The following is a 288358-nucleotide window of genomic DNA, read 5'->3' as shown; positions in this document are numbered from 1 at the left end:
ATGTTTTGTTGCTCTGTTGGCTCTGAATGAATGTGACAGACAAAACAATCGTCCAAACACCATGTATGGGGTGTTGCCCAAATGGATGTGAAATATATCCCATGTCATGGATATGGGGAACAGTCAGTCTGTGAGGTTATGTCGGACCGATAGCAGTATGATAGGGTTGGGTGGCTGTGGCTCAGTGTCAGTCATGTGTCGACGTGTCTTCAAGTCCCACATTGCTCTCACAACTATATGTGACTGTGTGTGAATGTTGAGTAAAAAATGATGGACTTTTCCATGGAAGCCTCTGATGGATGGAAACTAACTTTCCATTAGTTTCAGTTGGAAAGTCAGGCAGGGTTTCAGTAGCGTTTGACATTTCTCTCACTTTTTTATAATCTCCTCTCTTCCAGAGATTATATCTATTCACAGACATCCGTATATGGATGCAGAGTCTAACAGCACATTGCAAAAAGTTGGTGTTGTAATTGTTTTTTGAGTAGTTACATGCTTTTACATTATGGAAGACTTTTGTTAGGTGCAGGAAAACCATTCATTTAAAGGGCAAAAGAGGTGGAACAAACTGTCGACAATGCAATACAATGCAACAGATCTCTTATAAATGCAGCAAGAATCAGGCCAAAGATGCCTCTTGAAATCAATTCTGACATCTCAAGTTGCTAGTTGGACCATAAATAATGGCCAGCGCTGAGAAAAGGAGCCCCTGGCTCAATATCCATATCCTTAATGCTTATCTAAATAACCATTTGTTAAAAGCCTTGTTATATGGACATCATGTAGGTGCAAAGGGGTTCAAGAAGAGCAAGAAAAGGAAGAAGATATTCTCGGAAGCTTGCTCAGTGCTACATATTTTTGCATGTTTTGCATAGTCAATCATCAGACTAATGCTGGAGATGTGACGCATCCCTGTCCACATTTTTAATAGCGGGTATATCTCCAGTTTATATGCCTGCCTTAGCTCTACCTCTTTGTTTCTAAATTTGACTGCAGGTTGGTGAGTTAGTTAGTTAGAGACGCTGACTTAAATATGGCTGCAACCTATTGGCTTCAAAAGACTTCTTCAAGAACCAAATGAGTGATGCCACTCCAACATTCTCCAATACTTTCTACAGTTTATGATCCAAACACAAACTCAGAGAGATTTTACATAAGCTGATGTTTCCCCCTAACATATAAACATGTGAACTGTTTTCTTTTGCCAAAGCACGACTGATGTAAGCTCTGACTTTAATAAACAGGCCACGTTTGCTGCTGCGCCAATCACAGCATTCAGTCATGAAGGTCTGAATTGATTTAAGAGGCTCTTTAGATCAGCATATAAGGAGGCTGATACACATGTAAACACACTCTCATTTACTCACTGAAAAGGTGTCAGATTACACGCAGGTACACAGCCACAAATGCACACATGAGCTGGAAGCCGCACTGATAATCTGCTCACTCAGTAACACACTTGTAAGCATTCACGGGTTTAACATGTTCAGTTTCTGACACCTCCTCATGCAAATAGTCACTTGTTTGAACATGACACTCGCTCACACACATGAGTGCAGTTAGTGGAAAACACCTGCTTATACAAGCGCACAGGTGTTCACTGATACAGTGGGAACACAAATATTCAGACACAAACACACAAAAACAGGCTCCATGCCCTGTCTTAAAACTGCAAACTAGAGCTGGATGATATGAACCAAATGTCATACTGCAGTAGCTGAATGGCAATCCTGTTATATATCGATTTCTATAGAGACACAACAAATAACTGTCACATTACCAGACTCATAATCTTTGATATGATTCTAGGAAAAATCAAACAGTATTGATTTCTGTTTGATATTTAAACAAGAAAATGTATCAATATTTTATAATACCATGTGTTTCAAAATGATAACATTTAAAATCATTTAAAAATCAGTGGTATCAACAAGCACAGAAATGTAATAATCTTCAGTGATTTATCTAAGCCAAAAAAGAGATGAAGGACTTAATCAGTCTGGAAAGGGTTACAAAGCCATTTCTAAAGCTTTGGGACTCCAGAGAACCATAGTGAGAGCCATTACCCACAAATGGGGAAAATCTGGAACAGTAGTTACCTTCCCAGGAGTGGCCAGCCCACAAAAATTACCCCATTGCAGACTGACTTAATTCTAGAAATCACTGGCAACATTTCCATATGTCGAGGTTGCCAACATTTTTGATACTCCTTAATACCACAGATTATTAAAATGATCAAATCTCCATTATTTTAATAATCCATTGTATCAAAAGGGACAGAAATGTAATAATCTTCAGTAATTTATTTAAACCAAAAAAGAGATATAGCTCTTTATTATTTGGAAAGGGTGACAAAACCATTTTGAAAGCTTTGGGATTCCAGCAAAACATAGTAAGAGCCATTACCCACAAATGGGGAAATCTGGAACAGTAATTACTTTCCCAGGAGTGGCCAGCCCACAAAAGTTACTCAATTGCAGACTGTCTAAACTCTAGTAAACTACTGGCAACATTTCCATATACTGAGGTTGCCAACATTTCTTATACTCCTTAATACCATGTGTTCCATGTCTTTCAAAATGATCAAATCTCAAATTTTACAATGATCAACTGTATCAACAAGCACAGAAATATAATAATCTTCAGTTATTTATCTGAAACACAAGATAGATAGAGGACTAAATTAGTCTGGAAAGGATTACTGAGCCATTTTCAAGGCTGTAGGACTCACCATAGTGACAGCCATTACCCACAAATGGGGAAAATTTTGAACAGTCTTGAACCTTCCCAGGGGTGTTTGGCCCACTAAAATAAACCCAAGATGTCATCAAAGAGCTCACAAAAGAACCCAGAACATCTAAAGACCTGCAGGCCTCACTTGGCTCAGTTCAGGACCGTGTTCATGATTCAACAACAAAAAATTGGGCAAAAATTTCTCCAGAGAGACAGAGAGACTCATTGCTAGTTATTACAAATGCCTGCTTATAGTTATTGCCACCATTGCCACAACCAGAAAATGGGTTTAGGGAGCAATTACTTTTTCACATAGGGCCAGGTAGGTTTGGATGGCCTTGTTTACCTTAATAAATGAAATCATCTTTTAAAATGGAATTTTTTATTTCCTTGGGGTATCTTTGTCTAATATTAGAATCTTGTTGATGATCTGAAACATTTAAGTGTGACAAACATACAAAACTAAGAAATCAGTACTGCATTACAGTCAGTGGGCCTCTTTGTTCTAGAATCGTCATCAGCATATCGAAAAAATGATATTTTCTTTCTCTAGATCTCATTTGAAAACAAGTCGATAAATCTTAAAACTCAATATATTACCCAGCCCCTCTGCCAACACAAATACACTCTTCCCCCGCTCTCTCTGCATTATAGATGAACCTCCAGCCAACCAGAGTTATCGATCCACTCCTTCCACCTCCTCCTCCCCCTCTCTCCCTGCCTCCCTCCATCATCAGGTATCTCTCCGCCGCCGTGTCACTCACGGCTCGTTCTCCCCTCTCCGTATTTGTCACCCTCCTCCCTCCTCGCCTCCCTCGTCCTTCCCTATTACTCTCCTCTATCTCTGCTCACACCTTTTCGCTCTTACCCCCCACCTCCCCCCTCTGTCAGCTCATCACAAGAAGCCGCCAGGAATAAGACTAGCCGCTTAATTTGATTGGCACTTGGACAGATAGGGGGCGGGGTAGGAGGAGGTGACTGTCATGGTATGAGCGTGCGTTTACAGGCGGAGAGGGAGTCGATAAACTGTCGACAGGAGAAACGCCAGGCGTGAAGAGTGTGCTGGGGTCACGGGTTCAGCTCCCGCCGGGACCACCTAGGCTACAAATCTATTTATTTGTGATACAATTAGAACGGATGAAAGCATCCATTAAATGAAGCATGTCCTATATTAAAACAGTCTTGTTCTATAATAATAAAAGACTCTGTGTGGTTTAAAATTGCCCTGACAGTACAAGGTTCAAGGTTTAGCTCCCAGTGGGATCTCCTATTCTAAAAATGTACTTAACTCATAGCACACAGGGAGGCTGTGGATAAAAGCGTCTGCTGAGTGGCAGAAGCTGTATGTAAAAAAGAAAGCGCTGGTATAGAAGAAGAGAAGAGCAGAAGAAAAACTGACAAGGAAAGGAGAGGTAGAGAGGAAAGGAAAACAAACCGACAGGAGAGGGAGAGGTGGAGGGGAGCGGAGAAGAGCGTGGGTGGAGAGGAGACAGAAAGATTTGGTGACAAGCAGCGAATGACTAAGACAGAGACAGGGAGCGCAAACAAGAGAGAGGAAGTGTGTCTGTCCGCGTGTGCGCGAGCCAGATAGAAAGAGCATACACGGTTATGTGCACCGTCGCTTTTGGATGAGCCGGTGTCCAATCAAATCAGATACAGGTTGCCCCCGCAGCTGTCAGTCAAAACCCAATCACTGCAACGACACCTTTCCTCCGAGTGAGCGCAGCCACTCAGATCACTCCTCCTCCTCTTTCGCTCCATCTGCCCTCCCTAGTCAAACTCCATGAACGCCACACCCCCGTCCGTGACACACACTTTTCTCTGCGTGGTCACATCCTGTCAGGTTCAAAAGAAAACTTAGCGAATCAAATTCTATACCGTGTTTCCTCAACGCCCGGCGGCAGGAGCTTTCTAATAGACCAGAGAGGAATCGGTGCTCTACATTCTATTATATTTCCCATCTATTCGATCAGCACGGCCCTAGAGTGCTCGCAATTGCATCACATTTCAGAGTTTAAAGTCGTTTAACCGAGTTAGACTCCCTAAGAGCGTTCACTTAACACATATCTGTCTGAAATGCCTTGCATAACTTCGACTCTGTTGCATGCAAGCTTCGTCATCTGTGCAAGGTCGTGACCGCTGTAAGGAAACAGCAGGTGACATGTAACAGGATTACAGTAATCTGTAACCTGTGATTGGATAAGGTCTGACATATATACAGGGTATCTTTCTTTAACAAATCCCCTGAAAAGACCAAAACAAACATGTATCAATACATCCTAACAGGTATTAGCGGTGTGACTAAAGCTCGGTGTCATTTATTCTGCTCCAGTTTTAATAGAAATGCGAAAATCTCCAGTCATCCAGTGTCCCTCTAAGATGAAATTACACAGAAGTCAAGGCTAAAATATGGAATATAAATAAAGACAGGTAAGCACTTTGGTTTATTTTGAGCCTAATTTGCATAATTTGTCATGCATGCTGCCATTAAAACTTTCTAATGCAGCTAATGTGTGTTAATCCACAGCTGAAAATAGTCCCAAACAAAATCCAGCTCCTGTCTGGGCTTCTTTCCTCTAATAGTAATGCCCAAGAGTTTAAGGAGTCACTTTGTATAAACACAATATGGTATGGCACACATTATTATCTCTATGAGGTCATTCATAGGGTCCAGTCATTTATTTTCTGCTTACAAGACCTAAACAAGGATGTATCAATACTCCTAACAGGTACTGGGTGTATTTGCACATCTCCATATTCTTTATCCTACTCTAGTTTAAATAGGAATGTTAAAAGATGCTAAAACCTTGGTTTATTTTTTCAGCAACAGACTTCAAAGGCATGTTTTAGGGACCTCTGAGACCAACATAAACTTGTCTTAAAAGGGTAAAATATGTCCCCTTTAACACAAAAATCATCACTGGTTATGAAGTGTGTAAAATAAGGGCTGTCAGGGTTAAGGAAGTAGAGATTAAGGCCCAAAATCATTTTTATTGCATGCCTTTTTGTTGGAGAAGCTGCTGCAGCTCTAACGTTTTCCTGCTGTAATCATCCTTTGATTGTCTTATTACACTGTGAAAACTCACTGCACATCACAGTCTCCATTCCTTTTAGCAGCTCATATTCATTTTTCCATGTAGTTCTTTTTAAAGTATACCAGAAGTAATCCATGTTCTTTCAAAATAAAAACAGTTTATTATCCAAACAGAAAGTAAGACAGCACAAATTTAAAAGTAAGAGCACAAAAACAATGTCTTGGCTTATTTGTTAACCTGAAATGCACCACAGGGGGGCTCTCAACCAAATCCATCCATTTTCTTTACCCCTTATCCCATTGGAGGTCTCAGGGGCTGGAGCCCATCCCAGCTGTAAGTGGACAAGAAGCGGGGTACACCCTGGACTGGTCACCAGTCAATAACAGGGCTGACACTCACACCTATGGCTAATTTAGAGTGATCAGTTAACCTAACGAGCACGCTTTTGTTGTACCAGTACCAGGAGAGAACCCACACTTGCACAGGGAGAGCATTAGACTCTGCATGACCAGGAAGTGATCCAGGAACCTTCTTGATGTAAGGCAACAGCACTAACCTCTGCGCCGCTGTGCAGCCCTCAACACAAACCAAACACAATATGACAAGTATAAAGCAGCACTGCCCAGCTCTGCAGTTTACTTCTTGATTTGAACTGAGGACTCTGCTATTTAAAAAATGAATTGAAAAGTGCCTTTAGAAAAAAGAACATCTTAAAATACATCTTTTTGCATGTATGTGAGTCACAAATTAATACAAAGTTAATTTCTTCACAGATAAAATCAATTTTTGTAAAATCGAAAAAAAAAAAAAATCTTTTAAATGCTTAGTAATCAAGTAATTGAGTCATGCTAAGTAATTTTAAACATGTAATTAAAACTTGATGGCTTTCTGCTCTGTGATTTAGGACTGGTTAATCTGTGTTTGTAGTATTTTTATGTTTTAACTCTGTCAAATCTCGGCCAGGACACTCTTGTAAAAGAGATTCTTGATCTCAATGAGGTTTTTCTGGTTAAACAAATTTAAAAAAACTGAAATAAATGAGAATAAAAGTGAGGATTATAGAGGTAAGCACTTGGAGATAACTATTGTTTCTGCATGCTGCCCTTTAAAGTCAGTAATGTGACTTATGTGTTAATCCACAGCTTAAAATAGTCCCAAATAAAAGTCCAGCTCCTGTCTGTGTTTGTTTTTTTTTCTTTCAGTAGTCCCAACAGTTTAAAGAATTACTTTCTGTAAATTAAACCATATATTTCTGACCCATCTTCAAGCCTCCCCATTGATTTTTTGTCCTCTTAAGGGCAGAGCAATAAGTTGTAAACAAAACATTTTAGCTCTTTTAAGAACTGTTCTGGCTGACCAGTTAGCAAATGGCGGCTTATTTACACATCGAGCCGCTGCAGAGCAACACGGGCGTTCAGCTGGAGTCAGTGTAAAACCAATACTCACTCTTCTTTTGGCTTTGTTTTGGCCCCCACAAACTCCTGAGGGGAATAAATGTTGCTTAAGGAGATAAATGCTCTATCTTCACCAGCTAGCTGCTGACTGTGTCTGCGTGCCGTCTGGCGTTTGGTGGGGAGGGACAGACGGCTCATCAGAGCTTTTAAAGCTGTAAACAGCTGTCTGATGTGTCTTAGATTCACTCTTGGTTTGATTGAATAAAACAATCAAAATGTGAGCTACCAAACTGGCAGCGTGAGCTGAGAAAAGAGTGGAACATCTCAGGGGAATTCCACTCGCTGTTCATATTAAAAGTATGATTAGAGCATTTTAAATATGTTCATCTTCTGCAGGAACAAGCGCCAAATTATCACCAGACTTATCCTTTTAAACACCAGACGACTGTTATTTTACTAGAATTACATCTTGGATTATAAAGATTGAAAACATTAACATAACTTAGCAAATTTCATATTAATTATTAAGGAAAAAAAACACCCTTGGGTGTACATGTTACAGGGATAATGATTATAGATGCAGGAGGGAGGAAAATCCAGCACCATAATTGCTATAAAATAATGTCTTCAAGCATGTTATGATTTTTGTGCAGTGGTTATTAATGCATGCATGCTCATGGAAAGTTTCCTGCTGTAGAAGCTCACAGCTAAGATAGATTTTAGACATGCATGATCAGATTTATCAGCCTCGTCTAACCAGTCCCTTAACAGGGATTGACTTTTAAGCTTTTTATTTAATAACACTGCACCAGTTACAGCCTGTAAATGTGGAGTTAATTGTTCAGTTAATTGCACATTATCTATTATTCGAGGCAGTGTAGTACAACAGCTGATTACATTTTATTGAAGGTAGCAAAACAAGGTTCAGACAGTTGAATGTGCATTTTTAGAAGTGCCTCTGTAAACACTGGAGCTATTTTTTTCTGCATTGTAAGGATTTATATTCCTCAAATGACACATATTCACATCTTTGAACTTCTACCGTCTCCCTCGTGTTTGCACAGCAGCAGGTGTCAAGGGAGCAAACCATGTTTCTCATTAGCTTCCTCTCTGAATTTTGCCCGGCAGCAAAAACAGATAGAGCCATTGCAGGTTCTTCCTTCTCTGAGACATCAAACCGGATTAAAATATAGTGGTCTGAACAAGGTGTGTCTGCGAGATATATTGTTCCAGGCTTTATCAGCGACCGCACAAGCACCGACAACCACCTGGCCTCTGCAGTGAATTTACGGATTAAACCTTTAGGTGTCGCGGGGAATTTTTCACTTTTTTTGAAGAGCGATTAATCAGTCCAGCCCGTTCAGGTCTGTCCCCGATTCAGGCTCCCCGTCATTGTAATTACTGTACAGCGCTTAAGGACCCGCACATTTACATAATTGATTCTTTTATCAAGGCCCGTCCCGCTATCTCCCTCATACACAATCTGTTATGCAAAATGGATTTTTTAACGCAGCCTGATTTGAAATGCTGATCTCTGTTCTGTTGTCTTCTTCTCTCTCCATCTCTTTTAATCTCTTCTTTTTTTTAATCTGCGACACTTCTCTGAACCCCATCCTTCTTTCTGTCTTTTTTTCTTCTTTTCTTTTTATCACTTTTACGGCTGCAAAAACTTTCAGTGCACTCCCTCTCTCACTCGTTCATGTGGAGGGACTAATGAGGGGCCTACTGGGCTCCAGGCCAGGGGTCTTAAGGGTCAAGGAGCTGTCAACCTCATATTAGAGGGGCTGTTAACATTTAATATTTGGAAAGTCAATAATATGACACAAATTGACCACAAATAAAGTAAAGCAACTGCAGAGGGCAACAAAACAATAACAAAGAGAATGAGATGCAAGGCTGATACAAATCTACCTAAAAGGACATAGCATGACTGAAAAGACAGGGAAATATACTTTATTAATCCCCACAGGGAAATCTTATGAAACATGTGATGCCCACATGTATTAACAGGATCATGTGGACTATCAGAGTGCTCAAAGAAGAGTAAGGAACCAGCTGGAAGATTCGCACTGTCTTGTTTAAGGGCTCTTCAGCAATGCTCAGTGGACTGGCACCTCTTAAGTCTTAAAGATGCAAGACTTTAACAAATGTACCTGAAAAGACAACAAGAAGACACAAACTGACTAAAAGATACAGAAACAAGATGTCAAACAACTCCAAAGAGACATTAAACTACTAAATGTAGAGCACGTTTTTAAGAAACTAGGGCTGCCTACAAGCATATGGAAGGGCCCTCTCAACCCAGCGCATGTTGGGGTGTGTTGCAGCAATGGGAGTGTGGGAATAAGGGGGTGCTGTGACAAAGTAATTATATTGATCTATGAATGTTGTCAGGATTAATGTGTGATCATCCCTGTGAAGTTTGGTAATGACTGACATGAGCATTAAAGAGTTTAAAGGCATTATTGGTGTAGTTTCACTGCAATAAAAAAAAAAATAAAGTACAAAAAAGTAATTTAAATTGGGGCTCTGGTCCCAGCCCCGCCCCACGGTGAAAACTCACAGTTTGCACAACTTTAGATCTCCAGGTTGTCGACGGTTATGGACATAGCTCTTACCCAGTCCCCTATCTCAAGTTTGGGGCCTGAGCTTTCACAATTCCAACAAAATATCAAAATTTCCACTGGGGGGCCAAACTCTGTAAAGTATTTGAGCATGTTAAAGCCCCCAAATTAGTGTCTCTTCTGACTGAAAAATGACACATACAGATACAATAGGGTCCTAGCAGACTAGCAGGTCGGTGCTAGGGCCCTAATAATTCTTCAAAGACAGACAGAAGGGTCACAAAGTGGTCAGAAGTAAAAACAAGACACAAAAAAGCTACAAAGAGACAGAAAGTAACTACAAAGAGATTAAAAACTACAACAAAACAATTCAAACAACTTCAAAGATTAGTGATAGTACTTTAAAGAGACAAACAGAACTCTAATGATGGGGAAAACTACTTAAAACAACCATCAAAACAGCCAGAATGAGATGAAACCTTCGGAGACGTTAACTTCAAAGAGACTAAAACCACCAAAAGTGAAGCAAAACTCCCACAGAAAAAAAGAATTCCACAAAGATGGGTAAAACCACTTGAAAAAAATGGTCCAAAATGAAAAGAAATACAGTGAGGATGAATGTATTTAAAAAGAAATGCACAACTACCACAAAATACACAACTTCAAAAGATTTATGACAGAAAACTGCATGATAAAACCATAGGTTTGAAAGAAAAAAAGACATCAAACTACAACTAAAAATGACAGAAAAACATGAGAACACCTAAATATGAGATGCAAGGCAAGAAAAATGACCTAAAAAGACTCTAAAGACACAAAACAATCAAAAGATGGAGAAAGTGACCACAAAAACACAAAAAGCAATAAAAACATGCACACAGGTAAATCAGCTTTAAAGAGGAGAGACAAAAACTACAAAAACTAAAGTGAAACTTATACAAAAGCAAACTAATGTTGTATCTCTGAAGACATACAAAAATAGACCAAATGGACCAAAATTAACCTTGCAAAGCAGATGGATTTGCCTGTTCCTGTGTTTCTCACTGGCGAATCCATCTTACAAGCTCCCATCTGAACCGTTTGGGCCCGGTTAGAAAGTGACAGGACCAATCAGCGACGAGGGGCAGTGCTTTTGGGCACTGGAGAGTCGTGACATAAGCAAGCAGCAACAAGAGGCCGGTGCTATTATGGTGGAAGAGATTAGCATGAATGCTGCTAAAGCACCAGTTTTATCAGAACTTGACGACATTTCTTCATTAGAAGAAGAACAAAGAACAGCAGTGAGTTGTTTTCTTTTCAAAAATGACAAAAGTCGTGTACTGACGTCTGTAGTTACCATAGTTTGCATTATGTAGTTCTCTATATAGTTTATTCCTCTGTAGTGGTGCACGCGCACCTCGGTAGTGGTTATGATGTCATGTGATTTGTTGCGCTGGTTAGCCTGTAAAGTTGTGACAGACAGAACGTTTATCCAATCACCCTCTGAGTTTTTTTTTTTTTCAAAGGCTCTGCCCTTTCCCTAATGCCGTCTATCAGAGGTTAGACCAAAATAGAAACAGCTTTTTAAATAAATAGAACCGCTTCACAGAGGGACAACGCAGCTACAAAGAGATGCAAAACTAAGAAGTCAAACAATGTAAAAGATTAGAAAACTTATATGAACTATTTAGACTTAGAAAACTAATATAATAGAGAAAACTACACAAAAAAAGCCAGAGGTTTAAAAATTGGGCATAAAATCACAACTATAAAAGATATAAGAACCACAAAATATCAGCTAAACTACATCAGAGATTCTGAATACAGCCAGAATCAGATGAAATGTAAAATCACCTTCAAAGACGTGAATTTTAAAGAGACAAATGGAAAGGGAAATTCTTGTGGCAGAAAACAAAAAACAGAGATACCTCAACTATAAAGGGGAGAGACAAAACTACGAAGAGCACACAACCACTCCTTTAAAAGAAAATAAAACAGCTAAACTAATTAAAAAAGCAGCTACAGAGAACAGAACTACAATAAAACAAGTTGAAGAACTTACAGGAGTTGTGAAATGACTTCAAAGACATAAAAAAGAGTTGCAAAAAGAGAAATAAAACTAAATGAAACAACTAGAGATGTGAAACAGTCACAATTTTAATAGCAGTTAATCTTCCCATTTGAAATTTGACTTGTCTGTTTTTAAAAGTCGTTTTAGATTGTTGTACTGTCTTAAAACTAAGAGTGACTGACTTCCTGTTTGGAAACAGACCACCTTTTATTTTGAAAGAATAGAAGGAACTTTGAAAAGACTGAATATTGTGGCATTTACTGAACTATGGAAAAAGGAACTTGTCGTGGAGTGAAAAGGAAATAAGGGAATATTAACTTCTGACTCATCTGCTGAGCATTGAGGAGCAGTGGTGGACTTCTCTTACATCACTGTGGCTGCAGAGACACTGCTGCAGCTTTACCTAAGCCTAATCAAAGCATGCAGTTAATGGTTATAAAAAAATGAATGCCCTAATTATGGACCTTAACTAATTGCAATTAATGCAGTAATGCTGACAGCCCTACTCCTTAACATTAGTTGAAAAAGCAACATAAAGTCAGAACAAAAGAAACACTCATCTACATTACCACCCAGAAGAACGACCTAACTGAAAAGTTGTATAAAATACTTAAAATGAGGCACAAACAAGCTTCAAAAGACTACAAAACAACAACAAAGAGTCAAGAAAAACAACTGTAAAGATTTCTAAAGGAGCAGAAGGATAAGCAAAGGAACGACAAAAAGACAAAGTGCTTATGAATGAAACCAGTGTGAGTCTTTCTCTGATGTCGGAGAGTTTGGGGGCCTTTTACATGTCCGTGCCCAGAGGCCCATTGTCTTCTAATCCACCCAAACTTGTTAATTCTCCCTCAGCGGCTTCTCTATTTTCTTGCTTTTACATCCATCTCTTTTTGTTATTTGCTCTCTCTCTCTCTCTCCTCTTTTGCTTTTATCTTCCCTTTTTTCATCATCGTCCCTCCCAGCCTCTCCTCTCCTCTTCTTTTTCTCTTCCATCTTTACTTTCCCCTTGATCATTTGGTGTTTTTTCTCTCTCTCTCCTGCAGCACTTGTCACAGCTCCCCTTCTCCTCTCATCACTCTGGCCCTCTTTTGATTTTTACTTTTACTTACTTTAGCAGAGCCCGTTCAGTTCACCTCGGGACTCTTATTCTCTCTCTCTGTCTGTCTCCCCTGTCTCAGGCCTGCCTCGTTCATGTGGGAGAAGAAGGATGGAGAGCTCCCCCCACTGGCCAAGGCTGATGGAGCTTTCCTGCGCTTCGAGATGCTCAACAAATCCGACAATGGCGTCTATCTCTGCAACGCTGACAACGGCATCGGAAACAGCCAGGGGGAGTACACACTTCTGGTGCAAGGTAAAAGGAAAAGTGAAAAGATGAAGGAATGTTATACTGAAAGGGAGGTGTAGAAAAAGTCTTCTTTTACTTTTCTTCATCAGCTTTTTTTATCTCTGTCTGCTTTTGCTTGTACTTCCATCTTTTTTCTCTTCTGATTTTCTTTCGTTTCTTTCCTCCTTTTCATTTTTTGATTTTTGTCATCCAACCGCGCCACCATAACCACAACGCTTACCATCCAACTGCTTTCGCTCTTAATTGCGCTTCTTTCCCTTCGCTTTTATGTGTCGTTGAATCTTTGGGCCATTTTTTCACTCGGCTTGCTCACACCTACACCTTCCACTCCATTTTCCCCTCCTCCTCCTCCTCCTTCCTTCCCCAAAGACCCCATGGACCCAGACGCCCCAGACGCCACCTCCCCAAGCGATCCTTCTTCCCCCTCTACCGCCACTGTTTCCTCCTCTACCCCTTTCACTGACGTCTTGTCTGGCTCCGGCTCTGACCCCACCTCCTCCCCTGAATCCTCCCCTTCCTCCGTCCCGACCACTTCTGACGGGTTGACAGCCAACCCTGAAATCTCCACCACCACCCGCTCCAACGCCCTCTTCCCCGACCTGACATTTTCCCCCGACTCTTCCTCTGCAAGCATTGCTCCCTCCGCTGCCACTGGCTCTGACTTCCCCCTCACCTCCTCCCTTACTCCCTCAGTTTCCGTCCAGCTGAATGGAGTTTACACTTTCACAGGTAAACCCACCTGAGTTACACTCTTGCACACACACTTGCAAACAAAGGCTTAGTTCACTCATGTATTCACATGGCGGCCATTTCTCTCTGATATAGAAATTGGGATGGAAGTTTCAAGTGCTGTTATAATGTTAGACAGCTTCTTGACACCAAAAATAATGTGTAGATGTCAGAGCTGTCAGGATAATTGCATTCATTTTGATTACAAAGGGCCACAATAAATGCATTTTTATAATTGCAATTTATAAAAGGATGCTCTCAGGCAGTTATTTCCCTGTTTGGCTAAATGTGCTTATAAATTGTCCTAACCGACTAAAGTGGAGATAATTTCCACAAAACAGTCAAATTCATTCCAGGGTCTTTGTGTCAGTTTATATATGATGTGAGGCTGGTATGCTGAGTAGAGTGGGGCTAAAGTTATCGCTTCCCCCCCAGCTCTGTCAGGAAGTCAACGACCATTAACTGAAGCTACTGTGACTAGTAGAAGCACCAGGCTTCATTCCAGTTTAAAAGAGCATTCAGGCCTGTATTTATCAAAAATGATAGATAATGGTTTCACCAACCAGTAAATTTGGCACTGGCTAATTGGATACCAGAATTTAGCCGGTTAGCCAGTTAATCACATGCATCCCTAAATTTTATTTTCACTTATGTATATGTCAAGGGAAATCACCAATTGCTGATTAAAAAAATCAACAGCTAGAAATCAAAATGAAGAGGTTTTCCACATCTCATAACAGCTGTTGCATTTCATTTTATTGTTATGGTGTGTCTTTACCTGAGCAACCTGGTAGGTGATTTATATTCTCATGTTGTTATTGCTAAAAAGGAAAGATCATAGTATACTGTGCAGCTCCAGTGGCTACTTAGTACTCAGCAATTGATGCAAACTTTAAATGAAATACTTTTCCTTGACTAGATTTTTAAGCCAATAATTTTCTTTGACCAATGCTCCCTAATGTCTTATTCTACTCTGTGGACCAATCAAAGATCACCTCAACCTTATTTTAGCTTGCTTAGTGTTCCCTTAGTTCCTTTTCAATCCATAACAATTTTTTTTCAATGGTTAATTCATGTTAAATTTTCAATCTACCCTTTAGAGTAGGTCTGTATCCAAGTAGGAGGTCAATTAACCCTGGTTCAAGACAGTAGAAAAATGGAAAATGACACAAAAACAGATTAAAACGCAAAATCATGTCATTTTAAAATGCAATGAAAGGCTGTGATTTATCACAATATCTGCAGAAATTCGGAAATTAATTAACTGCACTTAAAATTCTGGTCTTTTGACAGCTGTAATGGAAATATAAACTGACAAAAAATATTGTTCACCACTTCAAAATTCGGTTACTAAAAAGTAAGAAAATTACAGTTTAAAAATATCAATAAGCAAATAACAAATTACTCTGATTTTCTTTTATGAATGATGTTACTAAAATAGAGAATTTTGGTTGGAAAAAAAAATGCTGTTTTATAAAAAAAACAAACAAAAAAAAAAAAATATCATAGATCACATATATGTCTGTCAATTTGTGACCAAACAAATAACTTGAAAATAACTTCTCATTTCAGTTAAATATGAACATTCATAATGGATAGTAGACTTAACATCATTGGTATGTACAGCTCCCCCTCACCAAGATGGCTGCCATGTAGCCCCAGGCATGACCTGCTTGATTGGCTGTTTATTTTTTATTCAAAATATATTTTTATTTCTTTATTTATACATTGAATTGAGTATATTTAGATTAAATCTGTTTATTTAGATATAAATAGATTCAAAGCAACAGTATGCAACCTCTACTTTTACATTCCCAACTCAAAATGGTGTCAAAGGTGACCTGAACAATCACATTAAACAAGGATAACAGCAACTATCTGATTTAAATAGAGCAGCATGGTTTCGTGTTTTCAGCACTAGATAACTTTGACTGTGGGCTGCCATTCTTTCACAAGGAGAGTGCACAACTTTATGGCACCAGTTCACACACCAGCTGTTTGCTTAAAGGAGCCAGTTAGCCCAGTCTTTGAACTATCTGATACAGAGAATAAAGCAAAGTGGACAGTGACAGATTAAGCAAAGATGACAAGAATGAGTGGACACCAAACTGCACCAAACAGAATTCTTGTTGTTTTAGTATTAATAGTTTTTAGTATTAATCTGTATTTGTATAAGGCAAATTCATAGCCAGTGCTTTCTCAAAACACTTTCTAAAGAGGGCAAGGCTAGATTGTTCTTATTGTGTATTAGTCATGAAGACCCAACTTCAGAACCAGAGAGGGGAGGGAGCAACAGCAATGAATGAGACAAGTCCATGGCTGTCCAGGCCATTCATCTGTCTTTAACTTATTCTTATGGATATGATGTCAGTAATAATGTTAACAGTATGTACCATCAAAAATGAAAACAGTTATTCCTTGGTGCTGCTAGAAGAGTGTTTTGGCTATCTGACTGAGCCCCTTCTTGAGTGCCACTCATGTCAAGTGTTATTTTTTAACCCAAAATATATCTAATGTACTCTAAAATGTTCCACATATCTGTGGTTTTACTTGTGCTTATTAATTTGTAAGTAGAAAAAGATAAAAAGTGTGTCAGGTTTGATAATTTTTGTAGCCTTGAACATGGCAGTACAAGAGTATAATAGCATTTTAGCTTCCAGCCCTGACATCAGAGAAAATGGCTGCTCTGCGAGAAAGGAATGGAAGGCCAAACACCTTTCAAGCAACTACTTTGATATTTTCTCATTACACAAGAAAAATATCAAAGTAGAGGAGTGTAAAAGCAGTCTTTTACACTGTGTTTCTATTCTGAAGCAGCAAAACACTGGGAGTTAGATTCACATTCACGCTCTCATGCTAACACTTCAGGGAACAAACAATGAAGGAAAAAATGGCATTCGTGTGGCCGTTGCGCATCTGTTGATGTCCTTTTTTCTTCTTTTCTGTTTTCCTTTTCTTATACACCCTCCCCCCACCCAACATGCACTCATTCAACCAATCATCCCTCCGTCCTTCCACTCATCCATCCATCCAAAAATCACCAACTATCAATCATCTACTCATCCACTTGAGAAGATGCTGCAGACAACATTCCAGGTATAACTTTTTCCACCAATCACCTTTCGTTCTGACTTGCTGTCGTTCTTACTTTGTTTGTTTGTCTGTAGGTCTGGCTGTCTGTTGTTCTGTCTGTTTTTGTCTGTCACTGGGAAATAATAAAAAAAAAACTCTGGGGACACTTTGAACTTCAGAGCGCAGGGATGAATATTTCAGTCTCCTGCCAATGTAATCCTTTGTTGTTGCTCATACATGCACAAGCAGACTCTGAAACACAACACATACTCTCACAACAAGGATGGGTAGAATCCATTTCTAATGCCATTAAACCATCCCAAAACGTTCCTGTGCTTTACAGTATTACCACCAGGTGTTAAAGAACTACATTAAACAAGAAGCAGGACAGACCAAGCACTTGTGAAAGCTTAGCGAGCATCGCTACAGTCGTTTCATTCAATCCTTTAACAAACTCTTCAAGTCGTACAAAAAAAGCATTGTGGGGGTATTACAGAGATACTGGAGGTGATTTATAGTTGAAGCATTGTTTTCACAGTTCACAGGTAAACTGAGTTCTATCAGGAGATCAGATACAGTTTTGTCTCATTGCCCCCCTTTCTTTCTGTGCATAATGGGCCTATGTTACTGCTTTTCCTCCCCGCTCTGAGCTAATATGAGAAATAATAATCCAAGACTGTTGTCAGACAGTTCAGCCATGATTTCACTTTGAGCTTGTAATGTTGCAGGCCACTTTAGTGCCAAAAAACCCCAACAACTACCGATTATCAGTTATCTTAAACCTTTTTTCAAAAAAAGTTGGGGCGTTATGTAAAATTTTAATAAAACATAATGCAATGATTTGCAAATCTTATGAACCCATATTTTATTTTATTGTCTTCCATTAAAACATAAACAACATATCAGATGTTGAAACTCAGACATTTTACCATTTCATAGAAAATATTAGCTTATTTTGATGCAGCAACACATCTTAAAAAGTAGGGAAAAAGCCATATTTACCATTGTGTAGCATCCCCTCTTCTCTCAACAACAGTCTGTGAACATCAAGGAAGTGAAGAGACCAGTTGCTTGAGAGGAATTTTTCCCATTCTTGTCATTTTTGATGTAGGATTCTGGCTACTCAACAGTCCTGGGTTTTCTTTGCTGGATTTTCCTTTTATGATGTGGCAAATGTTTTGTGTTGGTGAAAGGTCTGGACTGCAGACAGGCCAGACTTTTAAACTGTAAAGTCATGCTGCTGTGGATGTGGTATGTGGTGTAGCACTGTCTTGCTGACAGAGACGTCATCTGTATGAGGGCATATGTTTATCTAAAACCTCTGTCTACTTTCCAGCATTGATAGTGCTGTCCACACCACAGGCCCTAATGTAACCCCATACCATCAGAGATGCAGGCCTTTGAACTATGTGCTGATAATAAGCTGGATGGTCCCTCTTCTATTAGTCCACAGGACATGGTGTCTGTGATCTGACCACAGAACAGTTATCCATATCCCCTCGATCCAATTTAAATGAGCTTTGGCCCAGAGAAGACAGCGGTATTTCCAAGTCATGTTCACATATGGCTTCTTCTTTGCACGCTACAGCTTTAACCTGCATTTGTGGATGGAAGCAAACTGTGTAGACAGACAATGATTACTGGAAATGTTACTGAGCCCATGCAGTGATTTTCCAGAACAGAATCATGCTTGTTTTTAATGCAGTGATGCCTGAGGGCCTTAAAATCACGAGCATCAAATGTAGACCTTTGGCTTTGTCTCTTGTACATAGAGGTTTCTCCAGATTCATTGAATCTTTTCATTATATTATGAACTGGAGTTGACTTCCTGGAGGTTTACGAACATTTTTCTACCTTTTTTTCCACAATTATTAGATGCAGTCTTTTTAAAGAACATCTGCCCATCTTTATTTCCAAGAGACTCTGCCTCTCTAAAATGCTCCTTTAATACACCACCATTTAACTGACCTGTTGCCAATTAAATTAATTACTTAAAAAATGCTCCTCCAGCTGTTATTTATACATACCACTTACTTTTCTAGCCTTTTGTTGCCCCATCTGTACTTTTTTGAGATGTGGTTCATCTGTCAGTTTCAAAACTAGCTAATCTTTCCATAAAACAGTAAAATGGCTCTATTTTAACATCTGATATATCTTTATGTTCTGTTGAGAATAAAATATGGGTTATTAGATTTGAAAGTGATTGTTTTTGTTTACATTTTACACAGCGTCACAACTTTTTTGGAATTGGTTTGTACATATCACATGTAAAGTGCAATTTTAATGTTTTTACAAACATTTCATGGTTTGAATGTGCCTGATGTTGCTGCTGAAGCGTGCAGCATGTAGGGTTATTGAACTTTGCATCATTTCTTTCCACTAAATTACCCCAGAAAGACGAATTAAAGGATTTTAAACTCATATTAAAGCCAGCAGTGCACGTTCTATAGTTAAACTATAGAAAGGACCACAGTGAAGTGTCATGCCGTTACACACAGGCATGAGCAAGTTGGTAAGGATCGTTTTTAAAATAGCTTGGCATCATTAGCAGTAGTTCTGTTGTCACTTAGCATCTTCACACAGATGGCGGTGCTGCTGTTGGAAACTGACACATATTTTTAAGGCATTTATTATAAACATGCACTCATGGCAGTAATGGAAGTCACACCATGGCTGTTTTTAAATAACCCAGGTTATGGTATTACCGCCCATCCCTACCAGTCACACCAGGGCCACACACATCCATCTATAAAAAAAACAACACAACCACACACACAACCGTGACCCCTTAAGTGGTACAAGTCCTTTTACACCGTGTTCCACTTCCTCTCTGTGTGTTTTTATATATGTGTGTGTAATGTTTCTGTGTGTGTTGGGATGGGGTAGGGTGGGGTGGGGAGGGTCAGGCTTCGAGGTGTTCCTGGGTCTTGTCTGCTTTCCTTTGATGCTGACAGCAGGATTTATGGGCTCATTCTCAGTCTCGCCTCGTCAGCATGCCCCTCTCACCTCCACGCCGTCCAGCTGGAGTGTGCGCTCCTCTCTCTGTGTGTTTGTGTGTCATTCTGACTGGTGCTGAGAGTAACTCCCACCACCCCTTCCTCCCCCTTCTTCTCACTGTTCTCTGTTGGGCTGTTGTCATGCCCTTTCACTTGTCCCTGAAATGTGACTTTTTCCCGAAAAATATTGGCCAAACAACCCAGAGTCTGTGGTCCCAGCTGGTTGAAATGTGTCCTTTCCTTCTCTCTGTACTTTCTCTGGTGTAAATTTTCAGTTTTGTGCCTCTTGTCTGTGTTTCTGTTCTCTAATTTGGTGTACAAGTCAGCTCTTTTCATATGATGTGCTTTATCCTCAGTTTGACCCCGTTTTTTGTTCCCCATCTAAGAAGTGAAAGCCAGCTTTTTATTTACATCATCCTTCCCTCTTCTGTCACTCCATTAAGAGTGTTATCGTAGTCATTTTATGCTTTTGCGACGTGAGAAGTGCTGCTTCTGTGTTGTGCCTATCTGAGTGACTTTTAAATTGACACCCAGCATCAGATCCGTTTAGAAAAGTCTGGCGAAATAAATGATGTATTAAATTATTTCTGCGTAGGTTGCTTTCTTCTCTAAGGGGCACATAGCTGAAGTGGTTGAAGTGAGGAGAAAAATAACAAATGTGCTGTTGGGTGAAAATCTTGCATCTCAGAAAATCCTACATGAAATGCGAACTTTATCCTCAAGCTTCCCCCCTATGAACTCTTAATGTATGAACATACACTTTCAGATTTATACCAATAGAAGGCCTGTTTATCTTCTTAGAAATGGTGCCACATTTGTAAGGAACATGCATTTATGGGATGAGCAGCAGGGCTGAGTACTTTGGTTGCACCCATGAAAAACAGCTGATTCTCCCATTGTTTGGTGAATTTGATGATTGAGGTCTGAAGAAACAATACATATTGGTATTTTTTACCAACAGGAGCCTCAGTAGTGTGTGGAAGAACCATACACAGCCACAACAGCCTGGTACTTCCTGCTGATTCTTGTTATCAGAATTTGGGAGTGTAGAGGATGGCAGCAGTCCTGACCTCTACCCCATTGAACATTTGTGGGATCAGCTTAGACGTGCAGTTCATGCCAGACTCACCAACACAACCACGTTGGCTGACTTGTAACAAATGCTGATTGAAGAATGGGATGCCCTCCCGCAGCAGCGTGTGACCGGGCTGGTGACCAGCATGAGGAGGAGGTGCCAGGCTGTTGTGGCTGTGTATATTATACAGTGCACATTTAGATCTGTATTTTGTCTTGAGTGAAAAGCAGACAAACGTGTCTCACACAAGTGGGATGCTGCAAAAGGAAGGGGTGAAACCAGGGCTTCCCTGCCCAGCATGGGTTCTCATTTTCCAGTCCTATTTAAAATGCAGACAATGTCTTGGACTTGAACTGCAATGACTTTGTAGAACTTTATGTAACTCCATTGAACTGCTCCTCCTCTGAAGTCATCAGCTGGTGTTGCTTAACCTTGCCTTGGGGGCACACAATCCAGTTGAGAACCACTGGGGTAATGAATGCTTCACTGATGTTTACTTATGAACCAACAAAGCATTCATAGCTGTGTTTTTAAATTACATAAATTTATAAAATTATTTTATAGCTGATGATTTCCCAATGCTTTGCTAATACATTAAGAATTAGTAAAGTGGTATATCTAAGGTTAGGTTAGGGTAAAAGCACGGCACTCTGATAGGAGTGCTGTGAGGGGAATGGGTTCTCAGGGTGAGTGAGTATAATAAAACCTAGAAAACTCTTCCTAAAAAACAGGATGGTTGGTTAAAGCTCTTTTAAAATATCATTTAAAGGTACCTTGCATGATCAGACAAGCTCATCTTGTTGGATAGATATTTGTATCTCTCATGTGTATATTGAACTTAAAAAGTCACTAGATATATTTGCATTTTGAGTAATTTTATAAACTTCTGGTACTGTGACGTCACTTAGCCAGAGTGCTCCTCGCCAGCTGCAGAAACCACTGTTTCAGACTGGCAGCCAGTGTTAGGGCTGCATCTCAGAGGCGCAGCATGTCTCACACACAGAGAATTTAAGATTTGAGGTCCCTTCTATTTTTTATTTGCACCATGAGAGGTTATTGGTCAAACCAGGCAAGAAAATGATAAATACAGAGCCATATTTACCTTGTTGCAGCAATTATTTACGTCCACATCAGTAGAATATGTTTGAAATCTGTTTCTTGATGAACCTGATGAAGGCCACGAGCTAAAGTGTGTCTGTTTGATAAAGTTGTTCCCTGAACTTCTACTATTTATGAAGCCTTGTTTACACACAAAATGTTGCAGGTAAAGATAAACACAGTAAGCGAACACTTCCAGTTTGTGCTTTTCAAAGTGAAAGCCCACTTTAGCATTTCTTTGGAGAAACTCTTTTCATTTATTCATAATCTTTTATTCTGAAAAGCTACCCACACGCTTCCACTCTACACTGAATCCAGTCACTTGTAGGGAGTGTTATTGAGGTAAAACTCAGAAGAAATGACAGAGCTTTGACAGCAGGGAGACAAAGCCAACACGCAGCAAACTCATGCCTGGTATGAAAGCTTTTATGGCAGCAACAGCAGCAAGCAGCAAAACACACTGCCAGTCTGGATCAACGGTTACTGCATAGCAACGTCAAAACATGGCGGTCTCTTGGTGAGTTCATAAGCTCAGATTTACTCAAAATGCAGATATCTAGTGAGTTTTTTAGTCCAATATACATACGACAGATACAAATATCTATCCAACAAGATGAACTTATCTGATCATGCAGGGCTCCTTTTAAAATTTGGTTTGAAAATAGGGATTACCTGTAACTTTATTCTATTATCAAAATAGTCCAGTCACCTAGGGTCTCTGAAGAAGTGATCTAAGCAGTGATAATTTTCTCTGCTAAAACTATTTATCAACAGCCTTTTTCTCCATGACGAAAACTAGACTAAGACTAACAAAAATAGATCTGTGAAGACTAAAACTGACAAAAAGTAAACTACGTTTTTGTCAAGATGACTAAAACTAGACAAAAATGTAATTTAGTTTTACTCTGCTATTAAAAATCCATGATATTTTTCCACCGTAGGTAAATCTGTCAAAATACGAACCATCTGTAGCTATTCTGCCTCTCAGCTGTAGAAAGCAGGGACCCCAGGTTTGGCAGAGTGCAGGGAACACAATAGCATGATTTGGTACCAGATTTATGCAAGAGAATAAATGCTTGGACTAAAAGTAAAGACTAAAATGTGAGGACTTTTTATGGACTAAAACTAGACTAAAAGGACCATTAGCATACCATTTTAGAAACAAATAAATACATTAATAAAAAAGTAGTTTAGATAATAGATATATGTTAATAGATAGGTTAGGTTAAGGGCAACAACAGCTTCACTAATGTTTCACTAATTTGCCAACAAGCATTTATAACATTATTGTTTACATGACAAACACATTTATTGAAATGTTTCTCTATCTGATGACTCTAGCTTTACTCATGCTTCACTTATGTTTACAAATGCACTTAAAAAGCATTTGTAGCTGTTTATAAATGACATAAATTCATGTGTGTTTCTAGGTGATGACTTAACCTTTACTAATATTTTACTCAAACATCTATAAAACATTTATATCTCAGTTTATACATTAAATATTATAAATATTAGTGCTTACTAGATTATCAGATAAGTGTGATCTGATGCTTTACTAATGATTAACCAGTGTGAAGTTATTACATCATGTCACCAACTAACCTATAATTCATTAAAATGGTACTAATGAGCTCATCATCAGTCTTGATTGATACTTGGGGGATTATTGAAGGGCAGCCCTCATTTACAACAACATTAAGTTAGTACAGAGTCAACTAAAGATTGATAAAAAATGTGCTAGAAGAATCAGGAGATGGTTTAAAAGCCATTAAATCAACAAAACTTGATATAAAGTAAGACACTTGTAAGGAATATTAAGATCAGAGAGTAAGAAAAGGCCCAAAATGTGCTAATAAGTTAGCTCAGTGATCCAAAGTGTCTTCAAAAAAACACCTACATTAAACAATAAGAGAGAAAAGAGAGAAATGAAGAAATTCTGTTAGTTTGATGGTGATTTTCCAACAAGCATAGGCATTAATTTGTGTTTATGCTGGTGGGCGCTAAATCCCCTAACATGTCAAGGTGCTATTTTGATACAACAGCAAATGTATGCATTTTAGCACCTCAGATAATTACCAGCTGTAAGTGAGATGAATGTACACACACATAAGCACTCTCTAATGATAAACACCAGACTGAAAGTAATAATGAATGTCACCTAGTCAGTGTCAAAAGCTCAAATTAACTAACGGCATGGACAAAATATACAATTCAGCACTGCAGACACTGGATAAACCCAGGCTGGAGAGAGGACTGCAGGCCTGTATGAGCTCCAGGTTGTGGAGCTGTCCGTGGTGCTGAAAGTGAATGAATCATGACATGTACTCCTCAGCCCCTGCTCTGCTTCTTCATTAATCACCATCTGATATTGTACTGTCAGGGATCGGCACAAAACTTTTAATGAGACCGATATGATTGCAAATCAGAAGTTAATGAATGACTCACAGCAAAGACATAACCATAGCCACCAAAATAAGACAGAGGAATAAGAAGAAGGCTCACATGAACATGAATTGTCAGTCAAATCCATAATCTGTAACAAAGCTGTAATAAATAAGAGCATGCCAAAGCCTCTCACATCTTTCTTTGAGATGCGTGGGACCGCCCTGCCTTATTATACCAAACAAAATGATCTGTATCAACGGCATCAGCGCTCATAAATCTTAATAAACTCAGAGTGATAGATGGAATGATGCAACACTTTTTCAAAGTAATCCAATCACGTCTGCACGGAGCAGACCGACCGTTTTAAGGATATGTTTGTTCTGTGCTTTGTGTTTGCTGAAATCTTTGATGTTATATTTTTGCTCTTTTGCTATATTCCTATTTCTACCTTTGATCAAAGTATTTAGGATACATTAAAGGACAGTGCTATTTTAGTAGATCAAAGTAGTGAAATTATCTTTGTCTGAAGGGCTGCCTTTGATATACAAACTTTTACTTACATAGATTCAGTCAGATAGGCTATATTTTCTGTCATCTGTATGAAGAAAAGAAATAAAGAATAACATAATGTTTTCAGTTAATATACTCAAGGATACTTTTACCATGTTAAGCATAATTTAAAGTGTGAATGACTAAAATGTATTGAAATGCTCCAACACTTTAATTTCATGGTGAATCTTAGTGCATTTTTTGATTCTCAGATATATCAAACTTAAGGATGTGCAATTCAAAGAAAACTACTAATTGACAGTCACTGGACATTATTCTAGGAAAACTCATTGATGCCTTGTAAAAAAAAAGTTATTAAAGTTATTGAAAATTCTTTATTTGAGAAGAGATAACTTCACTCTTCTAAATACAACAGATCATTTGATTGATCATCTACAGTCAGGGTCTGACACTGTCCAACAGTAGTACCAAGTGGCAAAATGGGAGCAAAACAGGCCTTAGCTTTTGCAGCAGACTTTCTGTTTTCTCTGTTGCTTGCAGATGATGTGCAGATAACTCCTGGTAGGGGGCAAGGGTCTTTTTGTGCATAAAGAAACGCTACCAAAACGGCCACATTTTATGCTGTTAAGCCAAGCATTGAAAGTGCAAAAACAAAAACATTCTTTATTCTTAACCTGCTTTTTTGTCTTCAAAGTGGTTTTAAATTCAGGCAAAAAATGTTTAAAAACTGACAGAGAAACAACAGCGGGCAGGAATTAAAAAGCCTCCATCTAAAGCCTAGACTAGTGGTGGCACACAACGCTCATATATGGTCCGGTTTGGTTCAGTACAGTGTCACCATGTTTGCTCTGCTGATGTCTGTCCAGCCTTTCTCATTGTGGAAAATCGGTCTCTTTTAGGAGATCCGGATCATTTGGCTCAGCTCAGTAGAGCTGATTGTTTGGCTCCCAAAGGGCTCTTTATTTGGCACCAGTTTGTTTTTTTAAATGTGGATTAAATAACAACAAAGGATGGAGGAAATGACACTGGCACTCAGATGGGAGCTAGCTACCATGGCTAACATAAAAGAGCCGTTTCGTAGCACAGGCTTGTTTATGACCAGCACATACTCGATCACTCACCCAGTATATCGCCATTTCAATTAAAACCATGTTTGTGACAAAATTAGGATTTTTTATATGTTAAAGGGGCTTAGCTAGGCTCTTCGATCAGTACTCCTCCAGCCTCCTATCTCCCTATATTCTGAGTAAATTGTAATACTGATCAACTCCACACCCAGTAGACTGGTTAAACTGTGTCAAAAATTACTTTTCTGTAAAGTGTAGAGATCCTACTCAATATATGCAGGAACTTTCAGGTGGTAATTGCAACGTACGGGTCCATTTAGAGCTGTAAAGCTCTAACTTTCCTCTGTTCCCATTGATTCCAAATGGCTGTCCCAACTTCCTGACTCCTATGGCGCATTCAGGATCACGTGAATGCAAACAACCTAGTGAAAACCAACACATCAGTACAGACATTATAAGTTTTAGAAGCATTCCTGTACTAAGAGTAGCAGGTTTATAAATGTCTTGCTTGGATATATTTAAAAAACTAAAAAGAGTTGGCTTGAACATTCAGATTAAGCTAACAGAACTAGCCTTCAGAGGGTAAATTGTGAACTTAATGACTCAGAGCTTTTGGCCAATTCTAAAATTGATTTAAGTGCTTTTACTTTGAAAAGTAACACACGATTATCCATTTCTAACTCAACATCCATTTCAGGATATTATAAAAATGGCTTTTATCTTCTCTGTCCTCTAGTTGTTTTGATTTTTTTAAAGGTGACATAATTTAGAGCTTTTGCTCATTGTTGTTTTGACTTTGAAAAAGAAAATCCCCTTGTTTTTCCTATTTTGAGCATTAAAAAAAAAAAAAATATGTGTCCTTCATTTTCTAATATCAAGAGAACTGAATATACAATGATTTCATCAGTAACCATTTCTAATCACAATCATTGATCAGAAAACAAGTATTAAATTATTATTTTTTACAACTGGTCACAATGAAAATAACTCATATGTGACTAAAACTAGAGGACACTTTTAATCTAAAGACTAAACTCAAAAAATCTGCCAAAACTAAGGCTGGCCTCTCAGGCCTGGTGGGTCTGGTAAAAGACTGGGGGGTTTATTACATTTCTTAACTGATGGGAAATTCTTTAGTGCAGACATTGCTGCTGTAGAAGGCAAGACTTCACCCAGCATCACTCTGACGGGGGTCTTAGCAGTGATCAGGAGCGTGGTGGGTAAACAGCACAGTCCCGTGGCGTGTTAGTCATGAAGGATTATTAAAGCAGGGTGATGCGGTGGTCCCTTGTCTTCGCCTGGCTTTTTTCATATCCTTGTCTTTGTCTTGTGATGGTTTGTCGCTGTGCCCGGGTATTATATATTGACAAGTCTTCTCCACTCCTCTCTTCTTCTCCCCTCTTTCTGCCTTCTCTCTGTCACTCTCCCCATTATTCTCCCTCTCTTCCTCTATTTCTGCTGCCTTTCATCATCCATCTTCAACTATATTCACCTGTCACCCCCCCTCCTCTCCCCCTCTCTGCTCTCAATCTCTGTCCCCTTATTTTTTACTCTCTGCCTTATTTTCTGTCACTCTTTGTCTTTCTCTCTCATTGATTCTCCCCTTCCCTTTATCTCATTATGACTCCTGTTTTCTTATCTTTACAACATCACGTCTTCTTCTCCTCTCTCCTCCCACCGCTCTCTTTGTGAAGACCCCACAGCCATGTCGACCTCTTCGGGTGTGGACCACGCCGTGATCGGAGGGGTGGTGGCTGTAATCGTCTTCATCCTGCTCTGCCTGCTCATCGTCCTCGGCAGATACCTCATCAGACACAAAGGTCAACTGCTCACACAGACAAAAGCATCCTCATGCATGCATGCATGGCCACACACCCAGATACACTTACATAAATATGGAAACATGCGTCCAGGACATGATCTCACACGTACAAGCATGCATATGCATACAGATGCAGGGGCATGCACACAGCTTCATATGTATTCTAAGCATACAGCGCACTTACTTCACTCTCAAAGCTCAATAAGAGAATGAAAGAATGACAAAGGTGAGTGTTTATTCATCACCTTTTAATACATTTCCACATCACCTTCTATGAAAATAGATTTCCTGACGTCAGCAGCACATTTTCAATTTGATGCTCAATACGGGGTTTAAATTAAAGTGGTTGAAGCATAATTGCTTTCTGTCCTTGATGTTTGTTGCTTTCTCTCATGTTTGTGTGCTCTGAGAGTGGAAGACAACAAAAAATCTGTATATTTCTACTCCATTCAGGTCTCAATAAAACCTTTCAACACAAACAAAACAAGCAAATTCAGATGCTCCATGAGTAAAGGTGAAGTTTAAAAGACATTCAACATTTTTCATCATCAAAGTGCTCCAGATTTAATCCCTGCCTGTCGTTCTCTCCAGCTGGTCTGCAGTATTGAACACAGCTGCTAGGTGATCAGTGTTCTGTGAGGGATTATTTACGTGTTGCTGCAGACGTGATGACTGTCATTGGTGAAAAAAAAACCTGTGCAGAGAAGTGTGGAGTGATGGATTGATGGACCTTGATGTCTGTGTGGAAAAAAACAATTCACTCAATAAAAACTTTCAAAACTTTGGTGAAGTGACAAAACAACAGCCAGAGGATGTACAGAGTTTTCCTAAGATTGAATATTAAGTCAGTGGAGACTGAGACATGATCTAAATTTAAGTTGCTCTTTAGTTTTCTAACCAGACATGCAAAATAAACTAAGGGGAAACTAAAGGGAAATTTCAGTATTTTTGAAGATGGGCCTAGTGAGGTAAGTAGCAGTAGTAGTGGCTTTTGCCTCCAGTGATTTCAGCATTGCTCCTTTAACGGAGACATATTTTACCCCTTTAAGAAAAGTTTATATTGGTCTCAGAGGTCCCAAAAAACATGCCCGTGAAGTCTGTTGCTGAAAAAAACCCACTTAGTATTGGAGTTTTGCATGTCTAAAAAGCCCCTCTGTTTCAACCCTGATCAGAACGAGCTTTTTCTGTGTCTGTAGCTTTAAATGTTAATGAGCTGTCTGACTCCGCCCCTGACCACACCCCTTTTAGGACATGGTTGTGGCTTAATGGATGTGGCTCCCCAGATCAGATCAGGAGAGGAGGCCGGAACTTTCTTCCAAGTGGGGAGGTCCAACTGAACCTGGGGGCGGGTCAAACTCCCCACATGACATCATGAGGGGAAAATCTGAGAGCAGCTTGTTTCAGCACACATTTTCTGAAAGGGGGGGGGGGTTGTCTTGTACTTAAGGGGATTGTAGACAGGCCAGAGGCACATATTTTTGTTAGAAAAGCCTGACAAAGTGATTTTTGCATAATATGTCCTCTTTAAAAAGGACTTACTGGTTGTAATAGCCAGGAAGCTTGGCCATACAGTGTAACAGATAGGTACAGTGTCTCTGTGAAATTTAAGTGAGTTTTGGGTAAAAATGAGCCAAAAAAAAATGTTTGCAGAAACATATACTTTTGAAAATTGTTTAAGCAGTTAAGTTTTTTTTATCCAGAAGCCTTTGTGCAGGCTTTGGCTACTGGTTACATACACTTGCATTGCACAATTGGCTTTAAATAGGAAAATGGTGCCCTCTGGTCTAGTGCAGTAAAAAGAATAACACTCTGTAATGGTATTAAAAAGTAAAAGAACAATGATATAAAGGGTCTTAAGGGGAAATCCATTGGAAATCCTGTATTAGGGAAGTAAATTTAAAAGCTGACCCTTCAAAAAAGTAACATTGTGTTATCAGAACAGCATTTTAGGGTCAAAATTCTGGAAATATTAAATATTTGGTAGATTTGACAATTGATGTCGCTTGGAGGATTTTACTGATAAAAAGTTGGTTAGAAAATATGGATAAAAATTGTATTTAATTTTTTAAGAGGAGACATTTTAATCCTTTAAAGCCATAACATGTAAATTTGTACACAGTTATTTGTATCAGTTTGTCAGATGTAGAACATTTTAGCAGGGACAAACATCTTAAAAAAAAACAACTACAAAAAATAAACATGTCATTTGCCGTCACACATCCAAAATTACTGCAATACGAAGTGAAAGATGGTAACCTGACACACCAGATGGTAAACCTCTCATAGACAGGGTTTGGGAAAGTGCAGAGGGTGATTGGATGAATGTTCTGTCACATCTTTACGGGCCAATCAGAGCAACAAAACACGTGACGTCGTAGCTGCTACCATGTGGTAGCTGCATAACGTGAACAGTGGTAACTGTAGACATGCCAGTACACGACTTTTGCCGTTTTTTAAAGGAGACAATTCACTGCAGTTCTTTGTTCTTCTTTTAATGAAGAAATGTTGTCAAGTACTGATAAAAGTGATGCTTTAGCAGCATCCACGCTAAATTCTTTCACCATAATTGCACCGGCCTCTTGTTGCTGCTTGCTTACATCGCGACTCTGTCGCACCTGAAAGTACCGCCCCTTGTCGTCGATTGGTCCTGTCACTTTCTCTAACCAGGCCCAAACTGTTCAGATGGGAGCTTTGCAAGATGGATTTGCCAGCGAGAAACACGGAAATGGGCGAATCCATCTGCTTTGCAAGGTTAGAAAGATGGCCCATTTGGACAAAAATGTCTCCAGTGATACCAGAGGGTTGAGTCTGTTATCACTGGTTTAGATCTGTGGTTTTTAAAGTGTACAAAAGTGAGCCCCACCCCCATTAAAAAGTAGGATTTAAAAGTTTTAAACAAGCATATTTTCAAACATTTATGTCTCATCTTTATGGATTTTTATTTCAATATTTTGATATTTTTTATATTTTAGTCTGCATGTCTTTAAACATCCATCTTTACCAGGAAATCAGTTTGTAATGAACTTTTTACCAATACTACCTGATTATTTAGCTCTATGCTCTGATTTAGTGGGATCTATGAATTTAGATCAATGCAGTTGACGCAGGATTGCATAACACCAATTCATCTGTCACTCTCAGCCTTGCCTGGTACTCACTTTTGATCATTGTCATTGCCAAAAACCTGCACCTACAGAGGCTCTCTCAATGTTTACAGCAACAAATGTCTCAGTTGCCTTCAGTGACAAAAATTTCTGTTACTTTCTGTCAAAAATTCTCTGGTTTGGTCACTAGACTTGGTGCTTTTGTCTCAATATGACCCCAGGGTTTACACAGCCTCATGCTGTTGTAATCGTACATCATTGCTATTTAAAAAACTGTGGCTGTTGAGCATCATCAGGACCAATGCAGAAAAATCTTAACTTTAATAGTAGACTCTGTATTGTAGCCTATAAATCTGTCGATGTTGCCCCCCCACACAGCAGAAGTTAGCAGAGCAAACCACCTTTTCCTGGTTTATGGTTCTGTGCCTCCCCTGAAGTCCTGTGGCACCCCCAGGAGAAGCCCGCCTCACACTTTGAAAACCACTGGTTTAGTTAATATGAGTAAATCTAACGCTGACGACCTCAGAGCAGGCGGAGCCTCTCTACTGCCCCCGATATCTACAACGCCCCCTATACGAGAGGTCATCCCCAATGCCTGCGACCTTTGCTTTTAAAAGTGACTGAGTTCTTACCTGGATGTCCAGACTTTTCTGGTAGCCGCAGACCAATTAATTCTCAGAGAGAGTAAAAACAGATTTTCCTGCTGAGCCGACTCAGTGTCTTAGTCTAGACCAATTATAACCAAAAAAAAAAAAATCTTTTCACCTAAAAACTTCCTAAAGAAAAACAGATATTTTACCAACATAAAAACATTTTTAGTAGCTGCTCTTTTTGTGGTTCAGGTCCACTAGCATCCCCAAAGGGAAATAAAACACTTCAGAAAGTTATTCAACCACATACAAGGCCAAAACAACAGCACAAGCTGCCAAAAACATCTTTAGTGATCATTTAGACAATATTTTGGAGCATCTTCCTCTCTGTTGTCCCTGCCCTGCTGGCCTTTTGTCATTTCACAGTTCCACTGTTTGGTTTTTACTGCCTCAGCAGTCTTATTTCTTCTCCATGTCTTTCTCAATGTGTTTTTCCCTCTCTTCCTCCTTCTACAGGCACGTATCTGACCCACGAGGCCAAGGGCTCAGACGATGCTCCCGATGCGGACACGGCCATCATCAACGCGGAGGGAGGCCACTCTGGAGCAGAGGACAAGAAGGAGTACTTCATCTAGGCAGAGGACGGAGCGGTGGAGGAATCAAAGGAGGAGGGAAAAGATGGAGGACGTGGCGTGGAGGAGAAGGGAGGGGGAAGGAGCGAAGGGAAATAAAAAAAACCTCCATTTGTTTTCACGACGCTTCAGTTCTTCACTCGGTTGGAGGGGCGACGGGACGGGGAAGGGGAGGGGAGGGAAGGAACTGTGGGCAGGATCGAGCGACGAGTCAACTGGTACTACCCTCTTTGCATTGATACAGGGAAGTGAGATTTGCACTGACATACGGACGAACTGAAGTCAAACATACACACATAAACGAGTCATTTGTGGGGGAGAATCTTCTCACACTGACTCGAACGAACACGAGCCTCCTACTAACATGTCTGAATGAATCATTAACACATTTTTACACATCTCTAACTGTCAGCGCCTCGAAAAAGCAAAATTGTAACTCACATTCCGGTTTCCTTAAGCTGATATTTCACTTTCCATGCCACCTCTTCAACATTTAAACCCCAAACCAGCTCTGTCTTTTCACATTTGTGTACTCATTCCCTCCATCTAACAAGGCAGTATCCCTCTGTAAACATCCCAGTGGCAGAGAAATCCATCCAAAGCATATTATGACTGACAAACATAATCTCCCTCCCTCTCGCGGTTTAATCTTTTTATACCATCAAACCTCTTCCCCGCGTCCTCGCAAACCCCGCCGAATTTCCCACAGCGCAGCAACCATACAACATGCAACACGAAAATAGCATTCCCGCCTTGCGCTACCAAGCTGAGGGGCTCCAGTATACATATATAAATATATATATATAGAATTATATAGCATTCTTTTTACTTGACAGAAAATGTTTGGTGTGCTGTAAATACACTCTCTCTCTTTCTGTTTTCTCCCTTTCCCTCTCTCCTCTATCTCTCACAGTCTGTTACTGCATTACAGTAACTTATATACTCGAAAAAGAACAAAAAAATAAAAGCCTGCCTGTTTTTATTACATGCGTGGAAATGCAGAGTCGATACTATCAATATCTGGGGTAAAAAATATTCAAGTAACAACGATGACGTTGAAAACTAACCTTAACTGCAAATATTTGTATGAGGAACATTTTCCTTTCTGTTTCTTTATTTCTTTTATTGGGACTTCTAGGAGAGATTTCCTCTCCTCAGTGTCTCGCTGTGTTACCGTCAGTGTTACAGTTTACAGTGTCCGTCTCTTTGTCAGTCTAGGAGTCCATAAATCTAATTTCTGACTTGAATTCTTGGTTTCTTTTGCGCAACCTCCAGTGCCGCCATCCCCTCCTTTGCATCAGCTCCCAAACACTGAACCGTAGCAAAGCCTCTTTCGAGTAAAAAGGTGTCACAAGTGTTTGGAGTTTCCACTGCCCTGTTCATGTTACCCTTCCTTTATTGGCCTTTTTTACTCCCCGTGGCAGACTCTGTGTCTTGGCGAGGCCACCTGGCGCTAAATTCATCGAGCTGTGACATCATGACTTCCTCCTAAAAAGCTGGCGCAGACCCTGCTCCGGGGAGGTGAAAACGCTAACTTACTTTCTAATCAGAGCCAAATCGGACTGCCTTCTTGTATTACGGTAAAACCTCCTGGCATAAAAAAAAATCCCTCTCTGTTTGCTTCTTTCACCATGAGGAAGGATCATTTGCCACCTTAGTTAAAGGTGCCCATAAAGAAAGGGTGTTTTATTAAGGGTGGGAGTCACTCTGGCACTGGCGAGCTCCACTTGGCCAGCTCTTGGAAATTGATTGCAATCTAACTAAGAGGCTCTGGGCTCCAGACGGTACACATGCCAAGGTTTGGCTTGGTGGGCAGGGAGCCGAGCCGGAGTCTGGGCTGTACTAACACTGAACAAAGTCATTTAGGAACTTAAACGTCCTCTTCTTTGTTCTTCCCCCTCCTCCCTCCTCCGCTCCACTCGTCCACTTCTTCTCATTCTTTAATCAATCATCCTGTCTGCGTCCTGATCCACCTTCACCCTGCCTCTCCCCTCCTCATCACTCCTCACCCCCCCTCCTCGTCTCTCTCCCTGCGTCTCTGATCGATGTCTGATTCTCATGCTGGTCTCATTCAGGAGTAAGCGTACAGTAGAAGTAGAAGCTTTAGGTTTGTTCGATGGCTCTCTGGCACTTTTTTTCCAAAGTGTTTCAGACCATTTGCTGTTGTCAGTCGACCCGTAGACAGTTACGTCTGTGATAGTTTTTGTACCTTATTTGGGAATGTTCAGGGATTGTGCTTTTCCGTACCTTTCCCCGCATTTGCTAACCTAGCTAGCTTGGCAAACAAGTAGCGTGGCTAGTGTGTCGATAAGCTAGCTATACTTCAAAGGGTAACGTGACCTGAAGCAGGGTCCGCTGTTGTGTTCTTTTCTTTACAGTGGAGAATTTGGGTTGGCTGTGATATGGAGTCATTATGGTTATAAAGCTCAGATTTCTATCCAAACTTTCCTTTTGTGCTCAAAACTGCCTCCATGTGCTTGAATTTTCTGTGAGTGTCTCCTTCTCTCAAATCTGTTCTGAACTCATGCTCAAAACATTCTTTTCTGATTTGATTTTCTTACAAAACTTTCTCTGCAAACTCACAATTACTTCTGCTCTTGTTTTTTTGTGAACACACCCCTAAGAAATAAGAACAGGATCAACCAATCATGTTTGCTCTGCCTGTTGTTGCTATGCAGTTCTATGGGATACGTTTGCTTTGATCTTACTAAGAGAGTCCCAACATTCTATCACATACACACACATTATAAAAGTCTGGGAGTAAAAAAATAATATAGAACTTTGACGGTCCAGCATAAACAGCTGAATAATTTGACTCCTTTTTAAAGCAAAAATTAAGTCCATAGGGGGAACTGAGTCTGATGGTGTTTTCACACCTGAAAGCCCGAACCAAGGTGTGTGTTTTTGTTACACTGGTTTGATTTGTTTTGGTTTTCACACTGATTATAACAAACTGACAAACAGACTTTTACATGACAAACCTACGTGATATCATCAACTACCTAGGTTGCGTCTATAGTTTTTGTCTTGTATGTAAAAAAAAAAAATGAATGAAACTAATTTCCACCATCATGTTATTGTTGATTTACTACTACCAACAGCGCTAACTCAAAATGCAGTACGCATGGCTAGCTTGAGTTCACCTTATGAGCTTCCTCATTCGACAACAACTTTATCGTCATAGACGGGAAAGGAGAAGACCGTATGCAATCCTGCGATCACTGCTGCCACCGTTTCTTTGTCTTGAGGTGGCGCTGTTCTCCTATCCCCTATACCTTCACCTCTCATACTCTCATCTCTTTTATCCTCTCGGAAAATACCTGGAAAGTTTCTAAATTTTTATGTTTTTCCAGGAGGCCCTGGATAACATGGCCAGACCAAGCTGCTATGACTCATTTGGTGCTGATGTTGGATTTATTTTTTCTGGTTCTCATGCTGTAATTTCATTGGGCATGAACCATAGCTCAGATTAGCCTGTACTGAGACCCCCTCTTTTGGTCTGACAAGGTCAGGCCATTTGGTCTGGACGATCATCTTGGGCAGGTTTCATATCTATAATTTAGGTTCAGATCAAACTAAAAAAAAATTCAGAAAATCTGGATCTAAAGATGTGGGTGTAAACACACTCTTAGACAGTCCCAACATTCTACTACATACACACACTGTAAAAGTCTAATAGTCAAAAATCATCATAAAACTTCAACAATATTCATAAAAAATATGGAATACGTAGCAAAAAAGTGAACCAAGTATAAATATCTAAACAGTTGACTACTTTTTAAAGTAAAAATGAAGTCTGTCAGAGGAATTGAGTCTGATTATAAAGACTGAAAGTTGACTGAGTTGGTTGTGTATGTGAGAGAATCTCCCTAGAGATTTGCATGGCAATAATGGGCAAAGCGAACACGATTGGTCGATCCTGTACTTGCTTCCTACTGATTGGTTCATCAAAAAATCCAAGAGGAAATAAGTTTCGAGCTCGTAGAGAAAGCCTTGAGTGCTCAGAGGAAGTTTTGTACGCAGGCAGGGAAAGTTTCGTACGCACATTGTGTAAAATCGGAGTGGCATTTTCCAAAATAAGCAGGAGCAACCTGAATGACGGGCGTCTGGTTTGAGCGTGAGCACAGAAAATATTAACACATAACTAAAGATTTGAGAACAATCAGACGTTTTGAGCCCAAACAGGGAATATCCAAGAGCAAGGAGCAAGTTTTAATCGCACAGGCTGGTTTTAAAGGATGGTTTTAGAAAAATCTGAGCCCCAAGTCCAAAGTCTTGCTTTTTTAAAGGTTAAAATGCACTCTTGAGTTTGGCAGCAATAATGACTCCATACTGTGTCAGCTGACGCTGGTGTATTCTTGGCTAAAACAGTGTTTGAATTCAGTTGCAGGCTGTTTGGACGTGAACCAGACAGCTTTAAACAAACTCAGATGAAAATTTGGCTGAAAAACGAGCAGTGCTGACCCTTTGTTTGTGCTGCGACAGCTTTAACAAGCGTTCATGTCTGCAGACCAGAGGACAGGCTTTGTCTCACCGGGTTTCTTGTCCTCTTTGAAGAGAGACCTTTGATTTGTATTTAACCCCAGTCTAATCCTGCGAATGGAGAAAAAGGAATACCTGCCTCATACTCAACAAAGTGTAGTGTCTTTTTAAAAACTAATGGACCTGTATTTGCCTGTAACTTATCGTCCTGTCCTTCGTCTTAGTTAATGTGCTAGCATGTAGCTTGCATGAGAAACAGTTGGAAATGTAGATAGTGTTGGAAGAAGAGAAGTGCCGACAAGCTCCCTCTCTTGAGACGAGAGTGGCGGTCAGCCCGGCTGACCTCCCTGCTGTTCTCTGATCTGCAAACATTAGGGCCATGACCCAGTTTGGGCCGCGTGTACAGCACAGCACAGCACAGCAGCGCTCGGAATAACACGGAGAAAAGTGGCGAAGAAGTAGGACTGCTTTTTCCCTGCCACTGCTACATTAAAGCTAAAGCGGCGTTAAATTGGGACATGTAGTCAGTCTGATTCATATTTCATTGCATCAGTGCGGTATTGACGAGCTGTCACCAGGCGCTAGCAAACAGCGGCGTGTTTTTTCCCCCCATAATTCAGTCAGTCTGAGCTGTCCTGCCCCAACACTTAACCTTCACCACCTCCTCTACAGGCAGTCGCACACCACCTGCCGCTCATCTCTTCTCTTTGTAGAAAACAAATTGATTTTAAATTATGTTTGTTTTTAAAGGTGTGCATAATCCTTTCAGTTCAATTAATAGTCTTTGTTTTTCCTTTTTTTTTTAAATTAGATTCCCAAAACTTGAAGTTAGCGATTTATTTTGGCATATTTGATTGTTTCAACAACCATTTTTATATAATTTCATGTATATAGTGTTGCCTTTACTGGATACAAGCGCACCCATACACACTTTGGGTACATACACATCCACACACATATCTGGATATGCACGCAGGCATGACGTCTGTGACTTTAGTGTATTTGTACATATGTGTGTGTGTGTGTTCGTGTATGAGTGTGAGGTGTGTATTAAATTGACCCAAACAGACTCCGGAGACACTCTACGTGTGCTACATTTACTATTGTTTTTATTTGGATGACTAAAACCGGCGTCTTTGTTTTTAGGATGATTATTTTGGATGAAAAGTCTTCCTTTTGAATAAATATCCATATCACATGAGAATAGTGCTGTCATCAATGTTAATTTGTACTATGGCTGATGATGTCATCAAGGCGAGACTCGACCGCATGCCGTGGTGGGTTCACGTCTGTTGGCTGTTACGTTCATACAGAATTTGTTTGATTTTATTTTATTTTTTGTTCAAAAACCAGTTCAGTTGTTGACTTCAATAAAACATGCATTTGGGTTAATTTCACCCGTGTTGTTGTTGGTTCTTCCTCTTCAGAAACTTCCAGAATAAGAGCTCATTTAAGACCTCAAACTTCACTCAGACAGTGATCTCTACCTGTGGATTGTTGTGTTTTTATGCAAGTGCTGCAACTCAGTTATTCTACACAGCTTCAAGAAAATGTGTTATATGTTCTGTAAAGTTCTGCCACCAGGGGGCTCTCAATCAAAACAATAACTCAGTGTGACAAGTCCACAAGCCCACCTCTGTTGTTTACTTCTAGTTTTGAATTGAGGACTGTTCAATAAAGACGGCACCTCATATGGGATACTGATGTAAGCTTTTTGGTTGTAGAGCAGCGTAAAGCTAGGGAACTTTTAGTGGCAGTCTGGTGAACAGTTTGGTTTCTGGAAGACTTTTATTTTGAAGGTTAAAAACAAGGTGCTACGTTCTTGTGAATTTATAGCTGTGCTGAATAAAATTTGGACCATCTCATGTGGATAACTCTAGATTGTTGCTTATGACAGAGATGGTCCAAACTTTATTCTGCACAGCAGGTGTATTATAGCTAACAAAAAATAACTAAATAACTTATAATAACAACAGAAATTAAATACATACTAAGCTTCACCACAATTAAAATAAAATAAAATAAAATAAAATAAAAAATAAATAAAATAAAAACTAACTAAAGCTTAATCCTGTGCCTACAAAACTAAGATTAAAAAATAGGGACAAAATCTCTTAGTGTTAGTCTTTGACAGCAGCAGACTGACTGACATGAACACCCAAACCTGGAGAGAGTAAAGCCACCTGATATGAGTAAAGAACACTTAACATAATGGTAATTTTAGATCTTGAGTTTTATACAAACATCAAAATTGTTAAATTAAATTAAAAGTGAATCGCCCTTTCAGGTCTCACCCCTGACAAGTTTCCCATATTGCTGAAAAAACCTAAACAATAAAACTAATAAAAACTAAACTAAAAACAAGTATTTTGCAAAATAAAACTAAACTAAAAAAAACAACAGTATAAACTTATTAAAAATAAACTGAAATTAATTTTAAAAAAGAGAAAAACTAATAAAAAAAATCACAGGCTATTATAATGTTGCTGCAGCCATCAACAGTATGGTTTCTGGAGGACTCTTATTTTGAAGGGTACAAAACAGAATGCCATGCTCTATGCGTTTTTGTGAGTTAACAACTGTGATGAATAAAGTTTCAGACTTTTCGGTCATATATTTCAACTCTAGTTTTTTGTGTACAACCAAACTTTATTCAGCACAGTCTTCAACAGTATGGTATCCGATAGACTTTTATTTTGAAGGGTGACAAAACAGAAGTGCTATGCTTTTTATATTATTAGTAAACAACTGAGAGGAATAAAAGTAAGGACCATCTCAGTTGTATACTTCAACTTCATATTGTTGTATACAACTGAGATGATCCAGACTTTATTCCGCACATTCATCAACAATATGGTTTCCAGGAGACTTTTATTTTGAAGGGTCAAAAACTCCTGCTTTGCTTTTGTTTTCTTATGAGTTTACAACTTGACGGTATAATGTTTAGACCAAATCAATTGTATACCACAACTCAAGATTGCAGAGCGCTTCAATTTTTCCCCTTCAAAATAAAAGTCTCCCTAAAACTATACTGTTTACGACTAAGACAGTGAAAGCTCCTTAGCTTTATGCTGCCCTTCAAAAAATATCTTTCAATTACTAAACAGAAAACTGACATCCAGTTATCTTAATGAGGGAGAAGTACACTTAAAAGTGCACTTCCACATTCACACTGGAAGCAGTCCCAGAATGCTCATGTGCTCTGAAATCCAGGAATGCACAAGTGTTCCTGTGTTGCTTCCAGCATAAATGCAAAAGTGCACTTTAAATGCATTTCTCCCTCATTATGATAAATTTATGAATGGAAACAAACATTGGTCTTCTGTTCAGTAAATACACCATCGGTGCCAAAACAGGTAGAAGTACTGTGGAGGCTGCTGAGGTTGATGGTACTGTGCAGTGCTGGTCTCAAACAGCTGGAAATGCTCCTGTTATTATTGTAAGAACTAAGAACTGATCTGTCTTTGAAATCTTTAGGAAATATTCCAGATACTGAGAGACTTTGGTCTGAAAAAATAAATATAACATAGATACTGAATTAACATAGATTTATTTAAAAATTCTAATATTGTCTCTTTAAACACAAAATCCATCACACAAATTTGCATGTAAAGGAGGACAAAAATACCAGTATTTGTCTTTTTCATTAAGTTTTAAAGATTTTTTTTTTTTAAGTACTTTCCATACTCACCATGTGATTTTACACTCACTGACCACTTCATTAGGTATACCTGTTCAGTTAACCGCAATATCCTATCAGCCAATCACATGACTGCAACAAATGCATTTAGGCATGTAGACATGATCAGGATGATGTTCTCACAAGCTATATGTTCCTGGAAAAAAAAAAACTGTGGAAAAGGTCTATGATGTTCTTTTATTTTGAAGGATGCATCTCCATCTCTGCCCTATCACATCTTTTGTTCTTAAGCCCAACTGTCCCATTGGTTATGATTGAAAAATGTTTTTCACTGATTCAAGGGACTTTATACGTGCAATGGTTGTTGGTATTACCCCAAATTCTGACCCTACCATGCAACTGCTCCAGCATAAATTGAGACTCATCAGATCAGGCCATATTTTCCAGTCTCCGCTTGTCCAATTATGTTGAGCCTGTGTGAACTGTAGCCTCAGGTTTCTGCTCTTAGCAGACAGGAGTGCCATCCTGTCCGCTCTTTTCCTGCTCTAGCCAATTTGCTTCCAAACTGCTCTTCTGCATACCTCAGTTGTAAAGAGTGAGCCTGATTGTTGCTTTTCTTTCAGCTTGAACCAGTCATTCAGGTCTGCCATTGTTGGTGTACTCAGGCGCTTCATCTATAAAGCCAATCAGGACCAAATTACAGACTAATTTCCCCCCTTTGTTGTAGTATAGAATCTAAGACTTAACATTTTGCTTTTTATAATTTCCAGATTCCAAACTCAGTTGTGAAGGAAGACTTGCAGGTGAATGTCATGGAACAATTTGCAGACTAGATGGCTTAATTGCAAAACTTCATTACCCAGGATGTTTAGAAATAAACTGAAAATCTCTCTCTTTCTGTTCAGATGCTAGCGCTGATTATTTAACCATGTTTTAATCCTTTTCATATGAGTCTGATAGTATTACAACTAGTATATTAATACTGGCCAGGTCTCCCTTAAAAGGAGATTTGTTAATTCAGTGGGACAAATCTGCCAAAATATATGTTGAATAATGAATAGCAGGCCAAGTTTAGTCAGGGAGCTTCATTTGAGGGTGGAAAAGGCCAAATTAACAAAAGAAGGATGAGTATTTTTATTAAGAGGAGCTTTCTTTTCAGAGTTATTGACTGCATTTCCTCACCACTGTTGAAAATCAATCATCTCTTTAAAACAACCAAACAACCAACATCCACAAGTCTGTAAAGTATCACATATAACAACAATAGTCTCATAAATCTGTCTGTAAAGCTTCTGTTTCATAAAGAACTGATTCCATGTGGATCTTGTACACAAATTCCAATCATTGTATTCTCAATAACCATCACATGCAATGAAATATCTGTTGAATCCAACATGTAAAGCAGGAGTTATCAACAGGTACCACCAGGAGGGCTTCTCCGCCTCCATGCAGTTAAAGCTAACGGCCAACAGAGGGCAGTACAATGCAATAATTCAGAGTCTGCTGATGAAGACAAAAGACTTCATCTGTGACTGACTTTATCTCTGGATTCAATTACATAACAAGCTGATAAAAATCTTGATGTCTTCTTTACTAAACCAGATGATTTGATAAGACTGTTTTATCTTTCACACATAAATAATCATCTGCTTTAGAGTTCAGGGATCTTTTTCTTTTCCTCTCTTTTCTTCTGTCTCTCCTTGTTTGTGGACTGTGGTTTTGGGTAATATTGTTCCCACATGTTGATACCAGAACACGGGTTTATCATCCGTACACACTGTACACATGCTACCAGTTAATCACACAGTAAGTGGTCACAGTCCTCACACAGACGGATCATAGTGCTGCAGCTTTTTGATGATAAAGGACTGTTGAATGTGAATCTGACTCAGTTTAAGTCCTAAAATATCCTGTCACCAGACATTATTTTTTGAAAATACATTTTATCATTAAAAATACAGATTGTATGAAATGTACTCGCTGCAATCACTGCCATATTATCAGTCTTAGTCATGCAACCGTGAAGATCTATAATAACTTTTTGATCTTCAAATATTTGAAAAATGATGTGTCAACCTTTTTGATTAATATAAATCACTATAAATTAATGATGACATTTTTAAATCACAATTAATCTCAGAATTTCTGTTGTTAATCACAGCTTGAAATTCCACCCCTTCACACTTAAATCTTATTTGGATGTCTGTCCTGTCATAAACCATAGATAATTGATTTCCTGATTGGATACAGACCTGCTTTTACTGTGAAAGAAAATGAGGAACTTTGGGCAGATTGAAGATAGTTATATAAATTTAACCACAGAAAAAGGAACTTTAAATACAGTATTTGGGTGCATGAACAGGCTTTCTGATAAAAGATGTTGGGAAAAAACTTTATTTTGACAAAATGTAATTAAAATTACTCTAAAGATCAGTGGATTAACTTTTTCTTGCTCAAGGCACACCATATCCATTTCCATACAAAATTCATGTTAGATTATTTTCAGTTCAGTAAGGCCAACTTAATCAAGAAACACACGTAGTTAGCAAATGTAATAATTTCAGTTTATTACCAGCTATTGTTATGCTTTTATTGCCATTATTTTGGTGATATGGCTTGGATCCCCCTTCTATGAGCCTACGTTGAAAGTGTCAAGCTTCAACAGCACACATTCCTGCCATCCCTGTGCCTGCATGGAAAGCCTGAAGAGCAAACCCAGAGCACAGCAGGCATCAGTGACACCAGAATGACACTGATTCAGTCAGATGCAGCATAATGGAGGAGCTGGGGTGGAGGAGGGTTGCAAAAGCAGCTTGCAGAGGGAGCAGCTAGAGCAGTTTGAACATGGCAGCATGAGTGGGTGCATTTGCCAAAAGGATCCTTAGCGTAAATCAGCTTGCCATCAGCTGATGAGGAGATCAGCTGATCTCAGGGAAATGGCGGCACTTGACATCGTTTTTTGTCAGATGTCATGCCCTATGCTCAGTTTGTTGTCTAGTTTTAGTAATTACAAATTCCCACCATTTAAGAATCAGGGCTATAGATCAGGGGTTCTCAACCTTTTCAGCCTGGGACCCCAAAAATAAAGGTGCTAGAGACCAGGGAGCCCCACTGTACCTGAAGATGGTTGAACACGGCCATGCACATTCGAGAATTGTTATGTGCAGACAAGGCCGTCCATAAGGAGGGATAAAGGGGAAGGTTTCTGGGATCCAGCCAAACTGGGGGCACATGGAGGTCAGCAAAATCATTGTCCAAGTTAAGCTTAATATGAAATAAGTTTATTACAACATATTTAAAATGAGTAAAAAAAAAAAAAAAAAATTAAATTAGTGAATAATGGCCAAAAAAAGAAAAAAAAATGGTGGAAAGGTGTTGAAATTGGACTTTTAAAGAACATAAATAGGTTAAAAGTGGTAAAAATTAGATAAAGTTGTCCAAAAAATAACCAAAAATGGATTGAACTGGCAAGAATTGGTACAAAAAGTGGTAAAAGTACTTTAAAAAGTGGCTGAAATGGCCTTTAAGTGCAAAAAATGAGGGAAATTAGGTGGACAGGGATTAAAAAAAATTGATATAAACTGGCAAAAGTGGGATGACTGTGGTTTAAATGGGCCAAAAGGGGTGATAAAAAGTGGTTAATAGAGGCAATAATGAGGCAACAACAAGCAGAAAGTGGCAAGAATTGGTTTAGAAGTGACGAAAACAGGCAGAAAAAAAGAGGTGGAAAGGGTATAAAATTGACACAAATGGGTTTTATGTGGCAAGAATGTGCTCAAATTGGCAATTTTGGTGATAAAAAGAGATTAAAAAAAGGGATAAAATTATTAATATAATTTTTTTTTTTAAGGCATCTGGTGACCCCCTCTCAGTGTCTCGCAACCCCCCAATGGGGTCCCGACCCCAAGGTTGAGAACTACTGCTATAGATCCCAGGGTAAGGCGCTAAATCTTGCAAGAAAATGATGCATGTCCAGGGTTCAGCTACAGGAGCATTTCAGAAATTAGAATATCATGACAAAGTTCATTTAATTCAAAAAAATAAAACGTCCAATATTCTAGATTCATCTCACACAAAGTGAAATGATTGAAGACTTTTAAAAAAACCTTGATTATTTCAGCTTACAGCAGATGAAAATTAAAAATCCATTATCTCAACATACTAGAATATTACAAAACAACAATTTTAAAAGTTATTTTCGATACAGAGGTGTCGACTCTCTGGAAAATTCTGCTCAGTGATTGGTTGGAGCTCCTTTTGCATATATTATGGCGTCTATGCAACGTGTGGAGGCAATCGGTCCGCGGCACTGCTGGGGTGTTTTGAAGCCCAGGTTGCTCTAATAGCAGCCTTCAGCTCGTCTGTATTGTTGAGTCTGGTGCCTCTCAGAGATTCTCTACGAGGTTCAGGTCAGACCAGTTGGCTGGCCAATCAAATACAGCAATATCACGGTCAGCAAAACCAGTTTCTGGTAGTTTTGGCTTCACTGTGGGCAGGTGCCAAGTCTTGCTGGAGAAGGAAATCAGGATCTCCATAAATCTTCTCAGCAGATGGAAGCATGAAGGTCTCTGAAGTGACTTGATAGACCGCTGACAGCGTTGGCTCTGGACTTGATAAAGCACAGTGGACCAACAGCAGCAGATGGCGTGGTACCCAGAACCAACCAGAACCATCCTTTTCTTACCACACTTTTCCCTTCCAGTCAACTTTCCATCACTCTGCTTTGATTCAGGCTCTGAGAACAGCCTGCCTTTTCAGCAGTGACCTTCTGTGGCTTACCCTCCTTATGGAGGGTGTCTGTGATTGTCCTCTAGATCAGTGGTTCTCAACCTTGGGGTCGGGACCCCCCTGAGAGGGGGTCTCCAGTTGCCCTTAAAAAACTAAGAATTTTTTTTAATACACTGTTGCCACTTTACACCAATTTTGTCAAATCTTTTACCCCTTTTCATCCTTTTGCCATTTGGCACCTATTTCTGTCAGTTGTAAACCCTTTCCACCACTTTATTTTCTGCCTGTTTTTGCCACTTCTAAACCAATTCTTGCCACTCAAGCTTAATTTTGCTTCTGTTGACCCATTATTGCTTCAATTAACCCCTTTTAACCACTTTTTACACCCATTTTAACCCCATTTCACCATTTAATATGCCAATTGTAGCGAGTTTAACTACTTTCTGCCAATGTTTTCCTATTTTTCCTCTCTCGGTGATCCCATTTTTGCCAATCTAAAGCTATTTCAGTCACTTTTTAACTTCCTTTTACCACTATTTATGCCAATTTTCACCACTTAAACCTATTTTTGCCTTTGTTTTTGCGATTTGTGTCTAATTTTCACCACTTAAACCCATTTTTGCCTTTCTTTTTGCCATTTTTGTCTAATTTTCACCACTTAAACCCATTCTTGCCTTTCTTTTTTGCCATTTTTGTCTAATTTTTGCCACTTTCAACCCATTTGTGCTACTTTTAAAATCCAATTTCACTATCCTTTCCACCATTTGCCAACAATAACCCATTGTAGCAATTTAAACCATTTAAATTATTTTTTTTAGTAAATGAGATTTACATTTTTAAGAAGGCTATTTACTTCAGGTACAGTGGAGGTCCCCATCTTCTGGCACCTTTATTTTGGGGGTTGCGGCCTGAAAAGGTTGAGAACCACAGCTCTAGACATTGGTCAAGTCGGCAGTCTTCCCCATGATTATGGTTGTGTGTTACTGAACCAGAGTGAGAGAATAAAGGCTCATAACTGACAAGAAATCAGACTTTTCCACAAATACTCTAATATTTTGTGAGGTATAAGCCATGATCATCAACATTCACATGAAAAGACTTAAAATATTACAATTTGTATTCTATCTACCCAGAATATATGTAAGCTTTACCTTTTGAATTGAATTACAAGATAAAAGATAACTTTTGCATGATATTCTAATATTTTTAACATGAACCTGTATATTAATCATCTTCATAAATATTTTACAATGCAAAATAAGAGATTTAGGCCTACTATCATTTTACATTCACTAAAATGCACTTAAATAAAGGGCATATATATTTAATGCAGTGTTATTTACATTTTTCTCTAAAATAAAGGTATGCACAGCTGACACACAGGTGCAAAAATGACCGCAACCACAAAAGAGACAGAAAGTCCATGCCGAGAGCACAGACAGCACACTTTCTGAATCAGAAATGTAGGCGTAATGTCTCTGATTACACTGACTGACAGTCATTTTGCTAAAAGGAATAATGGCTGATGATAAGATCTGAATTTTTCATGTTTGCTGATGATCAGGAACAAGAGTCAAGGATATCTCTGTTATCTCTGAGGGGCAATTTGTTTCTCAGCAGCACAGGCAGTTCCACACAGACCCTCTTACAAACCTCAGGAAGAAAGGAAAGAAAATCCTTGGAACATCAAAAAGCAGGTAAGTAAATATAATATCACTCTGAGCTCTTTAAAAGGCTAATGGCAGGCAGGGCTAAAGAGTTCTTCACTCTGATTCTGCATGTCTGAAAGATGAATCTGCAGCCAGACGGAGCAGAAAGACTTCAGAGTCACTTCAAAAATTCGCATGAAAGTAAATTTGGCATTTCATTTGGAAATCAAGGTCCAGGATTCTGGAGAGGAACACAGTCTAAGCAGCTCTGAGTCTAGTGAAAATTGTTTACATTCAGTCACCATTTATGGTGCTGTGCCTCCTGCTGGAGTCACTGCAGCCGTCCACCAGGAGGTTTTAGAGCGCTTTATGCTTCCATCTACTGACAAGCTTCGTGGAGATTTCTTTGCCCAGCTAGACTTGTCACCTGCCCACAGGGAGGAGAAAACTACTAGTAACACGTCTGCTGATCGAGGTAGTGCTGTGACGGATTGGCCAGCCAACAGGCCTGAGCACAAGTCCGTAGAGAGTCAGTGTGAGGAATTGTCCAGAGGAGGATGAGAGACAGCGGATCAACAATACAGACGAGCTGAAAGCTGCTACAGCGACCTAACACTTCTTAGCAGTGCCACAGGCTGATTGCCTCCATGGAACAACCCACTGAATATTCCAGAAGGTTGATAATTCTGTACTAAAACTCCTTTTGTGTGTGTTTTGTAATATTCTACAATTTTGTAGCTGATTTTTTTATGAGCTGTAAGCCATAATCATAAAGATTCAAACAATAAAAGGCTTGAAATATTTCTCTGGATGTGTTCTGGGTCTAGAACAGTGGTAATCAACTCCATTTGTTCTTGACAGATGCTGTGGGGGCTGACATTGAAGTTAACTACTATTCTTATGAAAATATCATGTCCTTTAATGGCACTTTTAGCCTTTTGAGATCAGCCCTTATTACCTATACTGCAGCCAGCCACAAGGGGGTGATTGAAATATTTTAGCTACATATTTCTGGACCCCTCATGATGTCTGTTACTGAGTTTGATAATAAAATGATCATGACTGACCAAAATCACATGGAGGAACCAGATCTTCTGTGTAGATTCTCAGAGAGGGAAATTGCATGCACTGGAAAACTGATGTGAAAAACCACAGCTTTAATACAGATAAGACTGTTAAGTATGTTTACCACGCCAACTGAAAAAAGTGAAAAGTTACTGGGTTAAAGGTTTGGTTTAAACTCTAAAGAAAAAGTTATACAATGGCATGCTCCAGGTTCATGTCAGCGGCTCCTTTCCTGAATGCCCCCCACTATCTCATTCCAGTTTTTTATTCCATCTTCATTCCTCCTCTATCAATAAAGGCATAAAAGCCCAAAAATACATCTTTAAAAATATTGCATACTACATTTTATCTTTCTCAAATTTTCTGAATTTAATGATCTACTGAGGGCCTGATGGGAAGCTGTTGGGGGCCTGATGTGGCCCCCGGGCCGCCGGTTGATGATCACTGGTCTAGAATATATGAATGTTTCACTTTTGAGTGAGGATGAAAAAATTTTTTCCCAGTATTTGAATCAGTTGGATATGATTTCTATTTTGAGTTTGAAAAATTAGAGGGGTAGAAACTTCAGTCTTAAAAACTACACTGGAGATCAAAATTAGAGAACAATTTATGAACATTTGATTTATTCTGGAATCATGTAATCCTCGTTGTTCAACATTTGAAGGATTTTTTTGTTGTGGCAATACCATGCTACTAAAACAGTGTTTTACAACAAAACATGGAACTTCAACTTTATTTTGTGAAAAACATGATGATCAAAATTAAAGAACAGCAATGCCTGTAGCGCAAAGAAAGATTACAACAATTTTCTGAAGGTGACGACAATCAAAAATTAGTAGGAAGTGTACAGGCCTTTGCTTTGAATGATTTCATCACGTCTACTGTCACGGGACATAACCAGTCTCTCACGCTGCTCTGGTGTGATTTTGGTCCACTCTTCTTCCAGTCTCTACCACAGTTCGGTGACAGTAGTGGTTTCTTGGCCATAACTTTGTCGCCAAGGATTTTCCAGAGGTTTTCTATTGGGTTTAGATCAGGACTCTGGGCTTGCCATTTCATTATTTCAATGTTTTCAGTTTCAAGGAACTGCTTTACTCATTTTGCTGTGTGGCAGAGGTCATTGTCCTGCATGAAAATTGCTGGCTGATTGGGTGATGAACGCAGGGAATCATATGTTGTCGAATAAGGTTCTTATACACATTTGCATTCACTCTGCCATGTAGCTGTATAAGAGGCCCAACTCCCGCTGCAGAAAACAATCCCCACTCTGTGACACTTCCTCCTCCACCTTTCAATGACTTTCACTAAAAATACACTAAGTCACTGCATCTACAAACAGCTGCCATTGGGCCTAAACTTCCCATCTCCAAAATCCCCCTGCCAAGTGTCTTTTGAAAACTTTTTACTGGTTTAAAATTTGTAAAACCCATTGACAGATGTGAAAGGTAGCAAAAGCACTGATTTATAAAAAACACAATTAAACCATGAAAAATAGAAATATGAGGCTGTGGCCTGATGCCAGTGAAACTGTACTACTATGTGGAGAAAACGCCAGATATTAACAAAATCTTGAAGCACCGCTGACTTCTCTAAGCTCATGTGAGAAAGTGTGCAGTGGTCTGATGAGTCTGCATTTCACATTGTAAGGAAATAATGACTTTCATGTCTGGGCTAAAGAGAAAAAGGAGCATCCAACAGCTGGCATCTGTGATGGTGTGGGGTGTTTTAGTGCCAATGACATGGGTCACTCACACATCTGTGAAGAAACCACTAACACTAAGAGGTGCATGCAGGTTATGGTTCCACCTGTTTCCATCCAGACGACATCTTTTTCAGGGACATCCCATTTTTTTTTCGGGAAGATGAGCAAGGCCACATCCTCCATGAGTCACAACAGCATGGCTTCACAGCAAAAGAGTGAGGGAACTGGACTGGCCTTCATGCCGTCCAGACCCAACCTGAAACTCCAGATATCTGTTGCATGGATATATTTCACCTTCATCTGGGAAGTATTTGGGAATGGCAGGACTTTTCAAAAACCTCTCGGATGGTGATCTTTCTGTCACAGTTATTACGGACCAATCAGAGTGACAAGGTTGCACAAATGTGCAGCTCCTGTAGTGACCGTGACCTCAGTTTGACAGGGAAATGCTGCCATAGTTTTAAACAGTGGAGCTACTTTGTGGATAGATCTCATGCCGAGGCCAGTCAGGTAAAGTGCAAAAACATCTTCGTCTCCAAGATAGTCCATTTCTGAAAAATGCTGCTATACTAGCTAATGCTAATTGCTACACCAGCGGCAGCCATTGCTATTGGCTTCCAGTACAACTAAACCTTACCCATATCTACCATCTTGTTCACCTGAAATGACACTGATAGGTCAGATGTGTTTTCAGACCTGTTTTCAGACCTGGCACATACTCTGTTTGGAGCTCTGTGAGATGGATTTACCTGATGACAGACATGGAATCTTGCCAATCCATCTGCTCTTCAAGGTTAGTCCAGACCTGTCGTCCAGTGAAAATGTACGGTGCTTTATGTAAAACAAAACAGAAACCATGTTGTGATGAGCAGCTCTTGCACATCAGGCAAGAATGGGAAAATGTTTTATTGCAATACTGCAGCAATTAGGCTCTTCAGTCTCCAGATGCTTACAGAGGGTTGTCAGAAGAAAATGTGATGTAACACAGCGGCAAACATGCTCCTGTCCCAGTGTTAATTTTGGCAGCTATTTTTAATTTTTAGTCTTAGTTTTAGTCTTTAAATGAAATGCATTTTAGTTTTAGTCACATTTTAGTCATTTCTACCCTTTTTAGTTTTAATCTAGTTTTAGTCGAGGAAAACTCTAAACATTTTAGTCTAGTTTTAGTCCATAAAAAACAGAGGTGTCAAAAGTATTCACATTCATTACTCAGGTAGAAATATATATACTAGGGTTTAAAAGACTTCTGTAGAAGTTGAAGTATCAACTCAAGCTTTTTACTCATGTAAAAGTGTAAAAGTACTGGTTTCAAAACTACTTAAAGTATTAAAGTAAAAGTAATGTAAAGGGGAAAAAATACCATTAAGGACAAAAGCTTAAGCCATGCCACAGGGGCCTATAGAGCACTACTCCAGCTCCCCAAAAAACATTTTTCTAAAGGCCATAATGACTATAATGTTATATTAAAATGTTAATGTTAAAAAATTTGAGATGCACCTGTTTCAGCCGCATATGCCCATTGAAAATGAAAACATTTTAGTACAATGCAAATACATTCAAGAACCACATATGTACTACTGAGCATTAACATGTGTTTCATGGAGCTGAAGATATGATGACTAGTTGCCTGTAAGTGCTGGTCTTCCTGGCTACGAACCTCCTCACTGGTGCTTGGTTGGAACATTTCGCTCAAGTTCTCTTGAGTCTCTGCCACGGATACCTTCGTACTAGGTGACATACGTCTGCTATTTCCTTGCTGGAGTGTGACGTGATTTGTGTCATGCGCGCAGGTGCGATGGGCCGTGTACAAACCAATAGGGTGTCGGAATGGTATCATGTTTATACTTCTCATCCAATCACAATCAAATTCACTCTATCCGATTTTTGTGTTTTTTTGAACGATGACAAGCTGGAATGAAAACAAGCTGAGAGTCCTCACATATTAGTCTTTACTTTTAGTCCAAGCATTTATTCTCTTCCCTAAATCTGGTACCAAATCATGGCAGTGTGTTCTCTGCACTCTGCCAAACCTGGGGTCCCTGCTTTCTACAGCTGAGGGGCAGGAGGGATACAGATGCATTGCATTTTGACAGATTGACCCACAGTGGAGAAATATCACAGATTTTGAATGTCTGACAAAACTAAAGTACAGTTCCATCTAGTTTTAGTCATTTTGACAAAAACTAAACTTAGTTTTTGTCAGTTTTAGTCATCACAGATCTATTTTTGTTAGTCTTAGTCTAGTTTTTGTCATGGTAAAAAAAAACTGTCGACGAATGGTTTTAGTCATAGTTTTAGTTGATGAAATTAACACAGTCCTGTCCCAACTTTTTTGGAACACAAAGTGTATGTGTATTTAAAAACAAATTTTTTAAATTCAAACATCTTGTTTTATTTTTTGTTTAAAGGGTTTTTGCAACTCATTGCATTCTGATCATTTGCTTTTTATACAACATCCCAACTTTTTTGGGAATTGGGGTTTTTAATCATAAAGGGAGGCATATATATGTAAAAATCATTGTAAATTACAGCCATCTTTTTTGTATTTCAGCAAAAAGGCTACTTGACCAGATATTTTAAAATCAGAGACAGAGAAACTTGTCAAATTGACACAGACACATCCTTCATTTACTCTAATTAGCCTCCAATCTTCATTCCACTTAGCTGTACTTCAGATATAATCATAAAGATCTTAGATAGCTTACACACATGCAGCCTGTTTTCTTGTTTTTTTACGTCTTCTTTCCTGTGATCTTAAAGCTCTGAATGGTTCAAGTTTTCATGTTCAAAGCGCAGTTCTCGCTGCGTCCGCTGGAGCGCCCTCCACCTCCTCTCTTTGGAGTCCAAAACGGAGATTTTGGAGCGGGGAGGCGGTGGAGGAGATGGTGGAGGAGAGATGGAGGGAGGGAGGGGGTGTGTGCTACTGATTGTATGAAAGGAGGGGAGGAAGAGAGGGGTAGAGAGCGACAGAGAGGAAAAGAGGGAGAGAGGAATTCAGTCCTGGTTAAATGGGAATCTGGAGCGCAGAGAGGAAAAGAGACGCAGACTGAGAGGAGCAGGCAAACAAAAAAAAGTGGAGACAGATTTGTTTTACGCACGGGAAAAACAAGGAAACGAGTAGAAAGGGGAAAGGAAGAGAGAGGAAAAGAGGCATTTGGATTTTTTTCTTCTCTGAATGTGGCTTTTTTCACTCTCATGACTCAAAGAGGATTCCGGTTAAAGTCACCCGCTCTGGAGGAATTGATGGTGTCTTTTCGGGGAAGCAGAGCCGAGGGGAGGAATCTGAATGCGCTCGGCTGAACCATGCCAGCCCTGTGGATCCTAACTTTGGCGATCACTTTGAACCAAGGTAAGAGACCTTCAAACAGTCCGAAAGTTTCTTTTTAAAGCCTTTTCTGTCTCCTCTACCCTTCCTCGTCACCCTGCTCTGTGCGGGCGTCTGTGCGCTTTGTGGGTGTCTTTCTGTCTGCTCCGGCTCTGCATGTGTTTGTGCTTCTGGATGTCTGGCAATGTGCGCGCGCGTGATTGTGTGAGCGCGTGCGCGTGTGAATGTGTTATGTTGTTATAGATTTGTGCTGCCCTGGACATCATCATTATAGCCCGCAGGCGCTGAAGGGAGAAGAGTCATGGGGTGTTCAGGGTCTGCGCTCTGCTGGGGGAAAAATGAGATTTAGAGTGCTGACACAAACGTTGCGTTCATTTTTCTTCAATTACACGTTCATGAGAGAGATGTGCAGCATCTGCACGCGACATTGCTTTGACGTGACCTTTGCAACGCATGAACGGATAGATTCGTTTGACACAAACAAACGCAGCGTGGGTCAGCAGAAGATGTGCTGCGAGCACGCGCGCACGCACGGTGCGCATAGCTGCCAACTGGAGATGATTGATGAGGCGAGGATCCAGTGCACAGTCTGGCTTTAACATGAGTCACACAAGATCAATTTCCAGCACACGCGCTCACACACGCAGGCTGCACGCACGCGCAGAGCATGTGCATTCCTCCGAGCTCAGTGAGCGTGTTTCTAAGAAAAAGAGTAAAGAGCAGCGCAAGTGTCCCCCGAGACACAAAGTCAGTGTTTGTGTGAGGGAGATAATAGAGACCCGTGCATCTTCTTAGCATGCAGGTAGAGTCTGGCGTGCTCGTGCCTGTGCGCGCGGCCCCGCTGCGAACGTGCAGGTGCCAAGAAAAATTCACATTTTACTGTAAAGACGGAGACATATTCAGTGGACTGAAGGAGAGCCCCCATTACTAATATTAATGTCCCTCTTTATCGATCACCTTGATAGATTACCCCTCTCTGTCTCCTTCTACACACACACACACACACACATCCCTACACGTTTACCCCACCAACAGCAGACTGCTTCTGACACTGACCAAGTGAGGACTTCTGTTTCTGGTCATTTTGAACAAACAGGAATGGAAAGGGAAAATTTGATTGAATGTCCAAGTCGCCTATGTAGATGTTTTCCCTAAACCTGCATTAACAACATCTGTAAAGCCAGTAAACCTCCTGAAGAGGATCTTTCTGTCGTTTTAATGTTGGGTTGTATAAGGTATCGGCTATGGTGACGGCATAAGCCTTCACATGCTGGGGGCAAGAAAGGAAGGCTATAAAGTGCTACTGATGGGTACAGTTTTTCCATTTAATTTAGTGAATTTGAGGTAAAATGGGCCAAAATAACAACGTTGGCTCAAATTAACACTACATCCAAAAATTGGAAGCATTTTAACATTCCCCCAGGACCCTCAGAGTTTGGCACTTTTTATGATGCAACTTTTAGCTACGTGGTCTTCTGCCTCAGTGTATCTCTTTCTTTTCTGATTAGCTGTTTCAGACAGCAGGCTTCAACTGAGACAACCTTTCTCTAGGGAACCTTTTTTATGTGCAAGTTGGGAAAAAAAAAATCTGTATTCACAAATTTTGGTAGTCTTGCTAGATTCTATGATCATCGGGCAGATCCCTCTGAAACAACTGTGCCTGTCCTGAGAGCAGGCCGGACTCTTTAGTGCCATTAGAGGAAGATGGGGCGGCAGCTTCAATTAGGATTTAGTAGCAATGGTTGCTGCCATTAGGCCATGGTCCTCTGCCGGAAAACGATGGACTGCTCTCTCCGGATGGGGAGTGAGTATTTGCCCCAAGTGAAGGAGTTCAAATATCTCAGGGTCTTGTTGACGAGTGATGGTAGAATGGACTGTGAGATTGAAAGGTGGATTGGTGCCACGTCCGCAGTTTTGCAGGTGCTGTACCGTATTGTTGTGGTGAAAAGGGAGCTGGGCCGAAAGGCAAAACTTTCGATTTACTGGTCAATCGATGTCCCAACCCTCACCTATGGTCATGAACTCTGGGTAATGACTGAAAGAATGGGATCGCGCGCACAAGCAGCTGAAATGAGATTCCTGAGGAGGGTGTCTGGGCTATGCCTTAAAGGTAAGGTGAGGAGCTCAGACATTCAGAAGGATCTCGAAGTACAGCCACTGCTCCTTCACGTCAAAAGGAGCTGGATGAGGTGGTTCGGGGCATCTGATCAGGATGCCTCTTGGGCATTAGCTCACAGTTTGTACACCTACAGGTAACTTTAGGATCTCTCCTGCTCACAAGTTTTATAGCTTTGCTCCCTTTCAAGAAAATATTCTCATTGGACACTTCCAGCATTTTGCCAATTTCCCTCGTTCCTCATTCATGTCAACGTGATAACCTTGCAAAGCAGATGGATCGTCCAGATTCCATGTCAGTCATTAAGCAAATCCATCTTTCAAACTCTAATTTGAGATGATTATTCCAGGTCTGACAACGGACTTGATCAATCAGCATCATTTGAGGAGAATGAGGTTGGTGGTTATGGGCAGGGTTTAGTTGAGCTGCAAGCCAGTAGCATTGGCTGCTGCTAGTGAAGCAATTTGCTGGCTGTATGGTGTAGCAGCAGTCCTTATCAGAACCGGATCACATTTCTTTATTACCTGAAGAGCAAAGAACAGCACTGAAAGCTTCGCTTGACGGAGAAGATGTTTTTGCACTTCTCCTGACCAGCCTCAGCTTTATCTACAAATTAGCTTCACTGTTTAAAAACTAAAGCAGCATTTGCTTACTGCCTTTTGTTGCTGCACATGTGTACAACCTCAATGATTGGCCTGTAATGAATGTGACAGAGGGATCACCTTTCAAGAATGTTTTTTTTTTGGCCCAGTCTTTTCCCAAACACCTTGTATGGGAATTTTCCCAGATGAATGTGAAATTTATCAATTCAGTGGATTGGATGGATTGTGTCAGGTTAGGTCTGGATTGCATACAGGCCAGTCTAGTACCCACACTTCTTTTTGAAGCCATGCTGTTGTAACTCGTGCAGAATAGGGCTTAGCATTGTTAAGGAACTCCCTGAAGTTAGTGTTTTTGGATGGAAGCTTGTTGCTCTGCAACCTGTATATACCTCTTGGCATAATGGTGCCTTTGCAGATGTGCAAGTTACCCATGCCATGGGCACTAACACACCCTGCATCATCACTCAGGCTGATCCATCTTGCAAAGCTCCAGTCTGAAACAATTGTGCTCGGCCTGAGAACAGACCTGACCAATCAGCATCATTTGAGGAGAACAAGGCGATGGCTACAGGTGAGGTTTAGTTGAACTGCAAGAAGCTAGCAATTGCTGCCAGTGTAGCAGTTAGCTGGCTGTAGCTACAGTAGCAATTTTTATCAGAAGTGGAGCAAATTTCTTTGTAACAAGAAGAACAAGGAATCACACTGAAAGCAATATTCTTGTAGGCAACAGAGAGAGGGTTGAACTCATTATTTGACAGCTTTGAACCTTGCTCTGTCACTGCCATCATGGCTGTGGTCATGTCATTATAGCGCTCAGCCTGCTCAGCAAGCTTGGCCCGCTCTACCAGGCCGTTCTTATCTAGTAATTGTGGTGGCTTTTATTCCTGCTTTTTTATCTTTATCTGGATGATTCTGCCTCCATCTCGCTTAGCATTGGTTAGGGTTAGGCAGAAAATATGTTTTTGCTCTCCTTCCGACATGATTTTGGGATAGTTACAGTTGGGATTTAGTTCTACTGCAGCGTTTAGCTCAGACAAAACCACAGCGGCAATTTATCAGAGCTGGAACACATTTCTTTATTTAAAGAAGAGCATAGAATTGCACAGAAAGATTTTGAGAGGATTTTTCTCATTTCTTGACTGGCCTTGGCACAAGTTTGATTTAATAGCAGCTACTGTGGCTAGTTCACTCCAGAGCGGCTCATGCCTACAATGTCATATGCTTTGTTCTGATTGGTCTATAATGAGCGAGAACATCCACAGAACGTTTGTCCAATTATCCTCTGTGATTTTTCTCTCAAGGTTCTGCTCTTCCCAAACACTTTCAGTGAGCAGTTGCCCAGATGGATGTAGGACATATCCTGTGCAATTGATTTGGGAAACAGTCCAACTGTCAGGTTACAGTTTTGGGTGTCATATTTGCTGCTTTGGAATCAAAATAGGTATTGTGACATCTGTAGTTAGGACATGCTATTTTGCACTGCTAACGTGTAGTCCTTCCAGTGAATGTCACTCAAACCGTGTTAGTCGGTATTGTGACGGGTCCCCTTTTAGTGGAGGTGTAATGACGGAAAAGTCGTCAGTGACAGGGTAGAGGAGTGCAGATGAGAGTGTTAGTGTTTGAGGGCAGTCACAGCTCCAAAGGCAGAGGTGATTAATTGAGGTGGCCTGATGTGAGCAGTTCAACCCTGTGCATGTGTGCGTACCTGCCTCAGCACCTGGGTCCCCGGTGCCGCAGGCCGCCGGTGTGATGAACCACAGACGGTGATGTGTGCAGACAGACAGTCAGAGGAGCTCCCAGGCTGCAGCAGAGCCGCGCGCCTCGGTGGAGAATAGACGGTTATTATTCCTCTTTACAATGAGGAGAACAGAGGCGAACATAGGGGGAAAAAAGTCTGAGCGTGTTGCACTGAAGAATGGAGGCATTCATCTTTTGATGGGTTTATAATAGAATGTATCAGATCATATCTGCTGATAAATCTGTGACAATCAATAATCCGAGGAGCTCAGATTAATTAGGGCTAAAGATACAGAGAGCTTTGGCTCCAGTGGATGAAAGAGGAGAGAAAAGAGAGTTAATCAGATCAGGAAGGTTTGATTATTGGAGAGAATCAAACAGAACAAAGAAAGGCCGAGAGAAGAGAAAGAGAAGGAAAAGAGCAAAACAGAACAAAGCAGAGAAGAAGAAAAACAGATTATAAAGAAGCAAAGAGTAGAGAGAGAGAACTGAAAAGAGCAAAAGAGAGAGAAAAGAGCCAAAGGAGGAATTCAGACATGGCAAACAATACAGTACACATCAGAACAAAGGCAAAAAAAGGGCTGAACGGAACTGGAAAGAACCAAACAGAACACAGGGGAAAATACGAAAGATGCTAAACAGAACCAACAGGAATGCAGCTTCAACAGAACTGCAGAGAACAGAATAATATGAAAGAAACCTGAAAAGATCAGAACATTTGAAAAGAGCAGCAAAAGGAGAAACAGCAGAGATAGAAAAGAACAGCTGAGAGCAGCAGAACAGAGAACGAACAAGATACAGAACTGAACCGAAACAGAGGAATAGACAGCAGAAACATGAATAAGCCAGTGAGTGAACTTACATGGACTTCAGTGTCCTGGTTTTGCTCTGTTAAGTATCTGGTTTGGTGTTCAGGCATGTAAAACTCTGACAGCTGCTGACTACCTGCACAGGTACAGTCTGAGCTAAATGTTGCATCAGCTAAATGAACATGGAGGAGAAACAACAGGGGCTGCTGGAGTGATGAAGGAGCTAAGCTTTGAATTAAATAAAGTTGAGATGCTGGTGGTTACTAACAGAGTCATCACCCAGGGCGTTGACGCTAACACCAGTCTTATTTGAGGACATGATGGCAATGTTGGTATTTAATAGAGCTAGTAAGTCTGCAATAAGCTACAGTGAACAAATTTTTCTGAGAGTTCATGATTGCTTTGGTTTGTGTTGTAGAAATTAGACACCACAGGTGTCTGCACAGATAAGATGTACAGTAGCAATCAGAAACTGGGACACTCATACTTATCATCAGGGAGATAAATTATCTGTTTCATCACCATATGATGTAATTTTCGATATTTTGGACAAAAATGCGATATTTTCCCATATCCCAAACTCCACCACAAAACAATTCTGACATGTTTTGTTATGAAAACCTATGACTGATATCGGGATTTTATGCACACATTTTACACAGTTGCTAAAAAAAAGTAAACCTTGCAAAGCAGATGGATATGCCCGTTAACGTGTTTCTCACTGGTGAATCCATCTTGCAAAGCTCCCACAGCACAGATTGGGCCCTGTAAGAAAGTGACAGAACCAATCAAGAGTAAATGGCAGTACTGTCAGGTGCGTCAGAGTCGTGATGTAACCAAGCAGCAACAAGAGGTGAAATTATGGCTGAAGAGATTAACATGTATGCTGCTAAAGCATCAGTTTTATCAGAGCTTGATGACATTTCTTTATGAAGGAAGAACAAAGAACAGCAGTGAGTTGTTTTCTTTTCAAAAACGACAAAAGTCATGTACCGACATGTCTACAGTCGCCATTGTTCACGTTATGCTGCCCTCTATGGAGTTTATTCCTTGTTAGTGGCGCACACCTACGACATCATGTGTTATGTTGGCAGCTGCCTTCCTGTCCGAGCTTTCCCCCGGCACTTCACCGGACATAAATATGAGCTCAGCAGTAGCTTAGCAGTTAGCATGTAGTAGGAAGAATGCATAATGGCAGTTTTTTAAGTAGTACATGTAAATACAGTGGTATCTAGGCTGTTGAAGGTTGAGCTCATGTATAACTACTCAGAGGCCACATATCAAAGCATGATATTAATCTACAAAGAGGAATGAAGGCTGCTGGAGCTAGCTGCTAATGTTAGCCATGCTGCAAAGAGTATATTAGACTTCATGAAGCATTAAGAAGGCATAAAACAGCAGACCTTTGCCTCTCTGTTTCTTCAGCCATGGGTAGATAAAGCAGTGGTTTAAGGATAGAAAATGTGGACTTAGTCTCCAAAATAAGGCGAGAAACCTGCCCTGTTTATCCTCTGTCTGAAATCTGTCCACACAGCCAAGAGATGAGTAGATATCCTCTTCAACTTGGCTGCTAACTAACTGCTGCTACTACCAGCTTGCTGAGAACGTATTCACTGTCAACCAGCATGCGGGAGGGATTTCAAAATAAAAGCGCAGCCAAAAGGTGACGTACAGATCTATGTTTTGATCTGATTGGATAATTAATCAACCAATCAATGTAACAATATGCATATTTATTGAGCATTGCACCCTACTTATCATGTATGCAGGGATCTGAATAACCAGGGCTCTCTCTGAACATCACATCCCTATGATCAAAACTGGGATAAGGTTCATAGCCCAAACAGTCAAGTCCATGTACTCATCTAAGAGCATATAACGGGCAGAGAACAGATGAGAAAAGGCCATGAACAGAGTATAAACTGAACAGCAGGTTAATGACAGAACCAAAACAGAACCATAGAGAAAACACCAGACTCAGAAGAGACAAAGAACCGTAGAGAACAGGACAAAAACAGACCGGGGGAGAAACCAAACGAACAAGAACAGAGAACAGAAGGAGGCAAAAACAGAACATAGAAAGGGAGAGAGTAGAAGCATATCAGTAAAAATGAGAGCCAAAAAGAACCAGACAGCAGTGTTAATTTTGTCAACTAAAACTTTGACAAAAAATGTTCATTGACAGCATTTCTTTCCATGACAAAAACTAGACCAAAACTAACCAAAATAGATCTGTGCTAAAACTGACAAAAACTAATTTTAGTGTTCATCAGGAAGACTAAAAGTTGACTAAAATGTTTAGCGTTTCCGTCAACTAAAATTAGACTAAAACTAAAAAGGATAGAAATGACTAAAATGTGAGTAAAACTAAAATGCATTTCATATAAAGACTAATACAAAGACTAACATTAAAAATAGCTACCAAAATCAACATTGCCATACAGAAACAAAATCTGTATAATAAAAGAAATAGAAGATAAAAGAGAAAGAAAACACAAGTGGATAGAACAGAGAACACAGAGCAGAAAGAGAGCAGTGATCTTTGCACAATGACATTTTTTGGATGAGTTTTCAGGCCTGAAATCTGATTTTAAATGAAAGAAATGTTTTTCTATTCATTGCAAAATTCCCATTATGAGACAAAACAAATTCATCAAGCAGTGAGGATAATTCTGTGGTTCTTCAGTCCTCGGGAAAGGAAAAGATAAACACTGGGTCCATCCACTTCTGATAAAGCCTCTCATACATTTGATTATTTGCTCAAGCTTGTGTATCCTGGCACTGTGCCAAAAGCTAACTAAAGCCACCACTGGGTGGATTTATTCCTCTGTGAGGTATACGAGGCTGGACTGGGGAAGGACAGAGGTGGGCGAAGAGGAACTGTGGTGCTTTCTGAGTAATGGGAATTGTACAAGCAAGGGATGAGCATGAGGTCAAATGATAAAGACCTTTTATGTCTGAAAATCTAATCAGTTCAATCTTTGAGTCAGAGTGAACATGAGGCCTAATGAGCCTAACCTTTTACCCCCGAAAATCTAACTCTTTCATCCTTGAATCAGAGTTGACTTTTGTGGAAGGCATGAAGAAAATCCCTTGAAGCAATCTTGAGTTTTTTGTCTCTTAAGCAAGATAAAGTGTTTTCAAGTGAGGGGTGGACATGAGGGAAAAATAGCCTTTATCTTTGACCTCCAAATCTAATAAAATCATCCATGAGTCAGAGGACACTTTTGCTCATTTTGAAGGGAATCTCTCGTAATAGTCTTGAGATACTGTGATATAAGGCTAAGGATGAACGTGAGACGTTCTGACCTGAACCCTTTTCCACCCAAAATGGAACTAATCAGATCTGAATGAGAGTGGGCATTTGTGGAATGCATGAAGAGAATCCCTCAAAGAATTCTTGAGATATTGTGTTTTCAGACAAAAGATGAACATGAGGGATAAGGGTCTTGACCTTTGTTGTCCGAAGTAGTTATACCTTGAGTAAGAGTGGACAGTAGTACAAGAAAATTCCTCACAGCTGTCTTGAGATATTGCAGCCACAAGAATGGGATTAACATAAGGTCCAAGGACTTTGTAACCTTGCAAAGCAGATGGATTCACCCGTTTCCTTGTTTCTCACAGGCAAATCCATCTTGCAAAGCTCCCATCTGTACTGTGTGGGCACGGTCAGAAAGTGACAGGACCAATCAGTGTCGAGGGGCAGTGCTTTCAGGGTACTTTCAGAGTTGTGATGTTTGCAAGCATCGAGGAGAGGCCGGTGCAATTTTGGCGGAAGACATTAGCGTGGATGCTGCTTTAGCGTCAGTTTTCCTCTGTAGCTATGTAGCAGCGACAGTTTATGGTTCAATGTTGACCCTGATAGGCCCTCAGGTTCGATCTCAATTCAGAATCTGGCCCCTGCTGTGATTGAGTTTGATTTAGGCCCTGTCCATACTGAGGCGAATTCAGGAGTATACACAAAAGTTTTTGTCGCATCAGCGTTTCATCCTCACGGAAATGGTGTTTTTGGAGGCCATAAACGCTATTTTTTAAAACCGGGTCCCAGAGTGAACAAATCTATAAACACTTACTGTTTCATCTCGGTGTGGATAGCCAACCGCATCTATCTTGAAATGATTACATCACAAATAATGTAGCAAACCTGGCCGCATCTGCATGTAGAGCCAAAGCAACAATGGCAGATTACAGGGTTGTGTTCGTACTGCAGAAGTTTTTGAGCTTTTGAGCTTTTACAGCAAAATCTAATGCTCCTTTATCATCACTGAGAACAGCAGACACCATATGTTCTTAAATCCAACGCCGAGAACAACCAGAAGGGCAACTAGGAGAAAGTTTGTGGTAGTTTTCTGTGATCATCTTCTCTCTTCTGGTGCATTTCCATGGCAGTGTTACAGCACCACTTACAGGCTTAAAACTACTTGAACTACTTGACAGAAACTACTGCATTTTCTGTCGTTTCCAGTAGTTCCATGCCTACGCAGACATTTCCTGAAACAATCCCGTATTAATGGAAAACTTTTTCAAAACAAAACGGAAATATAACATTTTTGTCTCCGAGTGGACAAGGCCTTAGATCATTGTTTAGTCAGAGAGGACATTCTTGTAAAGTTTGAGGAGATTCCTTTCAAAGAAGTCTTAAGATGTTGAGTTTTAAAGCTTGAGGATGAACATGAAGCTAAAAGACCTTCACTTTTGACTACCTTGTTAGTGCATCTTTGAGTCAGAGTGGACATTTGTGCAAAGTTTGGAGATAGGTGTATAATGATGTAAGGACAGATGGAGAACCTGAAAACGTAATGCCTCTGGCTCCCTGGAGGGCATTAAAAGCCTTAAGTCTTTCTTTTGGTTTTAATATATGTGGTTGTTAATACAAATCTTGACCATAATCTTACAAAATCAGAAACTGTCCAAATGATGTTTTAAGTTTCAGTGTGATGGAGAACACCTGCAACAACCATCTAAAAACTGATCAAACCTGCTGTAAAAAAAAGAGTGGTGGAAGTGTTGTAGTCACTGTGCAAGCATGATTGACACAAAGTGACACTGTATTTCCTTTTAGATGCGCAGCGTTCACTGCCAAATAAGATGGACTCAGTGTGCAAAGACCATAGGACAACACAGAGCAGAAGCAAATGGAAACAGAAATTTTGAAAACAGAACAGTAAAAGGAAAGAAGAAGAAGAGATCAGAAGAGAAAGAGCACAGCGGAGAACAGAGACAAACACGGAGCGGAGCAGCAGCTCTTGGTCTCCAGCTGAGCCGGTGTAAGCCTGTAAATGTGATCAGAGTGAATCCGTCCCCTACATGCAGCAGCTGCAGTCTAATGTGTGTTCAGCCTGTTTGGACTCTTCCAGGTGTCTCCTGCCTGCTGACAGCTCGGACCAGGAGCGGCCCGGTTTATTCTTCAGTCCAGTGGTGCTGCTCCTGGCTTCATAACACGGGCCAACTACATCTCTGTGTGGTTGACCGCTTGTCTGCGGGCCTCTGTAATTACACCGCTTGGCCTTGTTTGTGTAAATGTGTGTGTGGGTCGGGCGTAGCGTGTTGTGGCTGTGATCCGACACTGGGCTGCCAGTGCCGGTCTGGCCACAGGCGTGGAAAGCCTGTTTCTCTGAGTCGATTCTTGAACAGCACTTTTTGCTAGAGCTGAACATTTGTGCAGCCTGATCATGCAAGCAAAGCAAGTAAAGCAATTCTCGCACTGCAAGCACCTGTCCCATCTCACTCCCTTCCCTCTCCCACACACACATACACAGACTTTCTTTTTCTCCCTCCTCTCCCCCCTCCTCCTCCTCCCACTCTTCTCTCCCGTCACAAGAATAGAGCTGAGGCGCAGATGTAAAGAGACAGGCCAAAAGACAGAGAGATGGAGGCAGAGAGAGACGAAGAGAGGAAGAGACAGCGGGGTTCAGTCCTAATCTGTTGACAAGAGGGGATGTTTGAGGATAAACAGAGGCTGAGCATGACTGCTCAGAGAGGCGACACAGAGAGGAAGAGACGGCCCCATTGGCTTGAGTTTCTTCATCAACAGAAACCGGCTGAAACTCCAATGTTTGATGAATTACATTGGCACAGGTTCACACCATGGAGGGCTCCAAGGGCATCAGGAGACCATCACAAAAGTTACTAAAACAGTATACATGTTGATCTTATGCACACTCCCTTACATCCAGAAGTAAACCTCCCTTTTGGCACCATCATGCCATTTATTCTGATAACAACAGAAGCATGTTAGGTCCCAACGACTCATGTAGTAAAAAGCTCAGAAACTGCTGACACACAAACAAATAATAATGATCCTTAGCTAGCAAAGTATAACAGCGCTGTGAGCCTTAATTGCAAACTGATGAATCAGTATCGTCACAAAAAAAAGTTTGTAACATATCAGAAATCCTTAAAACATATAATATGGATAACCAGTACTTTTAAGAATAATAAGAAACTTGTGTTTTAAGGTTTTTTTTTGCATTAGTGCTTGGTGCAATTTCATTAACCACAGGGACAGCATAGTGCAGACTAACTAAGGTGCATGGGCTAAACCGCTCAAATCTGCAGGGATGCAAGCAGGGGGCATTTGAGTTTTACAAAGTACGAGGCCCAGTGGAAACTTAAAAGAACACAACAAAAAGTAAATAAGTGCAAATCATCCCAAATGTTGGCAAGTGATGGAAAATGGAATCATAAATACCACTACATCAAGAAATGTCCTCAAGTGAGCTCTTCCTGTGAACAAAATGTGATAAAGTGCCCTCAAGGGTGGCATGTACGTGGACAAAATGTGATAAATTGCACTCTATGGTAGACTTTAAGTGGATAAAATGTGATAAAGTGCACCCTATGGGAGACTTTAAGTGGACAAAATGTGAAAAGGGGCGTTTGTCCAGTGGTGGAAAAACTGAAACAAGAAAGTGCTATAGGCTTCTCTGTTTTAAATAGTTTCATCAACATCCTCCTGCATCATGATAAAGTAGCCTACATGGTTGAGCAGTTAACAAATCCTCATCTGTTTAGATGCAGTCTATTTAATAAGAATAAATACAGTTAAACCTATCCAGGGTTTTAAATGTATGAAACCTTTTGTTTGCTTGTACCACAATACATATAGCACATGCCCATTTTAGTATTTTTTGCCCTGCCCCTCAAATATCCTACGTCCACCTGTGGTAAAATGTATATGGACCAGGCCAGTCACGTTTCATTCAATTAGCATTTAACATGGTACTTGGATGCTGATAGCCAGGAGTCCTCCCATACCCCCAAAATAGTTTCTTCCACTAGCTGTGCCTCTGCAGTGATGGACTATGTGTGATCATCTCTGATCATTAGTTTCAAGCTCTCCACTGTTCCGCCCTCAAAGAGTTGTATAATTCTTTTCTGAATCATCAACAACAAAAATACTCTCAGATGGGGTTTGTGGGTTAAATAAGAACTATTTTGGCATTTATAGCGTGCAAAGATTTTAGAAAAATGCAACCCAGCTCACTGCTGTGTTTTTGATATCTGTTATGAAGCATGACTATATATCATTTCACAAAGATGTGAGCATGACGCCACAATGGAGAGCTTTTATTCTGAATAATGGAACATAAGTGTAAATGAAGATCGTTATATAAGCTCTGACTAATTTTACAATTATGCAGGACAAGCCTACTGGATGTATCAAGCTGGAACTGACCAGGTCCATTAAAGTGTACTAAATGTTTTGTATAGTAGTGTTTTTAATGAACTATTTTAAGGCCTGTTGGCTTTTATTGGAGGGACAGAACAATGGAGTTGGAAATTAGGGAGAAAGAGAGGGGAATGGCATACAGGAGAGGGCAGAGTAGGGCTGTTGCTTCAGATCCCAAATAAACTGTTTTTCTTAAAACTAGGCCTGTAAGATAAATAATTGTTTCCAAGTTTAAGGGTCTTTTGGAAAAAGAAAATTCAGGTGAAATGTATTGGTACTAGAAGAACGCAGGGGTTTTGCAGTGATGGGGGACTCAACCAATCAGAGATGTTGCTCTAGAATTGTGGGTAATGTACTGCTGTTGAGCAAGATCACAAAAAAACATGTTTTTTTTAAACAAAGTGAAAAACGTATAGCTTCAAATTGGGCATATATCATTGTTTCAGACTCAGGCAGCTCTTTGTAAGTCTACCTTGTAAAATTATGACATTTTGGATAATAATCAGCATGGGCTGAATGGTGTGGCTGATTAGGGACAGCAGGTTGAAGAGCGTGGGCACGTTTTCTCTCCCCTTCCTTTCAGGCCTTTCCATGATGTTCTCAAGCCTTCTTTCTTTGTTTTTTTTTTTTTTTTTTTTTTTAAATTCCAGGGTATACAATTAAGCTGGAACTCTGTGGTTTAGGTACTCTTTAATGTTTCTATTCTAGGCCCTCTGAAAGTCTTCTTTTTTTAAATGCATTTACTCAACTGTTTTTATCAGTAGAGCATATGTGAAGCAGCTAAAAAAAATCCAAAAAATTAGGAGCTCTAGGGGTAAAATATAATCACCAAGGTACTGAACATGTTCTCCTTCTCGGTGGATTTTATCATCTGAAACGATGCTGATGAGCATGCCTTGTGAGAGCGCTGCGAGTATGAGTCATACACCCAACCTTGTATTAGTGCCATACCGTACTGATCGTGCCATACGAGCAAACATGAAAGGTTGACTGACTCTGTCACTCTAATTGGATGGTAAAGAAAATCCGCTTCAATCCAAACTGCCGTTCTCTCAAATGAAGATAATTAAAAATGACATGACAAGCCTTGTTTAAAAGCAGAGCGTAGGTTCAAACAACATGGTGGCGTATTCAAGTGTGTGGGCCTTCTCATTTTACAGCCCTGCAGTACCTGACACATCTGATCTCCTTATGGCCCAGGAAGTGTAATCTGAGGTGACAAGTAACAGCAATTAAAATAAATAAATAAAATAACCGCCACAATTAGCCAGCGCTTAATTCGCCATGATGCCTCGATAATCTAGTAATCTGCTAAAACGACATCCACAAAACTCCCTCCTTCCCTCCTCTGATGTGTGTGGGAGTTAGATACTGAGGAGTACATAGCTCTTAACAGAGCGCCGACTGGTATTAGGAGTGACACCCATCAATCTGGCTGATATGTCTGTCAAACGAGGGAGGAGTAGGAGACTGGGAGGAGAAAGAGGAGGAGGAGGAGGATGCTGAGGGCAAGAATAGAAAAAGGAAATGGCAGCAAAAGGAGAAGAAAATAAAGCTAAAGATAAAAAACAAAGAAAAGAGGATGAAGGCAGGAGAGGAAATCAGGTGAGAGGAGGAGGAGGAAGGCAGGGGAAAAGGGGGCGGTGAACACCAGGAGCGAAGGTGGAGGAGGGAAACAAGAATGGAAAGAGGGCAGAAGAAGAAAGAAAAGAAGAGTGAAGGGAGACCAGCAGGCCACAGGGGGGCAAGAGAGAAAAGAAGAAGAGTAAAAGGAGACAAATTCATGTTGTTGGAGGTAAAGGAGCATGAAGAAGGAGGACAATGAGAAGGAAAATGGATAATATGGTTCGGGAGCAGAGGTTTGAAGGAGGGCACTTGTAAGATTAAAGAGGGAGGAAGAAAATGTTTGGATGGCGAGAGCAGAAGGAAAAGAAAGAAAGACGAAGGATTCAGAGTTGTAGATAAAGCAAGAGAGGTTTAAAAAGAAGAATATGGAGTCAATATTGTCGCAAAAGCTCTTTCTCTGTTTGTGCTGGAAAATCTGCTTGTTCTCAAATCTTTAGTTGATAGCTCAAATTTCATGCAGTGTTAGCTCAAACCCTTCTCATCTCATTCAGGTTGCTTCCACTCATTTTAAGAAACTGCCACTCTCTGATTGTCCCTATGCCAGAAGTCGAAAAAACGTTCTCTGTATGCCTATGAAACTTTCTCTGAACACTCAAAGAGTCTACGCTTGTGTATGAAACTTTCTCTGAACGCTCAGAGAGTCTATGCTTGTGTATGAAACTTTCTCTGAACGCTCAGAGAGTCTACGCTTGTGTACGAGACTTTATCTGAACACTCAAGGAGTCTATGCTTGTGTACGAAACTTTATCTGAACGCTCAAGGAGTCTATGCTTGTGTACGAAACTTTCTCTGAACGCTCAAAGAGTCTACGCTTGTGTACGAAACTTTCTCTGAACGCTCAAGGAGTCTACGCTTGTGTACGAAACTTTCTCTGAACGCTCAAGGAGTCTACGCTTGTGTACGAAACTTTCTCTGAATGCTCAGAGTCTACACTTGTGTACGAAACTTTCTCTGAACGCTCAAGGAGTCTACGCTTGTGTGCAAACTTTCTATGAACGCTGAAAGAGTCTATGCTTGTGTACGAAACTTACTCTTCATGCTCAAAGAGTCTTCACTTGTGTACGAACTTTCTCTTAATGCTCAAATAGTCTACTCTTGTGTACAAACTCTCTCTGAACGCTCAAAGAGACTACGCTTGTGTACTAAACTTTCTCTGAACGTTTAAAGCGAGTGTGTAAAAAACAAGCAGCAACCTCTGATCCTCAAAAATGAAGCCAATGCGGAAGTACAAAAAATTGCAAAACCATGAGTGTCCACTTGAGGGCGGCTGCAGAAACACTGGAAGTCATGTACACATGTTAAAAAGTGTGTTTTTACACTAGAAATAAACTAGTTTACAGCCTGGTTCAAAAAACAAACGTGTCTCATTTGCTAATGCCTTCATGTGCTCTCACTGTACAGGGGATGACATTTTTTTGCAGCACAATTGTTTCGGTTGTGTTAGTGCACACTGATTGGCACGTCTCATTGGATTGACAGATAGCTTCACAGGCAGAGGCTACGTTTCTGTCAACCAGAATGCGAGCTAGCTAGCTGACAGGAAGTCGAGTTAGTGGGCAAGCCGTTAGGCAGATCCAAAGTTCGGTTGAGACGGTGAGTTAGATATGGAAGCCGCTGCGGATTGGCTTCAAAAGCTGTTTGAGTCCGCCCATTGTAAGCAGCTGGCTTTGTAGTTCTTTGTAGTTCTTTTTACAGTCAATGGGCAGAAGTGAGAATGATGGATCCTCAACATGTTGTATTGTGATCTTAAATGACTGAGAAAATTAGATTTTTAAAATGATTCTGGCTCTTGATAATTCTTCTTTTATGTTGGAGATTCATCTTTTTTGCCCAAACAATTTATAGATTTGATAACATGGTAGATCTAAATTTGCATCTAAAATTGCTTGCCCTCTTTTGCCTCTATCTCTTTTTTCTGCTTCTCTTTGTTCCACTCCTTTTTAATGTTATCTTCCTTTTCCCTTCTTGCTTCTTCCTCTTCTTCCGTCCATTTTCTTTGATTTCATTCTCTCTATATTCACCCTCTAGTCCTTGCAAAATAACAAATCTGAGCTCCTCAACCCTGTCCACTCCTTTGTAATTTCTTCCTCTATTTTTTCCTTCATCCTCCCTTTTCTACTGCTCTGCTCTCTTTCTCCCCAACATCTTGCATCCTCTCATCTTTTGTTTTCTCCCATTGTGTCCTGATATCTAAACATTCATCTCCTCTTTGCTGCCCTCCTTTGCTCCTCTAAGCCTTTCTCCCTTCATCCTCGTTTTTCCTCTCTGTGCACCTTTTCCTCTCACCTTCTGTGCTTTCAGTGTTGCAGCCTCTCTCTCCTTCTCTCCCTCAATTAATTTCCCTCCATCCCCCCTCTCTGCTGTCTTCCCTCACTCCTTTACCTCCTTCCTCCCTCCCTGTTCTATAATCTCCATCTCTTACCTCCTGCTCCTTAACTTCAACCCTTTGCCTTCTAATAAATCAGAGCTCTACTCTTCTGCCTTTGCTCTGTCTTTACCTTCTCTTTTCGCCATCCTCTCCTTCATTCTCCTCTTCTTGCACTCTGCTTTTATTGAAAAATCTTCTCACCTGGTTGATTTCTCTCCCTCTTTTGCCTTCCTTCCACCTGTTTTCTCCATCTGTCTCAACCTCTGAAAATCATCTTCTTTTCACTGACTTTCTCCTCCTCTACTTTTCTCTCATCTCTCCTGTTTTTTTCCTTCTTTTCTCTCCCTTCATTATTTCCTTGCCTCTTCTTCCCTTACATTTCCCTCCCTTTGTCCCCTTCTTCTAAACCCCCCTCACCACTTTCCTCTTGTCTTATATTTTTCTTCTCAATCCATCTGGCTTACTCCTCTTCTGTGGAGTCAATATTTAACTCTACTTGTCTGGGCTTGCTGTGTAAATATGTGAAGGGGCCCCATGCTTGTGTCTGCCTTGGGCCCCAAAAGTGCTAGGTCTGCCATGAAATTCTGCTGCTACAATAGGATGATGAACAGGAATCGTATAGCCTGATGTTACGCATTAAGATGATAAAGATGCACAGAAAATAACTGTGAATGTGCAATATTGTCCCTCTTGCAGAAGCTGCGTTTCCATTGATACTTATAAAATTTTGACTAAGTACAAGTGTGATTTGAATATGTTCCTGCCGAAGGGTTTTTTGGGCACGAACCTTATAATTCTCGTAAAATCTAATCTCGCGAGACTCCGCTGCAAGAAAGATGGACGCTTAAAACGCGATATATGTTGGTGCAGTTATAAATACATCCACAGTGGTTGCCTTGATAATTTTGAACAAAAGACGAAGGCAACGGATGATAGTTCAGAGGCAAAGTCTGTATGCATGGCAAAAGCCACGTATGAAGCCAAGTTCAGACCAAAGATTCACGACAGAAGGTTTTAGAATGTCACTGGTGTGAGTTGCAGCAGTCTGAGCCGAGCGTTGCAGCTCGAATCAAGCCGTCTGATGTAGTCACCAGTGGGATTTAGAACGCTGCAAGCAGAGAAACGTGAAAAGGAAAATATAAATCTCATTTTGAAAGGCTGTACTAGTATATGCCAATTCTGTCAGGCTACTCATGCTATTAAAGGGATACTTCAACTTTTAGCAAATTCACCCATTACCATAATTCCTATAGTCTTAGTAATAGGTTTGTTTCCTTTAGTTGTTGGTGCAAGCTGTTTCTAGATCTGGGGGGACCGTTAAACCAGCTGCACCGCAAATGCTACTTTAGCAGATGGTATTTTTGCTTTCCCTTATCAAACTCATCAAATACACAATCCAACAACTCCAAAACGCTCTCGTGGACAAGTTTTGACCTGCACATTCACCACGCTATGAAATAATAACATATAATTATGTAACATTACGACACATGAAGCAAATACTCGGAATTGTTTCTTGTGTAAACCACTGGGCGGAGTAACACAGTGCCGCAGCCATGTCTGGAGTGTAGTTCCGGCTTTGCATTTAACTTTAACACATCTCCGTCTCGTTAATCATGTTCCATGATTGTTTTGTGCAAAATAATTCACTCTTCTACTGCTCTATAATGTCCATGTTTCATTGCAAAGTTATGATTATGCATGTTTTGTTTATTGGTTCATGTTTTTAGGGGAAAATGTTTTTCCAAGTATGACACCATGAGTGAGGGGGTTAATGCTGCAGACTACCCTGCCTGTATGTGTCTGTATTTGTGTTCTTAATTAAAGATGGCTGCTTGTGCTTATTGTAGGAGGGCTTGATAAGCTCGTTCAGCTTGTCATGAACCATTCCTTATCACAGTCTGCCACAACATCATACTTTTTTAAATTTCTTTATTTTTTTTGCCACATAGGTTATACATACAAGGTTAAATGGCTCAAGAAAATTACATCAGTGTGTTACATTTACCCTTACAAATCTACTTGGCCTGAACTATGGTAATTAAGTAACAGTAACGCAAATACATCATGTTATTACATTCACTGAGCAACTTATTTTTTTGAGTGCAGCTTGCACTGACAACTAACAGAAACAAACCTATTACTAAGACTATAGGAATTATGGCAATGGGCGAATTTGCCAAAATGTTGAAGTATCCCTTTAATTTTAGAAATATCTCTTTTCTCATTGATCCTTCTGATAATGACTTGGCATCACCATCGCAGCATGGCAGCAAAATTTGCAAAAATGCTTTGCTAGATCAGTCTTGTTATAACAAAGATATCTGCTGAGAACTATTAATTTCCTACAGTCTTGAATTTTTAATGGATTATCCCATAAAGCGCAGCGCATCCTACCTATGAGCGCAGCCAAATAAAGTAAGGGCTTAAGAGTGTAAGTATGATGTTAGGAAAAGTCTCAGTCTCCCCTTCTGTCTCAGAGTAAACTGGTCATGTGACCCTGTACATCCTGTGACGTGTAAATGTGGAAAAAGTATTTCCATTGCACTTTCGCGATATATTTCTATATCGAAACATCTGAAAAAACCTCTTCATGAGTGTGTAAAAACTTTTTAGCGACATTTGAGAGGACTTTGAAATTCAGCTGTTTCCATTACCAGTCTTTTTATCACGCTAATTCGATTTTGCGCATATCTAAGGGTAATGGAAGCACAGCTAGAGATAGAGTTATTGCACTTTCAAGAAATAAATCACTTTAGCTTAAGAGATTATACTAGTCCATACCATAGAAATGATGCCTTGTCTTCTCCAGTTGCAGGGGTGTGAACTGGTAGGCCTTAGGAACGTCATAATAGTGGCGAATTTCAACTCATCTTGTTGTGAATTTTTGGTCCGAGCAAGGCTTAAGAAAGCTCAAGTTTGTCATTCAGCAAAGGACTGACGTAAAGAAGCAGAAAAACAGAGCAAACAGATCCGAAAAGAAGAGAGGGGAAGGTTGAAAATAAGGACAGTCTGAAGGAAGAAGCGGGTAGAGTGGCGAACGACAGCTACAGAGCAGCTGAATGGAAGAAGTGGAGGAGGAAAGCAGGTTTGCTGTGCTTTGATTTACTGTTCAGCGAGGACTGGAACAGGGAAAATGAGAGGCTGGGAGAGGAGAAAAGAGAGCAAGAACATAGAGAAATTTGAAGGATGGGGAGAGAATAAGAAGGAAAGAGGAGGATAGAAAAAGAAGGGGCAAAAAGAAAGGAATGGAGGAGAAGAACAGAATTATTAGATGGAGTGCAGGAGCAGGAAAATAGAGAGGGAGATCGCAGTGACAATGAGGAAAATTTTGGCAATTGAGAAAAGGAGAGTTAAGGAGCAGTTGGATGGATGAAGTGGAGAAGAAAGAAAAAGGGAGAGATGGAGGAGCGACGGAGGAGGAGGAGGGTAGGAGAGCAGAGATTTATGTGTAGAGAGGGTTGCAGCCATGGAGCAGAGGGAAACAGCCAGGCCTATTATAGATGGGACTCTCCTGGGAGAGCAGGGCCTGGAGTTTTCCAGGCATTTCCAGCATATTTCACCGCTGTTCCAGGCGGCACGCTGCACTGCACAAAGCTCCGCCTCCACCGGCGTCCTCAGCCCTCTGAGGATAAATAAAGTGGGTCTCCGTTCGCTGCGTGAGTATTCAATAAAAGTGATAAAAGGCTGGAAGTAACCCTTCTTTGCCTTTTTGGAAAGGAAAGTGAGAACCTGAACTACCCCCCTTCCATCCTCAGAGGAGACGCTTTCAAAGAAACGCGGACATCAAGCATAAAAGCAGCAAAAGCATAAAAGTGCTTCCTTTTATATGAAGAAAAAATGTCAACAGAAAGGGCCGTGAGATCAAATAAGCTTAGTGTGGAGGTAGTTTATGTTTCTGCCTCCATCCCTCTCTCTGTGTTTCTTTGTCTGCCTGTGTTTTCTCTGCCTCGCTCGCTCGCCCGCTGTCTGAGAGTCGGCTGTGCGGAGGTGAGAGAGAACAATTGAATGGGCCTCCCACATAAAATCCATTCAGAGACATCTTGAGGATTAAGAATGAGAAATTGTCCAGCGCTGTGAATTAAATCAATCTGATCCATTACAAGATCGCAATCACAAGGTTTTCCCTTTTGTCTTTGCCCTGGATTATACATGCGGATGGATAAATGGGTGTGCGTCAGTTGCTCTCATTCTATCCACCAACCACTGTAGCGCTCCCTGCTGCGCCATCCACGAAACAATTAAGTCATTACTTGACTAACAGATTATCCAATTCATCTATTATAAAGGCTGCTCATTGGATTCAAGTCTTTTCCACTAAAATGTGTAACCAAAGCCCTTCTAGGAGAGATGGATCATAGCTGCAGCAGTTTGAATCTGACTACAGATTTTTTCTGTTGAATGCAGTCCTCTTTTTCTAGTCCGCACCAGTTGTATCCTTTCGTTTACCAGGCACAGTCAAAATATTTTCAGCATCAAACACAAAAAACATGTCAAGGGCGAACGTTAGTTTCATTGCCAGGTCACATTTCTATCGTTTGCTCATTTTTAATCCAAAAATGTCCTCTTTTATTCATTTTGTTTCACATTTTTGTGCCAGTTTGTACTGAAAAATCTCTCATATGACTGCTAGAGTAGAGTATTTATCATTGTATTATTGAAGCCATCATTTAACCCTTTATACGACACTCATCAAAATACTTGGCAATTCAAAATTTTAGGCCTAGAAAAGGGATGTGAAACTTTATCACAGCAGGGGAAGAATTGTAAATTTGGGTCCAACCTGAGGACCGAACAGGGTCCACATTTAACCATAAACTGTCAACCTCATTTTCACAGCAATGAATTATGGGGGGAAACACCTTAACACTGATGATAAATGATTCTGAGATTGAAAAAAAGTCAAATGATAAGTTTAAAGACTCAAAATCTAAGATAAATCAAAACTTATTAGCTCAAAATGTCAAAACATGCCATTTAAAGTAAAACAAAAATGTTTAAAAGGCAAATATATGAGATGAAAATTTTTAATGATGAGTTTTCAAAGATCAAAAAATGAGATAAACTTCAAAATCTTTGGTTCAAACTGTCAAAGCCTGAGAAAAAATAAATACATTTTGAGTTTTAAAGTTCAAAATATTTTTCCAAATTTAAAGCTGAGGATCTAAAAGGTCAAATTATGAGATAAAAATCAAAGTAGGGGGTGAAAAAAGGTCAAAACGTGAGGAAAGAATTTTAAAACATCAGTTCAAGAGGTCAAAATATTACCTTAAAAATTAAGAATAAGCATCTAAAAGGTAAAATAATAAGGGAGGAAACTCATTTCAGCTGCCTGTATCCATGATCTCGTTTCTTTCGGTCACAACCCACAGTTCATGGCCAAAGGTGAGGGCAGGAATGTAGATTGACCGGTAAATTGAGAGCTTCGCCTTTCGACTCAGCTCTTTTTTCACCATGACAGACCGATGCAGAGACCACATCACTGCTGACACCGCACCGATCCAGTGGGCCACTTACAATAAAAATATGATCCGATCTGGTGGGCTGGGTATAACTGTACCACGGGCCGGATTTGGACCCCCGGGCCTTGGGTTTGACACCCTTGCCCTAGAATGTGAATGGTGGACATTCCAAGACTTTTTCACTTTGTCACTTAGTTTATTATTTTTTTCATTATTGCGGTGAAAATCAAGGTCATCAAAGTGACCATATATGGTTCCTTGCCCATTTATGGTAATAATATTTTTAAAAAATCTATAATGTATGCAGATTAAAATGTTAATAATGGAAAAATAAACACATTTAAAATCAATTGATTATTTACTTGCACTTGAGATATTTATTCAAATCAAAAAATATTTATTTTCTAATCAATTTTTAGTTACTTAATATAAAGAGGAATCAACATGCTGCTTCTTGATAAAATATAAGACACTTGGCAGAAACAGAGACAGGTCAAACTTTACATCTGAGATGGCTGCAGTGTCTTCTACCAGGCTCATCAACATTATTCAGGTTGTCTTTAGATTTTGAATTCTTTTGAAGGCAAGATATGATAGAATAGGTTGTTCCTGAGAGAAACCCACATCAGATTCTTCCCAGGACTACCTGAGCTTTAAGAATACGTGTGCAGCAGGAATGTCACTTAAATTTAAATAAAAGCTATCGGATTATAAAGACAGAAGAAAAAAACTAAACACAAATTAAAACTGAAGGATTTAAGTGTGGGACACACATTAAATAGTAATAACTGAGACTTGGTTTTGCACACAATTGTTCTTCCATCACTTTGGGACTAAAAAGATGAAAAATAATAATTACCCAGCAATAAAAAGTTCCTAAAATATTCACATATTTACACAAAAAGTCCCTGTACTTGTTTGTGTTAGCTTTATTTGAGCCATTGTTCAAAGTAGTTCCTGTCTGCAGAGACAAAGGAGGACACGTCACGGGCTCTCTGTTTCTCTTTCTCTCCATTATGAGCTATTCAGGCATTTTCCTGCATGATCTGCATGCATAGTGACAACAGAACAGCCTGCCATTGGTTGTCACAGCCCACCACAATGCATTGTCACATTGCATAGACAATGTGGAGGATAGCATTAGCTGCTAGCAGCAGAAACGATCAAAAAAATGATTAAAAAAATTGATTCAAAGGTGTTCGCCATTGGAGTTGCTGGTGTGGATTTAATCTTTAAAGACCCCAGAAAGTCATCCAAGTTCAAGCCTGGCTGGAAAATCTTCCATGAGGGTTTCAAAAGCATGGATGGCATCATTAGAACAGTAAAATGGAAGTCTTCCAGAGTAAATAAACCAAGTAAGGTCTACGATTCATGGTTCAAAAGTTACTTAACTTTTTATAACCTGTGTCTCTTGTCCTATACAATGTTGGTCCCAGTAGGTTGATCACTGAACGTGATTTTAGAGTGATTTTAGTGATTGACTAGTAGAAACACATTTTAAAAATATTAATGTTGTTACTATTAAGTAGTGACAAATATTTAGGTTCTGCAAAAAAATTTGGTTAGCATTGCTTAAATTTAGGATGGTCCATGTTATAATAGCCTCTAACCCCCCAGCCATGGATGACCCTGCACACATCTTTAGGCCCCTTGGAGCATGAGACTCTAGGTTGTCTACCTTTGCCAAATGGTAAACTGTCTGTACTACAGATGAAAACAGAAACATTTCCAACATCAAACTCAGTTTTACACCAACAGATGTAGCTTCTTTAAATACAGAAAAAGTAAATAGAAATATAAATCCTCCAACAAAAACTTTGCTAACGCCACAAAGGATTATTTTGTTTAAGAGCATCTCCAGCTGAAGGAAAGGAAGATAACACACACGGCAAAGTTTGAGATGTCTGCACCACAGCGGGTTTTATATTGAATATAGGCTACTGTATGTGCATTACCATATCTTTATGTTTCAAGTCATTCCTTTTAACTTCCTCTAACCAGGCATTTACTAATTCTATTAAGACAGCGTATCTTATTCAAAGTCAAGCCGCTGCTTAAGGAAAAGTTTGTAATATTTAATACTTTTCATAAATCCAGTGTGTGACGATCTCAATCCTGATTTTATACACCCCACAGACCCAATATCCTCTGGCTCCTCTTTCACTTAATTTAACATTTTAGCGCCTTCCAATCTCCCCCACAGAGGCTTTTCCAAACTTATTTCCTCTTATCACAAACCCGACTTGTGTAACCAAATGATTTTATTGCGTGGGCACTACGACCAGGATTTTTTTTTTCTTTTTTGAAGTCTCAATATATCCTCCATCCCTTTTCTTCCTGTTCCTTTGGTGGATTTTAAACGGTGATAAAGAAGAAGCGGCTACGATTTAAAGATGGAGATGGACAACATGATTATGGATGATGAAAGCCGGTATCCATCACCACCCACTCTGTTTGTGTTTCCATCCCCCCATCCCCCCGTCTATCAGCCCGTTCCTCCTCTCTCCCCTCTTATGTTTTAATGTAAGTCGATAACTATCAGGAACTGATAACACCCAGGGCTGAGCTCGGCTAGGCGAGACTCGATGAGGCGAGGAGAGGAGAAGGCGAGAGCACGGGGTGGCTGAGGTGGTTAGGATGGTGTGGGGGGAGAAGGGGAAGGGGGTTGGGGTGACACTATCTCTCCTCAGTGAAGCCTGATATGCTCGGGTGCATGCGAGATAAGCGAGCAGCTCTCAGAGGTGGCGGTGAAGGGGGAGTGCTGACGTCACACCGCTTGTCTCGCTCTCCTGTGGCGGTAAATTACCTCGCAGCGTCACAGGTGAAGATTATGTCAGAGCCAGATTTGTCATTGTTCTGGAGAAGAGATTACACCGTGTCTGTGTGTTGCTCAGTGTGACTACACTTTTATTTGTGACGGCTGCACCTTGAAGTGAGCACGCTCCTTGTTTGTTATAAAACTTCTTTTATGGCAGACGTTTTGACCTGTCGTTGTAAATAAAAGCAAAGGTGTAAGAGATAACATTATTAAGAGCTTTGTTGTATTTAAACATCACACGGAGCTATGACACTGTGACACCATCTAAAGCACACAATAAAGAAGGTGCATTCAGCTGTAATGAATTTTCTATCACTTCTAACTCATACTCCTCAGCTGTGGCATGTCAGAAATGTCTTCAAGGCCTATTGAAATGTTATGAGGAATGTTTCATTATCTGAAGTTAATCTCTGATATGAATTCTTCCTTTACAAAGCTGACAGTTTGCCAGTTTTGTTTGGAACAAGTAGAAAGATATTTTTTCTAGACAAGGTTGTCTATAAGGGGGGATAAAGGGGCGAGCTGAGACCCAGCCAAATGGAGGGCCCATGGAGGTCTAAAAAAATCACGGTCCATTTTAAAGATCATCTGTGATAACCATATTTATATCCACTTTATAGCTACTATGATGCGCACATATCAGGATGCCAGTGAATAAAGTAGGGAACTGAAATAACTAAGAAAAAAAATGATAAAAAGATGAAAACTGGGAAATATTGGGCCAAAAGAGGGAAAATTTCAAAGAAACAAAAAGGCAAACAGTAGTTACAGTGGCAAAACAGTAAAAACTGACAAAAATGGGTTCAAAGAAGCAAAAAGGGTTCAAAAGAGAAAAAAATTGTAAAAATGGCAAAAAAAAAATGGTGAAAACTGGATTAAATGGGCAAAATGGGTTAAAGGTGTCATAAATCCAACAAAAACTTGAGAAAAGTTTGTCAAAGAGGCAAAAATATGAAAAAAAAGTGGCGAAAGTGGTTACAGACTGGCAAAGATTGGTAAAAAAGGATAAAAATGGGTTAAAAGAAACAAATGCAGGAATAAAGTGGCAAAAATGGGTGAAGCAAGGCAAAATGGGTAAAAAATAAATGGGCGTAAAATGGTGAAAAGCAGTTTAAAATAACCAACAATTTGTTAAATTTGTCATAAATGGACGAAAAGTGTCAAAAAGTGATTAAAAGTTGCAACAATAGGTCAAAAGAGGCAAAAACATACGGAAGAGTGGTTACGGAGTGGCAGAAATGGATAAAAAGTGTCAAAAGAGGCAAACATCTGTAGAAAGAAGTGGTTACATATTGGCAAAGATTTTATAAAATGACAAAAATGGGTTCAAAGAAGAAAAAATAGAGAATACAGTGGCAAAAAAGTGGGTGAAGAAAGGCAAAGAATTGGTAAAAAGGTGTAAAAATGGTGAAAAGCGACTTAAATGGGCAAAATGGGTTAAAGGTGTGATAAATGGGCAAAACTTGTGGGTTAAAGTGAGTCAAAGAGACAAAAAAAATTGCAGAATCAAAGTGGCTTAAAGTGATTACAGATTGGCAAAGATTGGTAAAAATAATAGATTTGGGTTCAAACAGGCAAAATGGGTTCAAAGCGGAAAAAAGTGGGTAAAGAAAGGCAAAAAATGGGTAAAAATGGCAAAAAAAAAAATGGTGATAAGCCAATCAAATGGGCAAAATGGGTTAAAGGTATTTCAAATGGGCAAAACTTGAGAAAAGTGGGGCAAAGAGGCAAAAATATGAAAAACAAAGTGGCGAAAGTGGTTACAGATTGCAAAGATTGGTAAAAAAGAATTACAATGGGTTAAAAGAAGCAAAAATAGGAATAAAGTGGCAAAAATGGATGGCGCAAGCCAAAAAAAAAAAAGGTGAAAAATGGTTGGAAAATGGTGAAAAGCAGCTTAAAATGACCAACAATGTATTAAAGTTGTCATAAATGGGCAAAAAGTATCAAAAAATGAAGTTGCAACAATGGGTCAAAACAGGCAAGTGGTGACAATAGGAATAGAGGAAAAAGAAATAGAGTGTCCTTTAACTGGGCAAAGTGCGATAAAATGCTCTCAAGAGTGTCCATTAATTGGACAAATTTTTTAAAAAGTGCCCTCTAGTGTCCTAAAATTAGACAAAATATGACTAAGTGCCCTCTTTTGGCCTTTTAAGTAGACAAAATATGACAAAGGGCCCTCTTTTGGCCCTTTTAAGTGGACAAATGTTACAAAGTATCTTCTGGAGTGTCATTTAAGTAGACAAATGACAAAGTGCCCTTTTTGGGGCACTTTTAGAGTAAGAACTACTACAAAGTGCCCTATTCAGTGCCTCCAAAGTGGACAAAATTTTATTAAGTGCCCTCTCATGTGTCCTTTAAGTGGACTTTGTGACAAAGTGCACTCTACATTTCTGTCTTAGTGGGCAAAACATGATAAATTGGTTTGTAGGATGATGTCTCAGTGTATAAAACCTGTTAAAGGGTACCAGAGGATCCATGTACTGTATCAGAAAAAATGTGACAAATTGACTTTTCCTGAGTCCTCAGGTCCTCAAGTCCTCAGGATAAAGTTTGTTTTAAACTGACATCCTGCTTTGTCTATCATTGTGAAATAAATAGCTGAATGGTACATGTTTCATCTGTTTTTATTACAGAGTTGTAGTCCGTATATTAAATATGACGAGTAATCTTAACCAGTATTTGTTATTATTTCACCATAATTGTATTGCATCATTTAGTGCAATAGTTTCTCTAGTGCCTTTTTTATTGTTTCTCTCCTGTCTCTTAAATATTCTGAGTCTGCCACTGCCTGTAAAGTGGATCAAAAAGCTCGGTGTGTATGTATAAGTGAGAGAGAGAAAGTGTTTGGCCTTTTTTAGATGTTCCTGAAGAAAAAGTGCTCTGTCGCTGGTGTGTGTTTGTGTGTAGCAGTCAGAGAAAGACCATTGAAAAAAGTGTGTGCTGTGCAGCTACGAAAGACGGAGAAAGAGAGAGAGCTGGCAGGTTTGTGTGTCCCTGTGTGTGCGCAAATCCACAATATATGGCGAGGGCCAAAGGAAAATAAAAGAGTAGGTCTGGCTGCTCCAGATTGAGGCAGAGCGAGAAAGAGAGAGAGACGGAGAGGAAGAGGGGGAGGGCGATCGAGATGGGGCCGGTGAAAGCGAGAGGAAGCAAGGGAGCGAAAGAGAGTGCGCTGGGGAGAGCGAGAGAAAAAGATAATTTCTTAGCTCTTCTTTTAAATAAGTCTGTTTCTATAGCAACCATTCCAACCAGCCGCTGGAAAGAGAGAGAGAGCGTGCGAGAGAGAGGGGAAAGTGGGGGTGCACCAGAGAGAAAGAGTTACCATAGCAACGGAGGAAGAGGGAGAAAAGGGACTTGGAGAAACTTTAAAAAAAAACCTATATGGTGAAAAAGTGAAACGATAAGAAAAGGAAGAGTGAATTCACGGGACTGCAGTGAAGGGTAATCGGGTGGCTGGAAAGTTAATTAAAAAATTTAATTAAAGGCTCATTAGTCATTGAAAAAGTGATTACATGACTTTACTTATAGACTCAGAGAGGTGGGAGGATTCGCTTCACATAACCAGGGATCTTTGTCATTAAAACATTCCTTCTTTCTGCTAAAACAATGAAGCAGTGAGATTATGAGAACATAGAAGGCTAAAACTCCGGGTTCAGCACAAAAGATGAAGATCTAAGGAAGAAAACGTCCTTTTCCTTCATAATAAAAGTTTACCTTTTTAAAATTTTTGCACGAAACTATCCATATCTTCATATGTTCAAACTTTTATACACATTTTAACTTTCACTTTAAAAGTATTGAGGAGAGCTTTGAATCTTTAAGTATCTTACAATTTGATAAAGAATTGATTGTCATTCAAACACACTCCTGATTCACAACACATCCCCGATTTCTTCTAAAGGTGATTTCAGCATCTGCTGTGCAATAAGGGACTGTTAAGTATTATTTGACATTTAAAAACCCAATAAAATGTGCTCAAAATAATGCTTTAATAGCATATTTGTTGTGTTTTTTTTATCAGCTAATTACAATAATAAAGAAAACATTTTTTTTAATAACAATAAAATGTGGGCTTAAGCAGGAATCAATGTATCAGATCATAAATCTAAAGCCTTCACTGTTGACCATGCTGTAGGAAAGCAGGTGTTATATTTTAAAAAGCAACCATGTTAACTGGTGATATTCGGCTGAATGTAGCTGGGTTTCCCTTACAGTTTTCGCAAAGTAAAAGCAATATTTCTAAAATTTCCACTAAGTACGATTGCGCTTTGAATGGGTTTCCATTGAAGGGAGTTTTGAGCTTTGCAATACTTGTAAATCTCATCTTGTGTGAATCCGCTGCAAGGAAGCTGGGCGCTTAAAACCTGTTGCGTGTTGCTACGGTTATGGTTACATCTACAGCGGTTGCCTTGATAGTTTTGAACAAAAGACAAAAGCAACAGATGATAGTTCAGAGGCAAAGTCTGTATGTATGGCAAAAGCCATGTATAAGGGTATATGTATGATGTCAAGAAAAGTCCCGTCTCTACTTCTGTCCACACGTACCGCGCCATGTTGTCACAGAGTGACTGGTCATGTGACATCGTAAGTCATGTCCTGTGACTTGTAAATGCGGAAAAGTGTTTCCATTACACTTTTGCGATATATTTCTATAACAATATATGAATAACCTCCTCATGAGAAACTTTTTAGCGATCTTTGAGAGGTTTTCCGAATTTAAGGTGTTTCCATTATCAGTTTTTTATTGCGTTGTTTAGATTTTGCACATTTCTAAGGGTAATGGAAATGACGCTACTGCCAGTGGTTGTCGTAGTTACAACTTTGTTATGTCATGTCTAAGATATGCTCTGGAGATACAAGTTTAATGAAAACTAAGAAGAGTGGCTTAGATTTTTTGATGTTATTAACCCAGAACCCACAACGCTGAGGGAGAGTAAGTCGAAACGCGTCCGTTGTGCCTTGCTGCCTTGAATAAAACTACTAAAAAGGACATTTTGAGTGCTGACACTTCTCTAACTCCAGTAAGTCTTTTTGTCTGGCACCTTTAAAAAGTTTTTGTGCTTGGAGGGTGCTCCTTTTTTTGCTTTTTTTTTTATTAACCCAGAACCATTCATATAGTCACCAGTTAACACGGTCACTCATTCACCCATAATACTGACGTGACGGATCCTGTTATTTTCTTTGTCTGTCCCGCTCAGCAGTTGTTGGCTGATATTCTGCTTATTTTTTACTCCAGGTGAATGTGTCTGTATGATTGTGAACTCAGACAGATGAGAGATTACTCATGCATCAAATCCTGTGTATGCAAGTGCCTGAAAGTCGCAAGAAGTGAGGGGGTTTCTTCTCCCACAACAGGCATCTCAGTCAGTTGTCAACAAACCTGGCTGAGTTTGACTATATTGAGAGGATTGCTGCTTTATCTGCTGTGACAAAGTGACAAACGTTTTCAGAACTTACCAGGCAATCTGACCGCCTCAATCTCCTTTCTCCAAGCGAGCTCCTTTTTATTCCTTTGCTGGTAGAACAGGCATGTTGTGTTATATAGCTTAGGGTAGCCACAGACAGACTGCACAAGTATCTCCTCCATTTTCCAGTTGAATGAACCTCTTCCCCAGGCTGGTCCTTGGGGCATCCTCTGGTCACCAGGAGATCTCCATAAGGTTGCAACCATGCCGAGAGGGATTTGCATGAGTTCAGATGTTTTCAACTCTCGCGAATAAGCAAATGAAGTGAACTGTGCATTGAACTCCGTGCAAATTCTCCTCATTTGTGCGATTGACTCGCTCAATCCACGTGATTTGCATCACACATTTGCAGCGTTCATGCTGGCCAACTGTGAAGTTTGGTGGAGGAAGGATAATGGTATGGGGTTGTTTTTCAGGGTTTAACAAGATATTTTCGACAATGCTATGCTTCCAACTTTGTGGTAACAGTTTGGGGAAGACCCTTTTCTAGTCCAACATGACTGCACAAAGACAGGAATATGAAGACATGGTTTGATGAATTTGTTGTGAAAGAACTTGACTGGCCTGCACAGAGCCCTGACCTCAACACCACTAAGCACCTTTGGGATGAACTGGAACAGAGTTTGCAAGTCAGGTCTTCTCCTCCAACAGCAGAGCCTGATCTCATAAATGTTCTACAGAGTGAATGGGCACAGAAACACTCTGGTGGAAAGCCTTTCAAGAATAGTGGAGGCTGTTATAGCTGCAAAACTGGGACTAACTCCATATTAAAGTACATGCTTTTGAATACACTGTCACTACAGTCCCTGTTCAGGCAGCCAAATACTTTTGTCCATATAGTGGAGCTCGCCTTTGGTGCATCAAAGTTAGTAAACATGATCCAGTGTAGGGTTTAGATATGTTTGAACATGCTTTAAGGCAAACAGCCAATCACTGTAATGAATTTGGTGGTGGCCAGGCAGTTTTTAGGGGGGGCCTGGTTTGCCAAAGCCACCGTTGGATCCACCCCTGGTCAGGATTAGAATGATGCTTTGTGCAGCTGAGAGGGAAGAGGTTGATGCCTCATCTCCACATTCAGACAGAAAATAGAGGAAACTGCAAATGCAAATGATGCTTGAAGAAGATTAGCATGATACGCTTTGTAAATCAGACCTCAAGACAGATAGTTGACTGAGGCTCAATCATAACCCCTTGAACTACTTGATAGTTTAAAAAAAGGCGGTCGGTTTCCTGCGCTGCTCCATCCCAGCAGAGGTCCAGACAGAGAGCAGGACAGTAAAGCTGCAGTGTATAGAGGCGGCACACACACAGCGATATGAGCTGCAGTGATAATAGAGGCTACGGCTGCTGCCTGATTGTCCATTCTCAGCTCTTGACCACACATGACCTCCATCACTGTGTGGAGAGGGCGAGCGAGCAATGAGAAACACAGGGGGTAGGAGAGAGGAGAGAGAGAGGGAGAGGATTGATTGGGAGTCCCAGAGTTCAGACAGCTCCGACCACAGAGGCCTCCATCTGTTTCCACCTGAGAACACTGGAGCTACACGTTGATCCAAAATAAGAGCAGACAGGGTCAGGAGGGGGAGAGAGTCACAAATTCTTCATCCTCCACACAATAATACACAAACAGGAGAGTGTGGCAGGGATATTCAATATGTAAATGTAGTAGGACTCATACATTTCAAATAACAGCGGACAAAGAAGAGGCAGCATTAACAGATTAACATTTCAATGAGTTTTTTTGATAAGATATGTTTCGGCAAAGCAGATGGTTTAAGCAGGAGTTCATGTTTAGTTTAGGAGACACATTGTGATGTTTGTTAATGATTTACATATCAAGGTGACATCTGAAATCAAGCAAAACATACACTTGTAGCAATCTGCCATCATAATGACAAGGTAGTATAGGTTTATTTATAAAGCACCATTCATTAGAGCTACAGAAGCCACATCCATAATGTATTTCACTTTATCTTCTGTTTTGGAGCCTATGGTAATGAGCGGATTCACGAAATCTGAAGAAATGACTGAAATTAATTTACCTTTTTTCATATTTATTCCATATTTACTGAAGCAGTGCAGGTGAAGGCAGGAGAGGATGGGAGTGGTCTCTGAATGGTAAAGTTGGTTAGAGGTGGTAACGTTCTACCTTTTATAGCCTATAGGTTATTTAGGTTTCTGCATCACATAAGCACCACCTTCTCAGAAAAGATTTTTCAAAGCAGATGTCCGTTTGAGCTAATTAAAAGATGTAAAATGCAGATTTTTATCAGTTGTTGCAAATGTCAGAAATAACAGCAGCATTGATGTGTTTTATCTTAATTCAGTCAGATATCTCAGTGTTCAGCTGAAAAAAAAAGTTAAAGTGTTCACTACTTCTTTAATATATACAGTATGAGTCTAGATTGTAATGTATTCTACGGACTACCCATAACAACCAGTGAGTGACCAGTCCAACCAGATGTTACATGCTTTTGTGGCTCGCGGACATAAACACAACTTTACCTTCATATCAGCCATCCATATTCTTTTCTTCCTTTTTGATATTTGCTGCAGAGCAAACATGATGGGTCAATCCTATTCCTGTTTCCTATTGGTTGGTTCATCAAAAAGTGCAAAAATATGTTTTGACACAGATTAAGTTTTGTACAAGCACACAGAGAAAATTCGTATGCCAACACAGGGAAAGTCTTGTACGCCAACATTCTTGGTGCACACAGAGAAAGTTTCGTACATGCACACTGAGAACTTTTCCTAGTCAAACTGTGAAAGTTTTTTTGTGCACATAGTGAAAGTTTCATACGTGCACACATACGTGTTAAAGTTTCTGGCATGCACACAAAGCTTTTTTCGTGCACACTGAGAACATTTCCCAGTGCAAACAATGAAAGTTTTATACACATGCACAGAAAGTTTCGTACACCAACACAGGGGAAAATCTGGGAAAGGCAATTTCACAAACAAGCAGATGCGGCCTTAAAGGGATATTTCAGGATTTTTGAAGTGGGGTCGTATGAGCTACTTGGTTAAAGTAGTGGCGTTAGCCTCCAGTGATTTCTGTGAAAACTGATCCTGGTGTTATTACGAGCTCAGAGAGATCTGCGACATAATGGCTGTAGATGGGAATGTTTTATCCATGTAGTTTGATGGTTTTTACGTAAAAACTGGCTCACCTGAATGCTGTCAAAAAATGCACAAAAGCTTCATTTCTCCCAAAAAATCTTCTATGTCAGGCACTAGTTTACAATGCAGCTTTCGCCATTTTGTCTACTTCCACCAAAACATATGAGCAATTTCAACTTACCTGGTGGTGTGGGTGTGGAAGATGGGCACCCATGCTTGGAATCTCTCCTGCTCAGAACTTTCAAATGAAGTTTCTCTCCTCTCCATTTGTATTGCTCTTCTTCAGTGTACTCAGGGTCATAAAAATATCCTCTTGTATCCACAGTAAACGGCACATCATCATCACTCGAGTCATAAGCGCTTATATTATCTTTGTTTTACCTTGGTGTGGTGTTATTATCCCTGTAGAAGCCCGCATACCCACACAGCTGACCAGAGAATCAGTACGCGGCGGAAGGAGACAAAATGCCAAAAGCTGCATCGTAAATTAGTGCCCGACACAGAGGGGTTTCTTGGGAGAAATGCAGTGCTTTGTATTTGCATTTTTAATTAAAACTTGTTAAACTACAGCCATTATGCCGCAGATCTCTCTGAGCATGTAATAACCACGGGATCAACTTTCACAGACATTACTGGAGGCTAATGCCACTACTATAGCCAAGTACCTCATACACCCCAACTTCAAAAATCCCGAAATATCCCTTTAATGAAAAGAGAATGGTTTGATCACGGGAAATTTGGCCAAGTATCTAAATATTGAACAGTAATTTTAAAGTTTTAAATAGAAACATTAAAATGTACTCTTGCGTTCTGCATCAATAATGACTCCATAAATGTATGTTTGTGCACCAGATTTTAAGGTTTTGAGTAAAAGTGTGAGTTCTGGGATGAATTGTGATAGGATGATTTATACAGCGGTTAGAAATCTCTGCAGAAAATATTTCTTCTTTGTAAATATTTGTTAGGTTTTTTGGTTGATACCTAAAAGAGCCACAACTAGTCACTTAAGGGCCACAGGTTGAGTATCCTAGGTCTTTGGCATTCATACAGGCTAACTGCTCAGTCTTCTTAGTAAGTTAGAAACATGCTAATAGTAACAAGGCACAGTGCAGATACAGCACCACCTATGGTTGTGGGGTAAACACCAGATAAGCCAAACAGACAAATCAGTCAAGGTACAGTAGCCTGGATGGGTAAATATGAAAAAAAAAAATGTGGTTGGATTGGCTGTTATCAGTGCTGGGAAACAGTACGAGCTTCTCTAAATGAGGTGAGAAGTGTCAGTCCATGAAGACGTGGGTGTTGATGCTACAGGCATGTCGGCGTACATTAAGAAACAGGAAAACAGAATCAGGTGTTGTGATGTGCATCATGTGCCATCGATTTGTGTTGCACGTCATTCGTTAAATGATGTGAAATGTGAGTGACAGCTCTGAGTAGAATCAGCGCTTTCATCTCATCACTTGACTCTGATTTTCTGTGGTTTTCTGTGCACGTCCACACTCCAAACATGATGCTGGAGTCGCATTCAGAACATATTATTCTGTAAAGTATTAAATCACTCCCTCTCTGCTTTTCCTTCAGTGAGTAACAGTTTGTGTACTGTAGAGGGGTCAGAGATCCTCCTTCTTCTCCTGCAGCTTGTGCTTGAACCATCTTTTCTGGCTTCTGTCAGAACAAAAACAGATTCCCGTGTTTGTAAATCCTGATTCATTTCAGTCTCACTCACTCCAGTGAACAGTACATTAAGAGCTTTGCTTTATCACCCTACAAATGGATGTAAAAGATTAAAAAGAACATTTGGGAATGAGAATGTTTCGCTGCTTTTGTAGAACAAAAATGTTCATCATCACCATAGTCATGCAATTTTATATGCATATTGGATTTAAGATTAAGATTCAGATTCAGATTTACTTATCATAAATGTACACAATTACAGTTTTTGCATATTCCCCTGTAGTTATACATAAAATCAGGCCCCCACACACATCAGAGAGCTTGGAGCACAGGTTGCCTGCAGTGCTGAGGCCCTAGAGCTGTTTGGATTTTAAGGCCCTGCTTAAGGGTAATAAGGCAAAAGTGGAAGGAACCGTTGAGGAGATACCATTCAATCTTTCATACCTTATTTAATCTTTCACTCTATTCAAGTGCAAATTCTCCAATGCCTCCCCTCTACAGTCATCAAACACTGACGTCTTCTCAGTGCTCTTTGCATTCCATACAGTTGCATAGGCGGCTTTTAGAGGCTGCTTTAAACTCCAAGGTAAAATCATCAGCATCAATAGGTTGTTTCAGATGACTCCACATCACCCACAGAACTCCAGATGAGGGCTGGAAGTCATTTCTGCATAGAATGCCCGTTTTGTGCAGTTCAGAGACAAATTGGAAAGAGACAAGCTCTTTTTCAGTCCTGAAAGTACAAAAGTAAAAGGTTTAAAGAGTAACTAAACCACAGATTGTCAGCTGAGTTGCATCTGCTCTGAAACAGAATAATGGCCATTAGCTGGTGGGAAGTCTGCCTTAAATGGTTTTGAATTTATACTTTATAATCAAATCTAAAAAGCAGCATGGACTTAATAATGTTGTGTCTGATAGAGACATTAGGCCTTTCCTTAGAATCAATGCAATATGATATTATGGAATCTGATACATATGAGACAATACAATATGATATGGTACAACACATACGACACAATACATATGATACAGTACAATATGGCCCGATTCAACACAGTAAATAAGACATATATGATATGATACATGCTATAAGATATTTCATGATATAAGTCATATGATACAATACAAATTAGCAATGTGAAACAAATGATTATACAATACATCATACAGCATAATGCAGAAAGATGTGATTAATTAGGTATGATACAATACGATACAATTAATGCAATAAAAAACATAGGTGAAATCTGGCTATGTAGCCTAGCTATATAATACAATACGACATGATAAAATTCATGTGCTAAGAAACATTTGATATGATACACATGATACAAAACAGGCTGTACGTCACAATAAGATATGATTCAGTGTACACAAAAGGTCACCATACAACACAATATGATACAATAGCATAGAATATGGTAAACTATGAAACTATATATGATGTGATTTCAAACATTAAATGTGATCTACGCTATATTGCCAAAAGTATTCACTCACCCATCCAAATAATTGAAATCAGGTGTTCCAGTCACTTCCATGGCCACAGGTGCATAAAATCAAGCACCTAGGCATGCAGACTGTTTCTACAAACATTTATGAAAGAATGGGTCGCTCCCAGGAGCTCAGTGAATTCCAGCGTGGTACTGTGATAGGATGCCACCTGTGCAACAAGTCCAGTGGTGAAATTTCCTCGCTCCTAAATATTCCACAGTCAACTGTCAGTGGTATTATAACAAAGTGGAAGTGAATGGGAATGACAGCAACGTAAAATGATGGCGAGGGGTCAGCGGATGCTGAGGCGCATAGTGGGCAGAGGTCGCCAACTTTCTGCAGAGTGAGTCGCTACAGACCTCCAAACTTAATGTGGTGTTCAGATTAGCTCAAGAACAGTGTGTAGGGAGCTTCATGGAATGGGTTTCCATGGCCGAGCAGCTGCATCCAAGCCATACATCACCAAGTGCAATGCAAAGCGTAAGATGCAGTGGTGTAAAGCACGCTGCCACTGGACTCTAGAGCAGTGGAGACATGTTCTCTGGAATGACGAATCTTGCTTCTCTATCTGGAAATCTGATGGATGAGTCTGGGTTTGGTGATTGCCAGGAGAACGGTACTCGTCTGACTGCATTTTCTGAAGTGTAAAGTTTGGTGGAGGGGGGATTATGGTGTGGGGTGGTTTTTCAGGAGCTGGGCTCGGCCCCTTAGTTCCAGTGAAAGGAACTCTGAATGCTGTATACCAAGAGATTTTGGACAATTCCATGCTCCCAACTTTGTGGGAACAGTTTGGGGATGGCCCCTTCCTGTTCCAACATGACTGTGCACCAGTGCACAAAGCCAGGTCCATAAAGACATGGATGAGAGAGTTTGGTGTGGATGAACTTGACTGGCCTGCACAGAGTCCTGACCTCAACCCAGTAGAACACCTTTGGGATGAATTAGAGCGGAGACTGAGAGCCAGGAATTCTTGTCTAATATCAGTGTGTGATCTCACAACAGCGCTTCTTGAAGAAATTCCCATAAACACACGCCTAAACCTTGTGGAAAGCCTTCCCAGAAGAGATGAAGCTGTTATAGCTGCAAAGGGTGGACCGATGTCATATTAAACCCTATGGATTAAGAATGGGATGTCACTTAAGTGCATATCTGAGTCAAGACAGGTAAGCGAGTACTTTTGGCTATGTTTGGATATATATGCAAGGATACATATATGATACAAGAGAAGAAACATGATATGATATACAGTATATGATATGATAAACATATGCTATATGATATGATACATCTATGATACAATATCATGTATCATGTATCATGTACATATGAAATGGAAAAATACAGAGATATGATAAAATATGTGTGAATTTGATACAACACGATATGATGCATGTAATAAGATACATTTGATACCATACATATGATACGATAAAAAACAATATGATTCAATACAATACCGAACACATAACATCAAATCGCAAAGCATCACATCAGATTGCATGGTATCAGATGTATCATAATGTATTGTAACTTGTCCTGTTGTATCTTATTGTATTGAACAGTGGGATATTGGATATGATGTAACAAATCTCTTTTCCACCTATCACACAGTCCCCTGTGATCTAAATGAAACATCTTTGCTGGGCCTTGTCCTAAAGGTAATGGGACTCGAGTGCTAGAGAAGGTCATACACAGTTCCAAACAGTTGCAGATAATCTCCCTATGAACATGCCCCTCTCTAATCGAGAGCACAGTTGTGTGCATCATGGCTGTAGGTGGAGATCTACAGGTAGAGATGCCAGGTGAGGGTCAGATATAACGACTCAATGTGAGGTCACAATTAGTGCTGATTCTAAACTGACTGTTAGATTTCATGTTTTCAGACATAGGCAGGCCACAGAAAAGGACTATGTTGATTTATTTCACATCATGTATACTCATACATACAAGAATACTAAAAACTGGCTTTTTTAATATAAACGCCACAAATGTTGGTACTTCAGTTATTTCTTGAGTATTAAAGCCAACAGTTTACAATAGCTCGCCCTTGCCCTTGGACCATTGTGTTATGTGGTGTTTGTCACTCTACTTTTTTTCCAGACCTTGACACAAATGAAAAAAAAAAACACAAGTCTTTTATGCAGAAGTTCTTTTACTCCCACTTATTAAACATAACTTTAAAAAGAGTTTTTGCAAAGGCACACCAGCAGCCTAAGAATTATTTTGTTCTAAATTATTCAAAAGGTAGCGCACTTTCATCAAACGTCTTCTCCAACATTAAATAAAAACACTTCCTCTGTAAAGTTAGAGTGTGGGTGCATGACTTTTCAGCCTCAATTGAATCTTCAGTCTCTCACAAAGAAGCCTTCTGTGCCTCCGCCTTCATGATGTGCTGTTTTTCTTTTGCAGCACAGAACTAACTCGCAGATTTGTCCTTTGAAACAGCTCGCATAAAGTCAAGCCGGTATGCACTAGACGGAGCAGGGTGAAATTAATGGGGTTTGGAACAAAAGGTTTTGAGAAAGATTTCCTGACTATTCCCCATGCAATTACTTAATCCCTTGTAATTAGTCTTCTTGTTTGAAAAGGAATATACATTCTTCGTCTCCCCCTCGTTTTCCCTCTCGAGATGGAAGATGAAATTGCAGAGAAAAACAGCATGAATGTCTTTAGTGCAGCACAGTGCTTATAAACATGCACACAGCCTGCCTTTGAACAGCAGTTATGCTATATGCAGTCATTAATGATTTACATTTGTTATACTCAAATTCACAAGGATAATTATTTTCAGAGCGGACTGGCCCTTTATAATTAGACATAAACAGGGGCCACTTTTTCTGCATAAATTAACCTTTTTGAATTTCAGCTCCAGCGCACTCAGACATCAGACAGGGGGGAAAAATGTTGATCTCTTCTTCTTCTCCTGCATTTTATGGTTAATCATTGTGTGGTGAATTCACGGCAGCAGATAATGAGGAGCACATAGTCATTTCAATCCTGGCTGAGCCCACACAGGACAGCTGTCTATTTTAAGCTATAGCTGCTGGCCAGCGAACCATTAGCCTGTTTTACACCGATAGCAAATAGCCATTAGGCGTAACTGCAAGCCAGTTAGCCAACAGCCATCTGCCGCACACTGCAATTATGCTGCCTTAAAGTGCTGCTGGAAATATAGTAATTATGAGTAGAGCATGCATTAATGACCCAACACAATGGTAAATATGTCTGGGGAGCGGGGAATTTTCAATGATACCTGCGGTAACAATCTGGGTTCTGAAGAGCCGGAAAGCTCCATGAATACTGATGGAGTTTGTTAAGATGGATTGTTTTGTTCTGCTGCTCATGAAACAAATTAACTTTTAAAGCTTCTAGAAGTTTGGCTACGGAGAAAAAGCAGATATGATCTCAAAGTTGAGGGCCTCATTAAGCATCAAGTAAAATCAGAGTAAAAATAAATATTAAAAAGCAGCACATTTTGCTGTTTTAAGCATTTCTCAACACGGTGTAGGCTTGATTTTGACTGACGTCTGCCCAGGGTCACACAAGGCAGTGGGCACATGACAATCATCGTTTCACAGCTCAAAACAGTGAGTTTGAGCCATCTGAGTCATGACCAGTGGCTGTATATATAGAGAGCCATGACGTGTCTCCACCTCCTCTCGCTGTAGAAGCGAAGCAAAAATGTTCTGGATGTGATTTGGTGTCAGAGCCTGGGCAGTCAGGATCGGGGGTGTCAAAGCCGTTTAACTTTCTGATAAAATCTCACAGGCCCCTCGGGTCAGTACAGTCCTCAGCAGAACAGATTCTTCTGATGGTTCTGGAAAGTTCAGTGATTCTTGTGACTGTGGTTGCACACAGAGTAATAGGAGCAATACTCGTCAACAAAGCTGTCAGTCACGGTCTTATACTTTCACCTTTTTAGTGACAAATAAGTCATATAAACTGTATCCAAATGCATGTACTTTGATATGGAGTTGGCCCCCTTTTTGTAGCTATAACAGCTTACACTCTTCTTGAAAGACCATAAGTGTTTCTGTTAAAAATTTGTGCCCATTAACTCTGTTTATGATGTCAGGCACTGATGTTGGATGAGATGGCCTGGCTCACAGTTTCCAATCCATTCCATTCCAAAGGTGCTCGATGGGGTTGAGGTCATGGCTCTGTGTCGGCCAGTCAAGTTCTTTCACACCAAACTCTTCAAACCATGCCTTTGTGCACTGGGACACAGTCATGTTGGAATAGAAAAGGGCCTCCCTCAAATTATTGCCACATAGTTGGAAGCATAGCATTGTTCAAAATGTCTTGGTATACTGACACATTAAGATTTGCCTACTTTAGAGATAAGGGGCCCCAAAACAGCACCATACCTTTGTCCCTCCTCCACCAAACTTCACAGTTGGCACAATGCAGTGCCGTACACTATTCCATCCGACACTTTGCATTGGACTTGGTGATGTGAGGCTTGCATGCAACTGCTCAGGAATGGAAACCCATTCAATGAAGCTCCTGCTGCACAGTTTTTGTGCTTACATTAATGCCAGTGGAAGTTTAGAACTCTTCAGCTTTAGAATAAGCAGAGTGTTGGTGACTTTTACGCACCTTAGCAGGCTTGGACCCTACTCTTTGATTTTGCATGGTTGCTGTTGTTCCTAAACGCTTCCACTTTCTGATAATATCACTGACAGTTGACGGTGGAATAACTAGCAGAAATGCAATCACACAAACCGTCTTATTGTAAAGGTTGCATTGCAGTACCACACTTGAAGTCACTGAGCTCTTCAGAATGACCCATTTTGTATCGTAAATGTTTGCATATGTAGACTGCATGGCTAAATGGTTGATTTGGCCAAATTCTTTTGTCCTTATAATGTAGCTGCAAGACAGACTTTTTGTCCTCATTCCCAAGAAAACATCCGCAGCCCTCCAAACAAAGACTCTGACCCATCAAGATCCACCAGTTGAGAACTATGGCCTTAGACCAGTGGTTCTCAACTGCTGGGTTGGGACCCAAAAGTGGGTCGCAAAGCCCTTTTCAGTGGGTTGTAGATGTGTGCCTGGGAAAAAAATTGTGCCAAATTGTTTATGAAATTCAATAAAACATACATATTTTTTCCTATTTCATTGTTCTTGATTGACTTTTTGTACTGTTTTCGGCCCAACCTCTTCTATTCTTTATTAAATACATCAGATTGACCAAAAAAGTCCCCAAAATATGGGTTGCAACTCTCCTTAGTGTGTTTAAAGTGGGTCCTGTGACTCAATTAGTTGAGAACCACTGCCTTAGACTACCTAAAACCTGGTTAGCACTCTTTGCCATAGTGTTTCTGATATTTAGAAATACATGCCAATTGATCGATTAAGCTCCAGGTTGCATACTTTCTCCAATCACCATCAGTTCATTCACTCTAAAGTTTCAATGTGTCAAAGAGTTCAGAGATAGAAACCTTTTTTCCATTGGTTTACAAGCTGTCCTTCTGGCATGCTTGTTCCAATGCACATTCTTTGTAATATGTGCAGAAGTGCATGCACTGCCATGCTTCCATGCAACAAGGAGGTAGCAGTAGGAGCAAATTTCAGTTTGCTTCCTCAAGGACACAACAACTTGTGACTGTAGGGGCTGGGGATTGAACTCCTGACCTTCCACTTAAGGGATGACCACTACTGACCCAACGTCACCCCAGCACAGGAGCCCAGTAAAGAGCATTAACATTACCATTATCTCAGTTTATGTGGCTCACCCTTAATACCCTGAGTAAGTAAAGATATACAGAATCAACTTAAGTGACACTCTTTGTTGTTGTACAGTAGTAACTGTCTAAACTCCTCTTAATGCTTCATAAAGTTGTATTTGTGTCTGAGCTCAGCTGCACTAGCTCTGGATGAGCTCTGAAAGCAGCAGGCGCCAAATGGAGTAGCTGGTTAGCCCTTAGCTGCCAGGTCTCTTTGCCGTTTCCCATGATGCTCTCTGCTCTGTTCAATGACAGTGGGCTCATTGATGCTGCCACTACTAGCTCTCGGTGTAAATCCGCGGGCTGTGTTTGGTGACTCTTTTCCTGGCAATGACAGCCGCTGTAGTCAGCAGCACATTCAGGTCAAGCAACTTGACTCATTTCGTCACATTCTGCCACGAGCCTTTCTGCTCCCACAATGCTCTGATTAAGCGGTACAATAGTTGCAAATCTGCTGGCGTGTTTGCTGAAGAGTAATTACTAGCGTCTGATAAGCGTTCTGGGGAAGTTTCCCAGCTACATGATTTCCACCGAGGCTTTATCTCAAATGAATGTGATTGTCTTTTGCCGAATTGGCTCGGCCATGATCCTGGAAACTGGCCTCGTCTCACACATGATAAGACAACAGATTGCCTTGTACGCCATCCAACCAAGAATAATGCTGCAAGCTGTAATAATTTACACCATCCGTCAGGGTTTGTTCCACAACTACATGCCTTCTTCATCACAGAGAGGAAACTGCTGCCTGTCTGGCAATGTCTGAGAATCATAAATGGCATGTTGGAGGCACTAATTGGCCACATAGAAGCAGGCTCACAAACACATCATACAACATGAACACTGATGCAAATCAAGCTGGGAGACTGAGGGAGGGATGCTGGGATGTGAAGAGCGAGGTTTCCCTACTTTCTTAATGTGCCTTTTGTGTTGTGTTAGAGGCTTGTATGGGTGTCTGTGTAAAGGCCCCGCTTCCTCTCTCAGGAGCCCTCCGTTTGTGTTACCATAGGGACGGCATGCTTCCTATACCTCTCCCTCTTAACCCCCCCTAACCACCAACACCATCCCCTCTCCTTTACTCACTGGTTTCAGTGTTACCATGGCGACACATGTCTGTCTCCTCTCTACCTGTTTCTCATGCTGCCCCGTCTCACTGGGTCAGTCTCACCGTGCGTCTGTCTGTCGCTGTCTTTGTGACTGCTTGTCTACCTGTCAGCCTGTTTGCCTCTCTTTTTTTACTCCTCTTTGTTTATTTAGCATCTTTCACACCTGCCCCAGACAGGGCACATGTCTGAATGTAAAATTTGATTTTATTAAAGATCAACAAGAGGGATGAATGAAACATGGTTACATGACAGGATAACACAGGGAGATGATGATCGATTACCAGAGCTACAGGAACAACAAAGAAAACTGTATTTATGAAAGAAGTAAATATGAATATCTTTACCAAACCTTGAATTAATGAGAGATAGTATGGGGCACAAATGAAACCTTGCATTAGTTCATGCAGGACACGGTAATCATACGACTGTTTGCTTTGCTGCTGGCAAAGCTTAACCTCCTCCGCCCCAGCCTCCTCCTTTATCGCATAAAGCTTGTTGCACCCTCATACAGATTCATGCAACTATGGGTTGTTTTTTTACAAATTTTATTGTATTCAATACACATTGTCATTAATGTATCTATTTGGAGGTTTCTCGCAATGCGCTCCCTGGAAAGTCAAAGCATGCTGCTTGACTAACCCTGGGAGCATCTTTTAAACAGAGCCTTCTCTGGTTAGTAAAACTGTACATCTATTTTGCAATAAAATGGTTAAACGTTTCTGACTGAAGTAAGAAACTGGTGCGCCATGAGTGATATTACTCATGTACATAGGGTTAGCAAGGAAGTTGTGTTCAAACAGAGAAGAGAAACACTTTTTCATTGTTTTGTCATTATTTTTAAGCACAGATTTGCACTGTCAAATTATTCAAGTTTCTACTTCTGATTAAACTCAGAGTTTTTTTTAGTTATCTACGGTCCATCACACTTTTTGTACATTTTAATATTCCTCTAATTTGCATTTAAATGCATAGAGTGTAAAAATCCACCACCAGGGGGCTCTAAACCAAAATAACAATATGGCAAGTACAGACTAGCGCTGCCTAGCTCCGCTCTTATTTGAAATGAAGAATTCTGCTCTATAAAAATGGCACCTTTAAAGACATATTTACTAAATGCAAAACTGATGATTTGTTTTCATTCATAAAATTCTCATAACTACTCTTGGAACTCATTTTTAATCCAGCTCTTACTGGATTTCTGACCTTTATAGCCCGTTCCTGCAATGCGGGCCTTCCACTCCAGCCCTCCACCATATCAGGTGTGTAAAATCCCACTTCCAACCCACGCCGATTCTGTGGGTGTGTGTGTCAATAAGGCCAATTTGCATGGAAGTATTTTTCACTCAAAATAACTGCATAATGGCTCAGCATCTCTGTGCTCCAGTGCGTATGTGTGATGATAGACCAACAACACAATAAGGGAAGCATTGAAGCTAGGGCTGAAAATTTTGCAAAAATAATCTAATTGCATTTTTTTCCCCAAATATTGTGATTGCAATTTATTATGAGATAATTCTTGGGTTAATCTTGTGTATTTTTTGACTAATTCAAGCAGTAAAGAATTCCATAAATAAGACCATGTGTATTGAGAACAATGAAATTATTTCCAAAGCAATGAATCCATAGTAGCATGAATCTAAATGGGAGGATGCGACAAGCTGTAAGCTATAAAGGAGGCGGCTGGGGTGGAGGAGGTGAGGCTGGCTACCAGCTGATCACAGCTGGGGTATGACTTTCTTGAAGTAATGCTAGGCTTCATCGGTTTTAGATAGAATGAGCTAACTATATTTTCCCGTATTGCAAATGTGATGTCATTTGCTTTGTTTAAGGGCATTATTATTTTTATGCCACTCATTTTGATTAAGAAAAAAAAAGATAATTGAATGTTTGCATAATGTGCGAAAAATCTCTTTATTAAACTGGTATTTTGACACATTTCAACATTGCAACTTCTGCGATCTGAAGATTGCTGCACACCATATTGCGATTTAATCTAATTTGTGATTAATTGCCCAATCCTAATTAAAGCTGTGCCTTTTGACTTATTCAAAAACTGCATGTTGACTATTTGTCTAAATAAACCTTAAGTGTTGGGTGTTAAAGTGATAATTTTACTGCTCCTTACCGTTTCTGAGCCTCCCTGATGTCAACCCCTAACTATCATAAACGTTTTAATACAAAGTTTTGTTTTTCTTCTGGTGTGTGGTCTCATGGTCTGTCCAAGTCTTTACATCTCTGGTCTCCCATGTTTTTAAGGTTGCTTAAGATTTGTAAAATGCTGAGAGTGTGACCAGCCTATCAGAGTATTTTAACTTCTGCATAAGAAACAAATGATATCCAACTGTAAACTGTAAGGTGCATTTTAAAAGCCAACTCCTGTAAATATCAGGGCCTAAATCTCCTTGAATTCTTTAGAAAATATCAGGTCTGCACATGCACAAAGGTCTCTTTGTTTTGTTTCATATCTCTGCATGATTGTCTGCCTGGTTGTTTTTCCAGCGTCCATCCCAGTGTCTGTGTTTGCTTTCCGTCTCTCTTTCTCTCTCTGGCTGACTGGCTGCCTGTCTGGCCACCACCTCTAATCCCTCCTCTCTCCTCTTTCTGCTCTGCTGCTCTGCTCTGTTGTCCCTCTAACATCCACCTCTCTCCCCTCTTCTTCTCCCTCTCTCCTCTTTTTTTCCCCCTCTCTGACTCGATTGTGTGTTCTCACATCAAAACAGTATCCATTGAATGTCACCGGTAACACACGGTGGAAAAAAAAAAAAAGAAAAGAAAAGGGAGGGATTTAGGTAATTTTCGCAGACGGCAGCTGTTGCTATGGTGACACAACTTTTGGATTTGCTGGGGAGAGCAAGGGATGAATAAAGGGATGGATAGAAAAAAGGAAAGAGAAAAGGAGAGTGGAGTGAAAGAAGAAGGGGAGGAGGGAGGGAGCAAGCCATGTGTTTGGGTCTGGAGTTATTTAAAACCAAATATGAACGTTTTCTGAGGAAGACATGTATTTGTCAAACTTAAATGTTTTAGATCATCAAACAAATTTTCATATTAGACAAAGAGACAAGTAAATACAAAATACAGTTTTAAATGATGATTCCATTTATTAAGGGGAAAAAACATCCAAACTTTCCTGGCCCTATGTGAAAAGTAATTACCCCTTTGTTAAATCATGAGTTAATTGTGATTAACCACATTATTTGAAAGGTTTAGTTCAATTTCATTGGCCACACCCAGGCCTGATTACTGCCAGACCTGTTGAATCAAGAAAATCCCCTAAATAGAACCTGTCTGACAAGTACAGTGCATTAAAAGATCTCAAAACTGTACATCTTGCTACAAACCACAGTGAGCACCATTATCCACAAATGGAGAAAATTTGGAACAGGAGTGAACCCCCCTAAAGTGGTGGGTCTGCCAAAATGACTTCAAGAGCACACCTGCAGGCCTCACCTGACTCTGTCAAGGCCCAATGTGAAAGAAAAAATACGTCCCCTTATTTAATCACACTTCAACTGAGATAACCACATTTTTTGGAAAACACATCATGGTGCCGCCTCAAGAAATACAATCATTGTAATCTATCAGCCTGGAATTGTCACAAAGCTATTTCTAAGGCTTTTGAGCCATGGTGAGAGCGGTTATCCACAAATGGGGAAAACTTGAAACAGTGAGGAACTTTCCCAGGAGTGGCTAGCCTACCAAAATGACTCCAAGAGTGCATTTATTTTTATTTTTGCAAAATGGAGATTAGTCTTCATGTTCTTTTTGGTTTTGTCCTTGGAACTCTCCCATGGATGCCATTTTTGCCCAGTCTCTTTCTTATTATTTAATAATAGACACCAAACTTTACTGAGTCAAGTGAGGCCTGCAGGTCTTTAGCTGTTGTTCTGGGATATTTTGTGACCTCTTAGATGAGTCTTTGATGATCTCTTGGAGTCATTCTGGTAGGCCAGCCACTTCTGGAAGGTTCATCCCTGTTCCAAGTTTTCCCCATTTGTGGGCAATGACTCTTGGCATGGGTCACTGGAGTGCCAAAGCTTTGAAATGGCTTTGTAACACTTTAGGCATATTTCACTTTGTCAGACAGGTTCTATCGGAGGGATTTCTTGATTCAGCAGGTCTGGTGATAATCAGGCCTGGGTGTGGCTAGGTAAACTGAACTTAGCTTTCCAAAAAATGTGGTTGATCACATTTAGTTCATGATTTAACGAGGGGGGGGGCAATTACTTTTTTCCCATAAGGCCAGTTTGGATGCTTTATCCCCTTTAGAAATGGAATCTTCATTTAAAAACTGCATTCTTGATTCACTCTGCTTTTCTTTGTCTCATTGTAAAATGTTTGATGATCTGAAACACTCAAGTGTGACAAATATGCAAAACAGCAAGGAAACATGAAGGGGACAGATACTTTTTCACAGCACTGTACCTAAAGACATTTGTCTAACCGCCCTTAAGTGGTTTGAATGATTTCCCTTAGAGAAACTGAACCAGTATTTTACTATTGCTGCTCAAAGTAAGCTTATTTGTCCAAAATATTATGCTGTCAATCACTTTGTAAGTGCGTGCCAGTTTTTGCAATCCGCACTATTAAAGATGAAACCCGTCTCTGCGTGCTAATGCATGTAGAAAACCACTTCATTAAACTCTCAGCGGTACACTCTGGCCTTGCTTTGTTCTGCCTCTGCTGCAGTTTTAAAGCCAGATCATCATGTTAGGGAGAAAAAAATCATTTTGAAAAATAAAGAGCATTCAAATGGAGCCAAACTGAGCCATCATCCTGAATAAAGCATCTTCTTTTTCTGTGTTTCTGGGTTGTTATTGCTTCACTCAAAATTCCATTTCAGATGGAACCCCTCTTTTCTCCCTCCCCTCTGCGTGCTAATGCATTTAGGAAAACCACTTTATTATAATACGCATTTGAATATTCATAGTAGGCAGGCAGGCAGGGGGGTGATGGAGGAGACGGGAGCCTTTGGGTATTGATGTAGAGCTGTGGAATTAGCCGCGAAACTGCTATTGATTCAAGCTGTGAGGACTGGAATATGAAATACGAACGACATAGGGGGAGCGGGGGAAAAAGGGCAAAAGACCTTATCAGTGAACTTGGGGAGTGAAAGGAAGAGTGGAAAAGGAAAAAAAAGGCTCAGTGGACGAAGAAAAAACAGATTATCAGTCAGCAGAGAATTGAATTAAAGGGAGACAGAAGGAGAGAGTGGTTGAAGGAGGAAAAGGAGATTATCGACACAGAAGGGGGACGAAAGAGACAAAAGTGAAGGAGAGAGGGGAAGAATGCATGAAAGACAGAAAAGAATCATGATTAAGGGGCTGTAAGAAGACTGAAAGAAAGAGGGAGAGGACAGAGGCGAAGGGTCAGGGCTTGCCGCGAGTGGCGCCTGAGCCTGGAGCCGCCACGCTACAGCAAACCTGCCACCCCCGGATGCTGCAAATTGTTGATGGGAGGACGAAGTTGACAAATGTCAAAGTTTACGTTTCATTACAGAAGGCGGGGGCTGTGTGGGGAGAGGATGGAGAGAGGGATGGAGGAGATGAAGATGAAGAGAAGGGGGAGGGAGGAGGGGAGGAAATGCCATGCATTCCATTAAGTGGCCAGAGAAAACCACAGAGAGGGAGAGAGAAAGGAGAAATACAGGAAACGGAGGAGAGGTAGAGGAAGAGGGATGTGGGCAGGGATTAGGCCATTGAACATAAAGACAGAGAGAGATTAAAAAAGAAGAAGAAGGGGGTGGTTATAAGCGAAGGAATGAAGAGCTTGATTCATCACCGCCTCATCTGAGCTCCTGACCTTTACAAAATGGACTTAATGTTAGACAAGGCAGTGCTGAGTGTGCTGACGGCCTCCGTGTTTGTTCTCCGGTTGTCAAGGAAGACGCTAACATTACGCTCAGCCTTGAAATGTTAACAATCAAACAGCAATGATCAATAGCCCTTATTTATAAAGCACTTTCAACAGCCAAGCAACCAAGACAGCAATGTCAGGCAGGCAGGTCATGTAGATGAGAAAGGTGATGAATATGAAGAGGCTAACAGACAGAATTCATCTGTAAAATGAAGAAAACTTTTCATAATAGTCATATTTAATTAAAAATAAAAAGTCAAGTAAAATTAGCAATGGCAGAATTAACATGGATGCAAATAATCAGGATAAACACCTGATTTGAATAAAAACATGTCATGTAAACATGAAAAATGGAAGATTGTGATCTGAAACATCCTGAAGGAATTTGGTGCCATCTTTTGATTGAGGTGTAGACTAAGTGGGAGGCCTTGGCTGCTGGTGAAATTCCACTACTCCTGTCATTTTTACTTACCTGATGATGTGAGGGTGGGCCCCGAGCGAGCTCTCAGCTCTTGTACCAAGCACCTGGCTGGGGGGGAGTCTGACCATTGATGTGCTGCTGTTGGTGTGTGCTAAAGACGACAATTGAGGCACATCATATGATGTTATAAGTTGAAGAATTGAGCTTTAAAGGGGACATATTATGCAAAAATCACCTTTTCAGGTTTTTTTTTTTTTTATATAAGATTTATTTTGGGGCTTTTCATTTATTCGGCAGAGGAGAGTGGATAGTCTCGGAAACGGGACAAGAGTGGGGAGAGACGTGGGAAAGGGCCACTGGGCAGATTCGAACCCGAGCCACATGCGTACACGAGTCGGGTCTAAAGGCCCGAACATACTTGAGGGAACTGTGAGCTGACTGGACTCTGCGCGGAACGTCCACAGTCATCAGAGCTTCCACAGTTGAGCGCACTGCCGCGTAGTACTTTCCTGTGAAATTTCCATGAAATCCTACATTTCCCACAATCTTTGCGCGTAGTTTACATTTTTTTGTCATGGCGTTCTACACTGACAAAACCTGCTGGCTTTGCAAAGCAATAAAATTAAGAGACAGTAGTATGTACAGCCATTAAATGCCAGAGACGAGGAAGAGGAGTATGCCATGTTGGTGAGCGACATGTGAAGTACTGACGTGGAAAAACATTTTCAATACTTCCGATTGATGATCTAGTTGAGCGCCTAGCCCCACTCCTTCTCCACTCTGGGAGTCACCGCTCACCCGTCAACACTGCACAGAGGAAGAAAATGCAGGTCGGTGTCACATTTATGTGGGATGATGTGAAAATACATGCCAAGCAGTGTTTTGTGTGACACCAGTACACGGAGCGGAGTCCGTGCAGTCATAAAATTTGAGCTTTGCGCGCACGGGCCTTGCGGACCTCCGCGGAGTCCATTCTGCGTACATTCCGCCAGAGTATGTTAGGGCCTTTAGACCGCAAGGCCATCTGCGCACCCCTTTATAGGCTTTTCTAATAAAAATATGTACCCCTGGCCTGTCCACAATCCCCTTAAGTACCAGAAAAATCCATTCCCTCCCTCCCTCTCTTCCTCCCGCTTTCAGAAAATGTGTGCTAAAACAAGCCATTCTCAGATTTTCCTCTCATGATGTCATGTGGCGAGTTAGCCCACCCCCAGGTTCGGTTGGTACTCCCCTCTTGGAAGAAAGTTCCGCCACATCCATTATGTTGAGAAGGTACTAGCTGCAGCTACAGCCGCAACAAACCACGCCCCCTACAGAACACACCCCATTAATCCAAACAATGAATTAATTCTAACCCTAATCTGTAGAATTTAAATGCTAAACCTAACCCTAGGAAGCTAATTAATTAAAATACCCCAATGAGCTACCCCTAAATCTAACCAGTGGAAATTAAAATGCTAAACCTAACCTAAAGCTAATTAAGGCCTATCTAAACTAATCTAAGTTAACCTTAAACTAAGCAAATAGCACAAGTGGGCGTGTTTTGTAGGGAGCGTGTTTCGTAGGGAGTGTGTTTTGTAGGGGGCGTGGTTTGTACGGTACCTGCGGCTGCAGTTGGGTATCATTGATTAAGTCCGATACATTTCCTGAGAGGGGTGTGGTCAGGGCGGAGTCAGACAGTTCAGTAAGATTTAAAGCCACAGACACAGAAATGGCTTGTTCTGAGCAGGGCTGAAACAGAGGGGGTTTAGACATGCAAAAATCATCCAATACTGGAATGTTTTTTCAGCAACAGACTTCACAGGCATGCTTTGGGGACCTCTGAGACCTATATAAACTTGTCTTAAAAGGGTAAAATATGTCCCCTTTAATTCAGGGACTAAGGAGGCTTGAAGCACACCTTAGCTCCACCTTTCTCCATGTTGATAAGTTGACTGAAAAAATGTTTGAAACAGCAAATAAGGCAGCCACCATTGAAGAACTCGGTTCAATATATGGATGTAGTCTCAATTATATAACTATTGGTTATGAAAAAATAACTTTAAATCAAGTTTATTCAACTTTGAATAGACAATAACTTATCACCTCTTTATCTCTAAATTATTTTTTCATTTTTCAAGCTAGAAAATATCAATGAATATATGTAAGAAGAGCAATACTCTGGTGTTTTATTTTTTAATTTTTTTAAGACTTTACAGTAGTGAAGCATTGAAAAAGCAACTTTAAAGCATGGTTGATAAGTTGTAATTCAACAGAGCTTTAATGCTTTATTGATGCATTAGTGAAGCATTTATGACCCTAACCCCTCACTTCTAAGGCTTTGAGAATGTTCAAATGAAGCATGTATAGTTTTGTTTACAATGTATGTCATTTTGTTAAAAAAAAAACTTTATAAATGATGACTTACATGTTTACCAATGTTTAATAAATAACTCATTAATGTACCAATAAAGCATTTGTAATTGTCTTTAAAATTGCTTTATATAATGAGGGTTGTAATTAGCTAATTATTTACTTATGCTTGACTTTTTCTTTTTTAAGTTTTCAAAGTCTGTTGTTCTTTTAAAGTGTTTCAGATTTTTTTGAAGTTCAATATAAAAACCAATGAGTTTTTTTTCCATTACACATCCAATCAGATGAAACCAGCCTCTGCTGCTTTAGCAAAGCCCGTCCTTGTAGTTAAACATCAGATATGATTAATTCACTTTATCTGAACCATGACTGATATCATCTATTACTTTTCAAGCTGAGGGCTTTTATTTACATATGGTTTGATTTATCCTCATACTGTTTTATGATAATTTGAAGTTTTAATTTTGACCTTTTTGACTTAAACATATAAGAATTTACAACCTTTATTTTGAAATTCTTGGAGCTTTTAATTTGGTATACTTTTGCTGTCATTAGGACAGAGTTTCAAGCCAGGGAATAGATTGCAAAAAATATGGCAAACAAAAAGATATTTTTTTTGTCTGCATCAAACTCTGACAGACCATGTTGAGGGCAGGATTAGCCTGGTTTTCAACAACAGTGACCAGCATTTTAACTTTCCTCTTTCATTCATTTCAGACAGTCAGAGAAAAAGCCAGAGGGACAAATGACTCTGCATGTCATTTTTTTTTTTCATCTTAAAAAGAGCAGGCTGTTCTCTCTGCTCCCTGCCCCCTCTTGTCAAAGAAAATTGCATAACTTTTGACTTGATTAAATCTTTCAGGAAATCAAATTCTTGACCTCAAATATACCACGCTGGGCTCAAGACAAGACTGCTTTTATTAAAGGATCTGTTCAGACGATCGGGGCAGTTTTCACGTGGCTGTGTGATATGATTGTGCCAGATACACAAGTACTATATCTTACTATAAACAAAAAGAACTATTAGTTTCAAAATAGTAGGATCAGCCAACACAGTGGTTCTATACTGGTGGGTTGGGATCCTTGCAGACCTGTTTTCAGTGGGTTGTAAAGTGTGATTGGGAAAAAACAATGTGACAGTGACTTTTTGAAATATGGAAGCCCTAAGTGGACATTTTAGTTTAATTCAACTTTATTGTATTCTATATTCTTTATTAATCTTTAAGGGGATGTTCAGAATTTATTCTCTGTTACAGCTACACTCACATAAGTCAGGAATTTATGCACATGACTTGCATCATTAAAGGGATGTCAGAGTGAAGGAGGACACATTTTTGTTGTTTTCTCAAGATCTGGACTTTTTCATTTCACTATCTTGGGATTAAAAAGGGGCGTTTTTCCTTCAAAAGGAGATAATTCAAAATGAAATAAATTGGAAAGATACAAATTTTTTGGAATTTTGTAGCTACATAAGCTCCATTAGTTGCGCAAACTATGTAGATAATGGTGCTATGTAGCTTATGGAGCTGATGTAGCTATAGCTAAGCTCACAAAGCAGCTACACGTCTACATTATCTAGATAGCAAAGTTAGCTTTGGCTACATTTGCTAAAATTCAAGTTGTTAAAGCTTACATAGTTACAGATAACAGAGCTACATGGCTAGCATAGCTACATAGCTAAAGCTAAGCCCACCAAGCAGCTATGTAAACTACGTCGATGCATCATCTTTATATCTGCACGTTTGCTAAAGCTAACTTAGCTACATTTGCCTATGTAGTAACTTCAATTACGTTGCTAGCATAGCTACGTAAGTTTTGGCCAAAGCTAATGAAGCTAATGAAGCTAAAGTGATCTATCATTTTGCGACTACTTCTAAAATGGATCCAAACATAATTGAATCCAAAATTAGACCTCTGATCTTTTTCTCTGTTATATTTATGAAACGTTGCTTAGTCTAGCATGTCTTTAATGTGGTTCTTTTATGAATGTACCCGCCAGACTTTGTTTATAAATAAAGCTGAATTTAAGAAAAAAACTAAAAACCCGAAATACCTCATACCGGCAAATTACGACACTTCCTTTCTGAGGTATGCGGCATCTCAGATGAACGGCCTGTGAGAGTGGCCGTCAGAGATGAGCGGTATTCTATACCCCTCTCTCTCAATGAGGAAGTGTTTGTGGGTCCTGAGGCCACACCAGTGGAGAACCATGGATCTAAAGGCAAGCTCTTACATAACTTGTCATCTTAAATCGAGTTGTCACTTTAATATGACCAGTACCCTACAAGATTTATTTGCTGTGTACAATATAACCATGTCCTTTTAAAGCATGTTCATAACTCCATGAAAGAGAAAAGCTGTTAAAGATAACCTGACACACCGATCAACTGCATGGATATATTTCACATTTATCTGGGAAACCTCCAGTATGAAGCGTTTGGGACTTTTCAGAAACTTCTTGTATGATGATTGGGTAAATGTTCTGTCTGTCACATCTATCATGCACCAATCAGAGCGACAAGATAAAATGAGGCAGCAGGCAAGCTCTGGTAGTAACGTGAGCTCAACAGTCTGTTCTCAGACATGGGTTTCAGATTGGAAGATGGATTTGCCTGATAACAGTCTGGCAAATCCATCTACTTTGCAAGGTTATGTTAAAGAGGCTCAGCTAGCCTCTTCGCTTGTGACTAATTCACCCCCATTCATTCTCATTGTCAGCAGCCTTACTGCACACAGCATGTGGGGATACCTCACCACAATGAGAGAGCCACAGACATGATGTATGGGCTGTTGTTTGCATAAGAGGCGGGCAAGCGAACCCTGATATCAGGTCGTCAATGAGGACATAATGATAATGCATAGTTTTGATGCATGTGCTAAAGTGCAGTCACTTGGTGTCTGAATGCTTAAAATGAATCAATGCAAAATGCAAACAGGGCAACTGTCAGTTGGATTACTACTTCAGTTCTTTAGGAGTTATGGTCTTTAAATGTGGCATGTAACCAAACCCTTAGGCCTTCTGGTAGCCCCTGAAACAGGGCCCCGAATTCCCAAATGCAAATGCTCATTAAAATACAAACAAGCTACCATCAGGCTCCAACTTCGCTTCATTCATAAAATGTGTTTCAGAGAAAACTGCCTTGACTGTAATTCAAAGATTTTATATTTTTCAGCCTCTGCAAAAGATCAAACCCAAATGAACAGACACACAACCACAGTTTAGTCTAAAGCATGAACCTAAAAGAGCTCATGCTGTTGGATTATTGGCGTTGTGAGCAGATGCAGCCCTTGCAAACTGAGCTGCTGCAATAATGAAGATAAGAGCTGATGCTGCATTCACTGTCCTCTGTGTCCACATGGATATGGCCTCCCTCTTTGTAATTAGCTGCTTCTAAATCTTTTTAGACCATGCAGCTCCTCCAAGTTCTCCATTAAGAACACTGAATCATCTTCTAAGTCATGCTGCTTTTAAAGCTTCGTTAGGCATGCAATGTTTCACAAAAGTACTCTGTATGTGCAGCATGCAGATCTAAGCTGCATCAATTTTAACAAGTCTGTTTTCATGGTAAAGGAGGCTCTGCTGACATAAAATGTGCTTATTGCACACTTTATGCATGCTATCCACACAAAAACTGCACTGGGTATAGTTTGGTTGTTTGACTTGTGGTAAATCCACTTTAAAAGGTCGGTGTCCATTAGTAAGTCCTCAAAAGCACCATGATGTGAAATAAGAAAAGAGTCTGCATAGGAAGAAAGTCTGAAAACAAACAGGACTTATTTGTATGTGATGAATGACTCAACATGGAAGAAAATCTATGAAACAGTTCAAATCAAAGACTTTCTCTGCTGAGGTCATTTCACTGTTTTCTTATCCAGGATATCAAGGTGAGTCATTTTGCTCGTTTTATTTCCCTGTTCCAAACTAAGAAACATTTTAGCCTCATATAAATTCATATGTGTCCACCAGTGTTCTAACCTTGACTCAAAAAGCAGCGTTCCAGCAAAGCCTTGTCGCCGCTCTGATACTGTATCTGTTCCCGCTCAGGAGAAACGCAGGAGAGAGAGAGAGAGAGAGAGACAGTGGATGTTTTCTCATCGCTGCAGCCCAGTAACAATTTCCGAGTAGGATTCGGGCCAAGATGAGTCAGAGTGAGACTTCACTTGGGCAAGCCTTGAACAAATGCCACGGACGCACTGTGATCCTGGTTGTAACAGATTGTTTGCATTCAGAGATATCTGGTCCAGGCAGAGTCTGAGGGAAGGGGCCTGTTGTGCCCATGTTGGCTCTGTTTTCCAATATTAAACTCACTCTGTGTAATATAGCTGCCCACTTATTTACTGTCTAGCTTCAGGACATTTGCCAGCTCTGCAGCTTTGTTTTATCTGCTTCTTATGAATTCTTTAACTTGTTGGATTGGCAAGTATTTGTACATGTGCAGCACATGAAGTCAGAGACAGATTTCACCAAGAGGACAATGTAGTACATCGTTTCATATCAGGTTGTATGGTATGGTACGGTATGGTGTGGTACGGTACTGTACTATACAGCGCGGCACGGGATGGCACAGCACGGCACGGTACCGTACGGTACTGTGTGGTATGTTATGGTATGGTACAGTACTGTACTTTACAGTACTTTATGGGACAGCACGGTATGGTATGGTACGGTATGGTACTGTATGGTATGGCTTCCAGTTGCAGCTCGCATCAAATTCAAAACTCTAATTATTGCTTTCAAAGCACCAGTAACTAAGGTCCTATTCACACAGAGATGAATTTAGTAGTATACGCCAAAGTTTTTTGTCGTATCGGCGTTCCATCCAAATGGAAACGGCATTTTCGGAGGTGGTAAATGCTACTTTTTTAAACCAGGCCCCAGAGTGGACAAACCTGTAATCGGTAACCATTTCATCTCTGTGTGGACAGCCAACCTCATCTTTCTTGAAACAGTTATGTCATACATAGCATAGCCAACTTAAGCCGCGTGCGTGTGCCAAACCAAAACAACTCTGGCTCTCGAATGTACGTCGCTTTGGATAAAAGCATCTGCTAAATGACATTGTAACATTGTAACATATTGTGTCGTGCTGTTAGGTATTGCATTAGATCCAATCATGGTGTAATGTATCTGAATGTATTTTATCGGTTATGGTGGTGCAGTTATTGTCTCATATTGTATTGTAGTTTATCTGATTGCGTTGCATCGTATCAGATCCTACCATTATAGCATCATTGGCATCATAATGTATTGTATCCCATTTTTGTTGTAAAGTATCTGATCAAAGTGTGTCATATCATTTTGTTTCCTAAGATATTGCCATATTGTATCATATTGTTTTATATTGTATTGTAGAGTATCGTACTATATCTTATCACGTTGTATCGTATCATGTCATATTGTATCGTTGTAATGGGGAGAGAGAGTGGGCAAAGACATGCATCAAACAGCACAGACACTGGGAATCAATCATGTGGCCATTGGACTTTAGCCTCTGCTGTCCTCACTGAGGTCAAAGGTCATTGTCATTGGACCTTTACTATTGCTTACAAACATAACTAGACAACCTTGCAAACAGATGGATTCGTTTGTGTGTTTCTCACTGGCAAACCCAGCTTGCAAAGTTCTCATCTGAACAGTTTGGGCCCAGTTAGAAAGTGACAGGACCAATCAGGAGTAAGCGTCAGTACTTTCGGGCATGGCAGAGTCGTGACGTAAGCAAGCAGCGACAAGAGGTCGGTGTAATTATGGCGGAAGAGATTAGCGTGGACGCTGCTAAAGCACCAGTTTTATCAGAACCTGATGACATTTCTTCGTTAAAAGAAGAACAAAGAACAGCAGTGAGTTGTTTTCTTTGCGGAAACAATGTTTTTACCTTTCTCCCGTCCGGATTCGGCAAGAGTCTAATCATCACTTATTTTGTTGCTCTGATTGTCCAGTAAAGGTGTGACAGACAGCACCCTTGAGTTTTTTTCAAAGGCTCTGCTCTTTCCCAAACACCATCTATGGGAGGCTTTCCAGAGAGGTCGGGTTGATAACTACAGAAGTCTTTTGTAAAAGTTTGTCCACCCTGACTCAAGGATAAACCAAATGCATTTGCTGATATAAGGTCAGAGGTCAAGATCAGGAGGAATTATGTTCATCCCTTTCTTTTGCTTTTTTTATCCCAAGAATGCTTTGAGGTTTTTTTTTTTTTTTTACTTTTCCAAACTTCCACTCTGATCCAGGAATGAACTAAATGCAGATTGATGGTCCAAGGTCAAAGTCATGACCTCAGATCTTAGCTCAATATCTTAAGAAAGCATCAAAGGATTTTTGTCAACTTTGGCACAGACCTTCTCATGGACTTGAAGATGACCTAAATGTATCTAGAAAGTCAGATTTGGTGAGGTCATAGTGACCTTGTGACATATTGTCACCTGACCCGCCACTGTGCTTTCGCTGTTGAGCGATTGTATATTTTAGACTGTGTTATGATAGAATAGTGCAGCCAAGAAAACACCACATTAGTTCAGATATTTCTTATGACTAGAGCAGTAACACCTCTGCCTAAATAAAAAATACAATGTGGAGAAGATTTGTTATCATTAAAGAAAGAATTGGCTGATATGAAGTGCTAAAAGAGGTTAAATGATCTTAAATCCACCTCCAGGCAGAGTTTAAAAAGGTTTAGAAAAGTAATGTGAAATCCGCGGATAGCACCAGGAGGTAGAAAAGACACGTCTGTCAAAATGTATACTGAAAGGAGCTATATCACTGTAAATGATACACAAGCACATCTCATTGTTATCTCTCCAGAGAAAGTAAACAGTGGGGCTTGTGAGTGTGTTTTTGTTGGAGGAGAAAAGGAACAAAACTCGCCTTTTATTCTGATGTTTGTGATAGAAGCGTGACGCTCATTCAGGCCACGAGAGGAAGCGAGCTATTTGTGATTCATATCTTTGACTGTTTGATATCTAAGGGTGTGTGAGAGTGTGTTCTGTATGTGAAAGGGTTTGTGGGTAAACACAGGAACAGGTTTGTTTGAGACTTGAAATGAGATAAAGAGATGAAGCAAACTTGCTGTCAATATGCAGGCGACACTAAACTAACTCGTATGAAGAGGTTCTTCTTTGTGCTGAGATTTATAACTCACCATTTTACTTTCTCAAGGGTAAATGTCTTTTATTCTTTACTGAACTTTGAGTCTTTTCACACAGCTTTAAAGAGTGACAAGTGCAGAATGAGCATGCACAGAGACATGATCATGTCAAAGAATTTCAAAGAAATCCACTCATTAAATACGAGTGCATTTCTAATTTAAACCTGAACTTTTTGCACTGCTTTTCAAGGTTTCCTTTTTTCTCCCTATTAGCTTCTTACAGCCACAAACAAGAGAAATACCATCAACACACAAAAGGTGATGGTGGCACTACAAGCCCCTGAAGAGAGGCTGAATCGCTTCTCACCAAAGAGCTGCAAAGTTTTGAAGGTGTTCCATTTTCACTGTATGCTAGAAGTGGGAATAGCATGGTAAGTTAAGGTGTGGTATGCAAAACATGACCCATGATACAGATATTTAGCGCTAAGTTTCCAGTGGCTGGATGGGTCAAGAAGAGGGGCTGGGGTGCTTTCTGTGGTACAGATGCTACCAGCAAGGTGTGACCATGAGGCTTTGACTGTTTACCTCCAAAATCTAGTCAATTAATCCTTGGGTCTTAGTGGACTGTTTTTTTGGTCATATTTTTCCACTTTTTTTTTTTTTTGGTCAATTTTTCCCAGGATTTTTTTATTCTATTTTTTTTCATAATTTTTTTGGTCGATTTTTTGTCAATTTTTTTATAAACTTTTTTTTGTAATTTTTTAAAATCATTTTTCCATGATTTTTTTGGTCAATTTTTTCATCATTTTCTGTCTTTTTTTTTCTTCATTTTATTCCATGATTTTTTAAAATCATTTTTCCATGATTTTTTTTTGTTTTTTTTTTGCCATTTTTAAAATCATTTTTTCCATGTTTTTTTTTTCTGTCATTTTTTTCCATGATCATTTATACTTATGTCAGGACAATCACTTGTGCAAAACAAGTAAGTCCCCGATGGTGGTCTAATTATGTTTTCATTCTAGCATGGGGGATAATGAGGCACAATGACTTTGCCCATTGACCCTTTGGTCTCCAAATTCCAATCATCCTTACACTAACTAAGGTAAGTGGTGTATGCTTTAGTCCACTAGTTCTCAACTGGTGGGTTGGGACCCAAAAGTGGGTTGCGAAGCTCTTTCTTGTGGGTCGTAAATGTATGCCAGGGATTTTTCCATGATTCCAAGTAAATTCTTTATTTTTCTCAAGATTTCATTTGGTAAATGAAGCTGGTTCATCCAAGATAACAAGGATGTTCTTTGAGAAATTGCTAAACTTCCATGCTATCTAGGGAAAATGGGGTAAAATAAGATGTATGCATCCTTCTGTAATGATGTGCTTCCCTAATGTGTTAGTTTTGTCCTGTCTCTTTGTTTTTTTTTTATTTGGAGTTCAAACAACATTTTTTTGGAGTGTTCTGATGTCTTTATGATGTAATGGTAGCCAAGAATACTGATTAGCCAGTGACTACAGATTCACCAACATTCATAGACTAAATGAAGAATATTTTAAAAACTTTTTGCGTTGTGATTTCTCTCAAGGAGGAGGTGGTGGGTGCTGGTGCCTGACCAGTTGAGAACCACTGTTTTAGTCAACAGCTGCATATTATTTTTTTACATATTGTTTTAGAAATTATCTCACTGTTTGTCCCTTAAAACTTGTTAGCAAAAGTTATTTTCAGCCTTTGGTCTATTTCCAGACACAAAGGCTCCATTAAAAATGTTCTTCACTGGTTAAATGAAGTTAAAACGTCATATCTGTATGAATATTGTGGCTAGTTTGGCTGTTACACTCTGAGTTAAGATGAACCTTGTGTCTCCTCAGTTACAGCTTAGCTAGTTTCAGTGTTGATCTCACACCATATCCTCAGACTTTACCATAGTTGGTGCAAACAGGACCCACCTGCACTCTAGTAATCAAAGTAGAACTTCATATGATCATGACTCTAAAAGGTTTATTCTTAGTTATGATACCTGAGTACAAAGGGCTGTTATAGTTTAGTGAAATAATTTGGCTTAACTTAATAATCTCATAATCTAATAAAGAACAAAGACTGATTTGTTAATGAATATATTTTTACATCAGCTTCTATGATAATGTGATTTAATCAACATTAAGAACCAAACGTGTTGTCTTGTGCTACTTTTCTGCTTTTAAAGATAACTGTGAAGGCAACACGAGACTATGAGTTATATTTTTATTTGATCTCAAACAGCCAGGAACGGTAGATTCCTAAACAAAAGCATCACTGTATTAGTGCCCTTTTTCTCTGCTCCATGTGCATCTTTGCAGTCACAGAGCTTCTTTTAGGCCCTTCTCTTATCAGTGAATTGTTTGTGTGGGTCGAGTTTGAGTCCGTGTGTGTGTGAGTGGTCTAAGGCGCTGCTTCCCTGCTGATAGTCCTGTGACTGGGATCTCCTCCCTCCAGCCTCCTCCGCATCATCCTCCACCTCCTTCATACTTTGTCTAATGAAAAACCTTCTGCTCCGTCTCTGCTCTACACAAACACACACTCAGTTACACACACATTTAAACACAGAGAACCTTGCACACACACTGACAGAGATGCATGAACTCGTATGTGGACAGAAAAAGCAACGGTAAAGTCTGAGTGCACTAACAAAGGAGCACATGAGCAGGCTGTGGTGCTGCCAGCCTTAAGCCACGGTTACCCACGGTACACAATGCGGGGACAATTTAACACAGGTGTGTTTTTTTGTCTTTAAAAACTAAACTGTGACAAACTAGATCATGTGTTTGATTCTTTTCATTTCTCTCTGCTTTTGTGTTCTTCAGTCTGACTGCCACTGAGAATGATGCAGATCTATCTGAGGGAACATGGTTGGTGTAACGTCATTAATAACATAATGGTTAAAGAAAAAAATAGGTGTTAAAGGCAAAAATTGGCAGAAAAGCAAGAGAAGTGACAAAAAGTGACCAAATAGCAAACAAGGAATTAAAATAATAGGTTAAAAGTGACTGAAGAAGTGGAAAATTAGGCAAAAGTTGCAAAAATTAGTAAAAGTTGCATAAAGAAGTGGCAAAAAATGTCCAAAAAGGGCAAAAAGTAGGTTAAGTTTGACAAAAAGTTGTGGCAAATGGGAAAAATGGCAACAATGAATCAAAAGAGGCAAATTTATTGAGCAAAAATTGTACCAAAGGGGCGAAAATAGGTTAAATTTGGCAAAAAAGAAGTGGCATATTGGAAAAAGTGGCAAATATGTTACAGTGACAAAAAATGTTGCAAAAATTGACCAAAAGGGGTGATATATGTGTTAAATTTGGCAAAAAGAAGTGGCAAATAGGCAAAAAAAAGGATTAAAAATAGGCTGAAAGCAACTAAAAAAGTGGCAAATTGGGAAAAAGTTGCACAAATGAGTTAAATTTGCATAAAGCAGTGGCAAAAATTGTCCTAAAAGTGCCAAATATTGGTTAAAATGGGCAAAATGAAGTGGTGAAGTGTGCATAAGTTGCAAAATTTGGTTACAGTTGCATAAATAAGTAACAAAAATTGCCAATAAAGTAGCAAAAAATGGGTTGAATTTGGCAAAAAAAAAAGTTTTGGCAAATGGGAAAAAGTGGCAAACATTTTTTATTTTTTTTTTTAATCTGGCAAAAAAATAAGTGGCGAAGTGGCAAAAGTTGCAAAAATTGATTAAAAGTAGGAAAGTAGGAAAAAGTTTCAAAACTGTGTTAAAGTGGCATAAATAAGTAGCAAAAATTGACCAAAAGGGGCAAAAAAATGGTTAAATTAGGCAAAGAAGTGGCAAAGAGTTGAAAGTGGCTAAGATGGATTAAAAATGGCAAAATTCAGCAAAGTGGCAAAAATGAGTTAAAGTGACAAAAGGTAGAAGAACAAGGGGCAAAAATTGGTTAAAAGTAGCAAAAAATAAGTGGCAAAAAATGTTGAAAAGTGGCTAAAAAGACGGTAAAATGGCTGAAAGTGGCCAAAACTGTTCGAAACTGTGGTGAAAGCACAAATAAATCATTACAACATCAGAACCCAATAACAGCTTAACATACTTTTAAGCTCCAAAATGAGGTAACTGTTAGCACCAATGCTTCTGATCTAAAACACAATCACTGACACTATCAAGAAATCACAGCTGAGGCAGGCCCTTTCTCTGGGTCTGTTAGAGGCCCAGCTTATTCTGTCAGCAGCCTTGTCAGCACAGTCTGTAAGAGAGCAAGCACTCTTTGGGTGTCCATGTTGCCATGGCTCATCAGTGTAGCTCCCATATGGTTTCAAAAGTGAAACATTTTCACAGTTTTACCTGATGACAGCTTATGAAAACCACAGAGGGATTAGGCTGAAAGTCACCAGTTAGCATGATCACTCTTTGCACCATAACACCAGCTCGATTCAAGCTCTATACTTCCTTTTCTTCAGGCTCCTTTGGAATAGCTTTAATCATACATAATACTGAAGTACATCACTGAATAATTACTTGACAGCTGGTGACTGTTTTAAGACCAAATATCTGACTGCTTGTGGTGAATCCAAGTTTTGGTGTTGCATGTGTTGCATCAGTACGCTGGCTTTCTCTCCCTCTCTTTTTTTATCTTGCTCATTTTATCACCGTGATCGTGGATGTGCACATGGAAACCTCGAAAATAAAGGTGTCCTACATGCACTGGAAGGGTTCTCGTTCATACTATGAAATTTAATCCTGGTGGCTCCAGATAGCGGAGCAGAGTTCCTGCTGACACAAACATATGCACACACACTCGTCCCACGGCTCCACGTCTGGGAGCAAAGAGCTGCCTTAAAGAAAGAGCCTCCTCTGGTCCAACTCCACAGAGATCGCTTTCATTTTTCCTCCTCCCTGCAGCAGTCGGTCACAAAGACATGATTTCTCTTACTGATGATTTTAGCGTAAAAATCCAAATGAAAAATTCATCAAATTGGAAGAAAAGTCCAGGATTTTTTTCTTTTTTTTTTTGCAAAGGTGCTGGTGGAATTGAGTGCATCTGTGTGTTCATGAGTGTGTGTGCAATAAGAAATGGAACTAATGCATCTTTTCTGTGTCACTGCTAATGTCGCATGTCGCAGGAACCTCCAGGGGCTGCAGCCTACACACCAGACAGGACTGCATGCACTCAAAAGTAATTAGAAACATGGTTCATGCACACACGTGCACTTTACACACAAACACTAACACACATGCAGTTCACACCCAAAGACACAGAAAGCTTTAAAATCTTAATGTTTGCACACTCACACAGACAAAAAAACACACTGAACACTAGACTGTCATCTCTGATGATAGAGACCCAGTACAGACAGAAATGCAGTTATTATACTGGGATATTTTAAAAAAAAACGATGTTTTCAGGTGGTTGAATCAATTGCTGGCTTAGTCCCAACTTTTATTCCACATTCTTCTGGAATAGCTTTATAATCGGCTAGTACGCTTTCCAAATTTAGCAGCTGTCTGTTGTTTTAACGGGCTTTTGTCAAGCTATGTGCAGTTTTGGTGCAGTACATGCAGCATTTCTTTCTCTCTGGTATAAAAAAACAAGTCTCTTTCAGAGGCTGTAATGGTAATTGTGTGCGTTGGATTGTCATCCTGAATGCGCCACTGACAAGTATGCTGTTTTTTTTTTTAGCTTTCTTAGTATTACTAGCCAGCCTTAAATGTTTTCCAGCATTACTAGTCAGAGAAAAAAATGTCCACAAGTACTACTAGTAGTACTTAGTAGTTCTACCATTAGGTGCAAAAATGTCAGCTGGTATTACTAGTGGTGTTACTTGCCTTCAGTCTCCCATTGCAGATTCAAAAATGTTCAAGACAGTCTGGCTGCAGTCCGTTCATCTCTGACAACCCCTCTCACCGACTGTTCATATGGGATGTTGTGTATCTCAGAACAGAAGTACACGCCAAAACTTTCAAAATAAAATCAGATTTCACCTCCTTTTAGGGTTAGCGTAAAGGTTAAGGTTAGGATATCAAAAGTTCAAGTAAAATAATCTTACATTCAAAACCTGTTTACAAAAGGTTCAATAAAGCTGAGTCTGTTTACATGGAAAGAGCTACGTAGATCACGTAGCTTACGCTGCTAACAGGGCTAAAGCTAAACTCACAAAACACCTTTGTAAGCTACATATCTATGTTATCTGCATAGCTAAAGCTAAGCTAGCTAAAGCTAAAGTTGCTAAAGTTGACTTAGCTACATTGTCTTATGAAGTAATATTAACTGCATAGCTAGCGTAGCTTTGTTAGCTTAAAGCTAGAGCGAGCCACTGTTTGTGTAACTACTTCTAAAACAGTTCCATGTTTAATTTAATCCTGGGTTGACCTCTGTTTTTTCTGTTGTATTCATGGAATTTTTCTTCTTCAGTCTCTTGAGTTCTGAGCAGACATTCAGGAGCTCTAGATTAATCTACGCTCACATTCATGTTTTGAAAAATGAAGTGATTTAACCGTCAGCAAATCGCTCCCTCTCTAGTCTATCAGCGCGTTCTTGGAGCTCCACTCCATTCAAGATACGCTGCAGGTCTGTTTTCTGCCCTGGCCCCTGCCAAACCTCCAAAGCTCCAAACAGGAAGTCACTACGTAGAATATCCGGTTCTTTCAAAATACAACTCAATGCACAGACTCAGGATCGTCACTATATCACTCAAACATCACTATATCAACACTGCGTCTCACCCTGCAGCAAGAGCAAAGGGTCATCGAGAGGTCAGTGGGTCATACAGCTACAACAGCGCCATTGACGAGGAAAAGTTCACTTTTGAGGGCATTAAGCCAAAGAATTTTACTAAAACCACAGATCCTTAAAGCAAACATTAACCTTTTAACTTCCTAATGTACTCACCCTATGGTGGAAGCAATAATATCATGGACTTATACCAGATTGCATAATAAATTAACCCCAAAAGTTATAATCATACGCTGTTGACATACTATTCCTGTGTGAATTCACAGTTTTCCTGTAATCTCTGCCTGCTGATCAGGGCTGCATGCCGCCACGCCCAGTGGGCTTGCCGTCAGACCAAGCAAACCTGGGGCACTTCTGTGCGTGGCACAGTGGTATGTGGAAATTGTAGGTTAATGTGCTTATACACAACACTGGCTCCCGTTGCTTGTGGATGACGGTTGCTTCACTGAAAAACACTATTTACATACGACCAGACTAAAGACTTAGGACGATACCAAACACATTTATAATTATTATAACGCTAAGACTGAAGAAAGACCGCCTTAAACTGCTCAGACTGAGTCTTATGACCAAGTTACACTTAACAGCTGAAATCACAGGAGCGAGCTGAAGCTTTAGCAAAACTCTCATGATTTTACTCAGACTTTGGAATTTGGAAGGAAAAGTTGTTAGGTGTAAGGCCACCTTAAAATGAGTCCAATAGGCAGCTTAAGCTGTGTCCTAACAGCATGTGAGCATCAAGCTTCACGTCGGCATTGTCTAGCATCGCATGCTGGCTGTCCACACTGGGCTCAATTTGAATTTTTCCGTGTAAAGAATACGGCACCTCGTACCTTTATGTTGAAAGCAGAGAAATGGATATTTGTATTGACGAGCAGTTTTAAATCGAACAGTTTTGTCTCGGTGTCGACACAAGTCAGAGCATTTTAAACACAGATGTGGATATAATTAATGCCCGGCTATCTCCGCTTTGTAAAACAAGAGTGAGGAAAGTGAAAGAAAAGCAGGAAAATCTTCTGTTTGATATTGTTTGCCTCTCTATCTACCTGTTTCCTTTGTTCTTTAACCATCTCAACAAGCAAAACGAGAAAAATTGGAGAAGCAATGGAGAAAAAAAATGTTGCTCCACATCACTACTATATGAATAAATGGTACCAAGCTGATTTTTTCACTGATGCTCGCTCATGTCGGGTCCAGTTGGGACACGGTTTTACTGTGTGAGAAACAATGAACACCACCAAGCATTCAAGGTACAGATATGTTTGTAGTGCAGCAAAATCAGTGCAGTCATCTGTGTTTTTTCTAGGTAGCAGATTTCTTTTGCAGACTTTTTGAGGCATCAGGGACCAGCAGCAGTGTAATTCAGCTAAGTTTCTACAAATGTGAAACCAGTCAAAATGCTGCCATGGTCTTTTTAGTGTTAATGCATCCGCCTTCTTGGCATCACGGGAGTGCAGACTCTGAATATTGGAAGAGGAGGCAGTGTTTGTTTCCTCTGTTGGAAAATAGTAGAAAGGATCAATTCTGCTTGTCATAACACACACATATACCAACACACACACACACACACACAGGGTATGTATATATGTGAGAGTGTTTGTGTGTGTGCTAATGCAGAGGAGCAGAGGTTGACCTGAGGCTACCAGCTAATTAAAGCCGTTCCAGAGAAATGAGGAAGGGAGGGAGAGAATGAGTGAGGGAGGAGAGGAAAACAGAGAAAAAGAGGAGAGATTGAAAAGAGGGGAGACAGGGGTGGGAGGAGGAGGAGGAGGAGGAGGAGGTGAGATAATACGACTGGAAGGCAGAGCGGGTGAGAGTGAGAGACTTTTCCGGGGGTGTTTTGAGATATTTGGTGGCATTTTCCTAAATTTAGTGAGGGCTTGTTGTCTGCTGTGCAGGTTTAACACAGCTGTGCAAGTGAAATAAAAATCAGGACACATTTTACCAAGTAGGTCTCTCAGTTTAATCATTAAATAGGGGAGAAATAAAGGAACAACATGGCTGATTGTGTTGTAATGTGAAAATCAGCTAAGAAGACAGAAAAATGTGTCGACTTTTTTTTTTGGTTTGATACATAAAAAACTGTCAGTAAATGTTCCACTTTCAGCAACCAAAGCACTGTATAACAGTATTTGGCTGTATCTAAAACTGCAGACTAAATACTCACACTACTACATACTCAACCAGTAAATACTGCTAAGAAGCCTCTGGTTAGTATGTTAAATGATAGATGGACTTGAGCTTGAGCTTGACTTTGAGGTCAAGTCTTTTTCCCAGGGACTGCAGGAGCTGGGGGTTGAACTCCTGACCCAGCAGTTGAGAAACGCCCAACGCTACCAGCTGAGCCATGGCTGATTCGTCATTAATCCACATTTAAAAGCCTCATCTGCACATCATAGGGCAGTAATGTCTACATAACTAGTCCAAGCTTCCTTGGCCAAGGGCAGTTAGAGAGAGAGTTCAACCTCAACATACGTAAGGTCTTTATTAAAGGTATAGTATGTGAAACGTATGCTTTGAAATATTTAGCCCTGCCCACTAAGCCCACTGCAATTGTCTTATTACTTCTGCTTTTGCATCTTTTCCTTCAGTTATTGTGAAATCCTCTCACAGAATAATTAATAATTGACAGAATAAATTAATACAAATAGAAAACTTGATGAGCTGCAAGTGTGCATCAGCCCATAAGAGACCCATATAGGCCGTATCTAGAGATCCAAGATAGATCCTACTAGTAGTAAACAAGGCAACCACCTGTATGGGTGGGTCCACATTTGCAACTCACATGGGCAATCACAGGTGAGGTCACCATGGAACCATGGACAAACCTACATGGGACCTATATTGTAGCTTATAACCCATATGACCAGACATTTCCTGGCCAAGTGGAGACCAGATGTGCACAGCTCCGCCCACCTTGGGTGTATTTACTAAAGAGTAAACTAACATTTTGGTTTCTTTGAGGAATTTTGCATAATGAGGAGGTAAAGCTGTTAATAGTGGCCCTTCTGGTCCATGCTGCAAGCTTCTTGCAAGGCATTCTGGGTTTGCCAGCAGCACAAACCAGGAAGGCCAACTTTAACAGCTTTTCTCCCTCATTATGAGAAATTAATTATGAAACAAAAACAGTGGTTTACTTTTAAGCATACTTTTAATTTTCTTTTTATTATCTCGTGGAGTGTTTTTTTTTTTATTAATCTTTCATTCAAAACAGGAAAAAGGCAGCAAAGCTGGGCAGTTCCTCTCATCAAGTTTTACTGTTTTGATACAGCTACAAAGCCATTTAAATGCCATGTAACAACATATGAAATATACAACCCCAATTCCAAAAATGTTGGGGCACTGTGTAAAATATAAACAAAAATAGAATGCAATGATTTACAAATCTCATAAACTCATATTTTATCCATCATAGACCATAAACAACATATCAGATGTTTGAAATGAGACATTTCAACATTTCATGAAAATATGAGCTCATTTTGAATTTGATGGCAGCAACACATCTCAAAAAAGTAGGGACAGGGCCATGATTACCATTATGTAGCTATCCCTCTTCTTTTAACAACAGTCTTGGAAATGGGGAGACTGGTTGCTGGAGAGGAATGAAAATAGAGCCTAAAATAGCTTATTATAAAAACCCATTTGCTGATGGATTTAACCAACAGCAAGTAAAACCCCCATTAAAGCCACATTTATTGTCTGCTGCTATCTATTTTGACACTTACCATCACACCATCCTGTTATTAACACAAACAGCAGAATAGAATTGCACGCTTTTAGCCAGTATGATAACCTCTGACTTTTTTGAGAATGCTCTCAACAAGATTTGATAACCTAGTTGCAGGGATTTGCTCTTATTGAGTCACTGGAACATGGGTGAGGTCAAGCAAATTTCAAGCTCAACCTTAAGGGTGTTTGAACGGGCTGAGGCCAGGGCGAGTCAAGTTCTCTGACACCAGACTGGAAGAGGATTTTGAAGCTGAACCAGGAAAAGGTCATCCCCAAACTGTGGGTTTAATTGGAAGAGCAGTATAACCAAGATGTTTAACATGTGTTGTCGAAGCCTCGGTCAGTTTTTATTCTCCAGGCATCAAATATAAAGTCTTGTCTAAACACAGGCTAGATTTATTCCCAGATGCTGTATTACTGTGTAAAAAGAGCTGTCACTAGTTCATTGGAAGGCAAAGAAGGGGTGCATTCATAAAGTCTAAAAGGCATCAGTTTGGCTCCATGGACCCCCTGTGCACTGGTCACAGGGCTGAGTCCCAGTCCTGGCACTTTCTACTCTTCCTACTTCCTTCCTTCCTACACTACACTTCCTTGACTGAGATGAAAGAGGTGGTCACGTGACTTACTGTCAATTTCAAGTAACAGATGAGAAACAAAGTCATGGGCATCTATCAGTCTGTAAAGAGTTACAAAGCCAGTCTCTAAGGCTTGAGATTCCATCAAACCACCATGAGAGCCATCGTCCACAACTGGGGAAAACTTGGAACAGTGGTGAACCTTCCCAGGAGAGGCTGGCCAATCAAAATGACTCCAAGAGCGTATCAACAACCCATCCATGAGGTTACAAAAAAACCCCAGAACATCTAAAGACCTGCAGGTCTCCCTTAATTCCATTAAGGTCAGTGTTCATGATTCAACAGTAAGAAAAAGGGTGGGCAAAAATGGCATCCGTGGGAGATCTCCAAGGCCAAAACCACTGTTGCATTTGGATTTCATTAAAAGAACATCACGCCAACAGTCAAACATGGTGGCAGTGTGATGGTCTGGGGCTGTAATTGATGGAAACATGAATTCTGCTCTCTACCTGAAGGAGAATATCTGACCAGCAGTTCATGACCTCAAACTCAAGCACACTTGGGTTATGCAGCAGGACAATAATCAAAAACACACCAGCAAGTCCACCTCTGACTGGCTTAAAAACAACATTAAGGCTTTGAGTGGCCTAGTCAAAGTCTGGACTTAAATCTGGTTGAGATGCTGTGACATGACTTTAAACAGACCATTCATGCTCAAAAACCTCCAGTGTACTTGAATTAAAACAATTCTGCAAAAAGAGTGAGCCAAAATTCCTCCACAGTGACGTGAAAAGCTCGTTGCCATATATCTCAAATGCTTGCATGCAGTTGTTGCTGCAAAGCGTGGCACAACCAGTTATCAAATTTAGGGGGACATTTCTTTTTCACATAGAGCGTAAACAGAGCCAAGAAAGACCTGAAGGTCTTTAGATGTTCTGGGTTCTTTTGTGACCTCCTGGATGAGCCGTCAATAAATCTTGGAGGTATTTTGCCAGACTGGCTACTCCTGGAAAGGCTCACCACTGTTTCAAGTTTTCTCCATTTGTGGATAATGGTGCTCACTGCGGTTTGCGACAAGATGTGTGATCTTGTATCTTATTTCACTTTTTCTGACAGGTTCTATTTAAGGGATTTCTTGATTCAACAGGTCTGGCACTAATTGGGCCTGGATGTGGATAGTGAAATTGAACTCAGTTTTCCAGAAAAATGTGGTTAATCACAGTTAATTCATGATTTAACAGTTAATTTTTCACATAGGGGCAGGTAGGTTTAGATGGCTTTTAACCTTAGTGAATGAACTTATCATTTAAAAACTGTGTTATGTATTCACTCTGGTTATCTTTGTCCAATACTAGAATTTATTTGGTGATCTCAAACATTAAAGTGTGAAAAATATGCAAAAATTAAGAAACCAGGAAGGGGGTAAATCTACCAAGCTTTGGCACCAACTCTGCTTGGAGAGGTACACAGCAGGTGGGAGTGGATTTACTGTAGGGGAAGGAAGGGAAATTTCAGAATAAAATAATTCATTTCAAAAGAAGGGAGTTTCTCTAAAGACATACTTAACCAGGCTTTAAAAAGCAAAAACCACAAGTGCAATCATACTTTGCTGACTTTGTGTTGGACATACAAGAAAACAGAGGAAGCCTCACTTATAGTTGAAGTTTAAAGAACATTTTTAGACAGATGCATGTTGGTTTATGGCCTTCATCAGGGCCATCAGGAATAATTTTCCTGTCTATTTTGGCTGAACGATTCACACATCTCGTGGAAAAAACAGGGGCACTGAAAGCCCTGATTTGTTACATGCAAACCAAAAAGAAAATGAAGCCATGTCAAATCTGGAATAATCTGCCCTCTGATATGTGTGTTATCTCTGACTTGGGCCTCCTTAAATCAAAACTTCAGGCTTTTTCATTCAGGATGGCTTTTAATACCTGGTAGTGTGGTGACTGTTTTATCCTTTTAGTTTGTATTTATAAATGCTGTTATTTATATCGTTATGGATGTGTCTTGTGCTGTGTTTTAATGCTATCTGATTTTTGTAAAGCACTTTGGTCCCCTGTGGGGTGTTGTAAAGGGCTATATAAATAAAGAACATTTACATTTACAAGATGTACATCCCACATGTCCAGTCTGAAACAGGCTTTAGTCAGGAACATCCCTATAACAATTATATAAAAAAAACACTCTAGACACCTGCTAGGCTGCCGACAGGAGAGCGATAAATAGAGCAAAAGAGGAAACAAGAAAATGATGTGAGAAAAACAGAGAGAGAAGGAGAGCGACTCAGCAGGAGTGAGGTCAGTAAACGTGTGAAAGTGTGAACAGATGGAGACACAATGACCTGGATGTGTGGAGAGAAACAAGGAGCTAAGAGACAGAGAGAGAGAGCGTGTACTGTATATCATGACTATTTAAAGTGTGTGTTGTGTGTTTACTTCGCTCCGAATACGCCTGCTGTCTGCACAGCTTTATTAAACGGAGCTGAATTTGATTGAGAGGCAGCGAGCGGGGGGAAGAAAGAGCCTGAGAGAGAGAAGAAACACGGGACGCTCATGTTTTATTCACGCAGCAAATATACAATCGATGTCTCCTTATATAATTCATGCTTCATTTTAAATATTTCACTGTCAACAAGCCAATTAGTGATTTTAGACGGCTGTGTATTCATGTGTTTGAAACTTTCATCATGTGTTCCCATCCTGGTGTGTGCTTTCTCTCTGTTTATGTGTGGATGTTTGAGCACATGTATGAAAGAAGTGATGGAGGAGGACTGTGGGGTGCTGTTTGAGCATTTGTATGATACTTAGCATAGATATTTTATGAGCTTCATTGGCTGGAGCTTTAACTATTTTAGCTTCCTAGCTATGTTATCTATGTAGTTTATATATTTAAAAAAGCTTGGTAGCTTTGTTAGTATAGATATTTATGAGTTTCATGAGCCTGAGCTTCCGCTATGCAAGCTAACATATGTAGTTAGATTAGCTTGGTAGCTTTGGTAGTATAGATATTTGTGCACTTCATGAGCTAGGACTTTAGCTATTTTAGCTTGCTAGCTATGTTATCTATGGAGCTTATGTAGTTAAATTAGCTTCATACTAGCTTTTGTTAGTATAGATATTCATGAACATCATAAGCTTGAGCTTTAGATATGTTAGCAAACGTTGCTATGTTATCTACATAGTTTATGTAGGTAGCTTCAGCTTGGTAGCTTTGTTAGTATAGCTATTCATGAGCTTTAGCTTTAGCTATGTTAGCTATGCTATCTACATAGTTCATGTAGATAACTGAAGCTTGGTAGCTTTGTAAGTATAGGCATACAGAGCTTCATGAGCTTGAGCTTTAGATATGTTAGCATACTTTGCTATGGTATATACATAGCTAATGTACTTATAGAGCTACTTAAGAATGTTTTCTTGGAGGATAAGCTTTCTTTTCTTCTACGTGGACTTTTTATTCAGCTTTATTAAGCATTTTGTGATCAGGTTTTGCAGGTCAGATTTTTGACTTTTGACTTTAACTAAATGTATTTCCGTCTCTGATAGATTTGCCCACTCACAGTAATGGGCTGCAAAAGGGGCCATCTGAGATCTACAGTCTGTAGCCAGACCCCTCTCCTAATTTCTGCAATCTCATGTCAGAATTCAAGCCTTGTTTACCAGTCTTGGACTTGGGTCTGTGCAGTTCTGAACATGAAGTTGCCAAGTAAAGCAGAAAACCGAGACGTAATTTATGTTGTTTACCATCACAAAATAATTCCACTATGTTACCTTTTTTGTCTGCTCTTGTGGCTGGTAAATTGAGCAAATTCACCTGTCATTGCTCAAAAATACCAGTATTTGGCTGGTGGCGGGTGCTAATTTTCCACCCTGGTCTCTAGTCCTGTCTGCTTTCATCTGGGGTACCACAGGGCTCTGTCCCGGGGCCTTTTCTTTTCCCCCCTTATTTGCTGCCCCTTGAAAAAAAAATATACAGAGCTTTAACATTACATATGATCCATACATAGATGGAGGATATGGACAACCTCTTATCTCATTTAAGTCCAGTGAAGACTCAAAGTTTTCCAATCTGCTTGAGTGAATAAACGCTGTAAGCTCAGAAAAAAAAACAAAAAAAACAAAACTGATTTTAGTTGTTACACAGAAGTTTGTTCCCTTAATCCTTCAGAACTTGGGATGCCTCTTTGTAACTTAGGCGCTATTTTTGATCAGTCTTTTACATTTGACATTAAATAAATCCTCCATAGAGACCTAAACGAGTGGAGTCTGCCAAACAAGCTGTCCACACTGGGTAAAAAAAAGAGAGAGAGAGTAAATGGAGTAGGAGAAGGAGGAAAAGTGGAGAAGAAGGGTGTGCGTGTGGTGTGTTTCAGGGGTTGTTGGTGTTGTGGGGGTTCATGGAAAAAAGGAGGAAAGAGTGAAAAGCCTAGATTGAAGTTTGATCTGTTTGTTCTCTCCCCCTCGTCCCACTTACATGTCCCCGTGGAGCCCACAGAAGGCAGGCAGGGCTGGGGTGTGTTTGTGCGAGTGCGTACATGAGAAACGGGCCGACACAACCTCATAGAGAGAGTAAAAAAAGAGCCCAAACAGATCGAGATAAACAGATAAATAGACGGATAGAAATAGACAGACTGACAGCGAGTCAGGGAGAGATGAGAGAGAGGAGACACGAGCTGGAGAGGGCACAGAGATGGAGAGATGAAGACGGTGGGAGATGGGTTTTAAAAAAATCATGCACACACGTGCAAACACAGACACAGAAATACATGCAGAAGCGGCAGCAGGGAGTGATTGACAGAGACCGACAGACACGCCTACAGACTGAAAAAAGGATGAGCGGAAAGAGAGTGACAGAGAGAAAAGGAAAGACAGAGAGAGACGCAGTGATCCGAAGCCGTATACAAATCGAAACAGACAGCAGAGAGACAAACAAAAAAGACAGACTCACAGACAGACAGAGCCAGTGACAGTCACTAGCTGTATTTGTCTGTTTGTGTCCTCAGATGCTCCTTTAAACACCTTCTGACCCGCACATAAACATTTTGCCTACAGTATGCCTCGACAGCAGTGATTCATGTGAAAATCCCCGTTATCAGGGCTGCTCATATCTGCTGTTTTTAACTCTCAGTCTTTGGCAATGCCTCTCTTTTACAGGGAAATCATCTGCAGCGCAGGAAATGATGCATTTCATGCTATTTTGTTTTAAATAAATTGCTGGGGAAGTCAAGTATCAGCCATCAGTGCTTAATGTTGCAGCCGATGCAGATTTAAAAGGAGAAGTGTTTAGATGTTTGCTGGATGTGGGGATTAAGGAGGCTCATGCTGCAACCCAATTTATGGGTCATGTCCTTCAGAGTTTGCATTTTTAGACTCAGAGTGTGCTGACGAGTTGACAAGAGACGAACCATGCCAAAAAAAATAACATCATAGAGCCTTATTGCCCACAAATTTAGAGGACACTACTACAGCACCATCCCAAAGTCACTGCTGGCTAATCACTTATCATCATCAAGGCCTGTGAGGGGAGAGGGAAGGGATTTCTGCACCAGGCTGCATGCACAGAGAATTTTTTGGGCTTTTTGCCTTTATTCTGCTAGGACAGCTGAAGAGATCAGGAAATATGGCAGAGAGAAAAGGGGAAGACATGCACCAAAACCATGTCTGGATTTGGAGTTGATTCTGCAACCGATCTGTCCATGCTTCCTCCACATACTGAAATAAACTGGTGTCCACTGTACCTTCTTTTTAATCTGTATTCATCATTCTTCTGGGTAGTCAGTCCATCCATTTTCTTACTGGTAAGCCTGGTTGCAGTGGCACCAGACCAAACAAGTAAATGAAGACCAGGGGTCATTAAAGGTATGAGTGCTCTTATGTGGACTTTCCATGAGTCCACAAGTCCCACTTTCTTGTGGGACCTACCCAGAATTCAATGATCGCTCAGCCCTTGTACTCAATAATGATTTTGGAATTGGGTTTTTCAGTTGATTATTCAAAACATATTAAATTAAGGGTGTTTTTTTTTAAAGTATTTATGTGGGGAAAATGCAGCAATAAAAGAAGTACTCTTTTTCTTTCAACAGCACATCTTGTTTCCAGGCATTGTATGAAGTCATGATAGTTCGCCCCTTTACTGGCACGTCCCTGACGCACCAGTCCGTTCCACTTTTATTGGAAATTTGCTGCAGATCTATTTATGGATAGACACTGGACACTGCCAAACCACGTCAGTCCACATAGAGCACATCACTCCAAACAGCCAGAAAGGCACACAAAGTGTCTGGTCAACCTAAAAAAACGACACAATACCTGGACTCCCGATTGAAATCATCACTATATCAACATTATGTCTCATCCTGCAGCATGGGCAAAAGGTCCTTGACAAGGAAAATTTAACTTTTTAAGGTAAAAATCCACAGAATTTAACACGAAACCACAGTTTCTTTGTAGCAAACATTAAACTTTTAACTTCTAATGAACTCACTTACGGTGGAAGCAAGGAAATCATGGAATCATGTTGAAAAAGGCTAATTAATCTGCTGCTGACATCCTATTCCTGCAAGTCTGCCCTCTTGTCTCAAGAAGGTCTTAGCTGCACAGCCAGTGCTATAGACACTCCTCCAGTGTGCAACGTCACTCGCCTTCGGTTGGAGCAAAACCATGGTGCTGTGGAGCGCGGTGCAGCCGGTGTTTGGGGAAATAACGGGTGAGGCTTTAGGGTGGAAATTGGGTTTAGGCCTTAGATACTCTAAAGTTAGTCTAAGCTGGTTTGCAGTCAGCCTCAAGTGGAAACTTGAGGAACTGCATGGTTTTGCATCTTTTCAGCTGGGTTAACTTTTCTGCACCTAAACACAGGAAGATCCTTAGTTAGATACATATCCAAGTGTGTTCAAATATATGTTTCTTTATTTAGCTCTGTCCTTTTAGAAATTTATGTTTAGTTGTTATTTGCATGTTTAGTTAGCTATGCAGGTTTAGTTAGATGCACAGATTTTGAATATGTGTGGAGGTTTTGATTTGGTTTGTTTGATCAACCTGTTACATACTTTTAGTAATCAGAAATTGCCCTTGATATAAATCAATTTGTGTGCTGTTGTAGGTCGACTTTCCAAGGCTAAACATGAAGATTTTCATCTTCAGTTTGGCTGTGAAAGGCTTGAATTAAGCTCCAGTTTAAGGCTCTGTGAGACAAGGCCATCTTGTCACAGTCTTTGATGTACATCGGCTTTAAGTGCTAATGCCACCTTCTTATAGAGAACATCCTACACCGATTACAAGCACCGGTAGTTTCCAAAGAAAGATGGAAGAATAAAAGCTTTGTAGAGACTGGTAAAGTTTTGAAATAGATGGATAAATAGAAATGAATAGAAATAGACAGTCCTAAATAGAAGTTTGTTCCAGCAGGTCTGTTTGATTGATGGGTGTCTTGCACGTTGTCCACATGGGTCACATCATGAAAGCAGCACATCAGTATCACAGGCGGTTTAGTACTAAGTCAGAGTCGACTCTGGATGTGTTCAGCCGCAGTGCTGCTGTGCACTGGAAGTGTGAAAATATGCCTCAGTTCACAGTGGCACGCATACGAGTGAAGTGCGTGCCGTCACACAGCAGGTGAGGACAGCTGCAATGATTAAAGGTGAAGAGTACCTGTTTCATCTGCACAGATGACACAAATGCCTGAAAAGAGAATAGACTGGGTGCTTGCTGCTACAAAGCCTTCCCTGTTGCTTATAGTTGAATTTTCTCACCTATAAAAATGATGGCAAGCCAAAACTCACAGATACTACCACGGATACTACAGTATGTCAATATTTTTCTACAGTCTTAGGTCAACATGAGCAGTGACAGCCTGATAAAAAAAAAAAAGCGTGCCACCCACTCAACATTTCAAAAACAGACTGAAAAATCTATGCAGGCGTCTGAGCTCTGTCACAGCGTCTTTGCTTTGAGGGGCTGCAGCTGTGCGTTCGCTTGTCTCTGCTGCCGGTAGAGAGAGAGATTAAGAGCAAGACAGTTTCCATTTAGAGCAGTGATCCAGCCTATTACCTTAATTCTGCCCTGGCAGCAAATTCACTAAGATCACTTTTTAAAAATGTATTTTCCAAAAGACAAACTTAATTTAGGGTAATTATCGGAGCACAGAGAATCCTGGTCTCTTCTAGACAATTTTCTCAGGCAATTTGGGGTTTTCCTGTCAAATTATGGTTCTACAACCATGTTTGACTGACACATCGTCTGTTGCAATCCCATTACAGTTAGAGTACATCATGTTTTGAGTTATTTATGCCCCTTTTACAGATGTCAGAGTATTGGATTAAATCAAACTTGCTCAAATGGAGCTGCTACTTCCACTGCTTGGGACATTTTTGATTAAGCACCATAGTAATCAGGTGCAAAACGATCATGTGTCACCTGTGTTTGCTGCCATGTTTTTGCTCTGTTCTCATTATTCTGAGAGAATAATATCTACAGGGATGTCCACTCTGCTGTTGCTTTCCTATTAGACATGGAACTGATCATACTATCTCAATTCTGGGCAGTAACCAGTTTGCAACTGTCCAATAGCGACATAGCCAGCTTGGAATCAGACTTGCAGCCCACTGAAACACTCACCTCGCCAACATGTAAGAGTCTGTCCAATATTTACTCTAGTTTGGATTCTTGCTTATTCACTTTTTTCCTCTTCTTTGCTATATTTGTCACTGTCCTCTTTCATTTCTTAGCCTCAGCCATTGTATCAAATAGCACTGAGGTGGCTAACTGGCTTCTTTTTAGCTAAAGGCTGGTGTGTGAACCAGTGCTGTAAAGCCACCTCCAGTCCTGTTTAAGTTACAATGTTCAGATCAATTTTGATGCTACTATTGTGGGTTTAGAGCAACACAGTATTACTTTAAAATGGGCTTTTCATGTCAAAGATCTTATAATATCTCTAAAGTAGTCACTACAGACTGCTCAGCAAAACTTCTAAGAAGGATTAAAGTCTACAGGCAAAGTAAAGCTGAAAGTACACTTTAGCTATAAGCTTAGGGTGCTTTCACATTAGGCCCAGTTGTTTCCATGCCACGGCGCGATCCCCCCCCTCCTTCCCCTTTCCCCCACTGGCTTGCTTTCACACTAGCAACATTGAACCGTGCCCGGGCCCATTTTCGTATTTACTCAGTCTGAAACAGCAGGTGGCGGTATGCTGGTTGTTTCGAATAAATCAGTGATACGCTGGTTGTAAGCTGGTTTACAACCCCGCAAAGGAGGAGAAAGAAGAAGAAGCTACCATGGCAACCACTGGGGTCATGACCTGAGCAAAGATTATTTTTGTTTTGACAAAGTCCATCCTGCAGCCATGGATGATTTAAAATCACTTTTTAAGATTTCAGCAACTTTTCTCTGCACATCTATGTGCAGCTCAGAGGATTTAATGGGCTTGTGCTGCGCAGATACAGCAGTTTTTGAGGTGACAGGAGACTTTTATTGCCTTTGCATCTCATCTCACTGACTCCAACTTGTGTCCATCTGCAAGGTGAGTCACAACAGACCATTTAATGTCTGGATTCTGATGATTTCCGCCCTGTATTGAGGAAAAATGTGAACAAACTGCCATGCTGTGAAAAGAAGTTTAGCTTTAACAATAACGTCACAAAGCTGATTTGATGCTCTGTCCCATATCCGAGCTTGGTTCACATCCCATCCGAACCAAGCCAGAGTCATGGGAGCATGGGAGAGCATCGGCAGGAAGTGACTGAAGAAATGTGTTAAAACGAGAGCATTAGAAGCTTCACCTTGAACACAAGACAGGACAGCACACCTCTATTTACTTACGGAAGAGACGCACCACCAGCAGACTTCCTCTGCGCTCTTTTACGCACGGTCCGCCGTCCTGGGCGCACCCGACGGTAATAAAACACAAGTTTTCATTTTAATTTGGAAGTTTAGTTCTGTCTTCTTTCTGTGGACTTAGATTTATTGATATGACTTATTGCAATGAGTCTTTACTGCTGACAGTTTTCATATTTATAGAGGATTTCAGGAGGATTTTCTTAAAGGAAGAGCTGCAACTGGTCACTAAAGAGCCACATGCGGCTCGAGAGTCGCGGGTTGAGTATCACTGATTTATTCGAAACAAACATTATATAGTTTGTTAAGCCCTGGGTTCCGTCGTATAATTAAACCATGACATAAGACGTCGACTAATTGTTTACCTTGGTACAACTGCTGCTGCGATCTGCCACTGTTCTGAACTGGCTGGACGTTAACTCCCGCCCCACTGTGCTGTGATTGGCTGGTTATTCACAGGCTTGGGACCGTTACCTTGAGCAGCCGTCCAGTCAACACCGGGATAACATTGCACACCAATCAGAGAGTAATTTGAGAGCGCCAAAGCATTTGATTCTAGTGTGAGAATAGTTTGAGAGGCATGTGAGCGTGAGACAGGAGGTGAAAGCGTGTGTCACACACCAGAAGCGTGAGGGTTGGCAACCCTGAGTTAGCAGAGGTTAGTCAGCAGCACAGGTTAAGCTAGCTCACGATTTAGTCATGGACATTTTAACAGCTTAACATTGACTAAATACGATCAGTTAGCTATATAAACTAAGTTAGCTACGTTTGCTTAGCTTTGTAGGTACAGTTAGCAGTGGTTTAGTTAGCAGCACAAGTTTAGGTAGCTTTCAATTTTGTTATGCACATTTCAACAGTTTAATGTAGGCTAAATCCAGTGAGTTTTCTACATTGGCTTAGTTAGCCACTGAAAACAACTGTAAACGCTGTAGTGCATATGCCAAGCCTGTACGGAAATGTACCATGGTAATGCACCAAAAGAGAAGAAGAAGATCACAGAAAACGTACACAAACTTTCTTCTAGTTGCCCTTCTGGTTGTTCTCCGCGTTGAATTTAAGAACATCTGGTGTATTCGTTTCGCAGTGGTGATAGATTTTGCTATAAAAGCCATAATAAGCTCAGTAGCTTCTGCAGCACAAACACAACCCTGTAATCAGCAATTATTGTTTTGGGTGGACCAGCGCAGGCATTTAAAGAGAGCTACAATGTGTGTGACATAATCGTTTCAGATTTCGGATAGCCGTTCACATGGAGATGAAACGGTAGTCGTTAACAGATTTGTGCAGTCTAGGACCCGTTTTCAAAAACTATCATTTACAGTCACCCAAAACGTCATTTCCGTGTGGATGAAACGCCGATACGACAAGAATCTTTTGCGTATACTCCTGAATTCATCTCCGTGTGGACAGGGCCTTAGGTGCCTTGCCTGGGTTGCAGTCCCTTTATAGCTCTGACTGACAGACTGAAAACAGCCTGATTATCATGTTAACTTGTTTATATTGAAATTAGAAATATTGATGAGCTCAGAGACTTCAGCCTTGCCACACTGTTCTTAAATTAAACATTAGACATGAATGCACAAAGAAACCCTACAAACCAGGATCTTAAACACACAGCCTGCAACTGAGCCAAAATTAGCACATTCAAACCTGAAGTGCCCTTTTCATATTTTACATTCTTTGCAATAGCAGTATCAGATCTTCAAAGTCTCAAGCCACTGAAGTATCTTGCAGTTACATCAGAGGAAAAGAAAATTATGAATGTTGAATGCTGTTGGGCTGTGAAGTTCTGACAAAAAAAGGTCCTCCATCGCTTGGCTTTGGCAGGCTTTCACACCCTCTCAATGCAGCTCTATTACATCTATGCATTAAGAACCTGCATGAGAAATGTCAGGCATTCGCTGAGGGAAGGGAAAGGAATTACAAGTGAATTTTTGAAATGCAGGAGAAAAAGTAAAATGTAAATTAGGTGTGTTTCCATCAGGCACGTTGGAGAAAAATAAATTAAATTTCCACACAGACTTTCGAGAGCTGATTTCTATTTGGCAAGGTGTTATCGTGCTTTCGTGTCGGAGAGTGTAAGTGGTATTTCATGCTTTCATTTTCAAGATGGAAATCAAGGAATGCACTTTGCATACTGTTAAGCATCGGCTGAGCATTATACCTGGGAGAGACAACACAAGGCATGTTTCCTATTCTTCAGGAGGTCACGGTTCGCACAATCCAGCACACAAAGAATTTCCTAACCTGCAGACCTTTCCTTTGTACCTCGAGTGAGCATAAAACCTGACATTTACATTCAGCTTTTCTATTCCTTGGGAGGAAGCCCATTCCTTCTGCATGCCGAGTTCCTGCAGAAACTGCATGAAAATCCACTGTAACTCGTTAACAATGAGATTAAACCGTGCCAACGCTTCAGCTGTGTGTCTGCAGAAGCCTTCCTTCAACTTCCTTGTTCATCACTGAGATTAAAGTATCCTCATCTGTGTTTGCAGCAAAGATTTTTTCATGTCCTCTTGTTGGAAGGGCCACAGTGAGGTTATTTCTCTGTTCACCGTTTCACTTCACAGCAGAATCTCATCTCCTCTGCCTCAGCAGAGCTCACATCACCAATTCTTATTGAAGGGGAAATCGCACAGCCATTGCTGAGCGAGGTCGTTATTTGGATAATGACTAATCTGCTCTCGACTTAATTCCATTCCTCTGATCCGACGTCCAGGTTGCAGTCAGAGGATGTGGCTAATGATGTGGCTGCAGCATTGTCTGGGAATGCGGAGGGAAAAAAAAAAACACGCACACGAAGCCACAATTGGATGATACTTGCAGACATTCACTTTTAAGTCACTCACATGCTCACGTACTGTAAACACTTATGGGTGAGTTTGCTTCAATGTCACGCATTGACACACACTGCTGGCCTTAACTCCATCTACCCTGTTATTATCCTCTGCAGTCGCCTCTTAAAGAAACATTTTTTTCCACTTCATTCCCCTCTGTCATGTAAATATTCTTTATCTTCTTCCAGGGTTTCATTGCTCACTTTTTATTTAAATAACTAAAGATGACATATTTATTTGACTGCCACTTATAATTTAATGGAGAATATTATTCCTTAAGTACATTTTTCATATTTTTTAGAGTAAGTAAACCATAAAGATGCAGATGAGATGCATCTACCCTGTTTAAATCATGGCAAATGATCTCCCGGACACCCGAAAATTGTAAATTTAGTTATTTCCAACCTGCAGTAAATACATACCATAATTTTTATAGCAGTGATACTCACTCTGGCCCTTTTGTGATTACTTGCGGCTCTTTTAAGTCTTACTTGGAAAATAATCTCCCCACAGAAAACATAAGAAAAGGGAATTTTGACCTCAGAAATGATCCACTGCAAGTCACATCAATTAGTTTGTCTCCTACACTTCTACAGTGGACTTTAAATGTCAAGTGTAATCGTCAGCCTTCATTTTGTCTGCATATTTCCATTGGATGTGAGTTTGATAGAACATAAGGTCAGGTCAGGTTTGGGAGCACGTGCCGGTTCAGCACTTCAACGTGCCAACCTTGGACCTGTACTGCTCTGGTCTCCTGATGGCCATCCTCCAGGCATGCAGCAGGCTCTTCAGGTGTCCTCCCAGCTACCCCCTCCAGTATGCACATGGTCAGCCCCGGCCTCTGGACCAGCTCACTGTGTCCTAGGCACCCAGTATGTGGTGAACTGGATCAGGTCCCCTGACAAATCCAGAGAATGGGTCCTCCCTAGTTGTGATTTATTGAAAGTATCTATGTGTGTTGGATCAGTAGCATTGGTATTAGCATGCACCCTGGCCAACAGTTACTTCAACTTGGACCTGAAAAATGTGTGCCATTTTTAACTCCTTAAAACCACTTTATCAATTGATTTTTGCTACATTTAATGAATTTTTCACAACATTTTCCCATTTTTGCCACGTTAATCTAGCTTTATCACCTTTCTGCCCAATTTTGCTACTTAAAACACATTTCTACCATTTTAAACCCGCCTTTTCTTACTCTAAAATCCAATTTCAACACCTTTTCTGTCCATTTTGCCACTATAACCCATGTTTGCCAAATTATAATGTAATTCCAACCCCCTTTCATAAAATTTCTGCCACTTTGGCCACTTTTAAAACCTATCGTCCACTTTTTTGCCCATATTTGCCACTTTTAAGCCATTTTTGCCACATTTTTGCCTAGTGTTGCCTCAGTTGACCCATTTTGCCACTATTGACCCCTTTTCACCACTCCTCAGACCTATTTTTTAAACAATTTAAACACATTTAATTATTTTTCACTTTATGCCACTTAAAACCAATTTTGCCCCTTTCTAATGCAATTCCACCCCCTTTTCATGCATTTGCTGCCACTTTTGAGCATTCTTTGTCACTATTCACCCCTTTTTCTTTACACCCATTTATGCTAAATGTAATCACATTTCACCATTTTTTTTTTTGCCAAATTTGCCAAGTTAAACCTGATTTTGTCATTTATAACCCCTTCTCACAAATATTCTGTTCACCAGCTTTTACCCACTTATAACCTATTTCTGCTACTTTAAAATCCAATTAGACAACCTTTTCTACCCATTTTTGCCACTTAACACATTTTCACCACTTTCAAGACGCTTGTTCTTCTTTTACAAACCAATTTCAACACCTATTTTTTTTTTACCAATTTAACTCATTTTTGCCACTTTTTACTGCAATTCCAACCCCTTTCCAAACAGTTTCTGCCACTTTTAAACCCCTTCCATCACTTTTTCTCTCCATTTTTGCCACTCTCTGCCTAATGTTGCCTCTGTTAACCCATTTGCCACAATTATCCCCTTTTCAGTACTCCTCACACCTATTGTTGCCCCATTAAACTACACTTCACTATTTTTATGCCCATTTTAACACTTCAACCCATTTTTGCAACATATTTAAATTTTTTATCACTTCTCCACCAATTTTAGCAACTTTGAACCCAGTTTTGCCAGTTTTAAATCCCATTTCAACACCTTTCTGCCCATTTTTGCCAACTTTCACCACTTTTTGATCCAATTCCACCCCTTTCAATATAATTTCTGTCTCTTTTGAGTCATTTTGCCACTTTTAAATGATTTCCATGACTTTTCCTGCCTATTCCTGCTGCTTTTTTTACCCATTTCTGCTTGTGTTAAACTATTTTTGCATTATTTAGCCCTTTTCCCCTTTCTTTACAACCATTCATGCCAAATTCCACTACATTTCCACTACATTTCACAATTTCTTATGCCCACTTATACCAGCTTTGACTCTGTTTACCAATTTTTGCAACTTGTAGCACATTTGAACACTTTTAACTAATTTTTGCTAGTTTTAAAATTCCATTTTAACACCCTTTCTGCCCATTTTTGCCAATTTAAACCATTTTTGCCACTTTCTTAACCAATGTCAACCCCTTTTCCATTCAACATCTGCCACTTTTGAACCTTTTTTGTAACTTTTTTCCCCATTCCACCACCTTTTCTGCATTTTTTCCACCTTCCACCCAATGTTGCCTCTGTTAGCCCCTTTTTACCAATTTTTACGCCAAATTTAACCACATTGAACTTTTTTTGCCCCATTAAATCAACTTTTGTCAGGTTTAACCCCTGCTTGGAAATTTTCTGCAGGTTTTTACCTCTATTAACCCATTTTTGCCAGTCGTAGCACATTTTTTGCCCATTTTAACCCATTTTTGCTAATTTAAAAATCAAATTTCACCACCTTTCTTGCCCATTTTTGACACTTCGAATCCATTTTTGTTCTGTTTTATGACAAGGGTTTCATTTTTAAGAGGGCTATGTACTTCAGCATAGATAATTTTAAAAAAAAGTGTTAATTTGATCAGGGTGGTTATTTTTCAGGTAAAATAGCTTCACTTTGAAGGGGACCATGATTTTGCTGACCACCATGCGCCCCCAAGTTGGTTGTGCCCCAGAAAGCTGTCCCCTTTATCCCCCCTTATGGGTGGCCTTGCAAAAATGTTAAGATCAGAGAAGGAAGGAAGGTGGCAAATAGTTTTTAATAGCACTGTAAATGCTGTCAAAATCAGCCCATTTTTGTGGGTCAAGATTTGTCCACTGCACTTTTAAACTCCAAGGACCACTCCGGCTTGAGGGGTCGGGGTAAAGGTTGTTAACAGGACTGAGCATCTGAAGACGGTGGATTGGCCAAACTGTCGTCACTTTCAGGAAACATCCTCTTCCTACCAATTCCTCCGGGTCTCTCGTCACAAAGACAGAAATACCGCGGCACAAACCCGCTCACTCATGCTCTTGGTCTAATTTTTATCCAATGCAACATTCACAGCATTGACCTGCTCACTCATACGCACTCGGTCCTACATGCACCAAAAAACACACATAGACACAAACAGACGCCCTCCCTCTCTTCTCACATGCCTTTTCACTCCGTGCTCATTGGGTGATGTTAATGCCAGCAGACATGTACAGTGTGCTCTAACAGCGGAGGGAGGGGAGGGTGTGGGTGTGTGTGTGTGTGTGTGTTTGTGTGTATATGTGTAAATGCGAGCGTTGGTACATGTGTGTGTACTCACCGCTCTTAAAAACCAATTAACAGCGCGCAGCAGCCGCCCCCCCTCCTCCAAATGAAGAGGTGAATTAAACATCACCAGGACCAGATGGAAAGAAATCAGAGAGAGAAAGAGAGACGGATGAATAATTGAAGACAGAGGGGATCATAAAAAAGGGGGAAATAAAACTGAAATAAGAGATGAAATGAAATGTAAGAAAGCAGAAGTCAATTAGAGAGGCTGAGACAGAGCTGCAGGGAGAAGCAGATAGGAAGAGAGGGAGGAGGCTTTCATACAAGTGTGTGTTTTTGTGTGTCTCTCCTGCCTACTTTCCGGAAAAGAGTCAACTAACACAACCCAGTTAGTTGTTTGAAGTCGACAGCGGCATAATCAGGTTGGTATAGGGATGATTAGAGCGTGTTCTCTTTCACCAAACTGAACTTCAGTGGAAATGAACGCCGCTGTGCTGCTGAGTGTTCCTCTCCCATGTTTGTGACAGTAAATAACCTGTGAAGCAGGGACTCATTTCCAAAAAGCCATTTAGAGCTTCCCTGTCAAATGGAGGCTGCTTCGTGTTTTACAATTGTCGCATGTGAATTACAAATAAGCTCTTGTATAAAGCAGGTCTCTGTCTGCTCACGTAAGGATCAAAAGTTCTATAAGGTGTTCGGTTCAATTAGATTATGAGTGCAGGGGAAGAATGAATGTAATGTAATCAGATTTTTATTTTTGTTGACTTTAGCAAGAGCGTCACCGTCATCAGGATATGTTTGAGAACTGATATTGAAATGACGATACTGAATGTTCTGCTGACATCGATTTGAGGAGTCTTCTTTTTTTTTAACTTTATTTTTGGGCTTTTTGTGCCTTTATTGATAGAGGAGGACAGTCGATAGAGTTGGAAAAAGGGACTGGCCAGGCTTCCCATGTACACAGGGCGGGCCTTAAACTTGAGGAGCCTTCTTAAGCAGAAGTTAAAGGTCACATATTATGCAAAAATCACTTTTTCGGGCTTTTCTAACTAGCCTGTCCTGTCCACAATCCCTCGAAGAATCAGCCCCCCCCCCACCTTTCAGGAAATGTGTGCTGAAACAGGCCATTCTAAGATTTTCCCTTCATGATGTCATGTGGGGAGTTAGCCCCGCCCCCAGTTGTGGCTGGCAGCTGAGAGGAGGATCAGTAGAGCCACATCCATTAAGCCCCATCCATTTCCTGAGAGACCTGCTGTCAGGGGCGGAGTCAGACAGCTCTGTAACATTTAAAGCCACAGACACAGAAAGAGCTCGTTCTGAGCAGGGCTGAAACAGAGAGGTTTTTAGACATTCAAAAATCCAATACTGGAGTGTTTTTTCCGCAAGGACTTCACAAACATGTTTTGGGGACCCTTGAGCCCAATATAAACTTGTCTTAAAAGGGTAAAATATGTCCCCTTTAAAACATACAAGAAAGCCCTGTCACTTTTAGGTCAGAGACCCCCCCTTCCAACCAGGGTTAATTTCGTCAACTTGAAAATGTTAGTTGACTTCCTTTGTTTCCATGAGAAGGACAAGACTAAGACTAGCAAAAAAGAATTTTTGTTAATAAAATTCAGACAAGAGTAAGTCTAGTTTTCATCATGGAGACTAAAATAAGACTAAATTGTGAGTTGCGTGACTTTTGGTGTGTTTTTTAGCATGAAAATGGCTCTGATCCACAGAGCACACAAGGGGGGAATCCTTGCTAACTACTCATCCTAGCGAACAGCGCCCTGTCCCATTTACACATATGAAAATAAGGAGTAGGAGGAGGAATAGTCAAAACTCAGCTCAAAATTGCTCCACTCAAATGCAAAAAAAAGCCACATAACGAATAGCACCTAATCCACAAAGGTCAGCAAAAAGTTATGCAATTTAACACCAAATGAAACCAGGTATTAAACGGGTACTACACCCCCCACCACATTTTTTCTCCTGTCATCACTATGTATCCTGAGATCAACATTTATTGACAAGCAATATTACTTATTAGAAAAACCTTTTAGCTGAAGTATTTGAGGTGAGTTTTAAATAGCTTTTAATATTTTACAGTTGGAGCAGAAAGTCTCAATATTGGACACTCTTTGATAGATCAGCTCAATAATAAGCAAAAATAGTTTTCAGACAGGCTCATTCCTTTATGGTTTATCAAGAGAAAGTTTAATTTTATGTAATAAAACTTTTTGTCTATTTACTAGAGCTGAAAACCTGCAACGCTCCATCAGAGTTAAAACTATCACTTTTACAGTGTATATATGGGTCCACACCACAGACTGCTGATTTCACCATTTTTTGGACAGTTGGTACTGGTGGTGGGAGTGATGATACTTAATATTGATATATCAATATTTACAAAGTTCCCTTTTAATATCGATTACTCTAACAAAGTATATACCAAATAAGTACTTTAAAATATGTCTTGCCACTCCTTCTCCCCGAGCGCTTCCCTGTCTCTCTCCTCCACACTGTGTTGCCTTCACTGCTTGTCCAGGTCACGTGACTTTGGAGACCAATCAGACATGTCTACCCTACCATACCATTTGACTTTGGGGACCAATCTGATTTGTTACACAAGTAACAAATCTCAGCAGCTCCACTCGAACGTATGTGAACTCATCCATTCTTCTCACTCAATGTGGCCTCCAAGTCAATTTAAAGACCCTGTAAAGAGAAAATGAATCCGTATTTAGGGTTGTTGTATGACAGGTCACTGTGTTAGGAACCTCTTGTTCAAATTTCAGTCAGATAAAACTTCTCTAGGTTTTAAAAATTAAGTAAAATCTCCTTGAGGATGGTGTAGGTGTGTCTGTTGAATGAGCTGAAGTCACGCCCACTCAGGAGAAATACAATCCTCTCAAATTTAAACAAATGCTAAAATCTGAATTGAGGAAAGCACTCAAGCCAATAGCCTGCCCTTTGACCTTATGTTGACCTTAGAAGAAGAGACAAAATCTGTTTTCTGGCTCAAATCTCAGTTATGATTCTTTAAACGACCCATTGACCACTGGGGCTGATAGATTTGACAAATTTACCTCACGATGAACAAAAAAAAAACAGCATTTAACTGACTGTTAACTTTAAATAGAGGCAGTGACACCAGCTAACAACAGACTGGACTGAGAAGAACTGCTCTGTGATTTTATATTGTAGTGTTAGAGGGGCGGGTAGTCCAAATCCAGCATTCAGTCAGATGTAGATCTTATGTTTTCACACGTTTACAGCAACCATATTCTAACATATCTAGTGTTAAGACACAAATTTTGGATTTCACTTTACAGGGTCTTTAAAAAATATTTTAAAAAGTACTCTGAGGCCACATGTAAATGCCACAAAATGTATGAAGAATTATTTTCATATTTGAAATATTTTCAAGACAAAATTAATTAAATAATTGTGAAAAGAGGCAAAAAAAGAAAATTGGCAAAAAAGTGACAAAAATATACAGAACAAGTGATGAAAAGCAGTTAAAAAGTGGCAACAATGGGTTAAAGGGACAAAAATCTGAAAGAAGTGGCAACAATTTGTTAAAGGTTTGAAAATAAACAGTGAAAATGGGTGGAAACAATGACGACAAAGGATCTAAAATTTGTATCAAATAAGTCATTTGAACGTCTAAAGCCAATGATAGTTTGAAACACTGTTCAGCTCTAAAATGAGGGAACTGTTCGGCAGGATGCTACAATAACAGTAAAGCAACAGTTGTTGCTTCTTAATTGGACAACTTTCCTCTATTTCAGCCAGTTACCGTTGCTCTTAGTTTCCTGTTATAGCACATGTTTAACACTCTGTTTCTTCCCTTTAACTCCTTCAGTGGACAAAAAAGACACTTGTCCTCCATTTGTCTTCATGTGTCTGAAAATGTATGGCCCTTGCTCTGTCACTGGCCCTTTTTTTTCCATGTGGCTTTCTTCATTTCAGCTGTCCCTCTGCAGGGTGAAAGCCCAGCATGGAAACTGTAGATTATGATCAGAAGGCTTGGGCTAGATTGAGCCTAAATGAGGTGTGTACATCAAGATTAAAATCAGTCTCTTTCTTTTGGTGTGTTTGTCCAACTATCTGATTTCCACTAGCATTCACACAGACAGATAAAGAAAGTAAATGTACCTTTTTTTAACAGCATGTAATGACATCGAGTATGTATCAAGGTCGGATCTGGAAATGAGATGCATTCACTTTAAAAAAGGATGTCTGACTGGGTTGGAAACACAGAGAGGATCACAGCAGGCTGTGAACAAACCTGCAGGTTACACTACTAGAGGAGCGGATGCTGTACTGGAAACTCAAACTCTCCAGAGATGCACTGATTCAATACGTTTCTTTTCTGCTGATACTGGCAGAAATAAAATTCTGTTTCCACTCTCACTGATATCTTTTCAGTCATGGTTGGCTCTTGTGCCACATCAAGTACTCGGCTCTAAAGTGAGAGCGCTGACCCCCAGCAGTATCAGCTCATACCCGGAGATGTCGGGTAATGATGGATAAGAAGAAGAGCAAAATATTTCAATGCAACCTTGAAACACTCAAAATTTCAGACTTAAGAGACTTAATCCATATCTACTGTCACTCACTTTGGCTTCGCAGATTGTTATTCACACCATAACTGTTGCTAAGGCTGGTACTAGCAGCAAATATCCCCACCTTAATGTCTGATTCTCCTCTTACACCTCTCTCAGCCACGCCCTAACTCAGGGGTGTCAAACTCAATCACAGAAGGGGCCGGATTCTGTATTAAGGTCTAACCTGAGAGCCTAACAGGGTCCACATTAAACCAAACTGTCAACCTCATTTTGCCTGTAATACATCATGGGGAAAAATAAGTACTGATGATTAATGATTTAAAATTTAAAACATCAAAATGATAAGTTAAAAGGCTCAAATTTTGAGAAAAAAAGTCAAAATTAGTAGTGCAAAAGGTCAAAACACAAAATTAGATTTTAAGATCATTGTTTTTAAAGGCAAATATATAAAAAAGAATGTCACAATTGTGTTTTTAAGGCCAAAATATGACTTGAAATTTAAAATTGTGAACCTGAAAGGTCAAAATATGACATAAAAAGTCAAAATTATAAATTGTAAAGGTCAAAATATGAGATAAAAAGTAAATTATAGAAAGATAAGACCAAATATGGGCAAAAATCAAAATAATAAATTGGCAAAGCTGAATAGAAAAAGCTTAAATATTAGCTAAAAGTCCAAATAATAAATGTAAAAGTTCAAAACATGGCATAAAAAATTAAAATAATAAATTCAAAAGGTCAAAACATAAGATAAAAGTCCAAATAATAGATAGAAGTCATGATTGTGCAAAATTGAAAATATGAAGTGAAAACACAAATGAATTTCCCACATTTCTTTTAATCTAGCTATTTTTACTCTATATTTTTCACATTTTATGACTGAAGGATTTTTGACATAATCAATGTTAAGTTCACATTTGTTTTTTTTTTTTTTGTTTTTTTGTTTTTTTTTTGTTTTTTTTTTTACTGTAGCATATCTGCAGACCTCATACTTTAGGGCCAGTTATAATATATATGATATTATTTTGTGGGCCGGGTGTAACTGTACCACGGGCCACATTTGGCCCCCCGGGCCTTGAGTTTGACACTCATGCCCTAATTGGAGCAAACCATTGCAGGAGCAGGTTAATACAGCTCCTCATTAGTCAACCTCTGCAACCTCTGTTTTGTTAAAACAAGAAAAACTCACCTGAAGCATCTAGTGTCTATCAAGCACAGGTGGCCTCACTCACTCATGACTCTGATGACTGCAGGAATGTTGGAGCAGGTGAAAAAAACTTTTAAACTCACATTTTTAAACCAGTTAAACCATTGGCTTGTTAAAAAACACCTGGTTGTGATGTCTGATCTTGGCCAATACATGAAACTGGAAGACAAGAGCTTTTTTTAATGGAAAAGTCCTCTACACTGGTGCTCACACAAGATAGATAGATGGTGCTGATGTTGAGTCCAGCTAAAGTCAGCAAAGGCCTGATTGTATAATTGCTCTAAAGATGATCTTGTCACCTTTTCCTGTAGTATGAGGTGTTTACAGAGTGGTTTTAACTTTTGTTTTGATTGCTGCTGAAAAGAATCCAAGGCTGTATAATATGTAGGGGATACCACGTGTCTTAGTCTGCCACCTTTATTCAAAGGTGTTTTTTTAGTCTGGCATGGATGGCTTCCTTAGCACCTCTCTAAAATCAGTAATCTTCTCTGGCCAGCACCCTCATGTTGCTATCCTCAAAGGAATATCCTGCATCCTTGTAGATGTAGGTGGACAGCTGAGTCCTGACAGATGAGTTGGCTCTCCGGTGTTGGGCCTTGCGTTCTTCAGTGCAATTTGATGTCGTTCGCCCCGTCACTTTGTCTGGATGAACCAGGTGTTGAAGTACACCAGAATGTTGTCCTTCTGCAAACAGTGGAACTTAAAAATGTGACCAAAAAGGAGATTTATCAGGATTAACTATAGAAATTCTTACATTAACATGATAACTTTGAACCTGATTTCCATGCAGTTTTTAGGGAGGCTTCTTGGGATACACCATAGCACCCAGGCACAGCAAACCCCTTCAGGGACTTATGGATAAAAAGACAGATTTTACGGGATATCTCCGGCCTTAGACGTCTGGACCTGATTCAAACCCTTTTTTAAACAAATTCCACCACTGAATCCTGTCAAATGCACACTTGGATGTGACTCCCACACATTTCTTGCATCAAATTGCGTCCTGTTTTCTTCTTCGGTCACCATTTGTCGGCTTTTTGGACACATTCACATGCTTTATGACTCACCAATGCAGCAAACAGACATGACTCGTATTTAAAGACAGGGGTCAGATTGACAGGGATGGTGTGTTTGCAGATATTTTTGTGTCTGAGCAATGAGGATGTAAAAACTCATTTTCATCTAAGTCGTGAGTTTTTAGCATGAATGTGCAGCTGAAGGAGAATGTGGGCCTGATTGTATCCAGCCTGGCTGTCTCGTAGGGATTTTGGGAGAGTAATTGAGTACATTTGTGAGTGCGTTTAGATTTGAGTGTGCATTTTACTCTGAGGGCATTTGTGCAGATTGTGCACTGAGTGTTTCTATGTGTCTATGTGCTGTTTGGTAATTGCTTTGGCTTTGTTTTGTGTTGACGTGTGTGTTTGTGAGTCATGCATGCAGTCAGATGTGTGTATTAGAGTGTGTGTTTCTGCTTCTCCATGGTTGTAATTGCTCCTGGATGAGCCTGCGTGTGCGTGATTTCCAATAACTGCTGCCTTTGCTCAGCATCTCCTCTGCTTGGCGTCACGCTGCTCCTCTGTTCTGCTGGAAGTGTTTGCGAGGGGAAATAAAAGCGGCGTTTGGTGGCGAAGGGGGACACTGGGAAATCACTGAGCTTCTGTTTACAGCAAACACGGAGCGCACCGGGACGCAAAGTTATGATCTCGGCGTCTGTCCCTCTGTGCGGGTTCCTGCTTGGTCCTTCTACGTCTGCTCTCCTGTGTGTCACTGTCAGATCAGGGCGGCGAGCCTCTGGCGTATAAATGTTCCATGAGTGATATTTCCAAAAGCATCAGAATAAGCACAGGGGCAGTGAACGTATTATCCCTCATGGCCAATCAGAAACAAACAGGCCGTTGTATTCTGACCTTTGTTTGTTAATGACTGCAGGGACACATGGCTCTGTAATGTGACACAGGACTCAGACACTTGGGTAACTTTGTCTGCTCTCTATGAAGCCAGGCCTGCTCACAGACGAGGCTGGGCCCCTGACAAACCAAGACATGGGCCCTCTCCAGGTGTGGTTTATTGATAGTGTCAATTAGGGGTGTAAGAAAATATCAACATACTGATTTATCACGATATTTCATGGTGCAATACTATATTGATATTTTAAAATGCAGCATCGATCATTTTTAATAAATAATTTACTTTGTTGGTGTGGTAGTTTGTGGTGTAATTTCACCCCCTGAACGCCAGCTGGCAGCAAGCATTTGACTCTTCCCTCTTCTCTGCTTAGACGACGAGATCACGTGAGACTTCCGGTCTGAGCGAGCCGGTTGCTCATGCCTACACAGCAGTGCAGCTTCTGCTGCATTTATAGTGGATATGTGGACTAATTTTGGCTTCCAAAACATTAAAGAGAGTACAAACTTAGACAGGAGTCAAGTTGTTCGTAAGATATGCCACGCCAGAGTGAAGCACTCAGACAACACGGTGGACCTGACAACATAGTGATAGCTTAGCGGCTGACAGCTAACGTGAAAGAAGCCTGCTGAAGCTACTGCTGGTTTTTACTCATGCAACCATAAATACAGTCAATACTTTGTTTTATTTGTAAGGATCTGTGCCGTGTAGTGAACATTAGCAATGACAGCTATTGTAATACGATCAAAACACTGGCCCGTCCTCCTCACGCCACAGTCCATCAGTCCCTAAAGCTGGACATGAGGATCAGCTTGTGTCCCATAGTCTCCCTCCATAAGAACCTTGTCATTATCTAAAGACGTACAAGCTGATGTACTGTGAAATATAAAAGATTTGAGTACATTTACAGTATATTAATTTATTTTTCCAATTTTCTCATCTTCAGATTGCAGGCAGGACTATATATTTTATAATACACTATATATTTTTTATTCATATACTAAACATATAATTTTAATACATTTTTGTTAATAGATTAATTCTGTTATATTTCATATTAACTTAAAAATTGCATAGTTGATATATATACACTCATTTTTTCCTCTTGTTACCAATTTCTGCCACTTTGAACCAATTTTTTGTTTACGTCTCTTAATCACTTTTCCACCCATTCTTGCCACCTATAACACATTTTTGCTGCCTTTAACACATTTTTGCTACTTTTAAAATCCCATTTTAACACATTTTCTGCCCACTTTTAACAAATTAACCAATTTTTCCACTTTCTAATCCTATTTCATCCCCTTTCATTCAACTTCCGCCACTTTTAAGCAATTTTTGCCACTTTAAACCTTTTCAAATACTTTTCCTGCCCATTTTTGCCACTTTTAACTTATGTTTATGCCAATTTTCACCAAAGGTTGTCTGTTATCCTATTTTAACAATTATTAGCCCCCTTTCCCCTCTGTTTACACCCATTTTGCCTATTTTAACCTCAATTCACTGATTGTTTTGCCAATTTTTGCCAGTTTAAACCCATTTCTGCTGATTTAAAATCCAATTCAACACCTTTTCTGCCCATGTTTGCCAATTCAACAAATTTCTGATGCCATTATAATCCCATTTCACCCTTTTTCATACAGTTTATGCAATCTTTGAGCCATTTTTGCCACTCTGAAACCCTTTCCACCACTTTTCCTGTCCATTTATGCCACTTTTAACTTATTTTTTTTCACTTTCCATCTAATTTTGCCTCTGTTGATCCATTTCACCACTTTTTACATCCATTTTCACAAAATGTAACCTCATTTCACTATTTTTCCATTTTTGCCACATAATATCCATTTGTTTGCCACTAATAACCCCTTCCCACCATTCTTCTACCAGTTTTTGCCTCTTTTAACCATTTTTCTACATATTTTGCTACATTGGGAATCCCATGCCAACACCTTTTCTGCCCTTTTCTGCCAGTTTTACCCAATTTGCCCTATTTAAATCCTTCCCATCCCTTTTTTCCCCATCTTGGCCATTTTCTAACTCATTTGCAACTATTAACCCCCTTTTCCCCACTTTAAACCCATTCTCACCATTTTCATGTCAATGTTTGCCTCTCTTAATCAATTCTTGCTACACTTAACACATTTTTGCCACTTTTAACCCATTTCTGATATTTTAAAAACATATTTACCAACCTGTTCTGGCCATCCTCTCCACTTTGAACCCATTTTTGATTTATTTAACCTTTATTTTACCAGCTTAGTCCCATTGAAATCAGCATCTCCTTTTTAAGGGAGAGCTGGAAGATTGGCAGCGATACAGTGTGTAAAATCAAACATAGTCAAACCCGCACAGTTCACAGTAATCAAAAGGCACATCAATATTAAAACATCAGCTAAAATAGTGGTGTACAGAAAGTTTGGTTTCAAGAGTTTTCACTAAATATTTAAAAATATTCACACCAGGTTTTGCTATTTAAATTCAGTCTGCAGATTACCAAGCAAATGGTGCAGAAAAACCTAAAGCCTTCTTTCTCTAAGGTTTTTAATTCTGTTTCGAGACAAGGGGTTTTCATTTCTAAGAAGGCTATGTACTTTGGCAATAATACAAAAGGAAAATATTTGTCTATGGGCAGGCTTGTATGTTGCTAACAACTTTGTATCTCCCCTGTACTGTGGATCCATATAGACCACAACTAAACGCCTATGAGGACGATACAGACTGCAGAAACAGCAAATTAGTAAACAAATCTAATTAGATGCAACGATGCATTAAACATTGTTTGCCTGCTCTGTGTCTAAATCTGAATCAGTATCTATTATTAATGTTTCATTTCTCTCCTCTCATAGGAAAACATTCATTCATGCAGCACTTTTTCTGCTGGAGTTTCTTTTTCTGAGTTAAACAGCTCTGCATTAAAATTTTGATAGAAATGTGGCGTTTAAGTTCCAGGTGCGTGACTGCAATCTGAAATAATGCATCATTGGGAGGCAGGGGTGGTTCGGGATTCCTTTTGGAGTTCTTCTGGCATGTCCAACAAGATGGAGAGCCCGGGGCAGACCCAGAACTTGCTGCAGGGAATATATATCCCTTCTGGCCTGGGAATGCCTCAGGATTCCCCAGGAGGAGGTGGAAAATGTCACAAAGGATAGGGATGTCTGGGCTAACTTGCTTAGCCTGGCGCCACTGCAACACATCTCTGGATGAGCAGAGGACGGCTGGATGGATGAAAGAATGGATGGATGGATCCATGGATTGAGGGATCCAAGGATGGATTGATGAATAAGGAGATAGAAGAATATGAGAGCATTGTATTCTTCAAGTATGTTCACTCAGAAGCTGCAGTTGTAAAGATGCACACTCGTCTTTAGGAGCTTAGTGATGAAGCTCCTTATCCCCTACCCTTAGGCTCTCAGTCGCCATCATAACCACTACATTCAGAGTCCGAGTTTGAGCAAGCTAGCCAGGTGGTCACGATGTGGATACTACCAACCCCATGGCCCCCACATCTCAACTGTGTAGACCAGTGGGCATCCATCTAAAAATAGAATCAAGGGCTGGCAGTGCTACAGTACTGCTACAGTAGCCAAACTCTGCAAACCTTTCTTACATCATTTACCCTCAGACGCTGTGATTCCATGCTAAATAACAAATAACTGGACCTAATTTTGACTGTTTCTTCAGTGTTTTCTTAAGGTCAGCCTAGTCTGCTTAAAATTATGATTTAATTGGATTTGAAATGAGTCACCAACAATATCCCTGATTAAACTTTGTATTTGAAGTGGGAGAAAGAGAACAGAACATGAGTCATTGTAGCACTTGAGTTTTTCTGGCTCGTTACTGCCAGTTTGTGACGTCCTTTTCTCAGGCGTAGGCCACATGTGTGTAGGTATTTCTGAAAACAGAGGTTTTCCTCCTCCATTTAAAATAAAACACCCAGTCCACACATTTAGAAATCTTAAAAACATCTTTTTCCACGTGAAAGAAGCCTTTATGTAGTCTGTCTTTCACTCAGAGGGTGAGCAGAGGCAGCAACAATGTCCTTGATATGGAAAACTTAACTTGCTGTTCCTCTGTTATGAGCATTTGATTTTTGAAGAGATGAAGAAGAGATGAAGAGTAACTTTCTAATTCATCCTGTTATGACCTGTGAGTAGGCTACGAACTTCTGCCTTTAGGCAATCTGTTATATTTTCATATTTAAAATCCACATGATACACCAGCATACGGTGTTTGCAGTGAGGTTTCGGTGCAAGAGAAGGAGAGAGGGAATGGTTTGGCGGGGCTGAGCAAGCAAGAGAGAATAAAGCAACTCGGACTGATCTGAATTATCAACCACCCATCTATCTGTTATATTTCCATGGCTGATATCCACATAATAAATGAGCAACTTTTGGTGTTTAACATGGGGTTTCAGTGCAAGAGAGGGGGAGAGAGAGGAGGGGTCGGGCAGGGGTGAGCAAGCGAGGAGGAAGCAGTGGGCACTGTTTTGAATCATCGATCACCCATTGAAATGACTTGGACTGATGTGAAAATCTGCATAAAATCGAACCTGTTCCGAAAAAAAATATGATGGACAAAAATTTCAGCGTCATTGTGCAAACGTGATTATAACAACATGAGCTCCATTTTCTTTTTTAACTTGCAAAAAATTCGGACGAAATAAACGGACCAAGTGTGCAAAGGCCTTTAGTGTTGTGTGAAGTAGCTGTGACCTCTGTAGCCCATTCAGGCATCGCTCTTCTCTAGTGGGAGAGCAACTCTGAATCTGTGTATGCATGCCAAAAATAGTTAGCACCATCAATACCAGCAAAAGTTTGGCTGCTTCCGCCATTGCCATGTAAATAAAAATGATAATTTTGCACACCGGTGATGTCAAACAGAAGAGAAACCTCCACAATGCATGATGTTACATGCTAAATATCCCCATCTACACATCAACATGGTAAATGAAGTCTCAAAAATCTTCACTCTGGAAGGTGGTCTTCAGTGTAGATTTTTTCTGTCATAGAGAACAGTATTATTCTTCTGCATCTTTCCATTGTTCTTTTTGTCTCCTTTTTCTTTATCCCTCCGTAAACTGACTAAATTGATAAAATCAGACTACTTCCTGCCTTCCCCAGAGTCTCTGATTGGACTGCATCCCTGGAAACTTTGTCATTACCAATGATGTGCTAATAAGCAATACCAGGCTACTTTTTGTGTAACTGGCCAATCAGAATCAAATATTTTACACAACTGTGTTCTAATGTGGAATAATGGTTGTTAATGCTATTAAAAGTCTTAGGGTTAGTCTCCTACCCGTCACTTTTGAGCGCCCCCTCAAAACAGTTACTAGGGGTCGTGGTGAGATCCCTGAAAAGTTCCAGATGTGCCATCAGTACTCGTCGATAGCATTAAGTGCTGGCAAAAGATGAGAACAACAGGCGGATTGGTGCAGCGTCAGCAGTACTGCAGGCGTTTTGCCGGACTGTTATGGTGAAGAGGGAGCCGAGCCGAAATGCAAGGCTTTCAATTCACCACTCAATCTACCCCCCAACACTCACCTATGGTCATGAGCCCTGGGTGTTGACTGAAAGCATGAGATCATGGATACAAGCAGCTCAGCCTAAGAGATACTACTAAGAACAGAGCCGCTGCTCCTTTGCATCGAAAGGACCCAGTTGAGATGGTTCAGGCATCTGAGCAGGATCCCTCCTGGGCGCCTCTCTTTGGCGGTCTTCTGGGAATGTCCAATTGGGAGGGGACTCTGGGGTAGACCAAGCATAAACTGGAGGGATTATATATCCTGTCTGGTCTGGGAATGCCTCAAGATCCACCAAAAGGAGTTGGAAAGTGTTGCTAGGGAGAGGGATGTTTGTATTGACTTGCTCATCCTGCCACCACTGCAACTTGGCCCCTGAAAAGCAAGAGAACATGGGGGAATAGATGGATGTATGAAGTAAGTATTTCAGGGTTTTGTTCATGAGTGAGGGTAGAATGCACTGTGAGATCAACAAGCGGATTGGTGCAGCGTCAGCAGTGTTATAGGCGCTGAACCGGACTTTTGTGGGGGAGAGGGAGCTGTTGATATATATTTCAACCCCTACCTTTGGTCATAAGCTTTGGGTAATGACCGAAAGAATGAGATTGCAGACACAAGTGGTCAAAATGAGATTCCTAGGATGGCTGGGCTCAGTCTTAGAGTAAAGGTGAGGAGTTTGGACATCCAGAGGGAGCTTGAACAGAGCCTTGCTTCTTCCCGCCAAAAGGAGCCTGTTGAGGTGGTAGTTCAGGCATCTGAGGTGTTCCAGGCACGTCCAACTGGGAGGAGACCTCAGGGCAGACCCAGAACTCTCTGGAGTGATTATATATCCCATGTGACCACAGAATCCCTCAGGAGGAGCTGGAAAAGTCGCTAGGGAGAGGGATGTCTGGGTTGACTTAGTTTGCCTGCTGCCAGCTCGACCCGACCTTTGATAAGCAGAAGAAGATGGATGGATGTTTGAAATAAAAAAGACCATCATGCATTACAACCCCACTGAGAAGTATGCCGTAATTTTACACTTCTTTTGATGCTTAAGCAGCCATCTTGCTGAAGATTTGCAAGGCATTCTGAGGGACTCCTCATTACCCCAGTTTGGAATTTTCCTCTGGAATATCTCTAGTTGAAGGGCAGTGTACCCCTAGAACTTCACCCTACCCCTCCATATCAACAAGAATCGGGACACCCTGTCCCTAGATGTGAACGTGCAGATCGTAAGGGAGTATTGGGACTGAGCCTAAAGCTTATTCTGGCAACTTGTAAACCAGCATTTGTACAAAAAACATATCAAAGTATTCTTAGGTTTTGTATTAGAACAAGTTCTCATTCACATTTTAGAGAGCTATAACAAGCAGTGAAAACTGAAATAATTAAAGGGAAACTAAAAAAATGTACATTCTAAATCTGGTCTTCCTGAGCTTTTCCATCTTTGATTTTTATGTCCTTTCTCCTTTATCTTCTTGTGCTTCTCTCTCTCTCTCTCTCTCTCTCTCTCTTTCTCACACATAAGCACAAACACAAACACTCCGACACACTCTTTTGCTCCCTTTTCTCTCTCTCTCATGCGAACACCTTCTTTTAATCTCCGTTCCACACTTTGCCCTTTGCTGCCTTTTCAGAAATGGCAAATATATGCACACGGCATACACAGCACAACAATGACGGATATGTATGCAGGCATGCATGTAAACACGGACAATGCTGGCACACGCGTAGACACACTGAGACTCAGCGTGCTCCCTCCTGCCTCAGAGTGGTGTGCCGTAGATGAAATGGGAGCGAGCTGTAGCCTGGAGGCAGAGCTGGGACATGAATACACGGTGAGGGTCAGCGTGGCAGTTTTGGGGGCGGGGGGTTAGAAGGATGAAGGCTTCAGGGTGTGGAGGAGCACGGTTTAGGGTTACAAACCTCACAAACTGTCCTTTCATTTCCACACTGGAGTGGGTTGTTGGTAGGAGATTGCATTTGGCCTGTGGTGGCCTTCAGCTGTGAGGACATGGTGAATACAATGAATAATGAGCCGTTGTCAGAGGACGATGACAAGACATCCTACTCAGACTTTAGAACTCAGAGCACACACAGAGGTGTTTTTATGGCTTTAAAGGGCATTTTCTTCTCTTTAAGGCTAAAAGGAATCCTGGAAAGAGGTACACAGTACAGGTTTTGTCATGGTAATTCTCCAGCTGCATATTGCAATTTACTGAATAGTATAGAATATAGACACTAATCCTTCCCATACCTAAAGGAAGTTTATATCTACCTATCATCACTGGAAGACATCATCCCTATATCTTTTGGCAAGATTTTGTTCAAGCCCTGATGTTGGGCAAGAAGGCCTGGCTCACAATCTTCGTTTCAATTCATCCCAAAGATGCTTTAAGGGATTTCAGGTCAGGGCTCTGTGCAGGCCAGTAAAATTCTTCTGTGGAGGAAGCTTATGAAAGGAGTAAGCTTAGATATGCAGATCACTGAGTAGAAGCCGAATGGTGCAGATGGAAAGTTAGGGTTTGTCCAGGAGAAGTGGGATGTAGAGGGTTTGTGGCGAGTTGAGCAGTTTCTTTGCAGGGATAGAGCTTACAGAAGAGTAAATGAGATGTCAGATGAAGCAGTTCAGGCCAGTCAGTGGAAATGGATAAGGAGGAATAATGCTGGCCCTTCAGAACAACCCATTTTGTATCACAAAGGTTTGCCAATAGAGAATGCATGGCGAGGTGCTTGATTTTGAACACCTGTGGCAACAGGTTTGATTGAAACCCCTAACTTCAATAGTTAACAGTGTATCATAGTATGGATATGTGCAACAGTCTATCTGTTTCATCAGTAAGTCAAACTTTTTCTCCAGCCTGATGGATCTGTTTGCAGGTCTGAAGACTCTTGGCCTCGTTTATTGATGCTGACAGTGAGAAAATAGCACCTTTAATGACCTCTTTAAACAACAGGGATTTAATCCCTAAACAGCGAGTGTTTATCCCAGTATCTGCATCATTTTCTCTGTGCCTGACTTAAATAAGCTTTGCTTTATACAGACAATATGTGTAATTTCTTCCCAGGATTCAATGTTCACTATGGCTTATCTTTCCCAAAAGGACTCTTTTTCAGCTGAATCTTAGAATCTTACCACTTCAGCTCATGTATAATAGAAGATCTGGAGAATTTTGTAAGACTTGTGTACTTTATGCTTAAACGTCGAGTGTATGAATTGATAAAAGGCTGGCTGGATAAAACTAAGATGTTTAATAAAGCTCAGTCTGATGGAGAAGAAAAGAGGAGAAAGAGAATAAAAGATATTAAAGACATTAAGCATAATATGTTTGGACACCGAGGCTGTTATTGTGAGGCTCTGTCTATTGTACCACTGGGTCATTATGCAATAAGCAGGAGAGAGAGAGAGGAAGAGGAGATATACCTTACATCATCCCTCAGGGTAATGATGCAGGGCGGTAAGAATGAAGAGAAGGAAAGAGAGGAGGAGGAGGAGACAAAGACAGAAACAACTGCAGAGAGAGGGAAAGATAGAAGACAGTGTGGGAAGAGGAGAGAATAATAAATGAGTAGAAAGACGGGAGAGAGAAAATAATATGGAGGGAAGAAGAGAGGGATGCTGGGAGCTGGGGATGAGATGTGAGAAGAGAGGCAGAGATGAAAAAAGATGCTGCATTTAAAAGAGAAATTAAGGAAGGTAAAAGGTTAAGAAAGATGGCTGCAAGGAAGAAGCCAAAGAAGAGGCGAGGATGTGGTGTGGATTTTGTCAATGCAAAATATGACAGAAAATTTCAGTCAACAACCTATTTTCCTGGACAAAGATGAGACAATGGCAAGCTAAAATAGATCTTAGAAAATATAAAATCTGATGAAATGTATGTTTGGTTTTCATCAACAAGACAAAACTGAAATGTTAGAGGTGAGCTGCTGAATGTTCAAACTAAAAAGCCAAATTCCAGCCTATAAGGACATCAGTGTTGTGCATCAAATTAAAGATGATTTCATAATAGGAATCTGGGACCAGATCCTAGTACGCTTGACTGGAAAATTCAATTCATTTCATCCGTGTGAACCCAAGAGTACCAAACTCAGGCACTGTGCCAATTCCCATGTTGTAAGGGGGTCTTGACCAGGATTCATGTGCGCTTGAATAATGGTCTATGGTCGATCTGAACACAACCGTACTTAAGTACGGGGTATTCATCAGTAAGAAGAGTTGTGAAGCTGTTCTAAATGTCCTCTGTCTCTTCAAAAGACCATGTTTCTGCACAGCATGGGCACATGTCATCATGGTAGCTGTATTGTAGATGCAGAGAAGTAGGAATAGGGTTGTTGATGGTATCTCAAAATCAATAAAAACATCCATAGTGGTAGCATGGACTTTGCCGTCCGCAGAGATCATGAGCAAACATTGATGTGTTTGTCTTCCTCGTCTTTAAACTTCAAACTGACTCACATTTGGCCATATTCTACTATATGTCAGACTGTATACATACCTATCATTGAACAGTGTTACTAACATGAAATAGAAGTTCGATGTGATGACTGGTCTGCCATGGCCCTCAGCCCAGGCTAGGTCTACCTTGAGGGCATTCATAGGTGAACTGTCAGATGTAGCAGCATAACTATGTTTAGTCCTAGATATTTTTTTTTGTCCTTTAAATATTAGTAAGTTCAGAGCAACTTCCCTCTTGCAGACCCACTACACCAGGGGTGTCCAAACTTTGGCCTGGGGGCCAAATGTGGCCTGCGGCCCATTTTTGATTGGCCCCCAAAAATTCTTTAAATAAAATGATATATGGCCCTTAACAGAGCATGGAGCTTGAGCTAGACTGTATTATTCTTCTTAGTTTCAGGACAAGGCAGAGCTACCATACTAACACTGTAAACAAACATTTTGACAAGTTTTTATGCTGATTTTTTAAGATCTAAATTGAGACACTTTAAATAGTGAACATATTAGCGACCAAAATAATAAAGATGTAATGCCCTGATGGATTACAGCAGCAAATAGCAGCCCCCATGATGTTCCAGGGCTGGAGCCAGAGCTGACCAGGGCCCCCTGAAATCTGATTGACCCCCCAAAACACTTAAAAATGACTGGATATTTGCCTTGTCAGCCATCAACTAGCCATTTAAGCATACCTGATCACTGAGCATATCTTAACCTGTAGTAGATTTGTTTTGCTCACTTTCATATAAAGGTGAGGTATATGAAAGTGGCCCCAGCATCCTTGTATATTTCTGTATGTGGCCCCCAGTGGAAAGAGTCTGGACACCCCTGCACTACACAAGCACAACTAGAGGCATGCTGCAGGTCAGGTTTCTTACCTTAAGACGTCTTTTAAGTAAAAACTAGAAATATTACAGTATTGTTAACAACATGGTATCACAGTGACACAATCATCATACCGTAGTGGACATGGGAATGTTCCAATCGAAAGGTCTTCAGGACAAAAAGTGTCACGCAGAAATGGTGGATGCTATGAGTGGTGAGGAAGAACAGAGTGACAAAGTTTCTGAGATTGAGAAGGCGCCAGCAACTTTTAAATCTGGTGTGTGGAAACATTTTGGTTTCCGAGTCAAGAAATGATAAAGGAGAAAAGGTGATGGATAAACAAAAAACAACATCCAGGATCTGCCAGAATGCAGTGATGGGGAATATGGGTAACATAAGGAACCACTTGGCAGATTATCACCCCAAAAAGATTCGCAAAGATGAGAGGAGCAGAATCTAGCTAGGCCAAACCACTCTTAAGAAAGCGTTCACAATCCCGCTTCCACAAAACAGATCACAAGGTGTATCGTGAATAAGTGGCCAAGGACCTACAGCAATTTCCCGTGGTGGAAAATGAAGGTTGTAGCAGGTTAGTAAACTCACTGGAGCAAGAAGTACAAGTATATTTTTCAAATGTAGTGCACACCTATGGCACTTGTTTACACATATTGTATAAAGGAAAGTGCAGTTGTTAATAAAAGCCGATGTTCACTTTATTCCAAGTCTTGTGGTTTTTGACGCTGCAATAAATTCTGTAACGTAGACTTGTTACCAGGGTATTATCATGCCGTGAGATTTGGATACATCCTAAGTGTTTTTTGTTTTTTTTTTGATAAAATGTATCGCTGTTTTTCTCTTAATGTTTATGTTGAAATAATGAGAGAGAAAAGCTGTTAAAAAGTGTCATTGCTAGTCTGCTCAGCGACCAAACAGTGGAATAGTACAGTGAAGAAAAGGACAAGAGTCTCACTCTTAGTCTGTAGATGAAATGTCTTTTAGTTTTAGTCACATTTTATCATTTGTCATTTCTACCCTTTTATAGTTTTAGTCTAGTTTTAGTCCAAGCATTATTCTCTTGCCTGAATCTGGTACCAAGTCATGGTAGTGTGTTCTCTGCACTCTGCCAAACCTGGGGTCACTGCTTTCTATTGCTAAAAAGCAGAATAGCTACAGATGCATTGCATTTTGACAGACCTACTCACCCTTTGAGAAATATCTTGGATTTTGAATGTCCAATGAAAACTACATTGTATTTTAGACTATTTTTAGACATCTTGATGAAAACTAAACTTAGTTTTTGTCAGTTTTAGTCATCAAAGATCTATTTTTGTTAGTCTTAGTCTAGTTTTTGGTGTGAAAAAAAGGTGTCAACAAACATTTTTAGTCTTAGTTTTAGTCGATGAAATTCACACTGTTAATTACCTGTTCCAGTGAAACTCAGTTTTCCAGTTAAGTTTGCTGGGCAGACTGTAGCAGCCTGATAACAGGCTGATGATCTCAGCATTGAGTCCACAGTGATGTCTGCACGTCTGCTCCTCATCCTCACTGTTCCGTTTACCATAAACAAGAAATAGGCCAAATATGTAATACCTGCTTCTATATGGGGCTCATCTGGACAGATTTGTGTCATTAAAACAACCTAGACTTGCATTTTAAACAATATGAACAGCCATCTTAGAAGAAGATATCAGGCTGAAATCATGCTTTGGCCTGTAAATATGCTTAACTGGTTGGGTCAAGCCAGGCTCAGAGAGAAGGTGGAAGGGCTGGGCCTTAAGGTGAAAGCAGACTGGACAGGTATGAAATAAAGATGTTTTTGGGTTTCATCAACTAAAAGTAGTCTATAAAGGGTTAAAAATGACTGAAATGTGACTGGAACTAATGTGCATGATATTCTAAAGACAAAATGGTTGCCAAAATTCAGACGGTAAAAAAGATGAATCTTTGAACCAAGAGAGCAGAAGGAGAAAGAGGAAAGGAGGGATGATGAAATGTAGGAATAAAGGAAAGGAGGGAAGAAAGAGAAGGAGGAGGGAAGGATGGTGGAGGAGGGAGGTGTGTGTCGGGGTATCCCGTAGGGTTAATTACATCTCTGTTCTCTGTCAGTGCGGCTCGCTCCTCTGCGATCTGAGTCCCTGCTGCAGGCTGACAGGCCACACACAAACACATCACTACGCACACTAACACAAACCCACACTGTCATAAACACAGATTAATACACACCAAACATCCGTGCACACTCATAGATCATGACACACAAACAGAAATGATCTGTGTCTCCTCCTTTTTGTCTTTCTGTCATTATGTCTCCTCTCTCTCTCTCCTTCTGTCTCTATCTCTGTCACACTCACACAGGAACCCACCGCAGCCCGTCCCGGGAGAATTTGCGTTGTTCTGTACAGAGTTAGACACGAAGAAGAGGGCCCCCGCTCGTAATAGCTGTTAATTTTGCATAAATCATGCATAACATGACCCACATGTAAATCACTCATGTCAGCAGGATATCACAGCTCCTTCTTCTTCGACTCCTTTAACAGCAGCAGAAGCTCCCATTTCCAGTGTTTAGGCTCAGCTCCTTTGTTTGTCTTTGACTCCTGAAGATGAAAGAGGAAGATGCACAAACTTTCAGTCTATGAATATAATCATCTTTCTGCCTGGGAACATTTGGGAAATAGTGCATTTATATTTTATGCAGCTTTATAGTTGTTGTATAAGATCTTCAAGATGTATATAATTACATGAATTGTTTGCATTATAGCCAAAGTGTAGCCAGTAATCACATATTTGATCCCTGTGCCTGCTCATTATACCTAATTATTACTGATTAATGAGAACAGACTGGGAGATTTAAAGGTCAAACTTTGTCTGGTTTTAACCTCATTTTTCCTGAAAACAGGGTTTTAAAAGTACTGAGGCAAAAAAAACAAGCTTTCCCAGGTCTAAATATGTGCTTTTTTTAGATCTTGAAAATTAACAATATGACTGGATAAATATTCACCCCCTTCAAGGTGCCTGGTCTAATTCAACAGAGATCATGCCAGTAATCGCACAATTAGCGAACTGTGATCAACTGAGTGCAGCCAATTTGTCTCAAGTAATTGTATTATAAAGACACCTACGTATGTCTGGAAGGTCCAATCACTGGTTCATCAGTATTCCTGGCTACTGTTACATCATGAAGAAAAAAGAACATTCCAAGCAACTCAGGGTAAAGGTTATTGGAAAGTATATGTCAGGGGATGGATACAAAGTAAGTACAGTTAAGTACAGTTAAATCCAGCATCAAAAAATTGGAAGGAATATGGGAGGTGAATGTTTTTTTCGGCACTGTATTAGGTCCTGCTACTTTGTCTCAAAAGAAGCTACTTAAGGTGGTTTAGGTATGGTTAGGATCCTTCCGTCCTGGTTGCCTCCCTTCCAGGTGCATTGAACTGGGGGGGGGGGTCCCAGGTTAGACCCAGGACTCGCTCTGGAATTATAAATTCAGCTTGACTGGGAATCCCCCAGGAAGAGCTGGAGATGTTGCTGTGGTGCTACTGTAGTCTCACAATTAGTGATATGGGGATCACCTGAGTGCAGTGAATGTGTCTGAAGTGATTGTAGTATAAAGACATCTGTGCCTAGAAGATCCAGTCATTGGTTCATCAGTATTCCTGGCAACTCAGAGAAAGCGTTATTGAAAAGTAAGGGGATGGATACAAAAACATTTACAAGGCACTGGACATCCCCCAGTGGATTAAGTACTGCTCCTTTGCATCAAAAGGAGCCAGTTCAGGTGGTTTGGGCAACTGGATGCCTTCTGGTGGCCTCCCTGTGGTGGTCTTCTGGTGCGTTCAACTGGGAGGAGACCCCGAGGTAGACCCGGGACTTGCTGAAGGGATCATATATTGCTTCTGGCAGTGGAATTCCCCAGGGAGAGCAGAAAAATGTTGCTTGGAGTGGGATGATTTGGCTGACTTGCTTAGCCTGCTGCCACCTCGACCCTTAGGCCAGATCCTTGATGCTACCTATATGTGCCATTACCCTGGATAACAGTGTGATAAAAAGGAGAGCTATGCTGAACACCAGATGTGTGTCGGGTGTTGGGGAACCAAGGTAACAAGTGGTGGAACTGTTTGAATGCTACTCTGAAAGCAACCCCAGCGAAAGGGGATATATGCAGAGAATGAGGGAACTATGGGTACTTCCTGGTCTTTCTGGACTCAGTAAGAAACCCTGAAAGAACAGAGAGGATGTGAGGAGTGATGGCAGCTGTGGTACCAGTGGTAATCAGAGCACTCTAGGCTGTAACCCCCAATTGGCTCCAGCAGATTCCAGGAAGAATATCTGAGATGTTTGTCCAGATCCGCTTGGAGACTGAGAAGAACCCTTGAGGCTCTTCTGGTAGAGGAACTGAGCTTAAAGGAGACAAGACTGCTGAAAAAGGCAAGTGGGGTATTATCATACCTTTTTTAATCAGGTAAAATCAGCTGAGAACCATTTCTCAGTTTTAACAGAAACATAAAAGTAATCCTGTGACCAGTGGGCAGACAGTACCTCTCTCATCTTCATCATCTCTCTTTCTCTGTCTGGCCTCAGTTTTTGCCAAAAGCTGAACTTTTTGTTAGAGTTTCTCCTCTTTTTATTTTTGTCTCTGTATAAGTGAAGAAAGTAAAGACAGGGCCAGTTGATATTTTACTGAGCTAACCAGTGCAGCCTTGAACGCACCAAATCTTAACCAATTATTTAAAAGGAGAAGACTCTGAAAGACAGAATAAATGATTTTTCATCCAATAATCCACTGAATGTGCGCCCTAGACGACTCAGTCAGACTGAGGATGAATAACACTGTGCTGCAAACACTTCACAAGTGAAATGATTTTATTTAGACCAAATCATCTTCAGCATCTCTCATCAATTCTGTCTGACCCAAATACCACCAAATATCCAAAAGACAGCACAAAGATTGCATATTGTTGACGAGAGTAGTCACTTCCTAACCCAAACACAATCAATGACAGTTATCAGGGGAGCATATTAGTCTCCTTCTGTTGCAATAACTTTCTAACTGGCACAGGAAAGGAAATTTATTTAAAGATATACACCTCAAATACTGATTCTCTGACCTCTGTGGTTTGTGGTACGGCCATGACTGTGTAAGCTACAGCTTGGTTTATACATCTGAATTGTACTACACCATAGCATAGTAGGTGCCATTTCGATTACATATTACATTTTTTAAGCTGTGCACATCAAGCTAACTGGCTTCTGCAGAGGTTCAGAGTTACATGAATCTATGGTTGTTGAAATAAAACCAAGGGGTTGATCCACTAAGATTTTTTGCATCGCGCCTAAAGGGCAGGCTTTAGTGCAAGCTTTGTGCCCACTAATAGCTCCTCATTTGCAAAGGATCCTCTAGATAATTTGCTCTGATCAGATGCAGGCGCTAGTATGCACACAATTTTTGCCTCCAGAGCGCACTTACCGCCTGTTTTGCCACAGGCTAAGAGGCACATTAGTGGCTGTGTGCAAAGATCAAAACAACACAATGACAGAGTAAGACATAGCTGTTTATGAGACAAAACCAGCCTGTTATTAGATACTACAGTTTTATTTATACTCTTTCACAGGTAAAACACATTATTGTAGGACCAAAGTTGTTAATATTTATGCACAACTGCCTTGCCATGCATAATGACTGTGCTCCATCACCCGTATGCGCTCCCTCTATTCTTTTTAAAAGAATAATAAAATAAAACAATTGAAATACTAGAGAAACATCTCCTTATACAGCTCCTGCTCTGTCCGACAGCATGATAAAACATGCATTAAAACAAAACATCTCAGTGTGCCAAACACACACAGTGTGCGCGCTGCGTAATGGCAGAGTTGTTTCATTGTACAGAATCATAAACAGCTGTAAATAGCTGTTGTAAATGGACAAAAAGTAATATCACATCAAACTTCTTCAACGTAAACCATGAAGGGGTTAGCCTATTTGTAAACTTTTTTTATTTTAGAGCTGATTTTTTTTTTAAAGGTATCTATGACATTTGATCTCATACTGTAAAATATAACAAGCCATTTCAAACTCATCACTGCTCCTCAAATACTTCAGCTCACAGGTTTTCTTAACAAACACATTTTGCTTGTTGATGAAAAGTTGATCTTAGGATGCATAGCAATGTTTGACTGAGATTGAAAGAGGAGAAACAAGAGGGGGAGCGAGAAATAGTGCCGTTGAATACCTGTTTTTTATTTGGTGTTAAATTGCACCACTTTTACTGCCCCGTGGCAGTTAGCACTGGCCTTTGTGGATTAGATGCTTTTTGTAATGAGGCTTATTTGCATCTGAGTGGAGCAATTTTGTGTATGTAAGGGTTAGGACCTCAAACCATAAAGGTAAGGGTTAGACACCTGGACCCTAAAGGTTAGGGTTAGGCACCTGGATCCTTAAGGTTAGCACTAGGCACCCAAACCATAAAGTTAGGGTTAGGCACCTGAACCTCAAAGATTAGGGTTATGCGCCTGGACCCTAAATGTAAGGGTTAGGCACCTGAACCTCAAAGATTAGGGTTAGGCTACTGAATCATAAAGGTAAGGGTTAGACACCTGGACCCTAAAGGTTAGGGTTAGAAACTCAAACCACAAAGTTTATGGTTAGGCACCTGGACCATAAGGGTTAGGGCACCCAAACCCTTAAAGGTTAGAGTAAGGCACCAGGACCCTAAGTATTAGGGTAAGCCACCAAAACCATTAAGGTAAGGGTTAGGCATATGGAGCCTAATGTTTAGGTCAAGGCATCCAAACCCTAAAGGTTAGGGTAAGGGGATAAAATTAAAAATAACACACCACAAACTAAGGAAAAACCCATCAAGGGCTACTACATCACTTCCTGCCCCATGGTCAAGGTCATCTCATTGTAGAGGTCTGCAACATCAGCCCAATACGGCCCCCTATAGAGGTCTGCAGCTAGACGCCTCTTAAATTTATTTATCTTGGATATGGGCCAATGAACAGCAAAGATGTGGCCCGTGTTTAGAATTGAATGATGGCCAAAATCTGACCCAGGTGGAAAGCCATGCCAGAACCAGTACAAAGCAAGACCTCCACCAAGATCATGCCAACTATCTTGGACAAGTGCTTCTGTTACATAGTGATCTCAAGAAGAAATTCCCATCAATACTGAGGGTATGGCAAAATGTAGTTATGATATGATTTGCCATGTCACTTACATCCCACAAATGGCCAAAAAGTTAATACTATCTCCCAGAAGAGAAATTTCTGCCAGTTTTGAAGATACAAAGAAAAGCATGTGGTTAAGATTTGGCCCTCATTCGGTGTGCCATGCTAGATCTTAGCCAAAGTTATCGGATAAATGCCACACACGGCCCAAAAGACTATCAGCTAACTGCGCTATCAGGGAAGGTAGGACGAAATCTCTGTTTCCCAGATTGGCATTTTCAAAAACCTGTATTTTCTGCGATGGATGTATCTGAGATGATATTTCAGAATCAAATCTTCTGCTTGATCCTTGGACAGAGAAAAAAACAACCAAACAACTGCAGTAGTTAAGAGTTTTAAGGAGGATTTTCCTTTAAACTTCAAACAGATAGCAGCTCCATCAGCTCACAGTCACAGCAGTCGTCTTCTTGATTCAGTATTCAAAAGGAAAAGTTGACGAAAACATCAAAGCACTCACTGTGAAGTCTGAAGATTGCTGTCTACATTAAAAGAAGCCTTCTGCACAAATAACATGACAGGTCGTGTAATCCTCCTGACAAATCAGTGAATCTCCCTGTTGTTTGCACCTTTGTGCTGAGATCCCGCTGAGACGTGTCCCTCAGAGCCACGGCCTGCTTTATTAAGCAGTTTTGCCTTAATTAGCTAATAGGATTGTTTTAACCATGATCCAAGAACAGAATAGCCCACGGGAAGACAAACACTAACTCTGTGGAAGTGTGTGCATGTGTGAGTGCTTGCATGTATCTGCAGCATGCATGTGAATGAGTGAAGTATGAGTGCCTAAGATGAGTGTGATTCAGTGTGCACCAGCTGCTGTCTGTGCAGGATTCAGTGCAGTTGTGTGAGCGCCCGTGCATGTGAGAGTGCATGTGTCATCTAAGGCGCCACAGTCTTCTTCTTCTCTCCTTTAATTAATGCGCCTTCTCGCAAGACTTTCTCTGGAATATGAAACAATTTTACCTGATGATGCAAACGGTTGAAAACAGCAGCGGGTTAGTGCCTCGCCTCCTCACCTGACACTTTCTCTTTATGCGAGAGCGCTAATGTATGCCAGCGCTACACTTGTAGTTTTTATACCCGTGTATTTTAGTGGCACTGCAATCGCCAAAAGGCTTATTTTGCTGCAGGAAATGTGAGTGTGTAAGCAAAATCCTTTGTACTGTGTGATGAAAAAGAGCAGGCTGTATCACAGCTTGGCAAGGATGGCCGTTCAACACACGCGCACACATACATGCATGCAGGCACGCACACACATTCACTTACAAATGCCCACGCAGAGACACACATAAGCCCCAGTGAAGTCCAGGGAAAAAACTTGAAAAGGGGGCAAAAAAAGAGACGAAACAGGCAGAAAGCACAGAGGAATGACGAATATGCAAATCTGAGCAATGGAGCTGTGGGTCCAGTTAAAAACAGAAATCATTGAAATGACTTTTCATTGGAATCAAAGCAGGAATATACGCTGCTATGCAATCTGTCCGCAAGATTTCACACTGCATCTTTGAGGGATTTTATTGCAGGTTATCACCATAAACGAGCTAAACGGAATCCTATAAGGACTCAAATCCAGTTATCCACCTCTTTGAATATACATATAATACCCTAAAAATGAAATCACAGATATTTTCTGTTCTTTTTTGTAAAGCAGAGATGGGCAGCTTGGGTTGGCAAAAAGGCCACATTGATTTTATTATCAATGCCAAAGGACCACATTGTTATCGATTTTCTCAGTTTACGGTACTGAGAAAATCGATACTAATGAAAACATATATCCTTCATGATAATTTACTATGCCAACATTCAGATTTCTACAAAGTAATATCAATTAAACAAACATATGTAAAATAAAATAAATGCAATGACTGCATAGATATTTACCTCCTTCTGGTCAGTATTTAGTAGAGTCACCTTTGGCTGCAATCACAGCACTGAGTCTGTGTCCCAGTCAGGCTCAAACATCGTGACTTTGTCATTTTACTCCGTCCTTTGGAAAACTTCTCAAAGTCTGCACAGAGGTTGCACGTGAACAACACGTTGTAAGTTCAGCTACACATTATCCATTGGATTGAGGTCTGGGCTGTGACAGCAACTCCAGAACATTCATCTTGTTGTCTTTAAACCATTTCGATGTAGCTTTCACTGTATGCTTCCAGGCTAGTGTCTGTCTGGAAAATAAACCTCCCAAGTCGTAGTTTTCTTTCAGATTGATTAAGTTTGTTCTTGAGGACTTTTCTATATTTTGCCACATTTATTTTACCCTCTACCTTTGCAAGCTTTTCAGGGCTGCCTGCCAAAAAGCATCCCCACAGCGTGATGCTGCCACCACTGTGTTTCACAGTGAGGATGGTATGTTTGTGGTGATGTGTAGAGTTTGGTGTCCTCTCTGATGGCCTAAAAGCACCATTTTGGTCTCACCAGACCAAAGAACTTTCTTCCACTTAACCACTGAGTCTCCCACATGCCTTTTGGTGAACTTAATTTGAGATTTAATCTGAGTTTTCTTCAACAGTCGATTTCTTTTTGCCATAAAGCTTTGACAGGTGAAGAACCCAGGCAAAAGTTGTTGTATGTCTCATTCTTGCACGGTCACTGAGGCCCCCGTCCACACGGAGACAAAAACGATATATTGCCGTTTCGTTTTGAAAAAGTTTTCCATAAAGACGGAATAGTTTCAGGAAATATCCACGTGAGCATGGAACTGCTGCAGTGCATATGCCAAGCATATGTGCATGGCGCTGTAATGCTGCCACAGACATTCGCCAAACGAGAGAAAAAGATCACAGACAACTGACACAAACTTTCTTCGAGTTGCTCTTCTGGTTGTTTTTGCACGCTGGATTTAAGAACATATGGTGTATGCGTTTCTCAGTGGTGGTAAAGGAGCATCAGGTTTTGCTCTAAAATCCATAACATGCTCAGTAGCTTCTGCAGCACGAACACAACCCTGTATTTAACCATTTTTGTTTTGGTTGGACCCATTTGTACTTTTGATATAATATTGACCATGAATGATTTATTAATTCAATCAAAAGGTAAAACATCCAAGGGGGTGAATATTTTTTTATACTGCATCCTCCATGGCACCTTTGACACAAGGCGTCCCCCAGGGTTTGATGCTTGGTCCTCTCCTTTTCCTTATTACTTACTTCACCTTAGAAACATCATCCATCACCATGGTCTCTGCTTGCATTGTCACGCTGATGATATCCAACTTTACATCTTTACCAGTTCAAGGCCCAACTGACAAACTAACTGAATTAAAAACATAGATGAACACATTTTTTTCCTTCCCTAAACTACATCAAATTTGACATCATCATCATCTGCCCTTAATCCATCACTAAACTCACTGAAAACTTCAGCCTCAGTATTGACAGTTGTACCGTATCTCCTCCCCCTCACATCTGCAGTCTTGGCATAATTTTTACAGTAACCACTCAGCTTTCTAAAACTGCATTCTTCCACCTTAAAATATAGACTCTCCTTCTCTGCTGCTGAATCTCTGATCCATGCTTTCCTCGCTTCCAGACTCGACTGCTGCAGGTCCATAAAATGTGAGGAAACTCAATTTATGGCCACATATCAATATCCACTCTCCACTGTGACTTTAGTAAACAGTATGGATCTCTGTTGAGTCCAAATATTCTTAATTTATGTAGATATCTGGCTGTTGTAGTTGACTGCTATTAAGCAGACAGCTGTGTTTCAGATGTTTTTTGCCAATGTGATGTCAGTGCGTATTCTCTTTGATGATAATAATGGGTTGAAAGTTTACGGTTCTATAATGTCCAATAGAAGGATGCATCTTGTCATGCTTACATGACAAATTAATCTCCAGATATCTGTGAAATCATCTGTTCGATACCCTAGATCTTTTCAGATAAGGGTCTGTCAGCATTGCAGGCTAGTGAAATAGATATAATCACATTTCTTTTTATCTCTCACTTTACGCAGTCGCCTGAAGATCTGGAGATGCCATTTACCAGATCTGCCATCTTTGCAAGACATAATCTGGGGCTTTAAAGGAAAAGTTAGGAATCACAGCTGAAATCATCCTCCAAGCATCTGTGGCTGATCAGATCTCACTCTTTAAATCTAGCTGGGATATGACAGATACCTGAATTTGTATTCTAATCACTGCATCCACAGGTCAGACATCATGGCTCTGTAAAGGGCTGAGGATGGGAAGATGAATAGTTCTGCCGAGTAAAAGTTGCACAAATTATACTTTTCTATCATTTCACCATTTTGTATTAATGAGCAGATGAAAAGCCAGTTAAAATCTGGTGTGACAAAGAAATTTCTCTTTAATTTTTATTATTCCATGTTGATTTTTTTTATTTTTTTTACCAAAATAAAGAGTGCCAGTCACTTGGTTGGTTTTAGATATCACAGAGCAGCTCAGAAACATTTGAATCATGCAGAGAAAGTTTCGTACGTGGGCACTGAGAAAATCAGAGAGGGCAGTTTGACGAACAAGCAGGAGCAACCTGAATAAGAGGAGAATGGAAATTTGAGTAAAAGCAGATTTTAATGAGAAGTTTGAAGAAAACTTGAGCCTAAAATCAATAAGTCATGCTCTCAGAAGGTTAAAAAGCTGAGCTTTGTATCAATAATGACTCCTTGATTATTCTTTGAATAACCTTAGCCCTTGTGCTGTCTTAACATTATGTACTGTACATTTTCCATTTACCAATGACTTAAAAATGAATCATCTTTACAAAATAAAGCAGCTTACATTGGCCTTGTGCTTTATTAGGTTTTTAATTTAAAAATATTGTATCCCATTTTGGTCAACTTTTTGTTGTCTTTAAATTTGCTTTATGGATCAAGTTGCATCGGATGACATTGGAAAACCTTTCGAGAGGGAAAAAATAACTTTGTGATGAGAAAGAAAAGTTTGTTTTAAAGTTTAAACAAGAGGATGTAAAGCCGATTTTTTATGCAGGGCCTAAAGAAAAGAAATAAAAGTGAGCTTCTCAGTTTGAAATGAACCCAGGCAGTGCTGGGGACAGCTGGACATGTAGCCAAACATGTAGAAGTTACTATGCTGGCCCAGGCCCCCTACAGAGGTGGTCTCAGGCACGATTCAAGTGGACCCTGGCACGTGAGATGTGGAAGCAACCATGCCACGATATGCAACAAAGACTTGTGGAAGGTTTTAACAGTAACACTTCTTTCCACATTGTCCACATTTTTCTTAATGCATGGTGGAAATTACCAGAATCTGGTCAACAGCTGGTCAACCATCACTCACCTTACAGATGACTGCAAGCTGTAGTCAGAGATGTCAAGCGACTAATGTCTGCTGTCTCTACAAAGAGACTGTCATATCTGTGCAGTGCAGGCTAGTGGTGGGAATCTCAACTCTATGAATGATCTGGTGCATTTGGCTCTGCTGACAAAGAAGAGTCAACGGTTCTTCATTTGGGTACCACTTTACCTTTATTTGACCTGCCAAATTTAGCAATGTCATGACATATGATTGATATTTAAGCTGGAATTTTCCTCAAGTTATGCTCATTTTTTTAATTTCATGACAAAACACCAATGTCCACAAGCGGGGATATGGAACGATGTTGCAAACGTGAACGCAGACCAACTAGAAAGAGAGAAGGGGGGAGCAGTTGTGCTGCAGTGTGGTTCATTACAATAGTGCTGAATGTGAGAGCACCCTCAACATGCAATACGCGTGGAAAAGGAGGGCAAAAAAAGAGAGGCAAAAACATAATGTGACTCGACTCGACCCTGGCTAGCTCTGACCCAAAACCCAACGCTAACCCGTGGAGTAGGTGGAGAAAACGGGGTATGTGTGGAGTTTGCAGGATCTCTCCCTGGGTCCTCCCTCTCCACTGACTAAAAGCAAATTCTTTTAGTTAATTAGTGACTCTAAATTGCCCGTAGATTTGAGTGTAACCACTCTTCAGATCTCTAATTGCTAATTGGTGACCAGTCCTGGGCGTACCTAGCCTCTCGTCCAATGACAGTTGGCTTCAGCCTCTAGTGACCCCAAATAGGACAACCTTTACAGATTGTGGATGCATGGATGGATGACTAAAATAAAAATTATTTGTCAGAGTTCCCTTCATTTACAGGACTTGCAAACTAAAAACAGGCTAGCCCTGACTTTAATTTGCTCATTCTTTTAGTGAATTGGATTATTTAGGATACAGTTCCCTGCTTTTCTAGTGTATAGAGGGAGATTTGGGGTTATTCCAGGGTTCCTTCATTCATCCAGTGGAACTATGCATAAATAAGGGACACTCATATCAAATCCTCATCATCCGACTAGAGAAATTTTACTCAGGCACCAGGTTCATATAAAAACCCATTCACAATAAAAACACACAATAAAAAGAGTAGTAAAAACACCATATACACAATAAAGACACATAACAAATCACCCCAACAGCCTCCATATGGACAAACAGCAGTCAATAAGGCCAGAGAGGGACTGTGTGGCTCGATACAGTGCAATAAAAGATGGCGGCACACGGCCAGGTCACAATGAAAAGAACTAAAAATTGATTTCCCTCTCTGTCCCTCTCTGTTGCAGTGTGGTGCATTCGCTTCTCTCAGGAGCCAGCGGACCAGTCGGTGGTGCTGGGAGAACGGGTGGTGCTGTCCTGCGTGATCTTCAACTACAGCGGCATCGTACAGTGGACCAAGGACGGCCTGGCCCTTGGCATCGGCGAGGGGCTCCGAGGTGAGCGGAGAAGGGGGAAAGATCCCGGAGTGGGAGAGTACAAAAAAAAAAAAAAAAACCCTGACATCTTCCCCAAGCTGCAGGGATCAAAGTGAAGGAAAAGAAGGGGAATAACTCGGCTACGGTTTCGGTTCAGTTTTGACTGTAAGAACCCTGACAAAAGCTATTATGCCTGAAAAGTGTAGGGGTTTTTAACATTAAGGGAATGAACAGTGAGCAGAAAGAGAGAGAGAGAGAGACTTTAAGAGCCGAGAGGCGTCTGAGTGACAATCTGGGCAAAAATGAGTCCTGTATATCATGCTGAATTAGAGAAAATCCCTCACACTGCTGACAAAAGCAGACGCACATTCGCATAAGCCGACACGCACATCTAGAGTGACTTAGTGTGAGTGCAACAGAGGAGTAGAATACACTTCATTTCATATATGGGGAAGCATAAAATACAACCACAAGAGAGGAGAGTAAAAGGGTCAGAGCCACAAAAGAGAGTGAAAAGGTATTTTTCTGCATTCAGGAAATGGCCAAAGGAATCTCTGAAGTGTTAAAAATAAGAGTAGAAAAATCACCTTTCAAAGTTCTGACTGAAAACGAGTGATTGAAGCTGCTGAACGCTGCTCTTTTTGGAAATAATGAGCTTCTGGCAAAATATTTCAGCTAGTGAAAATAATCAGACATAATTAGATATTCAGTAGAGATTTACTAAAGCACAGTTGTAGGATAAGTAATTCAATCAGGTCTTTTTAGGGTGCAAACAAACCACGCCTCGATTCAAGCTGGCTCTGGCACGGTCCGGATGAGATGTGAATGCAACCACACTCGAATACAGGACAGAGTGTCGTGTCAGCTACATGACGTCATTGTTAAAACAAAACCTCCTTCCCCAATTTGTTCACATTTTCCCTCAATAAAAGGTGAAAATCATCAAAATCAAGTCAACAAATGGTCTGATATGACTCACCTTGCAGATGAACACAAGTTGGAGTCAGTGAGATGAGTTGCAAAGGCAATAATAGTCTCGTAGATGTGCAGATACAAAGAGTGACGTTGCTGACATCATAAAAAGTGATTTTAAATCATCCATTTTGGCAGAACAGACTTTTTTTTCCAGGATAAAACATAATCCATCTTCGCTCAGGTCATGACCCTTGTCAATGCCATGGTAGGTTCTTCTTCTTTCTTCTCCTTGGCGGGTTTGTAAATCAACTACGTCTATACCGCCACCTGCTGTGTCAGACGGAGTAGACGCGGCCAATCAGTGTCATTTTAAGAGAATGAGACTGTAGCTACAGGTGGGGTTTACTTGGACTGCAAGCGTGTCAACAATGGCAAGCAGTGAAGAAGCTCTAGAGTGGTTTCATCAGAACTGGACATTTCTTCATTCAAATAAGAGCAAAGAACTACACCAAAGGCTTTTCTTGGCATAAGAGATGTTGCTTTTTTCTTTCCCTGACCAACTTCAGCATGAGTTTTATTCTCCAACTATCTCCGGGCCTGCATGTCGAGCTCATGTTAGGTAGAATACTTACTGGAGCTGCTCATGCCCATGATTTCACTACGACTCCCCACTCAAATTGGTCAGTAATGAATGAGACAGAATGTTGGTCCATTCCCCCCTCACAGATTTTTGAGAGGTTGTGCCCCTTGAAGACTACTCATTTGGCTGTATGCATTCACCCCTAACCTTTCATTAACACTCTAACGAGAAATATATTCTGTTCCTTATGTTTTGCCTTTTCAAAGTTGAAGCTGCAGACTCGATATCATGTGAAATATCAAACTTGTCCCTAGTTAATTCTAATTATATACCAGTGACTGTCAATGCTAGACAAACCTGTATCCTTTTCTTAAAATTCTCTGACATTCAAAGGTAAAGGAAAACATTTATTTAATATGAAAATGTCACAGATATTTACCTCCCTGACAGATCTACTAGGATGTAATATCATAAACAGTGAGTACATTAGCTCCTGCATACTTTGTGACCTTTCTCTCTCATGTTAACACACTTCATGTTTATCATCACGCTCCAAATGCACAAATAAATACAGCTGCACAAAGAATCACACACGCATCAAATACACAACCTCCCACACACATCCAGAACAGACACATGCAGACGGTCACACGAGTGATGATCTGACATGTGATGGGAATCTTGTGTTCAACTCAATTAAATTCACAGGTTCAGTAAAGGTCAGGGTGTCTCCCTCTCTTCCTCTCTCTCAGCCTATGGTAAATCCATGTTTCTTCTTCTGCCATATCCGTCCTTTTTCTCTAGCTTTAGTCTTCTCTTGCTCTTCCTCTCTTCTAGTCACATTTCTTTCTTCTCATCACTCTGTATTTCTGTCTTTCTCTCAACTGTATCTCTGTTCCAGTCTATTTTCCCTTTTTCCTTTAGCTCTGTCTTTATCTTGTCTGTCTCCATTTTTATACTGCTTAATACCCCCTTTTTTAAATGTATTTCTTTCACAATCACCTTCTCTTTTACCTCTCTATTTATTATTTCTCTTTTCACCATTTCTTTAATGCCTCAGAGACAGCAGTAACTGGGCTGGAGGCGGTATATTTTTGTCTTGTCTGTTCGTCTTTTCTTTCGTACCTCAGGAACCCTGGAGGTTTTTTTTTTTTTTTTTACTTTGCACAAATGTCCATTGTGACTCAGGGATGATGTTTGTAGATTTTGGAGGTTAAAGGTTAAGGTCATCATGATATCTGCCAACCACTTTGAGTGATTTTCTTCAATTTCTGCACAAATTTCCACTCTGACTCTAAAGGCGGCCTTGCACCTAACGACTTTTCCTCCAATTTCACTTTTGCTGACAAAAGTCCAAAGTCGGAGTAAAATAATGGGAGTCTTGCTAAATTCGCAGCTCACTCCTGTAATCTCAGTCTTTAGGTGTAAGGTGGTCATAAGACTCGATCTGAGCAGTTTTAAGTCAGTCTTTCTGGTTGTATGCAAATTACGTTTCTCAGTGATGCGACTGTCGTCCACGACCAACAGGAGCCAGTGTTGTGTGTAAGAGCATCAATTCACTTCATTCTTCAAAAAATTAGCCTGAGATAGATCAGTCTAGTGCCACTGAATGTCCGCTCAGAGCTCAAGAGATTGAAAAACTTTTCTGCTCAGAGCGGATCTCTGCCCCTCTGTCATTTCACTCCAGGCTGACATGACAGGTACAGTAAACCGCCACTGGGATTTTCAAAGTAAAAGTCTTATCAGTTTGTTTCTGTGGTGAGGCGACTCTCATTTTCATATGGTGCTTTTATTCTGAAGTGTTTCATCGGATGTTGCAGTAACATGCAAAATTGTTTCGGTGTTTAACTTTCCTTTCGTTTCTACTTGATGTAAAATTTGCTGAAACATCGGATTATAGGAAATAATCACTCAAAGGCGATCTCCATCTCCTTCTACATCTTGTTCTCTGTCCAAAAATTGTTGTTGTTAATTTCCACCAGATGGATGATGGGAAATAATCTCAAAAGGAATCATATTCTAGTCTTGCAGTTAGTGACCTACAGTCTTTGAAAAATCTAAGACTAAGTCTGAGACTAAAATCTCAGCAGCTTGCTGACAAATTGTCTTTAGATGTGAGAGGATCTCAAATGTTCTTTTAAGAGTTTTAGCTAAATCCTCTGGTGTAAGGCCGGCATTAGTTGATCTGTTCAGTTTTTGGACTTTAAAGTTCATAGTTTTTGGGCCTTATGTTCATCTCCTGCTTTGGAACATTAAATCTCAGCAATGCCTTGAGCATTTTTCTTTCAGCTTTGCACAGAATTCCACTTTGACTTATGAAGAAACTGGGTAGATTTGAGAGTATGTAGGCCCCAAGTACTTACCATGTGAATGTGATATCTTTAAATTGTTTAAGGGATTTCTACCCTGAACTTTGCACCACTCTGACAAAAGTAGGAGCTGATGAGAATTTGGAGATTGTAGGAAAAACGTCTAGGTCACTGAGTCTTCTGTTAATTTCTTGCTTGTCATCATAATATCCCAAAAACACTTTGAATGACTTTCTTCAAACTCTGCACAAATGTCCACTCTGATTCAAAGTTGACTGATCAGTGTTTTTGAATCAATGTTCAAGGTCTTTAGGCCTCATGTCCTTACCTTGCTTTTCAACATAATATCTGCAGAAGGATTTTGATAATTTTCTTCAAACTTTGCATAAATATCGACTCTGACTTAATGATGCACTGGAGAAAAAAATTGATGTTGCAGGTCAAAGTTCAAGGTCATTGAGCCTCATGTTCATCCATTTCTTGTAAAATTTGATTTAAGGGATTTTTCTCAAACTTTTCATTAACATCCGTTCTGATTTATGAAATAATTGATGCCTTTACAGATTTTGGGTTAAAAGTCAAAATCATTAGGCCTCATGTTTGTCACATGAGACTGTGACACCCTAAGAAAGACTTTAGTGGTTTCCTCAAACTGTGCAAACATGTCAAGTCCATCTTGAGGAATAACTGATAACAATTAAAAAGTGAAGGTCAGAGATCAAGGTCATCGGGCCTCATGCCCTACCTTTTTCTTGGAAAGGGAAAATCTCAAGAATTATTTTAGGTATTTTTTAAAGTTTGTGAAATATCCACTCTGACCGAAGATTGAATGGTAGCAATGTTGACAGTTGAAGGTCTAAGGTCAAGGTAGAAGGGCCTCATGTTCATGTCATTGTGAGAATCATATCTGAAGAACGCTTTGAGTTATTTTCCTCAGTCTTTGCATAAATATCCTCTCTGATTTCAGGCTTGAGTATTAATGATTTGAAGGTTGTCAGTCAAGGCTTAAGCTCACTGGGGCTCATGTTCATCCCTTTGATTGTGAACACAGTAACTCAAAAACGCTCCAAACTCAGCACGAATGTCCACTCTGACTTAAGGATGAACTCGTAAGATGTTGGAGGTCAGAGGTCAAGGTTATTGGGCCTCATGTCTCTCCTTTGCTTTTGGACATGACATCTGAGGAATTCTTATAGATAATTCCCAAGGATTGCACAAATGTACTCTGACGTGAAGTGAAGGTCAAAGATCAAGGTCAAACACTAACCCTGATCTTCTTGACTGTACTATCACTTTCTGCTAGTTGTACACCTTATGGAGGCCTTTACCCACTGAGCAGTACATCCATTTCTCCAGCTCTCTCTCCATTTAGTTTCTTTCTTTATCTCTTCAACTACCTCTCTCTTCCTCTAGATTTGGCACCCCTCTTCTACCTCTTTTTAATCTCTCTTCTCCCCTCGTTCTCTTTCCCTTTCTCCTATTTCTGCATCTTTCTTTCTGTCTTTTCTCTCTCATTTCTTTTGATTCCCGCTCCTCCGTCTTTCATACCTTGGCTCCATCATCTCTCTTTATGTATTTCCTAGATCCCCTTCATTGCTTTCTTCCTCTCTTTCCCCTCTTTTTTCATCTCCTCCTCCTTCCCTCTTTCTCTCCTGCTAATGCTCTCTTTGTCCTTGTAGCCTTCTGCGAGCACAGCTCTGCTGACAAACACACCGGCGTTTGATAAACACGTTGTCCTCTTTGTCTCTTTTTCTCTGCTTTCTCAGCCATCCATCATCACCCTCTGTCCATTATTTATCCTTAAGTCGTCTGTGCTGCCAGTCGTCCCTTCATCTCTGACATACAGTCTCTCAATCTTCTGCTCCTCTTGTTTCATAGTGTGAACACAAAGTCATGTCTTAATGGAGGGAAAGTGCGCGCTGTTAATGTGTTTTTGCACCAGCACGTTATATTAATGCACTCTGATCTGATGAGGCGTTGCTGGTGCATGAAGTCTGACATATTAGAGCTTGTTGTTGAGCTTGCTCTATGATTTTATACAGCTGTTGATGACAGTGTGGGAGTGCAGATTGAGCTGTGAATTCATACCTGCAGTTTGCACGCCCACACACATGCAGGAGATGTGCGTGCATTCGCCATTCCACACAAACTGCTTTCCTGACGTTTCATATGATGCACAAAACACCTGAAAGCATCCAAATGTATCACCTCTGATACATATGCACAGATTTTGTTTACATTGCATTGTTACACCTTTACATGCATCCACACAAACACCCCAAACACATGTGCACACTTCCTGCAGGCATGAGTTTATTGTTCATCCTCCTCCACCTCCTCCTCCTTCGTCTCCTTCTTCCTTCTCCCCGGGGTGCTTTCACCTCTGTGGTTGCTATGCTGCGAGGTGCTGGAGTGGATGATGTAATCTCCACTAATACTTTTGCCCCCCACACCCTCCTTCCTCACTCCACGCACCCCCCAACTCCCTGCCTCCCCGCCTGCCTCCCTGCTGCCTCTGCCATCTGAATCCATGATGTCATGTTAGGATTGGGCACGGAGGATCAATGAGTGCCCCCTAGTGGGACGTCACGCTCAATTATGTCTTTGTCTGAGAGGCGAGGGGTTCAAACAGGGAGAGGGAGGGGGGCGTTGTAATTGGAGCGGAGCTGCCTGTAGTTCTGTATACAGGAATTGATGGCATCATTGTATAAGTGTCAATGTTTGATCAGTGCGTGCACAAACCCTCCAGCTGTCTGCGTGCGTCTTTGTTGTTTGTGGAAAAAACATCCTTTCATGAGTGGCTCATCCAAAATAACTTAAAGTAAATGCTATTAGCGCTAATGCTATCCTAAATAGCTTTGACATTTTCACATAAATGCACGTCCTGTTTGCTGCTCTCCGCTCTGATTGGGGAAGCTAATGCAATCAGGATTCAGCTTTTATCCATTTTAGAAGAGCTTTTATGCTTTCTTGATCTTGTAAACAAGTTAGGTGTCTGCACAAAACACAAATACAGTCAACACGATTAAATCAAGAACTTTAGGACTGGAGATGATATGATGCCATTTTCTTTATTTACTGATATTGATCCAGATACCCTGGAGTATGATAGTCCAAACAGCCAGTGAGCCAGCAGCAGCCCATAGGCCAATAAATGTAAAATAGAATTAACCAGCATTAGAATATAAGCTTGTGTTTGACTCTATCGCACTTCTAAAGTGGTGACATACTATCAGATAAATCTGGGGTCAAATTCGCCATTTCCATCCAAGGCTGTGCATAAAGGGGGATAAAGGGGAGCTTTCAGTGGCCCAGCTTAACTAGATGCCCACGAAGGTCAGGATAATCATGGCCCACTGTAGAGTAAATCTGTGATAACCACATTTTATATTTATCCTGAATTATAGCCACTCTTATCAAAGAAACAAAAAAATTAATTTTATTTATTAATGCTGTTATACATTAAAGCATTTTTCAACATTTAGAACTTGTCTGGAAAGAGAATTACATGTTTTTTGCAAATCTTACCATTGGGCACACTGACTTAACCCATTTAGAAGTAATGTCAGACATCACAGCTAAGCTATGCATGATCTGCACAAACATCAGGATGCCAGAGAATAAGAGAGAAGAAACTGAAATAACTTTGAGGGAAGAATAATGAAATGATTCCAAAAAGGCAAAAAGGGGCAAAATTGATGAAAAGTGGAAACAACTGGCAGGTAAAGATTGTGAAAAGTGGTTACAGAGAGGAAAAAATGGGTCAAACAGGCAAAAATAGGATTAAGGCTGCAAAAATGGCAAGAAAATGGTGAAAAACGGTTTAAAAGTGGCAAAACATGGTAAAAGAAGCAGATATAGGCTCAAAGAGGAAGAAATGGGTAAAACAGGCCTAAATACAATGAAAGCTGCAGAAATGGGCAAAGGAAGGCAAAAAAAGCAAAAATTGTGGGAAAAAGGTGTACAGCGGTTCACAGTGGCATAAATTGGTTAAAAGAGGAGAAAATAAGTTAAAAGTGAAGGAAAAGGGCAAAACAAGCACACATAGGATGAAAACTGCAAAAATGGGCAAAAGAAGGTCAGAAAATGGGCAAAAATGGTGAAAAGCAGTTAAAAGTAGCAACAATTGGTTAAAAGAGGTGAAAATGGGTTAAAAGTGGAAAACAATGGGGAAAATGAGAAGAAACAGTAAAGAAAAGAAGGGTTGATGAGTGGTAATACAAAAAAAACAACCTGACACTTTTCAGCTCCAAAATAAAGTAACAGGACACGAGCACCAATGCTACAGATCCAACACACATGCAGTGAAATCATCAATAAATCACAACTTGGGAGGGTCCATCCACTGGGTTTTTTTAGGGGCCTAGCCAAATCTCTGATCAGGCCTGTTCCATGCAAAGTCAAGGAAGGCCCGATTATCTTGAGGAAAGATAATGCCTGCCTGGAGTTTCAGAAAAACCCAAATGAAAGCCAAGCAGGCTTTTGTATGTTTTAGACTGAAGAGAAGCTTCTGCCCTCCAATCAGTGGAGGGCTTCAGTGATGCTCCACACAGGATCTATGGAGCTCAGTCAGAGTGACCAGGTTCTCAGTCACCTCTCTTGCTAAGGCCCTTCCCCCCCGATTGTTTAGATTGGCTAGGCATCCAGTGACCAGCCACTGTGTTCTTGGGAACCTTCAGTGCAGCAAAATTGTTTTTGTAGCCTTCCCCAGATCTGTGCCTTGTAGCAATCCTGTCTCTGAGCTCTGCGGGCAGTTCTTTTGACCTCATGGCTCGGTTTTCGCTCTGATATGCATTGTCAGCTGTGAGGCCTTCTACAGAGAGGTTTCATGTCCAATCAGTTTAATTTACCCCACTGTGACTCCAGTCACAGGTGTAGAAACATCTCAGCAACGATCCAGACAAATGAGAGAAACCTCAGCTAAACTTTAAGGGTTGTTGCAAAGACTCTGCCTTTGTGCCAATGTGATATTTCAGTTTTTTATTTTAATAAATTAGCAAACATTTTTGGAATTCTGTTTTCCCTTTGTCACGATGGGGTACAGAGTGTAGGTTAAAGAGAAAAAATAATCATTTTTTTGACCGCAGCATTAGGCTGCAATCTAGGAAAACATAAAAAGTGAGGGGGGTCTGAATACTTTCCAAATAGACTGTATGTATGCCTGATTGGGACAAAAATAATTCCTTGGATTCTGCTGATTTTGGTTAGTCCTTGGATTTTTGCTCCTTCTGGCTCTGCTCCTATTTAAAACAAAGATAACAATCTTTGTAAGTAACCATAAGACTTTGTTGAAATGTCACTGCAGCTCCTTATTATTTAAAAAGGCTTAAATGTGTTTAGTGAATTATAAATTAAGCAGAACAGCACCTTTCACTTTGCTTTATTTCATTATGTATACTTTTACACCACTAGCCTCTGCAAAGCTAAATCATTCTCACTGATTTTAAAAATAAAATGTAATATTATAGGTGGAAAAGTGCCTTCATGTTAACCTGGAGCTTCCCCCATCATTGCATTTATACTTTATTCTTCTCTCACAGTGTAACCACCTGAAACTCATGGCTGCATGTTTCTAAAATAAAGACTTTATCTTTAGTTATCCTCAGATGCAGATCGTTAGAGAAGCCAGTGCTGTTATGATGACTCATCTCTGTAATAGCAGAGCGTAATGTGCCTCTACCCTCATGCCAGCCATCATTTTTAAACAGTAGGCCATGTTTTCCAGGTGGTACACTATTTTTAAATTACATTCCACAAGTTCTTCTTCCAAATGCGTCAGGTTTTCCTGACCTGTAAATAAACACGGATGACTTACTGTCGAGCTAAAACAGACTCTCTAACAAGCATGTGAATCACACTGCGAGTGCTGAATCTCTCTGCATGTATTAACTGTGTGTTTGTGTCTGTCTCTCAAGCAGCCTGGCCCAGGTACCGAGTGCTGCGGGCCCTGGACATCGGCCAGTACAACCTGGAGATCTCCCACTCTGAGCTGTCCGATGACTCTCTGTACGAGTGTCAGGCCACGGAGGCCGCGCTGCGCTCCAGGAGGGCCAAACTCAACGTGCTCAGTAAGTCAGGGGACTTTTATGTCTGATGTACTCTAACAGAAAAAAAGTGTTTAACCAAAGAGAAGACAAATCAAAGGATGCTAGGCTGATTATTGTACCCTTGAGTTGGCAGGATGAGCGCCTCTATAGTAGTTAAAAGTAGATGATAAATGTGGATGAGCTTGTGTTCTTTTCTGGAGCTGCTTTGACTGGCTCCATGCTATTGAATATTTGATGCTTCTTTATTGAAGTAAATATTTGGGTTGTCTGTCTGCCTGCATTAGAACAATCCTTCATCTTTGAAGAATCCCGGAGTTTCTTCAGGGAAAAGACTCTGAAAATAAGAAACCAAAAACAGATTTCATTACTGCAATAATATTTAACTTAAAAGGTCAGTTTGGGTTTTTAAGTGGGATATGAGGCACTTTCTTACAACCCAAACTTACAAACCCAGATTCCTAAAAAGTTGGTACAGAGTGTAAAATGGGAGTAAAAACAGAATACAGTGATTTGCAATTCCGTCTCAACCAATATCCAACTGAATAAAACACAAAGAAGAGATACATACTAGTCAAGCTTTATTGTTTGGTGGAAATACACACATATTCTTAATTATATGCCTGCAACATGTTCCAAAAAAGTCCGGACAGGAGCACATTTACCACTGTGTTGCATCATATTTTCTTCCAACAAGATTCTGTAAGCATCTGAGGACTGAAGACACTAATTGTTGAAGTACTGAAAGTGGATTTCTTGCCCATTCTTGCCTCATGTACATCTTAAGTTGCTCAGCATCGTGGGGTTTCCATTGTCACACTTTTTGCTTCATGATTTTTCAATGAGAGACAGGTCTGGACTGCAGGGAGGCCAGTCTACTACCCTCACTCTTTTACTGTGAAGCCATGCTCATGCTGACTCTTGGGATTGTCTTGCTGAAATTAGCAGGTACGCCCCTGAAAAAGCTGCCGTCTGGATGGAAATATACAGTGTGTCGCCCCAAAACAAGTGTGTACCTCTGAGCAGCAATGCAGCCTTTGCAGACGTGCAAGTTACCCATGCCATGGGCACTAAAACACCCCCACACCATCACAAATGCTGGCTTTTGAACTCTGTGTGGATAACAGTCAGAATGGTCCTTTTCCTCTTAAGCATGGAGACAAACAGCCGTTATTTAAGAAACAAAAAAAGCTGTGGGCTAATGTTGTCGTACTTTAGAACGGTCTTGGTCTTGAGACTGGTCTCAAGGCCACATTTTGTCTTGGTCATGTCTCGGACTGGCCAGACTCAGGATTTTCCATCAAGACCAGTTGAGACCAGCACTGATCTGCTATTTTTCTACTTCATTAATGTGATAATAAGAAGAAGCACTTACTAAAACAACAAATAGCTACACCTGCAAAAACACAGACATCAGTCCATCTTATTTCCAGTCAGACATACCTCTGAACACTTACTTTAAACCTCATTCACCTGACAAACCTAGATAAAAGATATTCAAAATAATCCAGACTTTTCAGTGGCTTTTAAATACATACAAGGATTTTTTTTTTTTTTTTTTTACAAGAAGTCAGCTGAACAAATTTATTAGGATTTGGGATTTTCCACACTCCCTCGAGATTTTTGCATGTTGTACTTTGAAAGAGTTGCACACACATTGTTTTTATCTGTCAAATATATTAAAAAGCAAACTAAAATTAAAGAGAGAGTGCTCTCTTTTATGGTTTTGGTCTTGTCTCGGTCTTGACTCGGTCTAGACCCCTAAAGTCTTGGTCTTGTCTTGGTTTTAAATCCATCTTAAGTTGTGAGTTGGGCGACCTGCACTGGATGAAATGGGCAGAGTGTACACTCGGCTTGAGATGGGCTCAGGCCCAAAGAAGTCATCCACACCTCTAGGTGTTGTTGATATAGCTTTCACTTTGCATGGCAGAGTTTTAACTTACATTTGTAGATGCAGAGATGTACTGTGTTAACTCACAATGATTTTTCAAGTGTTCTCAAGCCTACATGGTAATATCCATTACATAATGATGCCCCTGTTTAATGCAGGGATCAAAGGTCATAGGCATTCAGTGCTGTTTTCTGCTTTGCCCCTTACCTGCAGAGATTTCTCCAGATTTTCTGAATCTTTAGATGATATTATGGACTCTAGATGGTAAAATTAAATTCAGTGTTCATAAACTGTTGGGCTGCTTGCCCACGCAGTCTTTCACAAAGTCAAGAGCCTCACACTATTGATGACTGAACATCTGAGCCTTTCAGGAATGCTCCTTTTATATTCAATCATGATGCTACTGATTAACCCAGTGGTTCTCAAACTAGGGTCTGGGGACCCCTGGGGGTCTGCAAGCCACAGCTTGGGGATGCGCAAAATAATTCAAAATGAATTATTCAAGAAATGCCATGTAATTAAAAATCAAATAAATACATATAGGGACCACTGCTATAAAACAGACATAATAAACTAATCACTGCCACATAATATTGCTTGGGAGTACGAATGGCCATTAACAGATGTTTAATCAGCATGAGGGTTATGTGGGAGCCCCTGGAAAATCTTCTGTCCTGTAAGGGGTCCCTCACCCCGAAAAGTTTGAGAACCACTGGATTAACCGTCTTGAATGAACGAAAGTGGGTGTTTCTGAGGATTCCCACTCTTTTCTTGTCCCTGCCCCAACTTTTATGGAACGTGTTAAGAGCATAAAATTCAGAATGGGCTTGTGTTTCTGACAAACAATAAATTAGGTCTCTTTTTAATATTAAATATCTTTGTGCTGTATTCACCTTAAAATAGGTTGAAAAGGATTTTCAAATATATTCTTAACATTTTACACAATGTCCCATCTTTTTTGGAATTGGTGATCATGCATCTTCTAGTTTCAGTGTAGCTGTTGAAGGTGCAAGATGGCAATGCCATGCCTGGAAACTAAAGTGCCATGATAGCTGACCACTATATTTGGATGTCTTAACTATACATGGAGGTCAAATCTGGCACGTCAGTCAGCTGTTGCTGGGTAAAAATCCTGCTGATTTCGTAAAATAAGACATTTTAAAACAACAGGCTTTCTGTCTTATCATGAGCAGATTTAGTTTGTTATTAATGAGAAAAGGCATGAAGGAATGATGCTCACCAAAATAAGGGTCCGCAGTGTTGTCTCCTATACTGTGTTCCATGTCTGTATACTGTATCTGAGCCTATAGCTTTTCTGTATGCATGACTGCACTCCTGCATAAATGCAACTTTCTCTAAAGTGGGCATTTCTCCCCTCCAGTCCCCCCTGAGGACCCGGTGGTCGATGGGGCCCCGGAGCTCTTGCTGATGGCTGGAACTCCATATAACCTGACCTGTGTGACCCGCGGGGCCAAGCCTGCGGCGCATATTCAGTGGACCAAGGATGGAGTCTTCATAGAGGGAGCCTACCAGTCCACGGTGACTCACCCACACATGCTCACACATGCAGACAGACAGCAAACACACAGGTGCACATAAACCTTCATAACACGCCTGTAAAGCCATGAAGAACTGATGGATCTGCATAATCTGACATGCCTTAAAGTAGCTTCAAAAGACTGCAGAACAGAAATTCCATCATGTACAATTTGCTCTTTAATACCAGCCACTCTCAGTCAGTCTGTTTGTTTGTTTAGATGCTTTTTGCTGCTGGCTTTGCAAAGGGGAATTACAGTGTTTACACCTCAGGCCACAAATCACCCCTGGAGTCCTGCATTGGGCAAATACAGTATGCAGGGGAAGCAGTCTAGTACGAAGACTACACAAGATTATCGTGCTTCTTGTTTGGAAAAATGATAACGTCTGGCCAGATGGGGACCATATTTATTAAATAACACCTTTAAATGTTTGCAGAATGTAAATTGTGACCTGCTTAGCAGTGGGTAGCAGCATTTTGCGCCTTAAAACCTGGTGGGAGAAGGAAGTGGGATCAGATTTATACAGTATCTCTTTTATATTGTTGCAACAAAGGAGCACAAACACAGATGAAATACAACAGTAGTGAGTACTGAACATTTTACAGTAAAATTCACTAGTTTGACCACTATTTCTGATCTCATTTAATAACTCAAATCCTTCTTTAGGAGCAGCTGTAAATCAAATCAGCTTTGATCCAGAAGGTTAAAGGCCCAACCCTCAGCTCCTGCAGTTGAAGTGTCCTTGGAGAAGTCACTGAACCCAAATTTGCTGCTCCTGCTGAGTCAGCGGAGTGTGATATGTATGAATATGTTGATTCATTCTGATGGACGATTTCCATAGCATCATCTTAACCTTACAAGGCCAACAGATTGGCCAGATTCCACGTCTGTCATCCGGCAAATCCATCTTAAAGGTTAAAGCTGATACGCTCATTTCCTCTCAGACTCACTGGGCCAATCAGTGTCAAATAGGGAGAAAGAGGCGGTACCAAGAGGCGGGCCTGACCACGGAATCAGCATCCTAAAAAAACACATTGCCCCCCCCCCCCGTTTTTAACAGATGATATCACTTTATATTTGTTAGAATCGAAGCATTGGTGCTAGCAACTGTCACTTTTAAACTATTTTTGCCACTTCTTTTTGCATCCTGTAATATATTTTGCCATTCTAACCCATTTTTGCTGCTTTTGGCAAACTGTTTTATCAGTTTTTATCAATTTTCTCATGACTATCCTTTTTACCACCATACAAGATTTTTTTCCCCAATCCTTACCCATTTTTGCCAACTCTAATTGTCACTTTGAACCAATTTTTGCTGCTTTTTGCCCATTTTGCCACTTCTGTTAGATTCTTTCAGTCAGTTTTTGCCACTTTTTTCCCATTTTTGCTGCTTTTGGCCCAATTTTTTTTAACTTCTAACCCATTTTGCCACTCTTCACCCATTTTTACCACTGCTAATTGTAACTCTGAACCCATTTTTGCTGCTAATTGCCCATTTTTTTCCATTTCCTTTTGTCCCTTTCAGCCCATTGTGTTCACTTTTAACCAATTCTTTCCACTTCTTTTGCACCTTTAAACCCATGTTTGCCATTTCTTGCCTATTTCTTCCACTTCCTATGCAACTTTTAACCAATTTCTGCCACTTCTTTTTGCACCCTTTAACCAATTTTGCCTTTTTTTTTGCCACTTTTAACCCATTTTTGCCTCTTTTTGGCTACTTTTTTCCAACTTTTAATCTATTTGCCATGTCCAACCATTTTTTCAACAAGTTACCTTTTTCAACTTCTAACCCATTTTGCCACTCTTCACGCATTTTTGCCACCTTTAATTGTCACTTTGAATCCATTTTTTCTGCTAATTGCCCATTTTTGCATCTTTTAACCATTTTTTCCACTTCTTTTGTGTCTTTTAACCAATTTATGCCTCTTTTTGCACATTATTGCCCATTTTATTTCACTTTAAACTATTTTTTTTCAACTTTTAAGTTATTTTTGACACTTTTGTTTCAAATTAGAGAGTCACAAGATAAATGGTTGTGACAGGGTCCCTGTCAGAAATGAACAGGCAGCAGCCAGACTGTCTTTGGCCAACAGAGTTTGACCAACTTCCTGTTAAACTGACAAGATATGGAAATGCTCGCCATCAGCAGTGACACATCCTTTTATAAGACATGTCAGTGTTGTCGACAAATATTGAGGCCTTTCTATCAAAATCTGAGCTTGACGATTTTCTTCTTTATTTATATAAAACAGGATTAATGAAACAGACTATCTAGCATGTGTAGTTAGCATCCCAAAGTCAACTAAAGACTAGAAAAGCCTATGTCCATTTTGCCTCTTACCAGTTAACTCACACACACACACACACACAGACACAAACTCACATCCTCACGTATGAAAGCATACAATATTAAGGCTATAAACACACAGTGACACTTACTGTTCAGTGATATATTCTGCTCTTTTTCCTCCTAAATTCCCTCTCTTTCTGCTCCCATATCCTCTCCTAAAACTATGCCTGTAAGCACATACACTCATAAATACAGTCACACACATTAACACATACACATCCTGCACACTCATGCTTTCATATGCACACAGAGGCAGCAAACAGTGACTCACACACTCAAACACAGATGTTTTTACATCTCACAGCCAGTTTTCTGCCCCCCGCACGCTCATACATATTATATGCTGCTCTAATGTTACTGTGTTAGTGACCACGGAGATATGCCGCTGTGCACGCCGCACACACTTTGTGATCGGGTTTTATAGCTGCACTGCAAATCATGCCACCTCCAGAATATTACAAGACTGAGCTTTATGTTCTTATTGTGCAGGAAAAGAGTTATGCCTTCTGTTTTATTGCCACTCCATAGGATTATTTTCATTATTTATTTCATCTTTCTATCGTTGTACGGTTAAATATGAAGTCCTTAAATGGCACATACAGTGAACAATGCCCACTGTAAACTCCAAGACCACATCTTCAAGTTTCCTCTCATGTCAAAGCAATTATTCAAATCCCAGAGTAATTTTTATCTGCAGTAACATAAAAGTGAGGAAAGCTGAAAAATAGTTGTTTTATTCAATGAAACATTTCAGCCCCTCTGTGTTTCCTCTTTTTCTTTGAAGTGTTCGGCTCTCATTATGAATGCACATTCCAGTGTCATTAAAAAAATGAATTTCTTGTGTTAATTGAAGGAACATTTTGTAGGCAGTTATTTTCCTGCACCAATATTAAACTTCTGAACTATGAAGATAAAGAACAAAACTGGGAAAATGTCTCGTTTATTTTTTTTCCTTGCATTTCTTTGCTTTTTCTTTGTGCTTCTTTTGTGTGTCTAAATGTTGTTTACTAGTTTCTACCCTTAGATAGCAGTTTTTTTTCTTTTTTATGCTGTTTCTTGGCTTATTAGTAACCTTCCTGTGCCTTTCTTCTCTCTAATTCCTCCCATGATCTTTCCCCTTCCCTCCTCTCTCCGTCCTTTCCGTCCTTCTCCATCCACCGTGCTCCTCCTCCTCCTCTTTGATCATATTCTCTTGGCTCATCTACCCACACCGGCCTCTCTCCCCCACTCTTTTCCCTCCCTGTTTCTTTACCATGCAGGAGGTGCTACCAGACAGGAAGAGGGTTACGACCAGGAGCTACCTTCCCATCACACCAGCTGACACTGACAGCGGCCGAAACTTCACCTGTGTGGCCAGCAACCCTGCAGTGCCGATGGGGAAAAGAGCCACCGTTACCTTAAACGTCCACCGTATGTTGCCTTTTCTCCCTGTCAGCCTGGCTCAGGGTACTTGTAAATAAAGTGCCTGGAAGAAGTTTTCACCCCCCTGGATGTTTTTTCCTTTATTGATTTTATAAATCAATCATGGTCAATATAATTTGGCTTTTTTGACATAAAACAAAACAAAAAAAAACCTTTCTAATGTCGAAGTGAAGATGAATTCTACAAAGTAATATCAATTAATTAGAAATCTGTAATGTAAAATAAGTGCCAGCATAAGTATAGTATGTGACCTAATTCAACAGAGGTCCAGTCAATTGCTGCTAGTAGTCTCACAATTTGTGAAATGCAGATCACCTGAGTGCGGTGAATGTGTCTTAAGTGATTGTAATATAAAGACACCTGTGTCTGGTAGGTCCAGTCACTGATTACTCAGTATCCCTGGCTACCGTTACACCATGAAGACAAAAGAACACTCCAAGTAACACAGAGAAAAAGTTATTGAAAGGTATACATCACCCAGAGTTCAGTTAAATCCATCATCAAAAAATGGAAGGAATGTGGCACGTGTGTAAATCTGCTTAGAATAGACCATCCACACAAACTGAGTGACTGTTCAAGAAGGAGGCTAGTGAGAGAGACCACCAAGACACTAATGACTACTCTGAAGGAGTTACAAGCTTCAGCAGCTGAAATAGGAGAGACTCTGCATACAACAACTGTTGCCTGGGTTCTTCACCAGCCAAAGCTTGATGGGAGAGTGGCAAAGAGAAAGCTACTGTTGGAGAAAATTCAGATCAAATCTGGACAAGAGTTCACTAAAAGGCATGTGGGAGACTCCATGATCAAAGGGAAGACATTTTTTGGTCAGATGAGACGAAGAGGTACTTTCAGGCCATCAGACAAGACGCTATGTTTGGTGGACGCCAAACACTGCACATCACCACAAACACACCATCTCCACTGTGGAGCATGGTGGTGGCAGCATCATGCTGTGGGGATGCTTCTTGGCAGCCAGCCCTGGAGGGTTTATAAAGGTAGAGGGTAAAATAAATGCGGCAAAATATAGGAAACAAAATATAGGAAAAAAGTTTTTTCCAGGAAGCCAATGAGCTGAAGCATACAGAGAAAGCTCCACAGAAAAATGGTTTCAAGACATCAAGGTCAATGTTCAAGAGGGGCTGAGTCAATCAACCTCAATCCAACAGAGAGTTTGTAGCTGGACTTAAAAAAAGCCAAAACTGAAGAATGGAGTAAAATTTCAGAGTCCAGATGTGAAAGTCTGATCGAGACCTATCCACATAGACTCAGCTGTGATTGCAGCCAAATGTGCACCTACTGAATCCTGACATAAAGGGAGTGAACATTGATGCAGCAACTTATTATGTTTTTTTATTTGATTGACATTACTTTATAAAAATCTATTTTTACTTTGACATTAAAGAGATCTTTTTTTGGGTCAAGAAACAAAATTATTTCACCCGTGATTGATTTATTAAAATCGATAAAAGGGTAAAACGTCCAAGGGGGTGAAAACTTTTTATAGGCACTGTAACCTTAATGTAAAGCTTTTGCCCAGATTTGTGTAAATCTATCTACTGACACTACTTTATTAACTTTTCCTAAAAGTTGGGACAGTTCCAGGTGGGATATAGATCCCTGCACTGATTTGGCTCTCTCCTTTAGGCTTGTAATTTTTTCTCTGAATCAGCTGGCATGTTGATTTTCTTTAACATCTGGAAAACTTCAAACTTTTTACATTAGAGAGGATTTCAGTGGCGTCCCTAAAGAGAGAAATGAGGATTGATTGCTCTCAAGAAAACTCAACTTTGAATTTTCAATCAAGAAGATCAATGTGCTTTCAAACCCAGAGTAGTTAGTAATTACTGGGAAAATAACCAGTGCTGGGCTGTGGGGCTGTGAAGAGAAGTCAGATTTTATTGGGAAATTTACTGATCGCTTGAATTATTTGTGCAGGAGATCAATCAGCTTGGTGCTTGTCCCTAAAAAGGCTGAAGCGCTAAAGCTATTTAGCCTTTTTTCTTATGTCAATACCACCTTATGTCTACTTTAAGTGTCTCTCCCCATGCAGACCCTCCCATGGTGACCCTGTCCATCGAGCCTCGGTCCGTCCTGGAGGGCGAGAGAGTCACCTTCACCTGCCAGGCGTCTGCTAATCCTCCAATCATGGGCTACAGGTGAGGAAGAGGAAGTTGTCCCACAGTTTAACCTTAAGAACTGAGGTAACTTTACAGAGTTACAGGTGTCTGTGTGATAAGTGTGAAACTTCTTGAATTCCCCATTGGATTGTTACGATGCAGCCTTTACTAAAACAATCTATTGACATTGGGTATGAGAGATACACTGCAAATTATTTGGTGCTTACCAAGATTTAAAAACTTAGATTATGAAGTGTTAATTAATCTTGTTTTAAAAGTTAATTTCTTATTTTTAGTGTGTAACTTTAACTTTAACTAGTGTGTAACAGTATAATCTTAAATCAAGCACGATCATATCTTTTTGTCTCAGTCAGGAAGTCCTTCACTTAAAGGGATACTTTCACATTCACCACGCTATGAAATAATGATGGAACATTACGAGACGGAGATGTTTTAAAGTTAAATGCAAAGCCGGAACTACACTCCAGACATGGCTTCTGCACTGTGTCACTCTACCCAGTGATTTACTCAAGAAATAGTTCAGAGTATTTGCTTCCTGCGTCGTAATGTTACATAAGTATACGTTATTATTCCATAGCCTGATGAATGTGCAGGTCACAACTTGTCCATGAGAGCGTTTTGGAGTTGTTGGATTGTGGATTTGATGAGTTTGGTGAGAGAAAGCCGGAATACCGTCTGCTTACATTGAGTCGGCACAGCAGGTCCGAACTCAGCAGCGGCCGATCTAAAAACAGCTTGCACCGACAACTGAAGGTAACGAACCTATTACTAAGACTATAGGAATCATGGCAATGGATGAATTTGCCAAAATGTTGAAGTATCCCTTTAAGGAAATAACAGTGAAAATAAGCCACATTAGTTCTCTCACCCACAGTCTCATCAAAATAGATCTCATTTTAAGACTCATTAACAAACTCAAGTTGCTTGATTTAATAATCAAACAAAAAGCATCAACAGAAAATGCAATTTATAGAGAAGAATACTTCTGACTTCAAACACAATGTTGGAAAGACATTATATAGCCTGATGTCAGTAGAAACACTAAGATGTATGGTCTAAAAATATGGACTAGTTTATGGATTACTTTTAACATGGATTTAGACTTATTTTAAGATGAACCAACTTGTTTTAAGACACAGCTTTATCATACTTTACTAAAATTAAGTATTTGTTCACTAGATTTGATAATATTTAATTAGATTATTATAATTTTTTCAGCTTAATTTGCTTAAAGCAAAAAATTAAAGAAATCAATTTGCTTTTATTTAGAATAGTTCACTTATTTTTAAGCTGTCGGAAGTTCAGTTTTAAGCAATCTCGGCTTAAAACCTAACCTGGCACGCCAGATGAATGTGTTTCACACATCCATCTGATAAACCACTCATACACAGTGTTTGGGAAAGGCCAGAGCCTTTGAAAAAAAAAAACTCAGTGTGATTGGATGAACGTTCTGTCTGTCACATCTTTACGAGCCAATCAGAGCAACAAAACATGTGAAGTAGCCACAACCGAGCTGCCACCCCTGCACCCCTACCGAAGAAGTAAACTCCGCGAACCATGGCAACCATAGACATGTCAGTACACAACTTTTGTTGTTTTTGAAAAAGAAACAACCCACTGCTGTTCTTTGTTCTTATTCTAACAAGAAATGTCACCAAGTTTTGATAAAACTGGCGCTTTAGCAGCATCCACTAAAGTCTTCTGTCTTTACTGCACTGTAAGTGCCTGAAAGTACTGCCCATCAACACTGATTGGTCACTTTCTAACTGGGCCCTAATGGTTAAGACGGGAGCTTTGCAAGATAAATTCACCAGTGAGAAGCACGCAAACGGTCATGTACATCTACTTTGCAATCTCAGCTTAAAACCAACATTTTCTGCTTATTTTAACCCTTTTGAAGGGTTCTGCCGACTTACTTATTTCTACATTTAACAATCTTATTTCAAAATATCTTATTAAGTCAAATTATCTTTCTGCATGGACAGATAATTTCACTAGTTTTGAGTACCTTTCTTCACAGATTTAGTGTTTTTATCTTATATTAAGCCCCCATTTTTTGCAGTTTAAAACCATAAACAGCTCCTGCATCATCTCTTCAAAGACTCCACTGACAAAGCAGTAATTTAACATAACAGAATGCAGGAGTTGCTGGTCTACCCCAGAATAACACCACACATGACTGTGTGATAACCAACCAACTTTGGATTGACCTAAAACTAAAGAGGAAATGAGAAGAGGTGGACCTTAAACCTTTTAATCAAATCAGCCTTAGGCGTGCTAATATATACTAAAATACTGACCTATACCAATGTGGATGTTATGAAAATGTGTATTTCTGCTTGACAACAGCCATTTTTATCTAAAACCTACTGGGAAATTCCTTGGCTTTGCTTCCTAATCCCAAGTGAATGCTTATAGTCATGCATTTTTTTCAACTTTTGCATTGATTTCTCATCTCCCCAATCTGATTCTGTCAGTGCCAAATAGAAATCATTCATGCTCTTAAATTGAGCCTCTCTTTTGCAGTCTCACAGCCTGCTGTGTGGCTAGTCTGGAACAATTTAAAACTTTTTAGTTATTAAGCCTCAAAAGACTGAAAATAAAATGAAATAATGAATAGAGCCCGGGTTTAACAATAGCTGAGCTACTCTGTGATCGCTAAAAGTTGGGTGCTCTTTATCAAACAGACCTCCTTATGGGCTACTTACTTTGTCAGCATTGTTTCAACTTAAAGTCCACTTAAGAAAGTGTTGGACTTGGTGATTGCGGTCAGTGTTCTTTATTGCCAGTGTTTCATTAATACATGCAGTCAGACATCAGGATCCAGACTGCTCTTCTCTTTAATGCCAATAGATTTACTTTCATCTATTCCAATCTTCTTGTAACCACTGCCTGGAGGTGATCCTGAATCCTAATTTCTGCTTGCAGAACAGAATTGGTGAAGGTATTGAACAATTGTTCAATTAAACATTGACTTTTATCTAAAGTGACAGCACTGAGGCAGGGAAATTGCTAAATGCTGAGGCTTTAAGTCGTCAGTGGTTTTAATCTGAGGTTTGAGACTCCACCGGAGGGCCCCTGTATGGGAGCTCTGCCAGGTACTTAAGCACTGAGCCCATTGAGTGTATATGAGAGTGTCATCTGATGGCAGATGTGCAATACAGCTGAATGATTTTGAGCTATATATCTGGCAAGATATGGAATCCCTGACAGAAATTAGGATAGATTTATTTCTTTAAGTTGCAATCAGTCCTGCAGCTTCTGACATCAACGCTTTGAGGATGTGAGTTTAAAAGTGTTCATTGATAATATAGAAACGCTCATTGTCTCATGGTGGGAATCTAAAATTGGATGATCTCCAAACTGTTATTTAAAGGCGTCGTTTTTCACAGATACACTGCTGTCAGACTGAAATAACAATGATTTGTAATGCTGGAATATTTGTCGAATGTGTCTCCCTGTCAGATGGGCGAAAGGTGGCGTGCTGCTGGAGGGGGCCAGAGAGAGCGTGTTTGTCACCACGGCAGATCACTCCTTCTTCACCGAGCCCGTCTCCTGTCAAGTCTTCAACGCCGTGGGAAGCACCAACGTCAGCATCCTGGTGGACGTGCACTGTGAGTACGGAGCAAACACTCCTGGACTGAGTCACGCTGTTCATGTGTCGAGTTCTGGGGGCTAAATTTAAACCTGAGTTTAAGACTCACACTGCATCTCTTCTCCACTGTGCTCACATTCTCCATAGCTCTGCATATGCTCTTCTCTCACTGTTGTCTGATTTAGTTCAACAAACCGTAACAAATTTGTTGTCAACATACAAATCAAGAACAGGTGTGATTCCACACAGACATTAAGTTTACTCAGTTTTCACTCATGGAACCTCCCCTACTGAACAAGACCAGGGTCCTACTGCTGTCTGCTATAGAGAAGTCAGTGGTCTCAGGGGCCACCTTTGATTTAAAGCCAGTTTGTTTATTTTTCTCTTCTTAAAAGTAACTAAACCTCAAAGCCTTCAGGGACAGGGCTTCTCCCTCCTTCTTACTGTCCCTCATCAGCCAAAACATCATTCTGTCCATGCTGCTTTTCAGATTTGATTATTGGCCATAATTTCATAAACTTGAAGGGTAGACCATGAGCTATCTACATGAGAAACATTCTAACACAGCAAGCGTAGCTCTGTCAGCATAAGCTATGTAGATAATGTAGCTACGTAGATGAAGCTAAGCTCACAAAGCGGCTACATAAGCTATGGAGCGTTATCTACTTTTGCTAAAGCTCATGTTGCTAAAGCTAACTTAGCTACAATTGCTAATGCAGCAACGCTAATGACATAGCACAGCTATGTTAGCTTTAGCTGAAGCTAACACAGCATATGTGAGCCACCAATGGCGGTCTTACACCGGAAGGTTTTGCTAAAACTCTTAAAAGACTCTAAAAAGACTGACACCTGTGACCCCCTCACATCTAAAGACATTTTGTCAGCAAGCCGTTGAGTGTTTAGTCTCAGACTGAGATTTTGCAAAGATTGGGGGTCACTAACTACAAGACATGATTCCTTTTGAGATTATTTCCCATCATGCATCTGGTGGAAATTCACAACAACAACAGGAAACAAGATGTAAAGGGAGATGGAGATCACATCTGAGTGAATATCTCTTATAACCAGATGTTTTTCAAAAATTTAGATCGAGTAGAAACAAAAGGAAAGTTTAACACCAAAGCAACTTTGCATGTTACTGCAACATCCGATGAACTATACGGGAAACACTTCAGAATAAAAGCACCATATGAGAATGAGAGTCGTCTCACCGCAGAAACAAACTGATAAGACTTTTACTTTGAAAATCCCAGAGGCAGTTTACGGTACCTGTCATGTCAGCCTGGAATGAATTGACAGACAAGGCTCTCAAACACACAGGTGCAGAGATCTGACTGCAGCTCTGATTATTAGAAAAGTTTTTCAATCTCTTGAGCTCTGAGCGGACATTCAGCGGCTCTAGAATGATCTATGCTTACATTCATATTTTGAAGAATGAAGTAAATTAATGTGCTTATGTACACCAGCTCCCATTGGTCTTAGATGACAGTTGTGTCACTGAGAAACACAATTTGCATACAATCAGACTAAAGTCCTGCAACAACATCAGACATGTTTGATATTATCACAGCGCCAAGACTGAAGACGGACTGCCTTAAAACAGCTAAAATCAAGCCTTATGACCACCTTACACCTAAGGACTGAGACGACGGGAGGAGGAAGACTTTGATTTTACTCTGACTTTGGAATTTTGTCTGCGACTTTGAAATTGGAGGAAAAGTCTTTAGGGGTAAGGCCGCCTTTAGTCTGTTATTTTTGCAATGTGATTATTTCATGAATATAACTGCCAGACTTTGTTTATGAATAAAGTTGAAAAAAAAATCTAAAATGTTGGCAGCACTTTCGTTCTAACAAAGACGGTGTCTCAGATGGATGGTCTGTATATGATTGGCCATCAGAGATCTTCTGTCTATAGACCTATTACATTTAAGTCTTACCTTAAAGTTTGTTTCCATCATCAAGCTCTACTACCTTCTAATCTCTTAAAAATCAGTTTACTTTGCTTTACTTCTTGTCTCTTTCCTTGTCTTTTTTGCTACACTTAAAAACTGCTGTTTAATGTGTCACAACATCTCTTTGGATGAAAATAATGAGATTTGGTACCAATTACTTCCTTCCTGTGTCTGTAGTAAGGTTCTTTCATCCAATAATAACAGTTTATTTTTGATCAATATCAGAAAATTAAATGCTGTAACTAACCATTCAGATAAGACAAGGGGCTCATTATAAAATCATTACTGGATAAGTGGATGAACTGTGGTTTAAAAATGAACAGAAATTGAAAAATAGAGACAAAGAGTGCATTATCAACAGGGTGATACTCCATGTCTTCATGGTATGAGTTTATATGTTCTTATTAATAACAGTAAATGTACCGATTCACCAAGGAGAGCTTCAAAGTTCCATTTGAATAATTTCTACTAGAAATTTGGGACAAAATGTATTTTTAATCTTTCAGATTTTGAGTGTTCTCAGCAGGAAAAAGACTCTCCTGTCTCCGTTTTGTCTGCCTAAGTTTCAATCATTTATTCCTGTCTAAGCACAGTTTACCCCTCTCACTCTTACACCTTCAGTTGGCCCGATACTAGTGGTGGAGCCCCGGCCCGTCACTGTGGATGTGGACTCTGACGTCACTCTGAACTGCAAGTGGTCCGGTAACCCACCGCTGACCCTCACCTGGACCAAGAAGGGCTCCAACATGGTGAGAAGGAGACAGATTAGCCTCATTTGACCTTCATCTTCAACTCACACTAAAGTTTTATCTCACCAAAACATCAAATATTAAAGTTGAGAAGACAACATAAACTAGGGTAAAACCCCGATTCAAACCTATATTCATTTCTAAGAGCCAGACTCTATAAATGTTTGCTCAGTAGCAAAGCAGACGATTAGAAGAGAGACTGGGTCTTCATATCTTAAATCTTTAATTCATGGCTAACAAGTGAAGAAAAGCTCCGGGAAAAAAAAACTAATGGAGCCTGCTGAGTAAATCAACATGTTTTATGAATTAAATATAGATCTCCCTCCCCCCTCTTATTTTTTAACATCTCTCCCTCTCTATCTGTCTGAGATGTACTCAGCTGCTCTTTGTGCATACTTAAACTCCTGATATGTGCATGTGCAGGTGCTCAGCAACAACAACCAGCTGTATCTGAAGTCGGTGAGCCAGTCGGATGCAGGCCAGTACGTCTGCAAGGCCATCGTGCCCCGGATCGGAGTGGGAGAGACCGAGGTTACACTCACTGTCAACGGTCAGTTACTTATCATTACTGTGCAATCAATAAAAATACTAGCAAAGATTATCATGTAGGGCACATAGCCTTACACACAGCCTGCTACATGAGGATGGATCTAAAACTCTATTAATCCAGTCGTGTTTTTATAAATAATCACTGCCAACCTCTGCGGTCTCCAGTTCCATATGTGTCTGAATAAAACTATGACTATGCATTTGATAGTAAACCACAAATCCCTTTGCTTCTAATCTCCTAAAAAATAGATTTGAGAACTTATTTATTAGCCTTTTGTTGAAATTAATGTGATAAAAACACTGATGAAAATACCAACATATCTAGAATGCTTCCTATAAATCTGTGCTTGTGTTTTAAAGACTAAACACACAGTCTGTCCGTCTACCACTGACATTTTAGTCTTATTTTAGGCGTTGTCAACACATAGGGGGTTTCTTCTTTTGCACTGGGGCATTATGGGTCACAAGTGAAGCAGTGAGCTGTCGAGCATGTCATTCTTTACACGAGATGAATAGTTTAGCACTGAAGAAAAGGTGAGCCAGACAAAAGGCTACCAATTGTTGCTATGGCTACACAGACGACAAACGAGGTACCAAAATGTAGCCTATTTGAGTGTATTAAATCACATATAAAGATGTAAATCATTACACTTTATGCCATTTCATGCCTTGGGTTCACAAGTTGGTCTGTGTTGCTTTCACAACTCAAACGAACAGCACCAGGGTTTGTTTGGAAGCGAACCGAGACCCCCCTTTTAAGCAGACCAGGATCCACTTGTTTGATCTGCACCAGAGTTCGTGTGTGCTTTCACACCACTCCAAACAAACCAGACTAACCAGAAAGTTCATTTAAAGCAGACCAAACAGCTCTGTTGTGATTGCACCCTAAATTTGTGTTTGTTGTTTTTTTTTTGTTTTGTTTTTTTGGGTTTTTTTTTGGCAAAGGACCGGAATTCTTATTTCAATGTAAAATTTCAGTTTTCTTTTTTTTCTATATAAATTTGCAAAAATTTCTCAAATTCTAATGAGAATAAAAATCATATTTTTTGACTGTAGCACCAGGCTGCTAAATGGAAACAAGTACAGGGAGTCTGAATACTTTCTGAATGCACTGAATATCAATCAATCAATCAATCAATGAAGCTACAGCAGTGGTACTGGTCCACCATCCACTGCAGTGAGTATTGTTATAGTAGTCACATGTCTTCAAAATGTTCATAAAATAAAAAGATTTTTATTCAAACAAAAACCTCTAAAAAGAAGAACCTGAGAAAAACTTTAATTCAGCGGTCTCTTAATGTATTCCAGAGTTTTATATCTCAACGATACAGTGGAGCACTCCACTCCACAGGCCTTGTTTTTCTGTCAACCCGACCTGATTCATTGTAGCCCAAGCCTGACCCAAACCCAACATCCAATTCTTCAAGTCTGAACACTTACAAAGCAAAGCTATTATTTCAATGTCAAAACACTCCCTCTCGAAAAGAGCAGCAATTACTTAATAAATCAAAAGTGATTCACCATGACCTACGGTCCCAAAACAGAGCCCAGATAAACTTCTTAAATCTTCATCCTCTGATGGGGTGTCAGACACCAAAAGGAGGGCAGCCTCGCTACTGGCTCGTCCTTGAATATTTGGTCCTGAAACTTCATGATCTAGTAGAGTCTTTCAAATTGCCAGTTCAGAGTATTTCAGATTTTTTAAGTTTTTCTTAAGTTCATTGCTGTTATATTTCTCTGATCCTCTGTTATTTTCTCTGTAATCCTCACACTTTTATGTCCTCTCTAGGTCCTCCCATCATCTCCAGCGATCCAGTCCAGTACGCCGTCAGAGGAGAGAGAGGAGAGATCAAGTGTTACATCGCCAGCACCCCACCGCCTGATAAGATTGTAAGTCCATCCTTGGAAGTTGTAATCTGCTGCAGAGGTGCCCGACCTTTTTTAGATTGCATCTTTCCTCAGACAGAATCCTGATAAGAACAGCTCCTCATCCAGCCTGAAACAAAATGATTTTCACTCCCTTTCTTTAGCTTGTGTTCCTATCTAAACCATCAGCCCGAGTGGTGTGGGCCTCTGTCTGTGTCAGAAGGATGTGTGAAGGATCTGTTCTCCCTCGGTGGTGAAAAGTCTGACTCACCAAATGTAGCAGCTTTGTCTGGTTGAGTGAAAGAGAAATATGCCAAGTGCAAACATTCACCATAGGTGCAAGAAATCATGACAAAAGATGGGCGCAGCTTTTCCTGTCATAAGAAGTTAAGCATTAAAGGTATAATATGCATCTTTTAGAGAAGATGTCACACATGCTCAGTTGCATAAGGCCAATGTTCTGCTGGCCACTCACTGCTCGATTTTAGGCAATTTACCTCCTTCAACAATCTTGTCTAGAGTCAAGACTCAAGACACCAAAAACATTTCAATCAGGAGAGACTTAATACAAGTTTAACAATAGTTTATTTTACAAATTGAATGAAAGAACTGTGCAAAGTCCATGGCAGTTAGACTCCACTGTGATGATTTCACGTATTTGAAGGGGGAGTGAAGTAAACGGGGGGAATAGGATACCCTCCTATGGAGTCTAGACACAGGTGGTGGTGTTCAGAGATGCAGGATCAGATGAGGAGTAGACTTCTGAGAAGCTGACCAAGAACCAATGAGGTGGCATGGGGGAGATTGAGCTAGAGACCTGTGAGCATCTGGACTAGATGCTGATGGAGGTGGCTGGGGTGGAGCGTCTGCACAGAACGACTGGCTGACTGTGAAAGAGAGATTGAATGATTTAAAATCTGACAGGTGCGTGATGATTGGTCAGAATCTGATTAGCTGAGTACTTAGGAGAGTGAACGCCCATAGTCAGCTGATCGTCAGTGCGGGAAGAGAGAAGAATGGGAAAGGGAGAGATGTGAATGAGCGTTGACTGAAGAATGAGCAGAAACAGTCTTCCTGCTTGAACTTTCCCTGAGCTCCATATCAAAGCCTCCCAATCTTGACTTGTAAGTATAAAAAAATTGGATATTTACATTTCAAGATCATAATACATCTGATGGACTACCCACAACAACCACTGGATGAACCAGGGCCATAAGTGGTCCTCAACATGGGGGTCAGGACCCCCAGGGGGTCTTGAGACACAGAGAGGGGGTCGCCAGATGCCTTCTAAAAACAAAGAATATTTTAAAATGATTTAAAATTGTATTTCTAGCCCATTTTATGAAAATAAATGCATAGAAATGGTGAAATGTAAATTTAGTGAGATTTGTGGAGAAATCAAAGTCATGTTTTAAAAAAACCTTAAGATGTAAGTCTGTACCCAACTTTTCTTGAATGTACATAACTGTGTTCAACTCTGCCTCAACCACCCTCAGGTACAGTGTTGGCCCCTGATCTCTGGCACTTAATTTTGGGGGCTGTGAGCCGAAATGTTTAGGAACCCCTGCTGTAGATGGTGGGATATTCAAAGTCTTTGTAGTTTTAAGTTGAGGAGCATTTGTCTGAAATTGTTGCATAATTTTTAGACACAGTTTTTTGCAGATTGATGAAACTCAGCCCATCTTTACTTCTAAGACACTCAGACCAATTGACCCACTTGACCAATTAACCTAATTAGTTGCGAAATGCTACTCCTTTTGTTGCCCTGTACAGACTTTATTTAGCCATCAAATTCAAAATATTGTAATGAAATGGTAAAATGACTCACTCTTAACATCTGATGTGCTGTTTATGTTTTATATTGAGTAAAATTTTAGTGTGTGAGATTTGCAAATCATTGCATTCTGTTTTTTTTATTCACATTTTACACGGCTGGATGGTGTCTCGGTTCTCCTTAGTCCACAGCAGTGGTTTTCAAACTTTTTTGCCCAAGGCGCACCTAAAGTTAAGCCAAAATCTCAAGTGGCAAAAAAGTTGAAAAAAGGGATAAAATATGATGAAAAAATGGCAAAACAATAGCAAAAGTGGGCAAAAAATTGGCAATAACAGTAGCAAAAATTGCATAAAAGAGGCAAAAATGTGGCTAAAATGGGGTTAAAAGTGATGATAAAATATTGGCAGAAAATGACAAAACAATAGCAAAATGGGCAAAATGGTTTATGAGGGGGCAAAACTGGGTTTAGAGCTAAGTGTCAAGAAGGGTGCAAAAATAGGTTGTAAGTGGCAAAAAATACAAATTCCCAAGGCAAACCTAGACTTGCCCAAGGCACACCAGTGGACCTTGCCACTTCATTTGAGAACTACTGGTCCACAGGACTTGGCATCTGTGTTTTCCAGACAGAATTTCAAATTTTGATTCTTCTGACCACAGAACAGTTTTCCATTTTGCCTCAGTCTATTTTAAATTAGCTTTGCCACATTTTACACAGCGTCCAAATATTTTTTGAATTTTGGTTTTATACTGCAGTAAGAATAAACATCACATAATCTTTTCCAGTGTTGTTCAGCCCTACTTTTCTGTCAGGTGTTGTTTGTTTCTCAGACTGAATCAATGTTCTGTATAAATTTATGGTTCAAAAAGCATGAAAAGATACCATAATCACACGGGGTTACATGTACGGTGGCTTTAAAACCACTAACTGTTACAGTGATTCTCCAGCATTTAATGTTCAGTGCACAATCCATGCCATCTTGATTTTAGTATAAATTGGACCAACCAGCCAAAACCATTCCAACTCAGTGAACCCTTTCCAAGTGGTAGCCATCTTTTCTTGACAGGGAAGTGTTCCCACAGATTGCCTCAGCAGCAAACTGTAATGAATATCCTCCTAAATGTGCAGCAACTGCAGCACTGTGTTTTCTGTCCTCCCTTTCTTTGTCTGTGCATTACATAAGATACAAAACGAGCATTTGGTGTGGGATCTAAACCTTTGAAAGGGAGAAAATACCAGAATTCTCCTAAATCACAATTATGAGCCGGAAAATGGAAATAAATCCAGTAAGGACATTTGAGTTTGACGGCTGGAACGAGTGTGAGGGTGAAACAGATTGAAACGAGAGGCAGGGAGATGGAGGGAGGGCAAAATTCTGTACCTTTCAGCGTCAATTATCCAATTGTGCAGCGCCGACATGACAGAAATCAGAGCTTTTAGAAGCTTCAGCCCCCTGCCGCAGTGGCAGAGAGCTCAGAGCGTATAATGTGATATGACATTATAGTCCTGGCTTAATGCAGAGACACAAAGACTTATAAAATATGGAGTATGATGCCGTGTGCGAGTGCTTGTGTAGAAGAGGCAATGAGAGATTGAGAAACAGACGCTGTAGCAACAAAATTATTTTGAGAAGAAGCAATAAAGACAGGGATGTTTTTCAAAGCGGAGGATTGGATTTGTGAGGAGAAACGTTACGTAAGATTGTCAAAGGGAAAAAAGCACCTTCTCTTCTCGCTTCCTCTTGATCATATTAACCTTTTTTATTTTTCAAAATCAGGTTAAAAGCTACATTAACCTGACATATGGCTCTATGTATATTTGATACCGCCTCACTCCATATTTAATATCCTCAAATTTCTACCTCAGCAGATTTTTCGGAGAGGAACCGGCTTTATCGCCTTTCTGCACATGCTTCACTGCGTGTGTTGTGATATATTTTTGTGAGGTATTTCTCAGCCAAAAAGTTGCTGTGCAAGTTTTAATTAGACGTATACCACACCAGCAGCCAAAGAAATAAAAAGATGTAGCCAAGGTGTGAGAAAATAATTTGTTTTTCTTAAAATATATATTTCCTGCCAAGACTCGCTTAACCTTTCTTAACACCGGCCCATCTGTTTGCTGAATGTTTACTCTGGATTAAGTGTTTGTGAGCGTGTGTTTGAGTCACTCTGGTTAATACAACATAAGATAAGATAAAGTCAAATTAGCATTATTGATCCCCGAGGGGAGAGAGAGATAGGAGCAGGGAAAAGTGGAGTTTGGATAAAAATCAAACAAACAGAGAAAGTTGTGTCTTCATACAGAGCTCGTATCGCCTTGAAGGCTTCTGCCCGCTGCGTTGATTAGTGACAGATTTATAGATTTACTAATGTTTTAGAGTACAGATGTAGAAAGCCTTTGATCTCGACTTAATCCGAAATAGACGTAGACCTGCTTTTCCATTTTAATGCAATGCTTTAAAGTTGGGGATCACACAGAGGGAGGCTTGGAGGGAGTTTTGCATACTAAGTGCTCTTAAATAGCTTGTCATAATCGATCATACATACATCAGAGAATGGATTAAAGCACATAGAAGTAGCCACATATGCAGTATATAAAAGTATTCACCCCCCTTGGATATTTTACCCTTTTACTGATTTATTAAATCAATGTGAAACAGATTTCTACAAAGTGATTGTAGTATAAAAACACTTGTGTCTGGAAGGTCCAGTCGATGCTTAATCAGTATTCCTGGCCACCATTACACCATGAAGACAAAAGAACACCCCAAGCAACTCAGAGTTCAGTTAAATCCATCATCAAGAAATGGAAGGAATATGTGTAAAAACGTCTAAATCTACCTGGATCAGGCCGTCCTCTCAAACTGAGTGACCGTGCAAGAATGAGACAAGTGAGAGAGTCCACCAAGACACCTATGACTGAAGGAGTTACTAGCTTCAGCAGCTGAGATGGGAAAGACGCCACTGTTGAAGAAATCTCAGATTAAAGCTGGACTAGACCAAAAATAGTGCATTTTGGCAAGCAGACAAGATGCCAAACACTGCACATCCCCACATACACGCCATCCCCACTGCCACAGTGGTGGCAGCATTATGCTGTTGGGATGCTTCTCGGCAGTTGGCCCTGAGTCCTGAAAATGTTGGACTACTTTTTCTAATGGAAATGAGCACTTTCAGCCCAAAAGACATTAAGATAGACAAGAGGATTCCTTTTTTTATTCACCAACCCAACCTAAACAATCACTGCACTCTGCTGCTTTGTCTAAGCCCATGGTGACCACAGAGCAGTTACTTTGTTTAATGTAAGTTTTCTGCCTAAATGTTTTATACAAGCAGTGACATAAAAGTTTGTTGTAAAAGCTTGATTAATCAAGACGTATGCTGTTCCTCCAAAAATTAACTAGGTCTCAGTCTCAGAACCTAAAAACAGTAGTCTACTCTCGCCCTCTGAGAGAGGTTACACACATCTCTGAAAGCATCTGAATTCCTCTGTAACTGCGGTCAAGCCAGCAATTACAGATTAATGGCTTCCAGGCAAGACTTTTCCTGTGGCGTTAATGTAGCTTCATTTCTTGGTCCATAACATCCCCACAGGAGCTTCTCTTCACCTGTTGTGTCCTCTTTTTAACAGCAGAGGTTATACAACACCTACAGTTTGGATCATTTCAGCTTTATGAGCTCAAGAAAGAAAGGAGTTTCCTGTCTCTCACTTTCATTTCATGCAGATTAAGTTTACCAAAATCCAGTGTCATGATGCAGATTTGTAGAAGCAAAAAGTCAGACTTTTCAGGTGCGTCCTCATGATAAGTAAACTTTTTTTTTATTCTCATTTGTTGGATGGAGGTCTGATCGATCGTTTCTGGTGTGTATCAGGTATTCTGGTCTACGTGCTGATTAGTTTACCCAACAGAGCATCAAACAGATTTGTGGCTCAAGTTGAAATGTTTGATCTGTGATGGATTATTAACCTCACTTTTGCAGACATTTGTTCACAGAGATAGATAAATCATCATCAGATTATGGTGGACCAACACTGGCGTGCCATTAGCATGGATCAAGGATAAACCACCTGTTTTTCGATGTCCCTGTGGAACTGTTTCTCCTGAAAATACCAAGGCTGCTGATTGGTCAATACAGCTGAGATAATAAGATCTACCTCAAACAGAAAAACAGACCACTCATGCTGAAAATCCAGACCCCCGTGTACAGCTTCTACATATCAATGTAGAGTCTTGTAAATAGAGATTAAGTAGAATTATTCTGAACACCTGGCAGAGGCGGAGTGATACACAGTGAAAAGGCCCAGTAGTGTTTGCTTTTGTAAAAAAGCTTAGGCTTTTGTTGAGACATATGGTCACAATTAAATGGGCTAGGCTGGCTAAACCCTAGATGATTCTCAAATCTTAACCGAAAAGTTTAAACTTGGGTGACTACTGATGTAAGAACAGTCCCAACTTTTTTAAAACATCCTAATCCTCCCAACAAGCTACAGCACCACACACCTGCTGTTTGTAGTCATGATTTCATAGTGAAGAATCCACAGACTTGACATCTCACAGAGACTCTTGTCATGCATTTAACCATTTTATTGCAACAAGGATATACTTTTACTTAGTGAGGAATGTTCAGCTCAAAAGTTAGGTGGGATGCTTTGACTTTCTAGGAAGTGCATGGCATGAAACCCCCAATAAAATGAGTTCAGAAGCAATTAATTCATGGTAGCATAAGTCTAAAAGAGGGCGCAACAAGTTTTGTGCTATAAAGGAAGAAGCTGGGGTGGAGGAGGTTAAGCTTTGCCCGCAGCAGCGTGGTGCTGAAAAGAGAAAAAGTACAGGTGACATCCCAGCTGAAAAAATCTCATATTTGGTCAGAGATAGCCCAACCTGGAATCATGAATATCAAATATGTTTAATATTGATGACTCTGGAGGCTCTGACTTAATCAGGAGTGGTATGTTAGACGCCACACACTTGAAGTTTTGCAAGGCAGATGGATTGGCTAGATCCGTGTCTATCATTTGGCAGATCTATCTTGCACACTTTCAAGCTCAAACACTTGTTCTTGGTGCTGGGCCAATCAGCATCATTTAATGAGAACAAAGCGGGAACTACAGGTATAGTTTAGTTTTACTGTTAGCCTGTAAACAATGGAGGCAAGTGAAGAGAGTAGCGCGGATGCAGCTATAGTGGCAGTTTTCTCAGAGCTGGACTGCAACGTGTATTATAAGATAGGGGTGTAAAGGTACGTGTATTCGGACCGAACCCATTCGGTAAGGGCCTTTCAGTACGGTACAGACGTGTACCGAAGGAATACATGTGGAGCCAAGCTCATACACAGAAGGAAAACCAGAGAGCAACTCACTGTCACACTGTCCTGACAACCACAGCAAACGACAGCAACAGCCTGAATATTCCCAGATAAAAGTGCCCTGTTTAGCAACACTTTGTTTCCCAGTAAAATACAACAGTGGACAAAGACAACAATAGCGCTGACTTTATTCACCAGCTGAGTCTCTAAAAGCACGTCGTCCAGCGGACCAATCAAAGCATTTGAAAACACTTCACTCAAACAAGAACTTCACCGTAAAGTGGAGGAACAGCAAAGTCTTACCAGCCGGTAATAAATTTCTTATTCTTTAAGATCGTTTTTCATATAAAAATGGTGCTCTGGCCCTGTGAATCAAATTAATTTAACCTTCATACGTCAGCCTCAAAGGAGGGGGAGATGGACTCTGCAGCTGTGTCCTAGGTAGAGATATCCTTAGATTTCACACGGCTCTGACCTCTTTATCCTCCAAGATGGGCTGTGAAAAGTTCTCCCAAACTTTGTAGTAGGTCCCACTGATTAATAAAGTAATCCGGTGCTGAAGTCCGTGTTGAAATTGGCAGGAAATATGCTAATTAACATAATTTAACAAGCTAACGCATGGTATGATGATGCGTTCAAGTTGGCTGGGAAATTTGTTTTTTAAAGGATGGGTATATATATGTCAATATATCAATGAAAATAACCTAGTAACTCAAAAATGTGTTGAGTATTGTGTATTGTAATCACTGAAGAACTTTTGGAAGGAGGTTACAGCATTATTAATAATATAAATGTAATTTATTCAGCCTATTTATTTTAATACAATTTAATTTAAAAATTAAAATTATATTTTATTTATTTGCTTAAATTACCGTACCTAAAACGTACCGAACCGTGACTTCAAAACCGAGGTACATACCAAACTGAAATTCTTCTGTATTGTTACACCCCTATTATAAGAAGAGAAAATAACTGCACTGAAAGCTTTTCTTGATGGAAAAAGATGTTTTTGCTCTTCAGCAAGAGTTGGCTCTACCAACTGGCTCCACTGATAGTGAACAATAACAATGGCTGCCTCCCAGGCTTGCATTGTGTAGTTCCCTTGTGTGGTGCACACTTACTACACCATGTTTTGTTGCTCTGATTGGCCAGTAAAGAATTCAATAAACATAAAATTTGTCCAATGATACTCTGAGATTCCTCCTATAGGTGTCTTTTTAACATTCAGCCCATTACCAGTATCAGCATTTTATTTTACCAGGGACTGATCCAAACAAATAATGCAAAGGTGTGTTACTTGCCTCTGTAGGGTGTCTTTCCATCTGGCTTTGTTTTCATTCTCTACAGTCTCACCTAATCTCCTGTCAACAACACTATCTCACTGGCTTGAAATCACATGACTACCAGCCAATCACCACCGAGGCTTCAGAGAATAACTCTGTAAGGCCTCTCCTATTCATTTTTCCTTGATCTCGATGCAAAACGTTACAGGGTCAAGGAAAGCTTTGAGTAAGAGGATAGGAAAGAAAACCATAGAGATAATGGAACTCAACTGCTTGTTTTAATCAAAGGTTGAACAATCGAGCTGACTTAAAGAATTGTGGGTCATCTTTTCTTCCCCCTTATGGTAAAGGATGGTCCAGCGTATCCTTTGCGAAAGGAGATAATAAAGGAAGTAATGACGTTCCTTTCCTGACCTTTGGGAGAATTTGAACAGGCCTTATCATGGCCGACATGCTATTGCTTCATTGTTGATTTTCCTATTTTTTAATGCATAGTTTTACTTTTGTCACATTAAGTACAGTTTGATTATCATAACAAATGCATTTTGATGCCAGATGTGAGTTATTGGTCTTATGCACTAGGGTATTGATATCACATGAAAACCGATAACAGTCGACCCTTATCCTGTGCCATGGATTTGTGCAACATCTGGAATTTCAGGTTAATTCTTTTGACAAATAATCCCAAAATTGGGTCAAGTCTCCCAGTCATTGGAGGGTCAAATCAAGCCTTACATTGGGTTAAAAAGGATCCGGTATGCAGCTGGCCATGTTATGGTTTGTTTAAACCATAGTTCCATTTAGTTAAATTGTGTTTCAGGATCCTATAAGCTTAAGGACACAGAAATTTTTGGAATAGCTCCAAAAGATTGTTTCAGCCAACAGCAAAGAAACAAGATGTACTGGCCTCAGTATAATCCTGACAAGCAAATCAGCTGACAGCTTCTCATGAACAACTTTAAGGAGAAGGAATCTCTACTGACCCTCTCCAACTTGACTGACTGACTGACTATACTTTCAGAGCCATAACATACAGAGTTGCGCTATGGGCAGTGTTTATTTATACTGAAAGCCGTAGGTAATGGCTGCCTCCACTCGGATAAAGCTTCTGAAGATCTTCTGAAAAGTCCTGCCCTTCCCAAATGCTTTCTTTGGGTGCATCCCCAGATGATTGTGAAATACATTCAGCCGATCTGGCGCGTCTGGTTTGCTGTTTCCTGCTGACAGGGCTTTATGTTTTAACTTTAAGGGTCCTTCAATTCTCAACCCACAGACATTAGGGACCGCACAATTGCACATCCCAAAAACTAATCACTCTGCCAGAGCGCACAATTCAGTCATGCATTTCAACAGGAACCAGATAACTGTGGTCAGCCATATAGTAGGTTTTGACCCAGTCTTGTTTCTACAGTAAATGATAACGACATGATTATTGTGTCATGAATAAACCAGAAAGAATACTAATACTTAGACTAATACTTGTCCCTCTCATGTGTTTTTTTCAGGTTTGGGCATGGAAGGAGAACGTTTGGGAGAAGGAGAAGGGCACCCTGATGGAGAGGTACACTGTAGAGCAGAGTAAACCTCCGTCCCAGGGCGGGGCCGTCCTCTCCACCCTCACCATCAACAACGTCATGGAGTCGGACTTTCACTCGCCTTACAACTGCACCGCCTGGAACTCATTTGGACCCGGCACAATGATCATCACCCTGGAGGAGACAGGTATGGAGAAAGTTTGAAAGAAAGGGGTAAAAGGGCAAGAAATGATGCCAACTGTCAGTACAGCATAGTTAGTGTCACTGTTAGAATCCTTGTGTTTAGTATAAGGAAACATTTAGCAGATTATGAATGAGGAACCACACTGTCAAGCTTAGGACTTATCATCAATTTCATCAGCTGCTGCTTCACTTAAATTGAAACTTAGTTCACACTATTTAAGGCTCCTGTGGGGATGTTTTGAACCATATTAAATTGAAACCAGATATCAGGATGGATTTAGAATGTGGCGAACCAGAAGTGGGGCTGCATTGTCATGTTTTGTTCAAACCAGATGTGAACAATCACCTATTCGTGCATATCTGAGCGTGCAAATATAGCGAGAGGGGAGGAGCTTTCAGTCAGTTGTCAACAATCATACAAACATGTCAAGTAGTGAAGGAAAACCTAGCTTGCCTGATGGGGTAATGCTAACCTGGGCAGTGCTAACCATGGTGCTAACTTGGAAGAAGATGACTGAAATCAAGTGGTGGACAAAAGTTTACGCAACGTTCCTGTGCTGGTAGAACAGACAGGTTGTGTCGTATAGCTCAGGGTAGCCACAGACGGACACGTCAGTTTTCTGTCTTCCTTCTTGGTTGAATAATCCTCCCCCCTCCAGGCCACCAGACACGCCAGACAGACATACATGAACATGAACATATTTCACATTCAGCCCATAGGAAGCGTTAGGGAAGGGCAGGACTTTTCAAAAAATTATCGGAAGGTGATTGGAGGAACATAATGTCCATCACATTCATGACAGTCCAATCAGAGCAACAGGCTACTGCTGCTGTAAATTGAGCTGAAAAAGCTAAGGCTACGGCCGATCGGGAGATGTGAAAAAAGGTCTTCTCTGCCAAGCTCTATGCTCTTCTTTTAAAAAGAAATGCGTCCAGTTCTGTTAAAACCGCTGCTTTCCTACAGCTACATCTGAGCTAGCAGCCAATAGTTACACCAGCAAACCCCACCCATAACGATCACAAACCCATCCCAAAGCAGGCCAGGACCAGAGTGAAAACATTTTTTCAGTTATGCAAAGCTTTCAGTGTGGCTCTCTACCCTTGTTTGAATAAAGAAATGTCGCCAAGTTCTAACAACACTGCCGCTGTGGCTACATCCGGGCTGATCACTCAACTAGCAGCCACTGTTTACAACCACTGGCTGTACAACTAACCACCACCCCATAGCTATCAAAAACTCATGCTGAAGCAGGTCAGCAAAAGAGCAAAAACATCTTAAATGTCTTGAAAAGCTTTTAGTGTTGTTTTTTATTCCTTAATTTACATAGAAGTGTGATCCAGTTTTAGTAAAACTATGCTAAAGTTACGTACAAGGTAATCACCGCACTGGAGGCAGCCATTGAAAATGGCTATGAGTACAACTAAACCCCATCCATAGCTACTGCCTCGTTCTCCCCAAATAAAGCTGGTTGGTCTGAACAGTATTCAGTGCGGCCCAAATGTTGTGCATTAAAGCGTTTAAAGATAGACTTGTCTGATGACAGTCTGGCCAATCCATTTGTTTTGCAAGGTTACAAATGCTCGCTCAATTTGCACAACCTGAGGCAAACTTGTGTCTACTCATGCCTTTAAATTGCATTTGAATTTCACTGAATTTCCCCGTGTCTGGTGTGAATACAACATCAGGATATGAAAATAGGAATCAAAGGAACGGGCTGATAACGCTGCGGATGCTCACTCACGTGGCATGTAGTTAGCACCAGAGATATCTACATGTAGAAGCTGTGTTTAAGAAGAGCATATTTACTCTGTTTTGGGTTTTCTAAAGACTTTTTCTGTTATTCTGAGATTATCACCTTGTTAACTGATCAAGGAAATTGGATCTATACTTTCTCAGGTAAATGCAATATGCTTCCACACATTCACATTCACACAGGATAATGGCCTTTATGGCACATGCAACCCTATGTTAGGTAAATAATTTCTGCATGAAAACCTGCCTTTTTCATTGGATCAAGTATCCTGGATCATGAATGCATGTCTGGCATTTATGACAAAACAAACGGCATGAAAACTGAGTCATTTTTCTGCCGGTTGCATGCATTTTAATAGTGAATAGACCTCCCGTTGTCATTGACTGCCATTCATCACCAGCCAAGACTGCATCTCTTCGATATGGCTCCCGTGTAAAGCATCTCTCCGTTGAATGGGGGTGACCCAGACGGCATCCATGTGTAGACATTTCATAATGATGCAATATCTAGTTCAACAAGAAACGTGTGTTTTATTATGGCAGCTCTGTCATGGCAGGACATTCCCTGTTAGAGTGGTAAAAATACAGGTCTTTGATAACTGTTGGAAATATATCATTTACATGTTCAACATTTGAATGTGCATCAGAGTTAATTTAGACAACAAATTCTGCATATTGTAGCTTTAAATAATCCTTTGCCTTTGCATGCATTCATCTGGTTTCTTAATACACCACTCCACATATTTCCTGTTAGTGACAGAGGTATTTGTTTATATAAAAACCCCTCACCGTGTCTTTAACATCTGTGTGGATGAAGCTCTCCTTTCTGTCACGGACTGAAGTGCCCTTGAGCAAAGCTGTTTGGCGGTGGCCTCAGCTGGAGGACACACAGGATAGATAAGAGTGTTATGAGTCCATTCTGGCTGGCTCTGCGTTTTATTTTGAGAGCTTGCTGTGTCACATTACATTGAGAAAATGATTTCTTCATGCTCTGTCAGTCTTATCTGCCTCTTATTCTTTCAGCTGTCAGATTTCGCAGGCTTCAGAAAATCTACCAAAACATCTCAGAGAGTGCAAGAGAGAGAGAGAGAGAGAGAGAGAGAGAGAAACAGGGAGGGAGGGAGAGCGTGGATTTGTACCTCCATGTGCACTAACTGCGTTTTTATCCCCTGTCTGAGTTGCATGCCTTATCAACATAAGCAGCCCTCAGAGATCCAACATTAAGCTACTGTAGGACACAACAGGATTTATGCTTCAACAACGCAGGTTTCTGTTACAATGAGGCAGCAGCTGTCCCTCAACCCCCCTGACCCTGTGCTGCTTGTGTTTGTTTCAGATATTGTTCCGGTGGGAATTATCGCCGGTGGTACGGTGGGCTCCTCCATTCTGCTGCTTATGTTCCTGCTGGCGCTCGCCTTCTTCCTCTACCGCCAACGCAAAGGCAGTGAGTGCACACACTGGCTCTGTTATGTACTGTATGTGTCTATCAGTCTTTCACTCTCCCTAGCTGCCACTCTCCACGTCTGAAGAAAGGAACATACGCCATGCAGCGTTATAGCTTTTTATTCAAATGAGATTAATGAATATTCATATAATATGGCAAACTGCCGTGAAACGCCTACTGCATGTTCCTCTTTTCATTCTACTGACATGCAATTGTATGATGATTTTTCAAAATAAATCGCATTCATGTTCCGCTCCTACACCACATAAAGTGCATAAATAAGAGAGCAGGAACAAGAGCATTTAGGGCTGAATAGTGTTGGAATTATGAATTCCTATATGTTATTTATACAGCCTGAGGCAATCCAATTAGCATTTATGAGCTCAAACTGCACTTAAGCAAACCAAAGCGAGAAAGAGAACATGTGCTGCCTTTAACTTGTTTAATTTCGAGCTGTTCCATTGCAAATAAAGAATCGGCAAAGACAATGAAGGTGACTGGCAGAGTCCCCAGAGGGATATTCGAGGGATAAGAGTATATTTTCCTGCTTTAAAGCTGATAACACCACAACAGAGAAGATATCATTTGGAAATAGAAACTCAAACAAACATTGTTGTGGCTCCAGATAAGCCGTCTCTCGTTTGTTGTAGCTCAAGACGGCGCAGGCTTCACTCTTTACTCTTTTAGGAGATCTCTGTTCATGTTGACAAATATTGACTGTGCTGTGCTGAGGATATGTCATCTAAAAAAGAGGAGTATTATCACTCTGGGTAACATGAGGTGGTGTTTAACCTGGAAATAAATCTGTTTTTATGCCCTAAAAGCCTCATTTTGTCTGTGATGTAGAAGGCTGTGTATCTAATTGAAACGAAACCCTTTTAATGAAATGACATTAAACTTGTTTAATCTCTACCTGTGCATATTTAACCTTGTGCTGCTGCAGCCTTTATGTTAATTTGACAGCACTCAATTCAGACTTGTGTCACATTACAAGGTTAATAAGATTGCCGTCGTGACTTTTATGTAAAAGTGACTCTGGCACTTATTCAAATATGAGACAAACATATAAATTTGCCAGCACATTAAAATACAGTAACAAGGCGCAGGCCTGAAAGGGGTTTGAATGGCTTTGGATTAATGTTTTGTTTTTGTTTCATATTTCTGTCATTTTTTTTGTTAATCAATATTAGAAAAACTGAATTAAGTCCGAGAAAAAGTATTAAAAAATTTGAAATTAGCTGTTTTAATTAGTACTGCACAATTAACCTGATCGCAAATGCAACGGCAATGTCAGGCAGTGTAATTACCCTCACCAGCCACTTTATTAGGTACACCTTAGGTACCGGGTTGGACAACTTTTACCTTCAGAACTGCCTTGCATTGTTTATAGCAAGTTGTTGGAAACATTCCTCAGAGATTTTGGTTGACATGATAGCTTCACACAGCTGCTGCAGATTTGTCGGCTGCACATCCATGATGCGAATCTCCTGTTCCGCTACATCCCAAAGGTGCTCTACTAGATTGAAATCTGGTGACTGTGGAGACCACTGGAGAACAATCAACCCAGTGTCATGTTCAAGAAACAAGATTGAGATAATTTGATAGTGTTGTACTCAAGACCACACAATCCATGCAAAAATCTCAAATCTTAACAAATTTGTCCAACTAACTTCTTGTAAAAAAAAAAAAAAAAAATCCCTGTATGTTTTTAAAAGCCACTGACAAGTCCAGAATTATTTGAAATATCTGAAAATGAGATTTTTATCTAGATTAATCAGCTGAATGAGGCCTAAAAGAAATGTTCAGAGGTATGTCTGACTAGAAGTAAGATGGGCTGATGTCCGAGTTTTTGCAGGTGTAGCTATTAGTTGTTTTAGAGAGTGCTTCTCCTTATTATCACATTAGTGAAGAATAGTAGCTCAGTGCTGATCTTGAACAGTCTTGATGGAAAATCCAGAGTCCAGCCAGTCAGAGACAAGACTGAGTAAAAATGCTCTGGAGTCCGAGACAAGACCAAGACATTCAAAATGTGGTCTTGAGACCAGTCTCTACACCAAGACCGTTCTCTAGTACTACAACACTATGACTTGAGCTTTGTGACACTTCCTGCTGGAAGTAGCCGCCAGAAGATGGGAACACTGTGGTCATAAAGGGATGGAAATTTATAGCAACAATATGCAGGTAGGCATGGTATTTAAAGGTGCATTGTGTAGAATTTGGAATTTTAGTGACATCTAGCGTTCAGATTTTAGAATGAGCCGATCTGTTACCAAAACATCATATCACTAAGCGACGAGAGCCTGTGAAGACCAAAAAGGACCGTGAGCCGGACGTCATTTACATCAGTGACGTGGTGAGGGTTTATCCATTCATTTTTGTAACCATTATTTTTATAGATTATAGGTCAGTCTTCTTCTCCACCTGCCTTCCTGGTAGCTTTCAGGACCGGCGGGCAGGTTCGTATTTAAAAATCGTGTTTTGCTCTTTCTGTCCCCAAAACGTTGCCATAGACAACATGGTGGTTGGTTATGTCAGCGTCCGTGAGGGCGACCCGCGGTAATGTAAATTTCAAAAGCTTTTTTCTAATTTTGTAAAAAGAAAACGAAAGTTTAAAGGGGATGATTGTGCACTTATTTTAACACACTTCACATAAATATATAAACATTATATCCCATTTACACCGTTTCTGTTCGGCGAAATGCAGCCAAATTCTACATACTGTACCTTTAAGTGATGCTCAGTTGGTATTCAGGATCCCTGGGTGTGTACCAAGAAAATATCTCCCATCATTACACCACCACCACCTGCCTGAACCGCTGACGCAGGGCAGGATAGATCCATGCTTTCATGTTTACGCCAAATCCTGACCCTAGCATCTGAATGTCACAGCTGAAACCAAGACTCATCAGACCAGGCAACATTTTTCCAGTCTTCTATTGTCCAATTTAGGTGAGCCTGTGCGAACTGTAACCTCAGTTTCCCGTTCTTAGCTGACAGGAGTGGCACCCAGTGTGGTCTTCTCCTGCTGTAGCCCATCTGCTTCAGAGTTCAGCGTGTTGAGCATTCAGAGATGGTATTTTGGTTTGGTTTGAGTCAAGATGGTCTCTGTCTTGGAGCGGTTATTTATGTTTCTATCATCTCAAACCAGTCTGCCCATTCTCCTCTGACCTTTGACATCAACAGGGCATTTTCATCCACACAACTGCAGCTCACCGGTTATTTCCCTTTTCAGACCTCTCTGTAAACCCTAAAGATGGTTGTGTGTGAAAATCCCAGTAGATCAGCAGTTTCTGAAATACTCAGACCAGCTTATCTTGCACCAACAACCATACCACATACAAAGTCACTTGAATCTCCTTTCTCCCCCATTCTGATGCTCGGTTTGAACTTCAGCAAGTCGTCTTGACCACGTCTGCATACCTAAATACATTGAGTTGCTGCCATATGATTGGCTGATTAGCTATTTGTGTTAACAAGCAATTGAACAGGTGTACTTAAAAAAAGTGGCCAGTGAGTGTACATAATCAAATCAACGGCAGCAGTTATTTTCATATTAAGTTGTACTTGAAAGGTTTTTTAAAATGCCCGCAGAAAGGCCTTTAAGTTTATTTATCGCACTTTATAGAAGTACCTTTATTTTCACTAAAAGGAAACACATTTTTTGGGGAAAATTAAGTTATTTTGAAGGCAGTACATTCAAAACTTCAGGTTGTGTATTTTTGTTATTCTGCCTGATATTTGTATGTTTTTAGTTGAGAAATGAAGAGCCCCTACAGCAACAATTGGCAGAAAATATACTTGTGGTGCTCTTCGTTCCAGCCCTCACCAACAGTTATGAACTCTGGGTAATGACTGAAAGTGGCTGGGCTCAAACTTAGAGGTAGGGTGAGAAGCTCAGACATCTGGGAGGGACTTTGAAGTAGAGCCACTGCTCCTTGGCATCGAAAGGAGCCAGTTGAGGTGATTCAGGCATCTGATCAGGATAACTTTAGATTGCCCCCCCACTATGGAGGTATTCCAGGGACGTCAAACGGGGAGGAGACCCCAGGGCAGGCACAGGACTTACTGGAGGGATTGTATACTCCATCTGGCCAGGGAGTGCCTCAGAATTCCTTAAGAGGAACTGGAAAATGTTGCTAGGGAGGGGGACATCTGGGTTGACTTGCTTAGCCTGGTGCCACCACGACCTGACCTCGGATTAGTGGGAAAAAATGGATGGATGGATGGATGGATGGATGGATGGATGGATGGATGAATGGATGGATGGATGGATGGATGGATGAATGGATGGATGGATGGATGGATGGATGGATGGATGGATAGATGAATGGATGGATGGATGGATAGATGAATGGATGGATGGATGGATGGATGGATGGATGGATGGATGCTATAGTAGTAGAAATAATACCCTCTTCAAAACTTCCCATCTTGTAAAACTAGGGCAAATACTGACACTGCAGTGGTTCCTAGGGAAGTCTGAGTCTCAAACACAGAGACTTAAAAATGCAGTTTTTATTGATTAAAAGGTAATCATTCATTAGGTTGACTCATAATGATCAAACAACTGTAAATAAAACAAGAACAAAGCATAGACGGTGTCTGGAATATGTCAAAGTCAGCAGCAACAGGATTTATCTGTTGGGAAATCTTCAGGTAAATAGATCCAGCATCACCTACTAGGCCACATCCATAATCATGCCCAAAACTTATGACCTTAATCTAGTTTGAATGAGCCCTAATGGAGATTCCTTGATTTTTGGAGCCAGCCTCAAGTAGACACTCAAGGAACTGCAGCTTTAAAGGCAAATACATCTGGTATATAAGGAGAAAGAACAAGAGAAGATTTAAATAAAGTCTCAATTGCATAATTAAAGAGAAAATATAATCATTAAGCAAAGGTGCATGGTGATAATCTGTGATAATCAAAGGACCCTGAAGCACACAAGTGCAGGAACCAGAGAAATAACAATGTGCAAAGACTAACTTAAAGATTTAAGATAGATTTTGAGTGTGCAATCTCTTTAAAACTCACAAGCAGCGAGGACGAGGCAGCATCCCAGAGCCAGCACAGCAGCTCCAGACAGATACTCTCAACCCTCCTGCTACCATTGCTAACAAAACAACAGCAGCGTATTTTGGCAAACTAGACAGTTTGTTGAATGTCCTTGGGAAACTATGAGCTGTCTTTCGCTGAGCCATTTTGTTGTTTTCCCATTTACAGAGCCAGGGTTGTATACAAACACCAGATTTCTATTTCAGCACGCACAGAGCTGGGAGTATGTGGAGGAGGAGATTTCTGCTGAATTAAACAAAAAACGTGTTGGATTAAAATCAAAATGGTCCTGAGGAATCATAAGATATGCCTCAAAATCTTTATCATGGAAATATGCAGAGATCTCAAAATGTTACCTCTTTACCTGTGAATACCAGCCTGTCAGGTTTCTACTTAAACCATCATCACTGAGAGAAAACACAGATGATTCCCAGCACTAAAGCAGCGTTTGGCACTTTGATTGCCGGACTGTTAAACAGATCAACACTTACACTGACCTAGATTGTAACTCAAGGTTGTGTTTCTCTTCCAGGCCGGCGTGGCGTCACCCTCGGTAAACCGGACATCAAGGTAGAAACTGTCAACAAAGAGACCCACAGCCTGGAGGAGGAGGCGGCCGACGTTTCTACAGCAACCCGGATGGTCAAGGCCATGTACTCCGTGAGTAGACGCCCATATCTGAGTCACCCGGGGGCGGAGGAGAGGAGGCGTATGGGTCAACGGCCTTAAATGTACAGAGACACCAACATGAAGGCCATGAAACATGGCAGGAGAGGAATACATGCACTTATAAGCTCACATACACACAGAATAGGGTCTAATCAAAGACAAGCAATACATTTGAAGACACTTAAAAACACAATAACACTCAAAATACTGCAATAAAAAATACATACATACATACATACATGTATAACATGTATAACAAAACAATAATTATAACTTTTGCTCTTTAATCCTCTGTGGCAATCAAATTTTGTATCCCAAAAAGCCATTTATATCCACTATAAAAAGCCATTTTAAAAAACAATATACAGAGAATTTGTTTCAGAATCAGAATCAGTTTTAATGGCCCAGTATGCTTACGCAACAAGGAATTTGACTCCTGTTAGCTCTGCTCTCAGTGTACAGGAATCAAACATTGAATACAAACAAATAATACAACTGAAAAGTATAAAAAGTTAAGATTCAGATATGTACAAGCTTTTTTTGTAATAATTTTGCGTGCAAGGATGTGGGCATATTTACATGAGGAAGATAAGATCATTTAAGACAGTTGGTGCAATGTGAATATGAGGCATTTTACCAAAGAGAGCCTTCTTGTTCCATTTGTGTTAAAGTAAATAGATTAATTGCCTGCTGAATTTCAGTATGGTACATTGATAAAATTAGTTATTAGTACAGTTATTAGATTAAAATATCAATTAGTGTAGTAAGTAGATTAATTAGTGCTCATATGTTTATGAGGTGAGGCATTTTAAGGCAGAGCCTTCTTACAGCATCTGAGTTACAATTACTAGATTAATTACATGCAGTATTTGAATACACTGAATAGATTAATTTAGACATTAGTATGGCAGTTAAAATGTTAATTAGTACAGTAGATAAATTAACTAGTGCACATATGCTTATGAGGTGAGGCATTTTACCGCAGAGAGCCTTCTTACAGCATTGAGTTCCAGTAAATAGATTCATTTTTTGCTGCATTTAAGCATGGTAAGAAGATTAAATTATATTAGTAATTAGTACAGTTAATCCATTCGTTAGTGCACATACGCTTAAGAGGTGAGGCACTTTACTGCAGAGAGCCTTCTTTCAGTATTGAGTTACAATTAAAGATTAAGTACAGACAGCATTTAAGTAAACAGATTGATTTAGTTCTGAGTACACGAAGTAGATGAAGTAATACAAAGATACACATAAGGTGAGGCTTTTACCACAGTGAGCTTTCTTGTAGTATTCTAGATACCCAAATATCCCCAAACATTCAAATATTTTGAACTTTTGATCAGGCTGAAGTTGATTGAAAGATTTAAGCCAAAAAAGTTAAAAAAAAATATTGATCTGTTGTATTTTAATTGCAGTTTTTAGGAGTCCATGAATGGCAGAGTGGGGCTGCAAATTTAAATTAGACACTACACAAAAAATATTAAGGCATCTAATCAGCTTAGTGTTTCTAATCTTTGATATATGCAGGACTATACTTAAAAAAATAACCCAACCACCTGACATTAATTCTTTAGCTTCTCCTGATTTTTGTGTTTTTGTTTTGTTTTTTGTTTTTTTCTTCTTCTAGTATTCACACTAGTATTTAAATGGTTACAATCTCAAAAATATCTAAATGTTTGTTCTGAAAAAGACTGAAATTGCTTTAAAAAGGGGGGCGGGAGTTAATTAATCACCGAAAATTTTTCATTTATTTATATTTTTAAATTATTTTCATCGTTATTATTATTATTGTTATTGGGGTTTTTTGTTTGTTTGTTTTTTTGCATTAAGGTGCAAAATTTGTACATAGTAAAATGCACGCCCATTAAAGAAATTAAACAGGAATTTTTAAATAATAAAAAAAAATAAAAAATAATTTCCTCTAACAATCATGTTATTTGCAGCAACAGAAAAAAATGACTCAACCTTGGAAGTAAAAAATCCACCCTAAGGGACAAAAATATCTGCATTGATATGGAAGGGTTAAATGCACAATACCTCACATTACCTCACATGAATGCACTTCTACTCACACAGGGAAAAGACAAATACACTCACTTCCCTTCATCATCGAAAAACTATCCAACACTTTTGGAAAATCAATCTACGCGGTTCCAAAACCTGAACCCAGGCCGTGTTTCCACAGACTAATCGTTTTTCGTCTTCCTCTCTCTTGGGATGAAAAACCTGAAACTCTGTTTTCCTCTCCCCTCCCTCTCTTCCTTCTCCTTTCCTTTTTCTCACCCTCCCTCTTTCCGTGTGTGTGTTTCGTTGTTTGATGGTTTAGTTTCTGCCCTCTGTTTCCCTCTCTCCCTCCACTCAGCCGTTCAAAGACGACATGGACCTGAAGCAGGACATCCGCAGCGAGGGCGACACCAGAGAGGAGTACGAGCTGAAGGTGAGGTGGCGGACTTTGATTCTTTCTTTCGCAGCATCTTGATCTTTATACCATGCATGGTGCTCAGACATACCAAATACCATGAATTTGCCGTCATACTCATCATTAAATGCCATTTACCAGCTGTTACTTTTTTTGCCAGGATTGGTGTTTGCAGAAGAATTTCAAGCTTCAGTGTTTGTTCATATGTAGTTCAATGTCTGAACCCTTTGGCAGTCATCTTTCATTGTCTGACAAACGCTTGATACAACTGAGAATAGAGGTGGATTTCTCTTAGAGAAATGAGGAGAAGAAAAACAACTTTTAAATTGCATATTTTGTTATTTATGTTGAGTATCAAGCAAATTTCAATTTTTTATTTGAAATGGATTGCTAGCTCTGGCATCACAGGGGTTAACGCTGTTGTCACATAGTAAGAATGTTCCTGGTTGTTGAGCTGGAGAACAAGCCACCAACAGTAATGTTGGAAATGTAGGTATTAAATAACCTTGCAGAGCAGATGGATATGCCCATTTCCTTGTTTCTCACTGGTGAATCCATCTTGTAAAGCTCCCGTCTGAACCATTTGGGCCCAGTTAGAAAGTGACAGGACCAATCAGCATCGAGGGGCAGTACTTTCAGGCTTGGCAGAGTCGGGGCGCAGGCAAGCAGCAGCAAGAGGCCGGTGCAATTATGGTGGAAGAGCTTAGCGTGGATGCTGCTAAAGCGCACGTTTTATCAGAACTTGACGACATTTCTTAGTTAAAAGTAGAACAAAGAACAGCAGTGAGTTGTTTTCTTTTCAAAAACCACAAAAGTCGTGTACTGACATGTCTACAGTCGCCATGATTCGTGTTATTCCTCGGTAGCTGCCCACACGCACCTCGGTTGCAACCACGTCACGTTTTGTTGGTCTGATTGGCCCGTAAAGATGTGGCAGACCGAACGTTCATCCAATCACACTCTGAGTTTTTTCTGCCCTTTCCCAAATGCTTAGTATTGGAGGTTTTCCAGATGGATGTGTGAAACAAATCCAGCTGACGTGTCAGGTAACTGGACTGGAGCTTTGTGTGATGGATTTGCCTGATGACAGACTGGCAAATCGATCTGCTTTGCAAGTTTAGCTCTGGGAGCTGCCACCTTGAAAACTGCTGGAAGCCACTGTTGAGAGACTGTGTTGTTACAATTTTTGTGAGTTTTTGAGCATCTTTGAAGACTGAAAATTAAGGAGAAATGCAAAAAAAGCAAAAGAATGTAAAGGATTTCTTGAGGGTCCTCCCTAGTTGGAAGTACCCCAACCAAGGCATCAAAATATCACACATTATCCAGCGGATGATTTTAAATTGACTACGCCCCCATCTTATGTACAGTTATACAGTCCATGCTCCAGAAAGTGTTGTTGTGCAGGTAAGCTTCCTGTCACATGCAACTGAAACTATGTTTATCCTGGTACACAGAGGGTCTATCATTCTATACCACATTCATATACATATTGTCAACCACACCAGTCACACCATTACATTTTCAATGGTACCATAACCAACAACATGCCCTTGCCATACAGGAAGCCTAAAGCATGATGAGAAGAGCCATTTGATATCAGCAAACGAAGTCTTTCGTTGTTATAGTCTTAACAACACTTATTTAGACCACAATGTAAAAGGAGTCCTTTGCTTATAGCTTGCAAAGTTCAATGAAATATAAAGTAGAGATTCAGGTGTCTGTTTAAAATGGGACTGATGGGTTTTTATTCCCCCTCTGCTTACAGGATCCAACCAATGGCTACTACAACGTCCGAGCCACCACCCACGATGAGGCGCGCCCCCAGTCCCGTGCCGTCCACTACCAAGGCGAGTTTCGTTCCCCCAACTCCAACAGCGGACCAGCCGGCGCCACATCCAGCGGACCTCCAGCTGCAGCCAGCGGTGCCGTCCCTCCCAGCGCAGTTCCGGGCTCAAGAGCAGGGTGCTATGACCCCCGCCCACCCTCCAGGATGTCCCACGCCACCTACGCCCATTTCAACACCTTCACTAGAGTGGCGCAGAGCCAGCAAGCCCCTCCAAACCCAGCTCTTCAATCACCTGGAGATTACCCGGGAGACTGCGGCCTGCTGGACAGCAACACCCAGCTGGCCTATGACAACTACGGATACCCCTCCCAGTACCCCAGCTACCGTATGGGCTTTGCTCCACCTATAGAGGAAGGGCCGGCCTATGAGATGTATCCAACAGGTCAAGGGACCGGTCCAGGGCCAGGGCCGGGTCCAGGGCCTGGACAGCAGAGTCCTGAAGCAGGACTCGGGCAGTATGGAACCGCCACTCGTTTCTCTTACTCGTCTCCACCCTCTGACTATTCCCAAAGACACACGCAGAGGATGCAGACTCATGTTTGACTTGCTTTTTGCAACAGCCGTAAAAAACGTAAAGCAAACATTAAAATATTTTGTTTTTCCAGTGCATGGGATTTGGCTCGTTTTCAGAGCCAATTAAACACCTCAACACCGCACAGCAGTTAGCAGCATCACATGTAAAACAGCAGCAATACATGCAACACATGCAACGTGACATTCACACAGATTTGCGCAGACCTTCTGTTGCGTGCAGAGTTCATGCTGCAAGAAAAGCAACAGCAAGTCACAATCATGATAGACTAAAGGAGAGGAAGAGCACTTTGAAGACAGGAAGAAGCAAAGCGCCAAGAGCTGATGGAGGAGCGGAGGAACTATTTTTCTTCCTGCAATCCTCACATTGCTCATCGATCATCACATTTTCCTCCCAAACCCATACTGTAAATAAGTGCATAAGGAGATTTTGGGCCATTTTGAAGTTATTTCCTTGTACAAACCTAAACAGTGGGATGCAGTACAGTGACCTACGACAAATCTCCAACTCATTCTGACTCTAACATCCTGCAAAAAACACACCGACACTTACAGACTTGTTTGTTTTTGCAGCAACAGGGCAGCTCGGACATATCTTAAAAAAATATCTGGCACTTTTGAATCCTCACTTTGACCTGCCCGACGACTACAAGATCTACCTTGAATTTAAAGGGACAGAGTTTCTTAAATGAGTGTAGTTAGTGACCAGAGTGCCAATGCTTATGTGCCAACTCACACAAACTATAAATGTGTGTTTTATTTTGTAAAGTTGGACTATGAGATGCTCTGGAGCGTGAGATTTTGTACATCTGAGAGGGAAGAAAAGGAGCGGTAGCAAGCGACTTTATGAGCTCATTCTCCTCTTTATCTCTCTTTTATTTCAAATCATGATGCATTTCTAAACTTTACATTTCACTCGAGGTCATTGCTGTCTGGTATTTGTGAAACGAGGTGTGAAGGGAGCGCTTTCTCATTCAACGAATTCTGCAATTTGTACAAAAAGATACCTCCCCTATCCTCAAGTGTCATTCGTTCTCTCACTTGCACAGTAGAGTAGATTTTTTTCCATATTTATACCGAAACATATAAAAAAATGGCATTCAGAAACATTTTATAATATTTTTATAAGGAGTTGTGGACCAAAGGTTCAGCATTTTGGGTGAAACTCAGTTTTTAACGTGTATGTGGCGACGTGATCGTTATTGGAAACTTTTTGAGTTTCTTTAACAGCGATGGGTGGTGTTTTTAACGTGGATGCTGCGTAGACTCAAATTAGAAATTTTTTGAAGAGCTTCTTTCCAAAATGATAAATATCCAGCAGGTGGATATCTCAGCTTGGTGTGAAACTCTTTCTTTGACTTCTGGTCTTCTGACTGGACTGCCTTTTACAAACGTTGACGACATTAAAAGTGATGGATGGAGATGAAGCAGCGGCTCGATCCGAGCCGTGCTGAGAACTCTGTGAGCACCGAGAAGGTTCAAGTGTTGTCTAACATATCAAAAATGAAGGTACAAATGATTCAATCTAGCTCATATGGTACTTTGTACATTTATACGTAAGTATGCTGGTTTGTTCAGTGCAACAGAAAATTTGGTGGCATTTCTGTCTGAGATTTTTTTCTCTGAATTGTGTCCGCTTTGGTACGTGTGATTTGACTTTAACCGCATGGGTCTGACCTTTAAAATGTTGCTTCTCTACTCTGATCTCTACTGATGCAGCTCATGTACAAGTTCCAGTTTGATGTATCCATCTACCAGTCATTTACCGGGTTTAAGATGTGCCACTTGACTGTGACCTTGGTTAGCAATGAGCTCATTGGTTGGTTAAAACTGAACATACTGTTGATGTCAAAACCCAAACACTTTCTATGAATTAACCACCACTGCATCGTTGAATTTTGGTTAAAATATAAAAAGAGTTATCCAATCAATGTCAACCAACCTCATATTTTGCCTTAAGCCAACTCTATCGGTCAGGGTACCGAGGTGTAACTGGTTTTGAAAGGGCATTTGACCGGAAATCAAGAAAATCATAGATAGATAGATAGATAGATAGATAGATAGATAGAATAAAAAATTAAGAAATGTTATCACAGTGATATGAAACAAATGTAGTCTAATATTATAGTCCTTCCATTAAGTCATACTTTTAAGATGATTAAAATGTTTTTTGATTTTTTTTAACTGTAATGGTAAAACAAGGAAACAAAGTTTGAAATAATGCCCAAAAAGGATGGTCACATGACCCTGAATTAAACATAAACTTTCCAAAATAAAAGCCTGACTAACAAATGTACAGAAACAAATGTCTATCTATCTATCTATCTATCTATCTATCTATCTATCTATCTATCTATCGCTATTCTTTGCTTTGGCTTTTATTTTGAAAAGTTTACGTTTATTTCCAGGTCATATAACCATCATTTTCTGCCTACTTAATGCCTAAACATCAAAGGGAAAAGTCATGAAACAAAATTCAACTATTTTTCAGAGTTTGTTTCCTTGTTATACCGTTTCATTTAAAAAAAATTAAAAATGGCGCTGTTTATTCATTTTCTGGCCAAAAACCAAAGACAAGTGAAGCTGGTTGTTTTCTTGATTTCCATACAGTCAAATGCCCTTACAAAATAAATGATATTTTGGTACCCTGACTTATAGAGGTGGCATATGGCAAAATATGAAGTTGGCTGATATTAGAGACGAGCTTGATCTCAACCACCGACCAAACGCTTATGCAAGCAGACCTTTGGTTTAACTACATCAACCTCCAACACTGGGCAGATTTGGCTTGTTAAATACCCTCTGAAAGTCAACCTTCTCCTTTACCACTAGAGTTGATGGATATTGTATTTCAGCCTGACTTTGAAATTGGATGTCAGAACCAAACTTCAGGTTGAAATCAACCTTGGACAGAGGCTGAACCCCCAGTTTGGCTTGGCATCAGTCTACTTTGCTACAGTCATTTATAAAAGTTTGGTTAAATTTGAATTAGAGACCCATAAAAAGTAAAACTGAGCAGACCTTTTTTCCTAAAGTCAATTTGGTTTGATTCATGTTTTTAAATGAAAATCAAGTAAGTGAAAATACTCAAAATGTCTTGACATCCAGCAGCAATTTCATGATGTCTGTCAGTCCTCTGCAATTGGTGGATCTCAGCCATCATTTGTCAGACTTTGAGTCACGGTAGGAAGTAAAAGTCAGGTTGATTTCAAAACTTAACACTTGGTTCACATGATAAAACTGTTTTGGAGATAAAACTTTGTGAACTTCGTTCAAATATCCAACAAAAACCTACATTTGATTGATGTCAACCTTCAATAATGCTGTGATCTGCAGGGCCTGATTTAGACATCCTGAAAGCATTCAAAGTACCAAGTTTTAAGAATTTTAATCCCTAACCATACAAAAAATTGACTAACTACACTACAAATGCAATCAATGACTATACATCAGTTTAAATGCAGATTTTGACAGTGGTAGATGACAAAATTTGGCCTTGCTGGAAGTTTCTTGATGCTCATCTTTTAAAGAAATAATTCCTGTATCACCAGTGTCATAATGTTGCAGCATGATGTGAACACATCACTGACATTTATCTTTCATACCTGAGTGTCTTTTGCTCAATGATGTTTTGTAAAAATGCCATGAAATTCCCAGCGTTTGTAGAACTGAGTCATGTCTGCACTCAGAGCAGTGAAGAGAGACTGTTTAGTCTTTGGATTACTATCACACATACAAGATTTAGCATTACCAACTTAAAATTATAACGTTCTGTCAAACATACAGCTGTTTGCCTGTTTTCATTTTAAGGCACATTAAATAATTCATTCTTTAAACCTGTTTCAACAGCCACCAGAAATTGCTTCAACATTTTATTCCAACAGCATACTTGAGGGCAAGTATGCTTTATCGAACTGTCAAAGCAAAGCGTGACTTAATGCAACACAGAGTCTCTTTCCATCATACGTTTTAAAGCCGTTATAATTATATCAAATGGCACGGTGCTTCATAAAAGACCAGAGGCTGCAAAGTGAAGCTAGAAATCTCAGCACCATTGAGTCTTATATTTATCAGCCATCCTATCAACCCCTCACAGATACAGTATATTATGGTAATTTTCTGCTATGGGGCAGTAAAAGGGGGTATTTATTGCCCCTATTTTGAATAAACACTCTGAGAAAGGAAACCAGAGCCACGCCAATCCTGATTAGAATATGAGATGAAACCTTGTAGCTCCAAGGTCACTATATAAAGCTTTTCAGTAGTTATGGAGAGAAGAACGGCAGATGGAGTGCCCTTTTAAATTTATATGGTTATCACAGCTCTGGTACTGCATACTATTACTTCTTTACAACCTTTTTACAGAGTTGTAGCCGTGCAGTATTTTGCATCTGACTTGAAATGTCATCTTGACCTTGTGTAGAGTGTGAAAATTTTGACACCCATGGGGTACCGAGGCCAACAAAAACACAGCCAGGCCATCCAGGTATTTTGTCATTATCGCTCCAGTATTTCTAATACGCTCACAGTGCGGATGGAGAAATATATAAAAAATTCAGTGAAAGCTTATAATGCAAAGCAGATGTCGAAATTTTAGTTAATGAATGAGAAAATATGCAGTTCTGAAGGGAAGTGGAAATTGATTTTACTGTGCACTGCCAGAGGAGGAGCACATGGTGTGCCAAAGTAGCGCTACAACAAAGTGGCTTTATAATAAAGGTGAATATTTTTTGTGTGAATTTTATCAGTACAGAGCTGCTTAATAAGATTGAAAACCTTCTCTGGTGATGATCCACTTATATTTAACTAATGCACGGCACAGACATTTCATTCAGACCATTACAGACTTATTTAAAAGGTAGAAAGGGGGTACGAAAGTCACCTTTAAAGGGGCCATGCTGACCACCACCTCCTACTTTTTACTGAACAGAACCTCAGATAACCTTTAGGGATGTAACGGTATCATCGCCGTACGATTATACTTTGGTACCAAGTCCACGATACAGTATTTATTGCAGTATCAAAAACACCCCAAAAGAACAAATGAAGACCTGGAAAGAAAGTGACGTTGGATTTATTAAACAACAGTTGCTCTTTAAATATACAGTATGTGCAAAAAAGTGCCATAGTGTACATTAGGCTTAAAATATAAACTTGTACTTTGGCTTCAGTGTTGACTAACTTTCTAAAACCTTCGTTGTCTACCACTGAAAACAGCTGTAGGTCTTTGGTGATATATTCACAGATAAACCGATCTTTTGAGTCCTCTCACTGTTGTGATGAGGTAGGACTGTGAAAACCTGATGATGGGTATGCAAGGACTAGTGGTAACTGTAGTTCCCACTTCCTCTCATGTTGCTTAACTAAAAAAGACTACAGTTGTTTCCCTTAAGACGACGACATTGAGACACTTCTTTCACCGTAATATTAACAATATCGTTACATCTCTAACAACCATAAAAATACCATACATTTACTTTAATAGCTACCTATGAGGTTGAACTTGTCTTTCAGTGAGTTTACACACAATTAGAAAAATATGGTGTTAGTCAAAGTAAAATAGGACTTCTTGAATGCATATACTTGTAAGTACAAATTAAATCATACTATATCGAATCTCTTAAAAGCTAGACTAAAGCCCAGTTCAGACCAAAGATTTACGATACAACAAGACCACACAGTAACCTCCAATTTCCACATACTCTGTCGGTGTTGCAATCAGTATGCGAAGTACACTGCAGAGCAAATCGCTCCCATTCCAGTCAGTCTTTGCAGTTGCACTGCCTGTGTTGCGGTCTGTCTTGTTAGGACCCAGGAACCACTCCGCTCTGCTTTGCTGGAGATATTTGCAAGGTCTATTTACAGCTCTGGCTGTAGCCAAACCACATCAATTCATGTAGAGCAGGTCCATTCAGAAAGGGCAAAGTATTCGGTCAGCACCAAAATACATCACAGTGCAAGTGCTCCCGATAGTAAATCACTATGTCAACAGTACGTCATGCTGTTGCACAGGCAACAGGTCATCGGGAGGTCAGTGGGTTTCAGAGTTACTATGCACCACTGACAGTAGATGCATTTCCATTACTCTTAGAAATGCACAAAATCTAAATAGTGCAATTAAAAAAATGGTTATGGAAACACCTGAATTTCGAAAAACCTCTCAAATATACAAAAAAGTTTTTACGCTCTCATGAGGAGGTTTTTGGACATAGAAGTATATTGCTAAAGTGTAATGGAAACACTTTTTCCGCATTTACAAGTCACAAGACGTGACGTATGGTGTCACATGACCAGTCATTCCGAGACATCATGGCATGGTATGTGTGGAGAAGTGGAGACGAGACTTTTCTTAACATTATACTCATACACGTTTACAGGGCTTTTACCATACATACAGACTTTGCTTCCGAACCATCATCTGTTGTCTTTTGTTCAGAATTATCAAGGCAACTGCTGTTGATGTAATCACTGTACCAACATGCAACAGGTTTCGAGTGTCCAGCATCCTTGCAGCGGAGTCATGCAAGATGAGATTTCAGCATAAAAAATATCCCCTTCATTATGTGAAAAACTGTAATGGAAACCCAGCTAATGAAAAGTTGTGGAAAACCAAATTTTAGATGAACCCACACATCCTTTGTAGAAAATATGAACCTTTTAACTTCATAATGTACTCACCCATGGTAGAAGCAAAAAATAATGAACTAATGTCTGAAAGAATGGAAAATCAACCCCAGGAAGGCAAAATAATCTGTTGTCTACATACTGTTTCTGATGAAATCGTAGTTCTCCCACGATCTTGTGATCTCAAGTCACGAGCTACTCAGCGCTCCAGCCATGCTTCCAACGTGAGTGGTAGCTCGCTTTTTTTTTTAAGCAGAGCGCTGCACTCCTGAATAGTGAACAGAACATGAGAAATTGGAGGATGGTTAAGAAATGCATCACTGTAACTGAGTGACTGAGATTCAATGCATGGAAACAACACTGTCTCTACCAGTTGCAGTGGTGTAAAGTGGAAACCTTTCAGAGTGGTGCATAGCAGCTTGTCACAAGAAGTTGCAAGTTTATATTATCATGTAATGAATCTTTAGTCTGAAACGGGCTTAACACTCCTGGATAATGTTGTTGGAGATCAATTTACTCTTGCATATAAACACCACAATCGGACCAGACTGGTCTGGGCTGTGCAGGCTCCAAAGTTCCCACTCCGGGCTAAATGCTAACTGTAATATGAGTCACATCGTCAGCTGCATAAAAATATCACTGCAAGCCAAAAGGATAGGGTGCATTGCATTTGTGCCAGAAGTAAAATGCAGAGCTGTTACTTTGTCAACTGTTTGATAACCAACCAGTTTACTGCTTGCGAACTTCTTAGCAGCACCGGGCTGGGGTGAAAATTTGGCCCTGCCTTGATTTTTTGGTGCAAACCGGCCTTTTACCCCTGCTCGGACATGACTTAACCACGCTGTTCCTTCATCTCCTTTAATAGATCAACCAAATCATTCCCCCAATCTATTACAAAGCTGATAAGTAAATGCCACAAGCAAGTAATATGATGTGCATCCACCATGTCATTGACTCAAATTTTTAGAGGGAAACATGGCAGAAGAGCATAAAATAAAGATAAAATCAGCCCCAAAGTGTGCCGGCCCACTGGGTAAATAGTCCGTATGCTGGATTACCTGTCCACCCCTGCTTGTTAGCAAGGTCAACAGGAATTTGTAGCTGTAGCTCACTAAAAGGATGCATATCATCTCCCATGACATCATCTCCCATTGTGGAGGAGTAGACTCTCTGTGCAACACATCAGTTCTCCTTTTGTGCATGTATACTAGGACAAGGACAGCAGTCCACTCTAATGGACTTATAATCAAATAGCTCAAATCCAAACAATGTTTGATACAAAAAAAAGCATCACAATAAAAAAATCTTTTCTTTCATGGCTTTTAAAAAAAATGTTCTTGAAGGTGAAAACATGAAGGTATAACAGTGTAGCTTGAATATCTGAGTGTTTGTTGAGGGGTTTTGGGGTCTGTTTTCCCAGAATATGAGCTCATATCATCCTCGCTGTTCTTTTATTCCTCCTTTCTTCTATGAAAATCTTATTTTGATGTAACATCTGTGGTGTTTCCACACCAATGAAAGAAATGTCTTCATTTTAAAGTGTCTCTTTATATTTTATATTATGTATTCTACTTTATTTTGAATGCATCCTGTATGGGGACTTTGATTAATCTACCCAGCTTTAGAAAAGGTGGATGTGTATTTCTGCGGCCAAACCGACTCCTCAGCCAGGCCACAAATAGTCCTTACTCAGTCTCATCTAGGCCAAACCAGGCTAGAACCAGGCCAGACCTGCAGCAGACTGCTCTGTTCCATGCTGTGCCGTCCCTGGCCAACACTTAACTGGAGTGGCTCTGCGTCCGTTTTTACCTTTTGGAGTCTTCAGTGAGTGCCAAAAGACTGTGCAAAAAAAAAAAAAAAGAACTGAGCAGACAATTAAATGCAGCAGCCATTAGTGTTTATGGTGTTTCTGTGTCTGTATGCTTGTGGGTGACACTGCGTGGGTCTGTGGGTGGGTGTGCTATCTGCTTTTGTCTCACACCTGTGCTGTATGCATCCATCTGTGAACATGCATGTGGGTTTTTACACGTGTGTTTGCAGCCTGTAACACCAGTTTTATTCATGCCATTGGGAGCGTGGAGGGAGTGCTGACTGTGGAGATCAGGGTTTGACTGATTGGTTTTAGAGAAGTCTGAAGTTTTGATTCATCTGCTGGTATGATGGAGTTTCCTCTTGACCACGGATATACAAATTAACTAAAAAACTGCAATAATAGAGATTTCTTTAACATGTTATATTATATTTTACAGTATAATGGGGAGACAGTGTTATATTTTTGTCACATTAACATCCTAAAATCATAGTTTCTGATCTTTATTACTAAAAACATGGTTTCATAGTAGACAGTTAGCTTATTTCCAATGAAATGCCCTCTTTGCAGTGTTTGTTTGCCACCTTTTAGATCCACTTATAAGCCATAATGTCATAAACATTTGAGGCAGACTCACTATGAGTTACCTGAGTGTGTAGCGATGATACATGGTCATGTACAAGACACTATTTTTGGATTTTATCCACTTCCTTTAAGAAAAAGCATGGTTTATTTGCTGTCTTGGCAAACAGCACTACGTTACCCACAATCCTAGAGTGGCACAGTGACATTTCCAATTGTTTTAGCCTGCCTTTACCCTCAAATCTGTAGCGTTCTGACATTAGAAGTGAATTTAATAGTCATTTTTTAAACAAAAGATATGTTCAAGTAAAACATGGTTATTTTCGATCAAGGGAAACAGCATTACATTACCCACAATCCTAGAGTGTCATAGTGACATCTGTGGTTGGTTTAGCCCACCTTTACCCATGAAACTTTGTTTTTTTTTACTGTGACTAGTTAAACTCTAAAATATTTGTTTGTTTATTGTCAAGCTCTGTAAAGTTGTCGTGAAGAAGACACTAACAGGAGTTGATTTATGTTTACTTTTAGGAATAAGAATAATAAATTCTAAGACAGTGAGTGCTTTCAGAAGAAACCCATCAGTCAAACCCTAATCTAAAGCAGGACAGCTGGTGATACAGAGTGAAGGAGACATTATATGGCCTTAGGGCACAAGGAAGGAGGCGAGGCAGTCCTCCAGTCTCTCCTCCAGCTGCTGAGCGTGTCTGCTCGCTGAAACAGCTGCACCAGTGAACAGGATTAATTGATGCTCAGCACGGTGTCGTTGAGCATATGTAGTCGATGATAAATGCAGTGAGAGGAAGACCGTACAGCTCTTAAAAACGTCTAGAATGGAGGCGTGCATGCAGGTGAGAGAGGGACGGTGTGGGTGTTCAGATATTCTCCATACTCCAACACTTTATTTCCAACCATAGTGTGTGTTTTGTTCATATTGGGGTTGTGTATTTTTATTTTATCTGCTTTATTCAAGAAAAAAAAACTGTACAAAACATACGAGATATTATCAAAGTGTTCCTTTATTTTCATGTTACTCTGTTTGGATTCTGTTTTTCTTTTAAAAATGTATGTAATTATTTTTCCACAGTATTACAAAAAATAAAAGAAGACACGGCTTTCATAAAACAGCAGCAATGCTCCTTTATTTTGCTTTAATGTCTTGTCCTGAAACCTGTTTTGGGAATTTTTTATTCTGAATTATATTCATTCATTATAAAGGTAGTGCTCCAGGTTGTGGAGAAGGGTCTGGATGCAGCCAGCAGATCTCAGACTCCTCCTCTTGCAGACCTCTGCTGTGAGACACCACCTCTGTCAGAATGAAAGTGGCTGGTTTGCCAAAACAACTGATTTCCCATTTAGTTTATTTACAGCTGTATTCACAGTCTGGCAGTTTAATTCATGAAATAACAACATTCTAAACATTACAGACTTATATGGAAGCCCATTTCCGCCACCTAAAAAAATATGAACGTTCAGCGATTGTGACGTTTAAATCCTAAGAAATTATAATGAGATGAAATGTAGAAATTATGAGCCAAAAAGTCATACATATATGAGATTAAAAAGTTGAAAATATGAGTTAAAAACATATATATGTGATAAAAAGCCAAGTGATGAGCTAATAAGTAAAAATTTATGAGGTAAAAAATGAAATAATGAGATAAAACATCATAAATATGAGATAAAAAGTCATAAATATGTGATAAAATAGTTTAAATTGGGAGCTAAAAAGTCATAAATGTGAGATAAAGTTGAAATTACGAGTTAAAAAAACACAAGGATGCAAGGCATCTGAACAAACTGGTGAAAAAAGCTGGCTCTGTGGTTGGAATCAAGTTAAACTCATTGGAGGATGTGGTAGAGAGATGCACAATAAAGAAGGTGGAGGCCATTCTGGGGAACATGGATCATCCATGTCATATCACCATAAATAACCAAAAAAACAACAGATATGGACGGCTCCTCCCTCTTCATTGCAGGACGGAAAGCCATAGAAGATCTTTTAAACCATCAGCAATAAGACTATATAATTCTGCCATAAACAAATGAGACTCCAGACAAATGAATTTCTCTCTGGGGATTTATAAAGTCATTGTATTGTATTGTAAAAAGTCAAAAATAGATAAAAAGTTGAAATTATGAGATAAAAAGTCATAAATATGAGATAAAGTTGAAGTTATTAGTTAAAAAGACAAAAATATCAGATAAAAAGTTGAAATTATGAGATAAAAAGTTGAAATTATGAGATAAAAAGTCATAATTATGAGATAAAACATCAGAATTATGAGATAAAGAAATGAAACTAACAGCTAACATAAATGAAATTGTGAGATAAAAAGCCAAAATTATGTGATGACTTTAATCTCATACTGTAATTATGACTTTTTATATAGAATTCCTTTTTTCAGAATTGCCTAACTTTCACATTTATCTTTTTAAAGTGGCAAAAATGGGCTTCCATAGACACGTTTTGTAAGTAGACGCATTAACGGTGGCTCACTTCAGCTTCATTAGCTTCATCCAAAGCAACATAGCAATGCTAGCTACGTAGTTAGCGTTACTATGTAAACCAGTGTAGCTAAGTTGGCTTTAGCAGTGTGAGCTTTAGCAAACATACGTAGCCTGTTTTGTTGTTTCTTTTTGTTGATTATTAGGTAATAATGCAGAATAGTATTAACTTAATGTTTGTTCACTTGTACATTTTTTACTTCACCAGTGTAATTGAGTCTACATGTTTAAAGTGGCGGAAATAAACTAAACTAAACTAAAGCTAACAAAACTGCACAAACTTCATAGATAATGTAGCTACATAGCTAACGTAAGCTGGTGACATCACCAGCCCACATATTTGCCCCGCCCAAATTAAACCCAGCCAGGAATGGTCTAAATCTTGAAAAGAAAAAAAAGTAAAGCTACCCTAAATACAGCAAAACATTTTTTTCTTCAGCACATTTTCTGAATTTAACAAACACTTTTGGGGGCCGGATGGGAAGCTGTGGGGGGCCTGATGTGGCCCCCGGACCTCCAGTTGATTACCAGTGATATAGACAAAAAAGAGTAGAAGTGAACACACAGGTAAACAAAGATCCATCGACAGTCGTACTTGTTGCTGGATGTAAAACCATGAATTTTCCTTACTTATAGCTGCTGTTTTTGTGGAACCACTAGAGGATTGGTGGAAAAAGCCCAGATTTAAAGTGCAGTTTGTAAATTCTGCCACCAGGAGGCTCTCAATCAAAACAGCAATGAAAGATGACGAGTGGAGACGCTCTGCTCAGATTCACTCACCTATTCAGGACTGTTCAGTAAAGCAACACTGCATATGTACACAACAGTAAACCACTGTTTTTGTTTCATGGATGAATTTCACATAATGAGGAAGAATAGCTGGTAGACGTTTCCTTCCTCATTAGTGCCACAAGCTTCACGCAAAGCATTCTGGGATTACTGCAGCATTAACCTGAGTGCCACTAACTCCTTTTCCCTAAAATCCTCCATGAAACAGGTGGATGGAAATACGTCACTTCTCCTGATGGAGATGCCGTCTCACAGTGGTGGTCTGTAGAGCAGGCGTCTGAGAGAGGTGGTCTGCAGTCAGACCTCTCTCCTCTCCCCTTATTTACCTGTTCTGTTCATGCATCTTGTCCTGTCTATGTCTTGTAGTTCTTTTCTGAGGTCCTTGGGTTCCTTTTCTTCTCTGCTTTTTTAATATCCTCACGTCATCGCTGCTACCTCTCTTACTCCTCACCGCCTCCTCTTCTCCTTCATCCTCTCTCTCCTCCCTCCTCATCCTTCCTTTTCCTTCTACTTTCCTCGCTATTTCTGCTTCCATTTGTCTCCTTTTCTCTTACTTCATCTTGTCTCCCCTCCTCAGATCACTATAACTTTTCTCTCCCTTTTTTTCTTTTCTCCTCTTTTTTGTCTCTCAGCATCTCCTATCATCTTCCTCCTTTCTTCCCCCTCATTTCCACACCTTTACCCATTCACATCTCCTCTTCTATCACTTTCTCTCCTCTTAAAATCTTGCTTTCCCTACTTTTTTGACCTTTTTTCTCCCTCATCTCCTCTTCTCCTGCATTCCACCCCTCAGTTGTCTCCTCTAAATGCCAGGAGAAATGAATCTGGAGGAAAAACCCAAAGCAAAAAGACAAAAACAGATATGGCAGGAAAAAAGGGAGACAAGGACAAGAGAAAGACAGGAAGCATTAGCCCCTCTCTCCCTCCTTCCTCGTCTTTACTTAGTGTGTAATAGTGATTATCGTCTCCTCGCTCCTCCTGCTCTCATTGAGGAAAAATGTCTGGAATAACCTTCAGCTCTGCGCTCCAGACTCCCGCGGACCCCCACCAACCTCCCTCCACCACCTCCACTTCCATTTTATCCCCTTGTTCACATTTGAAGCGGTCGTTGTGCGGATTATGGCCCCTCTCATGCTTGGCACGGCTCTCAGCGCTCCAGATATATTATCATATTAGTGGAGAATGATGTAATGCAATTCAAGACATTTGTCCTTCGCACACCCTCTGTCCCTCCGCAGATGATGTCACAGGCTTTGTGTCTCCGAGGCAGAGAACTTCTCCATCTGGTTGGTGCTTTGGTTTGGTGAGGTCGCCATCCAGTGGTGGGAGAGGAGAACTGAGAAATAAGAGGGAATGGGAGAAATTAATATGAAGGCAATTATTTATAACAGAAGCAGAGGATAATGTACGTCCTAATAGATGTCCTTGATGTAACTGTAGTGACGTGGTGTGTGGGGTCAGGGACAGACACAAAGAGGCAGACACTGTGGGCATGACTCAACTGTAAATGAAGTTTAATAGATGCATTACAAGAGCTTGTTGTAAATGACAGGATGTTTTTGTAGCTAACACAGGCTCGTATTAACAGTTCCTCCTAATTGAGACAGAAAAGCTTTGCAAAAACTATAAAAACACTAATTTAGTTGTTAAACTAGGTGTAGAAATACACATACACAGCAATACTGCAAAAACTTGACTCTTTACAAGAGGACATGTCAAATTTCAACTCAAATACATCAAAATATTCAATTTAAGGCACCAGTATGCAACTTTTCCACCTTTGAATGGTAGTTTTAGAGTCTACCTGATAATATAACAACTTTCAGCAGAGAGGTGTGTTGCCTATCTAATGTCTACAAAGTGGCCTGGGTCACCTGCTTTAAGCTCTGTGTAACAGTTCTCTTATGAAATGCATTTTGCAGCACTGGTTCACACACCAGCTTCCAGCTAAAAAGAAGCCAGTTACTAACCTTGCAAAGCAGATGATTTCCCATTTCCATATTGGCAAATAACTGTTTGGGCCCGCTTAGAAAGTGACAGGACCAATCAGCGACAAGTACTTTCAGGCGCGATAGAGTTGTGACGTATGCAAGCAGTGAGAAGTGGCTGGTGCAGTTATGGAGGAAGAGATTTGGAGGCTGTTAGAGCGCCAGTTTTATCAGAACTTGACGACATTTCTTTAGTAAAAGAAGAGCAAAGAACAGCAGTCAGTTGTCTTTTCAAAAACAACAAAAGTGGTATACTGACATGTCTACACTCGCTATGGTACGAGTCATGCAACTCTCTGGAGTTAACTCCACCTCGGTTTGGGGCTACAACGTAGAGTTTTGTTGCTCTGATTGGCCCGTAAAGATGTGACAGACAGAACGTTCACTATCTGTGAGGCTACTAGCACCAAATGGCTGGATCTCTGTTGAATTACGTCAGCCATTTTAAAGGGGGTGAAAATATCATGTTTTTATCTAATTGACATTACTTTGTTTTCACTTTAATAACATGTTTTTTTGGGGGGGGGGGGTCAAAAAAGTTGAATTGTATCAATAATGACCAATTAATAAAATCAATAAAAGGATAAAACCTACAAGGAGGTGAACCCTCCTCACATACAAATCTCTCCATGCTCTGGCTCCCCAGTACCTTTCTGATCTCCTCCATCCATACACACCATCCCGCAACCTTCGATCTTCAGACACCGGCCTACTTTCCATGCCCAAAATCAAACTCTGAATCTATGGAGACAGAGCCTTCAGTGCTGCAGCTCCCACCCTCTGGAACACTCTTCCTGCAGACATTCGTAGCGCTCCATCTCTGGACATTTTCAAAAAAACGTCTCAAGCACCACCTGTTCACCACAGCCTACAGTCTTCATTAAACCACCCCTTACACTCATCCTACCCCTCACATAGTTTGTCCATGTATATGTGTTCCTGTAAAGCGTCCTTGGGTTTCTTGAAAGGCGCTATTTTAATTCAAGATGTTATTATTATTATTATTATTAACCCTCTTTATAGGCACAGTATATGCACAACATCCAGTAATATTACTGTACCTTGTCATTTGTTATGGTAGAGACCTCAAGCGTGTACCAAATGCACTGACCTGAATTCTTACACAGTGGCGCTTCACACCACATTCACTTGAAAAATCCAGATAAACATTATGTTTAAAGAAACTGAAACAGGCAGAAGTATGTCTTGAGTTGCTTGCAGCAATTAAAACTAGAACTAATGGATGAAGATGAAGGGCTTGGGTGGCTTTGACCCTGAGCTTGTAACTACAAAATTAATTTAGTTAATTCTTGACTTAGAGTGAATGTTTCTGAAATGTTTGGAAAAAACCTGAAAGCATCCTTGAAATATCATGTTCATGAACAGGGAATGAACTTGACCTAAATGTCTTTCACCTTTGACCTCTAACATCTAATCTGTGTATCGTTAAGTGGACATTTGTGCAATGTTTGCAAAAAAATCCCTCTCACAAACACAGTGTAAATTTGACCCTTATTGATTATGACCTGTGACCAGTGTCGATCAACATCTAAGTTCCCTCTTGTGTCTGAGCGAAATCTGTGCAAAGTTTGAAAAAAATCCTCCAGGGTTCTTGAATATTAATATGCTAACAATCATGTTAGCATGAGGCTAAATGACTCTGACCTTTGGATTATGAGCCCAAAAATCAACCTTAAGTCAGAGTGGACATTTGTGCAAAGTCAGAGGAAAATCTCTCAAAGCAGTCTTGAATTTTACATTCATAAATAAGGAAAGAACACAGAGCTCAGTGATTTTGACCCATGACACCCCATCAATTTAAAGAGTGTCATCATTAATGCAAAAGTCAGAGTGCATTTGTACAAAGTTTGTAGAAAATCTCTCAAAACCTGTCTGTATCCCATCCACTATCAAGAGATTGTGAGTATTTGGATCAATGACTTCGACCTTTGACTTAATTCCTCAAAAATCTATCACTGAGTCAGAGTTGAGATATGTGCAAAAACATAGGAAAGACCTGCTGGAATGGTACAGACGTACAGATTGACAAAGCAAACACATAAAGCCTCTATCACCCGGCTAAAGCTAGCATGGAGGCGTAGAAGTTAACCAATGAGGTAAGTGTCTTGAAAGGAGATGTTGTGTCATAGTTAGATAGGAAACTTATTTCAAGACACAACTAAATTTAGATGGCTCCATCGCCTAATTTCTTTTAATACAATCAAGCCGTAATCTCCAGCCCTGAAAATGCAGCAATGCTGATGTCCAATGAAGTGCCATTCCTAAGGAGTCCACTAGTGCAATCACGGTACCAGGATGTGTTTCAGTGCAGAGAAAGTGAAGTCATAAATGAAGAGTTCATAGACACCCAGCAGCTGGTTTATTTCTGGCCTTGCTTTTGAATTTTCTGTCTTTGTTTTCGATAATCATCAGAGGATTGTGAATAAACAGAGCTACAGGCCTCTGTTCCTCCTCACTCAGTCAGCCTTTTCTTCCCTTTTGTTAAGTTCTCCGGGGACACAAATTTAATGTCCTACATTTTTACACTCTGACTTGGAATACAAAAGGCATTTCTCCATCAGTATGCATGCATCATATATGGAGTTAGACCAATAACTGCAGACCGCCCTGCAGCTACATTATCCTCATTCCCCTCAGAGATTTACTGCTGGATGTTTTTACGGCTCCTGTGATTTAGTTTGATTAACTGCCTGCTTGTTGTCTGCTCTTCTTTGTGATATTTGTGTGTGAGGTTTATATAGTTGTCTTGAAATGTTTCTTAGCCTTTTAACAAGCTGGGACTTTAGTTGTAACCAGATAATGAAACGTATAATTCAACAGCTCAATAAATTATGAATAACTAACAAGGCAGTCTGTTTTACAGCCTGGATCTTTTGGTGATAAATGACATTTATTTTCCCTAAAAATCTCAGTTTTCACGGTCTCTTGAAGTTTGACTTCCTGTTGATTTTCTTTTCATTTTATCTGTCAGGTTTGATTTATTGTTTTTCTTGACAAATTTTGTATTCAGATAGATTTAGAGGTTTATGTGCTGCCACTGGATGAAAAAGGCTATAAATATACAGTGCTTAACACATTTATTAGACCACCCTAACTCTAACCAAAGTAAGGTATATGCCACAGCTGCCCTAAATTAACAGCATTGGTAATTACCAAAATCATTTTTTTATGTTTCTGCAATGGTTACTACACCAATATGTAGAAGCTCTTTAACCCAAATGATATTTTTAATGCTAAAATACAATTATTATTGTTATCCATGAATTTTCAAATTTACTGATTTACAAAAAACTGAAAAATAGTAAAGCACATGAATATTTCTTGATTAATATGTCAAATTATATTTATTTACTTGCATTCCTGAACAGAAAAATGAGTTTTAGTGGTTGAATTTAATGCTTGTTTAATTTCTGCCTTCTCAGAGAAGCCCAGTGAGCCAGCTCAAATTTGGGTGAATTCAGTTTGAAATTCCTCATTCCTGTTCAAAATGGTAAAACGTGGAGAGCTTACTGAAGAGTCCACATTAAAGCACTTCATGATGCTGGATGGTCTCTGGGACAAATATGACAGGTGGTCTAATAAATTTCTTAAGCACTGTATATGGAAGTCAGGTCAGGTATGGGAGCATGCCGGTTTGGCACCTCACAGCTTCAGCCTTGGTCCTGTCCTGCTCTGGCCCCCTGATGGCCATTGTCCAGGCCTGCGCCAGGCCCATGCCTCATCTTTCCAGGTATCTTCCCAAGCAACCCCTCCACCAAGCATACATTCCCCCTCGGCATCTGTACCAGTCCACCAGGTCCTGGGCACCCAGTATGAGCTATATGTATGAGTATGAGTATGAGCTGGATCACTCCTGTAAAGGCAAAGCTGCCAATCCCATATCAAGCAGCTGACCTTTCCAGTCCCTGCTCTCCTGAGTACATCAGCGTTAGACGCATCGTCTTGCCTGCAATATCCAAAATGCACCAACAGAAGTTGACAAAAAACCAGTCAGCCAACCTTTGGCCATCAGTCAGGGTCCAGGCCTTGGACCCTGAAAGCAAGCCAGTCTTCTAAGAATGTCAGCATCAGACCCACGGTCTTGCCAACTATTCCCAAAGATGTACCGAAGATGAGCTGTCACAAAGGAGTCTTGTTGGCGCCTCAGGCCATCAGTCAACGTCAAGTCCTCACAAGAGAATAGTAAGACCGGAAGGACCAAGCACCATCTGCATGGACACCACACTGTCAAACTCAGTGAACCCATTGCCCCTTGGGCAAGGCCCGGTCTGCGGTTGAGCTCAGCCTCGCTGTCAGCAGGTTGATGGATTATGCTGCCAAGGTAGGTGAACTGCTCTACAACTTCCACGCTCTTATCATTCACAGACACAGATTTGACAGATAGATAGTCCATAGATAGTCCACATTTTACTGCCCCAGTTACCTAACCCTATCCCTACCCCATTATCCAGTCGTTACAGGTACTGAAGAGTATAGGGGCTAAGACACACCTCTACCTCACCCCAGAATCAAATGAGAAGAAGTCAGAGATGGAGCCACTAACCCTTATAGCACTGTTTTTACCAGAATAAAGGGCAGACATCAGCTGGAGAAGTGAATGTGAGAGCCTACGGAGCAGCTGAGGCTGTGAGGTACCTTCTAATGAATTTGTGAAAGTGCTCATTAAACGGTGTATTTATGTAACAAAAGCCCCCTCCTTGCTTTTTCACACTTGGAAGGTATCACTGCTTAGGACTCTTTTCCCATAGAAAGGTATAAATGCTGTATGTAAGAGTGAAGCTTCGTCAGACACCTCCTCCCCAGCTGCAGGATCAGGCATAAAAAATAACTGAAAATGTAGTCTTTATGCCGATGATGTGATATGATTGAGCCATAAATAAGAGTCAATTTAAGAACAACTGAAAACTCTTTACTGGAGCTTTAAAAGAATAAGCAGGGCTGATTTAATGGTATAGCACATCTTACACACTTTGACACCTGACCTTTTGATGTTTCTCTAATGGGTCTGCTCATCCATCAGAGATCTCCCTCTCATAGCAACCTAGACTGGGCTACTTCTGGTCAGACGAAGATTTGCCCACACCATGTCTCCGTATTTTCTTCACTTCAACACCATTTAAAGGTGTGTTTGGGGTCACTGCAACAGTGACTAAAGATACACAGACCTGGGACCTTTTTATCAACACATGAGCAGAGATGCATGCCCCAGAATGACTTGTTTTAATTCGCCATTATCTTAATGGAAATTTTTGTTGCCAAAGTCAGATGACGGGCAGGTGGAGAGCACCAAACTCCAACAGGAAGTTGAAGAAAACCAGACAAAGGTAAGGAAGGGGCACACAATGACACAAAGCAAGGAGCATTTCAAACAAGGAACATGAGCATTAAAAAGAAGGATGTACTGAACACAATATTTATGTTTGAAATGAAATAGAAGAGAATGAGAACAGGAACTCAGACACTGCAACATTGTGTGGGTGAAACCACTAGACTCAGATCACTGAGCAGCAAAACAACTTTGTGGTCTAGTTAAAGGTCAAACCAAACTTTAAGAAACCTCAGCTTCAACACAGTCCAGTTAACCACAATCACAACAGACAACCTTATCGATCACTCTGATCAGCCTTTAACTGATACACCAATGCTGAAACTGTGCTGTAGTCTCACTTTAATGACTGTGTTAAAATGGACAGTATGTCTCCGTCTCCTTTCATTGTAATGAATTGAAGCCAAAATACTCCTGCAGTCAGTACACCACACACACGTTCTTCCTCCTGATGAGGTGTTTAAGTAACAGATGTTTCCCTCTATTGATGATGCAACATTTACTGTCTGAAAATGTGAGGAGAACAGAATACACTGATTTGCAAATGCAACTCAACTGAATAAAGCACAAAGAACAGATATATGCTGTCCAAACTGATGGCTTTATTGTATGTTGGAAGTGTACATTCAATCTGAAATTAATGCCTGCAACATGTTCCAAAAAAGCTGGGACAGGAGCATGTTCATCATCTTGTTATATCACCTCTTCTTTATTCACTGTAACTGTCTAGGGACTGGAGACACTGACTGGCTAAGTATCTCCACTAGAATTCTTTCCCATTCTTGCTTGATGTACACCTTGAGTTGCTGAACAGTGCAGGGTTTTTGTTGTCATATTTTGTGCTTTATACATTTTCAGTAGGAGGTAGGTCTGGGCTGCGTGCATACCAGTCTAGTACCACCACTTTCTTATTGTGAAGCCATGCTGTTGTAACATAAGCAGAATGTGGTGTGGCTGAAATCAATGAAGTGGTCTCTGAGAAAGATGGCGTCCAGTTGGAAGCTTCAAAATCTGCCCATACCCCTCAGTATCAATCGCAAGACAGTGTTTTCACAGATGTGCAGGTTACCCCTGCCATGGGCACTAACACACCTCAAAACCATCACAGAAATTTGTATTGAAACAATCTGAATAGTCCTGGCACTCTTCAGCTCAGAGGACAAAACAGTCAGAAGAATACTTTCAGCCCCACAGCTAGCCCAGCATCTACAACAGGCTCTGAGTGTTCGGTTAAGATACCATCTTAGTCACACATCAATGTAAATAAATCTGCCATTCTGCAGGGATGAGGTTGGAGCTTTGATGCCGACAACTTAGATGTAAATAACATTTCAAACTGTTAGGAAACAGAGTCCTCTAACCAGACTAAAATTACACTTAAGTAGACCTGCAAAGCTGAAAACCTTTGTGGGCAACAGCTATGATCTCTTAGCTCTCTGTTTCTTTTTATAAGCTTTCTTTTGACCCAATTCAATATCGAAGATCGGTTTTAAAAGTTACATGTTTGACGTTGATGAGTGAGGTTCAGAGAACAGATCATTTCTGATGTCTCACCTCAAAGCTGTTCTCAGTGTTGGGCAAGTTACTCACAATAAGTTATAAGTTAGTTACTTCTTTTTACTATTAAACTGTATTTGAGTCACAACATACTAAAACAGTTATTTTCAAGTCCAGCCACAAATTCTCTATTGGATTGAGGTCTGGGCTTTGACTCAGCCACTCCTCAACATTCACCTTGTTGTCTTTAAATCATTTCTGTGCCGTTTTCTCTGTATGCTTCGGATCATTGTCTTGCAGGATTAATCTTCTCCCAAGCTGTAGTTCTCCTGCTGACTGAATGAGACCCCTACAGGATTTTCTATATTTTTTCCCATTTGATTTACCAGCTACCTTTACAAGTTTTCAAGGACCAGCTGCTGAGAAGCATCCCCACAGCATGATGCTGCCACCACATTGATTCACAGTGGGGATGGTGTGCTTGTTGTGAATTGCAGTGTTTGCTGACGGCCAAAAAGCGGCATTTCTGGTCTCATCAGACTGAAGAACTTTCTTCCACTTAACCATGGAGTCTCCCAAATGCCTTTTGGTGAACTCCAATAGAGATTTATTCTAAGCTCTCTTCAACAGTGGCTTTCTCTTTGCCACTCTCCCATACAGCTTTGACTGGTGAAGAACCTGTGTAACAGTTGTTGTATGCAGAGTCTCTCCCATCTCAGCTGCTGAAGCTTGTAACTCCTTCAGAGTAGTCAAAGGTGACTTGGTGGTCTCTCTCACTAGTCTCCTTCTTGCACGATCACTCAGTCTGTGAGGACGGCCTGATCTAGGCAGATTTACACATGCGCCATATTCCTTCCACATTCCTTGGATTTATACTTCTAAATAACCTTTTCTCTGAGTTGCTTGGTGTGTTCTTTTGTCTTCATGGTGTAATGGTAGCCAGGCATACTGATTAACCAGCAGCTGGCCTGAAAACACAAATTATAGCCAGAAAATTCTAATTTTTTGGAACAGAAATGTTTATTTCACTTTCTAATGAAACCCCAAAAAAATAATTTCCATAAAATTCTAAATATATATATATATATATATATGCCGACATATATCATATATCATATATCATTAGATACATTAGCTGTATTTTTTAACTGATAATCCACCTGAGGGCATTTTTATCATTTATCAGATTGTTTTTAGGAGTTTTTTAGTCATTTATGATCATATTGATTAGATAGAGGTATCATAAAAGTATGTATCAAATATGATACAACAGGCTTTAAGGGGTTAAAGTAAAAAAAATGGGTAAATGTTACATTTACCTTAATAAATGAACTTCATTTTAAGTTTAGCAGAGATCATTTTAATCATCTTATTAAGAGGACAACATTGTACGGGCTGCTTTGTTAATGTTACACAGATTATCAGTCCCAGTGGAAACTCATGAGCCAGTATAAGTAATAAATTAATGCAAATTATAGCATATGATACATCCTGCATTACAAAAAAACGGGTGCCCATATAAAACCAAGCAGAACGATGAAACATTTCTGCAAATGTACTGTAACTGGCATGAATAAATCAGCTCAATAAAGACGAGGATTCAACCGCATTCAGTGAATTTCAATGCAAATGTATTCATAATGAGATCCAAGCTGCATTCTCCTCTATTTAAAGATGGATTATTTGAGGAATGGTCTAAATATCCTTTACTGATCAGTGAAAATTGTTGAAAGATTATTCCTCCTCAGAGTGAAAGCCTGCTAAAGCCTCCTCTCTCACACAGAGAGTAAAGATACATCTGATGAGGCTATAAACAGAGCAGCGTGTCTGTGAACCGCTCTGGTTTGGGCCCAGGCTTTGGCAGGACCGAGGCTGGCCTCAATCGGCCAGCCTCTAAAATAAGCAGCAAACATTTGGTGCATTAGACCTTAAAGTCACTGACATCTGCGTGTCAGAAAAATGAGCAGAGAGATTAACATTAACAGAGAAAGTTGGCTGGATATGAATAAACAAAGAAAGGCTGTTGGAGGATATCAGGCTGGCGTTGGTACCTGGAGCGAAGCAGAGAGATTTGTTCTTCAGCGCTCTGGTTTGAGGTCTTTGGATTGAGGGTTGGGGAGATTATGAGTGACTTGTATGTCATGAAAATGCAGATGATGAATCAAAGGGAAACCTGTCATTGTTTGTTTGACAGATTCTCCTCGCTCTCGTCTCTAATGTAAGCTCAAATGAAAAGACTCGTGCTGGGATTGTTGAAAGAAAAGCTCTTCCCTCTGTAAACACAATCAGATGTTATGATGCACAAAACACAAGGAAGTGGAAAACCACATCATTATCATACAATGAATAGGAGAGGGATAGAACAGTTCAACAATGTGCTTTACATATCAAACGACAAGTGTTAGAAACTAGAATGATTTTCATACAAAGAGAGGTAAATCAGGTAAGTATCACATCTAGAGTGGAGTTTGACATTCTTATTCCAAATAGGTTTTTAAACTTAGTTTGAACAAATGTCTGCAGTGTTTCAACACTGTACACTGGTCAAGATGACGGTCAAATTACAGTTAAACTATCTGCAACTCTGCAAAATTTAGGAACCATGGACTCTACACCACATCTCTCTGAGATTTTCCTTAAAGTTTCTAAGAGAGACCTATGTGGAATATTTATGGATTTATGACACCTTCTTCATCTGCTGGGTTGTTTGCACCTGTGTTCTAAGTTGATGAATGCTGTGCGTGCTTAAGCTAGGGCCACATGTGTGTTTCTCGTATTTAGCATGGAAAAACGCCCCTTTAAAGCACATGTAAGGGTATGAAACTGCAGGGCATTGTGCAAACAGAAGTCACAAAGGAGTGAAAGGAGAAGAAAGAAAGTGTTTAAAAAAGGGGGGGTTAAAGGTGGCAAATATTGGTATTAAAAATAGTAAAAAGTGATAAAAAAATTTTCAAAACTTTATTAAAAGTGGCAGAAAAAATTGCCAAAAGTGGAAACAAATGGTGAGAAGTAGAAAAAAGTGGCACAAATGTATTAAAGTGGCAGAATTTGGCTAAAAGTGGCAATGTGGTTAAAAATAGTAAAAAAGTGGGGAAAAAATGGCAAAAATATATCAAAAGTAGTGCAAATATTATCTATAAGTGGCAAAAATTGTGGTAAAAATAGTGAAAAGGGAAAACAAATCACAACAATGTTTTAAAAGTAGCAGAAAAAAATGTTAAAAGTAACAAAGATTGACAGTTAAAACAGAAAAAGGTTTAAAATGTGACAAAAATGTATCAAAAGTGGCAGAAAAAAATTACTAAAAGTGGCAACAAAAATGGCGGAAAGTGGAAAAAAAGAACTGGCAAAAAAAAGGGTTGAAGTGGCAAAAATTTGCTATGTGTTGCAAAAATTGGTTTTAAAATGGTACAAAGTTATTAAAAAAAATTAAAAATGTATTAAAAAGAAAAATTTGCTCAAAGTGGCAAAAATGGTGGTTAAAAATGGGGAAAGTGATTAAAAAGATGTGGTAAAAATGGGCTGAAATTGGCAAAAAATTTTTGAAAGTGGTAGAAATTAAAAAAAAAAAAAATCCCAGATTTATAATTCTAGATTTCCCTCATTAATATAATTGTTTCTTACACTAATGTTTATACAGCTCATATTTTATTTAGATGTTGGAAATATAAATATGAATTAATCGATCCATACTTTGTTCCATCTGGTGTTATTATCGACTATCAGTGATAGCTGGCAGAGCCTGAGAGGTATTAAACATGAGACAGAAAAACAAAAACAAAAACATGTGCAAAAAGGGAAGCAAACCAGAAAAACAGCCCAATATCTCCTAGTTTACAATGGTCAAATAAATACATTTGCAAATTAAAATAAGTGCTTTTTAAAACAATCCATCATATTTAGGATTTATAAAGAATGCTGCAATGATTTTGTTCAGTGCTCGTTTTCAGGGGAACTTTTAAAGTTTAGCGCTGGTGTTGACTGTGGCGCTGGTGTTGACTATTTTGTTGTTCATGACCACAGGTCATGAACAACAAAATAGGAACTAATACATAACAAACTACAACGTATCATACTTTGTTTTCATAGTGTAGTATGTTTTATTTTTTTACATTTTATTACCCTAACTTAATCCTTTTTGTCTCGAATACCATAGTAAAAATTGGACTTTAGTTTTCTTAGGAGAAAAATATAAAAGTACTGAAACATAACAGTAGTTCAGCAAAAATCTGTGACATTTACAGGAGTTGATCAACCACATGAAGTCAAACTGTTTCCAACCTCCTGGATATAAAGTTCTTCATTAACTGAGCACACAAACTTTTTCTCCCCTTCTCAGCTGAAACAGAATTAAGAGAAATTTAAAATAGATGCTCCTGTCATCAGAATAGACCGCCTCAAACAGCGTCTCTGTGGGTTTGACAGGAAGTACAAACTACTGTTAAAACTTTAACCACCCGCTGTGTTTGCTGCAGTTTAACAGATCGTACAGGTTACAGCGTTCAGGGCGGACACGACAACAGTGGCTTCATCATGTTCCTCTTTGTGATTCTGGGACTGCTGGTCTGCAGCGAAGCTCAAGGTAGGAAAACAACATGGTCTGTTTACATTGATGTATTTTTAAGTATAGTGAACACATGCAGTGCTTAAGAAATTTATTAGACCACCTGTCATATTTGTCTCAGAGACCATCCAGCATCATGAAGTGCTTTAATGCAGACTCTTTCATTTTCAGTCAGCTCTCCACATTTTACTTAAAAGACATGTTTTCTATTTTTTTCCAGTCATTATTGATGCTTTTGGCTAAAGGAGGAGGGGCCTCATAGATGTCTTTGCCCTGGGCCTCAAAATGACTAAAACCGGCCCTGCCTCACACCTGCAGCTCTCCTAGACACATTGTTGCACCTCGCCTCATTCTGTAGCTTTGGTTTCCTGTTTCTGCTCTTTTGACAGTTTTTTCTATCAGCAATACATTAAAGATCAAGTCAAACAGCCACGTTTGGACAAGTTTCACGTGATATTATGTTATCTCAACATGTGATCCATGTTTGTGTGTGGGTCACTGATGACGCATATCACAATGATCATCATAAAATACCAGTGTGGTATCAAGCGACTAAAGAAACCTGTTAAAACGAGGGCAGACGAAGCTGCAGTCTGAACACAGTATAGCACACCTGAATGAGTGATCTTACAGAGAGACGCAGCACCTGCTGACTTCCTCTGCTCTCTCTTACACGCAATCCTCCATCGCACACACCCAACGATAATAATACAGGATTAAAAGAAAATGGCGACTAGGGAGCCATGGGCTGAGTATCTCTCCTCTATACATTAAGCAGTGAGTAACATAACGCTGTGGTGCTTTCCTAAATTAATGTTGTCTCTGTTTTTACTGTAATTATTGTTAGGGGGGCTGAGGAACATTTTGGGGTGGCTTCAGCCCCCCAGAAATGGCCTAATGACGTCCCTGCTGAGTGTATCTGTGAAATAATCAAAAAATTAGTTATCTTATTTTCATGTAGTAACTTGCAAAAAAAATCATTTTTTGTGTATTTTGCATCTAAAAATGCAGTGACATCATCCATGAAACATGGCATTTAAAGGGTTAAAAAAATTTAAATGAATGAGTATTTGACATTTATGTTTAGGGCTGAACTTAAATGAAAAAAAATATAATTCAATAACAGTAAAATAATTTTGAAATGTATGATTTTTATAACATGATTTAAAGGTGTGCTTTTTTTGCGTAGAAGGGTGAAAAACGTGAGTATTTTAGAATAACTACCTCATAAAAAAACTAATAATGCATTTTAACCAATGTTGCTACTAATCAATGACATATGACAGGCTGCAATTATCAAAAAATAAGTTATCTAATTTTCATGTAGTAACTCTTTTACAAGTGAACTGAGCAGGTGACTGTTTTCTTAAATGATTGTTTATTTTCCTCAGCTTTCTTGGGCGGAAGCTAGAATTGCCTTTTCCCCCTCGTACATCCACACACTAAGAGTGGGTGTTTTGTCTATTACCTGGCCAGTGGTTTCAGTTATATCTCTTTATGTGTGCCCCTTAAGCGCTGTTCGCGGGGCCTTTTTCAGGGCAAACAGCTATCTACTTAGCTAAGTTGATTGCTTGGCTGCTTAGAAAAATACTGTAGTTAGCTAAGCTATTTTAGCTGATCAGTGTGCTAATCTATCTTAGTCACGTGGTTAGCTAAACTATTTCAGCCAAACAGCTAATCTATCATACTCATGTATTTAGCTAAGCTATCTTAGACCAGTCATCAAATTAAACTATATAGGTGTATGTATTTTCATGTGCCTGGTGCACTGGGATGGGGTGTTCCCGGTGCACCAAGCCAGTGTGCAAGGAGCACAAACAGACTGTGATCCTTTGTGAGGCATGTAAAAATTAGGATGGCAGTTTGTGCTTTACTGAAGTGCTGTGTTTAGTTGAACACAACGAATGCAGATTCAACGTTTCAACACTTGTTTTTGCTATAAAGATGTTCCTCACGTCTGCTTTCTAAGAAAACATCAGCAGCTGATGGCATGTTGGCACAAAGATGTTATCACGTCTATTTTCTCTATGCACATGCATTATGGGTATTGTGGTCCCAAGCACCGATACTGCAGGAAAAGGCAGCTGCAGTTGCTGGCAATTGCAAAAGGTCATGGAAGAAGTTGCTCATATTGGGCAGATACTGTTTATGGATGAACTGAGTGTATCAAACAGTCACAAACTGCTGCAGTGTCTGAGGTGACGCTGCTGAACGTTGCTTGAAGAGGCCTGAGTTGGAGGCACTTGACACACTTGTCTTTTATAAAGTAGTGAAAGCTGAAGCTGAAGGCTGATGTTTTCTGAATAAGGATAAAAGTTGAGCATGCAGAATGATTTAGCGGCTAGCATTGCCCAAAGAATTAGCATGTTGAGTCAGCAGCTTCTGATCTGTAGCAAAGGCCGCAGTCAGAGGCAGTAGGTGCAAGCCAGAACTTAAGCTGGAGTTCGCTGTATGTTGCTTGTTTAAGATTGAGTCAGGGGTATTAAAAGCAGCTTTTTGTAATAATCATGTGGTGGTAGAGGCTGCAGATGACCTGAACTTCTGACAGAGGCTTGATTTAGAGGCTAATTGGATTTTCTTTTTAATTCTAAATGAGCAGAAGAAGAGGGTGAGGCCATGTTTCTGGTCCTGAGGTAGGAAGAGACTAGAGCTGAAGGTGTTTGCAGCACATCAGATGGAAGTAGCAGCTTGCTTTGCTATTGAAGCTGCATGTGCATAAATGTTAAATGCAGATGTGAAGCAGGGCTGCAGCTGGAAGTATAGTATGAGAAATCCTCCATTAACAGTTTCATAAAGCTCAGCTTTCAGCCACAGTCAGCACAATGTTAGCTGTGGGCATCCATTGATTAGTGGCTGATGGTGTCTTCAAGGGTTAATTGTACAGATGAAAACAGTTCCATCTAGTGGTCTAAATCTGTAAATGCATGTCATGCAGTTGTACCTGAACTCCAAAACTGCACAAACACTAACCATTTCATTAGGTATACATTTTCTATTGCTCATTAATATCTGATCAGCCAATCACATGGCAGCAGCCAGTGCATTCAGACGTGCAAACATGATCAAGAGGATTTTCTAAAGTTCAAACCAAGCAGCAGAATAGGGAGGAAAGGTGATTAAAGACCCTGTAAAGTGAAAATAAATTTGTATTTAGGTTTGTTGGATGACAGGTCACTGTTTTATGAACCCCCGGGTCAAATTTCAGTCAAATGAAAAATCTCCAAGTTATAAAATTAATCTTCAAATCATGAAAAATGAGGCAGTAAAATCTGCTCCAGGATGGAGTGGGTGCTTCTGCTGAATGAGCTGAAGCCATGTACATTCAGGAGAAATACAATCCTCTCAGATTTAAAAAACAATGTTATAATCTGAATGAAGAAAAAAGAACTTACACTATTAACCTGTCTGTTGACCTTTTGATGACCTTAGCAGAAGAGGCAAGGTTTGTTTTCTGGCTCAAATCTCGGTTATGATGCTTCAAATGATCCGTGCACCACTGTGGCTGACAGATTTTGCAAATTTTTCTCACAGTGGACAGAAAAACAGAAATAGCTGACTGCTAACTTCCAACAAAGGCAGTGACTTCAGCGAATAACAGACTGCACTGAGATGAACTGCTCAGTGTTGCCAACTCCTCAGTAAGAAAAGTGACGATTGGCTGTCCCAGAAGTCGCTCGAAGTCGCTAAATGGCGTCATCACCGAATTTGCATAATTGTTCATGTGCATGTAATTGTAATGGATGCTGTCAGAGAGAAAATTAACATTGTAGGAGACACAAAAAGTGAGTAAGGAACACCCTAAATATGTTTAGGACAACAAATGAACTTTCTTCTCTCCATTCTTGTTTTTTTTAAAGTCACAATTCTTACCCTCCTCCTTTATCCGGGCTTGGGACCGGCAAAAGTGATCCAAAAGACACACTCTGGCAGAGTTACTTTTTTTTTTTTTTTTTTAAATTAATTAACTAATTTATTTATTTATTTATTTTTAAGTTCACTGGGGAGTATACAATGAAATTGTCAATGTAAACATAACAGATGAATCCCCTCAGGTCCCCAAGGACCCTCTTCGATTCTGTCATATCTGGACAACAGTATTGTCTGTTTAGCTGCAGTCTGCTTGGTCAGGTGACCTGCTGCAGACAGGTTGACTCAGGTGTGAAGTGGGGCAGGGACTGAGGGAGAACAAAGGGAGAAGGTGAAATGTTTGGAGAGGATTTGACTGGTGCTGCTGGAAGAAACTCTCAGCAGATCTCTGCAGGGCTCTGGTCTAGAGAGAAGACTGAAGTCTGTGCTATTGTTGAAAAATGGAGGACAATGTTTCCTGGTCACTCATCCTGGGTCTGTCCCGCTTCCTGTAGCTCCTATGAAGGTCTTTTTTTCTTTAAGGTCCCTATCCTGCAGTCCAAAGACACATGACAAAGAAAACAATCAAACATGCATGAGAATCAAACTCATCTTTGATGTTCCAGTAACAGACTACATGAATTAATTTGTGATGATCATGCACCTTACCTGCGGTGTGAACCACTCATAGATTACACTTTACTGATCGACTTATTTTAAGCTTATTTACTTTGGTAATATTTTGCTGATGTCTGCAAACTTGAGTGCATGAACCTCATGAACACTTGTGACAGTGTATTTTGTTTTTGTCAGACGAGGCTCCTTAACCTCATCTCAGAAGAATTAGGACACTGAAGTGGGGCTATTCTCCCACAGCTGTGGCAGTGGTTGAGGGGCGTCAGGGAGTTTCCACTTTGACTTGGTCCTGTACGCCACATCTCTGGGGACCACTGCTGCTCCGAGATCCCCTGCAGTTCAGCCTGGGACTGTGAGAGACCCAGTTTCCATGTGTGGCCACGAGGAGGCACTGCAGGAGTCTTGGTGGTGGAGATGCTGTCTACTAAATGAGGACGAGTCTATAACTATCACCTCCTCTTGTTTCAGTCTGTATTTAGAAGACTAGCCATTAGCAGCTGCTGTTAGCAGAGAGACAGGAAGAGAGGACAAGACTGCATGTAGAAAATACTGACTGAAGACTAGAGGACAGCAGCAGCACTCCACACACCCTGTGTGCATGCACACCCACACACACACACGCATACAACACGCATACAACATGCATACAACATGAAGACAACATACAGACAACATGCAGACAACATACAGACAACATACAGACAACATGCGGACAACATTCAGACAACATGCAGATGACATTCAGACAACATACAGACAACATGCGGACAACATGCAGACAACATGCAGATGACATTCAGACAACATTCAGACAACATTCAGAGAACATACAGACAACATACAGACAACATGCGGACAACATGCAGACAACATGCAGACAACATACAGACAACATACAGACAACATGCAGACAACATGCAGACAACATACAGAAACATACAGACAACATGCAGACAACATTCAGACAACATACAGACAACATACGGACAACATGCAGACAACATACGGACAACATGCAGACAACATGCAGACAACATACAGACAACATACAGACAACATGCAGACAACATTCAAACAACATACAGACAACATACAGACAACATTCAGACAACATTCAGACAACATACGGACAACATGCGGACAACATTCAGACAACATGCAGACGACATTCAGACAACATACAGACAACATGCGCACAACATGCAGACAACATGCAGATGACATTCAGACAACATTCAGACAACATTCAGACAACATACGGACAACATACAGACAACATGCGGACAACATACAGACAACATACGGACAACATGCAGACAACATGCACACAACATGCAGACAACATGCAGACAACATTCAGACAACATGCAGACAACATTCAGACAACATACAGACAACATACAGACAACATGCGGACAACATTCAGACAACATGCAGATGACATTCAGACAACATACAGACAACATGCGGACAACATGCAGACAACATGCAGATGACATTCAGACAACATTCAGACAACATTCAGACAACATACAGACAACATACAGACAACATGCGGACAACATGCAGACAACATGCAGATGACATTCAGACAACATACAGACAACATTTGGACAACATTCAGACAATATGCACACAACATTCAGACAACATGCAGACAACATGCAGATAACATGCAGACAACATGCGGACAACATGCAGACAACATGCAGACGACATTCAGACAACATTCAGACAACATGCAGATAACATGCACACAACATGCACACAACATTCAGACAGCATTCAGACAACATGCACACAACATGCAGACAACATGCACACAACATTCAGACAACATGCAGACAACATTCAGACAACATGCACACAACATTCAGACAACATTCAGACAGCATTCAGACAACATGCAGACAACATGCAGACAACATGCACACAACATTCAGACAACATGCAGACAACATGCAGACAACATGCACACAACATTCAGACAACATGCAGACAACATTCAGACAACATGCAGACAACATTCAGACAACATGCACACAACAATCTTAAACTTAACTTAAACTTATAGATCTAGAACTTAACCTTAAAACTTAACACTATGATTTTTAAATCTTATCAACTAATGTAAAGACTGTCTTTTCAGGTTTTCACTCTCCTCCTATGAGGAACCTCAGGCTATGGTTTTCTGGAGATATCCACATCATGCAGGGGGGGAAAAACCCCCACCCCGTATGAGATGTCCACATGTACCTGTCCTGAATCATCTACTGATTCAATGAACACGGGACGGTCCAGTCTCTCCCAAAGTTGCTGCTTGATACACCGTCTAAGATCAAGGCTGTAGGGATGCCAACAACCATTCTTGAACGTTACCATATCATCTACCACGGCGTGGTAGAACTGCTGGTACTCTTCCACTGAGCGACCAGTGATCGTCGGTGGCTTGTTACCGAGCAGCGCAGCTGTGGGAGGCTTAGGACTGGGTATCTCAGAAGGCAGCTCAACAGGTTCTCTAGAACTGTGAGGCCTTTGGACCCAAAACAGAAGGTCAGCACAGTTGGAGAGCTGTGGCGCAGGATCTAAAAATGTATTACCTAAGAGGTAGGTGCATCTTCAGGCTGCGATGGTCTTTACATGCATTATATAAACGGGAACAATTAAAATTCAAATGTTAAACTTATAGAACTACTACTTACTGAACTTAACCTTAGAACTTACTACTATAATATTTACAAATCTTATTAACTAATGTAAAGACTGTCATCTCAGTTCTTTACTCTCTTTCTATGAGAAACCTTAGGCTGTGGTTCACCAGAGATATCCACATCATGCAGGGGAGGAAAATCCCCCAGCCCATATGAGACATCTACATGGACTCTTCCTGAATCGTCCACTGATTCAGTGAACACGGGACGGTTCAGTCTCTCCCAAAGTTGCTGCTTGATACGCCTTCCAAGATCAAGGCTGTAGGGACGCCAACAACCATTCTTGAACCTTAGCATATCATCTACCACGGCGTGGTAGAGCTGCTGGTACTCTTCCACTGAGTGACCAGCGATCGTCAGTGGCTCGTCACCGAGCAGCACAGCTGTGGGAGGCTTAGGACGGGGTATCTCTGATAGCAGCTCAGCAGGTTCTCTAGAGCTGTGAGGCCTTTGGACCCAAGATAGAAGGTCAGCACAGTTGGAGAGCTGCGGTGCTGGATCCTGAGTCCGCTCTGCTGGACGCTCTGCAGAAGGGTTGGAAGGAGGGGAGGTCCACTTCCTCTTCTGTGACGGTTTGGGAGCAGAAGCTGAATAATTATGATCCTAGGAAAGAAAAACAAACCAGATGTCAGGCTTTGGTAAACGTTTGAGCAGTAAACTTCTACTGAGTTAAAAAGTCAACTGTGATTGGAGCATGGAGAATGGTCCAGCTTGAATGAAGTTAAAATCTTTGGACAGTGATAAATACAACTTTGCCTCTCAAACAACTGATGCTCTTGTATGCTCTAGTAAAGACTAATTATACTGAATAATTTGTGTATTTTAATTTGAATGTTTTGAATTAGAGTCCCTGTATAGTAAAATCCAAACTTTGTGTCTTAACACACAAGATATGTTGGAGTAAGGTTGTCATGTGAAAACAGTGAGGTCTAAATTTAAGGCGGTTGTATTTCTCATGAGTGGGCGTGGCTTCAGCTCATTCAACAGACACGCCCACACCATCCTGGAGCAGATTTTACTGCCTGATTTTTCATGATTTAAGCTTAATTTGATAATCTTACAGATGTTTTTCATGACTGAAATGTGGCCTGGTGATTCATAACTCAGTGTTCTGTCAAACAACAAACCTAAAACTCAGTTTTGTTTTTATCACTTTACAGGGACTGTAAAGAGCATAAAACATGTCAAGCCTTCTGATAGGGTCTAAACTTTGAAATTTCTCATCAAGTCTCCTTTTCTCCAGCTTTCAAAGTCTTTTGGCAAAACAAGAAAGCTCCAGCAGGACTTTTGATAACAACTTAATTAGACCATTGCATTTCAGGTTGTAGCCTGGACCCTGATGAAGGCCCCAAGCTGAAACACGCTGATCTACTAAAGTTGTTCTCTGGTTGTTGAAGGGACATTTTGAAGAGTTGGTAAAGCCAAAAATACCTGAACATGACTGCTGCGGGAGGGAGCGCCACTGGAAGCTCCAAGCTTTCTCTCCGCCCGGCGTGCTGAGATCCTCCTGGTCTTGCAGTAGTTGTGGTCCTGGATGTGGGTCAACACAATCTGCAACAAAGACCCAAACACGGCTTCAGGAATAAAGCGACAACACACTGAATGATGACTTAATAATGATGTTCTGTAGAAGTTTAAGCATCTCATGGAAAATTATTATTTTCAGGAGCTTTAGTTGCCTGATTGACCTCTGACCTCATTCTCAAAGTAGCATGCTCAGCACAATATGAGCTGCTAGGCCCATGATTCCCAAAAGTTTTTTCTGAGGGTCCCCAGACTAGTATTTCAGAAAAGCTGGACCCAGTTATCAAAAATCAAACATGAATTTTGATTGTTTGACAAAATCCCATCAGAACAGGCCTACATACACTTGTTTAGTTGGTTTGTTTTTGCCAAAGATCTATTATTACAGCAGCGTATTAGGGCCACTCTAAAAAATGACAATAATGCCAACATTTGTGGGGAAAAAAACATATATTTTCAAGTTTAAATTGTCAATTTAGAAGAGAAAAGATTTCAGTTTAAAAGACTTTAATTTGTATGATGCAAAACTTCAAATTTTTGAGGTTATAAAGTTACAAATATTTGATTGTGTGGAGAAAAGGCAGAAAAAGAAGCTGTCTTCAGTGCTCAGGTGCTGCAGTTGAGAGTCAAATAATACTTTATACTGGGACTGAGAAAAAAGGAAGAACTTCTGACTTTAGTATCATCTCATTTTCATGATCATCTGGACTTGGAAGAGACATTTCTCTAAACTCTGGCTATCCAAAGCTACTGAGGCTGGAAAATTAATCTAAATTTACATGAAATCACAATGTTGAACATTGTGATTTTGATCAGTGCCTTTATAACAATCATGGCTGAGAGAGAGGCAGCAGACACATGTGGCTCATTTAAATCTATGAGCCATTTCATTCAAGTTCATCTTTTGTTTTTTTAACTTTCAAGAGTCAGGATGAGATGGTACATTAATCAGAACTGACTCTGATGTTGACAATGGTTTATTTTGCAGTTTTATAATGTTGTAATATTTCTCTGCGTTGCAATAGTCATGGATCCCCGTGTCAACAGAAGCAGAGAGAACTAAAGTGAGAAATACCAGGCAGACATGACAGCACATGCTCTCCTTTATCTGACAATAAATATATTTATTAATAGTTCTTCCTATGCTGTGACCAGAAATACTTAGAGATTTTTTCAGACACATTTCTGGAGATTAAACTTTTTCTAGACAAAGTTTTGGAAAGATGTTCACAAGGTGTTCATGTTCATTTTCACCTGAATATACTGGACAGATAGCAGAGTCAAATAGGTCTTGATTTCTAATGATTTGAGTAGAAGCATCTTTTTATGATTGTATTTTAGCGGATTCTTGAAGATTTTAATGTTTTATAAAAGAGGTCGTCTAGTTTGGACTCTTCGGGTTAATGATGGTCTGATCACTGCTGGCCTAAATCCCTGCTCAGAGTTTGAATATTTCTAATAAATATTGATGTAACAGATGTAATAACATCATTCTCAGTCAATCATTGAAGCTGATTGATTCTCTAACCGATAAATTGATCCGCTGAGGTCTCGTTTTCACAGCAGGCCTCACCGGAGATCATCTAAGAGTTCAAATCTTACATTTGCCATGTCAGAAGTTGGCTGTTTCGAGCTCGTGAGATTCAGGATGTTTTTATTTCAGCTCAGAGTGGAGAAATCCTCAGATGAAGCGTGAAATATTCACAAATCGTCGACAGCGTCGTCTCAAAGTGTTTCTGGCGACAGTTTAGGATTTTGTTTTTGTTCAAATTGCGCTTTTATCTAATGACGCACTTAGAGGGAACCATGGCAACCATGGAACCATGCACGGCCATTTTAGGCTCACGTGCGTGTTTACAGTCAGCGCACGCACTGAACAATTTACATTACACAAGACAATCAAAGTACACAACATTTACACGAGTTATAATTATTACTGCTATTATTATTATTATTATTATTATTATTATTATTATTATTGTTATCATTATTAGACTATTATTAACTTATCATTATTATTCTTTAGCTACAAAACAAAATGCATCATCAGTTTTCGGCGCACCTGATGGAGAGTCTACAGTCACTTTTCCCAACAATTCAGCAGAGGTGGAAAAGTCCCAGACTATAACACTCCAGTAAAAGTGCAGTTACTGTGGATGAAATGTTCACAGGCAGAGGTAAAGAACTAGTCTCTAAATGTTCTTCAGTAATAGTAAAAAGTAGATCATTCAAATTTAATCAAAGTACCGAGTAGCTACTTTTGGCTACCCATGACGCTCATGCAGTAAAATCTGATCTTTCCTTGATGTGCAATAACAAGAAGAGAATCTGAATCTCTAAGCAGGTTCTTTATTATAAGGTGTGACTGAACTTTCAGAGTCAAATGCTGAAGTTGTTTTTGGATGAAATGTTGAGTTCATGTCTCTCTGTGTGCTACTGACCGTCATGCGTAATCAGACCCAAACACTGGCCAGTTTGGTGTCTTTGACAGAAAACTTTACATTTCTATTATTTTCCTAAATACTTGAGGCTTTTTCAAATATAATGAAGTACAATACTTAACTCAGAAACATTAAAGCGCAAGACTAGAGTTAATCTAGCTCGCTACGTTCCAACTCTGTAATTCAGACCCATGAAAACAATAACACTTACGTAGTCTTTGCTGGATGTGATCCCAAATGTTATCTCTTCAGATGGATCAAATTTAGGCTTTTTATAAGTTAAACTGATCGATATGTGCCTCTGAAAACTGATCGTTGTACCATGCACATTTTACGCACTTGGCACAGTCCCTCTATCTCCTGACGCACAAGCAGGGTCAGTCAGAAACTACCAGTACTGGCTGTAAGTGTTATCCATCAACCAGATGTGCAGTTTTGCACATTATTCAGGTGCAATAACTCATTTTGTGCAAAGTTAACCTAACCCCAGAGGAAGGGCTCATATTTTAATCGGATTTGACTCGATCCTGTATTTTTATACTCTCTTATTAAATAGAAACAAATGAACAAATTAATGGGGAGTACAGACAAAGACATTGAAAGTGATTTTCTCTGTTTGCACAGTTTACCCTATCATCATAATGTGGCACTGACCTGACTTCTGCTGAGAGTAAGACGTTGATGTTGAATCAGGAATGATTATTTTCAGGTGTGTCAATCCGTCTGTTTGTGTTGATTTTATGACACAAAGACTTTGGCACCATCAGACCTTGATATTTACACTCGCCGACTTGCCAAATGCGGATGGATGCGAGTACCAGCCCTGCTCCAGCTTGTCACTGTAGTCGGTGGAATTTATAATAGGACTACAGCTTATTTTGGGTTTTGTGCATGTTATTACACTTTTAGTCCAGGAGATGTCGCTAGTGTACCACTGTGGATAGCTTAGAGAGACTGGTTAACAGGGTTCGCACATGCGCAGCTCAGTCAATAAACAAGCTGCCATGAGAAAGACGTTAGCTCTCGTCCTCTATCATTCCACAGGTAATATATAAGTTCTCTTTCTTGTTTTTTTCTGGTTATCTAAGACTTAAACATACCGTGAAAGTCTTTTGTGATGTTTAAACAGGAACTATAGCTTTGTACGGGTTTGTAAACATACGTTTGTAGCTTTTTGTCAAGACGTGTAGCAGCATGCTAAGTTTCCTTTGAGTTTCAGTGAGAATAGACGTTCGGTAAGTGCAAGTAACTCGAGTGAACATAACGAAAATGTTCTTTAAACATAAAGGAATGTTTATTTTCTCAATTGCTAAGACTAGTAGCAAGTAGCAGAGAGTAAGTAATGCTCAGTGCAGGTATTTATTATTCATTGTTTCATTCATTGTTTACCGCTCAGTAACAGCGCCATTTTGGGAAATTATGCAAGCGACTGTGAGCATGCGGCGTAGATAAAGTTGAGTTCAATAGCTCGGATGACGCTGTGTGTAATTTATGTGACAGTTTGAGCAGCAGGAAGAAAAGCAGAGATCCAAGCATAAACTAAATGTGTTTGACATATTTTATGTTAGTGACCATTTTAGATACATGCTATATATTGAGATATATATTGAAGTTTTGCATCTGTTTCACTTTACAAGAGCATGTCATTGTTTAGTTATTGCTCTTTTGATTTTCAGTGAATTAATAAGTGTCATGCTGATATTAAATTCACTTCAAGCAGTCAATAAACAAGCTGCTTTGAGACAGACGTTTACTCTCGTTCTCTATCATTCCACAGACTATAATTTCACCAAACAGTGTACTGTACCTGTGTAGTGTTGCTGCCGTGCCAGATTTCCCCTAGGTCTGGCCGGTAACACGTGCATCACTGACTTTAAAAGACTTGTAAGACACTTAAAAGTGCTTGGAGAGGGACAAGATTGCTTTGTTCGTTAGATTGGGTCATAACTCTTTGGCAAAAGAGTCTTACCGTTCTGCACAACACCATAGCTCACTTGCAAAAGCTCATCTCTCTCCCAAAACTGTTCACTTATGCTTCAAGGCTAAATTCCTTTCCCATGTAAATAGTCAGCGCCACCAAAAATGCAAAGATGTCAGTGCCATCAGAATGACAAGTTCTCATGTCATTGTGTACGGATAAGACAGCCAGATTGCTTATTCATGTTGTCAGTATAACAGTGTACTCTGGAGGAAAGGTTTAAAGTAAACTATGGCTAAAGTTTTGATGACAATTGTTTTAAATTGAAAGTTATACCTTAGTGTATGTGGGAGATTGCAAGAGACTGGACAAGATTCACTTTTATGCTTTTACTGTTTGTACTGTAATTTGTTGACAGACCATGTCATTGCAACACAGAATGAAAAAGACAGCACCTGCATAGCACAAAGAAAAAACAAAAGTAGAAATGTGAACACAGGACAATCTTCTTAAAGAAAACTGTACATGCAGTGCTGTAGGAATTACAGTGCAGTCTTCCTACACCTCCTGACGTTCCTGTCTGTTGGGCCACAAATTCTCATCCACATCACAACGAATATCTTCTCTTGTGACGCAGCGTGGAAAGAGTCTTTTAGAGTGTCTTATCCAGCCTCTGCAGGTATCTGCTGTGATGTCATCACATGCTGCATCCATGGAGACATGGACGCATAGATCTGAGTACCATTAGCCTAACCGTGGACCGTACCTCTTAGTTACATCCTTATTCAATCCTGGTTTTGGTATACTTTTGTTCATGCAGTCAGAAGAAAATTCCTGTTTTTCAGTAGTTTTCACATATTGCATTCAATTTGTACAATGTTACCATGGTGATGCTGATTTCAGTATGGCATAAATTATACTCTGAGCATTATTTTGGTTTCTTTTTGCAGTGACTCCTGTGTTTGTGCAGACGGGAAAGGATTTACTCCTGGATGTCAAGGAAGCGGTTACCCTTGGAGACGGGAATAATTTCACATGGCTTGTCAATGGCATAATTATTATTTTGACACAGTTTCGTGGTATTAAGGTGGGGGCTCTGCTTTTCTTAGGTACATGTAAGGGGGCTCCAAGGAAATATAGTTGGGAAACACTAGAATAGGTACGTATGTGAGGTCACTTTATGAAAGGTCTGGCCACAAGAGGGAGCTATAGATTGATTATGACAGAGTCTGAACAGACACTCACACACTTGTAGTTTTATTCTATAATGGTATTATATCTATAATATCAATCAATGTTGAGAAAGGTCATCATTTTCATGCATAACTCACAGGTACTTTGATTTTGCCTAGGAGGTTATATGAGGTCAGATCTCAACTCAAATGTATTTATTACATTTTTGTAAGAAATACAGACATTTTAGTGCAAAAATTCTACTTACAGCCCCTTTGGGATCAAACATTGTTAAAATAAAAGAAGGACACATTAAAGTCATGTATTTGTGCGTTTTATTTAAATATTTAAAAGTGATAAATTGATAAAAAAATGTTTAATAATGATTAAAATTGCATGTTGCTGTGTCTTTTTAATTTGGTTTAATCTAATCTTAATCTATCATACTTGAGGGATGAAAGGGGCAACATACAAATGTAATCCTGTCATTTCAGCACTCATATTTGTTTCAGTCCTCTCTGGTGTTGTCTGTAGGTTTTGTACTGATAGAAGACGAAATCACAGATAGAAAAAAACTTTGGTTAATGTCAGAATTTTCTTCAACAATCAGTGTGTTTTAAGAACAGTTGTCTTCAGAATTTTTGATAATTGAGGCTCATTGTGTGTACACAACTGTCACTTTCTCTGATCCACTGCTGGTGGAGGTAAAACACAGACAAATGTCGTATGAAGAGGAGGACGCAACCGGTCAGAGAATTTTATCATTTAAGTTTATCAAAAAAACAAGTGGACTCAACATTTTTGCACAGCTTTATACTTTTTAATTGCACTTTTAACCATGTAACACACACACTTTCTTTACAATATACATCCATGTTGCATGATCAAACAATTTCCCTTTTCTTTAAAGTCCCTGTAAAGTGATGAAAAGAATTTGTTTCAGGTTTCTTGAATGACAGGCCACTGTGTTATGAACCACCAGGTCAAATTTCAGTCATGAAAAACATCTCTAAGTTAAAAAAATTAAGCTCCAAAATCATGAAGAATGAGGCAGTAAAATCTGCTGTAGAATGGTGGGGGCGTGTCAGTTGAGTGAGCGGAAGCCACGCCCACTCACGAGAAGCACGATCCTCTAAAATAAAAAAAAATTCTTCTGATCAGTGCGCAGCTGCATGGCTCTGTGCCAGAACAGAGAGACAAAAGTTTGGTTCACAGGGGAGGATTTCTCATCAACATCATACTGGATCCTCTGTGACAAACTTTTTTTTTTTTCTTTTTTTTCTTGAGTCACACTACAATGCAAAACATTTTAGGGCTTAGCCTAAGATCAAGTTGTTGGCTTTTTTGCAGAGAGTAACCAGTGACTAGTCCATGTTAATTTCTGTAACTGCAACAACTGGACTGTCTTCACACCCATCTGTACCCCCCAGTCTTCCTCTTCCATGCTCCTCATTCTACTTTCTGCCTGTTTAACTCTGAAGTCTCCTGCATTCAGCCGTGCAGCCTCCTGTTTATGAAACTCTCTCCATACAGAATTTTAAAATCATCAGGCTGAATATTTGACAATCCATAGGGAAAAAAATGTTTTTATTAGTGGAAATTTAGTGCAAAATGATTGCTGCATTAATGCACATTTGTATGTTCCTTTTCCTCTGAGCAGGGCTGGTTTTCAGGGGGAACTTTCAGAGTTTAGCTCTGGTGTTTGCATGCAGCACACAGGAAATGACTGCTGGGCCACAAGACAAGAAACAGTGGTTACGGCCACAGATCACCAACACTAAGTGTGAACAGATAAACAGAAGAAACCACAATTGTGCGTTAGTTCACATTTTCCTTGTTGGTGTTTTTTATTTTTCTAAATTGTATTACTCCAGTTTGATCCTTTTGTCTCAAATGCCTCACTAAAAGTTCTACTTTAGCTACTTTGGTGAAAAATATGAAGTATTGAAGCACAGTTATATTGGTCATATTCATTCAGAATCTCTAACAGAATCCTAAAGGACCAGATGAAGTCAAACTGCTTACAATCTTCTCATGGATTTCACCATTTATATTAGCATCCTCATAGACACACCAAACAAACTTTAACACTTCTCCTCAAGACCTGAAACAGAGTTCAGAGAATTAGAAAAAAAAGAAAAGGTGTCCTCCTTCAGAGTCAGTGTGGGTTTGACAGGAAATGCAGACCATTATTAAAGCTTTTACTGTGTGATTGCTGCAGTTAAACAGATTACAGCATTCAGCACAGACAGCATGCAGGGCAACAGTGACCCCATCATGTTCATCTTTGTGGTTCTGGGACTGCTGGTCTGCAGCGAAGCACGAGGTAGGAGAGCAATAAGGTCAGTTAAATGTGGTTCGAGTGTGGATAGTGTGAAAGTAAGGTTCTGTATGGTCCCATCTGTAACAACAGAATATTTTACCCCATCTCATATTATGATGACACATTTCCTTATTGTTTATTGGGACTATGTTTTTCCACTCATTTTAGAATTAATTTTTAAGGGTTTTTTGTTTGTTTGTTTGTTTTTTGTTTTTTTTTTACTTTACTGATGTTTTGGGCTTGAGTCATATGGACATGAATTGGTAGGTCCCTTTCAGGCAGTGTTACTCAACCCTGCTCAACCAAAGAGCCACATTTTTGGTGAAAAAAGGGGGGGGGGGGGGGTTTAAAATGGCAATAATAAGCTAAAGCTGGCTAACAAGGTTAAAAAGTGGCAAGAAAGCGGCAAAAGACAGGTGATTAGGGGAGAAACTGGCATTACATGGCAAAAATGGGTAAAAAGTTGCAGAATTGGTAACAACTGAGTTACAGGTGGCAAAAGTGGTCAGAAAGTGGCAAAAATGGGGCAAAATATGAGTGAAAAGTGACCAAAATTCTAGGGGAATAATATTTTGAATTTAGACATAAAAGAGCCGCATGTGGCTCAAGAGCCATGCGTTTAGTATCACTGTTTTGAGGTGTCAAAATTATCTCAGCAAAATATGAGGAGTTCCTTGCTGCCCGTTTCCTGCCACGGAACAAAAAGAAGAACCGTGCCTTCTGGAGTAAAATAATTTTCATGCAAGACAACGCACCATCCCATGCTACACAAATACTGAGGCCTTGACTGCTATGGGCATAAGGGAAAAAATGATGGTGTGGCCACCATCATCCACTGGCCTCAACCCTAATGAGCACCTGTGTAGCATCCTTAAAAGGAAAATCTTTGAGGGCAGATGGCAGTTTAACACAAAACAGCAGCTCTGGGAGACTATTCTGGCATCCATATAAGGAAATGCAGGCAGAAACTACACATGGACTTAAAAGTTCAATGGATGACAGAGTTGTTAAGGTGATATCAAAGAAATACTCCTATGTTATTATGGAACTGGATCTGTTAGGATGTTTGATTTGAGAAAAATTACCTCCTAATGCAGAAAATTACAACAGATTTTTGTTTTCAATCCTTTAGAAACCATGTAGTGTTTTCAAACTCTGTTTTGTATAATTTTTTGGAATGCTGCATTTTAAGTAATTTGCTAAACATTGCCATTGTTTTCATTAGTAATTTTGTCAATTAAAATACAGATAACAATTTAATTGTTGAGGAATGAAAAAATCACATTGGCTGCCATTTATATTGACTATTTAGAAAAAAATAAACAAAACATTATATGCGTGACAATTTGCTACACATTTCCTTTGACCATCCATAATAAATTCATTTTTATGTGGTTCGGTTCATATTCAAAAGGAAAGTCAATTACTGTTGGATTAAAATACAAAACTCTGAAATGAAACAAAAACAGTTTTGATTCATATTTACAGTAAAAATCCAACATGTGCAGTGCTACATAAGCTTTTAGTAAAAAAATGTATTAACACAATATAAAACCAACATTTACTCCTGTTTCAGTCTGTTTTTGCACATACAGGTGATGAGTTCTGTGTTATTGTCAGTAGTTATCACATATTGCATTCAATTTGTACATTGTTATCCTGGTAATGCTGTACAGTATTCAAAGCATTATTTTGATTTCTCTTCTTTTTGCAGTGACTCCTGTGTTTGTGCAGACGGGAAAGGATTTACTCCTGGATGTCAAGGAAGTGGTTACTCTGAGAGAAGGCCACGATTTCACATGGATCGTCAATAGCAAAACTACCATTGTGAGACAATTTCATGGTGGTAAACCAGAATTCTTTGGGAGTTATAAATCAAGAGCTGACTTTTTTGTACAAAACCACTCTCTGCTGTTGAAGAATGTTCAGCCGAGTGACAGTGGAGTTTACACAGCTTTTTTTTACAGTGGCAGTGTCACAGTTGTAGCCGCATACGAGGTCACAGTTCAGGGTAAGTTTCCTCACATCATAAATGTTGATACAGAGTTCTCTCTCTAAAACCTCCCCTGAATCTTACAGATCAAGTGTCTCCAGTGGAGCTGACAGTGAAGTCCTGCAGCTCAGACTTGTCTAACCTTGAGGTGATCTGCAGAACTCTCATCAGCAGCACGTTCACATGTAGAAACCAAACCTGCTCTCATGACAGAGGAGAGGGAACAACACCTGGAGCTCCTCTGGACGTCTACCTGAAGGGCGGCTCAGTCATCTGTAGCCATAGCAACCAGGTCAGCTCAGGAAAGGACATCAAAAACATCGAAGATCTTTGTGGAAAGACTCCTGGTAAGACTAAAGACTAAGAGACATTTAACACTAATGCACATTGTGGATTAACACTCCAGAGAGACACAGAGTTGTGGTTTGGGATATCATTCATATCCACCACTTAAGATGGTATTCAGAAAGGACAGAACCTTCAAAAATCTCATAGGATAATTAGACAAACCTTCTTCTTGTCAAAATCATTGCAGATCAGTCACAGCAACAAAACATAGGACGTAGTAGGCTTTTAGTGAGTTTGTTATTCCTTCTTTGTGTTTTCTTCAAGTTATTTTTTTAATATATATCTTGAATGCATTAGGCTCTCTCTAGTGGCTAAAAATGTTAGAATTGAGAAAAGGTCCTAACATTGTTAAGAGCAAGATAACCACAAATTCATATTGGAGAGTCGTTAAATAAAACATCTGTTCAAAGACACTTAATGCAATGCGTTAAATGGTGTCACACAATAGATAAATCTATTAGGCTTATGAATACTTCAATAGATTTTATATAAGGAAATAATTTGAAATGAATTAAAATATATTTCTATTATCAAACAGACCCTGAACATGACTCTCCAGTCACAAAGACAAAGAATTAAAACACTATCAGATAAATAATCAAAGAGAAGAGCAATAAATATTCAAGAGACAGAAGCTACATGTCTTATGTAAGTCTTGATTGCATAAGGCTCCCTCTAGTGGCTAAAAATGTTAGAATTGAAAAAAGGTCCTAACATTACTGAGAACAAATAACCACATAACTTGTATCAGAGAGTGATTGAACCAAACGTCTGTTCAAAAGCACCAAATGCCATAAATGTCACTCAGTGAAACAAATCTATCCGGCTTGTACATACCTCACAAGGATTATTCAACAAAATTTTTCTATTGATATGAAAGATGATAAGCATTATATCCAGGGAGAGGTAGACTTATCGTGGATTTTTTAAGGCAAAACAACCATTAAAAACTGAAAATTAAACCTGGTAACAAAAGGAAAAGAATAAGAAACATTTTAACATTTATAGCCACTAGAGGGAGCCTAATGCATTCAAGACTTACATATAATAAATGCAATGTCTTCTCTTGAATATTTATTGCTCTTTTCTTTGATTATTTATCTGATACAGTGTTTAATACTTTGTCAGTATGACTGGAGAGTCATGTTCAGGATCGGCTGAACTTTTGTAGGCACACGTTTTTGGAATTTTTTGTACATTTTTTGTACTGTTTGGATATTGGTATTTAGTGTATTGTCACTGTAATGCATTTCTATATTTATATTTACATTGATCTTTGTACAAGGTGTTGTTACACGTTAGAGCCCCTACCAGGAAACCTATTAAAATTTATCTTATTTTATTTGAAAGTTGTACCTAAACACTTCCGGTATTTAAGGCAGTCTTCCGTGTATTGTTTCACAACGCTGAGGAAGACTAAGTCGAAACGCGTCCGTTGTGCCTTGCTGCCTTGAATAATACTACCAAAAGGACATTTTTGAGTGCTGACACTTCTCCTTTCTTTGTAAGTCTTTTTCGTCGGGCACTGTAAAAAAGTTTTTTTGTTTGGAGGGCGCTCCTTCCTGTGCTTTTTCTGCAGTAATACTAAACCACGCCTATAACCATGGGTCTTTCTCCAGTCATCCTCTGAATCAGCTTGAGGCTTTGAAAGATGGCTCCACCTGAAAACAGGCATTGAGTTGTCCAAACCAGTGGCTTTTCTGGACTGCAGATTGATGCAGTCATGATGTAATTTGTTGGCAAAACCAGTAATTTAGCTTTGAATGGGTTCCCTTGGCAGTGAGCCTATGGGATTTTTCAATGGGTTTTGGGATCATTGCTGAAAATAAGATCTGTGTCCAATACAGTGTTAATTTCGTCGACTAAAACTAAGACTAAAAATTTTTGTCAACGGCCTTTTTATCCATGACAAAAACTAGACTAAGAGTAACAAAAATAGCTCTGTGATTACTAAAACTGACAAAAACTAAGTCAAGATGACTAAAACTAGACTAAAATGTAATGTAGTTTTTGGTCAGACATTCAAAATCTGTGATATTTCTCCACTGTGGGTAATCCTTTTAAAAAAATATGCAGCTGTATCTATTCTGCCTCTCAGCTGTAGAAAGCAGGGACCCCAGGTTTGGCAGAGTGCATAGAACACACTACCATGATTTGGTACCTGATTTAGACAAGAAAATAAATGTATAAATGTAATGTATAAATGTCTAAAAGTAAAGACTAAAATGTGAGGAGGTTTTATGGACTAAAACTAGACTAAAACTGAAAAGGGTAGAAATGACCAAAATGGACTAAAACTACAAAACATTTGATCTAAAGAGTAAGACTAACACTAAAATTAAAAATAGCTCCTAAAATTAACACTGGTCCATAGAAAGTTTTTGAAACTTACGGGTTTTGTACATAAAGATCATCTTCACAGATTAATAATATAAGCATCCTATCTGGTTTGTTGATATAACTGACGAAAGTAAAAAGCTAATGGCATGCTATACTGAACTACAACACAGTCGACTGAATTTAACGTCATCATCAGCATAACAAGTGAGCGGCAGGCTCATTTGCCACACTTGGGGTGATGACGTATAATCTTCCTGACAAATATTGTAGCCCTAGTTAGCTGTCCTCTAGCAACCACTTTCATTAGGAGGTGAAAAAATACACAATTCAAAGGTGGGGCACATTTCAGATTCATTTTATGTTGTAGGATAAAACGTTAAACTCTCTGGAGCTTGTGTTCACCACAGATCTTATTTCAGGCATTTAACTGAAAACTCTTTCAGACGAGAGAACCACTAAAATGCTAACTCACTTCTGCATTTTAGGACTCATTCCTACTGTAAATTTTAGCTTGTCACACATTGATCATTTTAGGCCTCGTTCTTCATCTGAAATACTCAACCTATGTCCTGTTTATACGGGAGTAGTACTTATCCCATGTGTGCACACTGATTTTAACTTAACAGTGCCTCCAAAAGCCTCACTTTTTCTGTGCCTCATCATATGTCAGTATTATTTAGTCGTACATTTCAGGCATAACACAAATTACATTTTAAAATGTGTTCCTCAACATTCAGTGATTAGACTACAGCAGTAGATCTGCCCAAGGAGTTTTGTTGTTGTGCATAATGATCCACAATTCTCCCATTTATTAACAAGAGTGATGTTATAGTGCTCGACTTTTTCTTCCATGTCTGATCTACAGCAGGGGTTAGGGCCAGAGGTGAAGAAAAAATTATGCTGTGCACCTCAAGGCTGAAGTCGAAATGTCAGTAACAAAGTCAAAATTTGAGAAAAAGTCTCAATTTGGTTAACGTAAAACCTTATAGGCCTGGAAATGGAAAGAAATCTGATTTTAAAGTATACTTTCAAGAGTTTATCTGTATAAGGCTGTTTGTTATGATCTAAAAATGTTTGACTTAACTCTAACAGTTTGCCTTTTTCTTAAAATTGTATGCCAACTTTAATCTCGACATTTCAACTTTACAAAGTATGGCTTTCAAAAAACAAGACTAATGCTGCAATCCAATTTTATTAAACATAAGCATTTATCAATGACTTCCTCCTTGACTGTCCTCCCCTCTTACATAGACACACCGCTGCATTCAGGTCTTCCTCTGATCAAATCAGTGGAGTAGGTCTTCATCAGACAGTTGTCTCAGAACCTCTGTCGTTCTTTTCCTAACTTCTGACACAGACTCAAAACTTCGAGCCCAGATTTGATTTTAGGAGAAAAGGAGAAAGTCACATGGTGCTAGATCAGGCGAACTGGGGGGGGGGCAGTGATTTGTTTTTGGTCCAGAAACTGATTTACTGGGAGCAAAGTGTGAGGTGGAGCGCTATTTTGATGAAGGGTGAATCAATTTTTCCACAATTGTGGTCTCTTTCTTCATTTTTTCTCTGTTTTTCAAGAACCCGTTTGTAATAATGTTGGATTCATTGTTGACTTCAGACGCACCGCTGTCAGTTTGACACACTCATCAGATGTCAGTGAGTGTAGTCCCATCTGTTAAGATCATAGACTGTAGAAAGAATTAAACAAACCCCATGTGACGTCAGCCGTCTGATTACAATAGGCGGACTCAAACAGCTCTTGAAGCCAATCCGTGGGGGCTTCCATGTTGAAATCACGGTCTCAGCTGAACTTTCGATCACCCTAACGGCCCGCCCACTAAGCGCAACTTCCTGTCAGCTAGCTAGCTAGCATTCTGGTAGACAGAAACGTAGCTTCTGCCTGTCAAGCTACCTGTCAATCAAATGAGATGCACCAATCAGTCCACAGTGAGGTTTTTTTCTCAATATAATCTAAACCATTGTGGTACAAAAAGATTCACCCCCCGTACAGTGGAAGCACAATAAGACACTAGCTAATGAGATATGTTTGGTTTTTGGACCAGGCTGTAAACCAGTTTATTTGTAGTGTAAAAAATGGCTGATTTACAGGTGTTCAGACGGGACTTCCGGTGTTCCTGCAGCCAGCCTCAAGTGGGCACTTGCGCTATTAGTCAAGATGCAGTTAAAACCCACCAAACTCATGGAAAACAAGCCCAAATTATGTCAAGCTGCCCAAGCCCCTTTAAACCCACACAATCTGTGTCTGTCCAGTCTGGCAACACTGGGCCCGGCATGCCATTAGCTAGACTTGTTGGTTTATTTGCCTAGTAAAATCCCATTCACTGTGCAATAGATGAATGAAACATATAAGATTAATTAATCAAACCTCCATGATACCCCTGAAATAATCTATTATTGTTTAGAAAAGGAAAACAGGATGACGGTGTTGTCTGCATGTTCTAAGTTTAGATTTCACAGACAGAATAAACTGAACTGGATGACGTGCACTGTTCTCCTACTCAGCTCTGTGCTTCGGTCTGGAAATATAAAACTTCAATATATAAAATTAAGATTTTAACATTTGTAGAGCAGAAGACAACAAGAGGCTCTTCAGTATAAGGGATAATGACCTTTCCCCCTCAACATGACGCAGATGTCATGATTTGTGGGCATTTATGTTATGTTATGTTGAATCTTGAACAACATCAGGTCACAGAAACCAAACAAACAAACAAACAAACAAACAAACAAACAAAAAAACAGGCCAATGCAGTGTTTCTGTTTCATGGTAATTTACTTTAATGAGAAATAAAAATCTGAACATTTTTTTCTCTTCTTCTCATCTGCTTCTGACCATTAGAAAGAAAATCAGATTGTTTTCATTTTTCTATTTAAAAACAACAATCCAATGACCAGTCTCTTAGTTTCTAACATCTGTTTCCTAACTGTAGTTAGGAAATGAGACTGTTTCTAACCAAACTCTCTGTTTTGTTTCTCTTCAGAGTCACACAGTGGTTCTGCTCTCTCTCCCTGCATGCTGAAGATCATCGTGGTCTCAGTCGGTCTCTTCATCATGGTGTGTGCCGTCATCAGTGTTCACGTCTTTGAGAGTCTCAAGAAGAAAGAATGAACCGCTGATTCACCACACCATAGCTCTTTTAAATGTCTCAGAGTGTTAAGTATAAAGTCTCCTCTAGAGATGTTGACCTCAGGTAGTTAAATAGAGCTGATTTTATCAGGATTAAAAATGAATGACCTTGTGTTCTCAAGCTTTGTATGTGCAAGTCTGCAGAAGGAATGTTCACCCTCATTTGCCGATATTTTAAGATTTTTCTTAAATTTTTTCTTAGAAAATCAGATCAGAAGATCAGATTCAGAAGTGGCTGGTGCATTAAAACATTCATTTTATTAAGCTTATTGTAAAGAGATGAAAGTTTGTAAAATTCACAATAAAGCTGATTTGCAATGGGGTTTGAATAATTTTGACTGCAACTGTAGCTGTAGGTCTTTGGTGATATATTAGGTGATTCCCTAGGGTCTCCAACCTGCAGGTAGCTCTTTAGATCAAGCCTTGTCTGTTTGGATGAGTAGATCCTCCATGGTCATCCTGATTGATCAGACGGACGTGTCCGTGTTTTTAGCTTTATTCAGAGCAGAGAGTCCCTGACTTAAAACGACACGGTAACAAGCAGACACACGACACTAACGCGCAGTGGGCTCAGGCTGAATGAACGTGCTGTATGTTGGCTGTCTGCTAAATCTGACTTTAAAAACTTTACCTGTATTGTACTGAACATCACTCTCCTCTTTGCTCTGTCCTTCAACTTCACGGCCTCGACATCTACCAAAGATTGCATATTAACGCCAAGAGCACTCACTTTATCCCCAATTCAAGTACAATCAATAACTTAGCGGAGGAGCAAGTTGCTCTGAGACGAAATAGGTTTGGGGCTTTTACGAAAACATCCAGGGCTTAAGCCCATGTAGCCACCCCCTAACTCTGCTGATGATATAATAGCTTTCCTCCTGTAGATTTTAGCACTTTATTTGTGGGCCGTTTGGGTTCTAAACACTTTAAAACTGTAAAAACGGCTTAAATCCCTAGCAACACAATGAAAACCAAGTAAATCTGAAGTTTTTAGAACATTTACTTGGGAAAATATTGTTTGAAAGCAGAGTTCGTATAAATCAAGTTTCAGAATGTGGGCTCACACTTTAAACAAAATGCATGTAATACCTTACTTGAAGCCGGCACTTACACTTTATTGCCAGAAGTATTCACTCACCCATCCAAATAATTGAAATCAGGTGTTCCAATCACTTCCATGGCCACAGGTGTATGAAACCAAGCACCTACGCATGCAGACTGTTTCTACAAACATTTGTGAAAGAATGGGTCACTCTCAGGAGTTCAGTGAATTCCAGCGTGGTACTGTGATAGGATGCCACCTGTGCAACAAGTCCAGTTGTGAAATTTCCTCACTCCTAAATATTCCACAGTCAACTGTCAGTGGTATTATAACAAAGTGGAAGTGATTGGGAATGACAGAAACTCAGCCACTAAGTGATAGTCCACATAAAATGATGGAGTGGGGTCAGAGGATGCTGAGGCGCATAGTGCGCAGAGGTCGCCAACTTTCTGCAGAGTCAATCACTACAGACCTCCAAACTTCATGTGGCCTTCAGATTAGCTCAAGAACAGTGAGTAGAGAGCTTCATGCAATGCGTTTCCATGGCCGAGCAGCTGTATCCAAGCCATACATTACCAAGCACATACAAGGCGTTGGATGCAGTGATGTAAAGCACGCCTCCACTGGACTCTGAAGCAGTGGAGACGCGTTCTCTGGAGTGATGAACCGTGCTTCTCCATCTGGCAATCTGATGGACGAGTCTGGGTTTGGCTGTTGCCAGGAGAATGGTACTTGTCTGACTGAATTGTGCATAGTGTGGGGTTGTTTTCAGGAGCTGGGCTTGGCCCCTTAGTTCCAGTGAAAGGAACTCTGAATGTTTCAGCATACCAAGAGATTTTGGACAATTCCATGTTCCCAACTTTGTGGGAACAGTTTGGGGATGGCCCCGTCCTGTTCCAACATGACTGTGCACCAGTGCACAAAGCAAGCTCCTTATGACATGGATGAGAGAGTTTGGTGTGGATGAACTTGACTGGTCTGCACAGAGTCCTGACCTCAACCCGACAGAACCCCTTTGGGATGAATTAGAGCGGAGACTGAGAGCCAGGCCTTCTCGTCCAACATCAGTGTGTGACCTCACAAATGCGCTTCTGGAAGAATGGTCAAAAATTCCCATAAACACACTCCTAAACCTTGTGGAAATCCTTCCCAGAAGAGTTGGAGCTGTTATAGCTGCAAAGGGTGGACCGACGTCATATTAAACCCTATGGATTAAGAATGGGACGTCACTTAAGTTCATATGTGAGTTAAGGCAGGTGAGTGAATACTTTTGGCAGTATAGTGTGTATAACTTTAGTTGCAGGCCTGGGTTGATGCTCGGGTTCGGTGTGGCCCAAAACTTTATGGCCCCTTCGCTTAGCAGAACTAAAAAAATAGGCAGCCTACCTTAAACGATTCACAAGTGGCATTCAAGGTCTTTCCCAGTCAAGGCTCCTCGTGGCAGGAAGGTCCGGTCCACCCAGCCAGCAGTGAACATCCTCTCCCTACACCAGAGAAACACTGAGCTCTGCTGGATCACAGCAAGCTGAGTGAGAAATTTACAAAGTCCCACTGAGCTAGCAAGGCTGTAGGCTAAAGGCTAATGTCTGTTTGTTATGCTAACAAACTGCTAAACACTACACATGTGCAAGTCCATGCTGTGGGGCTTCACTGCCTCTCCCTTGCCTGTCTGCTCTCCCTGCTGGTCAATACCCTGAACAACTTGCAATGTCATGAACACATAACTCTCAACATTTTTTTTACAGTTTTTTATCCTGTGAGAAAATATACATGACCTGACATGTCACAAACCAAAAGAAATACAGCGCAACAAGAAATAATTTAACCCAAATCAAAACAATGCTCTGATAATAACAAGTAGAATGATAAATATTAAGTTTTATTGTAACCTCCTACATTTTAAATGTTATATTTCCCACAGGGTTGCACCCGTTTGCCACAAACTCCAAGAGCTGAGTGGAGACAGGCAAAGGCAACAAAATTTTGCAAGCAGGCCAGTGCAAACACTACTTATTTATCATCATTTACTGGTCTTTCAGGGGCCCAGCTGTCTCTGTAGGTGAGCCTGTCTACCCTTAAATGATCTGGTTTAATATTCATTATAAAGTTGAGCACTGGTGTTTTCATGCTGCACACAGGAAATGTTGACTGCAGACACACACAAAAATGTGGTCATGACCACATGCCACCCACAAGAAAATAAGAACTGATACACAAAACAAAGCACAATCTATCATACTTCTATTTTAGTGTGTTGAATATTTTATTTTGCTAGATTTTATCACTCCAGTTTGATCCTTTCTGTCTCAAATACCATGGTAAAAATTCTACTTCAGCTAACTTTCATCAAAAATCTCTATATCTAAAGGATTTGATCAACCCCATCAAGTCAAACTTCCAATCTCCTGGGTATAACCTTTAAATCAAGTTCTTCATTAACTGACCAAACAATCTTTATCTCTCAAACTGAAACAGAATTCAGAGAAATCAAAAACAGATACTCCTCTCATCAGAATAGACTGCATTAAACAGAGTCTCTGTGGGTTGGACAGGAAACACAGACTACCTTAAAGCTTTAACTGTCCTCTGTGTGCAGTTTAACAGATCACACAGGTGACAGCATTCAAGGAGGACACGACAAAAGTGGCTTCATCATGTTCTTCTTTGTGATTCTGGGGCTGCTGGTCTACAGCGAAGCTCAAGGTAGGAGAACAACACAGTCTGTTTATACGACTCGTTTTAGTTTAAGTGAAAAACAGACAAAGAGTACAGAACAGGATGTCTTTTGTGATTCTTTATACCATAAACGTTACCAAACAAGGTTGAAATCAGTGTATAGAAGTAATACATTAAAATTCCTTTATGAATACAGATCTTCTATAGGTAGATCTAAGATTATAACACGACCTAAACCAAAGACAAAGAAACATCTTATGGACTGAAAAGGGACCAAGGGGACAGTAGGAAGGTAATTGTTTGGTAAACAGGGAACTGATTACTTCTGACACGTTCACTGAGCTGTCTGCACTTGGTTTTGCGCAGGGATGGTGAGCCATCAAGGTACCAAAAAGATACACATGTCCCAAATTGAACTCTAGAGCTGCTAAAATGTCATTACAAAGCAGCAAACAGGTATTTGAAGCTGCTGGTGCTTCTGGAGTCCCATGAACCTCAAGGTGTAGGATCCTTCAGAGGCTTGCAGTCGTGCATTAACCTATATTCAGCCACCACTAACCAATGCTCACAAGCAGAAACGGTTGCAGTGGGCCCAGAAATACATGAAGACTCATTTTCAATCTTGTTTACTGATGAGTGCCGTGCAACCCTGGATTTATTAAACCTTTATTTAACCAGGATTTATTCCCATTTAGATTAAAAAAAAAAAAAAAAAAATCTCTGTTACAAGGGGGTCCTGGCCAAGAGTCCTGGATAGTCCAGATAGAGGAGTAGTGGATGGTTGGTGGATGGCCACCATGTCCCATCAAGGCTGGGACAGCAGCAAGGAGGTGGCGGAGTCATGAGGAGAGACCTGGTAGACCCCTTTAGGGTCCCTGAAGGTGTGAAAACGACGTCAGCAATGTATATAGAGTTTCTGACTGACCACTTCCTTTCCGTGGTACAAAAAGAATAACTGTGCCTTCTGTAGCAAAAATCTTCATGCATGACAATGCACCATCCCATGCTGCAAAGAATACCTCTGTGTCATTGGCTGCTATGGGCATAAAAGGACAGAAACTCATGGTGTGGCCCCCATCCTCCCCTGACCTCAATCAATCAATAGATCAAACTTTATTTATATAGCACTTTTCATACAAGAAAATGTAGCACAAAGTGCTTTACACACACAAAAGAAGATGAAAGAGGGTGTGACCCAGATCCACAATGTCTCCCCCCCCCCCCCCCCCCCCCACTCCCCACACACACACACACACACACAATCCATTCACAGTATAGGTAGAAATGTATCATAAATAAGACACTGGTAGAACAGGAAAATGTATAAACCCAGTACATACACAGGAAACGCCATCTTGAAGGTTTAAAATGAGTAAACACTGGAGGTTAGGTTTAATGTGTAAAATAATAAAACACTAAAAGGTAACGGCAATATGCTCAAACAGGGAAATAAAACACTTAAAACGAGCTTAGAAAAAGACAGTTAAACAAGAGGATAAACTACTTAAAGATAAGTTCTGAAATTAAAACAGAATAAGATAAAACCTAACTTACTGAAACAGATTAAGATGGGCATATTAAATTCAGGTAAAAGATAGACTAAAAAGGTAAGTCTTGAGTTTGCATTTAAAGATATTAATATTGGGTGTAGCCCTCAGGTCTTCAGGTAGGCTGTTCCACAGACGGGGGCCGTAGTAATAAAAAGATGCCTCACCCTAAATATTTGTTCTAACTTTGGGAACGGTTAACAGAGAACTTCCTGAAGACCTGAGTGATCTACTGGGCTCATAGGGTAAAAGCAAATCCAATAAATAAGAAGGCGCAAGACCATGAAGAGCTTTAAAAACCAGTAAAAGAACCTTAAGATCAATTCTAAAAGAGACGGGTAGCCAATGCAGAGACCTTAAAATCACCTCAACCCTATTGAGAACCATTGGAGCATCCTCAAGATCTATGAGGGTGGGAGGCAGTTCACATCAAAACAGTCGCTCTGGGAGGATATTCTGACATACTGCAAAGAAATTCAAGTAGAAACTCGCCAAAAACTCACAAGTTTAATGGATGCAAGAATTGTGAAGGTGATATCAAAGAAGGGCTCCTATGTTAACATGGACCTTGGCCTGTTAAGATGTTTTTTATCATTGAAATAGCTTGATTTCAGTAAATAGGACCTCCTAATGCTGCAAATTCAACAAATGACCATTTTCAGTTCTTCACAACCTAAAAGAATGTTTAGAAACTCTGTTGTGTGTAATTATTTGGAACAGTGCATTTTGAGTTTTCATTTTTTTTAAACAGTTATTATTGGGAGGTTTGTTCAAAAACATTTGAATGATGCTCTAATGAGCATAATACTTGTATTTCCATATGCAGCTGATCAATATGGTGGCGACATGCGAAGAAAACAACAAAGAAGGCGTTCAGTTCATGTGACTTCCAGTGATAGACGAGATATGGCAGCGCTCATCTAACTTCTGCTATGAAGTGGAGGTCCTTGGCTGCATCCAGGTCCATCTCGAAAGCTTGGACCTCCTTGTTGTGGCCTTTACCGTTTATTTTTACTCAGTACTCCATGCATTTTAAAATGTAATTAAATATAAATACTACAATCAAAATATACTTAAGTGAAAATAAAAGTAGTGATTTTAAAAACAAAAAGTACAAGACACACACAAAAAAAGCGTGGTGAAGTTGTGCAGGTCATAACTTGTCCATGAGAGCTGGGCAATTCGCATCTCAGACTAAAAACAGCTTGCACTGACAACACAAGGTTACGAACCTACTCCTAAGACTAAAGGGATTATGGCAATGGGCGAATTTGCCAAAATGTTTAAGTGTCCCTTTAAGCTAACATAGCTATGCAAGCTACACAATAAACATTACTATATAAGCTTATGTAGCCACATTAGCTTAGGCTAACATAGCTATGCAAGCTACACAATAAACATTACTATATAAGCTTATGTAGCCACATTAGCTTAGGCTAACATAGCTACGCAAGCTACACAATAAACATTACTATATAAGCTTATGTAGCCACATTAGCTTAGGCTAGCACAGCTACACAAGCTACACAATGAATATTAATATATAACCTTATGTAGCCACATTAGCTTAGGCTAACATAGCTAAACAAGCTACACAATAAACATTACTATATAAGCTTATGTAGCCACATTAGCTTAGGCTAACATAGCTAAACAAGCTACACAATAAACATGACTATATAAGCTTATGTAGCCACATTAGCTTAGGCTAGCATAGCTACACAAGCTACACAATGAACATTAATATATAAGCTCATGTAGCCACATTAGCTTAGGCTAACATAGCTACACAATAAACATTACTATATAAGCTTATATAGCCACAGTAGCTTAGGCTAACATAGCTAAACAAGCTACACAATAAACATGACTATATAAGCTTATGTAGCCACATTAGCTTAGGCTAGCATAGCTACACAAGCTACACAATGAACATTAATATATAAGCTTATGTAGCCACATTAGCTTAGGCTAACATAGCTACACAATAAACATGACTATATAAGCTTATATAGCCACAGTAGCTTAAGCAAACTTAGCTAAAGCTAGTAAGCCACATAGAGAATCTACCTAGGTTTCTGACATAGTGGCTTTATGAGCTTAGTTTTAGCCATATTTTCGACATAATCTAAAGCTAAGTTAGCTGTAGCAACACGAGCTATAGCAAAAGTTGCTAAAGATAACTTAGTCATGCAAATAATGTTAATACAAACCTTATGTAGCTGCTTTGTGAGCTTATCTTTAGCTCTGTTAGCTACGTTGCTCTGTTAGCTATGAAGCTTAGTGATATAGCTTACACAGCTACAAGGCTTTGTAAGCTACACTGGCTGCATTCAAATATTTTCATGGAGGACATTTTCTTCTCTGAGCAGACTGTTTACTTGGCATTATTCAACATTTTGTAATCAGGTTTTACAGTTCAGGTTAACTTTTGGTATCCTTAGTCTTATGCTGCGTTCCAGGCAACTCGTGTTTTTCCCACCTGTAAATTGTGAAAGTGCACTGGAACGGCAGTCGAACTCGTAACTTCCCACCCATGAACTCGTACCAGATCGATGTACTCCGAGTTACGACTTGTGACGTCACATCACCGCCTAAACAATATGGTAGCGTTTCAAAATAACGACAAATACCGTAAAATATAAAGTATAAGCTTCTGTTACCTTATGCGCCGTTTCCCCTCCTCCGTTTCACTCAAATGAGCAAGTTGCAGGCTCCTTTGGTGATTGAAATGATTAAGCATAAATCTTATAATGTCTGCCATGTTGGTTTGTTTACATACCAGAATTCCTTGCGATCAAACCGAAGTCGTAATTTGCCTGGAACGCTTTCAGGTCGGAACTCGGAGATTTCAACTGGGAAATTTCTGAGTTAGGGGTTGCCTGGAACGCAGCATTACCTGAACACTAAATTGAAGTTTAGTCCAGTTTTACTCCAGAATGTGTTAGCATGTGTTTCCTTTCTGAGATATACCGTGTCTCAGATCAACGGTCATGAGAGTGGCCATCAGAAATGAATGATCTGCAGCCAGGCTGTCCTGAGAAATCCTGGCTTTTTTCATCAATAAAGACAGTTAATGAGTTCATCTATTTGTCTGGTGTCATCAGGAGACACAGCCACATAGAGCTGAGTGTCTTTAGCATAAGTGTCAAAAAAAGTTGCTGTTCTTCCTGATTACATCCTGATTCAGTCATGGTGTTGGTTTGCTTTTTGGTTGTGCAGTCAGGAGATAACTTCTGTTTGTCAGTAGTTTTCACATATTGCATTCAGTTTGTACACTGTCATCATTGCTGTATAGATTATAAATTACACTCCGAGCATTATTTTGCTTTCTCTTCTTTTTGCAGTGACTCCTGTGTTTGTGCAGACGGGAAAGAATTTACTCCTGGATGTCAAGGAAGTGGTTACTCTTGGAGAAGGGGACAATTTCACATGGCTTGTCAATGGCATAACTAGTATTTTGACACAATTTTGTGGTATTAAACCAATAGTTTCTGGGAGATATGTATCCAGAACAGATTTTTTTGCACCAAATCACTCTCTGCTGTTAAAGAATGTTCAGCTGAGTGACAGTGGAGTTTACACAGCACGAGTGTACAGCGGCAGTTTTACAGTTGTAGCTGAATACAATCTCACGGTTCAGGGTAAGTTTCCTCACATCATAAATGTTGATACAGAGGTGTTCCCTGTCTATAAGCTCCTCTGATTCTCACAGATCCAGTGTCTCCAGTGAAACTGACAGTGATTTCCTGCAGCTCAGACTCGTCTAATGTCACAGTGATCTGCAGAACTCTGGACTCTAACATCAACAGCACGTTCACATGTAGAAACCAAACTTGCTCTCATGACGGAGGAGAGGGAACAATACCTGGTGCTTCTCTGGATGTCTACCTGGAGAATGGATCAGTCATTTGTAACCATAGCAACCAGGTCAGCTCAGAAGAGGACATCAAAAACACTGAAGATCTTTGTGGTAAGATTAAAGAATGAAGAAACCGTTACATTGTGGATTCACACCACAAAGGCAAATATTCATGGTATGGGATTTATTTCACACCCACCAGGACAAAAACACAGAGATAGTTTAAAGGGAAGGTAGAACCTTCAAAACACTTTGAGGATGATAAGACAAATGTTCTGTCTGTAAAGTCATTCTGGGACAATGAGGGCAACATAACATACAGGTATGTTGAAGCAGGTGTCCCTGGGGAGAAATAAAGCAAACTCCACATACAGACACTGTTGTTCACTATCAGTGGAGCCAGTTGGCCTTTTTAAGCACTAAACCAGAAGCTCTTCAGTATTAGAGTCAATGGCTTGTTTTCTCCTTCAGTATTAAGTAGATCTGTGAACACCAATGATAACCTGATATTCAGTTACCAGATGAGACACGAGCCTCTAACCAAACTACCTTTATCTTTGCCTTCCAGGGGCGTTCTCTCCCTACATGCTGAGGATCATCGTGGTCTCTGTCGGTCTCTGCATCATGGTGTGTGCCGTCATCAGTTTTCATGTCATGGAGAAGCTAAAGAACAAAGAATGAACCTCTGATTCTCTTCACCATCATTCTTGTAAATGTCTTACAGTGTTTAGTTAAAAGTGTCATCTAGCAACTTTAACCACAGGTAGTACAACAGAGCTGATTTCCACATGAATGCAGGGTTCCCACAGTTCTATAAACTCTTATAAAGTTTTATTTTTGCCAGTGTGAGGTCTTAACATTTTAGAAGGCACACTAGCTAAGATATGCTTTCTAGCCAGTGTTCTAACCTACAATTCTGATCTTGTTTGTGTATAATGTTTGTCCATTTAGCAGCAGTGCTGTCATAGCCTGTCTGTGTCAGCCTTGTTCTCTCAGTGTGAGTGGAGCTCAGAGAGGAGCCTTCGGTGTTACAGAGATATTCCTGGAGTAGTTTTAGGAAAAAAATAAATAAATAAAAAGAGAGGACTCATTGTTATTAATTGTTGCCCCAGAAGACAGCAGAAAACAATGGCGGCTTCCGTATTGAAATCATGGTCTCAACTAAACTTTGGATCAATCTAACGGCCCGCCTACTAAGCACGATTTCCTGTCAGCTAGCTAGCTAGCATTCTGGTTGACAGAAATGTAGCTGCCAGTCAAGCTATCTGTCAATCAAATGAGACGTGCCATTCAGTCTGCAGTGAGGTTTTTCCAAAATTTAATCTGAACAATCGTGGTACAAAAAAAAAATTGCCCCCATACAGAAAGAGCACATGAAGACTTTAGCTAATGAGACATGTTTTGTATTTTGAACCAGGCTGTAAACCACTTTGTTTCTAATGTAAAAAACATCTGTTTAACAGGTGTCCATACAAAACTTCCTGTGTTCCTGCAGCCAGCCTCAAATGGAAACTCACTGTATTGCAATTTTTTTGCACTTTCAAATTTGCTTCATTCTTTAGGACCAGAGGTTGCTGCTTGGTTTTAACACCTACTGTACATCCCCCATGGTGCAGTGACTAAAAAAGCCAGCAGATGGCAGCAGTCCTAGAAGAGCAGCCCCATCACACATCCCTCTCCTCAGACCAAAACAAGCTGGTACTCAGACTGGGAATATAGATCGTGTTTATCTATAGCTAGCAGGCTAAAAGCAAATATACTGGATTATCACGGGTTTCTTCCAAGCGGCAACCTCCGGTCCCAAAAAATGAAGCCAATGCGGAAGTGCAAAAAATTGCTATACCGCAACTGTCCACTTGAGGCTGGCTGCAGGAAAACCGGAAGTTCCATCTGCACACATGTTAAACAGCCGGTTTTGCCACACAAAATAAACTGGTTTACAGCCTGGTTCAAAACACCAATCGTATCTCATTAGCTAGTGTCTTATTGTGCTCCCACTGTACGGGGAGTGAATTTTTTTGTACCACAATCGTTTGGATTATATTTAGGATAAACCTCACTTCGCAGTGATTGGCGCATCTCATTTGATTGACAGATAGCTCGGCAGGCAGAGGCTCCGTTCCTGTCAGCCGGAATGCTAGCTAGCAGGCTGACAGGAAGTCGCGCTTAGTGGGCGGGCGTTAGGTTGATCCAAAGTTTGGTTGAGACCGCGATTTCAATATGGAAGCATCCACGGATTAGCTTCAAAAGCCGTTTTACTCCGCCTATTGTAAGCAGACGACTGACATCACATGGGGTTTGTCCAATTCTTTCTACAGTCTATGGTTTCTTCAAACAGCAGAGAGTCAGGAGTTGGACATGACTTGTGCAAGGTAAACCCAACAGAAACATCAGTGTTCACTGACACACAACACCAGGCTTATTAGCAGTTAGCAACAACGGCTAGGCTCAGCAGGCTAGTCAGTGTCATCCCAACCATTATTTAATGTCGCTGTAAACTCAAAGTTTCCCTCAACTTTGGATCAGGAGATCATGAGCAACACATTGTGCTTTATTTATGAAGACATAAGTGGAAAAGAGGCGCTGATAAAGGCTCCAGGCAGCGTTAGCTATGCTGTTTAACCCTCATTGTCCATTCATTAAATAACAGCGGTGCAGAAGAAAAGCAAAAAGTCATTCTGACAAATTAAAGTGGCCTTACAGTAAAGTCAAATCAAATGTTTTATGTAAAGTATGAAAAACAACAGAGAGGGACATTTTAAGTTTAAAAGTTAAATATTACTGTATTTGTATTTATCAATAACCACATGATTATAAATAGGCTATTCTAATTCACTTGGATTTCTGAGGATCTGAATTTAACTGTTTTAAAGTATAAAAACCTTTAATCTATGCCTCTTCTGTTATCCTCAGCAGTTAAGAACAGCTGCTGTAGTGAATTCAGTAGAGGACATGTTTATTACCCCCAAATCAACTTATATCACAGTACGCATCGTATCGTGGCCTCTGTATCGGGATACGTATCTTATAGTGAGACTGGGGGAAATGCCCAGCCTGAGCAGCAAGGTGACAGCTGTAAAGTAAGCATCAAGAGGTTTCTGTCCACATGTATCTGTATCTCCTCTCTCTCTGTAGATTAATGAGCTGATATATGATTTTAAACTATCTTTAGGGCTATGGCTTTTAGTTTTAGAGAACATGGTAATCTCATTCAAACCTGTTTAATTCAGTATATCCATAATAACAATATGGAATGAATTTTGTGTCATAAAGATTAAAACATAACTTTTTTGGTATCAAACAAAAATAAGCAAATTCAACAAAAAAGCAATTGAAGCAAATCAAAGCAAAAAAGAAAATTCACATCAAAAGTAAAATTAAAATGTGCCAACAAATTATTTGGTCTGTTGCTGATGTTGTAGCCTTTTATGACCCGGTCCGTCAGTGGAAGAAGTTGAAGAATAGTGTGATTATTTTGGCCTTTTTGAGTGATTTTTAGATGGTATTTTTTATCATTTATCTCCTGGTGATTCACAAAATAATCTCAGAAATAGCAGTCTTCAAGTGAGCATAATGTAATTATAGGCTGCACACTACACACATGAGGAAAGATAACAAATATATGACTACTTTGTGATGATTAATTAAGCTATTAAATTGTCAACATATTAGACAGAGGTAAACAATGTCTATCATAAAATCTACCCAAAGTTAGGATCATCTGATTAAGGTGCTTTTATCAACAGCTGTCTAATATTTTTATCTTCTTCTGTCATAGCCAGCAGGTGGCAGTAGACACCACATTTACCTCTGCAGTTATAGCAGTGCTCACAGATCAGCCCTTTGATTCATCTGCAGTGTTCAAAATTATAATGCACACTGTTTTTGTTCATTTTTTCACTAAATAGTCAATATGACATTCAAGAGGATTGTCATTCCTCAACAATTACATTGTGATCTGGATTTTAATGGACAAAGTTACCTATGATGAGAATATAATTTTTGCAAAACAACTACAATGCAGTGTTCAAACAATTATGCAAAACTGAGTTTGAAAAACCTGAATAGTTTCTAAAGGATTGAAAACAGAAATCTGTTGTAATTTTCTCCATTAGGAGGCAATTTTTCTCAAATTAAACATTTTAACAGATCCAGTTCCATATTAACATAGGAGTCCTTGTTTGATACCACCTCAACAAGTCTGTCATCCATTTAACTTGGGGCAAACTGCTGTCCACCCTCACAGAGCTTTTTTTTTAGGATGCTCCAAAAGTTCTCAGTAGGGCTGAGGTCAGGGGATGATGGTGGCCACACCATGATTTCCTTTATACCCATAGCAGCCAAGGCCTCAGTGGGATTTTCTTTTCTCTTTTTTTGCAGCATGGGATGGCGCGTTGTCTTGCATGAAAATGATTTCACTCTAGAAGGCACGGCTCTTCTTTTTGTACCATGGTAGGGAATGGTCAGTTAGGAACACATATTTTGCTGAGGTCATTTTGACACCTTCAGGTACCTGAAAGTGGCCTACCAACTCACCTCCAATGATGCCAGTACTAAACATCACTCTACCACCTCCTTGCTGATGTTGAGACATGGTGGCCATCCACCAACCATCCAGAACTCCATCCATCTGGACCATCCAGTGTAGCATTGCATTCATCAGTGAATAAAACTTCAAACTTTAAAATTAGTCTTCATATAAGACTGGAAGATCCTGCATGGAGGTTCTTAGGACTCCAGAGGCACCAGCAGCTTCAAATACCTGTTTGCTAGTCATAAGTGAAATATTCACAGCTGGTCTCTTAATACGACGAGTTTAACTCACAGAAACTTTCCTTAATAGGCCTTTATCTGAACCCATCTGCATTCTGAATCACGCATAAATCTTTTCACAGTACGAATTTCTCTTAATTTTTCCTCAAATATCCAGTGTTTTCATACCTTTTGCAAGATGCTTCACTATTTCACTCTTTCCATCTGCAGAGAGCTCTTTCTTTTACCCATATTGTAGAAGGCCGTGTTTTGCTTAATAATGTGGAACAAATTAAGCTCAGTGTTAGTTCATGCAGGACACAGTAGTCATACCCTCAGCTGTGATCAGCTTGCGGCCTGCTGATCCTAAGCTGGTCTCTGCTTGCATTAATGCTGACGTACCAAGGTGCTGCTGCTGCAGGCTGCCTCCTCCTTTGTAGCATAACACTTTGTGCACCCTCATATTCAGATTTATGCTGCTATGGATTAGTTGCTTTTGAACAAATTTTATTGTATTATTATGAATTACTATAAATATATCAATCCATATGGAGGTCTCTAGCCATGCGCTCCCTGGAAGGTCAAAGCATGCTGCTTGACTAATCCAGGGAGCATCTTTTAAGCAGAGCCTTCTTTGCCGAGT

At 40.0% G+C, this 288358-nt stretch overlaps 2 protein-coding genes across 6 annotated transcripts in view; both read left to right on the top strand.

The window, feature by feature from the left end:
* The window catches only part of cadm3 (cell adhesion molecule 3), a 231281-nt gene extending 199039 nt beyond the window's left edge, over positions 1 to 32242 (top strand). Inside the window, exons 8-11 of one of the 2 annotated variants that reach the window (XM_041803997.1) lie at positions 12958 to 13130; positions 16929 to 16949; positions 27754 to 27879; positions 32092 to 32242. In XM_041803997.1, the coding sequence (XP_041659931.1) occupies positions 12958 to 13130; positions 16929 to 16949; positions 27754 to 27879; positions 32092 to 32210 (439 nt within the window). In that variant the 3' untranslated portion in view covers positions 32211 to 32242. The remainder of the gene's footprint in view (positions 1 to 12957; positions 13131 to 16928; positions 16950 to 27753; positions 27880 to 32091) is intronic. The other variant, XM_041803998.1, reaches the window with a different exon arrangement.
* A 20248-nt stretch (positions 32243 to 52490) lies between these two features.
* Positions 52491 to 233857, top strand: kirrel1b (kirre like nephrin family adhesion molecule 1b). 4 transcript variants are annotated; one of them, XM_041803461.1, is made up of 15 exons: positions 52491 to 52822; positions 171909 to 172058; positions 181760 to 181909; positions 185158 to 185315; positions 188924 to 189074; positions 191137 to 191242; positions 194690 to 194838; positions 197393 to 197520; positions 197944 to 198070; positions 199859 to 199959; positions 209802 to 210018; positions 213104 to 213211; positions 218800 to 218927; positions 221299 to 221373; positions 223121 to 233857. In XM_041803461.1, the coding sequence occupies exons 1-15, from the start codon at positions 52777 to 52779 to the stop codon at positions 223742 to 223744; spliced, it is 2418 nt and encodes an 805-aa protein (XP_041659395.1). In that variant the 5' UTR covers positions 52491 to 52776; the 3' UTR covers positions 223745 to 233857. The 4 variants fall into 4 exon arrangements, with proteins under 4 accessions (XP_041659395.1, XP_041659393.1, XP_041659394.1 ...); XM_041803459.1 differs by having other exon boundaries at positions 221263 to 221373; XM_041803460.1 differs by having other exon boundaries at positions 181757 to 181909.
* Positions 233858 to 288358: the final 54501 nt, after the last annotated feature.

Source organism: Cheilinus undulatus, linkage group 13 (genome assembly GCF_018320785.1).
Source record: "Cheilinus undulatus linkage group 13, ASM1832078v1, whole genome shotgun sequence".
Classification (NCBI taxonomy): domain Eukaryota; kingdom Metazoa; phylum Chordata; class Actinopteri; order Labriformes; family Labridae; genus Cheilinus; species Cheilinus undulatus.
The sequence above is the reverse complement of the archived record's forward strand: the minus strand, read 5'-3'. Positions and strand labels throughout refer to the sequence as shown.

Coding starts and splice junctions, on each gene's coding strand:
- kirrel1b (XM_041803458.1), top strand. CDS start 52,777: ATGCCAGCCCTGTGGATCCTAACTTTGGCGATCACTTTGAACCAAG. Junction 52,823..171,908: donor GGCGATCACTTTGAACCAAG/GTAAGAGACCTT, acceptor TCTCTGTTGCAG/TGTGGTGCATTCGCTTCTCT. Junction 194,839..197,392: donor CATCCTGGTGGACGTGCACT/GTGAGTACGGAG, acceptor TTACACCTTCAG/TTGGCCCGATACTAGTGGTG.